This window comes from Rhopalosiphum maidis, chromosome 2 (genome assembly GCF_003676215.2).
Source record: "Rhopalosiphum maidis isolate BTI-1 chromosome 2, ASM367621v3, whole genome shotgun sequence".
Classification (NCBI taxonomy): domain Eukaryota; kingdom Metazoa; phylum Arthropoda; class Insecta; order Hemiptera; family Aphididae; genus Rhopalosiphum; species Rhopalosiphum maidis.
Window position 1 is genome coordinate 30,676,971 of NC_040878.1, and position 265,558 is coordinate 30,942,528.

The 265,558-nt window shown below is 24.9% G+C and overlaps 4 protein-coding genes and 1 long non-coding RNA gene across 7 annotated transcripts; 3 read left to right on the plus strand and 2 right to left on the minus strand.

Annotated features, from left to right (window-relative positions):
- Positions 1-7,347: 7,347 nt before the first annotated feature.
- Positions 7,348-219,942, minus strand: LOC113553033 (alkaline phosphatase-like). 2 transcript variants are annotated; one of them, XM_026956150.1, is made up of 9 exons: positions 219,810-219,942; positions 175,032-175,255; positions 93,602-93,776; positions 82,446-82,624; positions 62,750-62,957; positions 56,556-56,696; positions 54,203-54,397; positions 32,705-33,111; positions 7,348-7,977 (listed from the first exon to the last, which is right to left on the minus strand). In XM_026956150.1, exons 1-9 carry the CDS (start codon positions 219,829-219,831, stop codon positions 7,786-7,788), a joined length of 1,743 nt encoding a protein of 580 aa, XP_026811951.1. In that variant the 5' UTR covers positions 219,832-219,942; the 3' UTR covers positions 7,348-7,785. The 2 variants fall into 2 exon arrangements, with proteins under 2 accessions (XP_026811951.1, XP_026811950.1); XM_026956149.1 differs by lacking the exon at positions 219,810-219,942 and adding an exon at positions 217,734-217,832.
- Positions 105,752-106,519, minus strand: LOC113553034. The gene is made up of 3 exons (XR_003405188.1): positions 106,363-106,519; positions 105,936-106,278; positions 105,752-105,857 (listed from the first exon to the last, which is right to left on the minus strand). It is a non-coding gene; the product is annotated as an uncharacterized LOC113553034 (long non-coding RNA).
- Positions 219,943-239,303: 19,361 nt separating the features above from the next.
- On the plus strand, positions 239,304-244,120 carry LOC113551355 (serine/threonine-protein kinase Nek8). Of its 2 annotated transcripts, XM_026953557.1 has the most exons (17): positions 239,304-239,509; positions 239,669-239,769; positions 240,055-240,222; positions 240,308-240,437; positions 240,543-240,699; positions 240,779-240,964; positions 241,162-241,300; positions 241,368-241,496; positions 241,557-241,759; positions 241,846-241,961; positions 242,071-242,188; positions 242,280-242,407; positions 242,538-242,673; positions 242,730-242,895; positions 243,442-243,660; positions 243,721-243,798; positions 243,878-244,120. In XM_026953557.1, exons 1-17 carry the CDS (start codon positions 239,356-239,358, stop codon positions 244,070-244,072), a joined length of 2,523 nt encoding a protein of 840 aa, XP_026809358.1. In that variant the 5' UTR covers positions 239,304-239,355; the 3' UTR covers positions 244,073-244,120. The 2 variants fall into 2 exon arrangements, with proteins under 2 accessions (XP_026809358.1, XP_026809360.1); XM_026953559.1 differs by lacking the exons at positions 239,304-239,509; positions 240,055-240,222 and having other exon boundaries at positions 239,738-239,769; positions 240,269-240,437.
- Positions 244,121-249,310: 5,190 nt separating this feature from the next.
- Positions 249,311-256,866, plus strand: LOC113551358 (peroxidase-like). Its single transcript, XM_026953562.1, has 13 exons — positions 249,311-249,421; positions 249,503-249,632; positions 249,747-249,949; positions 250,014-250,187; positions 250,976-251,154; positions 251,286-251,484; positions 253,825-254,022; positions 254,662-254,809; positions 254,884-255,040; positions 255,161-255,334; positions 255,415-255,613; positions 255,751-255,853; positions 256,635-256,866. Exons 1-13 carry the CDS (start codon positions 249,331-249,333, stop codon positions 256,696-256,698), a joined length of 2,019 nt encoding a protein of 672 aa, XP_026809363.1. The 5' UTR covers positions 249,311-249,330; the 3' UTR covers positions 256,699-256,866.
- Positions 256,867-258,166: 1,300 nt separating this feature from the next.
- LOC113551357 (peroxidase-like) lies at positions 258,167-264,323 on the plus strand. The gene is given in 14 exon segments (XM_026953561.1): positions 258,167-258,480; positions 258,579-258,723; positions 258,804-259,006; positions 259,177-259,350; positions 260,410-260,588; positions 260,721-260,919; positions 262,273-262,346; positions 262,348-262,471; positions 262,607-262,754; positions 262,841-262,997; positions 263,089-263,262; positions 263,343-263,541; positions 263,640-263,742; positions 264,024-264,323. Coding segments are annotated over 14 exon segments (2,031 nt in total). The 5' UTR covers positions 258,167-258,395; the 3' UTR covers positions 264,091-264,323.
- Positions 264,324-265,558: the final 1,235 nt, after the last annotated feature.

Sequence of the window (265,558 nt, forward strand, 5' to 3'; positions counted from 1 at the left end):
TTATGTATTCTATAAAATTACATTTTATGTTAAGAAAAATGTATTTTACTATTTTTTGTTTGAAAAAGGAGTACTTATATTCACGTAATAAATGTTAATAAATAATATAATAAATAATGGTTTGACAGAATATTAACAAAAATATTTTTCGATTATGATGATCATTATTTATCTATAGTAGGTATTCAAATTTATATCCGAAATTCAATACTGTATTTTTAGATTAAAATTAACTTCAAATATGTATTATAGTTATATAACATATACTATATAGCACTTAAAAGAAAGCTCCTATCACATAGTTCTTAATGACTGCGCGTGATTTTATGAAAATAGATTCTCGAAACTGGTTATAAAAATTATATTTCAATAACATATACAGTTACATAGGCTTTTTATTATAATTATTATTATAGAATAAGACATTCTTAACTCATGGATAATACGGAATAATAAGTTTGTGACTATTCTAACAGGATGATTATAAAATAAAAAAATTACTAACAGGTGTGCACAAAAACCATTTACTTAATATTATATGTACTTTAATATCTGAAATTAGTTGACAGAATTGTTTAAAATTAAAAATACATTACTTACTCAAAGTAGTTGATTGAAAAAGAATATTTCTTATATTAAATATACAAAGACACCGCTTAAAATGGCAAACCGGCATAGTAATTTCGTCTTTCTGTGAGCAAAATGTTATAGTTTTTTAATTAATTTTACAAAAACCATAGTGAATGCTAAAATTAACATATTGTTCCGAACTCACTTATAATAATATAATATCAAAACAACTATGAACAACATTTCGGCTACCTATTAAAATAGTTAAATGTAGTCAGGTAATATTTGTGTAAACATAATGTTATAACTTGTTGTTAACACTAGAACTCGTGTAGTAATATTTGTAATAACTTGTAGGATAATTAGGGTATGATCACTTTATTTATTTTACACTAAAATAACATATTATATCAAATTATAACTATGTAAATAGGCACGGTATATTATTATACATTTATGCACATTGCATATAAATAGTAGATATGAAAAATTTGTGACAATTTGTAAAAGAGGCTTTTAATTTTTTACGGAATATAAGAATATAAAACACCATCACACAGCTAATTATTAGCTTCTAATTGGTATTTGGTTTTATCGAACGCTACACTTAACATTTTCATCTCCTCGGTGTTAATATGCATGTGATATTGCTGCGTGGTAGTCGAGTGAAACATGAGTGATAATAAATTATAATTAAAACTAGTATGAACTGATTTTTGAATAATACTTACAGATTTATTCTTAAACTACCTACCGACTACCACACATACCATATACCCATTACCCACCCACCAATGATGGAGGACGTTGATACTAAGACTTTTTACTGTTATTTCTTAAAAAAATAATGCTGATGCTAATAATAATTGATAATAGCTAGTAATATAAGACGTATGTTGAATACATTTACCGTGCAAGTATTTTTGATTGAAATAATTTAACGACGGTATTTATTGGAATCCATTAGAAAACATTTAGATTATAGGCAGTCTTGCAGTTTAAAATTTAAAATAGCTACAACTTTTACACGTAGATACGTATGAGTAGGTATACAAGCGAAAGAAACTAATAACCTATATTAACAAATTCTAATTTAATGAATTGGGTAGCATCTTAGTAAAAGAAAATTATAAGTCCCTATATATAAACAACTTTATTAAATAAGACATAAAGTGGATTGAGTTGTCTATTGGACACAGTTTACTATCTACTCAGTAGAACGTGTATATAGTTATTTTCAAGAAAATACATATTGAATCGTTACAGATAAAATTAAGGACTAACAACTGTTTTAAGTAGTTTAAGTAGTATAGCTATATAATATAGATTTATTAATAATAAACAGAGACAAATTCAAAATACAGATGGTACTGGATTATCTTTATTGTGTTCTTAAGCACCGTTAGACACATCTCCACCAATTTTTGTTTTGGAAGTTCGTGAGTTTTGAAGAAGTTTTGGAAGAAAGGCGCTGCTGTTTCCCTAGCACCAAACTATAATCCTTTTATCTCCCAGTTGTTAATCTGATAACACGCCTCAAAAGTCAGGATACATTATAGAATTTTAAAAACTAATTCCAATCAGCAGAGCGTGGTTAAAATTGTATACTTCTTATATTTTATTCATATTTCTCACAATTGTGTATTTTTTTTTTTTATGAAAACTATAAAACTTAGACTATTAAAAAATCATACTTTAAAATATTATATTGATAAAATATTTAAACTATAGATTTTTTATAATGAAACTATTAAAACCATTTTATCTCATTACAAAAATGTGTATGAAAGAAAAAAAAGAAGAAAACATTATTAAAACTAATACTCTATAAATTTAAAGTTAGTATTCTGACATTTTATAGGTCTTATTATTTTAAATTCTGAAAAAGTATAACTTTTAGTAACTCGAAAAAGTTTTTACAACATATTTGTTTTTCATATAATACGTTTGAAAGTTATTGAAATATTAATATTTAAATTTTAAAGTTAATATAGGTTATAATTGGGTAGAGAAAAGAAAACTTAGTCTAAGATCTTTTAAATAAAATAAAAGAATACTAAAATATTAGTTCACTCTATATGCTAGCAAATCTAACATTCAAATTGTAGTATTTAGAATATATAATATATTAATATATGAGAGTACTCTAATAGAAGTAATACATTTATCATTAATATTATTTTTAGTAAAATAAACCTAAAATTTGTTATTTTTTTACTTATAAAACATACGTTTAAACTAAAATGTTTTTAATTAATTTAACAAATTATTTGGATACAAAAAAAAAATTCAAGTGGTATTTGTTTCAGATACTATATAAATAAACTTCAATAAAGTAAACACTTAATAGATATTTATATAGAAATATAAAAAGTAGTATAAATTAAAATGGAAAAAAGGGGAAAGTAGGTAATTGCCGTTCTGGTGTGCAGTTATAGGATTTGTGTGTACCTCGTCATTCAGTAGGTCAATGTAATAAATTAATGTGTTTAGTTTGAATTTAATAATAAAGAATTACATACAAAAAATAATTTTAAGCAAAGATAGCTTATTATTAAATAAATATTTTGTTATTAATAATTATTACAGTTATTTTTTCACTATTTATTTTAATACGTGGTATGAATTATACTTAGGCAATAGCATAAAAATTAAATTAATTTTTTTTTAAATTTCATTCTCTATGTAAAATATAATAATATATGTAAAAGTTTCAAATTTACACTAAAAGTATTTTTGAATTACTAAAATATTACTAAGATCGTTATTTTTTGTTTAAATATTAAATTCCGTACACATTAGAATTTAGAATGTATATAAAAAAGTCAATTTACGACAAGGCTGATTTTATATGTAACATTATATTTAACTTTAAATCATAAAACTTGTACTTATATATTTTATGAATTTAATACAAAAATCTTTTAATAATTTATTTAATAAAATTCAATATAGAAAATATAATAAAATTATAAGATTCAGTTTTGAAGTATCCCGTTCATGTTAAGTCGTCAATAAATGAATAAGGAACTATAGAAACTTTTGGATTAGGCAAGTACTTCAATCTGAAAAAAATAACCTATTTAAATAAAATAAAAATGTATTATTTTAATTTTAAAACCAATAAATTATTATTGTTTTTCTTTTGATAAAAGATAAATTTAATATAAACTACCTAACTTAAAACAATAATAACTTGGTAATGGATAACAAAAGAAAATATTTTTTATTTAAAAAAAGAATACGCTGTAATTTAATATTGAAGTTGTTATTATTTTTATAGAAGATGTCTAAAAGATATAATTTGTTTTTAATGATAACATTGTTGGAACAGGTAATTAAATAAAATAAACACGAATGTTTAATTATTGCTACATAGAATTATTGTTATCACTAAAATTTCAATTGTTGATGTCATGACTTTAAAATTATAAAAAAACCATGTGGGGATTATTAAAGTAACAAACAAATAATAAGTAAACAAATTAACAAGTAGTATATTTCCAATATAATATGAAGCTGCAACTTATAAATACATACATTTAATTTATTTACAACATATTTTTGAGAACATTTTCGATTCAAAATTAAATTAATAATATTTGATAAGTTTAAAAAAATATTTAAACATATTAAAACATATTGAAAAAGTAATACATTTCTGGAAATATTTTCTGGTATGTTAAATTTAAAAATAATAAAAATGTAATCGTCAGTAATATTGTAGAGTAGTCGTAGGTTTCAATATCTTTAAATAATTTTGATTAAATCGATATAATTAAAAAAAAAAAAATAAGAACATGATTAAACCTGCATTGATTACCTAGTAAATACAACAATATAATCCATATTATTTTATTATATACTATACAAAAGTATATTTTTTATCTTAGTTCTTTAAACAATAAATACATAGTATAGATATAGATATATTATAACCATGAACATTTTGAAATTAGAACACAAAAATAAGGAGATACAAAAAAGTGATCTAAAAAGTTTTATTTAAACTTTGGTGAATACAGATTTCGTATACGATTCAAAGAAAAAAATCGGTTTCTTTCCTTAACTTTATTAATTATATTATATTTTTAAAACAAAAGTAAATTTCAAATAAATCGAGTTCGAAATTACCTAAAGACAATTGCACTGTAAAATCACGAAGAAATGTTTTATTATATAAATCGTGTTCAAAACTTTATGTACCAACGCTAACATTTTTTCAGACTAGCCAATTAAATTTAACTAACACACTGTGCAACTAGAGAATGTATTTTGAAAGTTGCACGCTGAAATCTTTTTTTAAATACATTTTTTTTTAGACCAGGTATTCTTTTTGTGTTATTGAAAATAGTGATCTCTATTCCTTGAGGCGTTTTGTTACATGCTGAAGGGTATAACAGTTTTCGGTTGGTGAAGGTATACTTGTGGTAAATTATGCAAGTTGAGTCTTTAAACTTTGTAAATCGGCTGTGACATGGCCTTGAAAAATTATAGTTTTGGATACTCATATCATATAAATGTTTATTGAACTATTGTATTAACTTTAAAGAAATCATATGGCTTTAAAATTTAAAATGTTTTTGAATCTCTCAAAGATAAATACCAAATCAATTTTCGATATAATAAAATATAATTTATGAATATTATTCTCTGGTTTTGGCTTGTTTTAAAATTAAATTCAGACCTTAGGTATTTTACCCAACTATATGCATTTATTATAAACTGACCGAACATTTTAAATATAATTTTATTCAAACAGTTCTTTTCATATTTTTATTTTATAGTTATGGTATTTACTGGAGAATTAACAGTTATAGGTATGTATTAAGTTAATACAATTCAATAGTTTCTTTTAAAAATTTAACCATTTGAAAAATTGGTTTATATCTACACGGAAATGACTAGTAATTAATATATTTAAAAAGAGGTATCATTTTAAAATTCTTTGAGGACACTTTTATTTTCATATTTAAGTAGAATTAGAAATTTTTTTACACAAAAAAATGCAGATAGAGTAGGCAGAGTATTTGCTTCCATAACCTGCGAAATATGGGGTAGATACTTTTTTAAATGGCATGTGACCAAAGTACTAAAACAGTATTTTTTAAATGAATGAAAAATATATCGTGGGGGCAATTGATATTTATAGCTTACTTATGTGACAAGAGTCATAAAATTATATTCTCTTCAATAAGTCCGTCTTTATAAAAAATATTTTTTTTATTTTTCAAAATCAAAAATATTGGAAAACTTATTTTTTCTAATAGAAGTAGTTATAATAATAATAATATTAATTATAAATATTTTTAAGACAATGGTATGAGCATTTATATTTTTGGGGGGCACATTTTATCAGCTGCATACCCTCAAATCAATGTCTGTGCACGCTTATTGTTTTACTCATAGGTACCTTTAAGTTGTTTACAGTGTAGGAAATTTCTTTGATTATTAAACTTTTACTAAATATATTTAAGAATATATAAAATGTATGTATTAAATTTAGGCAATTTAGCTAATCATCTAAGGAAACTCATATTTAGTTTTTTTTTAATTTTGTAATGTGTTTTATTTAACCGGATTACGCATGAAAAGCAAAAATACATATATTTTGTAAATGTCATAATCAAAATAAATGTACTGTTGATAACAATAACAATAATTAAACGATACATTTTAAATTATTTTTGTTTAGATTTTAAATAATAAAAACTAGTAGGTATTTCATTATTTTATGATGAGTAATATGATTTATTGTATACACATTTAAGCATCACGTAGATTCAAATAGTTAAAAAAAAAAAATATTTTAGTCGATTAAAATTTGTTAATAATACAATAACAGATTTAGTAGAATTTATTTTATATTATACTCAATGATAAAAAATACTAATAAAAATGTAGAAACTGCATGTAACAACGAATTATACCTAATATCTGTTATTGATAGTGAATAACGTAGTTAATTGTCTACAAATCATAAATAAAATGCATCATCGGTAAACTATATTTTTTTATTAATACGATTTCAAGAATAAGAGAAGTAATAACTTTTTTCACGAACCATACAAAGTCAAAAAACTACAAATCATGATAAAATTACATCAACCTTGATGTTTTTTTAGCAAACGTTGTGATTTGATGAAGATATGTGTGCTTTTTGATTAAGTAACCCGATTGTGTTATCCGCACTACACAATCAACTGAAAAAATAATTAAAATATATACAAGAGTTATTACCTGTACAGCAGGAACTTGTGAAATTAAACATTATATTGCCGTATATTTTTGGATTGCTTTGGCCAAGTTGGTTATTTGTATTTCCCGGGTTCATCACTTCGCAGAACGTTTTACAGTGCATCTCCGCTCATCAATGGAAAAACGTACTATGTGTTCGTGGTTCGTCGCAACGAAAGTCACGTGCCCTATGGTTAAGTCTTCAAAGGAAAACCGAGAATAAAACTTAATACCCCGTTCGGGGTTTTTGTATGGTATTGTTTTCGTATACGTATGCGGTAAGTCGACTATATACATAATATTATCAAAGTGTACAATGTCTACATATGTCGCGGGAGTTGGGCCGGAGCACAACTTTCCGTAAAAATAAACACCTATACTTATGGCATAATTGTGTATAAATAATATACAAACAATATTTATTTATTATAAATGTAGAACCTTGTCTTAAGATAATTGTATTTTAATCGCACCGGCGGTGCCTACGTATGAAAAAAAAAAAAAAAAAAAGTACAAAGAAAATAGTATTACGTGCGCACATTTTACAAAACGTTTATATTATTATGTGCTCTCGTCGTGTACCATATATTTCATATGTATGTAAATGATACCGCAGGCGCGCGCGCGCGTGTGTTTTAGCGCATACCACGTGTGCGGTATTGTTATCTCGAACCGGCGGTGATCTGTACAAGACGTCTATTCTTGTCCTCATTACTCCTTTCGATTTGCAATTACCTCTCCCCGTCCACACATACACACATACACACATACACACATATACACACACACACATACTATAGTGCCCCCCCCCATAAAAAAAAATACTATCGATTTATACAGATCAACAGACGACGACGGACGGCGACATCATCGTTGTCAATAATAATGCCGAAAATAATAAACAATATCGATATAATAACATAATATGTTGCGAGCGCGAAGTCACCGAGGGCTGTGTCCCGCCTCTCTTCTCGGTATTTACGTGACTGCTACTACGAGCATGGCTGCCGCGGCGATCAGCGCGTAGCCCATGTTCAGCAGTGGGTTCGTGTTGTTAGTCTGCTTGGACGACCCGTTTTCGGACAACACGCTGCTGGCCAATACTATGGCCGCTCCGCTTTTGGCACCACCTGTCGTCCTGGTCACGGCGTTCGTGTCCACCGAGCAGCCCTGGAGTCGGAAGAAATATAAAACAAAAACATAAACAACGAATCGTATCAAAACATTTGTGTTAAAAATAATTTTTTTTTTTGATTTCGTATCGGTTTTTTTCGAATAGCGATCATTTTTCCTGTTTTCTCCTAGACATTTTTCTTTCCAATCATTTTAAATGCATTAACCTTCATTAAAATTGTATATAAACATCGAGTTGGTTGGTGAACCAAAACCACTACACATTTTTTACAATGGAAACCTTTATTGAACTTACTTAATTTGTAACTGCGAGTGTATAGTATAGAATATAGATTATAGACTATTAAAGGTTTTATCAACAAGTAAAAATGAATGGTGTGGATGAATATCTCAATAAGGGAAAAATAAAAGGAGTTATAATTCTGTGTACTTTAAAGTTTTCCAAAACAAAATTATGTGTATCAATTCACTATTAACAAAATTAAAATGTATATAATTTTAAGTAGATCAAGTTTACAACATTACAGCATTAAGTATAGTTGAAAAAACTTCTTCACGGTTATTATGGTGGGTATAATTTTTTTTGAATGTCAACAAATAGCTTAAATGTCGTGTTCTATAGTTGAATAGTATTTAGAAAATGTTTATACTTTGTCAGCAAATGCAAAATATCGAATTTTAAATTTGTTTTTATTTTCTAAGTACATATTTATAAATAATATATGATTTTCAGGATTTAATCAGTAATTGACCAGTTGCTATATTATTTGAGCTTTAAATAATATAATATTATTGTTCTAATAATTTGGATATTAATATTTTCAAAACAGGAAATAAAAAAAAAGTTTACTGTTTAAAAAATGGTTTACTTAAAAAACAATTAGATAACTATAGTAACATAATATAAGGTAAGTACTAGGTAGTATAAAATATTATATACTATATGCCTACCTAAAATAAGTAAATACTTAAAGTATTTTAATAAAACACAAAATTCTCAAGGAGAGTAATCTATATTTGCATACTAGTAAATCATAATATAACTAAGCTTACTATTATTATTATTATGTATAATGTATATTAGACAGAAAATAGGTTGGCCTACCACAATTTACCGTTTTCTTGTATTAAAGTTAAGTGAGAGTACGTGATAACACGGCGGGCCGCCCTTTTATAGAACACAAAAATTAGAACAATTTATTGGACTCTCCAAACACCTAGTAAGAAACTACTGTTGGAGAATTACATGTATTTAATATAACAAAGCACTTACAATACAAGCCGTAACACAAATAAGACGTATAATTATTATTATTTTCAAGATGTATAATTTATAATTACTGGAGGTATTTAACTTAAGTTTTTTGTGGTGCATCCAAACGGTCGACCGAGTTAAATAGGTATATATTATTATAATATAGATACACCATTCGAATTGTTACAGTAATGAATAACATCCATCTATTTATGGTGAACTCTGAGCACCTTTTCAATTGAGGTTGAAATTTGAAATACGCACTATTTGTTTATTTGACCGTGTAGGTAGCTTATCCGTTTTAATATTCCACTACAGTGACCATTGGTCGAAATTTGTAAAACTTGAATACGTTTGTGTGATGCAGATTACGGTTCACATCATACTTGTAACGCATAAAATCATACTTAATCATCTAATGCAAGATAATTAGGTTCACGATTTTAATGTCGGATCTTGAATGATACTCGACAAGAGTACTAATTACATTGCTCACTATTATTATTATGCCTTTAAGTAGCAACGTTTTTGATTAGTTATTTCTTAACATAAAAAAAAAAAAAATTTAATAATGAATAATGAGTTTACTTTTAGTTTGTTGATAATAGGTATGTTAAACAACATACCTCCAGTAAATTTCGAAGCGATCATAATTATTATAATCACCTTTCTTGTTTGAAAACAATTGATCGCAGATCGATAGTAGCATAATATATTTTAATTTTTAAGTTATTTATAGATAGAATTTTCATTATTTATATTATTTTACTGATCGTAAATACCGATAATTGTTATTGCTTCTCAATACCACTAAAATAGCAAAATAAATAAATTATGTTTTAAAATTCGACAATATAAAATTTCCATCTAGTAGCGATACAATTATTTTATACTCGTACATAATTTTTTATTTAACTAGTTTATAGGTAGAATTTACTTATATTAATATAATTTGTATTTTGTATTTTCAAATGAATGTTATATTATATTCGATGTTATTCCAAACTTAGTTTTATTATAATATGACTAATAATAGAATAATTATGTTATGATTATTTTATTCCTTATTATGATGTTCCATTAAATAATAATTTATAATCTAAAAAATAAACTATTTATATCACCACGTAGATTTAAGTTCACATTATATTATATTTATATGCAAACTTGTAGCTAAGTCCTAAATCTACGTTTAATAAATTAGATAATATTGGAATATTTTAATTGTCGATAAATTAAACTTCACCGTATATTTCATTATTTCTCGATTGTTTTCTGATTAATGATTTTGAGTGCTACACTATAAAATCTTTAAGAGTTTTAATAGTTTGTACTCTGTAGTTACATATTATTTACTAAGTATGTAATATGTAAGAAATTTTTACAAACTATCTAATAAAAAGCAGACAAGTAGGCATCGCTTTATTATACAGTAGGTGTCGAGTGTACTGCATCATTGGGTATTGAGTAAGTCACTTAAATGGATGTGTTGAATTCAAACTCAACAATGAATCATATTATGAAAAACGGTTCTATGCGTAGATGGTCATCAGTCTTACTAATATTATTACTAAGTATATTTTATTATACATTTAATATTTATATTGTTATTGTAGTAATTTATTCTACTATTTGTAACAATACGTTAAATTAAATTAGTATTTATCGAAAATATCGCGTTTATAATAATAATATATATTTATACAATTTATTATTGTTAAGTAACTTTTTAATTTTTAGTCAATACTGAATATTGTAAAATGGTATTGTTAGTTGCGTAAATAGACAACAAATTAAAACCAATTTGTAAATTTTGAAGAGTTAATAGTGTATCGTAGAACATTATAATATAATATGTAAAAATTTTACTTTCAAGTCTCCACGATTAATGTTTTTAAACGATAACAAAATAACTATTATAGTTAATTTCGTTCAAACATCCAGTTTTGTCAACATTTGAACTTAAAATACTTATAATAATAAATTATGCTTTTAAATTACAATAAAAACAACTAATATGCAAAATGTAATTAATTTTTCAAGTTTTTTAACCAAATAAATGAAATGCTTATTGACTTATGCTAAAAAAAAAAAATAATTAAACATTCTTAATATTTTAAAATGAATCAATATAATATTATGTTATGAAATTTATACTATGGATATAAAATAGTGTACACACATTTGATAAACTGTCAAGTGTGTACGGTTATTCGTTTTTTATTGCAACACTATATCAAAATACATTTTATTAAAAACTAATTTTGTATACAAATTCCCATTTTCCCAACTATTTTGAAAACAACTAAAAAATTATTAATTTTCATCCTCCACATTACCAAATAGATTAATTTTCCTGTCAGAAAAGATATTGAAGTATTTTTTCAACTACAAACAGTATTCCCAGACATTTAATTTTTTTTTTTAAATCACACGTCATTAAAATCAATAGATTTTTTTTGCTCAGAATTAAGACTTAACACTAAAAATGTATAATTCATAAATAGATATTCTTAAATGGAAAGTTATAGAGAAAATAGTATTATAAATTATGATGACGTAGAACAATGCGATAACAATTATCATTAAGATTATATAAAGTACAATAGTTTAAATCATTAAGAGATAAATATTTTTAAAAAAAAATGATGTATACAACTCAATCGTATATTAAAAAAATAGAATATTCTATACTTAAGTCGTGAAAAAATAAAAACAAAACTAAATAAATACTATTATTATCAGCTGATTTTATCGTACAAATTATTCTGGTTCTGTATACAAGATTAAAAAAGATTACTTAACTTAATTGCTATCAATAATAAGATACTTTGATTTTATTTGCTTAAAATATAAATGTTCAAAAAAGTAAATGACTCTACATTTTTTATTACTGACATCGAGATCAGCATAACATTATAAACAACGTAAATAAAAATATTAAATTGATAAACAAAATATATAGATTTTATGTTTTCGTATATTTTGTAAATAGACTTAAAAAAAAAGTTATAAATATAGAAAAAAAAAAGTATCTACATAAAACGTACTCATAGTAAATTATAATATACGTAGACCACAGTTACCTTATTTACATTTTATGAAGCTTATTTTTTTGAAGAAAAATCGTTGTTCCTAACGCTTTTTTTTTTTGCTATTTCCTTGTATAAACTAGGAAAATAATTTTTTCATTCCAAAAGTATTAAAAATTACGATACTTCTGTGTTATATTATCATTATAAAGGGTAGAAATATAAATTAAGTGATAGTTCAACAAACACGATTAATGATGAAAAACTTTAAAACCTACGACAACAGCATAACAGCCAAATTTACAATAAATATCCATAAATACATAGTATATAATTATATTTAATACAATAAAATAATAATTGTTTTTACATTTTTTGATTCAAAAATAATTTTTGCCACCTTTTAGGCTTTAAGATGAGTGGTGATCTATTTTTAATATAATCACTGTAAACATGAATCCTATCAAACACGTATTGTACGACGATAAAATCTTTCGACAATACATTTTGTTACTATACTTTCTATAAATGCATTGCACTATAATTGTTATTATATTATAATAATTAAAAACCATGTGGTTAATACAATATAAGCTTTTGTATACTTATGATTTGTGTGCAGTTATTGAATAAGTATTGTCTCGATTACTTCGAAAAGCTTAAATCTACAGAGTTTAAAGTTTAAATAAATTAAGTAATGTGGAATTGGTGAAATTAATTTGGTTTTGTTAGATCTATAAGTATTATGTTGACTATATATTAAAGAAAGAAGAAATGTAAATTATTTACTTTCACTTGACATTTTTTATGGTAATGTATTGGTATTATATTATATTATGCACCTGAAATTTTTATAGTATGTACCTTATGTATCCGGGATTCAGATATTGATTCAAAAATAACAAAGTTAAATATTACCATTCATTAAGTCAAATTATGACATCTAATTATTATCTTGATATTTACCGTTAAGTTGTAAAAATCTTGTTTTATTAAACTGGAAATCAAAAATGTCAACAATTTTATCTAACGTACAAGGAACGAATGAATTGATTGTTTGAATAACTTGATCGATTTCATAATAATCGATCGATAACGAATTAGATGAGAAGGATTACGTAAATAATAAATATTCGCTGTACACTTTGTAAAATACCCATTAAAATAACAATGATGATTGGAGGAATAATAATAAACAAAAATTGTATATTAATAACGACTTAATCAAATTGGTGACATCTACTCCCTGATGTATAATATCGAATACTCAGGTGGTCCATCAATCACACATTATGTGTTACACGTGCCTTATATAAAAAACTATATAATACATATGTGACTAGTGGAAACTTCTTTATTTGGCTTAATGTGCATTATACGTGCGTGGTGTCTGAGTAACTGAGCGTGTAAACACGTTGGCTTTTTTCCCCCTTATATTTTCTCTTTCGCTTGTCATCAACAGTTGATATATTAAAATAATAAAATGTATTGAATCTTAAATAACTAAAAAACCCACTGGTGTGTAATTTCATTTATCATCGCAACGAATAATAATATAATATTGCCATGTCGCAACACAGTCAATAATAATATGATATACTGATTTTGTTTGATCCACTAACATTATAACAAATATAATTTTTAAAACTTTGATTGTTTTGAAATCAATGGAACCCAATGAATGGAACTTGCAATGTTCGTAATTGCCGGTAAAGTTTAAACACAATATAATAGTTCTTATAAGTTTATTATACAATTATTTTAATTAAATGTTAAAATCTAATAATTTCTATTTTTAATATTATCTTAAATGATATTTTTTAATAAACGGTAGAAAATATGTAATAAAAATACTATATAGTACCTACGTATAAAATTAATTACATTGATGAATGTTGCTCAATCGATATTTTTGTAATTTTTCTTTTTCATTGCTTACTTATAAAAAGGTATTAGTTTTGTAGAATTTGACAGTTTAAATTGTTAATAATAATTCCTATAGAAATTATTCAACGGATCAAAATTGTACAGCGAAATAAGGTGAAAAGATTATAATTTTATTTGCAACTATTAGGCAATAATTTGCTTTACTTCTAATAAGTGTATAATGTGATATACTATATAGTTAATGAACCCGATTTGAAGGGTCGAATACATACTTTTGTAATACCTATGGGTAATTGGTATTAATTCATCAAAGCTAACTTGGTGTGTACATTTTAGATTTAAAGTTTAAATCAATTGAATAGTATTTAACTTTTATCGGTGATAAAAAAAATCGTTCTAATTTACCAATATTTTATATAAGGTAACCAATAATTACCAAACCGATAAAAATTTAAGCAATCATTAAAATATTATTTATCTCTGTAGTTTGGTAGTGGCGTATATTGGTATTTTTTTTAGGAGAGAGATATCCAATTTTTATAGTAAACATTTATTTATTTTACAGACATATTCATGTGCAGTAATATTTAATATATTTAATGTTAAACTTTAAATTATTATATTTATGTGTAAAAATATTTCATAAATTGTTTAGATAACGTTATTGTGTAGCTTTTATTTTAAATAGTCATCTTCGTTCTTAGTTGTATAATAAATCAATAGCTAATCCAAGCATAATAACTAATAAAAGAATACATTTTTCGTTTCATATCCGTTAAACATTTAAATGATTCATATATTTTAAGAATACATAAAATGTTTTATATTATTTTATCACGATATTTGTGTGTACTGTATGTATGTCTGTAGTAATATGCACGGTGATACTACGTTGGCAGTAAAAATAAATATATATTATATCCATACAAATTATTACATTATTTACATAAAAAATAAACCAAAGGTACTGTAAGATAGCAGGCCCACACAAAGTTTTATCGATTTAAATAAATACATGTTTCGAAGGCAATAAAACAAAATCCTAATCTCATTTTGAGTACCTACCTATGTGAATGTTTAAGAATAAAATAATTTAAATTTTGTATATATAAAATATAGTTTTTTGTATAGAAAAAAATATATATTGTTTTACTTAGTGATTTTCAGTTTAAAATATAAATATAGATACTCAATTCATGGCACGTATTTTACTTTATTTAATTTAGAAAATCGAGAATCCAATTATAAGTAATAAGTAATGATAATATTTTTCAATCATTCATAGGCAAAAAAATGGTTAATTTCTTAATTTTTCGGGATTATTGAATAAACTTTTTTTTTTTTGGTTTTTTGGGTTGGTTGTTTATTATCAGCAGATCAAGTAATAAAAATGTATGACAAATATTCATATTGAACTTGTAATTTGTATATCAATAAAAATTATTACTTATTTTAATTCAGACAGCTTATAAAATGTATATTTTTTTATTAAGCTTCAACGCCTCCAATAACATGTAATATATATATATATATTTATAAGTTAACACAACTTTTTATTTCATGGTTGTGTTTATACTACAAGAAAGTATTTTAAAATATTCGTTCAAGACATAAGAAGTTTTCTTAAATAATTCAATGACGTAACTATACCTATGTATTTTAATAATATTTATTTTGTAATGCTTATTACAAATTTTATTTCCCCGATAAATCTTTGTAAAAATAAAAAATAATGTTCGAAATTATTATACTCATATCATGATAAATATGCAGCATTACTAAAGTTGTAATAACACATAAATTATAATTACTCGATTTTATTATGCCAAATCTGTGATAGAGAGGTACTTATAATGAGTCTACTAATGTTTATTGATCTTTCACGTCACAATTTAAAAATATACTTAGTTTTTTTTTGAAAGAAATTACGATGTATATTTAAAAGTTTTACTGTTATTTTAAAAATGTTTATTAATTTTAGATTCTGAACAGAGAGTTGAATGTATTGATTTTACAACGGTATTTTATTTTGTGTCTGTATCTACTATAAGTAGTTGAAAACAATGCTAAAATGCTTAACTTTGAAGTTGGTTTCTGGTAACAAATTTAATGTAGTTAGTGCTTTGAAGTGTCATAAGTAAAAGATGCTCAGTAATTTTTAAACTATCCTAGAAAATAAATAAAAAATTAAAGAAAAATAGGAACTTTTACATTCTCCAGTTTTTGGTAAAATCAATTTTTTTTTTTCAAAAACAAATAAAATAATAACTGCAGATATTAGAAATTGTTTGTAAATATTTATGTTTTACTTCTTACACATGGTTTAATTTAAATATTTTAACCCTTTTAAAGCAATTTATAAGTATGAGAAATTTTTAATTGTTCATTTTGTTGAAAAAAAAAACAAAAAAAAATTGTTCTTAAATCTGTATAAAAATATTAAAAATATTTTTTTTTATACATAATATATGCATTTAAAGTTCAAATTTATACAAAATACAAGTATTTTGTAGTAAAAAATACATAACATTTTCTGCATTTTCAATTCTTATAGTTTAGGTTCGAAAATTTAATATAATGAGCATATTCACACTGTTTTACGGCAAGGTGGTGATATTAACTCAAAAGTTAATAACAATAATTTAATATAGTACAAATATATATACCTATATATATATATTGATTATTATATTAATTAAATACTAATAATAAATTATGGATTTTTTTTTTTGAAAAAAATAAATAAACCCACTGTAGTACTATACAACTATTAATAACATACATTATTAATTTATTATAGTAGCAATATAAATATTAAATATATCATAAAATATACTTAGTAATATAGGGTGACAGACTAAAATAGCTGAGAATAGTTTTTCAAAGATTCATCATTAAATTTAAATTTGGATACAGATTACATAACTTACTCGATGCTAAGGTGTACCTATAATACAGGCACCTACTGCCAACTAAAATAGATACTCAAAAAGCGGAATGTAGGTAACCAATAAACAGTATACTGATACCGGTTACCTACTTTCCTCCTTGTTAAGTATTTATTGCATTCAATGTTGATTGTTTATAATTATTGCTGGTCTAATATATTTCATTTTAAATCTTTGTGTTGAAAACGTTTTAAAAAAAAAAATGAGGAATGTTAGATTTTTACTGTAGAAAAATTCTGAAATAACTTTTTTGTTAAAATTCTTAGAACATCAGCATAATTTCTAGTTTTTCAAGTTTCAATATACAACAGTTTTTATTTTGACGGAAGTTACTTTACTTACAACACGTTTATAAGCAGGTACTATAATAATATTTATGGGTTGAATAATTTATGTAATATCATAAACAGATCGCGTATCTGTTATAATATTATTATAAAGGTATCGTGTAACAGTTTGCGTACTGTAATACCAAGAACAACACTTAGATATCCGACGAATGCGCTTTTCTGTCTGACCGGTTAAAGCGTCTTCGAAATAATATCTCTGGACACAGGGTATTAACACTAAAAATATTTCTAAATACAATTATAATTTATCAACAAAAGGTTAACTCACGCCATGAAGGTATACTTAATGTAATATGCACGATAAAAAGTTTATTCACACCACGCAGTAACAGACACATATATAAAATCTACTGTGGATGCTGTTTGTGATAGTCACGTTTAATGTTGTCAATAGTTTTTTTCGAAAAGTATTGTGTACCAACTAAATATTAAGTCACATTATAATATTGCATGTTAACTACCTATCTCGGTTATTGTGATTAGTACACCTATGATAATATTTATTTAATGTTTAATTTTATCTAAGAGAGATATTTTACAACATTGCTTATAAAATCTACAATAATATACAGGGTGATTCTTTTATCAAACAACACTCATTATTTCAAAAAGTATTAATGTTTTTGATAATATTTTTTTACATAGTTTCAAATTGTTAAAAAAACGTTTTTATTAAAAAACTATATTTTTAAATATATTTTATCCTTATAATTTTTTAAGTTTTTTACTTTTTTGAATGACAACATAGATTTTTAATTTCATATTCCAAAGCAGAATAATTTTTTGAGTATTTTGATACATAAAAATCGAATTTAGGGCGAGTGGTTTATGAGTTATACGTATTTAAAGTTTAGTTGCGCGGAGTGGAATGGTACGAGGTTACCCCGCAAAATGTTTGTCCACTACTCCGCTTGACCAAACTTTAAATAAGTATAACTCATAAAATACTCACCCTAAACTCGAATTTTGTGTATCAAAATACTTAGAAAATTATTCGGCTTTGGAATATGAAATTTAAACACTATGTTGTCATTTAAAAAAGGAAAAAAAATTAAAAAATTATAAGGATAAGAATATTTAAAAATATAAATTTTTAATAAAAACGTTGTTTTTCAACAACTTGAAACCTTGTAAAAAAATATTTTCAAAATCAATAATACTTTTTGAAATAATGAGTGTTGTTTGATAAAAAAATCACCCTGTATTTTAACGCATTATCAAAATAATTATTGCTTAATATTTAGTTTACAAGGAAGATAAACGTTTTAAACAAAAACGAACGTTATACGAAATTACGTTTAAATAAAGATTTGGTAATCATGAATGGATAACTTTTATTCCAGGTATTTTTAAATACAAACAATTAAATTGTTTTAATTAACGTGTAATTTTGTACAAACGACCATAATTTAGAGCATAATAATTATACTTATTAAATACCAAAAATTGAATAATAGATGTAAAATTTATAAATAAATAATACAATTAATAATTATTAAATTTAAATGTATGATATATATTTTTTTTTTGACATAAATGTTGTTATTTCTTAAATTTTTTATGTAATTGTCTTAAATGTTATAATTTATAGTTTAATATTAATACGTTAACGTTAATAAGCGTCTACTAAATATGTAACGTTTATCTTATATGCTGAACAAGAAATCCTGTATGTTATATTATAATATCATAAGGCTAGTAATCAGGCCGATAAATATATAAACGGAAATAGATCGATGTTGTGCTATCTTAAACTGAATGCAATAAAATAAAAAACGAAACTTAAAAAAATAAAAATAATACCATAATAATAATCGTATTTGTGCGCCTTCTTCTCTTTATTATTATTTCTAACAGGTTGCTACAACATTTTGTTTTTATTGATTTAAATATAGAATTAAGGCCATTGAGGAACAGTGAAATAGTAATAACACTGTAGTTACGACGTAGTTATATTTGTACATAACGTTATTTGCTTGAATATTTTTCGTGTTTAAGTATTTTAGAATTATTTTTTTGTATAATCTATTTATGGCGATTTCGTGAATTTAAAAAAAATATTATTACATTAGTACCAGTATTGTTTTTATTAACATTACTGTTTAATGTATTTAAACTTCAAATATAAGTGCATATGACTGTTAAATGAATATTATTCATTCTGATAACAGTGAAAGTATAAACAGATATTTTTGCCACTATACATTATACAGACTACAGAGTACACTAGAATAATAGATCTTATAAATGTATTTAGTATTTTGAAATTTAAATCAAATACCAAGATAATTACAATTAATTTATATTGTAATTTGTACAACTAAAATTGTTTTATAAAAATCCATAGTTGTGATACTAATATTTCTATAACAAATCTGTATTTTTTTTTTATAGGTTATTTTTTTATAATATTATCATAATTTTGGTGAAATGAACTAAATTATTGAGGTATTCTTTTGAAAAATCTACCGTTTCAAAATTATTTGAAAATTAAGCCCAATATAATAAAATTATTATAGTTCCATCACTCAAGTGTACATGTATAAAATATAGAAGATAAAGAAATAAGGTAGCCGTTAAAATATATTATGATTTAACATATACAATACTTTTATTTTTTTTAAATAAACTTTCATTTACTTGTAATGTATAATAACCTGCCAAAATGGATAATATATCAATATTATACTTAGAAAAATAAGAAAACTTTTAAAAAAAAATTCATTTTAAAATTATTGTTTGTTTAACCAACATTAGAAAATAAATGTATAATATCTACTTTGTTATTACTATGGTATTGTATAATAGTATAAACATAACAATTGCAATTTGGTTAACTTTTAAAAATGTTTTAATTGTTTAGTTATATTATAACTTTGCAGTAAATTAATCCATATGGTATTGTACTAACCAACAATGGTTAGTGTGATTGAATATAATTTTAGATCTGTATTTTATACTTGGCCATAACCATTCAAATTACAGTGTTAAAAATCTGTGTAGTTCAAATTTATTTTAACAGGGTAAATCTAAGGGAATTTAATTTGTCATGGTAAACACCGTGCAGGATCAGCTAGTATAGAATAATAATTATAATTGTAATAAAATATGAATAATTTAACAGTAGTAACTACTGTTAGTCTGTATTTTAAAATTGTATAAATTTGTAAAAGGTTTATGGAAACATAAGTTTATGCAACAATAAACCATTCACTTTCGCCAATTAGCGATTTACCCCTAATGTAATAATTCTACATAAACTTATAATTAAAATAATTTAATATACGTCGATACAACGATACTACAGGGCAATAAATTCAAAACTGCAGATTAATTACCACGAAACATTCAAAACGTCTACAATAATCCGTTAGATATTTTAATTAAAACAAGTCGTTCCCCATTTTTATTTTTTTATGAAAAATGTTATTTTTAATTTTATATTTGTACTCAAGCTATAGTATATAATAGAGTTTTAAAGCCGTAAAAGACACTTTTTGAATACCTTCCTCGTTATATACAATAATATTGGTGCATAGGAAATTATAATTTACAATTGGTCATAAAATTTAAATGGAAAACTTATTCTAACGGTGCTTATTGGTTTATTATATTATTATTTTGTAGCTACTATATTGGTAGTTAAAATATTGATAGAAAAATAAGATCGTATAGTAGGAATGTAAATAATATATTAATTTTTAGAAAAGCAAGTAGGTGATCCATTTCTTTGGATCTGAATTATTTGAAATGTCAATATAATAAAAATTATACAGTACTTATTATTAGTATATTATATTGCATACCTAATATATTTTAAAAATCTGTAACGTTTCAATAACATTTTATAAGCATAAAAAAAAAACAAAAAATATTTATAAATAACTATTATAAATGTATTTTATATAAATACGGTAATCAAATATCATTATTAAATATATCTATTTAGTATTTCATTCATGATATTATTGTACTTTACACCTCTTTGTGTAGAAAGTGGTTCAATTTCGAATTTTATGTGTTTAAATAAAAATGTATAAATATTATCGAATTCACAATAAAGTGTTTTAAATTTCATTTTTATATGTACTTATTTGATTGACATGATTGTAATATATTTTATGTAAAATATGTTGTGATTAATATAGGATTATATTATATTATAACTACAGTACTACAGTATATAACTATAGTCTATAGTTTAAATACTATTTTTGTGGTTTTGGGACAATATAAATAAATGTTTGATTCAATTTTTGATCAATAAAATTAAAACATGTAGGATATAGGAATAACATTTTATCTTATATGTTGGAGTAATTCTAATTGAATTCTAACTGAATGTACTACTATTATTTTTAACGTTAAAAACTTATATTGATTATTTTTAACAAGTATTAAAAGATTTGAAACGAAATGGTTCAATAAATTAGGTAGTTTATAAATAAGAAACAACGGTTTTATACATTAAATGAGATTCAATAAATCTTATTTATATAATTTTTATTTTTCAGTGTGGTATTAATTAAATTTAACAATAGGTATCTAGTTATTCAGACTCGAGGTAAAGATTTTAACGTATTAATTTTTTATAATAATATTCTATTTACCAATCTATAACATCAATATCGACGTGTTGAAGATTGTAAAAGGTACCTTTATTTTAGGAAAGACAACGATCGGAATATATATTATATATGTATATTTTTAAATATATTATTGAAATTGTGGACGATATTACAGAGCTTTTACGATATACATGTGTTCGTTGCATCCAAAAAACAATGAATTATAGTCTTGTTTTAAAGAAAAAACTATACTAGGACGATAATCAATCAAAAATTGTTTACACTTTCACGCCTTGGCTTTCAGTGTTATTAAAATGAAAAAAAAGAGAAATCATTATCAAATTTAAATTCACCCAACCGCGTAATTTACTCTGTTGACTTAATAGAAAACCCTTATAAACACATATAGTGTACAAAACATATCTGACGAGAATCATGTGCCGAGGGTGAGCGCCGCTAAATTCTGCAATTTTAATGCTGGTAGTGAAAATCGTCGTCAGTTCATTAGGTCCACTGTAGCGTTTGTATTTTACGCACCAGCGGTTTTCAATGATAAGCCATGGGGAAGTAGCAAGTGATCAACTGATCCGTATGGTTTTGAATCACGACCAGAAATCGTAAAATTTAATGTGTGTTTACCTAGAATAGTATATTTTTATGTTTGTACGGCTTTCTCCGCCGATTCAAATATGTTTAATTATTGGCGTGGAAATTCCAATGAAAGTTCAGTCCCTCACGCACCCTTACGCTGGGGTGAACAGAATTGTAAAATACGCTACGCACATTATAAAATGTCACAAAAGTCTGTAGGTATTTCAATACTCACATTAAACGAATAACTAAGAATCCTCTTAGTCGATCGGTATTTACTCAATACAATTTTAATTTATTTTTTAATCTTAAAAAAAAGTTTTGAGAATAGTTAACGCGTATAGAAAATACATTTGAAACAATTTTTTTTACAAATAGAAAATATTTGAAGAATGGCGGGATAGCAGAAAATCGTTTTAAACAAACACAAACCAAAGGAAATATTTCATTTTTTACCAGAATTTAAACAGTTCATTCAATTAATGATTTTCTACAAATAATTTGTTGCAAAACTATTGAAAAAGTTTAAATATATAACATTTGGGCCCTTATAAAATTCGTATATCAACATTTTGATAATTAAATTATCACGAAATTAATTATATTATATTATTATGTAACAACATTATTATATAACAAATCTGATGGAATACAAATTAATATGATTGAATATAAGCCTATAATAATATATGCCTATAATAAAGAGTAATACCGCGGTGTTTAAGCATTACAGTAAAATAGCTTTCGGTTAAATCATTCGATAATATTTTTATCGTAAAAAAAAAATAACTTCATTTTTAAACTGAGTATCGACTACAATATTCAAACAATTATTACACTTGTAGGTATGTATTTAACAGATTTATGTGTTATTTTTAAATTGTGTTGTGCAAAATTTCTAATTATCATTCAAATGAACTTATATATAACTGTGTATTTCTATCGTTAGTTTTATAAATCTCATTTTGTTTATTTTGAAAAAAATTTGAGAGTGGAAGAATTTAGATATTATGTAAACTATTTATATCTTAATTTTATTTACGGACATAACACGATTGCGCAATATTACTTTTTATACTTGAGAAAACACAAAGCATGTAAAATCAATTTTATATTAATGGTTTTAAAGAAATTCAAAATTCTCATATAATGTCTAAAATGATATATTTATGCCACTAATACTTTAATACTTTTTATATAATAGGTGTATTATGTATACACAATATACATGAAATAAACATATTATATTATTACATGTTTATTTCAATACGTGTATTGAAGTATTAACCGGCTCATAATATCATGTACCTATAATAAAATATAGCATTATCAGTTTTTATATTATAAAATTATAGGTTAGTTATAATATGACAGGAACATTATAATATCCAAATACTATATTTTTCAGGTGCATTATATAAGCTATAATAATTTAAGTCAACAATATGAAATTGTTGTGTTTTTTCAAAAATAATATAGAAAATGAAAAAATATAGAATTGGGTTGTGATTTTCAAAGATAAAATGATAAAAAAATGCACAAATGCACAATCATAAGGCATCACTGTTGACGTAGTGAGCGGTGATATCAATCGAAGTATAGATCATGTAGATTTTATAATAAAATGTTTAATATAATATGACTAAAAACATATTATTTAGATTTTGTACATTGTATAATACCTAAGTGTATAAAATGATGACAACATTTCCATTAAATTATGATTAAATCTATCCAACGCCCATAAATTTAAACTACCTATTAATATAACACATTTTGAGCTGTGTTAATATTGTAATATTTTGAGTTTATATAATGTTTTCGATGTTGATAAAAATAACATTGTATTGTTACTAATAATTTTTAATTGAGGATCGGTCGAGTGTCCGTCATCGTTATTATTATTAAGTATATATTTTGAACCTGGATCAGTTTTATTTTTTATTTCTTATATTCTTATTTAAAATAAAAAATTTATGCATAAGATGCACAATTAGTTTAGTTTTATTTATACAAGTTTAGTAAGTGTGAATATGTCTGAGTCAAAACGTCTATGGTTTTTCGTGAAACGTATTATGTACGAAAAATTAACCACAAAGAAGAGAATAATAAAAATACTGGTTCTCATTTTAAATACACGGGAAAAAAAAGCAATATAAAGTAGCCCAAAAATACAAATTAACAGCAATAGAAGCTATTTATTTTCAAATAGTTCTACTTGTCGCTGGTCTGTTAAAAAAAAGTTTTACTAATTTAACCTTGAGACTATTAAGTACTACAAGATAGGGGAGTAGAATGGATGCAGTTAGACCATTTAGACATCAAATTACTGAAATACACCATCTATTGTATGAAATGAGCAAGGATTTATCTTTTGATCAAATCACTCGCTTAGAAGCCGGAGTTTATTGCCAAACAAATTAAGAACTTAAATTGTGTGTGTTGCATTGCAATGTGGCACTAGTTTTAAATCAATTCAATTTAGCAAGTAATAAAATACAGAAAGTAACATTAGATAAAACTGGTGTAAGAAATATATTAGCTGAGATCATATCTTTTTTTTTTAAAAAAAAACACTGATGAGTACTTTAAAAGAAGGTAAAGTAATCGTCGATGAATTAGGAATTGAAGTATATTTTTACAAGATTCTATTCACTTACGAAAAAAGAAAAGGTATTTTTTTCCTTTGAAAATCAGGATAAACTAATAGTTCATCTATAAATAAAATTTAAAGTCAAAGTTTATTCTTACATTTTTATATAGCAACTCTTGAAGAATAGTTCGAATAATAAATGCATAACCATTGTGATAATTTTAAGTTTTTATAAGACATGAATAATTATTTGATAAATATGACTAGAAACGATGATGTAGTCAAAAATTATTTACGAACTTCAAAAATACTAAAATTATCATACAATGTGGCTATGATGAGAATCGAGAAATAGATGCCTCGATAAGAATTAAATTTAAAAATATACAGACGGAATTCATGCGAGGAAAAAATCAGGTAAAATTAGTTTTATTCAATTGGATGACAAACAATCGATCGAATTTTATCTTTATAAGTGTACATCCTACTTATAAAATAAATCATTTCAAAAATAATGTAGTCTTTTTAATTGATATCATGATTTAGTTACCTACATTTTTATTTGAGATACCATCATTTTTTGAAATAATGTTTTATGTTGAGAGGCTTCATAAACGTCACAACATTTTAAGAAAATTCTCAAGTTGCTTACTTCCAGTAAAGCATGTTTATACCGAGGTCAACGTTAATAAAATAAACGTAAGGCTTACATTTAGGTTTTTATAAATTTCCTGATAGGTACATCTTGAATTAAAAACATTTTTTTTTTTGCTCAGTACAAAATAATTTAGTTTGGTGTTCAGAAATATAATTATATTATTAGCATAGTTTATAATTTTCCTACTATATAATAACTTTATGTTTTCTTGTTGAGTATTTGTAATATCATTAAATGTTTATCATACGTCTATAGTACATATCCTTTGGTGAGGTTTATATCTGCTAAGAAAATAATAATTAAAATAAAAAAAAAATTCCAGTTAGAAATTTAATGGTTTTTAATTGATAAGTAATAATGAGTATCTTACTTCTATGATATATAACAAATTAAATAAAGTAATGCAAAAAATTAAAAACTTTTATTTGATGTTTTGCACTACTTAAGAAAAAATACTTTATAAGTTTTAGTGTTTTACCATATTCATAAAATGTTATAATGATAAACGTATTAAGAAAAAAAAATGACAATAATTATTTAGAATTTTTTATCCTATTTAGAAAAAAAAACCTTATTAAGTCCTCATGTAATAATTACTAGTATATTTTTTAATTCAACGTCTGTTAGACAATGTAAATTTTAAATAAAATAACATAAGTAGGCGTACTTTTGATCAAAAATGTGAACGACATTAAAAACAATTAAGAGTATTCACTATATAGGTATTCGGTTTATAAATAATAAGGATGAGATTACATTTATTATAAATTGCATTTTTAAAACGTGTTTGCTGAAAATAAAACCATCCACAAATGTCACGCTAGTTGCTTCATTCAATACTTATAGTATATTGATGAATTATTATTAACTTAATATGGATAACACGCAGTTTGATATTTAATTACATTTCATACTAATGAAAAAATTTAAACTTAGAATTCACATTAGTGTATAGCGTATTATAGGTATAATAAAAATAAAAATGAGTACCATTATTTTTATTATATTTTATCAGATATTTTGAGATTTAAATGAAAAGTGATATCATATCAAATTACCAAATAATTACACAAATTATTATTTATATTATTATTAGTATTAATTTAATTATTATATTATAGATGAATATTGTTATTGTCAATAATATAGTATTATCAAAAAAAAAAATAAAAAAAAAATAGAAAATTAGAATTTTTATTTTTTGAAAATAAAATAAAAAAATATAGTTAATAATTTATTACTTTAATAATAAATAATGTATCATATGGTATTTAGAACAAAAAAATACATAAACTAAAAATAAAATTTTAATTTCAAAAAATGAAAATTTGGGCATGAAAGGGATTACATTTTTTTAAAGTTATCCCTCTTTTTGCCAATTATGGGTTTGAAATATATTTTTATAGATTAAAATTACTTGAAAAAATTGATTAATTCAAAAATGATATTCAAAATAGGGGTTGCCATTTAAAAATAGTGATGTTGTGTTACACTGCGCAAAATACATGAGTTAAAAAAATTGTAAGCCATAAGACTTTATGGTCCATTAGTCTAGCTTAACGTCCTGCAAACAGAATTGAAAAATATTTACAGAGTAATGAGTGATAAAGTGTACCCTATTTCTGGGGACATATGGTATATACATTATTTTATTTTATTTTAAAGTAGATATTAATTATAATTATTACATTTTTATTATAATTACATTGTCAACAGGATTAAATAATAATAATTATTTTTTTAATTAACTGTTAAGACTTTAAAAACTAGGGTTATTACTTTATTAGCCTACTTTAAGCTTAAATATATAAGTTTGTAGATAAAATGAGAGGAAATGGATTAACATTATTTGCAATTATTTACAAATTTTTACTCAAGTTAATACCATTAAAAAATATATAAATTACTTGAGTATTTTCTTTATTAAATGTATGTTGAAGTAATGTTATGTCGATTAAGATTCTTCGCGCTTTGACGTAATTTGGGCACTCGATTACTATGTGGTTGATTGTCAGGTTTCCTCGGTCGTATTATATATTATTGGGGTTGACTATTTAGTTAAGAGGAAAGTTGTTCATCGTAACTGCGCACGTATCGTGGCCATTTTGTAATATATCACTTTAAATCCACACTTAAGTTTTTTTTAACACCCTAACTCTGCACACAATTTATAGGTAAGACCGTTTCGGCCTTAACAGCCTATCTAACATTTATACCTTATTAATTTCGTGTCTTTACATGTTAAAGTTTAAGCTGCTACTACATTAGTTGCTATTTAAAGTTTTATTAACTTGAAAAGACGATCAGTAATATAATAAAGTCCGATTCCCATTCGTTTTTTAAATTTAAATTTAATCGTTTGTCGAACAATAATATTGTCGTCGATATTTTGGGGCTAGGTTTTGACTATTGTGTCCGCTTTAATTTGTGTACATTTTGAAGGCGGTAAGTTGAGTCCCGGGTATAAAAATGTAGGTAAATTAGGTCCTGGTTATAAACCATTGGCGCAACTAGTTCTAAAATATTAAAAATTTAAAACTTTACTATTTAATATTTATATAACAGTTTAAGGATAGAAAAAACAATTTTTTAAAAATATTTTTTTGGTTTGCCGTTTCTAAGACCTGAAAAAGTTGGTGAATGTTTTACAGAAGATTTAATAGCTATATACAATCAAATTACAAGCAAATACAGATACACACTTAAATTTATGTTATTTTTAAATCAATATAGAACCTAATTTTTTACCATTTTATATTCTTATATTCTAAGTATTTTAAGTTTAAAAATACAGAAACAAGTACTAATATTATAGTTTGAATTTTTATTTGTGTACGACGATGATTAATCTACTCAGTAGTTAAAGCAATTAAAATAACGAAATAGGTTCTTATAAAAAAATAACATGCTTGTATTAACATGGATTCCTCACAAAGATTAAAATAAAATAATTAATTTGAAAATATGGTCTATAGGTAATTCTACATAAAATAAATTCTGAACATTAAAATTTCAATTAATTTATGTATATAAAAATTAAGGTGAGAATGTATATTGAAATTCTCTATTTAGAGATAGATTCATTATGTCAATTTTTTTTATTCAAAATTATTCAGCCAACGTTTTTTTTTTATTGCATCAATTTTTTAAATTTATTAGCTCAAGTTATCGTGTATACTTGTTGGACATAAACCTATAGAGAGTTCTTAAAAAAGATTTTTAAATTTTAAATTTTAGTAGGTCCGGCAAAATAATGTTGATGGCTTAAGTAAGATTTTTGTTACATTTTTCAATACCGTTCTGGAATAGTGTTATATTACTATTATAGAGAACGTAACAAATTACAATTACTAAAATAAAAGTTTTTAAAATATAGTATAAATTGAACTTTTAAAAATAAAAATGAAGGTACGGAGAAGTATGTAATCGATCTGCTGTACAGTAGGTGTGAGTATATTACGTCATTGAATAATTCACTGTAATATGTTACATATTTTGAATTAAATATTACGTAAATAAATATTGATTTTAAGTAAATACAGTCCAGTCAGTATTACTAAATATGTATATTTTATAATAAATCTTCATACCTATTAAAGTAATTTATTTAACGATTAGTAATACTCGTACAATATATTGAATTCATTTTTACCCTAAACATTATATTTTAAAATGGCATTATTTCCCGGTTATTATAAAAAGGACTAGGATTTTTTATCTTTAACTCGTAATATCAACTTTTAGTTCATTTTGCTGCTAGAAACTTTTCTCAAAGTTGAAAATAAATGCATTTTTTGACACATTTTTCATCACCCCGTTCAATATTTAAAATAACATTTTGATTTGCTCAATATAATAATAGACAAATGAGAAAAATATTTTAATCATGATTAATGTGTCGTCATAATATGATTCGATTACCTACCATATGACTGTAAAGTTGCACGAAGATTTTATATTACACGCATACATATTTTTAGTTGACTGTTGACTCAAGCCCGTGCTCAAAGGAGACATTTTGTTACGTATTTTTCAGAATTTGCTACTTACTAGTTTTCGCTTTGGGCCGTAAACAAACATATTAGAGCCATCCCGATGTAGCATAAGCACTTCATTAAAATACATCTTGAAGCGAAAACAAACATTTTTATACTAACTTGGTTCATTCTGTTTATGCAATAAACAATTTTTACTTATATCTGTGTAGAAGCAATGAATATATTGATTTAACAACGATACTGGTTATTTTGTTTTTTTATGTCTGCCATCATTGACTGTCATCCTGACTTAAAAATGAGTAATCGTAGATACTTGGTTTTCACTAAATGTTTGTATATTATAGTTTTGTTTTCTGTATTTTACGTTAGCATACGTAATTTGTATTATGGACATATTAAGTTAAAATTTGGGCAAAATTAAATAACATTTAAACCAAAAAAAATAATGGTTTTAGTTATTTTTATGTATTTAATAAATATAATTTGTAAGAATTTAAAAATGTTAGAATTTGAACGTATATTATTATATTTCATACACACAATGATATTTTTAAATTCTTTTAAAAATCTTTGCTTAGAAGTCAAGATTGTTTTTTTTATTCAACGGTTTATAATTGAATTCAGATTTAACACATGCATTACACTATTACGGTCACTTATTCCTCAATGACAAAGTATACATGTTGTACGGTAGATAGGCAATCTACTTTCCCTCTCTTTATTTTATGATCAATGGATTAAAATATTGAAAAGTTTTTTCGAAATATGTTTCTGTGTCGAATCTCATAATAACGTGATACACTTGTTTATGGTGATCTCACCAAATGCCGTTGAATGTCAACAAAATACCGGTTTATCAAGAATTGTTTTATTGTTGATTACGGTCTATGGGAATAAGTATCATAGACGAAATAAGTTGTTCATGATCGCGATATCGGTCATAACTGTATATTTTTTTGAGAAAACTTGACTTTATAGAATACAAACCTAAATTGTGGTTATATAACTATGATGGATGCTCACGTTTTATGACTCCACTGGGTATAGGAGTACACTATTAAAATGTTTCTTTTACAGATAGTAAATATGTTTTGTTGGATTGACGTCGATAAAATGCATAGTAGGTACTAACGTGTGTGGTAATATAACGGTTTTTTTCTTTCTATATTTTTCGCCTAAATCGACAGTTTCAGAGGCACTAACGTCTAACCGATGAGAACTGAATGCAATTTGCTGATATAATGTATCAGTTACAATACATAAACAAGCACTTAAGTGTACGACTTATGGTTAAAAATAAATTTATAGTAGATATTATAATATACAACTATTAAATTACTATTAAAAAAAAAATAATACATTTTAACTATAAAATACTTATAATGTTTAACAATATTCTTTCGAATATCAATATTGTTAACATTTTTTTTAGGAATTATAAATTTTGCTAAATATTAAAAAATATCGATTTGAATAATCATTAAAAATTTTTTTTACACCTTATAATTTTGTATACTCATTTAAACTTTAAAACAAAATTCATTTTTAAATTTATTTGTTAAATTGTGGGTATTATTATTATTATTATTGGTTTCAGTCGATCATTTCAAGTTATTCAATTTTAAAACTATATAGGTATTGCTGAATAATGCAATTTTATAAAATATAGTTACGCGTAATGTTTAAAATAGATTAATAATGATACACCACTTAATCAAATCTGTGGTATGGCATAAAATAAATTCATTATCGGAAACTCTTCATACTCGATCGCTTCCTGTCCACGACTCGACAGACGATTGTTCTTTTACACCGTACGTAAGATTTACAGGTATTGCTACCTGTTTTCTTCCTAGAACTATTTCACATTTTAGGTGAAATAACAACTCCGCATGTTTGATACAATTATAATGTTAACAAAAATTATTTAATAAAATTAGTTTCGTAGATTATTTACGATATATTACCACCACAATAATTAATTAATTATTTTAATTAGGTATAAATTCATTTGTACGTTTGCCACACTCCTCCCCACAGCTCACTCATTATAGTTACACTATTCGTACAGATACAGTTTAATGCATTTCTCTACTTACAATAATAACGTAAAATATGTTATTTTTAGAGATTTAATATATTAGTTGCGTCTTTCAGTTTTGATTGTTCAAGTCTCATCTACTAACTGCTAAAATCTAATTGAAATCCGGTACGAGAGATCTCGATAATTCTGTACATAAGTTTAATGATATAAATATATACATAGAAAATGTACCCAAGATGGCTAATTAAATACATCTATGTCGGTTAATGAGAATCATGGTTCAAGAGCTCTAGATCTTCAAATACCAACAAAATAATTGGTATACTTTGAAATTTTTAATTGATATTATTTCAGTTGGGGATCAAGAAGATATTTTTTTATAGCGTAAAAAAGCTTTTGATTTCTCGTAGAGTGTGGACTATTGCATGTTCATTTCTAAATTGGATATACCTAGTATTGGTGAGCCATTAACTTTATTATGGTTCTAGACCTACTTATTTGATCTTAAACTCTCTATGACCGTGGTCTCACGAACGGCTGAGCTCATAACCACCGTTACTCGTATAGCGATAATAATACAGACATTGCCAAAGTATTAATAATTACGACCTACAGTAATATCTAGATACCTATTATGATTGATTTGAAATAGTTTATTAGATAGTTTAAAAAATATCGGTTTTCATTCGAGTTCGGTTAAAATAATTGTTGGTTATTTGAAAATAAATGTTATCCGGAGTCTCGAGAGTTTCGGAACTGGCGGTGCCCCGCGGTTCGGTTATCGAAATGAGCTTTTGGAAACGATATAAAAAATAACCATAAAACAAAAATTGCGTTACCTGCGACGAGGGTCCGACCCCGAGGACGCCCGCCTTGCCGGCGGCGAACGCGGCGTCGCTGATGCTTCGGTTGGCGGCTTCGGCGTCCTGCCGCCGACACCGCTCGGCGTGTTCGGCCAAGCACGCCACGTACGCGATGGCGTGCGGCACGAACGACTGGTCGAACGTGCCGGAGAACAGCGCTTGCGTGATGCCGGCCGGCCCGGCCGCGTAAACGGGCACGTCTTCGCCGCCGTGCGTGGCCCACTGACGCGGCACAGCGGCCCCGTGCAACCGGTTGTGCGTCTCCGCGTCCGTGGCGTTCACCATGGGCACCAGTCGGTGTTCGGCGCTGTGCCCGGGCCCGTTGCCGTAGAGCAGCGTGCTGTACGGCAACCCGTCCACGTCCGACGGCTTTGCGTCCACGCCTGTGGACAGGTAAAAAAACAAAAAAAATTAATAAAAACGTTTAAAATTAAAAAAGTCAAGAAAAACCCCAGTGGATCCGCAGTGTGGCGCGGGACGTCGAGGTGTGCGGTCGCCGTTTGGTTTGTTTGGACGCCGCCTTTGTGTCACGAAAATTAAATTTACGGTTCGCCCTTGTTTACGCCGTATCGTACATAATATTAATTTATTATCTTTGCGGGCGAACGTTTTCGGGGTTCGCTACTGCCGAGTCTTATACGCGCACACAAGTCGCGAGCGTGCGGATCTCGAACATCATAATATTATACCTACCGGTCGACTGCGATATAATATGATGTCACGGCAGATAACTGTAATAACGCGCGGGACGAGGATGTGCCAACAAGCAACGCCGTTATAGAACTGTTATGGCACTGTAACTAGTGTACTGGAACGATCACTTACACATAATAATATGGTATAGCTTTGTTGCTGAAATTTAGCGCGAATAAATCAATCGAGATGTATTTTACGTACGCGTCCATTGCATACGCATCATATGCATATAAGTGATGTTATTTCAGTTTTTCATATGTGCTCGGGAGAGGAGAGTTTCGACCGGATCTGAAAATATGTCTACAATGTTGTTCGCTTTCATGATTCGATTTACATTTTTATCTCAATACAATTGCCATGTATGTATATTGTATTGCCGTAAGCACATGATTTTGTACGTATACGCCGTAGACACGATAATAAATTAATAATCTAAAATATTTTTTCTCGAAAAAGCTCTCTCTGAAGACTAAAAATAAACAAGTACCTTTTTATAATCAGGATAAATTCAATTACAATACTAACTGCAATAGGTAATGATAGCAGAAAAAGAGAAGAATATTACATAATATCTATTATTTTTGCTATTTAGGTAAATAATGTAAAAACGATTCTATCGTTTGTTTAATGTTTATACTTAATCAGAGTAGTAAACATAACTTGTATAAAATTATTATTAGGGTGATAACATTTACTATATAGCTTTTTTAACCTTATAAGTATGTACTGATTCACTTAATGCCAAATGCATCGATGTGTTCAATATAATAGGTACATACATATTTTGTTTAGTATTTAAAAAAAAAAATAAATAAATTCTGTTTGAAAATACATTGAAAATTTGAAATACTTTTTACTGAAAGTATTTGAAATATATTTAAAATACAAATAAAAAGGATATTTAAACAGTTAACAATCATGAATATGTCTTTTATCAACAACTATCGGGCTGCTTAAAATCATAAAGGGAAAATACTATATACAGTGTGTTCACGCTAAGAGGTACCACGAAATATTTCAGTTGGATGACCTTGTATTGAAATGGGGTTTTCGGGGAAAGAAAAAGACTACCAAAATACATAATTTCAGATAAATTTCAAATTTTTAACCCTGTCGGTAAGCGCATGCGCAATACAACTTACTTTTTTTTAAATGACAATACTATTTTTTTCCTACAGATTCGATTAAAGTATTTTTTTTTAAACAGTTTTCGTATAAAAAGTTTTTTTATAACTATAAAATTGGCAAAGTTATAGTATATTGAATTTTAAATTTACGAATAATTTGTTTCTGACAAAATTTGAACTAAATTCAACTTTATGTTACTTTAAAATCGAAATAATATTTCCGATATTATTGTTAAATGCCTGTTTATAGACAGATAAGATAAAATGAACAATTTTTTTATCGTAATTTACTCTCATTTTTTCCCTTCATACCTACATCTGAAATAAATAAGTTAGCTAATTGAAGATAATGAAAATTATAAAAGTTTGCACACTTTGAATTTGAAATTAAAATGTATTTATTTGCAATAACAGTTCTATCTAATAAATTGTTCAAAAGTTTCCACCTTGATGTTCCAAACATGATTCCAAACGTTTTAAAAATTCCCTTGATGTGCTAGCGTTTATTTGTTCTTCTCCTAAATTATTACAAGCCACTCTAATTTTGTTTTTTTAAATCTTGTACATTAATAGGTGGGTCCGCATATACAACATTTTTTAAATGCCCCCATAAAAAAAATCCAATGGGGTCAAATCTGGAGATCTTGCCGGCCATGGAATTACTCCATAGGTACCAATCCATCGGTTGGGAAAAATTTCATTTAAATATTGTCGAACAATGATGGCGTTGTGTGCTGGTGCACCATCTTGTTGAAAATACATATTACTCCGCGTGGCTAATGGAACATTTTCTAACAGTAATGGTAACTGATTAGCAAGAAAATCTAGATATCTTCTACCTGTAAGTGTTCCGTCATAAAAATAAGGACCTATAAGTTTTCCACCGATTAATCCACACCACACATTTATACCCCAAACTGTCTGAAAGTTAGTTTCTCGAGACCAGTGTGGATTTGTATCATCCCAAAATCTATTGTTTTGTTTATTCATTATTCCGTTGTTTGTAAATTTAGATTCATCACTCCACAAAATACGATTATAAAATAAATTGTCGATTTCAAATTGAACACTAAACCATGCCAAAAATTGTAATCTACGTTCAGGATCTCCGATTCGTAAATGTTGGATAAACTCAGGTTTATACGCATGCATTTTGTATTTTTTCAAAATATTATGTACTGCCCCCACTGATGTACCAATTTGTCGAGATACATGTCTTATTGATGAACGTGGATAAGCTCGTATGTAAGCCATTACCTGCAATTCGTGTCTTCATTGGTCTAGGCTGCCGTTGTCTATTTTGATTATTAGGAAATTGACCGTTTTCATTTAATCCACGTAGAAGTCTATGGACATAATTGTGATGTGGGTGAAACCTATCTGGATACCGATCTGCGTACACCCGAGCTGCTTGTCGAAAACTACGATTACATTCGCCAAAAATTATAATAAGTTCTACTTTTTCACTGTTATTCATTTTAATAAATGTTTAAAAACACGACTTTGTGTGAATAGCAATTGTCACAAGACTAGTTTTAAAGTATTAATACAATTATTACTAGTCAGTGTCTCAGTGAAAATAATTTATCAACAATTATTTATAAAATAAATGTATAACGAACCGGATTTACTATCTTAATTACCAGCGAATGTCGCCAAGTTCTTTTTATTATCTTATCTGTCTAAAAATAGGCATTTAACAATATCGGAAATATTATTTCGATTTTAAAATAACATAAAGTTCAATTTAGTTCAAATTTTGTCAAAAACAAATTATTCGTAAATTTAAAATTCAACATACTATATCTTTGCCAATTTTGTAGCTATAAAAAAACTTTTTATACAAAAACTGTTTAAAAAAAAAATACTCTAATCGAATCTGTAGGAAAAAAATAGTATTGTCATTTAAAAAAAAGTAAGTTGATTGCGCATGCGCGTACTAACAGGGTTAAAAATTTGAAATTTATCTGAAATTGTGTATTTTGGTAGTCCTTTTCTATCCCCGAAAACCCCATTTCAATACAAGGTCATTCAACTGAAATATTTCGTGGTACCTCTCAGCGTGAACACACTGTATAGCTTAAATACCTTTCTTTCTTTCATCCAAAAAATAAAAAATAAATAAATGACACCACTGATGCATATGCCATATAACACAGGGTTTTAGGTTATAACTTGAATATTTGAGTCGCATGAATGCATTTTTATTCTGTGCGCTCTTCTGTCTTCAGAGTATAAGTACAATGATATATTATTTTGAACTGAATGTTTTTGTATTATAATTGTAATATTTTATACACATTTATTTTGTTACTGTTCGTTTCGTATATATATTTTAATAAGTTATAACATGTATCTATAAGTGTGATATTCGGTAAAAAAAAATGTATATACGTACACCACCAGTCACATTTTTATTTTATTAAAATATATATTAAAACCATAAAATTCTTAAATTTAATTTCATCGAATTTCTCACCAGCTGTGTGCTACACAAATTATACATATATATTTTTTTTTTAGCTTCGTGGTGAATATTAAGTAACACGTTTTTAGACGTGCAAAGATTATAATATAATGCGTATATATTTTTGTTTGAATAAAACGACGAGAATCGTATTCAACGAAAACGCTAGATATCAGAAGTTATAGTTAGGACAGTTTTCAATTTTATTCAATTTAAATGAAGTAAAATCATATTTCATTTTCCAATATCGACGGTTTTGCTCACTGAGAAAGAATGTCCTTCGTCCGGAATATTTTTAAACAGGTTTCACTGCGCCCGGGTATTGTAATAGTTTAATACTGAACGGTGCTTTCTTGGAACGGTAAAAACTAAACTAAAATATTGTTCTATTATATTTCTGAGCTTCTATAATCATTACTTCTATTAATGAGAAAAGTATTGTATGAAACTTTATGTTGTTTAAAGAAACGCCTTGTTTAATATGTACGAATAAATTTAAGTTCTGTCATCAAAACAATAACACAATTAGATAAATTATTTTCATAATTAAAATTAAAATAGTTATACAGGTGCTATATTAAACAATAGTTGTATTTCTTTAATAAAAAATATATAAAAGAAAATAATGTTAATATTTATATTACTATAACTTAAGTCTCGTGAGTACCTATATAGAACATTTACTTAATGAATTAAATTATAAACTGTGATTTTTACAAAGTGAACAATAAATTCATTTTTCAAGAGTTAAAACATTTATAGAATTATTTAAAGATAAATTGGTTAAAAATGTATTAATACAATTTCTATACACGTATGGTAATAATTGGTAAATATGAGAAAAATGTCGCGGATGTAATTAAAATATTAAATATTAACAAAGCTTAAGTGTATAATGTTTTTCCTAAAATAAATAAATATTTTATGTTTAATTTTATATTTTAATATAAATAAATCTGATTATTTTATATAGTATTATACTATTATATATATTTTTTTTTTACATAATACTAACCGATAATATAGTTTTAATGTCTTTATGAGTGTATGTTTAAAAAGTCAAAAAGTATAAATAATTAAAAGTAAAAGTGACCTTAATAAATTCATATATTTTAATTAATATAACGTTTCAATAAAAATACATTGAAATAAAAGCAACTCTGATGTGATACAAATATTTACCTATGTTTTAAACAAATATTCTGTTTACCAATCACATCATATTGAAATGAATTTTTCGTAGAAAGTTGATCCCATAAAAATGTATTCGAGTTTCTTATTATAGGAAGATTATTATAGTTGTTTTTTAAACGCATTAGGTTTAGCTTTAATTTAGCTTATTCTTCAAAACATTACACTACAATTCGTTTTGACCTAAATAAAATGAAAATTTGAATGAATAAAAACATTTCATGAAAACTTCAAGTATCAACGGTTATTCATTTATGAATTTCATGAAAACACGAAACACGGTTATGTTCAAATTTTCCATTATTTCGCATTCGCAATATTTTTTGTCAATTAATAAATAAATACTGGAGATTTTTACTTTTGATCCCTTAAAGTACTAACTTGATTCACTTTCTTACTATGCTAAAGTAAAAATCAAAGCATGTTTTAACTATGAAAAAGTTTATAAATATAAAAAAGAAAAAAACACATGTCATTGTAAAATGATTCTTTGTTCCGATCACAGTCTAAAATATTAATTGAAGAATATTATGACTAAAAGATGAAATTGAGAAATAAACAGCTGGATTATTTTAAATCTCTGGTAAATAGTAATTACAGTTTATCGAACATAAAGGAATAAAATTATTATTTATCGAGTTCATAAAAATATAATATTTTATATCTCAATGTGTGTAATGGAAATATTCTTGATTTGTAAACAAAATTAAGGTTTATGGAGTTCATCGCTAATCTCTTGTGCTTAATTTAAGTTAAACTGATACTTAAAATATAACTTATATAAATTATATCAATCCAGTAATTATAAGTTAATATATTTGATGTAGGACAAGTATTTTTAATTTCAACTCATTATAGGAAATTTACCATAATTAAGACTTAATTAAGGTGGATTACCTAATTACTTAATTATTAAATATGAATACAACTCATTTTTAATTAAAATAAAAGCAGGCAAGTGGGTACTATTTCGCTGTACAGAATGTATTAAGTATACCTTATCATTAAGGAGTAAGTCACTGTAATGTATGTGATAAATTTAAATTGAATGATAAGTCGTTGAATACAAAAAAAATAAAACGAACGGAGTCGACTGATAGAGCCTATAATAATACTACTGAGAATATTTTATTTTATTTATATTGATTTTATAACAAAGTGGGCATTAACAATTTAATAAGTTAAAAGTTAAGTTATTTAAGATTTATTAACTTAACTTACTTATTTGACATTTTAATCAAGATAACTTCTACTTAACTTATTTGCTTCTATTCTAGATTAGAATAAACTTGTATATATTTTTTAAAAATTCCAATTAAGTAAATTTTGAATTTTTTTATTTTCTAGAAAAATCGTTTATTTATAACTATTTATAGTAATAAGTTCATAAAAATTATTACTAGAAAAAAAGTAAGAAATATTCATGAATAATTTCATGATTATATTTATAGATAAAATCTATTTGTCATAATATTAATTACTAATATTATTCACCTTAATTAATAGATACGAGCCCGCAAATTATATTTATGATACCTACTTATTATAGTTATTAATATGATTATCATAAACTGTGGCTTTCGATTTATACATTATAACTAAATATTATAATAATAACGATACCCTATATAAGGATTCAGTTTTTTCATTACCCGTTTTTAAGTTGCCTATATAAATTGATTTTATTTGAAACCTTATATACATTAAATTTAATAACTAGTTAAAAAAATATCGTAACATTAAAAGTTTCCAATTAAATATATTATCTTGGAAATTAAAAAAGTTGAAGAAAAAAATTAATGTTTTATTAAAAATGCCAAATATAATTAATACTAATAGGGAATGAGAAGTTAATTATATTATTTATGTATTTATATTTTAATTTGGAGTTTCTTGTAAGAATTATGCATTTATTTGATCAATAACTATATTGATTTTAAATTTTTACATTACAATTATCAGTTAGAAATAATATTATACAATGATATACAAATATATCACACTGTATATAATGTTTATAATATTCTATATGACGCAGAAATTATTCTTCATTTTTATTTGTGGAATTTATAATTGGTTATTAAATCAAAATTGAATTATATTATTAATATAATAATAATATTATTTTATTATCTGATATTGTTATTTTAAACAGTTTCAATTTTATGATAATTTTTGATATTTGAGTATTATTTAATATTTATAATCGAAATTTGATTTTTTTTATGGAACATATTATTACCATATTTATTTAGAATATTACCGGTATTTTAACAATAAATGCATATTGTTAAATTATTTATTTTAAAATGTACACTTTATACTAAATATGCGTATATTATACTTATAAAATTATTTGGTGTAAGGACAGTTTAATCATAGGATATTATTGAGTTGAAAGACAGATACCATCGCATGAATATTATACGTTAATGACTGGTAGCTATATATATATATACAGGGTGTAACAGGACTATTTAAAAAATATAGTAACATTTGTAATGGAAATTTGTTAAATAGTCTTGTTACACTTTTTATATTATATATATATATATCTTAGGTGTATAATACAAATAAAATATCACGTTTTTATACGAATAAAGTTTTAGAATCGCAAATAAAAAATATATGACTATTCTTACATATATTCTTCATCGATGTAATTTCGACCAAACAAAAATAAACATGCTTTCGACATTAAATAGACTTAGATGTATCACGTAAGGTGTATGAACATAATTCTACGTATCTACGTACACTTGTAGTCATATATCAACAGCTTGTAGGTATGTTATATGTATAAATGAAAATCATTTTTATTATAAACGTAGATTATACGTAGATTACTTACTATGTTAACTGGAATTATTTAAGTTAGGATAAATAGGTACTTCTGATGATAATAAATAATAATATTTAGTAATAGCTGGTTACGTGGAATTTATTTCATGAGATGTTATTTGGTAAGCACGATTTAAATAATAAAAATTAAATAACAAAACATTGAAATATAAATAATATAAAAATGATGTCTCATGGAATAAGAAGCGATTCATTGGAAATATATAAGATATTGCAAATTATAGCTACGTAGGACTTTATGATTCCAATCAAAACATATATATATATATATACATGATTCAATTATTATTTCTAGTTAAGATCGTATCATGTATTAAATATCTAATCTGTATTATATATACACGCATGTCATATTCACAGAATAAACAACAAATTGCACAAGAAACACTCATTGACACGTTTAATAAATATCTGATTAAGTAGTCAGAGTATAACAAACGTTTTTTACATATTAATCGAAATCGTACTAAATTGAGCCAAATACCACATCAGTTAATCAAAAGTATTTTTCAATCATTATCGATTGAGTTATTTTATAAGATTTTTTTTTTTTACTTCTTATAATTTAAAATAATTATTATTATAAAAACAACTACCTACGTTTTAAGTGTTTGACAGAAAATTAAATATAGTTATGTTGGTAAAATTACACTATACGTTATAACGTATAATAAATTAATGTCGAATATTTTCATGTTCAAAACCGGGGAGTTCGGTCTGTTGTATAGTAGGTTTCGAGTGTACCTCGTGATTAAGTAGGTCAATTGAAATGGTTGTATTTAATTTCAATTTAATGATAAATTATTACATACGAAAAATGATTCCGAATGACGACGGCGTGTAAGTGTCTATTTCTAAAAATATTTTATAATTTATATATATTATTCTTAGTAAGATGGTAGGTAGAACTCGTCTTTTCTAATGATTCTTATATAAATATCATGATGTTATATTAGTAAAATCAATATCAAATAATACATTTTCAATTAATAATGATAAAACGAATCTTAGAAAAGTAATAGATTTTTTTTACATCACATAATAAATTATTGAAAAACGGATAAAGAGACCTGATATTTAAAATAACGTGGAACTTGTATTTCAATGACTTTTTTGCTCAAAATATTAGGATAATGCTTATTATATAAAAAATATATACATATTTTTTTTATAAGTATTTGAAGTTAACATTTTCACAAAATTTGTTAAAAATCACAAAAATATGCAAATTATTTAATAGGTAGGTAGTTAAAAATTTATAAATGTACGATTTTTATAGTTAAGAATTGAAAATTTGAATAAAAGATTTTTCGTAATTATTTAATAATGGAACCAATTTATTAAACTAAGAAAATAAATATAAGCTTGATTTTTTTTTTATAAATATTTTAAGTTTAATATTAATATATGGAGGTTAGAGAGCTTGGTTGGCTTGATTAAATACACTATTCAATAATAGTACTTCATGGCGTGAGTAGTAGTAGTAAGTCGACCTCCATATATTGTGCTTATCGTAAATTTTTTTTTTTACATTGTACAAATTAAAATCAATATGACAAAAAAAATATCAATATAAATATAAGCTAACAGATTTCTCAGAATCTTTTTTTATTTGCGATAATTTATCATTGAATACAAATTCAACACATAGGTTATTTTGAAAATGTTATGATATTTATGTTAATCTAAAGAACAAACTTGATTTAATTTGCTACAATAAAATAATCCTTACATTGAAGATTGAATATTTGATAATATAAAAAGTGTTCAGCCACAAAAAAAAGAAATACATCATTGTTAGACCAATATATTCATCACACTGCTCAAAATCAAAAATTAACAATATTTCAATATAATATTCTTCTGTTTATTTTGATATAAAGGGATTTTAAAATGGTTTTTTAGATTCAGAACGGATCAAGGGACCCTTTTTTATTTAGTGGTGTATACTTTTGGCGTACTGTAATGCTATTTCCCGGAAAACCCGTTTGAGACGGAAAATACCACAAACCACCCAAAATCTTTTATAACGTAGAGTAGTTAAGTGGAGTAGTGCATGTGAAAATTTATTTTGTATTATAAATTCTAAAACATATATGTATAAGGAATCAAAATGTTTGAAAACCCAAGCTTCAGAGTATGAAATACAACGTAGGTATGTATACATGTTTATAAAATATTGTTAAACGGATCTGTGAACCGATAAATATTTTATTGTTATTATTAAAAAGCTACATATCATTTAAGTTTGGTAGCAACTAGTGCGGAAATGCATTTATTCCACAATAGAATGTATATGCTGCAGTCATCGGTGTGCAGTAAAACACTACATTGGTGGATTGACGTAAAAAAAAGATTTATATATATATATAAATATAAACCCAATGATACAATAATATTATTGTATACTAGTATTACAATAAAAACACGGATCTTCGCGTATGCGGACTGTCAACTGTCCGTGTATACTTCAAACATAGGTATTCTATAATACTATTATATGTGACTATGCGTGGTGGCGTTTAAAACGATTGTTTATAACTGAAAACCCCGCAATTCCGTTTTACTGTTTCGGAGCGTATATCTTTATCCTTAAGTACCGGATGCCGTTTCACAGCCGTCCGTGCCATCTATCTATCATATTTCCCGTGCATCAATGGCAGTGGCGGTGCGGTCGGGGGAGGGGGGGCTGGCATCAGAGCCCGTAAGTGCCATCATGAATCAGACGGCCGGTTAAAGCCTCAGCCGACACAATTTGTTTTCGTCTAACCTCTGGAGATGTTAACTCTCGGAACCCGCGACCCCATTTCCCCGTCACCGCCCGCTCCGTAGCCCCCACACCGACTGCTGGCTCGTCGACCACTTCTACCCGGGGCAACTAATATTATTATTATTATTATTATTATTATTCTACCACTAGCAAACTTCCATCGGGCGTCGCCGCGGCTGCTAGTGTTTTCCAAGATTATAAATTAACCGAGATTATACGTATCGTTTTATCCCCAAATTACAATAACCGAAACGTTCTGTGTGTTCAATTTACGCCAACGCTCTTTATCGTTTGGACGTAACTAATATAGTTATGGTAATCAATTATTTATAATAAATACCTCGATGTGTGTTTGTATCGTGGAAAAAATAATCGATTTTATGCGATAAAAATATAACAATATACATTACAATTAATTTATGTACAATGGTATAATGCGTAAAGATGAGTTAAAATTAAAAAACGAGACATTTATTTTAAAAGTTTATCTGGTAATAATATAAGTAAGTAGTAATAAATTCTGCTAAAAATCTGAAATATAAACTTTATTTTAAAAACATTATTTTGACTGTTTAGAGATTGAACATAAATTTGTTTACTTGAATGGTAATCTAGAATGGTATTCGCGGGTAGGTATATTCTAAGTGGGCAAAAAAAAAAACCATAAACATTTCTTACAAAGCACGTTCACATGTTATATTGTAAAGGTAGTAACTTTGAAGTACTCACTTAATGTATCTTTGTGATATAAAATTGCATACCATAATTCAGCAGTGGAATTTCGCAAAACGTATTTATTGTGCATTTCGAAAAACCCTTTGGAATAATCTACATTATTTTTATCGAATGATTTTCGTTTATTATTGGGTACGGACAATACAAATGGACAGAATGTGGGTGGGCCATGGCAATCGCTTTTGCCATTATTGGGTCATTGCCTCTCAAATGTCACAGGCGAATGGGAAAAAGGACCGAGTGAGTCTATGGGTGGATATTAAAGTCAAAAAGGTTTGGAATTAGAGGAGAAGATGAAAAAAGAACAGTCATCACCTGCACAACAGTAGGTACGACGAAATTCAATGCTCGGTGTATTGGATTCACTCGAAAGTGAATATACAGGATCTATTATTCGGGTGAAACATTCCATCAAACATTGACACGCGCGAGGTTTTTACAGTTCATTTTAACTTGATAGTAGTTTGTCAACTATTTTAAAAGCAGAGTTTCTAATAATAAAAGTTACACGAAAAAATGTGGATATTAAATTCGAAGTATAACAGATGCAATCAGGTTTGTTTAATCTCTGAAGGTACTTTAAATTGTCTACAAGTATCGAATTAAGTATTCAGTAGTGTTATAACACTAAAATTATAAAAATTATTTATAAATTAAGTCTTTAATCATTTTCAATAATTGTATAAATCATCAGAAGATTTTGAAATATTAGAGTTGTATACTATTGAGTACCTAATGAAATGCATACGTAGTAGTACTGTATGTAATGTTTGATTTTTTAGTATTACTTTTTAAAACACGTTTTTATAACTATATTAAAAATAAAGTTGCAATTTTATTATTTTTTTACTAATGTACAATCATTTTAGAGAAAATATTTGTCAGTACGCAAACAGCACAATATCTTAAAGGTTTAATTTATTAACCTAATTTGGATCATTTTGTGAGGAGCGATATTTATATGTTCGTATATTATTTTTTTTTTAATAAAATCTATATGTTGTCCATTAAATTGTTGTTAATATAATATTAGTGCATTTTTGAGTCAGGGTTAGGGTCAGATTAGGGTTAACATACGAATTGCTAGTAATTACAATAAATATAAATTTCGTGTTTTTTCTTGCATTGGTTTTTGTATAAAGTTTGATCTGTGACAAACTGTGTTGGTATTGGATGTCGGTTATTAATTGTTTTAAATATATATATATATATACATATATATATATATATATTGGTACGATTATATTGAACATATGTTAAAAGGCTTGGCTTGGTTCCATATTTATTTAGACCATATTTCATATTTCACGGTTTTAGAAATGTCAGACCAGAGTATTAATCTTTAAAATTGTTCTTAACTATCGTAGTATTTCTTAAATAGTGTAATGAATACTCCATCACATGTTTCAAAAAAATTGTTATAATTGTATTAATTTTACAAATAAAGCTCTTTGAAGTTACTTATGGTATAAACTAAATGTTCTAAAAAACTACATTTTATAAGATAATAGGTATATTACAAAGTGAGTATTATGTTCTGTTCATAGAAAAATAAATCTTCGATAATAAAATCTCAGTGTCATTAAGTCAACACACGTCACATTCACGCAGATACACATCAACGAAGTAAAACTTTACTACCAATGCAAGTGTATTATAGGAACTATTGAATATTTAAAAATGGTAAATGATTAATATCAGTATGCATCACTAAAGCCTTTAAGTTCAAAGATAAATTTCAATTTTAACATAAAGGTAAGATGCATAGGCAGTGTGTAATCAACCATGTCTAATACGCAGAAATTGTATATTGATTAAATGAAATTAAAATACTAACATTCTGGTGATCGCGGAATGTTAATGGGGAAGGGGGGATGGCTCACGCTGTTGGGATAAAATAAAAAAGAAAGTACGATCACCTACATTCATCGATAAAGTTGACAATGATTAAAACATGGTTTGTATATTGTATACATATACATAATACACATGTACACAATATGTACTTTAAAATGCAAAAAATATAATTTATCAATAACGTCAACATTTTATGGTGATATTATTGAAAATATACTTACTATTTGCTTTGATTTTTTTGTAGGTACCTACATAATATAAATATATATTTAATTCTTTAACTTTTATATTTTAATTTAAACTTAATAAATAAAAATAAACATTATAAACAGTTATTAGCAGTTATTAATATTGGTTATAAACTTAAAAAATTTTGAACATTTTTAATACCATGTGATTGTATAAATAACCATGTTCAAATTTTATATCTTTAAACAAATAATTGCATTGAAGTACACGATTAAATGCGTATTATTACTATATATATATATATATATAAACATTAATATTCAGAAATATCAAAGTAAATAAACTTTGAAAACTTTTATAACATAAAACAATTTTTGGATAATTATGAAAAACAACTACATTTAAAACATAGATACTAAAAATGAATTAATAAAAAAAAACTAAAAATTATACCTAAAACTTTAAATATTAAAGTAAATGAGAGTATTCAATATGATTTTTACGAAAATAAACAGAAGATATAATTGTAGTTTATGGTAAATATATTTAGGGATATGCAAAAAATCGGAAGGATTATATTTAAAATTGTACAATATATATTAATTATACAGTATATAATATAACTCAGCTAAAAAGACCATATCTTTTTAATAATAATATAAATACAATTTTAAGACATATAAAAAATTGTACACATGGCATGAAAAAAATCTAAACCATGATGGTTTTTGGAAAAAAAAAATGAAAAAGGAAAAAAAATGCGATTACTTATGTCACTTCACTAATTTTGGAGAAGAATAATTATGTGTTATTAATTATTAGTATATATCTAATAATATTGTTTCATTAGATAAAATAATAATTTTATATTTACGGCTTTGATGTTTTTTGATAATTTTCAATAGTTTGTTCTGTTTAGGATACCTACACAAAAAAGTTGAAAAATAACTATATCCATGAACCATAAATATTGATTTAAAATCAATAGTTATGGTTATTTTAACTTTTGAATTTTTTTTACTACTTGAAAATGTGTACATAGAAAAATATATAGTTATATCACAGTTATATTCTTTGGAAAAATTTAAAATATGAATAATAATTTAAATTGCTCTCCTTTATAGTAAGTAATGGGATCATAATTTCTTCAAATAATATTTAATCAGTTAATATTTATGTTATATGAAACATTATAATGTATTCAATACACAATTAAGGTATAGAAACAAAGTAATTTTACCAACTGAAAAAGTATACAAAAGTAAGGACATACGTCATTACAAAACTTAAAATATAATTACCTATATAATTTTGTATAATAAACAATTTATAGTAGGATAAGTAGGTAGGTATTTATTTATTCAAACGTATAAAAATAAAATAAAATAAAATATTGAATAATTGTAGGTGAGGCAATAAGTTGTTTGTTGGTAACGATAATTGTTATTTACAAGAAAATGAAGCAACAACTTAAACAAGAAAATAAATCGAGTGAAAAGCTAATGAAATGATCACTATTGAGTCTGCACTGGAAGAAATATAATGATTTGAATAGATGGATTTGAGCACATATCATATTATGTATAGCAGTGGTTCCCTAAACGTAGCAAACCCGGACCTAATACAGCGGACCTCTAGCTAAATCTTAAACTTGACCAGACGTGGTGATTTTTGTAATCTTTTTTTTTTAATGTTTATGGAGCTTACCCAAATTCTGAACATGTATTCGTTTCAATTTTGTTTAAACATTTAAGCAAAAAAACTCTTTACTTCTGTGTATTATCAGTGTCATAAAAGAAGGCTTGCGGCTTTGTTATTCGATAGAGTACATCAACCCCAACCCAAAGTTTACCAGTAAACTCCTTGGGGTCTGTTGAACAAACATTACGAACTATTGGTCTACAGAATGATATACGATGTGACATGTGATTATTGTGATTACTAATTTTTTTGTTGAAAACACTGTAATTGATTAAATCAACACATTTTAGTACGATAATTTAAGGATTATTGACATTGACATTTGATAAAGTTGATGTATTATATTTTTCAATATATCAATTTTTCAGATTATATATGTGCGTCTACAAAATGTTTGTCAAAGCATATATTTTGGTTAGTAACAGGGTACTTGTTGGGCGAGCTGTCAATTAAATCTAAAAATAATTAATTATAAACATTATACTTCTTGTCTGTGCTTATTAATTGTGTATTTGTGATCTATATTCCATAGACTACTATAGAATATTTTGATGAAATAACAAAAATAGGACATTTTACGCCTGAGACTAGTCAAAATACAGTTATCTTAACTGTACATTCTCTTCACAGAGTAAACAAGTTGATTTTAGAAAATAATTTGTAAATGAATAGCAAAAAGGAGAAATTATAAAATCTAATAAAATACTATAACAAATAAAAATAATAATTAATAATATTTTATTTTACTTAATCGATTTGAAATAGAGCTAATGCATTAGACAGTATATTTAAACAATTATTCTTGGATAAAAATGTTATTTTTAATCAAGTCATGATCTAAATATTATTCTATTATTAATTTGTATTTATTTATCGTATTTGGTAATATATTTCAGATTAAAACGAAACATAAAAATTGTTATCAATATTTTTACTTCATCCTCTATACAGTTTAAAAAAAAATAAAGTATTTTAATTCTATACATAAAAATTGCATATAGGTAATATATTATATATGGGTATGGTATATATTCTGTTATAAACTATTTACTTACGTCTTAATCGTTATTGAGTATGATGAAAATGTATAATTGCTTTTTTTGAGTTATTAAATTGCAGTACACGACTATTTAAGGCAAAAAATGTGTTGTTTTGTTTTCATTAAAGTATTTAAAAATCAATATTATTATTATTATTATTATTATTAATAATTGTGGCTTAATACAATTGTTTCATTATTAGAAAAACCAATATGCATAAAATAGTATAAATCGATTAATTCTGTAAATTATTAAAATGTATCATTTAGATTATAATAAATACGAAGTACCTATATTGTATATATCTGTTTTATTTTCTATTTGAATAATATGCATAAGAACATAAACGCTTAATATAATTTTATGTATTAAAATTCATAATTGGATTTTCTACGTCATAAATGATGATTCATAATACATGTTAACTTTGTAAAATGTATAATATTGTTTATCGTTCATTGTACATAGTTATATATTTACATTCTTTACCAGGACAGTATTTTATCTAAAATATAAGATAACGACTATAATTATTTATCTATAAAGATCCTAAACAAAATACTCACAGAATATATTTCCACAGACATTTAATTAAATTGAATACCTATTTTTGTATTTATTTATTATTATTGTTACTATTGATGTAAATTCAATAACTCGAACTTTAAAAAATTTGTCTGTAACTGTATATTTTTTATTACTGAATTATTTATGTATCAAATTTAACCAATCAAAACGGCTTTGACGGCTGGGCTTAGAATCAAAGTATATACATGTATTGAGTATCAATTATAAAACAAATACCTACGAGTATTTTGATAACTGTTTTTATTGGAAACATATTTAAAATTTACCAAGTCAATTACTGATAAAATACTGATTAAGAAAGAAGAAAAAAATAAAGAAAGAAAGTAAATATACAATAGATACAGATATCAACTTATCGTTCATTGAGCATAGTTGTGTATTTACTTTCTTTACCAGGACAGTACTTTTATCAATAGTAAAAATAATAATAAATAAATAAGAAAATAGGTATTCAATTTAATTGAATGTTTGTGGAAATATCGTATATTTTTATAGTATTTAGTTTACAATCTTTATAGCTAAATAATTATAGTCTATTGTTTTATATTTTATTAACCATCAGAATTTTAAATCATCAAATGATTTTTTTTTTTACGTTTCAGTAATTTTTTCGTACTATAATATTATACCAAGCGTATAGAAATTGTGCTTAATATATTTTATCTATTAGTTGAATGATTATAGTACTCAAATTAAGTCAATTGCATTAGAAGCTTGAAACTTAGGGAAATAAATCCGCAAAGTGTCATTTACGAGGTGGTTTTTTTAGATGAACGAGAAAAAGTTGAAAACGGAATTATGTATATAACTGTGAGAATGTGATTTTTGGAGGGTTTCGATTAAGCAAGGGCTACGTTAAAATGGACATAATTTGGTAAAAAGAAGAACGTCCCTGCAATAAATCGTACATTTCATTGCTTTTAGATTATGATTTATTGTACATTTCCTTTAGAATCTTAAGTTGTTTTTGTTAAACAAGTCATCGCTAAATATAAACGTCAACATAAATAAAAAACAAATTGTGTCGTAATAGATGTTAATTATTTTAATGGTATTTATTAAGCAAATACAATATACATATAGGCATACATATTATTTTCATGTCAATAGTCATAATAATTTTAGATTTTTTTCACGGTTTCATAAAAAAGTAAATATTTGTTTTCGAAAATTGTATTTATAATTTTAATCCTTTTATTATTTTTTTATAAAATTATTTCTATGTTTACTTTTTTTATAAGACTTCAACCATGCAATTAAATACAAATAATATAAACTTATTTTTCATATAAATGTATAGTATATAATATTATAACAATATTATTATTTTTTGGATTATAAAAATCGATTACTTAGAAAATCAGTTAAATTCAATACAATGTTAATAGGTGACTTTAATTTTGAAGTATATCCATAATAAGCTATTTTATTGTAAATTTTGATTTTTTGCGATACAAATATTTGAAAAATTTTAAATATTAGATTTATAGAAATTATTGAGTATTAAGACTTATGATTTGACTATTAATTGCATATTTACATTACTAACTATGTCTTTGTTGAGCTATAATATTTGTGTACTTGAAGCTGATAATAGAAAAAAAAAGGAAGCTATCTTAAATTTACTATTTATTTAACAATACACTCCTAATAACAGTGTTCATAACATTCTAGTTAACATTAAGCGCATAGGTAAAAGTTTATACGTCATTCAACATATTGTGAGTGAAGGGTAAAGAACAGTATATGGGAGTAAATTTGTATTATTAACATTACACTACACTACACTACACTATACTACACTACATTACACAATATGATAATGGATATCAATTGAGAACTTATTGTTCATGAATTTCTAAACAATGTATAAATATTATATTTGCTCCTGTGCTAATGATGAGTTTAAACGTTTATACAAGGTATAGCCCTTGTTAATATTACATAAATGTTACTTTAAAGTTAAAATATTGTAAATTTTACGTTCGCTGTGCGGGTTATTTGGTTTCTCGCTTTTGTATAAAATATATCTATAAACATATATACGCAATAAAAATAAAAAAAAAACAGAACGAAGGATATGAAGATTTTATTTATTTTACACTCTACTACGTAGCTATATTTTCTATTGTGTCACGAAGGGATGAAAGACGATGAAACTGTCGTACAATTCTTATGTTGTTTTACCCCGTCAGATCTTCTCAAATGTAAAATGTATGCATTTATAAACTCGTTTATGTCATAACAGAAAGTAGGAAATGAAAAACCAGTAAACATAAAATAAAAACATTCAACTTTCAACTTTTGTATAATTTTATAAAAGTGTAGAGTATGAATTTATATACACAATAAATATCATACATATTTTACTATAATATCACCCGTAAAAACTATATATAATTTAATGTATACATACAAATAATCTTATGTCGATATATTTTTATGATAATCATTATGTTTCGACATCCGTTTGTTTAGACTAACGCAAAAAATTTTAAATGGTATTACGACTATTGTACTGTATTAATTGGAAAACTATAATATTATACGGAGATATTGTAAGTTATAATCATGTTCCAATTTTAAAATTGTTCGCAGTGAAGTGTATCATAAAATATATAATTTAATTGGTCAACAAATATAAACTCCGTAATGTATTATGTTGTTTGATTTTCACTAGGTATGGAGTGTAAACCACTCATAATGTAGTATGTAAATTTGGTAATTGATAATCATCGCTCCGTCACCAGGTAGTCCTTTGGAAGTTTGTAATCCAAAATGTCGAAATTTATTATCAATATTCCCCAGTCTTCTGGGAAATTGTGGTCTCAAGATCTAATCTAATAAGTTCTATACACACAAAAATTCACGCTGAATTTCCATCACTTGTTGGTTCTTTCCTTAAGTATGCATTTAAGTTGTTTTAAATGTAAATAAATAAATGTAATCACTTATAATTATTTTACCACATAAATAAATATATTTTTAGACTGTAACATTTTTGAAATAAATAAAAATATTTTAAAGAGTTAGCATGTGCTTTTACGACTAGTTGTTATTGTATTGAGTGTGTACTCATCGTATAAACGTATCGCTAAAACTTAAAATTATATACCCCAATGTTTTATACTAACATTACAGTTTACTATGTAATATATATATATTAATACATTTAATAACTATGTAAGTCAGCTTTTGATATTATAATAATTATTATATTATGTCAATTAGGTTTGTGACAAATATTTTAGTTACCTTCATAATATATTATGTACAATTTTTCTTTACTTAACCATTTATTGATTTTGCAATACATACTGACATTTTACTAGAATAATAAATTAATAATAATAGTAATATAAACATGAATAAATTATAAAGTTTTGTTAAAAAAAGAGATGGACCTAGTGATTTAACCAAGTATCTTATAAACTAAACTAAAAATATGGGGAATTAATAATTGGGAATATAAATATTGATAAATTGTTCAAGAAAGCAATAATTTAATTTTGATAATTTGTGTAATATACTAACTTTAAAAAAAAAGTCAGAGTACGAGTTTACGACTTCAAAACAACAAAAGTCGTTAGAAAAGTACTATGATTGTATCTTAATATTTATAAATAAATTCAGAAAGATATGTTTTTTTACTGTTCTTTCAAATTCAATTTAGTCGTGTAAAGTTTTTTTTTTGAGTATTACAAATATATAATACTTTTTTTTTTTGATACAGTATAAACAATTTATTTGAACGTGGTATAATGTTGATTCGGTTTTAGTATCGTAGTAAAATGTTTTTAGTGAAAAAACATGAAACTACTTTGTACTTCTGCACGAACACGTAAATACTATTTATTGGTTAGAAAAAAAATACTTTCATTTTTAGCTTGTAACTTTTCACTTACACTCTTATACCAATTTACACGTCCTAACAACACTTATTTAATCAGATTAAATCAGAATTTTGAGTAGAACTTTACGAATCTTCTTTAGAAAAGCTTAAATTGCATTTTTTATATTGTTTTATCATTAACATTTTGAAATGTTTTATTCCGTCAAAAAATATGTTACTATTAAATAGAAGTTATTTAGAATTTGAAATTAGTTTTAAAAATAATTTTAGTTTAATAATGTAATCAATCGAACTGATGTAAGACATTTAGCATACCGGTTGTGACTAGTGACTGAAAAAAAATGTTCTACTAATGCTTAGTGCAGCACAATATTGAGTAGAGATGAAAATGCACGTACCTAATATGTCGTTACCGCGAGGAGTTGCCAATCCTCCCATTGTCATTACATGCGAATGATCTGCTGTAACAACGATAAGTGTCTCTGACAAGTCCACCTTAGACATGATGGCTTCCAGCGTGGACTCCAGGACAAGCGTTTCCTCTAGAGCTCTGTAAGGATTATTGTAATGATGTGCGTGGTCGATACGTCCACCTAAAAGATATAATAAAATATAAAATATAATATAATCGATGGTATTAAAAAAATCAAGTGGTTACAAAATAAATACATTATGGTTATGGTTTTAAAGTTGTTATAACTTTTATTGGTAAAAATGTAATATTTATCATATAACTATCATTGACATAACTAAGTTTTTTAATTTAAATATTAGCTATATCAGTCTCTATAATGTATAGAGTTTTAAATAATATCAGTAGGAAGAATCATACATAGTCTTTAAGTTCTTAGTTAAAATGTTTGCCTAAAATTATAACTGCGCATAATTATTTAGCTATTTAGGTATATTCAAATAATAACATTACAAAATATGATATTTTTTTCATTTAATTATGTGTTTAATAGTAAACAAATAAGTGTCACCATTTCTAACTGAAAAATTTAAAAATATATTTTTTTTAAATTAATTTCTAGTCGAAATACAATTTTTTTTTTAAATATAAATATATTTTAACATATTTTTTTTTGAATGACAACATATATTCTTAATTTAATATTCAAAAGCAGAATGGCTTTTTTTTCTGAACGAACCGTTCGGTTCTTTATTTTATTTATAGTTAGGCATGTATATGGACATAAAAAAAATATTTATTTTTTATCGTAGTTACGTGGTGGGTGAATTTACAATAATTGAATTATTGAAGTATAATTTGGATAAGTTATTGGTGTGATGCTAGCTGAATGTCATGATATTAAGGTAGTAAGAATTTAGTAATTTGACAAAATAAATTATATATTTTTTTATATATTAGACTGATTCTCACACAAGTAATAATACATGTATATTGTATATACAGATTACCTTTTTGTCCCATTATTTTACGCACACTTCAGTGAAGTGAGAGCACTTATTTTGTTTTTATGTTTTAACAAAATTAGGTTATAATGTAATTTGGAGAAAGGGCAATTTATTTTCGTTTAGACATGGTGAAAACTGAATAATTAACATGTATAGACTTTAATTTTAAACGTATGGTGTTAGTTTTGTTAAAAAGGAAAAAAGCTATATATTATTTTAATTAGCTTTATTAATGTTTTAAAAGAAAAATTTATGTTTAGTATGATAATTAAGTGTTTAATTAATTTAAATGTTCAATTTCATATGTTTGTTGGTGTTCATTGAGTTCCATAATTTGAATTTAAATAATTATCAAACTGTATAAAATGATACAAATATTACAAATATATATACATAGAAGATAGAATTTAAAATTATAGATTATTTAATTAATATTTAAACTTTTATGGCTCGTAGTATTGTATTTTTTTGGAATTTAGTTTGATTTAATTTAATAATATTAAAAACTCTCAAAACAGAATTGATTGTTGTTAGAAATAATTGATATTAGTTCAGTAGATTACAAATATTAAAAACAATTGTAAATAATCTTTATGCTTAAAAAAATTAAATAAATATATATTTTTTTAAATGATTACGTAAAAGGCAAAAGGCATCGAACACATTAGTATTAATCTTATGAATATTATCTATACAAACATGCACACAAATAACCACAAATTTACTAACATTATATCAGTGAAGTAAAGAATTGAAACGAAAGAAAACTTTTTTTATATAACCATTTAGTGAAATTGTGCATTTAAATTTGTCATAAAATCGTATAATCTTGTAAATAATCATATTACTAAAGATAATATGATATAATGTAGTAGATATGTATACATATAATTATTATGAATAAATATTTAAGATTCATTTAAAAGTTCACATTACAGATTAAATAACGTTTTAGTAGTGAAACAAGTAAGCACCTAAATTTAGGATAATCTAATATGATAGTATGATACTTTAAATGACAAAGGGTGATGTGATAGGTAGTCACAAAACACTTTCCCGGCATCGTGGTTTACGGCACTGATTTACACACTCACTAAACTCTAGGACTCTGACTATATTAATGTTTTGGTAAGTAATTTGATGAATAATTTACATTCTATCAATAGTATATTTAATAAACTTATCGTAGTGCTTCTTGAGCATGTATTATATATTAAAAATGATAAATCTAAAACGTATTAATAATTTATTCGGCATACATGATTATTATGGCCGATAAAAATATACCTATGGTTATATTCAAATACGCGAATCTTTAAAACATATACTTACTTTCAACAAACAGAAAAAATCCCTTGTTGTTCTTCTGGAGTATAGATAATGCTTTGACGGCCATCTCATGTAGTGGCGGGTCACCATTTTGTCCTTTGTCCCGATCCACCTCAAACTCCATGTGTGAATACGCAAACAAACCTAATACACATATAAACACGATTTCTTTTATTTGACTTTGCTCAGCGGTTTTGTATCAAAGACATTATGTATTTCAACAGACGATATTTTGGGCTCACGGCCAATCGAGGATCGTCACGAGACACCGGTTTTGCCACAATTCCTGTTTGTTCTTGAATCGTTTCCAAAAGTTCCCTTCCAAAAGTACTAATGAAAAAACAACTACCCCATTAAGATTCTCCCATAGTGTTAAATTTCTCATGATTCGTGGGAACAATGCAATATGTATTTTTATCTAAATTATTAAAAAGTGTTCTATTTCAATATTATCTTCAATATTAAGATTTCATCAAAATTACAACATAATACATAGAATTTAATGAAAATCGAAAAAACACAAAATAAAAAAAAATCTGAATTGATAAAATATTAACTATGATATAAATATCTGAAGGAAAATAATAATTGTATAAAATCTATAATTAATGACTAATTCGATAAAAATTATATTATTTATTAAACATTTGAATATTAGTTGTCTTATACATTTATTCACTATAAAATAAAATTATCAATTATTAAAACTTCTTAATTATCTAAAAATGTTTGAAATGTTATATAAACAAATTTCAAAGTCAATCGGTGCAATAAAACTTGTACATGGACCTATGGTCAATTAAAAATATATCAATTTTTTTACATACTATGTAATAATTAATAAGGAACTGTATTATATATTCAAGAAATTATTGAAAAATATTTTTAACGATCTAAACTACCTATTAAATCTTGAACATTTTTTTAGAATTATTGCATATTCTATAAAAAGTATGAGAAAAAATAAAAAATAAAAATATAAAATAAAAATCTTAGATTATAAATTGGCGCAAATAATATGACTAGAAACCACTCTGTGTGTTCGCGTAGTTAAATGCTTATTATTAATATTGTTACGTAGGTACATCAAACGTTTATACACGACCTTATGTATGCATTTGTATATATAACGTTGAACACGCATATTAATACATGAAATACTAACCCACTTAAACATAATTATATAGACCATCCAATAAAATGTATTTACTATTATATTCCTTTATTGTCTGCACTAAAAACATAATTTTCTTGTAAGAATCATAATAACAAGATTACAAAATGTATCACAGTTTCATTTGTTAAAGAAATTAATATATTTTTTTTTAAGTTAAAAGTAACTTTATCATAAAAAATAATTTATAATTTTCAGTAGCAATTACTAATGACTAATAAGTACTTTTAAAATAATTATTATAATTTATAAACTCAATTATATAATATTAAAAAATGATAACTTAAAAACATAATAAATATAAACTATAAGTTTGGCGGAATTATTGTGTTTTCAATCTATATTGGTATTAATTTCAAAAATAATTAATATTTTTTTTTCATTTTTAATAGTATCCTTAGCTTATTTATGATATGTATGATGTGTAGAGTCATAAACAGTTTAACGTATGTATTGAATTTTAAAGATTATTTTTATTTTCATCTGTTTCAACATACATAATATTATTAATATTTTTAAATTACAATACGTAATTAGAGTACCTAATGATACATCAGTATGATGTATTGATGTGAGTTAAGCTAGACTACTTAGAACTTAATACTTTGTACAATAAAATGATTTTATTTATTTATTTCTAAAACTTATTATATGTCCGGGATTGAGAGTTCCCTTTACATTTATCTAAATTTTATAAGAGGAACCCGTTTGAAATTTCTGAGCTAATCGATAATGTATTTGTTGTACAAAAATGTTTATTTTTATCTTTATGGTGTTGGTGCTCAAAAAGTTTCATGTTACGGCATCCGGAAATCGAATCTTTTTCGGTTTTCTCAATAGTTTCTGTAATCATAAACAAAAACTTCCTACAACTGAAATACATAATGGAAAGTGTGGTTCAAAGTACTTTTAACCGATTCAAAATTGTTTTTAAATTAATGTAATGTCGTTCTCGAATTCAATATTAGAGTATAATAATAATAATAATAAACTAGTTGTTTGTCTTGCACCGGTAAGGGAAAACAATGCAAATGTTCCAACATCGACGGTCTGTTTATGTTGTATATTTTTTTTATCAATTTAATTTTTATTTTTTTATGAAAGTAGAACTAATGTTAATAATTAGTAAAGTTGTACTAGTAAAAGGTAAATTTGTTAATGATATGACTCACTGAGTAAGGTACTTCTACCAAATTGGATACTCCTCTTCGCTGTATTCAATTATCTAATTACCGAGATATATATTTATTTATATTATAAATATTTTTAAACATATTTATTGTACATTTAGATTGGGATGGTTGAATTAATAAGTAATTCCGAGTAATAATACTGTGATTCCTTGTTATGATTGTATAAGTATTATAATTTATAGGTATTTATTAATAGAAATAGAAGAAGAATAAAACACAGTATAAAACAAGAGGTTGTGCCAGGGCTTGAATCGAAATAAAAATTTTCGATTTTAATTTCAATTTTGCTTATCGATATCATTTTTTTCCGATTTCTGTTTAAAAATAATATATTGATTTTGTGGTTTTATGATTTTTTTATTGATACAGAGTATTATATTTATAATTATATTATGATTTCGATTTTAGTTTAGTTTTAAAATTTACAATATTGGAAAAAATATTTTTCCAAGCATTTTATTTAATAAGCCAATGTATGTAGGTACCTATCAAAATAAAACTTGTAATAACAACAAGTCAACAATAATCGCCCGTCGAACCCCGATTCCTATTATAGTATTATCCTATAATATGTATACTATATTGTAAATATTTTATTCTCAGAAAACAAAATATTAGCATTAGTTATTAATTATTAGTAGTTATTACTATACACACTATTGTACATAATATGCAATATGTATAGTCAATGTTATTACTCAATTTAACAATGAGTGTGCTTATGAACAATATAAAATATAAATAAACCTGATGTCTATTTGCTTGTATACTTTTGAGTTTAAAATTAAAATTTTTTTTACATTTATTTAAAATCGATTTGATTATGTAATGATTTTGATTTTGATATAAATTATCGATTTTAACTTTTTTCAATTTTAATAGAAATTTTGAAAAATGTTTGAAAGCATTCACGATTTCGGTATTACTTTTGATTTTTTAAAAGATTTTTAACGATTTTTATCGATATTTAAAATCGATTTCAAGCCCTGGGTTGTGCTATTATGTAGGTTTAAAGTATACTTCATTATTGAGAAAAACTTTGCAAGAGATGTGATAAATTCGAATAAAATGACAAATCAACAGTGAAAAAAAAAACGTTTGATTGAAATAAATGGGTCAATTAGTATTTATTTCTAAAAATAGTTTATTTTATGTAATATTTATATCATTGTTTATATATTTTTTGATTTAGCTGATTGAATTTTATTTAGACAAAATATTACACATGAACAAATAAATAATAAAAATAAAAATATTTATATACATTATATATTTAAATAACATACAATTAGTCTGTTTATTTGAAAATATTCTACACATAAACTTCTCAATACCATTCATGTTGATTGTATATATTCTATTATCATAATATTTTCTAATCAAACATAAAAAAAAAAAGGTATGAAAGTGGGTACTGCTCTGCTGTACATTAGTTAGATGACGAGTGGGTCGTTATAATGGATGTGTTAAATTCGAATTCAATGATATATCATTGTAACAAAAAACTACTCAGAGCGGAGATGGTCTGACAGCCTATATCACAAACTATATTTCATATTTTTTTTTTTTTTTTAGATATACACAGCTATTAGTAATTTATTTTACTTTAAATATTACGGTAGATTGATATCATTTTTTTCCGAAAATATTGCATTTATTATTTTATTGATATTTAATTATTAAAATAATGTACCATATTATATCAACTTTCATAACTCAAAATATAATAACATATCTTTTTGTAAATTCTGTATAACAGTAAAAATAGATAATATTTTAAAATACATCAACTTGTCATTGGGTATAGTACGATTCATATTGATATAGTATACGTAAAAGTTTTAAGTTCCCAAGAATAAACCGAATAATGTTTTTGAATTATAACAAAATAATTTACATCGGTTATCTTTTATAAATAAATAATTTTGTCCAAATTTATCTATAAAAAGTAGTTATCTCTATAAATAATCTCGTTTTTCCTAAGGTTTTGTTGTAATCGATTATAAAAAAAACATTGGGATCTATATACCTATATTGATCTCTATAAAGTACAAAACACATTAACTTTGAAAATGATATATGAACTTTAAATTTCTATAAGAAATTATGAGAAATTGTGTACAAAAATACAGTAATAAAAATACTTATTACAATTCATTGAGAATTACGTTTGACATTTTATAATGAATTAAAAATGTCATTGAAGATAAAAAAATAAAAAACTTATCATATAATAAAGTTGTAAATACCTATAAATAGTTTAAAAGGATTCAAAGTTATTAATCGTCGAAACGGGTGCCATGTAAATTGTCCCGTTTTACCGCTGTTTTTATGTTAATTTACCCAATTATTAACGGAGTTTTACTATTTTTATATCCCTCAATAAATTAAAAAAATAAATTTTCTACTATTAACTACCATTAATAATAAAAAATCAGACTGATTTATACTCTATCAATACATGATAGGTAAAGTATATTTTATTTTATTTATTTTAAAACACAAATCATTCTTAAATCAATCTAATTCTGCTCGAAATAAAAGAAACTGGATAAGTTATTCTGCAGTATAACACTATAACAGGTATCGACTATCGAGTATATCTTAATATTAAGCAATTCACAGTAATAAATGATTTAAATTTGAATTCATATTATAATAAATCATTGTATATGAAAAACGATTCTTTCCGAAGACTTTCTATGAACCTATATTTTCGAGGATATTTTATTGTATATTTATATTGCAGTTATTCTCAATAATCGTATTTTTTTTCAATTTAAATAAAATTGTTTTTATACTTTTCATCTTGTTTTACCGTACCTATCTCAATTATCGTTAGTTCACTATCTGCCGTTTAATGTAATGTTTTAAAATAGATAACGCCGTCCAATAATGTGAAATATGTTATATTATATAATTTAATAATAAAATAATATTGTTAATAATGTAATCATACAATTATATTAATAACTGCTACTTTTAAATAAATTAACCATTTAATCATTGAAAAAAAGTATATAAAGTTAATTTGTTTAAAGGAAAAAACAACATTTGATTTATTATATAAAACGGAACAAAATTTAGTATTTCTGTTGCAGTTTTGTTTTATCGCGTGTATATAAAATATTACGAAAACATATGAAATAAATTAAATAATTTGCGAGATAAATGATTGTTTTCATAATAAATAGTTAGTTGATAGATACGACACGAAGCTGGCCCACTACCCTTATTACTAAAATTCTAACTCCACAACTAAAATTGGCTATATTTTTATTTATTTCACTTTTATATTTTTATTATTTAATTATTTACACAAAAGTATATTTACAATACGTATATTATTAGATTGTATACAATAAGTCAATTTAGTTGCTTAACTGAGATAACAACAGCATAAAATAATGCGAGGGGGAAGCCCACCAGTGTGGAAACTTAACAACTTGTGGGGAGAAAAGATTTGTTTAGATAATTAATACAGATATTCAAGAAATTTTGACACTAATTGTGTCGCTTAAGTCGACTTGGTAGGGGGATAATTTGGGATTGATTCCACTGGCTAAATTAATACTAGTGAATTTGTATGGTTGATTGATTTTGTATGGAATTTTTTTTAGTAGTCTTTAGCTATATATTAGAAAGTGTTTCAATTTTTAGGATTTTGTGTGATTAGAGGTATAAGACGCACCATAGCACAAATGTTATTTGGCAAAGAGAGATTGACTGGATGGTGCATGTACTTGGCAAGGCTAGGCCACTTCGATATTACACAATTATTCATTTAATTGAATTGTTGTAATATTTCAATAATTTGGATTTTAACTTACCTAAAAGATAATCAACATTTTTAGCATCAATTTTGTCCAGTTGACTATTATTCCACACATATTCGGCTTTAATGTTTCGTTTCTTTTTATCTCTAATCCAATCGTCTATCAAATTCCGGCCATCTAATCGTCTACCTTCGTCTGTTGGTTGTTCTGGATCCTGTGCTACTTTTGGTAACCAGTGTCTTCTGCCACCACCTAGTAATACCTTAAAGTCAAATTGAATTAACAATATTAGTATTTTAAAGTCTAACAAATCTATTATATTTTTAATACCATAATAAAACAGAAATAATGCACATATATAAATAATATTTTTTTTTAAAGTATGTTTTTTAATATAAATTGTATACGAAGAATAGCATACATATCACATGTACAATATGGTACGAAAATAAATACATAACTTTTATTTTTAATATAGAGGAAATATAAAATCGCGTATTGTTTATCTTTTTCGTGCAATTTTGAAACCGAACCTAATGTGTTATAATTTACATTATACAGCAATTTTTGAATCTTGATTTGCAATAAAATTAATCAACAAAATTGATTTTATGATTCACAGTTTTTTTTATTTATTCCAATATAATAGGGATTGAAAACAGATTTAAAATAGTTTAATTTAAAATAAATAATCTAATTTTATAGTTACAAAAAATAGAATGATTGCATTCCAAATTTAAATAAAACTTTGAATACTCAGAGGAGTTTTGGGATACCAAAATGCATGCTGGAATTTTGGCTTGTAGTATTTTAGAATAAAAAAATAAAAAAAATGAAAATGGGGAAAAGACAGTAAAAGAGAATTGTGGGTAGATGAATGTTTATTATATATGAATATGTATATGATTTAATTTTAATATATATATCGTATATAATTACTATATATGCTTAATGGTAATTTGCATACGTATATAGTAAAATTATTATGAATATAACACAGTATAAAGTGTATGTTATTGTAAAGTGATAAAGTAGAAGTATTCAAATATTTTTTAAGTACTTAAATAAGTTTAAAAAAAAAAATGCTTGGACCAAGAATTTTTTAATTATGCAATTGTATAATCTGCCCTCGTATATTTTTATCAATGAGTATTCGAATTAAATTTAAATAAATTTAAAAAAATATCAAGATATTTATAACTGCAGTAAATGAATACTTTTAAAAATTATCTTTTACGAGATTAACAATGTATTTGTAGGTAATGTATACAACATCACATTTTGTTGATGAAAATTAGACGGTGTGAATATGCAACGTAATATATGGTTTGTAGTAATGACTATGATAAGTTATTAGGTTTCTTTATTTTTATATTGATATTATGAATGTGTGTACAATTTATTTTATTACATTAGGAGGTTCACAAAAAAATATGATGCGCTTTCTTTGACCTTTAAAAAAAAAAATATATTCAAAATTACACATATTATCAGTTTATAAAATATACATACATATTATTAAATATAATAAGTACACTATATTATATTGTACTAGAGATTGGAGATATGGTTTGAAAAGAATGACGCATTGGCTAAAAATAGTATAGAAAAGATGAATTTGCATAAAAACATATAGCTTTAAATACTTACAAATATATTGCACTATTATTTCCGTACAAACAATTTTAACTTTACTATTGTCTTAAATGTATAGTAACTTAGTAATTTAAATACTACGCAACACAATAGAGAGCATAGTAAAAAATAAAATAATACACGTATACAATATATAATAATTTGTCTTAAGAGATTAGTAGATAACATGCATTTTTCGAAATTATAAATACTTAATAAAATATTTATAATCCCTTATTCTATTTGAGTAACAGAAGTACTCATAATATTGCCATCATCATTAGCGTTTTTCATTATTTTGTTTGTTATTTTACTTACAACTTTGAGCTTTGTATAAATTTTCTATTTCATTAGTACAAACAAAAATAAATAAGAATTGTTTTAAAACAATTCTGTTTACATAAAAAGAGATTGTCAATAATTGATTACGAAACTTATTACACTTAATTATTATCATATTGGTGTTATCTAATGTCTAAATTAATGACTGTAAGAATTTCAGTTATAATAATATTTATTATAATTCGCTTTTAACGTGTTAATATCTTTATTTTAGTTTATTGATTAGTTATTATTTTAATTTTTAGAGTTTTAGATACTTAGATATACATGGCAAAAATTAGATTTGTTGAAACGTATGTGGGTGGTCTTTGAAATTATATAATATTTTATGAATTTAATATTGTCAAGTTATTATTGTTGAAATTATTAGAGACAAGAAAACTGTGAAATAAAATATTTCTTCTACTAATATTACACTTTCCACTACCTACCTGAGCGATTGATATGACTACGGGATGGTACGGAGTATCACCGTTGACGTGCGTCAAAACAAGTCTGGTATCAAAATAAATTAAAGTATCATTATTTATATATTATATCAAGGGTGAGTTAAATATAATGGTGAAAATTGGTGATGATTTTCGTTGTTCAGTTTTGTTCAAATATTAATATGGTTAATTTTAATATTTTATTAATACGAGAGAAATAATTTTTGGAGGCAGACAAACTTGTTTTAAGTATAATAAATACGATTATTAACTTAGGTATGGGGGTAAGTCGGAAAGAAGGTTTCCTTATTTTTTCCCCAAATTTTTATCAGTTGTTAATTCATTTTTTTATTAGTTTAATAACAATATGTTAAAAATATTAATTATTTCCATGAAAAAATGTTATTCTAGATTACTAAAGTGAGCATAGAAAAATTAACATACTCCATTCATTAACTAGCTGCAGTAATAAAATAATAATAATATTATTAGGCATATATATATTACAACTCGTTTGCACAAAAAATATAAAAAAAATACAACTTGATTGCGCTCATATATTTTGGTTATCTGTCCTGTGACGTGAATCCTTAGTATTAGAACTCGTTTGCGCACACATTTTTCTTCTCACTTTAACAGACTTAAGACTGTCTTTTACTTTGAATTTGTATGAGTATATCAATAACTTTATGTATGTGTGAATGTTTGATGTATAAAATTGGCTACTATAATGTTTATGGAAACTTTCTGCGCTATTTGTCGTCTTGGGATTACCATTTGGTTCACAAGCCCATAAGATTGGTGGAAAATTGCTGTTAAAGTCAATATAATTTTCTTAAATATAATCTGAGAATATTAAACTAACTGTATCAGGTGCAAAGACGGAAAATACAAAATTATATAATTTATACAATTGGTTATAAGATTATATTGCTATCAAATATTTTATAATTTGTACTGCAATCTGTGATTATTTATAAATGTGTGTGTAGGTCGGTTAGGTTAGAGTGCAAACGAGTTGCAGCGATATTCTTATTATTATAGGTAGTGGAAATGTATTTTTATTTTATTGTTATACTTTAATATTATTAAATAAACACATTAGAATTTTTAAATTATAATATTACGAATTACGACGATGTTAAATGAAATAAAATTACGTATTCTTGTAGATTTGTATTATTATTATTATTATTATTAACTCTATTCTTACTATTATCTCAACTATTGGAGAAATACAAAATTCCATGAATTCGTACAAAACATGAACTAAATATATTATGCATTTTATAGAACATTAAATATGTGAGTACGGTTTAATATTAATACGTATGATAATATTACATGGAATAGATGCACATGATTTGGATGCAAATCATAAAATAAGATCTATATTGTACAGTCAACATAGTATTTCACTGTGCATGCAGTTAATTAACTTTTGTTGTTTAACAGACAATTGTAAAAAAAGTTTTGATGTGCATGTTTTAACACGAGTGCAAACTTTACAGTTAAATACAGTTCTCAGAATAAAAATGCATTCTACGAATTACAATCATACTTCTAGCCTTTTGAAGACACATTCATGAAACGAGAATACGTATTGTAGGCATTACCGTTATAAATTAAGACACGGCCTTTAATAATGAATAAAAAAATGCGTTCATTTGAAATACGAGTTAAAATAAAAATAATTGTATAATTTTTTTATTAACAAAATAACAACATATTTATTATAAAAGTAATCAAATTTTAAACTAGTTCCTTTATAATTAAAACGAATAACATGAAAAAAAAATCACTATAATAACAGAACACTACTTAATATTTTTTTTCAGGATTCCAAGGAGTTAGTGATAAAGTTATAAAGATATAGCTGTATTTAGTTTAAATACTATATTTTTCAAAAAATTTTAAGTATGTATGAGAACGGTATATAGCGGATTGATAAGAGAATTGAAGTAATTGAAAAATGGTGATAGCTGGATTAAAATAATTTTGGAATGGCTTTGGTTGAATATTTTATCTTTTTTTGGAGTTAAAATTTTTATTTGAGTTATTTGTTAGTACGAGAAATATGTAGTAATTTTTAAGTATAGTCTAAGGTGAATATACGGTTTTGTTTCCAAGGGTGGATACAGTGGTTCTAAACGAGGGGGGGGGCAATTTGATAGTTATCAACTAAAAAAAGGTCATCATCAATTAAAAAAAAACCGGTTGGAATATATGATACTTTTTTTGTGAACGGGGAGGGAGGCAGTTGTTCTCAATTCTCCTCCTTGTATCTGCTCTTGTTTGTTTCTAAAACTAAATTTGAAATTGTGGCATGTTGAATTTTGATTTTATTTTGTTAAAAAATTGTTTTTTTCTGGAGTTGAATATTTATGAATAGCTGGTGTTTGATATCTCGTGTAATTTTTAAGTGGTTACCAAGGCAGTGAGCGTTTTTTGCTAATAGGTCACCGTTTTTTTTTAACAAGACAAAATTCATGCACGAGGATCATCTCTGCGTACATGGTTTAATATTATTATTCTGTTAGATAATAGGTAATAATTATTATATACAAAAAACATAATAATCACTAAACAAGAAATGATGATTAATAGCGTCATGTTGAAATCTTTCATTAAAAATTAATAAATAACATTAGTAATATCCTTATAATTATTATATTTGAAGGATATATCATTATGTAGTTATTTAAAATTGTATTTATGCAATAAATTGTTTAGAGTTATTTCTCTGTGTTTGGAAATATTATTATATTTGTCGGAATGCAGTAATTTTTTGAAGGAATGTGAGTGAACTTTGATGGCGAATGCGTTCATTTAGATTCCACAAATAATGATGACCGATAAATAAATTCCTTTTTTTACAAATGTATGATAGTACATTTGTTTTTGAGAGGAATGTCCCAAACGCTGAATTGTAAAATTTCTTAACAATTCATTAGTGCACATAGTTTAAAGTAAATTTATTACGCTTAGAAAAAAAATATGATGATAATTCGTGTATGATACGTATCGAGATCAATTGCCGAGTTGTAGTCGATCTGAAACGAAACGATAAGTATTTAGTAAACAGTACACCGAGTATCTTGTTAACCGATTTCAATTTATGGGGTAACGTCGTTATAATAATGTATAGTGGCGCGCGCACGTTAGTACACAACGTAATGCCACCGATCAAGACGTTTTCAAGCAAATTCTCCAAAACTAATTCGTCCGGTTTACTTGATTAATGGCTACAATTATTGTGCAAACATGGTTCGTTAAGTCTTTTGTAATAATGAACGTTTAGTGTTTTTTCGTCTTCCGAAGTATAGAACCGTATTACTTTACGTTGACCAACAATTCAAAACAAAACTGCATTAAGAACCATAAAAATATTGCATTAGTATATATATTAGTTTATTATTGTAACACGATACTACGGTACCGATCAAATATTTGATTATAATTTATGAGTATAATATATGTTGGTGGATTTTTTCTATCAATTTCATTTTGTTTTTTGTTTTTTTTTTTTAAAGTGCAGCTGCAGGTAGTAATATTTTGATGGAAGTTAAGGATCAAAGTTCTGAAGAGTTTCACGTGCATACATCTAGCGCTCCATATTTAAAGTTCATGGTAACGCCTAACACGTATGATTAAGGTCACATTTCCAGTTCCCGATCAGCCCGATGACTGGATTTTTGATAGTATCCAATTATTAATTTGTGATCTGGAATATTCTAAAACGACTTTTCACAGGTACCTTAGCTAATAAGTATTATCACAGGACCGTCTTTAATATTTTATACATTTGAAAATAGCATTTTCCATTTTAAGTTCCTTCGTTATTATTAATATTTATTACAGGAATGTATATAATTTTTCATTAAAAATATTCAAGCGCTATTGTAAGATATCCAAACTTCACCTAAATGTTGTTAATTTCCTATAGGTGTTCAATTGTTGTCCCAAACGTACGTCCTAAACGTACATATCAAGTTATATGGATTGGAATTGCAGCTTATGAAGATAAATCAGATTTATTCTGTTTTAATATTAGTTACATGAGAATAGTTAGCTCTTATTAAAAACAAAATAATAACCACAATTAAGAATGACATGTTATGATATGGAATTACGCGTGACCTTAATACCTTATAACAAGAATTTTTATACACAGTAAATATTACGATTTTATGAAATATATAAAATAATAAATACATATGAGCTTTTATTTTTATTTTGATTTATGTGCATATAATGTGTACATCATTATACGTAATATCATGTGCGGGTACAAATCATGCATAATAATATAAGTAGGTTTAAATTTTGAACTATTGCAATAATATATTGGTATATGAAATGATATTGAGCGAGTATGACAAATATAAGTACAAATAAATTATTGCATTAAATTAATAATTTTGTATAGTAATCCGTAAACTCAATTTCCAGAATATATATATTGCATAAATAGATCGATCTTCAGAACCATAATTTTTTTTTTAAATAAATTTAAAAATACACCTTTAAAAATAAATGTGTCTTTATTTCAATTTGGTTTTAAATTGTATAAGTATAAACGAGTCCCATTGTTCATGTTCAGAAATACATACCTAGAGTGGCAGAGTACATTATTATTAGCATTATATTATTAAGCATTGTTCCGATGCGTTTAGGTACCATTAAAATGAGAAATCATGCATGTTCTATTGTTGTTCAGTTATAAATTAAATTACCAGTGTATGCTAAAATGAAATTATAGATTTTTTAAAGGCTGTTTTTACACGCTTTTTTCACAAATTCACCGACACCACTTTTACGCACAATACGTATGGCACTGTTTTATTAACAAGGTACGGGTATATCCGTTGCATCACAAAAGCAGTCAAGTCGATTTGTGGTCGAATAGGATTGGTGCGTGAAACCCCTACGCGTGGACGGCTCTGTTATGACGGTGTTGGTGTGTGGAGAGGAAAGTTGCGTGTAAAGAGTTTCTATTGTTTGTACGAATCGGTTAGACAGGTCACGTTTTTAATTCGCATTTTCCTATTTGACAGTTTAATGGCCGATGGAGAAACGGCAATCAGTTGCCGCGATAGTATTGAGCCTCACGATTGGGACTTTTAAACTCATCGAAACCAAACAGGAAAACGCGTAAAGGACAAACGTTATTTGATTTGAAGTATTTTGAACTTAAATTGACACAATAGTCTAAATAGTATATAAGTATATAAGTCATACGCGTGTCGCATATTATAAAACAAATTTAATATCTATTCAACACATAATATGGTTTTTAATTATAAAAAATAAATTTCATGCATTTTAATGAATATAAAACAATAAAAAATTATCTATTTACTATGTAAACAAGTTTTGTATAATATTTTATCTTCTAAATATTTTATTTTTAAGTATTTTAAATTATAGAAATGAAATTTGAAGATACAAAGTAGTGCGATTCTTTGGTTATGGGAAGAGTCCTCTACACTCTGTAGGCGGGATGGTGTTAGTCGACTGTTGATGATGAGCAGAATATGGGAACCTCTTGTTTATTATAAAATTAAAGTTTAACAATCATCTATAATACAATGTAAAGTATTGTTTATTTATTTCTCACTCGATAGTTTAATTGATTATTGAATAAATATAGTTTAATATTCATGAATTTGTTTTTTTAGAATCTGAGTAAAGCGTCGAATCTTCAATATTATATTAATTTAACATTTAAAAATACAATTTTTGATAAACATTTAGAATAAACTAAAATCATTTATTATGGTTTATACATCTTCAGTAATTTATTTGCATATTTTAGGAAGGTATTTTTGATATGCATTTTATTTAATATTTTAAGCATTGATGATAGTATCATATTATATATGAAGTATGTCGGTTGCTGATGAATTTTGATAACTCTTCTCTAATGGCTCTTTTTTATTGGTTGTATTTTCGTATTATACGTTTCAACTTTTCTTAGACAATTATTTTATTTATCCCAATTTGAAATTAAAAACTGTTATTAAAAAATTTAAGTAGCTTAAAGTTATATTTCACGAGATGTATTTTATTTGTATGATTATGCAAAATAAATTTAATTGGAATTAAAATGTTCAACAAAAAATGTTTACAAGCAATACACTATTATCTCTGTATCTCTACCAAGTTAATTTCAGTGAGAGCATTCTCTCTGTACAAAACTGTGGGTAACGTGTTGCCAAAATTGTTTTACTTACAAATTAAATATACAGAACATGTTACAATGTAATGAATGCCTATATATCTTTGAAAAAATCATAAGTAAACCTAAACCTTTCACCTAATCTTTGGTTCTAGTACTATCTGTGATTCAAAAAAACTTATAAAAGTATATTTTTTTACTCTACAATAAATTCTGTGATAATTTTTATATTGATAAAAAAAAATTTATAATAATAATAACTATTTACTTTAATAATTTGTAAACATTAAATAATTAAATATATAATTTTTTTTTTTCAAGTAGGTATGTACAAATTCTTTAATATCTATAATTTACAACTTATTTAAGAAACATGCATCTTATGACTATTAAAAAATATAAATTTAATGTATATTTTATTATACAAGACAATATATAAAGTTCAAAATTTGGAATAATATATAATATTTAAATTAATAAATATACATTAGATATATTTGAACATTTACGAATATATAAATTTTTTTTATGTTGTTAATCTTAATATAATAATTATTGTTTGTACTATAGATAATAGATACCCATGTAATATCAACAGTGGTCTATAAACGAATCATTGATGCTTTGAAATACAAAATTACCCGCACTTATGTACTTAAGTTAAATATTTAGTACTAATGAAATTCGCAACAGCCAATAGATATATAACATTAATACATTTTGTTTTATTTTAGAGTTATATATAATATTATTTTATTTTTCATTTATCATTTTTTATTTTAAGAGGATAAAACTATTTACTTTAAGTATTTAGGCTATTCAATCTATATAAGTAGTGATAGGATTTTAGGTTTTTATATAGTATTTTATTACGTTGTAAAAATGTGTTTAATTTTTGTAATTGACGGAATTGGTATACCTCAAAAATCAATTGAAAACATAAAAGAATTAAAAAGGCGGAGATTATTAGGTTTTTATTTATCATTTTATAATATTATAAATTTATAAAATTATTCATAATATTTAATAAAATTAATTTTAATTAACATGCGTGTACTAAACTCGAAGTCTATTCCATTTTCTCACTAAATTACTATTATCTAACTTTATAGAACATCAATGCATGGATATCAGTAAATTACAATTAAAATAACTAAGTCGTGCCTAAATAACTAAAAATATCAAACTTAAATTTCATTATCGGCAGCTTACGCAGTAGCACTATGCAGTATGCTGTATACTAATGACTACGATCAAAACTTTGTAAATTGATTACGTATGCATTTTAAAATTAAAATCTTAATAATTTACCTACATTGTAAAATAATTTACTGTGTAATAATCATCAAATTATTAGAAATACCTAACTGTCTTTCTAATGTGGTTGGTTTCTAATAAATATTAGGTTTTGTAATGTTATGATAAACATGGTATTATTTTTCAGAAACTTAAGTTATTATTAAGTAATACGCATTTGTTGAAGTACATTTTTATTTAAGTTTTTTATTGATATTTATTACAGCTTGGTAGCAAATGCCACTGTGTCCACTCTCATAGTAACACTGTCTCCTAATTGCTATTTACAATTAGTATTAAAGTATTTTACTTTAATTTTATAATTTGTCAAATTTGTTAATTTTAAGAATTTTAGGATTTTCTTGTTTTCATCCGTGTTTGGCGCAAGAGATGCATTGGGAGTTTTGGTAATGTTGAGGTTTATTCGCTTCTATTCGTATAGTTGACATTCCGTTAATATATGTTGACCATGAGTTGTGAGTCACATTATTCGCAGACAGGGGTTCTTATTTTTACATGAGAAATCCATAAGTTAGCTTTGAGTTTCCGATTCTTAGTCAATTTTAGTGGCTTCGTAATTTCGATTGAAATTAGAATTTTTCTATCCGAAGATTGTTCTCTTAATTTAGTTTAGTTTTGTGTTCTAGTTATTTTAAAATATATGCTATTTTTTCTTTTATGAGTTTTCACGAAATTTTTGTTGTCGTCGTTGGGGATTAGGTATAAAACGGTTGTGTCTGTATTGGATATAGCAAAGTTGGCATATTTATCCACGATTTTGTGACCTATAATGCCAGAGTGTCCTGGAATCCAGATGATTTTATTTTGTATGCGGATTGCAATATCGCTCGGATTGGTTTTGTTTTTTATACTACTTATGACGCTTGGATAGTTACTTAAGATTAAAACTTAGTGTCTTCCATAAATGTAGTTTGTTTACTATGGTTTTTGATAAATCTCGCTTATATTTACTGTATTTACTGAAATTTGATTTTTTTGTTTGTTTGTTTGTGAATACGTGAATATTAAACATTTTTATCACCGTTAATTTTTAATGTGTATTAACTTATAATTAATTAGCTTGCGATTATTTATTGTACTACACTTTACAATTTCATAAGTACTTAATATTTATGTTATATTATCTTAAAGTTAACTAAATATTTTTAAAGTTAAAGATTATTATAAGTATTTGTGGTGGTGAAGCATTTGAGCAACAATGCTGTAAAGAATGGAAATTCGATGTACAAATATCAAATATGTATTTTAGCAATGATTAAAAATGTTACTTTTCGAATGTTTTTGGAGTGTTTGGTCTTTTATGATTAATTATTTTATAGAATTATTATGGAATACAATATCAGTATTATAATTAAACTTAAAAATCTTGGATATGGACGATTTTTAAAAAACAAAGGCATAACGCATAGATCAACTATAAGATGGCCTTAATTACAGCTTTGGATTTTTCCAAATGGCTCAACATTATGAAAACATATAGATACTTTTTTAAAAAAAAGTAGTATTTAAATCGTAATACATTTTTATTTCATGTTGTGATTAGTCCGATTACTGTAGCTTCTATAAATAATTTCGAGAAACGCATATAATATACTAGGTATAGATTCATTCGAAAATTGATTAAAATACAATTTTAGTAATATTATTGAAACGTTTTTTGAGTTGTTGTATTTGTTATATAATATTATTATACCATATGATTTCATACTGTTTATTATAATACATTGCAGTATAATATAATGGTTTGTGTCGTTGTTTTTTTGCTAGTTTAAATTGTTTACAAATATAATAGAATTGTTAAAAAAAACACTAGGTCAATTTTTTTTTTATTACATAAAAGATTATTTAGAAACGGTTTAAGGTTAAAACGATAGGTAATAGATTTGTGAGATTTAATATGCAAATACATGAATATTTGAACGAATGGGATGTTCTTAATACTACTTCAAATATTTTATTTTTTAGGATTTATTTATTCATCTGTAGAGGATGGGTTTAATATTAAATCATTGAAGGTGTGAGGTGTTTACGCTAAATTCGATGAGTTTGGATGTCAAGAAAAGTGATAAAAGAAAGATTGGATATAAGAGGGTTAGGATGATATATTTTTATTGTCAGTTGCTTAATTTATATGACCAGGTGGTCAATACGCAATGTTTAAGCGTGACCGTATAAACGGTCACAACCAAACTACAAGAAATGTTTAATCAAAAAATATAATCGATAATTATAATTGTATGTTAATGTATATATATATATATATATATGTTTGTATTATACACCATTATTTCGACATTAATCATTGAGAATATTTATTTGGAAAAATATTATACTATACATTGGTTTATATAGGTTATAATATTATCTTGGCCATTCAGATATAAAAAGTAATTTTGTTCAGTTTAAATTATTTATGACGGTGGTTTAAGTAATTTATTTGTGTACACAAACAAAAGTAATACTGAATAAAACAAATTTAATTTAAAAAATATTGTATTTTTAAATGTCGATAAAATAAAGTACCTTATAGTGTATATATATATATATACCTTATATTTTTTAAATTAAGCATATTTTAAAAAGTATTATACGCATTATACCCGTTCATAAAAAATCATTTTAATAAAATTACCTTTTAAATCTAGTTTAATCCTTCTCGGTCATATTCTATAATATTAAAAAAATTAGAAAATCAAATTGAATTTAAAATACATTAAAGAATGAACACAATTATTTTAAAGAGGAAATATTATAATTATTAGTTACATTCTTCATAAGTTAAAATATTTTGGTAGCCCTGCTTATATTTGTACAATTTTAGTCTTCTACTGCCAATACTATTTACGACAATAATTAAATATATCAAATTATTTTTATAATTTATTTTAAATAAAGTTTATGTCAAAAATATAAAATCAATTAATCAATAATACACAAAGTGCTGAATAGTACTATTTGAAAATAAAAAAAGTTAACAATAATTAACAGAGTTAAAACATCTATGTTCAGTGCTTATACTTTATGGATTATTTTCGCTAGTTATTTTAACGAGTACTAAAACTTTCCACTAAATAAAGAGACCACTAACTAAAGTTAGCAATAATATTTTACGTAACTGGAAATTGTAATGACTGAGTATTAAAAAGTAACAGGTTAATATGTTCGTTATACATTAGAGTAAACAACAGGAAATTGTAATTACACAAAAAAATAATATAAATTTAGTTATTAATTACTATTAATTAAAATAATGTCTACACTTACTGAAAAAAAAACACTGTTTAAATGAAAAGATAAAAATAAAATCCAATTATTATAAATATAATATACCTTTACGAGTTTCATAAAAATGAAAATATAAAACATGTTGGAAACTTGACATAATTTGTTGCTTATACTACAACACTATGCATATATTTTTAAGTTTGAATAAATGAGATAATTATTGATAAATATAAACTCATATATGATTTAAAATAATAGTTTTTATTATATATTATTGTAAAATAATTTAATGTTTATATTATATACGTCATATAATTATATAATATAGTGGATTCTGCTTAATGTTGACACGTTGGAACCAACCCTATTTGCCCACATTAAGCGGTTGCCTATAAAAATTAGTTAAAAAAAAAAAATGTAATATCAAAAAAGTCAACAAAATTCCTTTCTGCATGAATTTTTTATTTTTTTTTCCGAAAAAATTCTTATTAACAGGTGCCCACACATTAGGCGGAATCCACTGTATTGTATATTGTATATTATATATTATGTTATTAATTATTGGGATATATAATAATTTATACTCAAACAGCGAAAAACATATATAAATATTACTATATTATTATATTATTCAATCAACGTGTTTAAAAAATATTTCAAATTCTATATATTTAGTATATATTACGTAAATTAGTGTTCCCTACCTATGAAATTTTTTTTTGGTGGATAGGGGGACCCGGGGCACCGTATTTGCACGCTGAGCGTGTGCTGATGGTGCCTTATTCGATAACGTACGCCGCGCGCCGGATATCTTGATAGTTGATATGTCCCGTGTCATGTGTATTTTATTGTAAGCTGCAGCTTTTAGAAGTTAAAAATAAATAAATGTATGGTTCAATCATCGAGCGTTAATAATTTCTTTATTTATATTTTTCAGATGGTAGATTTATGTTTATTTTTTATAATTATGAACATCCATTTTTTTTTTTTTTTTACAGAATCTTGATAATTTTGGGATAATTTCGATGAAATATAAATAATCGTTCTTTAACCCTATGTATAGTTTAAGCACCCAAAATTGTATGCTAATCATTATACACTGCAAAATACGATATGCGATAATAAAAACGTTAATGGCCATAAAACGTTCGTCTAAAATCCTGTAATTGGACCGTTTTAATTGCTTGCATATCCTTAACTACCGTTTATATAATAAAGGAGTTGTATCAGATTGTAAACATTTTTAACGAATAATTAACACCTTATCCGATGACATAGATTTCTACGTTAACTATATATAGTACAAAACGAAAACAAACACTTAAATGTGTATATGTTAATGCGTACAATTGTCAAATATGTTGTAACAATTTACGTGTTTTTCAAAATGATTTTAGATTATTTATTTTATTCCAGGTAAGCATTTTTTTTTTAAGCGTAACCTCCTTTGGAAATAAATTAAAGTAAACATTTTATTCGGTAAGTTTTAAATTATCATTTGATTTTATTTTCTCGTTATTCGATTAAATCTAGTTATTTTTTTATACCATGACATAGGTACAAGTATATGCATTTAGCAATTAATTTCGAATAGAAATGAACTATAATAATTATACATCAGTGATAGATAAGTTTATAAAGTGATATTATAAATCATGGATTTTTATAAAAAAATAGTTATTATTTAAATCGTATATAGTTTATCAGAGAATAAAAATTTGCCAAATAATAAATATTATGATTTTTTTATTATTTATTGCAATATGTATATTTCAATAAGGTATTGAAATGGAATTATTTTCAATATAAAACTATAAAAGTAATATTTTTAGTCTAATAGTCTTCTTTGTTAATCATAAGTAAAATGTTTAATCTTCTTATTAAAACGATAGAATTAAAAATAGGTTTATTTATTATTAATGTATTTTAACAACCTTCTGATGGTTAATATTCATTTATTCTACCAAAATAGTGAAAACTGTATAAAATAAGAAAAACTTAGTTAAGATACTCGAATTTTATATCACAGTTATATTACTCAACTGTTATACAACTATGAAGTTTTCAATAAATAATTAAATATATTTTAACCAACCATCTATTATATGAATAATAAATTATCCATTGTTAATATATAAATGAAATTGTTTACTCAACATAACATAAATGAGATTATTTATTAATATAGAATAATAACTGCATTGATGTTTTCTATAATATAACAGTGTAAAAAAGTTTCAATATACTATAAACAGACCAGTGGCGTAGCCAGGATTTTAAAATGGAGGGGCAAACCTAAAATACTAAAAAAAACATAATCAACAACTAACAATAACAGTTCATTTTTATATTAAGTTGATATAGCCGATGGATACGCCACTGAAATAGGTAAATTAGACTAATAGAAACAGTGAAAACTCTAACGTATTACGTATATGAGAACAGTACAACTTTTAGTTAACTGTAAATAATTTTACCTAAATAAATAAATTATACTTAAAAAGATTGTAAGTGGAATTAAAGTAGTATAATAACGTAGATATACAAAAAGTTTTCGGTAATTAACATTACCATTAGCATATTTTCCCATTTAAATATAATAATCTGGCATTTATATATTATTTAAACTTAAATTTTGAATATTTATTTTGATCTGGATAGGAATGAGTAAGTTCATACATTTTTAAATTTAAAATATTATAATATTTTATGGAGTGTTATGATATAATACCATTTTAATAGAATATTTTTAGAGAATAAATTTAATGAAATCTTATATTATGTAATTTATTAATTTCCTAAAATAATGTAAATTATAATTCATTTGTAAAATACAATAATTAAATAAATATTATTTCATTTCAAATATTTCAATAATTTCTAATACAAATATTTAGGTATACATATTATTTCTTATAAAACAATTAATAACCCATTATAATTAAAATATTTTAGTTGGTACAGTAAGAATTTATTTAATACTTATTTGTCATTAGTCATTAATAAATAAAATATTTAAAAAAAATACAATTATGGTACTGTAATTTAATGATTTATTATAAACTGTGTTTTACAATTACATTTTTTTGACACATATAATAGTGTATATTGCCTCATATCTACCTTATCTTTAATTTAATTATGTTTACTTTTCAAAAAATTGTTTTCCAATTAATGATATGTAATATTAAAAAAAAAAAAATATTAGGTTTCTAATAAAACAAGAATTAGAAAAACTATAAACGTACTCATAAAAGGACAAATATAATAAGATATCTACCTTGCTTTATAGTCGTATCAAATTTAAATATGAAATAAATCCGATTAGTTATAACTAATTATTTTCTCTTTTTAAAGTCAACAATGATTTTATAAATTTTAAAAATGTAATTTATGATAATTAACCACTACCTATACATTTAGAATTGTATAAATAATTTCCGTAATAATAATGATTTTAATCATTTAATCTTCTTAGAAATTGAACATTTTTAAGACTTTATTAATCTCTAAATTCAATTTTATTAAACTTGAGTATTATGGAACCACAAACTATTTTGGTTATGCTGTATGATAATATGTATTATGCACGTATCGTTAATATAAAGTTAAACACTAACAAAGATATTATATTAAACGAATTAACTGTAAGAATTTGAAATTGTGTTTAACATTATATGTTTGCTTCCATTATAACAAAAAAGTATATTTTTATGTATACAGAGTGTCTCGTGTGGATTTACCCATTGAGGTATTTCCTGAAATAATGGAGATATCATAATTCTGGTTTTTTTTTAAATAAGATTCACGTAGACAAGAACTACAAATATTTCCTGTTTTAATTTATTTTAATGTTTTTGTAAAGAAGTTAAAAATTTATTTTTTTATTTAATTATTTAAAAAAAAAATTAACGACAGCCATTTTGAAGAGAAAATTTTTCTGATAATATTAACGTTTCAACATTTTAATTTCAATAATTTCCTGATTTTTAATATTTTTTTCTAATTTCGAAAAAAAAATGAATACGATAATGGTATTATTGTAATCAAACATGTGGCCCGTGTGCTCGTACGGCCGACAAACGTTTTCAGTGGTTCGCAACTAAACATATTTTATTTCTTCATCACTGTTAAAACTTTAAATAAAAATAAATAACTATTGTACAAAATGTCAATATGTACATCTTTGTTATAACTAGTATTAAATACGACTATGTTTGATACCACTATTGATTATAAGTACTATTATAAGTATTTATAATCAATGGAACCACTGTGGTGTAATTTCAATATTTTTGGAAAAATAAGCTCTACAAAATATAATATAATATAATAATATAATAATATAATATATATATATAATATCTTCAATTTTTTTTTTTTAATAATTAAATAAAAAAATATATTTTTTTAAACTTTTTTTACCAAAACATTTAAATAAATTAAAACATAAAATATTTTTAGTTCTTAATAAGAAATGACATCTAAATAATCGTCTAAAGAAAATAAAAAAAAGGCGTTAATTCCTAATATCTACTGGCCATTTAGAATAATGAACATCACACTATAGCTGGCTAGTAATAAAAAAAAAAAAAAAACGCTGTACTCGTCGTCTGGAAGGCACGGCATCGGACGAAACCAGAATTTAGTTCATTTGCAATTCAGAGTTCAAACGTCAAACATCGCACGAGAGTAAATATCTGCAGTCTACGAATCAGCCAACGAAATCAAATACACCTACTCCTCACTGTTGTTATTAATGAAATCATCGGTGATCGTATATTATTATCATTATCGCAAAACAATGGTTTCGCGCATTGAAGATACAGTAGTTGACGAACCGACGACGTACGTACAATTGCAGTTCTAAGTCGAAGCCGTCGGATAGGACGACAGAGAGTATAGGTACCCCCGAGAAAGAGGAGGCACGGAGTCTGGCGATAAGTCACCGACGCGCGTTTTCCGGCATCCCGCGGTGTGACGAGTTCGCGGGTGTCGAGTGCTCGATTATGGACGCGTTAGACACCTTGTGCATGGCGGACAGCCGAACGGCACCCGCGTTTTACAATCGCGGGGACCGACGGTGACACGGTGGCTGTATTATAAGCGGTACCGGAGTGGACAACGGTGCTACCTACCTATTAACGGCACCAATAGCAGTCATAACAATCGTTACTAATTTACGAGAGATCGACAATTAATCGTTACGCAACAATACGACCGACTGCTTGATAGACACGAAACGATGTATATAATATACATAATGTACATAATGTACAGTATACATATTAGTCATTTCATAGTTGAGTGTTATAACATACTTTAATAACATTAAGACATTTTCGAAAAGTTATTTTTCAATATGATTTTAGAGTAATAAAATTATATTATTTAGAAAATATGACCATAATATTCTCAACTTTATTAAATACCTTAAACTCTGTATCTAGGTGACATTTTTATTCGGTGGCTTCAATCTACCAACACTAAGAAACAATGTCGCTGCCAAGTTATTCTAAGAATGATGATTGGCCAGCACCAGTCTCTATCTTACACTTAAAACATGCATTAGTATTTTTTGAGGTTCATTTAAAACTACGAAAATATTTGTTTTTGTTAAATTAAAATTGAAAATTAAAAATTCGTCTGAAATAATTTAGAATATTGGAATTATAAAAACAATATTCATTAACCAATATAATTAGAAACACTGCTATTGTTACTTGTTAGCATGTTACTTGTAAAATGCAAATAGATCATCTTTAAATATTTTTTTATTATCATTAAATGATAATTTATAGGTAACATTTTAAAATATTTTATTTCAGTGTAACTGCTAACAAATTATTTTTAGTATTATCCTTAAAAGTATTTTATACTATTATTCTTACAACTTATAAATAGTCTCTTTGAAATAAAGCATCAAAGACTACAGTAGAATAAAAACTTATCAGGTGCTTTGGAGGAACACAGGAATTTTGTGATTGGTAAAAATAAAATTAAGGCTTATCGGAGACGAGTAGTATTAATTTACTATTATGCCTTTACAATAATAATTAATAATAATTATCTGAAAAATATATTATCAACGAGGTTATAATACAAATATCATCATGTAGGATATATTTAAGAGCTTAGTCCACATAGTCTGTTGTTTTTACGTAAATATTCATTATACATGTACTTATTTTTAGTTTCTAACTCACAAGAATTTAATAGACGAATAATAATTTGAATATATTCAAACAAAAGTGTTTTTGTTAAATTTTTATAAAAATCAATGTTTATAAAATAAGAGTTAGCGAACACAGTAATTCAGGTAGGTATTATAGTCGGTAAATGCTAAATAATAAATCAGATTATTAATCAACACGAATTAAAACTTAAATCACGCGCGTCACGGAATGATCACCGATCTAACGTCATACAAAGGTACTCGTATATTGAAGTGATTTTATTACAAAGTTAAAATAAGTTGATCATTTAAGTCATAGACATGAAGTAAAGTTAAAGAAGAAATTATTATATTATTATGACATGAATATGCAATAATATAAAGCTTAGAATGTATTCGTATTACTATAAACATATTAGAAGGCTTTTTAAAATAATAATAACTTACGTTTATAAATCTACCGGGATCGTCCTCTACCAGTTGTCGAGCAATGTCCTTACACGATTTTCTTGCGGGAATAGGCACTTTTCCGTCATCTTCCCAATATCGGCTAGGCGAATGTGCGTATAACGCCGACGGTGTAGCATGAGTAATTCGAGTATTGGTTACTAGTCCAGTTGATTTACCTAAAATGAAAAAAAAATACAATGACTGTTTAAATACATAATTATTTTATTCTTATTTTTACATAATACGGGGAACGTCTGAAAAACAATGACGTTATTTATTAGCAGTTGATTAATATACAAACCGGATAATTATATATATATATATATATTATACTAATTATTAGAGTGAATAGATAGGTTGTTGTTAGCAATTTGCATTGGATGAGAAGGATTGGTGCAGATTTTCGGTGAAATTTTATTTTGGAGATATTATTGTTTTAATGGTAACTGGTAATAACATGATAAATGTACAATTATATATTCCTCCGCGATGTGCCGATATGTCAATGTGTGCAATTACTATATAATATATATTATTATTAATCAAAATATCACTCGAGCCTAGGTTGGGTTATGTATTTTTATTTTTGTTTGTTTTATTTTCGAGTCTTAATAGAATACGAATTTAACAGCAATTTAAATCCTGATACACAATGGTATTTTTGTGTTTCTCCGTATTACAACTTACAATGAAATTTATAGCTTAAAATATTTTATTTTTTCATTACTTAGTAATTATTTTAGTGCACTCTGTTTCGTAGAATAAAGATTGCTGCTGAGACAATTGTTCCTTTTATTATTTTATTATACTTTTTTTTTTAATTTTTATTCAAGTAGAAAGCGAATAATACAATTGAGCGGTGCTGTCTCGGGAAAACGGTCGAGGAAAAAATGAATTTTTTTTGTGATTGATGAAGGGTAGTAAAAGGTGGTCTTTAAAAATCTGTCTACAGACGAAATATTCCATAGTACGGTACTGTGACGGTTTGTCTACAATGTCTATCGATGTCGTAATTTGTGAAGTTGCAAGTATGCAAAAATTGTGACATACAGGTATAATATTATATTTGGATATTATACAGAGTATATTACTATATTACGAAGATTGACATATTTATATGTGATATTATTGTAATGCATATTATTTCAATTTTATGAATAATATTTTTTAGTAAATTTGACAATAGTAGTTTATTTATCCAGGTCTTAGAATTCTTTACACTTGGTCGTAGATCGATTTAAATACTCTATTTCGAATTAAAACGTTTTTTGCAACTTTTTTAAATAGGTAATTGTAATCAAAAATAGTTTTTCTAAAGTTTATAACGAATACAGAAATTACAATTATAAGTATTATAATATGAACGTTAGAAATCTAACAGTTTAGGTTTAGACAATTTTAATTATTTATAACGAACTAGGTAACGAATTAAGACCATACGAATGACTTTCTAGTTTTCAGTTGGAAAAAATATCTTGCTTCTTATTTTTACCACATTTGTTATGATGTTTTGTAATTTTAAATGCCTGTAGCTATTTTAATCTTCAATGATAGGTTTTATTTTAAACCATTTGAGTACAAATGTAACATTAAATATAAACACTCCCTATAAAATCGTACGACCTTTATGGCTATTTAAGTAAATAATATGTTATATAAATATATAATTAATTTTATGACATGGTCATATGTCTCTACTATTTTAATAGATTTTAGTATAAAATAATATTATTTTTATTATTTTTATATTTTGAGTAGTACTGCATTAATATTCCATTTGTGGTTTGATTACGAAAAGGTTAAAAATATATCGACATTTTCGTAAATGTAAGGCGTACAAGCTGGATATTATTTTTCAATGTTCCTTCATAAAAGAAACAATACATTATATCTGTCTAAAGTTCGGTGGTGATCGGTAGGGAGAGTAGAGTGTTATGTTAGGTCAAACTCATTCGTTGTTTTTGTTGAATCGTTTTACTGAAATAATTTAGATTGAAAAATAATACTATGTCAAATGAAGGTTAAAGGATGTTAAATAAAAACCATAGTCAAGAAGAATATATCACACTATTCTATATAACATAGAATGAGAACCTAAAACATTATAAACATTCATTTTTTGCTTTTTATTTTGTCAAATAGTCAATAGATATTATGTGGTAAATACAATTATTTAATAAATGCAATAATATCAGAAAAATGCATTGTTTAGATTTAGTAAGTATGTTAGTAATATTTTATTATAACAAATTGGATTATCAAAAAGTTAATTTATAAAATAATTGTGGGTTCTATTTTATTTCATACTCATCGATTAATAAGTGATAGAACCAAGAATTTAAATAACTCGTAGTTATAGATTGTTATTTTCCTTTAATTTGAACGATCATAAAATGTATAAGGTTTTCTTTAATTTAAATTAACTTAAAATTAGATTACAATAGAAACGTAATTAATTGTGATTTATTTATCAAATATAAACAAAATATAAATACAATTTAAGAAATTAATATAACCTAACCTAGCAACATACTGTTGCTTAATTAAAAACAAACTAAGAAAGACAATTATTCGGCCCATATTTTACTTTTAAATAAAAAAAAAAAGGAAAAATTCGTCTTTAATCACAGTTGTAAATAATTCAAAATTAATTTAATCTTCATACAATTTTTAGCAACTGCTGTTTTGCTAAAAACAAATTAATATCCAATTAGTGCTATAGAAGTTTAGTTTATTGACACCAACGATTACAACAAGTATAAAGTTTGAGAATGTGGAGGAATTTTATTTGTTTAATGATATATTGTTATAAATAAATGCATTTTATTATAGTTTTGATGTAAACAAATTTTAAATAAAATAAATATTTTATATGAGGTATATTATTATTATAAAACTTTCCAATCGTACGATTAAGGTTTTCACTTAAACATTTTATTATTTTAATCAATTGTTTCCTTTAATTGATACCTTATGATGTTATAAAATATTTAATCAGTTAAAATTTAGTAAATTTAATTATAATATAATGTACAATAAATAGTACAATTAATAATATAATATATTTCTATATAAAAAAAAGTATAAGCAGAATAACTAATTATAATCAATTCCATCAATTCCTTATAACGTGATCATACTAATTTCTTTTAACAAACTATAAGTCATCTAATCACACAAAACAGGTACACATTCTACACTCCAATAGTTATTGATCGAAATAATAAGCCATAAAAGGCCTGTAAAGTACCTAAACTTAGTCAATTAGAGATTAGAGTATTATAAAATATTCTATCAATTGGAACTTTAATTTTTCTCAATTTTATCTTAAAATTACATTACACAATATTCAAATTATTCAATGTTTCATATAGAAGCATTTAAAACATACTTATAATAACTTATACTAGTATTCACACACTGTTGCATGTTAGTAACTTGAACAATTTTATAATTATTCCTTGGCAATGTTGTTAAAATATATGAAAAATTTTTATGTAACCCAAGCTATTATGACCTTGAAACCTAAAGTTTGGAATATTAGTATACGCATATATACAAATCACAATCGGCCCTTACTTCTTAGAAGCGTCACACGATAGCTGATAATTATTAAGTTCGTTTATAGAAGAAATGTTAATATTTAATATTACTATCAATAATATAATATATTTCGAAGAAATAAACTACAGTACCCCAGCGATCAAATATCAATAGTATAAAACTAATCAAGACTTTTAACTACATGCAGAATATCAATAGTATATATTTTTTGGTAATTATTAAACACAATATATATTATTTTATTATTGTCAGGGCATTTATTAAGCAGAGAAGGATGATAGAGGTCAGAAAACCAAGAGAACCAGGGCATGTTTCAACAGATATACGAATGGAACTGTAAAATATAAGATAGATCGAGAATAGATCCATGGCTGTTCAATATAATTTTTATTTTTTTGTAAGAATACAAAGTAGACAAAGGCTTCAGAGACATAAGGCGAGCGGAGGATAGAATTAGAAGTGTAAGAAAGGTCACTATTATCATTAGACCAAGCAATATTAGGTAAGTTGAAGCCGTCTGGAAAATATAGGTGTGATTAGGGTATTGATGTAGAACTAACTCAACGGATGACATAATATATCGTTCATAAAAATCGTGTTGGCTGTTGGGAGGGAAGTAGAAACCCTAATAATTTATTTGGAAGAGTTTATTAAAAATGCAATAAAAATATGTTCAACATTTATATTCGGAGTGGAAACTAACGTTGAGATTATACCTTATTTAACACCAATCAAAACACCAATGCCCCTATTAAAATTACTAGTACTTAAACATCTATCAAACCTAAAATACTATAATTAAATTGACTAAACTCGTTGACATATATATTATCAGCCAAGATATAGATATGCGATATATATGTGCGTTTGTGTATACGTGTGTTTATATATATTATAGTGGTGAACACGTGTATTAAGTACACACAAATAGAATACAATATATAAACGCAAGACAATTGAATCGCACAGCAGTTAAGATAACCTTAACAAACACCACGTCAGAACTGAATAACTGATATTGGATCTGTTGATGATACGAGTACCCGTACTTACTACTTAACAACCAATAGGTGAAATACTAAAAAAAAATTAATTATTTAACTTTAATTCGTCATATATTTAAAATATATTATCCAAAAAAATAATATTATCAGCACTAATATAATTTGGTAACTCATCAATTTCAAAGTTCACCGATTTCTTTGAACACCTTTATCAGTCACCTCCGTTCTTATACCAAGTTGATGTACTTACTAAACATTTTCATTTTTAAATTATTCACATATTCTAAGTCTTAATTTTATTCTGATATTGAAAATATATTAATAATGTTAATATTATTTTGAATATCAGAAAATTAAGAATTTTTCATTCTTTTTTTATTGTTTTTTTTTTTTTTTTGGACAATAATAAAATTACTACAATTTTTTTTATTTGTTTCAACAATTTTAAAAATAGACTTATCATTTTTAGATGCAATTCATCAAGGCGCATAATAATTTAATTACTTTGTTCAACAGTTGTTACTCGTTTTTGATTTTATTTCAACGGTAAGGATTTTAGATTAATAAATAATGAAATTAGTATAGAATATATATTAGAAATCTATTAACTTTCAATTGTATTATTATTTATACATTTTTTTAAAGTAATCGAGAAAAGTACACAATGAAATATGTTACGTTATGAATGTATGATTATAAGAATTGTTGGAAACCTAACAGTAAATTTAATTGTAAACATCATTCAAGAAACGAGTAATTATAAAATATATCTAATTTCATTAAAATAGGATTTTAGGTTCTACAAACAACTTCAAACCAACACGTATCTTATTCTCGCATTCAAGTATTTTGTAATCACCATGACAAAATATATTTCAAACTAGTAACCACTATAGCTGAAGTTATAGCATATAATTAGCCTGCTATCATTGTTCTACCTCCATAAATTAAAATTGCTGTTTATAAATCAGTATAGATTAGTAGAGTATAGTAAGGACACTAAGGACACAACCTGAGGGCTACGTAAATTGGGTTCACGATAATTTGTGTTCATTTTGAAAGCGGTAAGTTGAGTCCCGGGTATAAAAAGGTAAGTAGGTAAATTGGGTCTCGGCTAAAAACCATTGGTGGAACAAGGTCTAAAATATTAAAACTTAAATATTTAATATTTATATAATTTACTTTTGAATAATTCTGTTACAATAATACATCATAATTGCATATAATAATGGCACACCACCCGGACACCAATTAAAATTTGTTATATGTTAATCATTTAAGTTTTTACCTGGTTGGTTCTTCCCTCAAGTCAATCAATCCACTGCACTAAAGATCATCCATTATGCTTATTGTAGGTACATTTTTTTTTTGTATAGGTTGTATAAATTCTAGCATAAAAATAAAAAAATAAAAAAAGTTTGTACCTAAAACATTATAATATTTATACGCACTAACATTTTTTGCCAGGACTCAAATTTTTAATTATTTATATATTTATATACCATATATTAATTATTTAGAACATGATATTATAAAAACTAAATTTATTTTAATTTATATATTTTTTTCCCGAGACTCAAGTTATATACTAATTTTTTTTTCTTCAGGATATTTACCGAGATAATTTAATTTGGGACCAAATTTACCAATTCCGGTTAAAAGAACTGCCTAAAAACATTAAATTTCTAAACTTAGAGTCGTTGTACAATAGCTAAAATTCCTATTAAAAACGTTTTAACTAACATTTCCTATTCAAATATTTAAATTCCAAATGTTCTTGTCGTAACAAAAATAACTTAGCTAAAATGTCATAAAAACTGCATGGTCACCAGATCCATTAACTTAAAAGTTAATTCATTTTTACTTTTCTAGATAAACAGGGCGATTCTTTTATTAAACAACACTCATAATTTCAAAAAGTATTAATGTTTTTGAAAATATTTTTTTACATAATTTCAAATTGTTAAAAACACAACGTTTTTATTAAAAAATTATATTTTTAAATATTTTTTATCTTTATAATTGTATAAGATTTTTACTTTTTGAATGACAAAATAAATTTTTAATTTCATATTCCAAAGCAGAATAATTTTTTGAGTATTTTGATACATAAAAATGGAATTTAGGGCGAGTAGTTTATGAGTTATACATATTTAAAGTTTAGTTGCGCGGAGTGGAGTAGTACGGAGTTACCCCGCAAAATGTTTGTCCACTACTCCGCTTGTCTAAACTTTAAATAAGTATAATTCATAAACTACTCACCCTAAATTCGAATTTCATGCATCAAAATTCTCAAAAAATTATTCTGCTTTGGAATATGAAATTAAAAATCTATGTTGTCATTCAAAAAGTAAAAAACTTAAACAATTATAAAGATAAAAAATATTTAAAAATATAATTGTTTAATAAAAACGTTGTGTTTTTAACAATTTGAAATTATGTAAAAAAATATTTTCAAAAACATTAATACTTTTGAAAATAATGAGTGTTGTTTGATAAAAAAATCATCCTGTATATGCATAGAATCTTTTAAACAAAGTTGGAATATATATATATATATATATATATCTTCTTCGTTAAACATAAAAAAGACCACCAACAACATAAAAGTTCTATTACTGTGTGTCAGACGTCAGTCTTTTATCGTATACTCCAAAATAGTTTCAATTATAACATTAATATCTCAATACCTATTAAGGTAAATATTAATTATTCATCCGTGGGTTGGATAGTAAATCGAAAATCGATAATAAATAATAAAATACTCTTTTTATGACTGTTTAGTAAAATTAATAAGTTCGTAATATTATGTAATATCACTAATATTTTGTTCTGATAATATTATCTGACTTGGAAATACTGTGAGTACTTACATAAAACCTAGCCAAGTCCGTTTGATAATATTTCTATATCACATATATAATCTATTAATGTTGTATTTTTCTTTCTATCGTACAACATCTTACAATCATGAGGATCAGATAACCAGCCATATTGTTGTTATTTTTAAATCATAGAAGAGTGAGAAATATTTCTTACTTTATCGAAACGTTTACTGGACTGAATTTTCTATAATACATCGTATTACTCAATGTATAATTATTGTACTTAGATTCAATAATATTTACAGCATAGTGATTGTAATGTGTACAGAATACTTTCAATATATTTTATACACGGATGATAATTTATTTATTATTAAAAACCACCTCAAATCATACAAAAACACAAGAATAGTTGACTTTTGATTGAGATTGTTCGCGCATATTTCTATATCAATAAATAACAATTCATAATGTATTATTATTAACTAAATTTATGGTTGTAGTTAACTATTTGAATAGTTAATGAAACAGAATAAGCCTTTGGAGTAATTATTGTTTTTATCACTCTATATAATGTTTTTGTGTCATTTTGTTAAAATTAAAAAAAAAAAAAACATTTACAACACATGATATTTATTTTTTAAGATCAATAAACACACTTATTACTTATTAGTTTCCAAATTCACATCTACTCAAATATAGTTCATTTAAATTTTGATTTATCGCAGAAATAAATAAAAAGTAGGTAATTAGGTTGTTCAGAACCTATTGCGTCCGCCTATTTTAGTACGATTAGCAATATCATTTCAGACCGGATCCCCTTCCGCCACTTGCTACGACAACTGACCCGGTCGTGCTTACCAGTGTATTATATGAACGACAAGTCGTCGTCGGGCTGCCGTCGTTCGCGTGATTGGTCGGCGAGGAATGATTTTCGTTTACGTGCGTGTAAAACACGTCGCCTATTCTGAAGTGCGTCTTACGGGTGATCCGTATAGTCGTATGGCGGCTGTTTCAACATAATATTATGCCCTATTACACGGGTGCAATGGTTTGCATAAAATACACACGCGCGGGCGTGCCGTACGGACATTTTTATTGTATTTTATTTTGATATTAAACGCACGCGGGTGCAGAACGGTCGTAGTAAGTTATTCGTATCAGCCAAATGTCGTCAGGCCCTAGTGCGCCGATCGTCGTTTTTTGTTATTTGTTATTTTAACACATTGAAGCACACGGGTGCAAATTGTTGTGTACGCAAACCCCGGATTAAGACCTTCAGGGGCCCAGAGGCTAATACATAGTTTTGGGCCCCCATCAATGAAAACAATTCTTTAAAATTATAAAACTATTAATAAAACAAATTTAAATCTTTGTATTTAAGTATGATGACGAGGATATAATACATATCTAAAAATAACACGAAATGAATAAGTTTTCTTCTTGCTTTTTGTGTAACAAATGCTTCTAAAGTTTTATCAAAGCTTAAATTTTGCAGAACATAATTTTCTGTAAATAAAATCATTAATGATAACAAATTATCTTGTATTTTTGAAGATATATTTTTATTTTGAATTCTGGCCAACTTCAAAAATACTCTCTCTGCAGACCTGCAGTACAATTAACAACAGGGCTGGTAAGACAAAATCTTAGAGAAATATTAATGTGATTTATAGTGAGTGCACGACAAGCCTCAGAATAAAAACGGTCGACGTTGGATGTATTGCGGATTTAAACCATACGATAATCGGGAGCGGTCGGCGGTCGCGGTAACGCAATTTAATTTTATAGTACGCGTTTTATGTGCAAATTGTATTATTATTGTTGCCAGTGTAATTGATAATATTAATGTTATTATATTTTGCTGATATGGCGTACATTTTTTTTTTTTTTACATTACATACCTAGTAGTTTTATTTTGTATAGCAGGTGGACGCTAACATTATTCCCCCATAATATAATATAGTATAATATAGTTGTTCCATATATTAATAATATATGGTACACTTATTTTATTATTTTATTCCATATCGATGTGTATTTTTTAATATTGTACTTATTACCATTATTATTTTCGATTGACTTGGTTTGTTATTTCACGATAAAACTTAAGTAGTTGGTAATTTAAGGATATTTATCAATTTTAAGTCATAAGACTTATTACTTCAATTTGGAAATCACAAATATTTATATTATTAAAAGTGAGTTTAGATTTACACAGAATTTGATAATAGTATTAATATAGGTACGGATTAAAAAAGGAAAAAGGATGTTATTCATTTCATAGTAGGTCATAATAATTAATATGCAACAATTAATTTGAATCCAAATAAATAATGTTAATATGATACAATGTTCAAATGTGTAATACATTGTAAGTTGTATATATGTTTTTACACATTGTATTTGTTTAAATCACAATTCATTAGTTTTATTAAACAAATTATTGTTTGATAAAATTCCCTATACGGTTATAATATTTTTACTCTCGTAATAACTACATTTTAATTGAAAAAAATAAAATATGTGTTTAAGATGCATTGAATAATTAATCGTTTTGTATTTTTTTTAAATAATTATTATAATAAATAATTTATACAAAAAAAAAAAAATACGTAATTTATTTGTGAATGTAATATTTTAGTAATGACAGATGAACGTATTTAAATGTAAATGTGCAATTTGATGAATCAACAAAAACAATTTTTCATTTTCGGTTATTACCGAATAAATATGATTTGAAATGGAAATTAAGCGTCATATTCATATTAATATTAAATATTCAATTATTTTTTGAAAACCAACTAATATTATACGTATAAAAATTGAAAAAAATACTAGTGTTACATATTGTTATGACTGTTCTGACAAAATGATATAATATTATAATAAATCTTAATTTTTTATTATCCTATAAGTACACGTTTTTGTGGTTGTTATGTCCTCTATCAAAAATAAAAAAGTTCTATGCTCTAAGAACCAACGAATAAAATATTATTTAATAGCATGGACATAAAGCATATCAACACAAAATGTATTGGTTATTTGTGTAACGAATGTGTCTTATTCTAGGGTTGTGGAAGTTATCAGAATATCATTATAATATGGCATTGTCCTTATCGTATTTGTGTGTTAAACTTGATTTTTTGTTTTCTTATTCTGTAAACCAGTAAATTTATTATTGTTATCATAATATTATTACTAACTATAACTTTAAGATTATTTAAAGACATTAAATATGTAATCGACGAATTTATCAATTTATTTAAATCATGTTTATTGTAACAAATAAACTATTGGAACAATACGAATTATACGTGATGAATTAATAATTTATCTTCAGTGGACTACTGTGAAAATTACTTAGTGGGTTATTGAAGTAATTTTAATTAATTCAATTTTAATATACTAAATAAACTTTGTTGAACAACAAGACGTGGTGATCCATATCACGAAGAAAGTTATGTTATGAGAAGATCTATCTAACATTATAGTTTATGCAATTTGAGAGTTCTTGAACTAGGATTACAAGTAAATACATGTAATAGAGCGTCATTATTATGTTGTTTTTTATGTGTAATATAATATATTATATTTAAGAAGATAAACTACTTTAAACTCACGTAATTATTCCGAAACTCGTAAAAGTCTAACATATAATTGCAATTTCAGTCTATCAATATTTACACTAAAAATATTGTCTTGATAAATTTATAAATTTATGCTTATCAGATAAGCATTTTTTAAAAACATCACGTACCTTCCTGTTGAGCCCAGTAAGCCAACGAGTCAACTCTAGATGCAAAACTGGAATAACAATTTTCGAACTTTCCGTTGCCGTCCAATCCAACTGTTTCGAAATTGGCTTTTACACCACATAACAATGCGGTAGCACATGCTGACGATTCACCGATTTGAGCATTTAAATTGTAGGTCTGAAAAATAAATTAGGTATGATTTATATTATTATAGGTTAATGATTAATGAAATTATTATATAAGTAATTAGGATGGTAAGACGGCTATTATATAAGAGGGTTTTACCAATGATACTTGACGGAAGTGAGTGGTAAAATGTTGTTTTGCCCACTGCTTTGAATTTAATTTTATTGTATTTTATAAGGTATCAAACTTTTTTTTTAAATCACTATACTTGTGCTTGAATATTATTTTTCTTTAAGCATTTTATGCGATTTACTAATTATTACTTATTAGGCATTACAGTTTAAAATATTTATATTTTATAGATCAGAGACAGTCAAACTTTTTTTGGCCGTGATCTACTAAAAATAAACTTCACCTTTGAGGATCGACTTCCATTGATCGATAATGTTGTTAACTACCACCATGATTAATTTTCGTGTACGTAGCCTAAAAATAAATTCTAACATGATCGACTTTGAAATCGTTTGTGATCGACCATTTGGCCGCTCCTGATATAGATAGTAGGTACACTTAAAGTTATGTTCATTATAATTTCAGCCTTCAAATACCGCCCTTCTAGTACTTGAAGCCCACACTTTCTTTATTTAGAATCTTATTTCGTCAATCAACACATCTTGGTTCTTATTATTTGGTGACATTTCAATATATCTTAAAACCTCAAAACATCCATATATATTCCGTGACTTTAAATTCGATGATTTTCCCTTTCAAATATTAATTTATAAGTTTCTCCGAATTGAAAAATATGTTTTCACTGCACAGTATTCATGAAATGTCTGCAGTATTTATTGATGCACTTCTCGGTGCTATTAGTAAATATTCTCTGCTTTCAATTTTCTTGTTAGGTTTTTCATGGTGTTAAAATAACTAATAATTAAAGTATTGTTTAGGTAACGAATAAACAAATTAAAATAGGGTATAATATTTTAAAGGATAGAAGGGTATAGTATTTTTTCTGACTAGACTTATAAAATATACTAAAATATTTATAATATTTTGTTACTCTCTCAGGTCCGCCAGTCTGGCATCCTAAATTAAACATTTTGAACTTAAACTTTTTCAACTAATTAGTACTTAATTTGTAACGCAAAAATCGCAATTTTTAACCCAAATATCACCCCTGAAATCGATATTTTCTATTTTTTGTGATGCTGAGCTGACTCACTTATTATACTAAATTTAATTAGTTGTATTTAGTTATATTTAATTGTATAATTAACTTACACCTGTATTGCGATTTTCTGTATTTTATTAATTTGTTCTTAATTTATTATGGTACAAAAACCACAGGTGCGGCAATAAGATGTACTTGTGTTTTAGTTATTACGTGTGTTTCCTTTTATTTTAAATTATTTATTTTATTTATCATTATATTATATATATTATATATTTTTAAATATATAGAAATATGAAGAAATGTAGAAATTATAGTCATATTTTTACTTATGTTTTAAAATTAAGTGGTAATCGTTATTTTGATTTCAACAGGTAAAACAGCCTAAATAAAATTAACAAATAAAAACTGGATAATAATATGTACTTAATAAAAACATGAAGCAGATAACGGCACACCACTATTGATGTGAGTATAATATTTGTATTTTTAGATTTATTTTTGAATATTTATCCAAAAATACGAAAATTAGGTATACCGACATCAATATAATATATATAATAATATAATAATATTATAATTTATTATTCAATGTTTAATTAATATACATAATTATTATATATTCTGTAAAGTATTTTATCTTATATTAATCGTTTTTATTTCGACTAATACAATTGACAGTTATACAGCATTATTTTTTATAATTTGTATCTTAATTTTAATATTTTCTTGAACTCTGGCCATTTTGGGCTGCCTTTAATTTAGTCGACCCAAAATGGTACTCTAATTTTTCTAATAACTATTCACACATTTTAGTTTTTATTATTAAGACAATAATAATTATAAAAACCAATACACTTACAATGTTGTAATTACATTTAGTATACTCAGCCCAACACCACTAAAAAAATAACATTTTTTTTTTTTTTTTGAGGGGGGAGACTTAGATTACAAATTGTTACAATTTAAGTACTAATTATCTAAAAAGATTTGAGTTCTAAATTTTGAATTCAGGGTGCCAGGTTGGTGGACTTTCCTCCCTTACCGTAAAAAAACATACTGCAAATGAATAAATTAGATAATACATTTTTAAAACAATGTAGATTTTCTGCGATTACGCGGTAAAACCAATACATACTCGTATAGTGTTAATATATCTTTTATTTATAGCATGCATTGAATATATGAATATTTAATATTAAAATTATTTATGAAATATAAATATGTTAGATATTGATATATTTGTGTAACACCTTATATGTATTAATAAACAGTAATATTAATTATTTTTTGTTATACAAAGTTAGATCTTAATGCATCAAAAATTGTATAATTACACTAACATGTAATATTTTAAATTCATATCTTATTTAAACAATAAAGTTGTTATATTTTATTGTAAATCATATTTTTATGCTAAGTATTTTATTTTAAATTTTAATAATTGATTATTTAATTTTTTTACAAAATACTTAGCTAATATAAATTCACTAAACGTTGCTGCAACAGCAATTTGATTGATTGTAGATTTATGCATTATTCGTTGTGTACATAATAAAATAAGTTATACAAGATTTTAATAATATTTCAAAGACTTTCTGTGTTTATTTATTTACAATACTAGAGAAAGACTAAATATTTATCACTTAACTTTATACTCAGACTAAATTAACAAAATATGTAAGTATACAAAATAATTAAAACTTGAACATGAAATTCGATACAGTGAGTTTGTAGAAATACGTTTATTAAATTTACAGTGAGCTTTATATGCAATACATATACACTATACATAAATATTTCATAATTACTAATAGGGTATTCTTAAAGCTAATAGCGTATAAAAACTGTTTTAAGATTGATAACTAGCTATGTGTGTATATATATATGTTATATACTGGCTTAAATTATCTCATCATTTCTTATTTAATCCAAAAAGGTTTAACGATTTCACCTCATAACATCATATTAATTTTATAGCAAATGAGTGTTGACTTCGCTACTGCCAATTACAATACAATTTATAATTAAATCGGTTTTATGGATTAAATTTACCTGTAATTAGTGGTTCCCATATTAAAAGATGATGGACAAATAAGTATGATATGTTTATAATTAATCTTAGATTTTAATAGTTAGTTCTTACTGATAAGTTTAAGTACTTACAATAAAGTAAGTATCATTCATAATCGGATAATAATAATATTAAAAGAAACTAATAAATAATATGATTAAGCCCAAAAAATAAAAATAATATTTTCTATGAAAAAATGCTCGATTAAATTATATAGATTACTCGCATACATTTTTTTGTTATACAATTTAAAAGCTAGTTTTTTGTTTTTAATAAAATTCATTTGAGCTACTTGAGTACTTATTGAATATCTAGAGGTGATAGAATAAAGTTAGTTGTATCTATAATTGTATAATTTAAATACTACCAATGGCCAATATTTTAAATTATAACATTTTATGGTTGAAACTAATTTAATTGACTGTCATATTTTGATATGAGATCGATTTATTTTTATGAAAAAATAAGGTCGTTTAAAATTACTTATATTGTCAAAATAAATACTTATATTTTAACAACTAATACTAATATTTTATAAATGTATTAAGTTGTTGGTTTACTGATCAGTTTTCAATATTAATACTACATAATTAAGAAAAACCTTTTTTTAATTTAAAAAATTTAAAAATATTGTGTAATAATTGGACATTTTTACTAATTGTAATTTATGTATGAATTCAAATTTATTATTAAACGAAGGTTTGTTTTTATAATATTATTGGCTTGTATAATAACAATCATTTAAAAATTTAAAAATAACTATATTAAAACTCCTAATAAGTAATAATATTACAAAATGTTTCTATGGTCAACTTAATTTTTAAACCTAGTGTAATTTGAGCTGCTAGATAATCGTTTAATTTATCAATTGTTTTTAAATTTAATTATAGTTATTATTAAATTAGTTGTATAGTGTCAATAGTTGACTTAAAAAATATTTTAATAAAATAAACAGCTTTATTCAATAAAATATACAAGTTGGCTTCGATATAAATTGAATTTAAATAGAGAACCCAAACTAGCATATGAGCTTATAATGAACAATATATTAATCTAGGCATTTATATGCTTTGTTTTAAAATTATGTTATGGTTATTTACGAAACGGTGCTGTTATTGAAACTCACATAAATATTAAAGCTTAATTATTTATCAGCAAATCATTTTTAAATAAGAAATATAATATTATGTAATTGTTAAGAGTTTAAGACACATTTGCTTGTATTAAACCTTAGTGAATTAATAAATCCCTGAATACAAAGTTAATTTAAACTAAAAATGGATTGTAATTTTATGTAACTTGAATGAGATAATAATAATACGTCATAGGAAGGTTGATTAATTTAAATTTTATATTCAAAACTTAACTCATAGATCCTTATATCACATTATTTATTATGCTTTGTTATATATAAATATATAGTTTTTATTCAAATAACTGAAAAATAATATCCATTACTATTATTGTTCCTAGAATAAAAATTGATCTTATATTTACCCACTATTGTTTTATTTTAATATGAGCAGTTGTTATCTAAAATTTTAAACCAATCAAAAATAAATGGCTTCTTTCAGATTCTGAGTGGAATTTGATTAAAAAGTGCTAGATTACACTCTTTTAAAATTGTTGATGAGTTTCTTACGCGTAGAAAAACTGTTGGGGAAATTGAAAAACTTAAGGTTTAACATGATGTATCATTTAGATACGATTTAAAAAATTTAAATTCCTATAAATTATTTTAATATTGAAACACTTCTCTACCAAAATAATAATACTCACAAAAAAAAAAATAGGTAATTGTAAATAAGGAAGTATTATTTTCATTTTTGCTCTATCAAAATATTAATAAACAGATCAAAAAATACGAGTAATTCGTTTTAAATTTTGAAAAATAAAATTTATATCAATAAATTATGTATTAAATAATTATTAAGTTTTAAAAATATATTTTTTTCATAAAAAAATGAATAAATAAAATAAAGAAATTGAAGCATTAAAAAAATGTCAATATGAAACCATTTTTTTATTTGTTAAATACTAATAATATGTCATACTATAACTAATGATGTGAGTACATGACATATTATTGTAAAATCTGTTCATTATTATTTAATATAATAAAATTATATTAATTATAAATCATAAATTCAATATATTATTTAAACCTATTAAGTATATAGGAAGTAGGTAGTATTATTATTATTTATTAACAATATACCTACTATATTTGTTAAAATTAAATTTTAAATTTTACAGTACAAAAAATATGTACATGACATTAAATAGAATTTAAAAAATTCAAATATTTAAAATTATGGTATTTAATAATAGTTATGGATTCTAGCTGTATTTTTATCAAACGTCTATCATCGATTGATATACATTTTTTTTCACGACCACTAGTCCCCTAAAAAAGATACTAATTTTATACTACATTTACTTTACTTAGAGTGAGAGAGGGAGAGAGAGAGAGAGAGAAAGTGAGATCCTCTTCGTCATCTGATGGAAGAGTTACGACGACACGGTATCCGCCGGGCGCGGTATTCACGTACCGGACGAGACGTAAGTTGATTGTTTCTGTCATTCGATTCACTGAATAATAACTCGAATGCGACTTATTATTCAGAATATGACTCACAATCTTCAAGATCTTTATTAATACAATTGATTTTACTTTTTCTGGTTTAATTTATCAGTATGCCCATGTTTAACTCATATTACACTGTATGCCTAATCATTAAACCGAGAGACTTTGAATACTATTTATTTATTAATCAATATTGCGTTACTTCCATACACTTTTGATACTGCCGCGCAGAGCGAAGTACGTCTGTACATAATACATAAACATTAAAATAAGGAATTCGCATAAATTTAGTTACAAAGAAAAATGGTAGAATTCTCGGAGGATCACTATATATATACAAATTGTTGTTAAAAATTATTTTATTACATTTGAAATAAATTTGAAGAGATTAGGCTTGAGTAATTTATCAAATAATTGTCGTTTTAATTTTAACGAAGACAAGTTAAAAAAAAAAGAATAGTAAAATCATCTAAAAATTAACTAAAAATCTAATCTGATTATTACTTAAAGACCGAAGTAACATTACACATTGAACGGGTTAAATTCTGAAAAATAATCAATATCAATACATCTACGAAACACGAAAGACCAATGCATTTTATATTGAATAAGTAGGTACCTCATCTCTATATAATGTTATAATGACGAGTTTTACGTGTTTTTTAATTATTGCATACATTTATTAATTTAAAACTATATGTTATTATCAACGTAGTATATTAAAGTATTGCACGAATAGTCATGTCAAAAGCACTCATAAATGCAAAAAAAAGGGCGTACACATTGGTTTAACGAAGACTGACCGGTACAACAAGTACAACTATATAAATTTAATTAAATCCGCTGTCAAAATGGTGGAGTTTTATGTGGCTATTAAGCCGGGCACATCAGTGCCCAGGGCGAAACTATGACGTCACAAATTAATTTTCCACTACTTTTTTTGGAAACCACTTAAATTGTTTAATAGATTAGGGAAGCGGATCAAAGAAAAATCGCATGGCCTATGCCATTCGGGAAATTATGTCTCCACCATGGACTTGGCCCGCTCGGCCTTATCATAGTTTTGACATTCACTGAGTGGTAGAAGTCCTTTTTACTGATAAAAATAAAATCATAGATTTTTTTTTACAAGTTAAGCTCTGACAGGTGGTTATAACCCAGTTCGCCTGTCGATTCGTATTATCAGGCACGTGTTCGCGATTTTAGTACTCATAGTATGACGTAAATTACTTAAAAGTATACTCGAGGGAATTCAAAAATATTTGATCAATTTTATATATTATATTATGTTGTATATGTGTGTTTTTGCCACTCGAAGTATGTTTTTTTATGTATAAAACTTTTCATATGCTGCTTTTTGCCATTTTTTAATTTTTCACAGTTATATACTAGCATAATTATCTATTACATGTCAGCTTGGGTCTTCAAACAATATTTGTTGCACAATCCACGAACTTGGCGGACCCAGTTAGTCAGAATCCTACTTGTATGCTGATCATCGCGAATGAACGCTGCACGAGCACGTTAGACGTCAGGAGGTATACTTTCGATCTACAACCTTCCGCTACCTCTATTTCCGGAGTTATTTATTGTGCGGGTCTGACCGGTGACATGCATCAGTTGCATAAGGCACATCGTATGCAGGCATGCCCAATCGATCTATTCTTAGTGACCATATTATAAGTGCATTCGGTAAAAACGATAAATGATTATTATATGGCAATGTTGTTATGCACGTGATAATATCAAATGTGAATAGACGTCAACGTACGCTGTTTGGATTTCTACCGCACTAATGGTCATCTCCACGGGTCTCTATGCCACTCTGGAATTTCCCCAATGCCACCTGATAAAAACGCTGGGTTTTTTCAAGCACTACCAGACGCCATCACATTACTGACGAGACCTATAAATACGAGTATGGATCACAAATCCGATTAGTATACGCTCAGTTCTATAAGAGTCAATAGCTAATACTATCGAACAATTAATAAACGCAACAGAACATAATTATTACAGTTCACTACGATTCGAAGAGCTATAGTTCGATAGGAATACTGTGTATCTCGGACGAGATTAGTGGCACGAGTAGAAACGTCTACTTTTCAATCCGTATAAATAGCTCTGCTTGATCAGGTGTCTTTGTGTAGATCGGATTGGTAAGCCATCACACTAATATCATCGTAAAAGAATCAGATCTCAATAAAAAAAAAAAAAAATGTACTTAATTAAATTATTTTCTACCTACTTTTTATTTTTTTTTCATTTAACTCTGATCCTTTTTTATCGATAAAAGTGCTGGCATCCACTGTTTCGCACAATAATCAGTTCAATTTATTACAGTTTAACCACGTATCACTGCACTTGGGTCGACTCAACGAGTGCCTTTTTATCGGCACCACAGCGCGGCTATCAACCTGTTGTACAATTTGATCACAGGTTACAAACTGTGCACGGACGAATATTATTGTTTGTAGCCGTAGGCTGCCTACGCGAAAACACGGATTTATTGTTTCTTTTATACTTTCCCTTTCGCCACTACCGTCCGGCGCAAAACAATGGATGTACACACATACACACACTCGCGCCCACACACACTCACACACACATACATATATATAGTATAATATTTACAACGGAAGAATAATAATTTAGTAGTTGGTCAGTGAAAAAAATAAAATAAAATAAAAACCTATATACAGTAACCACCCTGCGGATGTGCGTTTTAATATACTGAAAGAGGAAATGAAACCTTGGCAAATGTCCTGTAAGAGATTAATCGGACAATACGCGGTGGTGGCGGAGAAGCGAACACGACGAGAGAGGATAACACGAATTTCTTTTTATTTTTTTTTTATTTTTTTACCGTCCGTTTTAGTATTGTTGCTACGACCACAACCACCGTGTTTCATCGTCCACTCGCGAACGAGATTTTTTTTATTTATTTATTTTGAGCTCGGACCGTAATTAAGAGTAATTTTTCGTCCGCTTCCAACGCTTTTACATCCTATATCGGCGCACGCAGTAAAAATGAGTGGGCGTGTGTAGTGTGCGCAGTAATATAACAGCGTTGTAATAATGTCGGCCGAAGAAAAATAAATAATCAAAACGTACGTCGAAAGCGGCCTACACTAACACTAACAATCGGTTAATGTCGGATGCCGGGCAGTGGGGTAACGGGTAATGGAGTAAGCGAAAGGTCCAAAACGTACACATCGTACCCAATACATTATATATAATTAGGAAATACGTTTAAAAACATCATAACATTCATAACAGTGGTTTTATGGAATTACACATTTGAAACCGTTCATATGCAACGACTAGTAATTCATATGGTTGCCCATATACCTTCTATCTGTAATAATCATATTATTATTATTATCAACGTAACCCGCCAAACTCTACGATAGCATTATAGTGTATTATACTATTATAGTCATATTAATATTGATAGTTTCTCTAATTCGACATCGTTTTTAGAAGACGAGAGTAAGCTACGTCAGCAGCTGGGTATTATGATATTTTGAAAATAACCTCCATGGCATTAATCAAACTGATATCGTTGACCCATTTAGTCCGCACACTTTGCGACCGCGAAAACACAATCCTTAATCCGTAATTTTGCTAGACAGATAGTATGAAATTGAATTAATGCGAAGATTAACCAGCGAAATCAACAGCGGAATAAATGTATAAGCCTTTTATCAAGTGAAGAATATTTAGATGGAATCGATAAATCTCTGATCATATTTACACAATAATTTTAATTTATTATCATTGTAGAGAATCATCTAGTTTTTTTTCTGAATACAAATTACTGTAAACATATTTAAATAATCTCCGTATAAATAGGAAAATTAGTTTTATAATTAATTGCTTTTAATTGTATTATTTGTATATATTTGTAGATATTATATATATACAGGGTGATTCTTTTATCAAGCCAAAAATTGTTGGTTTTATGCTTTTCTAAAACTATGTAAAATTTTATTTTTTTTACTCTTATATTTAATAGTGAAAACACTATCGACTTTTGATTTTCAAATGGCAACCTGTATTTAAAATGACATAAAATAATAGGGATATTTTTTTTTATAAATTCTAACGTTCAAATTATTGTTTTTCGTTAATTCATTAGCGAGATATAGCTTTTGAAAGTTAAGCGATTTTAGGTTTTTATAATACTTCTTATTTCTGAAGACCAGTAGTCACATGGGTAATAAATAATAATAATAGGTACATATTTTCACATGTAATAAACTCGTTATTGACTATCGTTCAACGCAATAATAATAATGAACTTTGTACCTGTACCTGTTGGTTGAGTTGGGGGTAGTCGTCCAAAGGTCTACCACTCTATCATTTTTCGGACAAGTGCTTATCACTCTAAATAAATGGATACATTTTGTTTGTAAAGACTGCGGTATAAGTAAAAAATGTGGACTAAGATATACATTATAATGTAATTATACCTTACACCTTTAGATGGTTCGTAGTAAACGCAGAGAATAATATGGCGTAGAGAGGGATAACAAATATCAAAGACGGTTGTGCATTGTGCACGTTTTTCTGAACAATATAATCCTTACATATTATATCATAATTCGATCAATTAAACAGCAGCATTCTATTTATAGAATAAAATATTTAAATAGTTCAATCTACAACCATCGCCGTAATTAGGGGGGCTTAATCCCCCTGTATTTGTATTTGGCCCCCTTATAAGGTTTTACTTTTTAGCCTAAATAATCCTTCAAATTATTTTAACTTTGATTTTCTAGGACTCTAGCCACTGTAACTATTAAATCCTAGTTACACCCATGGTCTAGGTTAACCTAGTTCTAAGTATTATCGTTCTGTATTTCTTTAGTGATTAATTTGTATAATTTATTAAAGTATAATTCTGTGTGATAAAGTAAAAACAATAAAATACTATTAACAGTTAACATTATAAGTTATAAGTATGAAAGTAATGAAAGATATTAATTGTCTTCAAAAGGATGTAGAACATGTCTTGCAAGAAATTTAATTACAAGATAATTAATACAATGAATTATAATGAATTTTGGTCACTGTTTACTATGCTCGTTCTACGTCTAGTTTGCGTGAAACTTCCAAAATCATGCAGATTTTTATACAAATATTGAAATATGGAAAGAAAGAAAATGCTAGACAAGAGTGATCTGGATACCGATTTTTATATAACCTATACAATATACATATATTTTAATATAACATTTTATGTATAAGACAATTTTTTCAAAGATATCTGTTCTTATGATATATGTTGAAATATTGTTCTACATCATTTATATATGTTTTATACACATATGTAAAGATTAAAAATAATAATTTATATAAACCTTGATGCTACTCTGCAATTTTTTTTGTACTCAAGACCAAAGCATATTGCACTGAGTTTTTTGGAATTAGTTAGGATTCATGTAGATAGATTTCAGTTAATTTTTGGAATAAGGTATATTTATAAATTCAATGATTGGGCAATACAACACATGATTAGTTAAGTATACATATAATTAATATTTGTTAAACACATTTATGCTTTAAGCAATAACACCTTATTTTAAGTCATAAGGGCCCGATTTTTTATATAATGTATATTTTTTACACTTAAATAATTCTAATAAAATATAATATGATTAACATTTTCTAATAGATTCTATTTGTATAGCTAATATAATCTTATTGCATTTTTTAGTAAAATTTAATATAAGTTCAAAATCTTATTGATAGTTACAATACCTATTGGATATGTTTAATATTTTATAAACATTAAATAAAATAATTTTAACTTAGCTTAGTTATACATTTATAAATTTATAATTCCTTTTATTAATGATATTTCAATTTTTTATTAAAAAATAGGAAAAAACATCAACCATTTACAAAAAAAAATGTTAATATTTTGCATATTACTAAGTAATAAATATAATTTTAATATTTAATATTAAAATTGGGTATATATATATATAAACAAGTACTTAGTGATAATCATAATATACCTGTGATAAGTTTTTTTTTTTTTATTTTAATTATTATTATTAAATACATAAGAGTTACCTATCATTTAAGTTTTAATGATTGATGTTGCTGTCTCATATTTAATTTAACTACATATGAAGTATTAAAATTACAGTACATTAGCACTTACAATATTTTTTTATCATTTTTAATTTTCTTTACATATTATTTATTAGTAGGTTACAGTTTTCCTCAGAAACATAGTTGGGCAAGCTTGATTATTTCACACTTCTTTGAAATTAACTAGATTATCTAAAAAAAATCAGTAAAAACCTAATAACTTGCCTGTAAAATTAAGTGATGTTACAGGTAAAAAATATTTATACACACCTATAATTGATGTTATCCCATGTTAAAACATTAAAATCCAATTAGCTGTATTTTTTAGTTTAAAAACTAAACTATTATTCTCAATTTGTCTGAATACAATTGTATATAATTTGTATATTCTTCGAATCATTTGTCCGTTGAATATTCTTAGTACATTTAATTATCTTAGAATATTAGTATGCAACAAATATTCTGGATTAATTGGAGCCAATAGCTGTATAGTTACAATGCAACTTGATTTTAAAACAAACTATGCATTATAAACTTATGAATAATGCATAATAGATCTATAATATTGCCAATTAATAAACATTTGAACAAAAATTGTATAGAACTGATAAAACTGAAATTAAAATTTTTTTTAAATACATTATTATTATTATTCATTATAATTTTAACAGCTTTTTACAAAATTAGTAAAACTTACCAATAAATTATTCCAAGTTCCTGATAGGTCGCCAAGTAATATTCACATGCGTAAGTACCAATTTAAATGAAACTTATGTTTAAATAAGTAGTTAAATAAAATACGTCATAAAAAACTACTTATGATTACCCATCATAATTATTATAATTTTTACTTATTTAACAACATTACATTAGATATAAATGTTTCAATATTTAATTATATCATGATTGTTGGCGTATGACGTCGTGTTTACTCTTTACGTTAGTAAAGAAGGTAATAAAATAATTGAATTTTTAAACACAGTAAAGACGACTTAAATTAAACTAAATGTCAAATGAATTTTATATTTTTTTTGTTTAAAAGTTATAGGAGATTATTTGGTATATTAGCATAGGCCAGAGCACTAATAAATAAACATTTGTATTATCTATTTTTATTGGGAATACCCAATGGTTTGATTCGATGAGAGTTTATCTGTGATTAAAGTTTTGTCATTTGTCACGTGTAGTGGTTTAAGAGGTATTTTCATATAATGATATTGTTATCATAATGAAACCACGATAATAAAAATCTAAAATGATGAGATCTGTTTCATCTGATTTATAATTATTCATAATTTGTGATATTACGAATAATATAGTGGCATAGTCCACAATAGTAGATAGTTCGTATTCCGCATTCGTATAGGTATTAGGTAGTAGGAGGTACAAATTAAACTACAAAGATATTAGTACCTTTGGTCGAACGATAACGATTTATAATTTGAACTACTGGTCTTTGCAAATAATAATCGTGTTCTAAACTATGTCTCACAGCCGTAATAACCTTGGGGATTAACACCTGAAAACCTCAAACCATCCAACTTTAAGCAGTTATAACTCGCGAACGGTTAAATGAATAATGATAATTTAAACGTTAGAATTCATAAAAATAATATCCCTACTATTTTATAACATTTTAAGTATAGGTTGCCATTTGAAAATCAAAAGTTGATTTCACTGTTAAATATAAAGGTGAAACAAATCAAAGTATTATATAGTTTAAGAAAAGTATGAAACTAAATATTTTGAAAATAATCAATACTTTTTGAAATAATGAGTGTTGTTTGATAAAAGAATCGCTCTGTATATATATTATTGTCCACGAATTAAAATAATATTACGATAATCCTGGAGATAAAGTATACCTAATCGGTATTTTATGATGGTTTATATCAAGGGTGACCAACATGAAAATTATCGTGATTCGTGAGCCACACAGATAAACACAACCATATCAAGAGCCAACATTTTTTATAAATAATAGTATATAATCTGATGAGTTTAATTATCATTAATAATTTATTTATATGGATTGCTATTAACACAGAATAGAATAATGGTATTATTTTGATCTTTTAGGTATTAATAGGAATGTCCTAGAATGAAAATAATACACACACACACACACACACATACTATAGGCAATGCGTATGATAAAAATAGTGTTTCTATATTTCGCTATTTATCGATTAGATTTTAGATTATTTATCTACTAAACGAAAGCGATAGTTGTTTCGGGTACAATGAAACAAAAAGTTTCGATTGGTTTTTGTTATATTTTAGGGTCCTGATTATTCTCCCAAAAGTCCCCGGTGATAACGCATGTGCTAAACTTTTAAGGGGTGTAAATTGCTCCAAAATTAGTTTTTTTTATAAATATCTCCTGAAATATCAACTTTACTACTAAAATACCTATCGTATACTAAATTAAAGCTTAGTAAATTATCTATGAAAATTATTCTAGGTCGTTAAGCCTACAATCAATGATTAGTTGAGGAGTTTCAATTTATGTTTGACGGAAACGTAATCTTTATTATATTTTTGTACTCTATTCTATACCGCCTACGGACAGATATACCAAGGTCAATAGGTGCGTTTTTATACGTGATATCCCCAGTAGGCCTATTCCACAACTTCAATACTAATTTATGAATACAAAATAAAAAAATGATCCTAGGCCGTTCAACCTACAATTAAAATATTCAATATATATCATGAAAATAAAAAATTATGTCTACTGAAATTGTTTATATAAATATATTGGCGATTAAATAGATAGGTAATAAAAATATGATGCCTGAACAATGTATTTAACTTGTATGTATTCAAATAAAAATTTTAAATATCCATCATATTATCCAGATAAAAACGTGACATATACCTAATCTTTAAATTACATTTTTATCTATATAGTGCCTTTTTATGTGGACCAGAATGGGCTCAACTCAACACATACGGATACATCTATAATGAAGTTTTTATACCATGCACTTGCTCGTATTGAAAAAGATACGGGCTAGGTGTACCATACTATGTATTATTACCGTATCCATATTGCATACGAAAAGGTTTGCAAAACAAATATTTTATTCTATCGTACAATTTATTCGACATTAACGTCATAAACATTCTCGACATTTATATAAAAACTAAAATTCAAAGTGCTCCATTATATTGTGTTGCGTAGTACAATATGGGAAATGGGTATATTATAGTAATCGCCGTTTTTGTTCGTTGGGTAAAATAGCTTTTACATTTTTTAGGCCACCGATCGAATTTCGTTTTGTTTTGATATGATACTATTTCATAGATATCAATTTTTTATTTTATACGCAAACCGTTGTTATAAAAATAAAATACATTATTGGTCAAACACGAGTTTTTATTGTGACAATATTTAGAATTTCTATATAATAATTTATAAATGTATATCATCAAAACTATAACAAAGAAACATCGAACGATTTGTTTATTCAGGGTGAATAATATCCTGGTAAACCACAAAATAATAATAAAAATAAGAGTATAAACGACCAACTTCATCACAGAGAACACTAACAAAATCATACAAGGTTTTTATAAGTATTTTTTTTTAAGTGACTTTTTATCAATGATTAATTTAACTATATTACGAAAACATTATGCAAAATGCATGACAATAATCAAAATGTATATTGTAAGTAGCAAATAAATAATAATGAAGTACTAGGGCTCTGGTTCATAAAAAAAAAAAAAAACGACGTATGAATATAATATTATAAATTAGTGACGTAAAATATGTTGGTAGGTATTTAAGAAGTATAGACTTTATCGTTATTTGATTTATTGTATTTAACTCTGAAATTAATAAATGTTCTATTTTATGTAGTGATTTACGGAAAATACCTTTATGTCCTACGTACATATATATATACTGTTTATATCATGTATTCCAAGTATATAAATTTGGTATATTATGTACGTGGTAAATTATTGATGTGTTGAAACATTTGTAATTGTGTTGGGAAAAATATGCCAAAGAAAAAATATACTGTTTTAAATAACCAAGTAAAAATATAATGGGCATGATAAAAAATCAAAAAAAAAAAAAAAACTATAAAAATATTTATTTATAAAATATAAATATTAAATAATTATGAAAAATAAACTACATTATTTAAATTAGATCGCGTTTAAAAAAATATTACATTTTTTCATGATTGAAAAGTGTTAATAAAAAATTATAAGTTATAAATAATACCTAATAATTTATAGGGTAAATAATATTATGTTTAAATTTTTTTTTTATTTTTTATAAATTAATAATTCATTATTATTGACATTGACAATAATAATCAGATTATCTAATTATTTTATAGGCTATTTTATGTTTTTTTTATGTTCTATTTGTTTTTGTTTTAACCTTAGATCTATGCGTTGAGTAATTGAAATTGGAAATTTTAGTACTGGTTATTTTTAGTTTTATATTTTATGGAAACACGTAAAGTTGATTTAAATTTAAATTGTTATTGACACAGGATTCAATAAAAACATGATTAAAACCTTGAATATTTAATTGTTGTTATTGAAATGCTGTTAGGACTGTATTCACATTGCACATCAGTAAATAATGTGTTTTCCTTTGAACTTTTTAATTGAAAGTAAAATACTTTTAATATGCCAAGATAACTATACCTTTCTTACTTTTCACGTAAATTATATTAAGGTACTTCATTTTCAAAATTTTCCTTTTTATAGATTTTTTACAGAACTCAAGTTTATTATACCATGTGATTTTATTTAATTTAAAATAAAAAATAATTGTTTTTTTTTTTTATTAAAATGTCAGTAATAATGTGATTATTTATAAAAAACATATAGGTTTTTATCATTATTTTAAGTCAATCATTTCAAAAAACTTATATCGTTTTTATTGTATTATTCAAGTTTAATTTATTGGAAAATTTGGAAAGATCTAATTTCTGTCAAAAAATTTTTTTGACTATTTTAATTTCTGCGACATTTATAGACATTTTTTTTATTATTAATTTATACATAATCTGTACCTGCAGACACAATAAAAGTATGAGCTAAATATAAATCTAAAAATTAATAACTGTAATAGATATTTAGTTATGAATTTTTTCTATAAATAGCAATAAAAAGTTTTTCACTCAGCAAGAAGATAAACATTTTTTTTTATATTTTATTTGCGTTACACAATCTATACAATTTGAGTACAATAAGCGTAAATGATAATATAGAATAACAGACATTGAAAATTTAATTTGGAGAAGCCGCCCATTGACGACACTCCTAAGGGCATATTATTATACAAGTATGTGATTAATTAAAGAGAAGGTCGTGGCACCATTTTTTTTTCAGTCTTTTGGGAGGGTTTCTAGGGATAGGTAAAATCAAATGTTTTGCGAGGTTGTTCGGATGATTTTTTAAAGAGTTGTGGTATCGAGTGTAGTAATTTGTAGCAGTTTGTGCGATTGTTTTCATTTTTAGGTCAGAGTCTAATGTTTAATTTGTTACGTAGAATAGAGCATTAGTAATTAGGCGGAAGATTTTATTTTGGGATATTTGGATTTTATTCAAGTTTGATTTTTTGGCGGATCCCCAAATCTGAATACCATATGTCCATATTGGTTTTAGGAGGAGCTTATAGAGATTAAGTTTTGTGTGAAGAGTAAGTTTCGACTTTCAATGCAGGATTTGTCTAAGTAAGCGTAGACGGGTGTTTACTTTTAGTTTTGTATAGTGGATATGGTGTGATCAGTTCAGTTTTTTTATCAAAATGTACTCCAATGTATTTTGTTGTACTCGAGGTTGGTATTATATAATTATTTAATGTTATCGGTGGGCAGATTCCGTGTTTGAGCGTAAAGGTAGTATGCCATAAATTCGTTTCGTTAATTTTAACTTTCCAGTTTTTATACCAAGATTATAGCTGATGAAAGTAGGATTGGAGGTTTTCAGAAGCCGTGAGAGGATTTTCGTGGACGGAAAGAATGGCTTTGTCGTCAGCGTATTCAGCTACTAAGGTATTTGGTGAAGTTGGTTGGTCAGCGATGAATATGTTAAAAAGAAGAGGGGCAGCTATCGCTCCTTGTGGGTGAAAGAGTTATTTACCAATGTTATTTTCAATAAGACGTGAAATAACAGTAGTAATGAGAGATATAAGTGGGGTTATTATGGACCTAAATTCTGATATGAAGTTGTTAAGAGTTGAGTTAATATCGGTTTGTTGATTTATGTTAGGGGGTGAGGTGTCTTGTTTTATTTCAGAAGTTGCTTGAGAGTAAGATCTTTGTGGGTGAGAGGTTGCGGGTGGGGAGGATCGAAGTGTCGTCTGAGTGTAAGCTTGTGTTCCGGAAGGATAAGAAGATAAAAATGTAATATAAAGTTCCTCATAAGATGTAATTACTGGAATTAAAAAAAAAAGGTTAAGCGCAATTTTACAAATATATATATACATATTTTTGATCGATTGAAATTCATTTGATGAAATCGAATATTCTCGCGTAAAATAACAATTTATCAAGAAATAATTTTCTTATTTTACCGTAATTTATAATCGAATAATAGAAGAAACTTGTAATATTAAGAAAATGTTTGTTTTAGCATTTTCTATAAATAATATCGTTGTTAAGGTTTTAATATGTTCACTCTTATTGAGTAATTATATGATATGAATAATATGGATATCTATAATGTTGTCTATATTAATATACAAAATGATTACTCGTTCAAAAAATTTGAACATTTAATACAAGATTTATCGTAAAGTAGCTACTACTTATGGTAGCAGTTTACTCTGAAATCATAAAACCTAAAAAGTATAATAACTTTTTTTTTTATAGACATTTAAAGTTAACATTTAAAAGAAATAAGATGTTTTTATAAAAAATAATAAGTTTTTAGATTCTGAACGGAAGTTCTAACGAGTAGTTTTCAAAAACGTAAGAAAAAGCCTGAAAAAAACAGGAATTTTTACGCTTACCACTTTTTGACAAAATAGATTTTTTGATTTTGCTTTAACTCAAAAAATGAATAATTGTAAATACTTGAAATTTTCACAAAATGTTTATATTAGCGATATTTATTTACAATTAAATTTCCAAAATATTTAAAATTTTTTTTAATTATTTATAGATCATTGAAATTTTTGATTTTTCTAAATTTTTTTTCTTGAAATGCCAATAAAAAAAAATTTTGCTATCCACAAAATCTTTGAAATTCAATACAAAGTTCATTATAAGATGTTCTTATTGTAGTAAAAAAAAAAATCAAAAACCGTTAGTCATAATTTTTATTTATAAGCAGTAAAAGTTCGAATGTTTACAAAATATTTCAAAATCGCGAAAACTTGCAAGAAATTTTGGCGTTGGAAATTCTTAAAATGTTTGTAATTTATATCTAATGTTAAAAAACCCAACACAAGATTTTCCATAACCTTTTCTTCAAATAACTATAAAAAAAATTCCAGCGTCAATATAGAAAAAATTGTATGAGCGTATGAAATGTATATTTTTATGAAATCGAAAAAATATCGACATATTACAATTTAAATATAGGTTATAATATAATATATTATCCTACTAATTATCCTAAACTAACAAATCATCTCCGTCCATAACCGTTTTTCGTATGCAATGATACCTGTCATTGTATTCTAATTTAACACATCCATTATAGTGACTTACTCTACATCTCTATTTTTTTTATTTTTCAGTTATATTTAGTAGAGAACTGAAACTATTATTATAATTTATATTCATTTTGAAAATATTTCGACTTGTTTTAAGCTATTATCTATCCATATTATAGAACTATTTACACTGTTCTACAGTAATTCAATATTAACTCACTAGTTAATAGAAATAATAACTAATATTCAATAAAAATTTAATATATACTAATAAGATAATAAAATATTAATAATATAGTTTATGCAATGCTTTCGTCATCAATTAACTCAACCTTAATACTATTAATACTTCATGACTACTTTAACACTAATAGTTAAATAAATTATTTTATTAGCAATAAAGGCTCACGGACCATCTTTGTTTAGGATCGTTTTTCTTGTACAATATCTAATTATTTATTGTCAATTTAAATTTAACACTTACATTATACTATTAGAGTTAACAGTTTTAATGTACACTTGACACTTACTGTACTCTTTTCCCTTTTTTTTTGTTTAATCTGATGATATCTATAATATAATATAAGATGCATACTGTGTCATATGCTATGTATCATATTACACCTAAATCAAACAACGATACTTCAAACTATTGAGAATACAATATCAAATCTACAGAACATACTGTAATATAGAACTGAAATATCATTTTTTGTCAAATTGCTATAACTATGGATGATTTGATCTTTTAGATATATTTACCATAGCCGATCATGTTACAGCTCATATAATATTTTACATTATTAGTGTTGCTTGAAAATTGAATTTTATTTACGAAAAGTTCATAAAGCCATTTATATTTATAAATAGCACTTTTATTAAATTATCGATAATTTAATTATTCGATTATTGCATCTGTAAAATGTATCAACAGTACTTCGAGATTTTTCTACTGTTATAATATTTTATAGGTTTACCGTAACCACCTTTTTTATACTTTATTAATACATATTTTTATATTTTGTTTATTTTTTCACACTTTTTTTTTATGTAGGTAAATGTTTGGACATTAAGCAAAATCGTAGGGACTTGATATTTTTTGCTACTAGGTACGTTTATTTTTATTTACCATACACAATGCGATTTTAAAAATATCAACAGTAATTTTTAGCTATTTATACTATTTCCACTGTTGTATGATACTTCTATATTGATTTAAAACTAAATAACAACTAATAATATTACATGAAATCATACAATTATAATTACTATATATTATTATAAGCTATTAATTTAGTTAAAAATTAGTTTTATCTATCTAATTTAAAAAATGTAATTATTCATAGAATGTAAATATTAAATAAAATATCTTTTGAATTAATATAGGCTCGCGGCCTGTCTCCAATTGAAATCATTTTTCATTGTATAAAATGATTTATTTTGTACTTATTTAGTTTACAAAGGTTAAAAGTATATGAATATTATGTTAATTTTGAATTCTGAATGGAGCAAGCTATGTATTGGTATCACTACTTACAACAATGTTTGTTTGAAATAAATATCCATTTACACTATTACGAGTATACGTTAAGTCGGTGCACAATAAGATATATGCAATATTTTCGGTTAATATTTTTTTAACCTATTTGATTTATAAAATATTTATGACTATATCAATATGTAAATCTATTATAATCTTAACTATCCGTTTCCTTTGCTTAGATCTTACCTTAAGGACCTTTGCTTATTATTCAATGTGAATTATTGATAGTAATCAATACACTTCGGTTCTTAATTTTGCAATTATAACTAAACTAACTCAATTCTCAATGTGATTTTGAACCTAATTATTAAGTACTGATAACTTATATTATCTTGAACAATACCACTTTAAGCAAAACAAACTTAACTAATTAGAAATTATATTTATTGCCCAATCATGTAGAAAGAATCAAAGAAATATTACCAACCGTTCTCGTAGCAAAATATATTTATTCTTATAATATGAATGTCTTCATTTATTAATTAATCATATAAAAAGGGGGTCTCCAATTTATTAGTTTTAGTAGTATCAATAAGTTATAATATTATTTATAAACAAGTAAAAATAAAGTATATTGATTCGATGTACTTAATGAAGATAACATAGTTAAATAAATCATTATATATATATATGTGTTACCCGGTGATGTATTTACAGTAAGTGACATACAGATTACGCACATGTAAAAGAAATTTTAGATCATTTTATTATAATTTACCAATTATGGTATAGTTATTTTTAAATCCATATATTTTCAAGCAAATTTAGGGTAGAAATTAAATTAATAATATTATATAAATACTTTTTAAATTGATTAATTATATTTTTTTAAAGTTTTGCGGGCTGTAATTATTATCCAAATGTATTGATAAAGATCTCTTATTTAATATTTATGTTAAAATAACAGTGAAATTCGATAATATTAATAATAATATTATAATTTGTTCTTCTAAAGTATGCTATTTATCAATATTAACATCTTTACTCATCATTTTTTATCCTCTTTTATGCTGTGAAAAAATTAACTTGGACAGTTTTTATAATACTTTTGTAAAATTCATTATTTCTTAAAAATATTTAAAATTTAAATTTTCTATTAGCCAATATAACATTTTACTTTCAGTAAAAATATATACATAATAATGGTAACAAATCTAACATTTTTAAAAAATCGATAAAAATGTTTATAAGTTTGATTGAAATTTTTAGAACAAAAGGAATATATACATATAATAGTTTATTATATCACAGAAAAAGCGTTGACATATATTACATTAAATCTAGACTACTTGAACATTTTTAGGACGTATATTTTGTTAACAGATGTTTTATGTTGACATGATATACTTTAATCAAACTGAGGTAGATAATAATCAATAAAAAAATAAAAGCAATATAATTATAATTGTAGAATAAAACTCAATTTAGATGAATTTATAGATAAAAATATAAAATATGTCCTTTGAGTAACATGAAGTAAACATTTAAGTTAATTGAAACAACTTTATAATTACTACCTTATTTATTATTATTATAAATTATATTGATATAATAATAATTTTAATTGAAATGATGTAATAATTCAATTATATACATATTAAACATATACATATATATATATATATATATATATATATATATATATATATGTATATATATATATTGAAAATCAAGTACAAAAGATTACATAAAAACTAATACTAATATACCACATTTCTCTACTAGTGGATCTGTATTCTGTAATGCAAATTGAAAAATGCTATGAATTATGTTGAAATATTCTCAATTATTTTTTTGAAAATTCGATTTCTTTACGACGAAATCATATTTGATATTTTTGTGTAATCTTGTGTACCTATATAATACTCAAAAACATAACTAAATATATAAGTAAATATAAAAATAACTAATGGTCTAGTAACTGATATTTTCACGTTCAATAAAAAAATATATATAGATACAATAATGGAAATTAATATAAAGTAATAACAATCAAATTAAATTTTGTAGATTATTAGTATCTTTTGTTTACAAAATTGTATAGAATACAAAAACAAATTAATATAGCTAACTATAATTACATAGATATAAATATGTATGTTTATAATAAGTAATATTGAGTGGTATTATTGGTTATTTATTATTATTGTTTTTAAACAAGTTTCTAACTATGGAATAGAATAAAAAAAAAATCAAATTTTTCCAGTTTATTTCCCAACATAAACATTTGGTTAACCGGTGCAAAAAGACAAAAGTTTTTCTTGTGCGTTGGAGCGTAAAATATGGAAGTGAAACGTAGTGTGAAATGAGGAACGATGACAGAATTTCAGTACAGTCTATTTTGGAATTTAACGAATTATGTGAGATATAGAGAAAATAAAATTGGGTGGGCCAACTTATCGTAGACTACCCGTGTCACTCTAAAATATTGAAAAATATACTAAAATAAAGGCTAGATTTCTGAGAAATGATGAGAAAAAATTTTGAAATTTGCGAATCACCATTTTCTCACCGAACCGAACCATTTCTATAATTCATATAATTCATTATAAGAATTGAAAAGGGATTTTTGCCAAATTGTTATTGCCATTTGTTTGCAAATACTTTATTTTGACGCACTAGTCTTTGATATTTCTGATTAATTTTGCAAAAAACAAAAGGTTTTATCCTTGGCGGATTGGGTTAATATGTCATACATGTAACAAAGTTACAATGAGTAGACACCAGAATAAAAAAAATACAGTGGTGAAATGGTGCGAAAATTCAAATCTTTGTCGTAAAAATGCAATAATTATGTTTGATTATGTAAAAAAAATTCAGGAATCCTGTTTGAAATTTAAAAATATTTTTAATATTGTGAAACTAACCTGGTAGTAATTAGGCATGTGGTTGATACTTGGTATTTTAAAAGCGAGTTTTCACTCTACATGTTCGCATGTATGTGCATAAAAATCCTTTGATGTGATTGATTGATACCCATGGTAAAATTTGGTATACTAGAATAGTATACACTATTATTTGACTTGGCTTAGTATTTGTTATGTACACAAAATTAATAATATAACTATAGTTACCTAATTTAACCATTCTGGAACGTTTGAGCAATCAAAGATAAGTGTGCCAAAAATAAATATAATATCCTCAATATAGTGGAAAACATTTAAAAACAATATCAAACTGTAATTACTTTTACGAATTATAGATTGGGGTCGGTTAAAAATAGGTTGATTCTCAAATTTTAAAAGTGAACTCACACATTTTCGCGAATAATTTGTTATCATTTGTTAAATTTCAAAGTTATAGGACACCATTGATGAACCAACTTTGAACTCACGTACATAAGCTTTTATTGTAATAATTACTAAAATTACTCTTTTGATTTTATCTATTTTCTATGATTAATATATCTAAATATTTTTGATTACCGTTCTATAAATATTAAATATTTATTATATTTAAAACAATGATATAATAAATGGTATTTGAATATTCATATTATCATATCGAAATCATAATTGCTGATTTGCTGACTCCGTTGTAAAAATGACAAATTTACCAACTAAAATGAACCGTGTGTCATAAGTTATGATGGGGGGGGGGGCAAAACACTCCCCCCATCATACATTTTGATGGGGGGAACAGCACCCTCCTTGAATCGATCCATGTGTGTGTCCTCGTTAATTGCATTAACTAGGTTTATGTATTCTATGGATTTATATTAGATCATCACTCGCAGTTTATCAGTTTAATGCACATGAACATTGTGCATATAACACAACAAAAACATTAAATACGTTCGAAATAACAAACTGTTTATTGCGAAAGCATTAACAGTATGTAGGTATGTTAAATTCAAATAAATTCGAATCGTAAAAAATGAAAGAAAATTATTTCCAATATTACAAGCGGAACATGGCAATATTCTTAAATGCACGTTTCTTTTTCTATTTGTATTTCTTGCGTTTTTTTTCCCACGACAAGAATTGATTTTATTTTTATTTTTTCATTTTTATTGAAAGCTAACGAATTGTTTGCACTAAACAGAAAAACTCCGGCACAGTGTTCCGTGTCGCCGCATCACACGATCCCGTTTGGCAATGTCTATACCGTTATTCGCCCCCCTTCCCGTATACGTTTAAATGCAGATGTTGTAAATTCATATTTCTGGCGCCAAACCGTTTGCCCCGTACACGCGCTGTGTGTACGCGTTTTTTTTCTCCGCCTCTGTATTATATAGCCGCGACGCCGATTAGGGGACTTAATCGTTTCACTGCGGTACTAATCATAAACCCCGTGTTTGCTGTTCGGAAAACGCTAAAAACAATGAGAGAAAAACGAGACTATCGAGACGTTTTTGTGCACAACGTACGTGTATCATATTAATACGTACAAATTACGTATATAACGGTTTGCGGGGGAAAAAAACTTTCTCGCTTTATTCACACGAGTACATTACAATAATAATAGTATATAATATTACTATGGAAGTTGCACATAAATACGTAATTTGCACGTCCCTGTTAGAACCATGTCCTGTATAATATTTACATCGTATTTATAATTATGCTGTACAAATAATACGGCATAGTTAACGAGATATCCGTATACTTGGTGTACACCTATTGTTAGTAGTGAATCGTGAAACACACTCAAATTCACTTATATTAGATGTATACATATAAATTTTGGGTAAAATAAGATTGAGCGTGGTATTTACCGGAGCAACAATATTGTAATACCGCACGATTGAGCAAGATTTTTTTTATTATTATCCCTACCTACTGCCTAATTCCATCATTTTTATAGTATAAAATATTTGTAATGCCTACTGATGTTTAAGTTGCTACCCGTATATATAATAGTGTTTTACTAAGAATTCGTGTCAACGTAACAATAAATTATACTTGGCTACATATTGTTAATATTTTAACATTTTAATTATAATTCACATTAACACCTAACTTATATGAGATTGCATTTAAATAAATTAATAGCAACTGTAACTATATTTGTAACCAGTTAGAACTAGTAATCTAGCCATCTTTGATTGTGTATTAGAAATATAAATCATTTTTTTTTTTGTGTTTAATGGTATTTGTATTTTAGGTTTTGTGGTGAGTTCTTTACAAGATTATAAGTGTGCTCAATAATTTAATTGAAAAGGTATAATGCGCTTGATTATTCAATAGCAAAATTTTAAAACACGCATTACAACAGAAATTTACAGAATATACTGAATATAGTATACCTTTCGGTATCTCCCATAAAAATGCATCTGGTCACCGAATGTCAACTAATTAGAGGTGTTATCTGGAGCATCTTTCGATCTTTCGATGTTAACATGTAGACTTAGATATAATTCAGTATTTTCATTACTTGGTTAGAACACGGACATTGGGGTATTGTACCTTACTGATACATCCAGAACATGGTTTGACTTTACATTTGAATTCCTGGCTAAAGACTGGATTTTATTTATCTCAAACGTGTTTTTACTGTGGAGCAGCATCGCCTTTTGCGACGTTTAACCTCTGTAGAAAGGATGTGGGGGTGGGGGTAATAGTATTATGGTGCTAGGAGGAGGGTTCAAGTTTTCGCAATGGCAAGTATTTTCAAACTTTTCATGCATTTTTTACCGAGTTTGATACGTTATTACTGATAATATAAACCTGATAAATTTATTCAAATAAAACAATATAAAATCAGTCAAATAGTTATAAATAGATCTGAGCATCATAAGTGTATTGCAAGCATATATAATGATATACAAATACTATAACACAAGAGTCGTCGGTAGATGACGTCGGACGTTCACCACTGGACAAGTATTTTATGTTAAGCTTGAGATCAATCGTCTAGCGCTCATCTAAGTGAACTGTCCAAAAACCGTCAAGGAAATGTTAATAAAATGTTCAAAATGCATTTCTATCAGACAATATTTAAGCCATATAAATTTCTGTAATACACCTAGTAAACTCTAAGCTCTCCAGTAATAAAAAGTTATATACCAATATAATAATATTATTGTACATCGTTGTATAGTGTTTATGCTTGTACCTATGCATCAAGTATGTAACTAAATAATATATTAATTAGAATGGTTAAAATGTCGTTCATACAATATACTCTGTATATAATATTATTATGTTACAGAAACGTATAATTTTGATAATGTTAAACTTGATTATTATAACGTTACCTTCTTCATTGGACCGATACTACAGATTTGTATCTATTTTATTTTTTTAAATTAATTTTTAATATAATTAAACAATTTTTTGAATATGTTTAAAACTATCTGATAATCTTACTTATACGTAATATAAGTATTATAAGTAATATTAAGCGGTGACTACAAAATATATCCACGTACAAAGCACAAAATATGGCTAGGTTATTATTATTTTATAGGTATACATGGCTAGCAGCTAGGTAACATATTGTGTTTATGTTATGATTTTAGATGGCTTTAAATGGATAGTATTAGAAAAAATGATACAAGCTGTGAACGTTATGTGTGATGAGATAAAGTGATTTGTTTTTATTATATTTCAATCAAAATATATATAATACACCTGGAAAATGAAAAAAAAAAATGTTTGGTATTAAATTTGTACGGAATAGAAATAAACTGTCAGCTATGAAAGCATCTTATAAAATATTCGAATGTCCTAGACTTTTAGAATTCTAAAAATAGAGCAAATAAAATCCTCTTATGATATAATATCTGAAAAAAATATCATCGAACATCTCGTTTGTGCTCGTTAAAGTCATGACATTTTTTATTTGCACCGCGAATAATACCATAGGTTGTATATTGTATACTCAATGATAATACTAACAAGTCATATTTCAAGAGTAAAAGAAAATTTGTTAAAACTCGAGAAAATTATTCATCTGTTATCATAATAGGATCGTTACAATTATACGTATAATGAGACTGTATACGACCATTCATTAACGTCACCGTTTTCTCACAGATTTCGTTTAGATAAAAATTAGCGGAATAAACACAGAGTTAACCGAAAGCATTTTTCGACAATAATAAAAACAATTTATTCAAAATTAGATTATATACTGCTTCGAAAAATTCCATTCAATGCGTGAAATAAAAAGGTTCTAAGAAGTGACACGAATAAAAAAAAAACTTTTTGTCCAGTTATAATTGCTATGACATTTTTCTTTGATGCTTAAACAAGAATAACACTGTAATATATTTCTCGAATCTTTTTGATTATAAATAACATAATAATCATAATAATAGTAATAATAATAATAACAGCAGAACAACGTGCTTACGTGCATAAAAAAAAAACAAAACAAAAAAATATATATATATAAATATTTGCTCTCGACGTGTTCCACAACGCGAAATAATAACAATTGCAGATATATTGTATATTATATACCGATATAGAGTAACAATGCTGTGTTGATAAAAAAATAAAATACATTCAAGGGTAGAAAGTCATCGGTAAGAGGTGACTTCCAGGGTCGTTAGCACAGTATTGTAGACTGCCTTATATTCTTCCGAATGATATACAGTTTGTTTAGAAGGCCGAACATCGTTTGAACATCAATATTGTTGATTTTTTTTTTTTTTTTTTTAATAAAGCCAGTAGCTACACATTGTTTGATTTTCGGGTTAAACTGTATAACATCGTTTTTTCATTGCCTTTTTACTTTATATAAAATTATCGTATATAACTTGTGCATTGGTATGTTCGTTGATAGAACTGGAAGGTTATAGGAGTACATTCAAAACTGAAATTGGTTCACTCTAATTTTCAGCTTAACATGTGACATAAGCTGTATTAAATTTTTAAATATTGAATAGGTTTTCATAATAAAAATATAAACATATATTACGCTAAAAAACTGGTGTACAAGTGACTCGTGTCAGTCGTCACCACAAGATCAATTCATAGTCCATACTCCATAGATTTCTATCTTGATATTATGTACCATGTACTCATATCAGTATTATAAATAAGACTATTATTTTAAATTTTAATTAATATTTAAATTTGTGTTAGTGTCAGGGGGAGGAGGTGGATTGGCCGAGTGCGATAGAGTAGCATTGTTAACGCGTATTTTCGCTTGTTCAAACCTAACCTAAGGGTAGATTTCTCTTTATTTAGACAGGTGACTCTCTAGAGAGTGAGGCACTGACATTACTATGTATAGAAAGCAACGAGAGAAACTATAGAAAAGTAAAAACTTCCCTAGTACATCAGTTCAAAACTCAAAAAAACTGCTGTCAAAGCAACCATACGGTTGTTATAAAAGAAAAAAAAATTAATAAATACATTTTTCAATTGATTATTTTAAACGATAAAATGATATGTATGCATTATATTTACTAATATGCTTCTTATATTATACGAATAATACAAATTATTGAATTTTATAAATAAGCTATTATGTAGTTTAATATAATATTGATGCGTAAACGATGACCGGTAAGCAAGACAATTTTGAAATAGCCTATTACAAATAATGAAAAATATCATTTTCATAATATATGAAACAATGGATTATTTTGTATAAACGTTAAACTTCCAGTATGAATCGATAATAAGTTATCATAACCGCTTGTCTATTGGTTAGTCATATTTATTTTCCTATTTTCAAAGCCAATCACAGTAAACATAACGGTTATAAATATATAATGTTATATTCATAATATAAACGTATACAAATATTATCTAGTCTCTTTGAGAGTGCAGCCAGAAGGTAGTTCAAAGTCTTGAAATTCTGATATGAATATACAATTATAATATGTGGCCCGTTGTACATACTTTAGAGAATTAGTTACATCACCGATTTCAATTAACGTAATTTGCACCTTATTCCTCTGAAAGGGATTTTTTTTTAAAACCATGTACTGTATTACTATAGATTGTCTTCCTAAAAATTGTATTCCATATGTAAACAACACTTTTTCACGCTTTATCATAAACTTCAACACGCAAAAAATACAGCGATGGGCGATTTTCACACGGCCGTTCGTTCTAACCAATTGTAGTTTTAGAATTTACGGATATCGTAATATAAGTGTATTTACCGTCACGCGTGTTAACGTTTACACAGAAAATATTAGATAGTGTCAAATTGTAAAGAAAGTCAATCCATTATTATCATTCTTATTGTAATTATATCTTCGTTGCTAACACATTAAAATAGTTCACTAAATCTTTTGTCAAAAAAATTGTATAAGTGTTTTATTGTTGGACAAAACTATGTAAATATTCTATTTTCCCGTAGTTCATAATATGTATGTGAATACTTAATGAATTAAATAATGTTTTGTATAACTAAAAATCCTGATAATCCAGATAATTTGGATTTTGGAATTGCATCAATAAAATTAATTAATTCAACTATTGTAAAATTATTTTTATTAATAATCAAGTTTGAACTAACTATTTTTAAATATCTAATTTTGAATAAATCTAATTCGTAAATAATTATAATCAAATAAAATAATTTTATTTTTTTTTTTTAATATAAAATAAAAATATGAATATCTAATTCAAATTATTACACATTTCATACATTAAACTATTATTACAGATAAAAATGTTTTGATTTGTTTGATAATATGTTAAAGTTATTGTAAGATATTTATTAATATTTAAAAACCACATATATTGCATGTAATCCGAAATAATAAATATATTTTTTTGTTAATGAAGGAAAACATTTAATTATATTTAAAATTTTTAAAGGTTTTGTTATAATACTTATGTAATAAATATTATGTATTTTATGTGTATATAAGTAGTTGATAATGAGTACTGAAATATTTCTACGTGTTAATTTTAATTTCAAAGTAAATAACTAATTAGAGGTAAAGTCAAACTATCCAAAATAAACTTATAATACCGCAAGCCGCATGTCACTAAAATAAACTGCTTGTTAAATAAATTATAAGTGAAACTCCTAAAATTGAAATTGATAAAAATTTGATATTTCATTTAAAATGTTTGACGTTATTTTAGATAACATTTACGTAACACATATAATTTAAAACTTAAACTCCACAACTTTCAGAGTTCAGACGTATTTAGAATTAATGATAAACGCCATCAGCTTATTGCTGTATGGAGAAATATGCAACGTTATATTTTGTGATGCCTTAATACCTGCAAGTGCATTGCGAATCAGACTTGTTGTACGCTATTATGTCTTGACGTACTCACAGTATATACTAATATTACCATTGCAGAGTTACACACGTCACAAACATCGCTGAGTTCTGGCTTTAACAACACTAGTGCATCGCAATACTGGTCGCACTACCAAAATGTAACGATAAAATATTATTTACTCGGCCTACACGCCCTATATACGCCGAGTTTGTGTTAAATGAAAACACAGTAATGCTGTGTGATGCCAGATAGGAGTCGAATGTTTTTATGCAAAATCGATAAAACGGTTACATAAAGTTTCCTTAAACTGTTAATGTGCAGCAATAATATGGTCGAACGAGCGAACAAAAATCAGTGTTATGTACTTATGTATTGTACATTCCAATGTTAATACAACTATGTAGTACAGTATACATAAATTAACGAGCACTGCGGCGCAACTGGGTTATCATAGATGTATATTATTATTATCGTATTTACTGTAATAGTTACGTATTAAATGTCATTCTTATTATTTAAATTGTATTCACAGCGCACGGCGCAAAGTTGATATCTATATTATAATATGTGTATTTTAAATTGTCTACAACGTATAATAATGATACATAGAAACTGTTATGGATAATTAAGATAATTCATGGAGGACTTGTAGCACAATATTCTCTCCCTTTGAATCCGATGAATATAAATCATCTGGTTGTCATATTATTCAATCATTAATAGTAATAATAGTTTTCAAATAATATAATTTGTATATTTAATCCTGCTAAACTTGTAAATATACACGTATATAGTCGCATCTGTCATTTTGAAACAGTAACGCACAACTGCTACATAAATAATAAATATATTATACTCATTTTACAACATTTAATTGTGTAAAAAAAACTTAAATGTCATTCGATTCGATTCGTCAATGCATTGTCAACGCTATCATGGTGAGATTTAATATATTATTATATTTTTCATTGTTAACTCTATCATGTAAATGTGATTTCATATATTATATTCTAGCGCTCAGCGAAGCAGTACCCACAATATAAATGTAACTACATAAAAATACACGCGGTATGCGAATAACGCAGCTAAACAGCTAAACTGGAATACTTTAACGATTTCAAATATAAAATATTATGTTTTCATCAAATACTATTAAAGTCCTTTTATGGATAACAAATTCATAAAATATGAATCAAGTGTGACTGACGAGAAAAGTAGAGTTTATAAAATACGAACTATATAAAATGCATCAAGTCACAATTCGTCGATGAAGGATATTATAATATTATATTATATAAAAAAGTAAGCATGAATGCTAACTTTACGGTAGCTTATATACATTTATTCATTTTTAAAAGTATCTCAGATTATTTTATGAAATATTTAAACATAAACTTTAACTTGTTTAATAATTTGATGATGAGATGCGACAATGATTTAATCATTTATTTATAAATATATACATTTTATATTTAAAGGATTATACAATTATTTTTGCTTGGGAATGTTAGGAATTTTCGTTAAAATATAACTGATAATTTATAAGAATAACAAAATAAACTTCAGATAATAAATTAAAATAAATATACCTATGATTTAAATGAAGGTTAGGTTAGATGATTGAAACAATTGTTTGTTGTAATTTTTAATACATGCATAATTGTGACATAGAATAGAATATGCATTTATAATAATAATTCTCACAGTGAAAAACCCCTATTATTTTAGGTATGTCATTTATAAATGTGAGGAATACTCGATATAAAATGTTTATAAACGGTAAAAAGGAAAAAAGAATGATATTACATCAAATGTAGAAAAAACAGATATTATCATATACGTTTATGTCTAAAAACAAATCTACCAACTTAATGTTTTTTTGAGATTTCACTCACTCAAATGAACCTCTAGTTTTGACCCCAAAAATAATTTCTTATATCCAATATATCACTTGAAACGACGTCAAATCCACTTAAGGGATTTGAAGTGTCCGAGTTGCAATGAATTTCATAAGAATAAACCATAGTCTACAATTTACCTTACTTGACTTGTATATAAAACTGGATAACAACATTTCATCGCTTTACATTCTTAAAGTTTGTAGTGACAAGTCCTAATTTTAATGCATTTTATACGAAGATTTTCTAACTGAATAAAACACCATGCAAACGTACAGTGAATAGTAAAAAAAAACCTAGAAAACGGAATTACATATCAAGTGTCTTGGAAGTTGGAATACTTATTTGTATGCATTAATAATTATAACGAATAGTTGTTATTAAGATTAATTTTTAAAATTAAAATTAAATATGATTTAAATGGTTGTAATTCAAGTTTTAATTATTTTTTATTATTTATATTAAATTATGATTCAAAATCAAATTTTAATTTATAAACGATGATTTGTAATACTATGAATTACAATGTGGTAAAGATAATCGGCAATAAGGTTTTACAGAAGAAAAAATATAGTATTCAAATAAAGAATTATCAAATTAATTTTTGATGATTTTGATACTATTTTGACCGAAACAGCTATACAGGTTGTTAAATTAGTATTTATTTATTAATTCTAAAGATCTGTTAATTGAGTACTATCAAAGTATTTGATCAAAGCACACAATGTGAACAATTTTTTAAAAATATTTACGATTAACCGTAAATCATAATATAATATTAATTTTATTTATTGTGTATATAAGACAGTTATTATGTAAAAAAAATATTAATTATTGGTTGTTGATTAAACTTTGGTTTAAATAAGAATAATAATTTTGTATTATATTTAAATACTACGATTATTAATTTATTGCGTACAATAAAAATCTATTTGAATATAATATTACATTATTTTAAATTTCATTATAATGTATTTTTTCGTTAGCCTGTAATAAACTATATATATATATATACATGGATGATTTGTACTAATCTATATATTTAAATTATTCTATGTTATACAATTTTAAATTTCGAATAGAGCTTGGGATGAATGTGTACTGGTTTTACAATGGCGTTCAACTTTAGTAATTTTATGTATGAAGACGCCTTTTAATTGTATCAATATTTTATAATCAGGTTAGATTCTAGTAGCAAATCAGATCTATTTATAGTTAATATATTTGAGGGGTTGAAAGTAGTTTTTAAAATAGCCAAAAAAAAAATTAAACTAAGAAAAAATAGTAGTATTTATGCAAAACATTTTGTCAAAATTAAATTGGTTTTTTGTTGTTGTTATAATTAAAAAAAATATCTGTAATAAATTATCAATTATATTATTGAAGTAAACAATTGACATTTTCATAAAATGTTCATATATGCATTTTGTAGATATAATACAATTTTCAAAAATTTTTAAATTTTTTTAGCTATTTATTGAAATTTGTAATTACAATTTAGACAATATTGGATTTTTATGAAAAATAACGATTTTTTTTTTTTTGATGATGGCATTTAATATTATTTTTTTAAACACAATGCAATTTAAAATATATTTATCATTCTTTTAATCTATTTATACAAACGTTTTGATACATTTCTATAGTTATATTATGTTGGTTTTCAGTATTAACTTACAAGTTAATAACCATAAAATATTATATGCGATGTTTTCGAAAATATTGATTCAATCTATCATATTATAATAAATTAAAATAACAATATATTCATTTTAAAGTATCATTAGCCGATGCTACGTCATTTTTACTCATAATCGTTTTTTGTGTGCAAAGCTGTATCGTTAAACACGTTCATTAACAACCAATTATTCAATGACGAAGTACTCGTAACACCTAATGTTAAGCAAATGTTTTGTTTTGTTTTCATTGTTATGTTAAATGGTATAATGGATATCATATCCCTATTAATTGTACCTATTTATATCTTGAATAAACAATTATTTGTTTGGTAATTTAAAATAATTTGTTATTAACTACGATATAAATTTTGTGAGATATTTTTAATAACTATTGTATTAAATTTAACTCTTATGAATAAATATTGATATATATTATATGGTTATCGACCATGCATTTGTCATACCCTCATTTCTGTTGAATACGTTAGCAAAAATGTTGATTAAGAAACGTAAGAAAAAAAATCGTGATAACAGATGGTTGACCATTGATGGTTTAAATGGAAAAAAAATGTATTTAAAAAATAGTTTTTGTTGAATAATGCATAATAATTATAATTATTTTATCATTAAACAGGGAAATTGTTTTGAATTTGGTCATCTCTATTTTCAGATTTCAAGAACCAAATTCAACCTAAATATTAAGAAGAAGAAACTTTAATACTAATTAAATACATTTAAAAATTATTTGTAATATTATTAATAACATAGACAGAGTATTAACTTGAAATATAAAACTCACCTAGATAAAAATAAATGCATATCTACTTGGTAGTTAGTGATAATGAAAGCACAATTTGAAAGTTATAACAGTTACCCATGGTAATTTTAAAGGATTTAAATATTAAAAAAAATTAATTTGAGTCATTAGTTGATATTAGGTATTTAAGTTTTTAATATGCCGTATTATCAGTTAATTAGAAGTTCCTGTATATTTTAACAAAAATGTAAGTATATAATATCTTAATCAAAAACAGAATGAAAACTGTGTATAATTTGATTAAAATCTACAAGGCATTTTATAGGATACAATATAATTAATTACTAATGAAAAACTATCTTTAAAATATATTGTATCATTTTTTATTTTTTGAACAACGGAATAGTTTAAAATATAATATGAATATTTTTAAATTAAAATATGTGTAAAAATAGTCTTACATTTTGTGTTTGCTAAGTTTTTATAAAATAAATAAATTAAATTGTTTATATATGAATTCCAACTTCAGAAATGATACTACAGTCATTATGGATTTATTAAATTGCCATAATTTACAATTGAGTATGGTAAATGCAGCATTGGATATTGTTATATTAATTGAAGAATACAATATAATATCCTTGGATTGTACTATTATTTTAAATTTAAACTGTTGTTTTACGGAAAAACGAAGAAAAACTAATTTGTGAAATAATTAATTCAAATGTTTAAAAAAACATTAAATATATTATAAGTACTGAGTATTATTTTTCTTGATAAACTTTGTGCACTACATTGACAAACATTAAAATTTGGCGTAAAAACACTACTGAATGTTAAGCACCATCGTTACAAGTTAAGTCATTTATATAATTATTAACGATTCATCTGAAAGTATTACGTTAATACGACATATCATGCTGTTTAAACTAATGTAATAAATAATAATGGGAGTAATACAACATTGATAGTTAATTTTACAAATATACGCGTATTTAAGTTCGTACTTAAAAATTAATTCACGTTCAAAGAAAGAAAACGTAGTTTGCAAGTTTTTAGTTGATAATACATATAACATACTATTTACCAACCCCTGTAATATATGCTGTATTCCCACATAACAAACTCGTGATATGACAGCAAGTACAGATGTACATATTACATGTGGTCTACGCTGAATTTGATTTTATATATTATAATATATTTATTTGAAATAGTTACAAAAATTATTTTCAAAAAAACAACTAATATTAACAAAAAAAATCATCTACATGACGTTGAATATTATTTACTGTCACGATAAATATGAAATATAGACACATGAGTAATGTTTCGAAAAAGTAAATAAAAGTACCTAATAGTGCTACTTACTGTGTAGGTAGAATCATATTTTTCATTGGAATTTATTAAACTCTAATAAAAATTATTTTTTATTGTAATATGCCAGTTATGTAATTTATATAATTAAATGTGTTCAAATTCTTTCATAATATTTAGAATAGTTTTTAGATTAAGTATTTGAAAAGTATTTTAAATACCTAATATACTGGGAGTATTTTTTTTAAAAAATCAAATATTTTTAAAACATAAAGGAATTATTCATCATATTTCAAATTGCTTTTTAATAATTATTCTATTATTTTAATTATAGCAAAATTAAAATCAAATCATTTAAATATTTATTCGAATAAATTTTACTTATTTTATATTTCATTAGCCGTTTATTTTTTTAATTAATATTAAAATATAACAAATTTTTATTTATTACATTCTTCAGGATAAAATAAAGTAGATAGTAAAAAGTTTTAATTACCTTAGCTCAACATATTCGTAACATCAGTATTATCCAAATTCTTGTATTCGTATTCTTTAATATTTTTACACTAAACTAAATCTCTAAAAAAACTTTTATAATACCTATTTAAATATACAATGTCGACACTTGGCCACTTGGGGATCCGAAAAAATAATAATAAACAAAATATATACAAATCTCTGAAAACAAAATATTTTGTTTAAATATAAACAATAAAGGCACTATTTTACGACTTCATCAAACATTACATATGATTAAAAATGAATACCATATTAGATAATAATATCAAACCCCTTTATATTTTATTAAATCTCATTATTTGATTTTCACGTACACCAATGAAAAAAGTAACCAAATCAATGCTCAGAAACACTTCCAAAGTACTAACAAGAAAATGGAGTCATGACCCGTCTCGTGTAATTAAACTTGTCGTCAGTAGGCGGTTTCTCCCCTAAAGTCATTAAGTCTGATTCAAATGCCATCAATTGAGCTTGTTAAAAAAAAAAATCATAAAATGCTTATTTAAGTTGAAGATTGAAATGACAATGAGCAAAACCAAAGCCTCTTCTAATTATCAATCTACATAATACGTGGATTATTATAAGATAAATTTAAAATGTATAATAGCTTATGCATTTGAATTTATATTAATATATTATAGTCAATGTAATATATATAAATATGCTCGACACAAAAATTCTCATTTTTTGACACAACATTTTTAGACATAAAATTGTGTAAGTATTTTTTTTATCAAAGTGTTTTCATAAGTATTTTTGAAAATCTTAAAAAATTATATTCCTATAATGATAAACATCGTAATATCCTGTAATCATACCAATAATTAAGTACGATTGATAACATTTTTTTTTAAAGATTTACCGATTATTGATATGAAACATAGAAATATAGTTATATAATTTGAATATTATAAATACAATAATACTACTAATTGATAATATATACATTTATTTTATATTTTATTATTATTTTTACAATTTTACTTGACTTATTAGTTATTGAAAATATATTTAATCAATATTATGATTAAAATATATCTAGGCAATCAAAATTATTTGAATATAATTATTTTTAAATATTTTTCACGTTACATTTTATATCATTCACCATTAGATAATCATTAAAATCATTTATTACAATTAATATGATATTTAATTTTTAAGACATATATTATTATTAACTTACATGCATGTAAAAATAATATAATTAATAAGTAAATTATAGTAATTTACTATTAAGTAAAAATTAAGTGAAATTAAGAATAAATTTAAATTCGAAAAATGTGAATATTTATTCAACATAAAAATGTTGTTGAAGAAATTACTTATTAATATTAATATGGCCCACTGACAATTTAATTCAGTTCTGAAAAACAAATATTAATATAATAGTATGTTTTATTTTAACTTCACTTACTATCATATCATTATGCATTATTCATGTCGATGTATTTAAAAATAGGATAACAGATAAAAGAAAAAACATACAATCTTGCCGTAAACGAAGCTTACAGCCCAAATAATGTTGAACCATTACTATTATATTTATTTTATAGCATTATATCTACATTATACTATATAACAACTAATTTCCTTTCACAAAGTCATATAACTCCCGAGACTTTGTTTATCACTTAACGTTTTAACCTATTCGAATCCATTTTGCTAATTTGTTACAGGTATACTTTCGAAAACCTCATCTTAAGTTTTTGCTTCTAAACTGTTCCAACCATGTGCCAATAAATTGGAGGCAATCCAAAGAATCCACTAGTCGTGTCCCATTGCCTTTAAATTAGGGTATAACCACAAAATACTTTGGCAACAGTAAAGAGGAGTTTCATCGGTTCTTAAAATTGGATTCATTGCGTTATACGTCGTTTACTATTGTACTTGTATTTCCTATTAATGGACGATAATAATTATTAGTGTCACATAATTAAAGACTACAATCAACGTATTTATTTTATTTTATTTGACCATCGTATTCCCCTTGATCTGTCTGATATTCATTCAAAAACTGTTTGGATAATTGATCACCTATATTTTTTCCGACATTACAGTATAAACAAGCATTTTCTATTATAACAAACATTATTATTTTGTTCATAATCTATAATAATTCCAATTAAAAATATTACAATTAAAATAATTAATCAACAAAACAATGTTTTATATTTGTTTAAATTATATGTTTTTATATTGTATTCGTTAACTTTTCTACTATCGATATTACTGTATTTTTGACAAAATATTGCCTATAAAATATTATATTATAATACTCGCTAATAAGTAAATAATTGAATACCTAAGCCCAGCGTGAATAATATCTTGAAATAGCTTAAAATTAGACTAAATATTTTGAGTATGTAATTGTGTTTACAAAATATTAATATGTAACGTAATAGCGAACAATTTCAAGTCCTTGCAAAGTGAGTTTTTTAAATTATAAATATGACAGTTATTAATATAGCTGATATTATTATTTATAAAGTATATACCTATTATTGAAATGTCCCAAATATTTTTATAAATATAAATATGTTTAACAGTTGTATGTATTTTTAAAGTTGAGATGTTAATGTTTACGTTTACTTAAATGTTTTTAAGACTTTGATGACAAGTCAAACATTCAGTTAAGTTGCTTCTATCCTTAACCTAAAATATTATATTAATTCAAATAATTTTAGACGCTCCAGACGTCTGACATCCTTGTAGTTATAATTTGATTACCAATGGATTGACATGGCAATAAAACTTGATGTCATGTTTGCAAGTAAATCTGCGGATTTCGTCCGAATTGTATACGCAGAATAATGTCGTAATGAATTGCGTCGTCTCTTACAAACCAGTAGGTTGTAATGATGGTCTAATGGTGATAGTTTGACATCGTTGTATTACATACATTTTAGATTTAATAAGACAACACCAATGCCGAATTTTAAAAGTCAATATTAATTTTATGATTGCTACATTTAGCAGACTTCAGTTTTCAATAGTTAACGCTCAGAGTGATATCCTATTAACTAAAAGATTTTTTATATTTTTACTCTAATTTAGATTTTTTGTAGCGGACGGAAGAAGTATGTCCAATTTAGTCGAGAATTGAAGTGTTTTCCTAGTCAAGATTATTTTGATGAATATTGTTATTAATATTTGATTCAGTATGATTAGGATGTTTTCGGTTTTGCTTTAGTTTAAGTGTACCAATGTATGACCATTGATCTTAATTTTCATATATATGAATATGTCGTTAATTGGCTTCTGTTATTTATCAGTTTTAGTTAGCTTGTTTTCAATTGTTAACAACGTTTCTATATCGTCAGCAAACATAACCATCATTGCGTATTTTATGATATACCAACCGCTTTATTAGTTACAGGAAGGACAGGTCTTATAACGCCACCTTGCGGTACTCCAGGTGATATTAAATAGCACTCCACGTTTTGTATGTTAATAGTGACATAATCTTGAAACAAAATAATAAAAGTACTTAATATTCAAGTTTAAAATTAATAAAAACGAAAATATATTTGCATTTTTTAATATTATAATACGGTTAGTACTGTACTAATAAGTAATTACTTGTATAATATAATATGATATAGCTAATGATATAAATCTTGATACATAAAATAATGAAAAAATAAAGTAAACATTTGTATTATTGAACGTTGGTCATTATTTTCAAACTGATTTAGCATTACACTAGGGCTAATAAGCTGAATTGTGATTCATGGTACGCCAGAAAGATCATTAATATGATTGTTATTTTAAAATCTTTTGATTCAAAATATTTATAATATTGACTTATATTTTATCTTTTTTTTTTTATTGTGATCATAATTATTATAAATATCTATATATTAAAATAATATGCATGCTATATAATATACTATGGTTGAAACTTTGAAATAATAATTGTCTTCATTAAAATAACAAATTAACATTAGTCTCGACATTGAAAGAGACTATAACATAAAAAAAAGTAGTAATCTCATTGCTCTGAAAATAAATGAATGAGTTGAAATACGGACCAAATCAATAAAACATAATAATGCAATTTTCTGAGACAAAAATGTAGGTATTTAATAATAATTCCAAGTAATATGTCTTAGTGACTCCTTGGTATTTGTTCAGAGTTCAATAAACATACATTAATTAACAAACAGACTTAAAATATAGACATTTCTCATAGTAAATATTGGAATACATTAGTTAACGGATAGTTTTAATAATAATGATTTAATAAATGATACCTTTTTGTATTTCTATAAAAATAATAATTTATATTCGTTTAAGAAACATTATAAAAAATAACTTACTTAACTTGATTACGTTTTTCTCGTCTTTCCTCGAAAACATTAAACAAAGCTGTGGTTTAGTTTTGGATTTTTGCAATTAAAATAGAAAATATGAGTGCTAAAGTGTTTTAAAAATATATGTTGTACTTGTTTTAGTTTTCTTGAAATTCAAGGAAATTATTGTTCGAACACATACACAGATGTGTGTATATGTATATATAATATATAAAAGCTTTTTTATATGAAATTTCAGGTTCATACAAATTTATTTATTCTAGCTGCAGTATACATTATTATAACGTCAATATGGAATCTTAAGTTATTTTTTTATTGACTACAAACGTTCAAAATGATACTAAATATAATTTGATCTTTGATAAGTAGAGAGTTCCTTTTTTTAGAAAGGGTAGGATTGAGTTGCTTTAAATATGTATAAAGTATAAAGAAATTATTTTCATAGTATTGATTTGGACTTTAAACATTTGTTCAATTTTCGAATATATAAAAAAATGTCAACAATAGTTAATTTTAAAATAAACAAGCATTATTTTGGGGTAATATCAGTACAGTATTGTCAAATACATATTTAAATACTTCATATATTAAAAACATAATGTGAGGTATGCACTATCAATATTTATTTTAAAAAAGATAATTTTCGTATTGAAACATTAACATTTTGTGGAATTTTTGAATATATTTTATAGGTATACGCCATGTATCACGTATTACATGCTAGTAAATTGTATCTTATTTAATATGATTTATGATATAAGCGACATTCAATTTAAATATATTTATTGATGGTATTTTATAAGTAATAACTGATTAATTTCGTTTCAGTTCTGGTTGGCGATCCCTGAACAATCAGGAATAGTTTTAATTAATTTTATACAATTTTAACAACAATTACCTATTTATTTATTTTTTTTATAACTATTTATAAGTGGTTATAAACAATTGCTTACGTATAAACTATGTTTTGAATTTAAAGTCATTATTTAATTATTATTCAATATTTATATATTAAATTATTAACGATAATATGAATACTTATTATTTTATTAATTTGTATATTATTTATATTTAAGATAGCTTTTATCATATGGAGAAGTTTCCATATAGCTCTATTAGTTTTCCGAAACAAGTTTTTCTTTATTTTTACAATCAGTATGGAAATATTGATAAATTCAATTATGATTGTTTGATTTCAATACATTAGAAACCGTTAGTAATGAATCATTACTAATGATATTCAAGGGACTAGTCCAAATTAGTTATAATAATTGATTGTTATTATAAACAAAATGAGAAAATTAAATTTAAAAAGCTGAATTATTATTTTAAAAATAAATTTACATTGTACCTAGATATTAAAAAAATGTGTTATCTTATTTTTTACTTTGTATACAAATTATAGTTATTCATATATATTTGGTCAATATAACCAAAAATAATCATCATAACATCCATATATTTGTTATATAGACGTGATTGTGTGATAATCGATGAAAATCAGTACGTACAAATACAATGTAAAAGTTTTGCTACAATCTATGGTCATTACACCAGGTTTATTATTACAACCGGCATCACATTATAAAAGGTATTCTTTATAATACATTGAGAAATTGGACCTTATATCTATTGACATAATTTACATGACCATTTAAATTATATATGAAATAAGATTAAATTACAGAAGCCATATACAGTGCAGAAGATACAACGCCAAATATAATAAGAGTTTACGTGTCTTAACCAATTTATTAGATGCTAAGTATATTTTATATGACAGAATATAAGATATTTACGTGTAAAAGGAGGCATTGAAGAAAACGAAATTGCATTTCAAGAACGTTACGTCATGTGTGGTCCGACTGAATAGCTGGTTATTTTGTATACAGAACGCATGTGGCACATTCAAAAATATATTTTAATGGTTTAATGGACTGTGTGAACGTTTATTAACTACTAATTGATGCTTAAAAATAATCGATAAAATCGGCAATTATTAATACAAAACGGGAGTGTTTTATGTATCTTTATTTTTCATCGTCAATAAATATTGTTTTCTACTTTTTTTTTTTATTATTATATATGATTTTGGGCTGTATAATAATATCACTGATAGTTAGGATTTTAAGGAAATATTGTTCTTATTTTTATAATTTAAAGTCATTTTTTTTTTACCTCGACTTAAAATACAATTGTTAGGTACTTTTATAGACTTTTTACTTACATAGATAATTAAAAACTATTCAAACTTATATATCTTTTTCTAAAATGTTTAAACGCAGACTAAATGCTTTTTCAAAATCAAAAATGTGGTCAATATAATGTTACTTATTGTACATGATTGTGTTATAATTTTAATTATAATCACACATTTGACGAATATGACTAATGAGTGGTAGTCTTATAAATAATTAGTGATGTGACATAATATTGGTTTAAAATCGATCATGTGTTGGTGAATATTATCACACGCAGAAGAAAACGAATTTCTATAGTGTATATAATATTGTATTATCGGGCGTGTGATAATAATACGTCGACGAAAAATTACCAGAAAAGTCACTGCGGAATTCACTGTTTTTATATAATATGACAATTTGGGGCATCCCGGGTCGTACGGGCGAGGCTGTGTCTGCGATATAGATTATAAAGTGGTTAGTGGTATATACTCGAACAGTGGTCGATTAGTGACCGTCAATCACGTAACGTCAGTGTGAGCGTGAGCGTGTATGCTTATGATGTATGTTTGCGGTCTCAACACATTGAGCTCGAGATGACAACCGTGCACTAGCGCGAGATCGTATCGGAGGTGAGTGGAGACGGAAACAGGCGCACGCGCGCGACCAACGACCACCGTTAAACTATATTATAATATCCTTTCCCGTCTCGTTTGGGTCATGAAATGGACGGTGGCATGCGTTGGCGGGGAGAAGGATTAAGAAGGAAATTGATTAATGATCACGCGCCACACTCGCCACTATATAGCCTGGATACGACGATATATTATTATACTCATATAATAATATATAAACGCACACATTTGGCGTGTACGTACGAAACACATTATCAACAAACGGAATCGAAAACCATGTTTTTTTTCCATTTAATCCTTGCCGGCAACCACATTCGGGTGAGAAATGATTTTATAAGACGTTTATATATATATATATATACACACACGCGCGCGCGCGCACGCGACGTTTATGTATTGTGAGCGTATGGCAGCGCGTGATAATAATAATATAAGTCTACCCGCCGTGGGATAAATGTCGTGACAGATACGCGTGTATTTATATAGTCTTGCGGCCGTCAACAAATCAATATTCTTTCATCTCGTCAAATTCATTTATCTCGATAAATTCACACACGGCACGTCTTCCGGTCCGGTATCCACCAACGTCGTCAGTGCCGCCCCACTCCCCCAGAAGACGTTCCGGGTGGACCAAAATCGTATTGTACTGTCACGAATAAATATTATTACATTACGGCTCGTAGAATTCGGCGGAAATTAAACGTTCCTCGCTCCAACTTCTACTGCTGCAGTTCCAACCCCCCCCCCCCCCATCAAGCTCCGTCGTCTCCTTCGCGATGCGCTAATTAAATTAGGTACATTTGTATCACTGCTGCAGTTTTCGTTCAAAAGCGTTTTTTCACGTTTAAAACATTAAACGTTTTTAGTGAATTCGTCTTCGACGTTTTTGAGTGTCATTATAAAACTCGTAGGCCATTTCGTTAATTGTCGTCATAATTTATACACGATGGTTACATTCAATTCTAAAGACCATAAACGTACGCCCTTGTAAACATCTATGTGTGTATATATATATATATATATATTATGTTTATAATTCATTTTATACATGGTGCTGAAGCTCTTTGCAAGTTTTACCTACCGTGTTTAAGTTGCCAAGTAATTTTAATTAAAATTATCAAAACATATTATTTCTGTATACATACATATATATATATTACACATATACACACACATATAAACAATAAACATACATACTGTATACTTAAACGTTATCTACGATGATAGTAGTTCCCGTAATGTTATTTTTCATATATAATCATAACCTAAAACTTCCTTTATATAAAATTAAACTTCAAATGTTATAACACGTGAGATGGCTGAAAGAAAACTATAGGTAGAAACGCGAGCATTGTGTAAAAAAAAAAATCTGAGCAAACTAAACTAAAAGAAACCAGAATATTGATTAAAACATGCCGATGATTCGAATGGAGTGCATTCCGACGTGATACTTGTGAGGCGTGCAATGACTTATCGCGTGATAGAAAAAAAATCGAATTTGAAGGAAAGTTATTTTTTTATTGTGCGTGTAAGACCTATTCGACTAAAACATTTGATGATAACCAAACCGAGACTTAAATTTTAATTATTATGTATGAGCTCGAAAATAGCCATCAATCAATAAACTTGTGCAAGAGTAAAATTTCCTATATATTTTTGTAAAAGCATCTAAACATTTGAATTTTAAGAAATTCGTAAAAGTCTTGGACTATTTGCAATTGATTTTGTAGTTGAAAGTTAACGTTTAATATTTTTAGGAAATTAGATATTTAAATTAAACATAATTAATTTTGTTTTTTTAATTATTTATTCAAAATACTATTATCAATATGGATTTGAAACTTTGGTTATTTTATATGTTATTACTAATTACTTATTAATTACTATACACATTACAAAATGGTATTTTAAAATATTATTGATCATCGTCGCTTAATGTTATTTTTCATGAAATGATTATTGATTCACCACTGGATTTAACTCACTCATTACAGAATAATTTTCTCAGTTTTTATTCTTTGTTTTTCGCCATATGGAATTTAATTAGTTTTTCCAGTTCAATTGAGCGATTTAATGAAGTCGTCCGAAATATGGTCCAGTGACTTCTTGTATGTCTGTATGTATTTGATATTATAAATACCATCAGTATAAACTAAGTAACTAATTTATATTCTAAAATAGTTGTTAAGATAATTTTTTTTCGATGTAAAAATATTCATAACCAATTATATTACTAAAGTAAATAATAATATTATATAATACATTATAAAAGAAAAATTAATGTATCATAATTGCCTATACAATGCGCCGTCTCAAATCGCTAGTTATAAACTTGTAACATAATTTTATTATTATTATTGTAAATTAACGATAGCATATTAGATATAGAAATTTCTCTGTATGCTTTTTTTTTCAAGCAACAAAAGTTAAAGATATTTTCAGTTTTGAACCAGATTTATATATTGTGTTTACATTAGTTTTTATTATGATTTATATATTATTTTCATATAAATTTATTATTATTATTATTTTTTTTTTGTTTAAACATTTATATGTTTGAATCGCTAATTCTAATATTAATACTGAGAATACGTATTTTAAATGTAGAGTTTTTTTCTGTAAATATATATTTTTATATTTCTATAGGTACGTTTTGAACTGTTTAATAGTTTCTATAAAGAACTATGGTTTTTGAAAGTCAATTACTATCGTGGCATTACCTTTAAACAACCATCGGTTAATAAAATTAAAATATGAAAAAATTAAGTTACATAATAGTTGCAACATGTAAAATAACCTTATTCAAATAATCTTGTAAAATTTCTTGAATGTAAATGCTAATCTAAAAATAATATAATTTATGAAGTAGGTATACAAAGTTAATGTCAACCGTGAAATTACTCTCATATATTTGAAAATTCCATTTATAACTCCAACTTAAGTACAACTCTTGAAAAAACTTGAATCTTATTATGTTAAAAGTATAATGTTGAAATATCAACTATTGTTAAATTAGACGGTGTAGTAATATTTTATTAGCGTCGAATTAAGTACTTAATATTTAAAACAAAACCAATATTATTAACATAATAATATTGTTATGTGATCATATGTTGATTAAAACTTTGTTAATGTGTTATGTACAGAAACAGATCAGAAATGTTTAGATTCACTACCCTATCAACGTGTTTATTATAAAAAATATATACTACAACTATTGTACAAAATAACCGCAATTTAATAATTTCACAAGTTTCCAATATCCCTACACTGTTTTAAAATAATATTGATAAATATACTATACAACCTAATATAATTTAAAAAAAATGGGCAAGTGTATATCGCTTCGCTGTATAGTAGAGATGTAGAGAAGGCACTATAATGGCTGTGTTAAATTTGAATGCAATGACAGGTATCATTGTATACGAAAAACGATTCTGAACGGAGATGATGTGTCTGTCTAGGATAATTAGTAGGTTATATTATATTATTACTTATATTTAAATTGTAGTATATCGCTATTTTACTTGGTTTTGTAAAAAAAATAAATTTCATACGTTCATAAGATGTTTTCTATATTGACGCTGTTGTTTTTTTTTTACAGTTATTTGAAGAAAAGGTTATGGAAAACCTTGTGTTAGGTTTTTTAACCTTAGATATAAATTACATAAATTTTATGAATTTTTAATTTTAAAATTCCTTGTAATTTGTACGATTTTACATATTTCGTAAATATTTGAACTTTTAATGCTTATAAATAAAAATTGTGACTAATGATTTTTATTTTTTTTACTACAATAAAAATAACTTATAATAAATCTTGTATTAAGTTTTAAAGATTTTTGGAAAGCCTAATTTTTTTAATTGGCATTTCAAGAAAAACAATAACTTAGAAAAGTCAAAAATTTAAATGGACCATAAATAGATTAAAAAAAATCTAAATATTTTGAAAATGTAATTGTAAATATATAATGCTAATATAAACATTTTGTGAACATTTTAAGTAATTACAATGATTTTCTTTTGAGTTACAGCAAAATCAAAAAATCTATTTTGCCGAAAAGTGGTTATGCGTAAAATTTCCCCTTTTCCGTTACTTTTTTAGGGTTTTTTCTGCTGCGTTTGAAAACTACTGGAAATTATTTACTTTTTACTCCCCCCCCCCAAAGTACCAACTAGATGAATTTTAATTTTCAAAGAGATACTGAAGTTAAAAATCAAAGCCTTATTACTACTCCAAAACGTGATGACAGACACAAAAATAAAAAATAAAACACACACCATTGTAAAATCAATACATTCATCACTCCATTCAGAATCTAAAAGTACATATTTTCTTTAATATAAATCCAATTATACTTGCACTTTTTAATTTAATGAGCATATCACTGTGTACTGAATTTAGAACATGATACAATAATTAAATCATTTAATACACGTCAATACGTCATACAGCAATAATTTAATGAAAAAAAGTCTAATAATAGTTGGAGATTCTTATAGTACACAACTACATTATATACCTACAATACGTTTTACGAAATGGTGATAAAAGAATATAAATTATTATTTTTTAAATGTTTAATTTTATACGAAATAATACGTAAAATAATAGTTTAAAATTATTATAATTCATAATTTAATATAATCCAGCGCTGAACTCAGCGAAACTACTGTATGAATGTATCATAATTCATAACTATTTTTACCATAGTTGTATTATGATAAATAATATTGTTAACACTATTTTAATACATGTATACAATATTTGATTCCACTTTATAACGACCTAACTGTGATAGAAAGTAATTTACAAAACGTAAATGGTACATATTACAAGTGTTTTTAACAACAGCGATATAATCATAACTATCAGATGTGCATTTGAAATATTATATTAGATTTATTATCGTGCAGTAATAAACATAACAGGCTACTGACTTTGTACTTAATAAATAATAATTTATGTTTAATTGTCGTGGTGCATGGATTACATTATATTTAGCACGTCGGTGATAAATATCTATGATCTTCCGTCAACAATCTCGTTGTTATTTACATCGTCTAAATACCTCCGGAAATACTATACTCATGGTTTTGAATTCGCTTATCATTCTATTTGGTTTGAGGTTTATATTGAACCTGTAGTCTATTTGTTATAACCGAAGCAAAACTGCAAACAATTAAATGGCGTTGTACATTTATCTCAAATATATATTATATGTACCTACGGCGTTCAACAGATATTACAGTTAGTATTATTCATATTTTTATAATACGTCATTTCGATAAGCATTGGTGTATTAATTATAAGCACTACTATATTCGTGATTAGGTCATTGTATAATAAAAATTCTATAATATAAATAAATATATAAAGAAAAAAGAAAAAAAAGATACATATCATTTGTAAGTATACAATTTCAATGACTGAAACGTTGATTTTTTTTATTGATAAGTATATGGTTGTGAAAACCTATTTTTTTATTACTATCTTACATAAGATCTATGCATTTTATCCCAATAGTTGATTGAAGGCAAAACGATATGGGGGAACTTTGCATAATAGAAATGTATTATTATACATAATACACATATTTTATATGATTTATCACTATGTACTATTCAGGGTCACGCTTTACTTCTTCTTTCATATTATATGTTGTGAATAAAACTAAAAGTATGTAATACGATGCATAGATGGTTTTATTAAAATACATATTTTAAATAATAAAATTTTAATCAATGCTATATTTTTTTAAAGCATTGATTATTAGTTATCTTAATGAATTACATATGTCCTATCAAATTAAATAATAATATATTTACTGCGCATAATAATTGACTAAATAAAATTAAAAACTGTTCTTTTACAATAAAGATCAATGTAAAAATTAACCACCATACAATAATGTAATTAAAAAAATTATTTATTATACATCAAATGTATGCCTTGTACATTTACATCAAGCTTGTACTGCTCTTATATAATTTACTACCTTATTTGTGCCTGTTAAATATTAAATTACAATTATTATTTTATACGATATAGGTAATATATTCATGTACTATAAAGGTAGTGCTTGGGACAAAATCCTAAAATAAAAACTATAAATTGAATATCGCGCGGTAAAGTAATTCATGTACATTATATCTAAGCACCAAACCTATATACCTATATTATATGGTTTTATAAATAAATGGAAAAGTCGTGCTATAATAACTCACTATGATGTATATATATATATGTTCGTAAGTAACAAACTAAACTATAGTAACTATAATATAATATATTTGTACGCTGTACCTGTGTTACCCGTTGAAAAGGCTTGCAGCTATGTTCCAAATATAATTGTGTACGGATGGAACCTTTTATACTCTAGAAAGATTTTATGTACTAAATGGTAAACATATAAAGGTTTACTTTGTCGTGTCATCATACGAATACGTGAAGCAAATGACATTTATGGAACACGATATTTATCGGATCTGAAAATGATAGAAAACCGATAGCGTTTCGAAGATGTCCAAGTCATTCGATTAAGTATATAACGACACCATATTGTCTAATGTGAATTTTATAAACTCAGCATTGTATAAACTGAAATTTATTTGGAATCTTTCAACATTAATCTGAACAACTTGCATTATAACTACGTAAAAGAATATTAGCGTTACTCAATACAATAAATATAATAGGTAAATTAATAGGTACGTTTAATGAATTGTGAATGCGACGTATCAAATATTAACATTGTATATTATCGGTGTAGTAGCGGAGTACGGACGATTGCCTAACGTTACGACTCTGCGTACTGTATGCGTATATATTTGTATACACATAGGGTTAAATTATATTGTATTACTCTATAATTGAAGCATATTGGCCTCGTAACTGGGTTTATCTACAGGTTTATAGATAATCAATTTTGTTAAATCCGTTTCTATGATATTAATATAATAATATATTATAATATTATACTATCTATAATCTATATATACTTCGATTTCTGGCCGTGCAGTAGATAATCATTGTAGCAAATATTATCGCGCACTATTATCGGTGTATTAATTATATAGGTAGGTACAATTTAGTACGCGATGATAATCATATGATGTATTATTGTACACGACATGAACGACCGCTGCGAAACGTGAGAGTACAAATATTATTGATGGCGGAGTGCGCTAAGCCAAGATCGAGCGAACAACCCCGTGTGCTTGGACGCTCGAACATTAAACCAACATTGTCCCGATTTAAACTCACGCGTTTAAGCAGTTTAAATTATCTTACACTTATCAAATATTTGCACGACAAACAAATTTCCCGTCGGCTCCCATCAGTTTAAGACACCATCACACTCAGTCGACACCATTGCGCAACCGCTTACACCGGCTATACGCGGTTTGATTATAGATTGTTTATATTATGAATTTTATATACAATAGATGTTTAACTATTATATTTTGATCACCAGCATCATCGCTATTAGAGTTTTAATATAATACACAATTTTATTTAGTTTAATCGAATAGGATATTGTTAGTAGAATCAATAGAAAACGATGTAAATCACTCGATTATAAATAAATCCGATGTATCACAGAGTATGAAGTATACTTGGCAGTTTAGCTGACCAATCATAAATGTACTTAATAAAAATACTTACACACATTCTGCTTAGCGATAGTCGCATTTTATTTGAACTGTAATGAAACAAGTTGAATAATTTTGAAACTATTCGAGGTATTTCAAAACTATTACTAAACTACTACAAAACAATAAATTAATTTTGTTAATTTTGTTCGAGGCTTAAGAAATAAGACAATTTAAATGTACTCTGAGAATTTTACATTGAACTATTGGAGTAAAATATAAGATTACAAAGGATGATAAACTTTGATTTCCATAACATGGAGTTTTGACAAAAGAGAAAATTAGTACAATAAGTAGTTGTAGTGACCTCGAGGCGTTGCAACTATGTTAGTTCTATTTACTGTGAATACAACTATAATAATATACTATCGAGGTATTAATAATATGTTATGCTAATTTTGAGACTAATGAGAATAGAGTTAAAGTCACGGCTACTTAATATTTATTAAGTTTTGTAAACTAATTTAATAGTTTGATATAAAAAAACAACTTAGACAAGTATGTAAGTTTAATGATACAACGATACCTTTCAATATTTTGTAATGTTACGTTAATTAATACATTATAAGTTATAACTAATCAAGTAAACTTGTTGGTACTCAATCTATAAAATTCAATAAACAGAAAAAAATAGAAATTGTATCTATTCCGTAAAAATAATGCAATAAATACTTGTAGATAGAGTACCTAATCAATAATCACTATTAACTGACGACTTTTAAAAATAAATTAAAAACTGAATAATTGATCGTTATCTGAAGATGACGAGAAGAGGCTTGTAATTTGTATTTTTGAACTTCGTGTTATTTTATATTTTCGTATATCGAAATATCACATTACTAAGATTAATATTAAGGTTCATACGTTATAGTCATGGGTATCGTGTAGTTGTACAAATTTCAATGCAGTTTTAAATATATTAAAATCACTCTCACTCGGTTTTTTATAAAATATTATCGACTTGAGTACATTTACAATGTAAACAACTAGAATGTAGAGTCAATCCAAGAATAAAGTTTCAAATTATATTTACATTAGATGCATTGTATAGTAAGACTCGTTATAATAAAATTAACAATTGTCTGAAATCAATATTACGTAACAGCTGCAATTTTACAAAACATAAACTATAAATCATTTTTTTTGAGAGATGTTTTAATTTAATAGTAGCTAACTTAACAAAGTCGACATGACATATTTTTTATGTTTATACGTTATTACGTTAATGACGACTTCGAGATTTAATCACATTTTCCGTTCTAAGAGATGGAATGATAATATGACTAAGACTTGATATACTTGAGAAGTTTAAAAGTAAAAATTGGGAAGATCTAAAGTAAGTATCAAGTGTTCCTCGTCACTGAATGATGGGAATGTTTTAAATTTAAATACGAAAAAATGGTTCTGATTGAAGGAAACCGATGGATTATTTCTATTAATTTCTATCGATATTTTTATCATATATTTATATTAAAATATATATTACGTAATAACATCAAAGAATAATTATAAATTATGAACCGATACAGTAATAATAGTTATCACTAATAACATATAACATAATCTACCAACGTTATGATAATAGTAATTAAAGGATTAAAATATAAATATATACCAGTACACAATGGCGTATTATTAAGTTTATGAAATACAGTGAAGAGTAAATTAATTAAATTATTTGAAAAATAAATTCAGATAATAATGTATCATTTATAAATTATAGAATTGTTATTGTTAAAATGTTTTATATTATTTCTGTGAAAAACAATGTAGGCATCAGATAGTTGTAGTGGGGAGGGGGATTGTTCAAATAATACGTCCAGGCTGTATTTTTTTTTTTTTATTAATAATATGTTGGACGTTCAATTTTTCGACACTCGAAAATGGATTTGAGTGTTAGACATCTCTTGTAGTTAAATGCAAAGAGCGTATTTGACAGAACAACTTTCGTCTTTTAGACATAGGTCCAAAGATCGGAGAATAATTTAACCGGTGAGGTGTTTTTCTCCACATGTATCGACACGTGTGGACTGTTAACGATAAAATAAACCATACACACAGTATACCATACATTTATCGTATTGAAATAAAAATATAAATTGATTTTTATTACTTATCTAATTTTGATATTATGTAAATTATAAAAGTGAGACCAAGGGGTTATAGAAGATAATGCGTCAATACAGTTCCATTACAATGCCAATACGCCATACGAAAAATTTAAGTTTTTATTGAGTCATTTTTATGACCTAAACAATAGATCAACAATTTTTAGTATCCATTAATGAGAGATTAAAATACATTTATATATAATTATTATCGTGTATTTTTTCCAGGGAATTAAAAATGTCCAATTCTCAAAGGTATCCATTAATAGAGGTTTCACTGTATTAGTCACTAAACTTAGACGGTCGTTCGGTCGACCTACATCGTCTATTGTTTTCCCAAAACAATATTATTACATACACTATTATTACACAGTAAATAAAAAATAGAGTATCAACCGTTTTTTGTTGTTACGGCGGCAGTAACTCAATAACGATGATAAATATGATAAACATAATATTGCACAGACTTATAAATATAACTTTAACTTGAGTTGAAGTTTGTTGGTCTTTATTTTATTACGATATTATTATTTTCTAATCTCTATACGATAAATGAACAAATATCTATGTAACTACTCGCTCGATAGATCATATTAACTTAAATCACCAGACCAAAATGTTATGAACCGGGACAATACACGCATTAATTTCGTACAATTTAAACTACTATTCGCGGTATTTATCCAACGTAATCCTAGATCGGTAGATTGCGCACAAATATTACAAATTATGAAAAATAACAAGATTTGATTTCGGTAAACAAAGTCAGGAAACAGAAATAATAGACACGGCTATTATATATATCTAATTTAACTCACGGTTGGCTTATGAAAGTGGTTTGGATGTTATTCTGTGTATCGTGGGTTGTGACTATCCGAATAAACATATTTAAACCCTCAAAATAGGTTAGGAATTTAATCAGGAAAATAGAAACTTATTTATCAGATGACAACTGACAAGCTGTTTTCACTTCTCGGAGCCAGCGTTACGTTCAGCGTTTCCCCCAGAAACGCGAGACTTAAAAAACGATCGGCGTGACAAAAGGACCTGGACCCGTGACAGGCTTGATGACGTCGTTTTCTCATTCTCGCTATTTTAGTCCAGTCCACCAGATCCAGGCGTAGGGCACAGCGTATATTATGTATACTACACTATAACTATGTGCACCTGTGATACTGTATCGACATGTCAGCTTTAATTTATGTTAAAACACCGTTTCGATTTCATCCCCTAGAGAATACATTATTGCATTAAATTAAGTTTATTTTAAAATCGCATTCAAATGATGCTTTATTGAAAATGTTCAATTTGTTATTTGGTTTCAATATATTTTGTTGCAGTTGTATCTACAATAAATAATATGAATGTATAATGTAAAATACTTGTTTATGCGTAAATAAGTTTTCAAGTTTGGTCATCAATAATTTATTATATTATAAGTCAGGTAATATTTATTTATAAGATTATTCTCATGAAAACCTTTAACATATTTTTATTTCAAACATGAGATAAAATGCTCTAAATATACGTATTATAGTTAGGTTTGTTAACAATACAGATTGATGACTGGTTGTGCTATCTGATCGGTAGATATGATATGGGCTAATCATATTATTATGCTGAAATCCTAATGAATTGAATAAATGCTAATAATATAAGTTATCATATACTGATAACTTGTATATGTTACGGTTAATGTACGAATTAAGCTAATGTGCACATTATCCGGATAATGTGCCTATTATCCAATTTCGGATTTTAGCCGTGAATAAAAACTGTTAGGAAATGGATTATATATACATTACCCGGCTAAGGCAACTTTAGCCATTGTGTTATGGCTAATGTAAAATATTATTAATAAATTCATAATATAATAATATTTTATTTCAATAAAATTAATTAATATAAGTTTACAATTAAACATTAAACTACATTTGATGCAAATTAACTTTATTTCTATTTATTAGATAATATTATTTTTATTATTTATTTAAACATGATAAACTATGATGACATTTAGAATTGCATAAAATCAGTGGCGTCATTTCAATTTTGTATTTAATATTACGCATGTCATATATATAGCAGGCCACTTAAGTGCAAGCCACTATCAATTATACAGGCCAATTAGTTTATAAACATGGGCCAAATTACTACAATATTGAATTTTAAATACGCATATGTATACTCTGCATGTGCGGTCCAAACAACGCCACTGCATAAAATGTCAGATGCTTTGCATTTGAATTTATTTGTATTGCAATTTGATTTATATGCACAATGTTGATAACACTGATCACCTAACAATGACAAATTTTTTGCGATTTCTCTTAACATATTTTTTATATTTGGCACCTCCTCTACTGGAATGAGTGGCTAAGGACAAACATCAAATTGAGACCTAGTATAATGTTTTTCTATCGTCCCCTCGTTATTACCTAGTAATATAATTTTATAATAATATATTTTTTTGTACATTTTTTTCTTTCCAGTTACTTCATTCATCAATCAATGCCTAATGTACAAAATATACGGTTAATATACAAAACTATAATTATAAATGTTAAGTGTTTACTTTATCCGGATAATGGACACTTTAGCCATGTTTCGGACGTTAACCGTAACATATATATATATATATATATATAAATAATATAATAAATATAAGAAAATAATATAATGAGGTATATAATCATCAGTCATTTAAAATTTCAATAAATAGTAATAATATTAAAAAAATTTCCGAGAAGAACAAACTTACAAGCTGCTCATTACTCATGTGACCATAAAAAAAAAAAAACTAAAATGAAAAAAAGAATATATAGGCGGTACTCCGTATGTATAGTGAACATGAACTGGTCTATGACAAATGTACAAAGAAACCAATTTACTCGGTGCCACAGAAAATGCTTTTTCAAACATTTTAATAAAGCATACGTTTATTAAAATATTACTAGGTAAATCGGTTCCGCGTACCAGCGTATATTAGAAACTACATACGTGAAAAATTAACTATAATTTTTACTTGGCTTAAAATGTTGTATTTTCATCCTACACTTAGGGCATATGTAATTTGTAACTTATGTAAAATTTAAGTTGATTTGGACATCTATAACAATACTCACTGAAGTATTTCTAGTAACTATAACTCTTTATTTATACACGCGCACAATAATAAGTCCCTTTAATAAAATTTACAAAATCAGAAAAGGCAGAGTAAGATATTCAACGGATTATATACACATTAATTTTAAACAATAAAATCAAAACATCACGTACTTTATATAAATTTAAGAAACGCGTACAGTTTACAATTATTTATACTGAACACGTCATATTCTAATATGTTATAATTTGTAGAATGTTATTACAACTTTACATAAAAAAATAATAATATAAGGTCATGATTTCTAGTATTTTCTGTAGTATAACTATCTAGCTTTATATAACTAATATACACCATAATAAACTTTATTTAATAAAAATAAAAATAGCACTCTTTGTCACATACGAATTAGTTATATTATGTTTGATAATATTATGTAAACATAAAATAAAGGCAGCTATTACTATAATATGCAACATTTTTAAAGGATCTTTTCATTTTCTTAGAATTATAACATCATAAGTAAAGTTAGGAAACTCGTTTTCATCTTTAAATATTATTTTAAATGTCGACACATATTTTACGTATTGCCTAAGATATTTTTATTACACATTTGAATCTATATATTTTATATTTACTAATGTAGTTGATAGATAAACAGTATATACACACACATATATATATATAATATTTGAATAGGAGATCAATATTATATGCGATTAAGAGTGAAAATTAATATTTCAAAATTAAATAATTATATAATACTACTGATTAAATTTGTAACAAATTATTACAATGTGTTAACCTAAATATATTAAATAAGAATCCTAAAGCTGTTAAAAGCAGTTCACAATTGATTTATCAAAATTAACACACAATGCATTTAAATGCATTTAAATTTTATTAAATATTATGTAATAGACATTTTAAATTATTTCAAGTTATATATATGTTAATATATTTATCAAATCTATACATGGTTTTGCAAATATATTTTTTCATTATAATGTAAATCATTAGAGAACAGAAATTCCGAAAAAAAAATATATATTTACCGTTTTTACTATTACTACTATTACATATAGATTTAAAATTTTTTTTTTTTTTTGAATATTATTATACATTTTTAGTATCGTATTCCAAAATGGAATATTTTTCTATGAATTTTACATTAAACTCGAATTTTAAACGAGTAATTAGTTTACAGCATTTACAATTTAAATGATCATAGAAGTAACTCCACTACAATAATTTAAATATGTATTAAAAATAATGGTTTAAAATTTAAATTTTATAAATTATAAAAATTCTCTTGAAAATATTTTGCTTTAATATATGATATTAAAAATATTTGCTGTTATTCCAAGAAGTGATTATATTAGTTATGGTGATAAAAAATATTAAAATATATATATATATATATTTATTTATAAATGAAAATAAAAATAAATTATTCTCTCTCTACCTCTCTCTCTCTCTCTTACACATTATATAGAATAATAAATAAAGTTCACGCTTAGAGATGTCACAAAATAATATTTCAGTTGGATGACCTTGGACTAAAATTAGTTCAAGTTTGTGAAAACTTAAATTTTGTTACCCTTTCTGTAGGTATGAGGATGCTCAATTTTTATAAAATTTGTATTAAATAGGAATATCAGTATTTTCTGCAAAATATTTAGTTTGATTATATTTTGAGTACAATCTTTGCATAATTTTAATTTATTTTCAAATACAACTTGAAAGTTATACAAAATAACAATATTGAAATTTACCAATTATTTGTTTTTATAATTTACTTTAATTTAATTTATTTACATTTATGATATCCGATAAAAAGCAATTGAAGCTAATTAAAATTAACAATTACATATTTGTTTATACAAAATAAAACATCATTAAAATTTCGTTAAAAACAGATTATTCATACAATTAGATTGATACGTACTTTAAATTTATAATTGTTTATAAATATATAAATAATATGTTTAGTTCAATACTTTTATATAAATGTTTTTTTTTTTTTTTAGTATAGTTTAGTAAAGTTAATAGAGATAATTGGACGTTGCCTTTTTTTTAAAAAAAAAAAAAAAACTATGTATTGCACATGCACGCGCTAATAGGATTAAACAATTAAAACGCGTAATTTTGTACTTCTTTTCACTTTCCGAATACTACATTTAAATCCAATTGTATTCAACTAAAATATTTAGTAATTGTTTGACTTGCCGTGAACCTTCCCATCACTATATCACATTATATAACAATTATGTATGTAAATGTAAACCATGTATTAACATAAAACAATTTACTTTTGTAGAGTAAGCAAATATTTACAATATTTTATATTATACAAACATACAATGGAAAGATGTAAGGGTTTTCTGATGGAAACGTGTAAAATTGTAACAAATAGTAAATTAGTGTATACCTATACCTATGCCGTTAAAATGTGATGATAAAATAATTAAAAATTAAATCTCAATCAAAAATAATTGCTAACACATTTGAGAAAGGATTTTAGGACTTGGTATTATTGTGTTCTGGTTTCATTTTTCTCATTTTTCTACTATATAGAGGCATTTATAATAATATTATAAAGTTAACAAAAAAAGACATTAGACGGATTGTTGGGAAAACTCGTCTCGCTTCACTTGAATAATGATATGTGCTGTGATATACTTATATCATTAAATTTTGAAATAATGATAAATCACCGCATTAAAAAACGTTTTTGATCCAGCTTCAATAATAACCATACTAGCTGACATTTCTTCAAAATCCCACTAGCTCGAATTTTTTCATAATATTATTGATCAGTTTTATATACTTTAATACTTCGATAAATAATTTAAGAATGAAACAATTTGTAAGCTAATTTATACTCACGGTAGATTTTATTTATGTATTACTAAATCGTATATCTAAACACTTTTCGTACGAAACGAGTTATATATTGTAGAACATAAAATTTTAATAATATTCCATACTTCTATTAGCTACCTGTATATTAATAATATAATATGTAATCAAATGCAACCCTTTGTATTTAATTGTTTTAAGCCGAAATGTAATTAATTTATGAGCCATCTTATAGCAGCATATAAGATTTAAAAAAGAAGCTAAAAAACTCTCTCCGAATCTATTGATAATTTTTTTTATTGAAATCGATCAAGCAGTTATTGAGATTAACTGTTAGCAATTATTTGCGTTAGTCTTGGTAACACGTTTCGTTCGTTTGAAATAAATCACTATAGCTGTAATTTTTTTTTTTTGGATGTGATGCGTATAGATGTTTATACATTAAAATAAGAAATTATTTCATTGAAGAACCATTCGCAATAAAATTCCATCAGGTGCTAAATAAGACTTTTTATGAGCATTTATTATCCGAAAAGCTTGTTAACAGAAAAAAAAAATGAAACAAATGCGATAGTAAAACTTATAAATAATTCACTTAACTTATTTCTTATTATGAATGAAAGTAATATATATATATATATATTGTATTAGTAATGTTTATTCTATTAAATTTGTGATATACCTAAATTTTATATTTAATTTCAAAATCTGTTCAACAATATGTGTTCCTATAGCATTAATAGATTATTTAATAGATATGTTAGTGTTTATTAATATTTTGCTTGAAATTTTGGATATAATTCATGCATATTTTTTTAATTAGGTAATCAAGTTTGAAATTTGGATAATTTTAAATTGTATTAAATATTAAGAAATTTCCAGTTATCATTTTAAGAAAAACAATTTTTATAAAATTCAGAATTAATATTCATAGTATTTATACGCCTCGTGTATTTTATTATATAAAATGATATAAAAAAATAATTTTATTAAATCTTGCAACCTTAATTTTTGATGTCGGATAAAGAAAAATAAAACAAAAATTATTTCGTATTATATTTATTTAAAAAATGGCAGTGCCTTACGCATATAGGTTTTAAAATAAAATCAATTTGCATTTTTGATTAACTTATGCTGTTTTTGTAAATAAAACGTTTGCATCGGTAGCTTATATATACTTTTTTTTTAACTGTTATTTTATCATTGAATCTTTAAGTGATTTTTATTGATATAATATTTGATATATTTTTAAGGCCTTCATTAAAATATGTTTACTATAGATCTTAAGTATTAGTTTTAATATTCAAATATAATACATACGTAACAGTTCATCAAAATATTTAACTATCAATTAAAACTTGAATTTACCAAACTCTTTGAAGTTACAGTAAGTAGTGTCTGGTTAAAATGTTGGATAACTTTCAAGTTTAATCAACTTACGGATCAAGGCGTTATCACACATTCTTGATATAATAATTCAACGATGTAGTATTCTAATTACATATTATTACATGATTGAAATATTACTATTCGAATAAAAAAAAATGTATTATGATAAAATTGTTTACCACATTTGTTGATTATTTTTAGTCAAAATTGTATGAAATATATTATATTTTATTATAATAATAAGAAATTAAAACCATTTTATTAAGTCTTGCATAATAGTTATAGATATAATAATATACTTACAATTATTTTAAAGCCTAAAGTATTTATTTTTTAAAAAACTTACAAGCTCACGACATAAGTTAATAATAATAATAACTATTACAAAACAAAATGTAAATAAAACACTTTATAATAATGTAACTATAATGTCCTATACATGTATTTTATCGAATATTCGAATACCTAGGAATGGTACTAAGAGACAGTGGCGTGACGAAGGACTTTATTTTAGACACGTAACTCTGTTTAAAGGGTTGTAGGTGCCCTGGGCACTGGGGTCCTATCATATATAATTTATGGCTTGAGTACACATTAAGAAAAGATTTGCTCAGCTACCATACATAAAAAGTAAATACTCGTAATATTGGTATTAGACGGTAGTGCAGTAAATTATTGTGCCTAATAATCTAATGAAGTTCGCCACGCTACTACTAAGAAATAAAATTCAAAAGTACTTTTTTAAAACTAATTTTATTAACGATAATCCATGATAGTAAAATGTATAGTGCTATTATTGGAAATTAATAATTACTTATAAACTATTTAATATTTATTCGCATTTCATATCGAAATTATGTATGAAGTATGATATATTTTATGGTGTTTATATTATTCATTGGAAATTTAATCATGAAAAAAAAGAATGTCTTTTTCTTATATAACATTATAACACAAGTATAGTAAGTTATTATAATATATATAATGTTTACAAAAGAAAGAAAATTCTCTATCCTTTAATAGGTACCTATCAATAACGTACTTTATCTTGGTATTGTTGGATAAAATTCATTAATATAAAATATAACTACTTTCAAAAACAATAAGCAATAAAAATGTTTTTGATATAAATTTAATATTGTGTACACAATACAGCAGAAATACACGTGAATAATTATTTAGCTTTAATACAATAAAATATAATTTATTATACATTATAAGATATAAGCTACAGCAAATTATGCAGTCAAATATATTTTTTTTTATTTTATTATGAGAATATATTATATAAGCTATGTATAGTGTATTACAGTGGTTTTCAATCTGGGTGCCGTGACACACTGGTGTACCACGAGTATCCACTAAGTGTGCCGCGATTTTCCATAAATTACCGATTGCATTGAGTTGTGATATAAGAAAATGCGAGTATGTGTCAACTATTCGTTCAATTATTTAAAATATTTGTTAACCCATCAATCACATATTTCTTATTAAATGTATATATAATTATAATTAATTCAAAACAATTTTGTTCATCTAAAAAAAGGTCAGTGTGCCGTGAAAATTTTTTGAAGTGTACGGTGTACCGTGTATAATAAAAGTTTGAAAACCACTGGTGTATTATGTTAGTAGTCACCAAGTATACGATTATAGATTTCTTATTTAAGAAATTCAATGGTAAGAATATCAGTATATTTTTTAATGAATTCATTAATTATATATATATATATATGTTCTGACAATTCCAAAAACCAGTTAGTTATATTATTATAAAACATAAAAATATGAACAAAGTAACTTTGAATTTTTTGTAACCGTTTTTTATTTTTTTCTGATTCACAAATATGATTATCTAGTTTTATTATTTTATAAAAATTCATAAAATAAATAGATTATTATTTACATTTGTTTAAGCTTACAAAAATGCATTTGTTTTCTATTGCGTCACTTAAAAGAAACAGAATTTCAAATTATGTAATATTTTATTTATTTACTTTTATACAATGGTTTTTGTGATGTAACTAATATTATTTTCTAATTTAACCGTTCATATTTTACATTTTATCTTAGTCAAATGAAAAAGTCACTAAAGAGTGTTACTTTCTTTAAACTTTTTATGTTATGTATTTAATTTATTGTGAACTATTTATATGTAGACATTCTCGTATCAAATGTACTTATTGCAACCTAGAGGTACAAATTATAAATATCATTTAATAATAATAGTAGTAAAAAACCTTTTATCATAAAACATATTATAGGTATCTATTGAATCTGTATATAAATTAAATTTATGTATAAGTAAAAAATAACAATTTTAGTAAAAATATGTATAATTTTAATTGTATTATGTAAGTACGATTAAACTTAAAAAAAATTGAATAGAATTATAAATATAGGTTAAGGTTACTTATTTATTTGTTATTTGAGATATATTTGTGTCCGGATAAAATAATATACTCAATAATAATATAACTAAAAATATAATATCGTATCAGGGAGTTTAATTTATCACCGATTTTATACCTACAGTGGTTATTTTATTATTCTAACACAAATTAGTATTACCTAATTTATGCGTTTCATAAATAATAAAATTGTATTACCTAGGCATTGTATTAACAGGAATTTTAATTTTGTGGTCATAATGCATAATAATAAATTATTTATTGTTATGGTTTATAATGCAATCGATCGTGTTATCATAAATAATTATTACTTATGACTCAATAACAATAAATGTCTACTATAAGTACAACATTATTAACATTTTAAATATAAATTGTCATTGAACACAATAAAACGTGTTATTAACAGTAGATCCTTTATAATTTATTTATTAAGCTCGAGATGTACCTTAAACACGTTAGGAAAAAAGTCAATATAATATGTTAACAGTTACATTGAATAATAATCTCGGTTTCAAAAACATTAAAATACGAGATACTGATTTATTTCATTACAATGAATTATTAAAACAACTATTGCACCATTTGACAGTCTCATAATAATAGGTGTATTTGTTTATGAATCAAGAAATGATTCTATCGAAACAGTAGTTCGTAAATATTTAAAGTTTTTATAAGTGGAGTAAAATCAACATTTTGAAGGTAACAAAGGTAATTCAATCCACTCCACTCATAAAAACTTTAAATAGGTATATACTTACAAACTAACAAACTAACTACTAAGTACTCAATCAAAATTGGCTATTATAAACCCAAAATCTCAGTAAAATATTTTGTATCAGGATATAAAATTAAAATGAATGTTTTTTTCATTCAAAGACATACAAATATTACATAAACATAACATTTGAATTCCTTAAAAATATTTTCCATAACAGTATAATGAGTTTAATTATTCTGTTAAGATGTACATTGTGTATTTTATACAAAATTTATAATTAACAGCTTATAATTGAATCTATATTATAAATATATGTTTTTTAACCATCTATTTGATATATAATAGTAAATCTTAGTAATTTTTTTTGAAAAATAATTAATTTTATATTATTTTGACAACGGTATTATTAAACGTTATTTTTTGAATCAAAATTTAAAAATTTTTGATAAAGTTAGTTAAGATATAGTTGAGTAATCGAGTAAGTGTATTTACATCAAAGTATTGTTTGTTAAATTTTTCACTATGCTGTACTATATGGATAGAATAAACATTGGATTGAAAGAGGTATTATGATTTATATTTATTGGTTATATAGTTATATAATTACGGGTTAGGATAACGTTACTAAAGTTAAGTGTTATAAATGTCTAACTTATTGTAATAATTTAAAAACTTTTAATACAAAACGTTCGATAGGTAATTGTTATTTTTTTTTTTTTTTTAGTTAGGAGCAACTATTATTGTAGTTGGAATATAAGTTCAAAATTGGTATTTTGATTGTTTATTGTTTATTGATACTACCTAAAATAAAAGGTGTTGCGATGAACTATTCAAAAGTATTGAGATTGTCATTCATTATATTTATCGTACTTTTAGATAACTCAATTTTACCATAGAACTTTAAAACTTAAATACGTATAGGTATAGCGATAGACACTAGAAACGTCTTAAATAGATTTATAACTGCAAATATTAATGCTAAATGAGTATTTTCTGTGTAAAGTTTAATTTTAGAATTTCAAAAGAATTATATATTAACCTAGCTATGGGCTCGTATACTTGTATTAATAAAATTTGTCTTTAGTAACTATATTAACATACATGTTTGATATATGTACTAGTATTTTCAGGTTTTAAATTATTATAAATTTTAAAATGCTAAAAATTACGGTTTACTCAAAATAAATAATATTTTTTTAAATTAATTTGGTATAATTAAAAATACATTTCATTTATTAGACCTAAATTAACTTACATTGGTTATAGAAGAGTAGATACAGAAAATAGTTTTTTTTTTTTTAAAAAATCAGTAGTTTTGCAATAGTACGTTGTAGATTTTCAAATGTATTATGTACGAATTTACTTAAAATAATAACGCTTTTATTTTTATTAATACTTACTAATAATAAATAAAATTATAATATTGTATTGTAATTGGTTTTTTTTTAAATATTAGATATTTACATTTTCAAAACATTTAGGCTAGTTATAAACATTTCTGTATTTAAATCACGTATTAATTCACATCATTCTACAAGAACGTGGTATTAATTAAAAATAAAATTAAAAATAATGTATGATATAAATACATGAATAAATAAATGAGATAAGCAAAAAAAATCAAACCTTGTGTATTACTAATAATTATATAACTACGATACCTATATAAATATATAATACAATTTACTTAGTAATATTGTAGCAGTCCATCTCTGCTCATAATCGTTTTTTGTAAACAATGATTCAAATTTGAAATTCAATGACTCCTAACCTAACCTAACGAGGTACTCGTCACCTACTGTATGGCAATAACCTTACACGGCGAGGTCGGCCTTGTTTAGGGTATTTTTAAGTACATACGAATCGAATTTATACATGAAAAAAATATACCATAATATATTATTAACATTTAAAATTTTAAATATACCAACCATGTTAAACGCCTGTTAAATATAAAGTCTATGTGCTTGAATTAGATAACTTGAAAATATGATACTACTTATTTTTTATTTGTAGACTATCCACATCAAAATGGAAAACAAAGTTATTAGATTATATTATTCATACTTATTACGCTCAGTGTAACTCTACAGTACTATGAAAACATTAAAAACTATAAATTAATTATTTAATGGCATAACAATTTAAACGTCAATATGTGATGCACCTACATATTAAATTTTGTATTTATAGGAAAAATGTAGTTCAATCTCTATTCAGTATGTAATAATAAGTTATTATATTCAAACTAAAGCTTTATTATGAAAAGCGAGTGTTCATACTCCATATAATAGTATGCAAAAAACGAAACAAAATTAAATAATTAATAAATGACGATGATATTCTACTTTAAATAAGAAGAAAAAACTAAAATAACATCCAAAATCAAATGATAATATAAATAATATAGTGTCCACATTTAAAAAAAAATAATGCAACATAATTTTAAACAATTAATTTCGTAAATAAATTATATGTATTAAATATCTATTAAGAAAGTACCAATTGACTATAAGAACGTTAATAATAATAAAGTTTATTATATACTTTGATCTTAATTTTAGTATAATTTATTATTTATTTACAATAGTTATAAATGTAGTATATATTTATTTTACTCTACAAAGGTAGACGATATTATCATTTTATAATTCATACTTTTCAAACTTTTAAGCAACACATAATATATTTTACATTTATGTAATACAAATTGATAGTTATTTATAATACAAAATATCTTTTTTTAAACACAATTTCAATAGTTCATCAATTTATTCGCAAAATTTAAAAAAACTACATCATGAACCCCTATTTTTGAGCATGCACGCAATTTGATGATTTTAAATAAAGACCTAACCTAACGTAAACGTTGACGGCATTTGTAATATTATTCCGCAATAAAAACTATTTTAACATCTTATTCACAGTAAAATACTAGGATTAGCAATTATATTATTTCAAAATATGTTTTGTACTTTTTATTTTAATTAGTTTGTTTTAAAACTGTAACTGATATAGGTATTTAATTATATATTATTATAATTGTTATTATTATTATTATTATTATTATATCTTAGTTATAGTGAACTTCATACATATTTAAAATAAATTATTATTAGTAGTACTATAGTACTTGGACTTAATACATTGATAATGCTTAAAATTAAATTTAAAAAATAAATCATGGTACTGCCTTTAAAATGAATTTCCATGAAATATTTTATGAATAAAAGAAGCTTTTATTGGTATGAAGCTGTTAAAATCGAAAACTTAGAAAACACTTGAAAAAAAAATTGAAAGATGTATCCCATTATACCATAAAATATTTATTATAATTATAAGCTTACAATAAACTTAATAATTATTTATCTGATAAATTTTATTAAATAAATAATTGTGTGGCTAAAATATGCAAGATAAAATTAAAATCATTATTTTTGTTAACTATGTACAAAACTGAAATTTACAGCTACCTACAATTATATTCAATTATATTTATTTAATTCAGAATGATTTTCTAATTCATGAAAAAAGTTATTCATGAAACTAATAATTAACTCCGCTGGTTATTAAATAAAACCTAATAAACATTTAGTATTCATATATTTTATGTGATGATTAATTCGTACATATTTAATCAAAATTCGAAATAGTAAAAAAAAAATACTTATGTATAGAATTTTTGAGCATAAACAGTTTATTATTCAATGTCTAATAGGCACCTCAAAACCACTTATACTAGGTTTCTTATTATTCTTAAATACGACTTTAAAAATATCTGTTGCTATTATTTTTATCAAACACTTGATTAAATCAATACTAAATAAAAAGTATAATTATTTATTTTAGAACACGCTGTATGCTATTATTTATACTCTGGCTGATCAATATTTCACAAAGGGGAAACTAATTAAGTTAATAGTTATTTTATTCTTAAAAATGCCTTATAATAATAAGTAAATATGAAAAAAAAACTAATAGTATAGCATTTATCAATAAATTAAAATTGTTACACAATTGACGATTTATTAATTATAAATTAATATAAAGCCGATCATAATGAATGATTTAATTTATATTATACGTGTATTGTTGAAATACATACGATTGAAAATTGCTTTAGTGTATCAATAAAAGACGTAAATATATATTTATCATGATTGAATTCTAATGCTTTATTCCAGACTGATTTCACATACATTTTAAGAGCATTAACGAATAAAATAACAAACACTACGTTTTATATATTATATTAAAAGTTTGTTATAGTTTATCTATGAACTTCATAAAAAACTAAAATAATGATAATAAATATTATTAAAATAACATAATTTAACATAAAATTAGTAAGTAGCATACTATCAATAATCAAAATCCACATGATGGTTATAAAGAAATACAAATTACGACATAATGATCTATTATCTAAAATACTATATAAAATCGTAGATTATTCAATATGGATAATAATTATATTAAATTTAATTATCAAATTATAATTATATTATATAATGCAAAACCATGACTTCGTTTTAAAGATTATTTACTTAAATAAATTTAAATTGTATTAAGCTAAAAAAGACATAAATACTTTTCTCTATTTTTTCTTAGAAATATATATCATGACTATATAGTTATTTGTGTTTTATTATCAAACTACATTTCTACATTATTTTAATACAATAGTCATTTACATTTATACCCTTCAAATATAATAGTATAATTTTTAAAACAAAATATTTTACCTTCTAAATCTTGATTTAAGAGACAATTTTTAAATTTAATGAATGGTAATAAATCAAGTTCAGTATCTCTTAAAACAAAAAAGTAGTAATTTAGGAATGTCACTAGTAGTAATATACATTTCCTTTTATACTATATTATTTAAATAAATAAGTATACTTAAAAATTTAAACATTAGTGATCATATAGCTTTACATGTTTCTGATTATATTAGTGAACTACAATGGCATTTCTAAAATATTTTAAATAGGTGTAGAAATATTTTTTTCGTATGGTATACTTTAAAATGTATACATAGCATATGTACATTTGATTTGTATGTTGAAAAAATAATTTTTAACATAATTTATCTAAATAAATATATATATTTTTTTAATTATTAAATTACATACATACTAAAAATAATAAAGTAGCTATATAGTGATAATGATTCACTTTTGTTGAGAATAATGATTATAATTATATAACCATATATGATCAGAGATTAATGAAATATGCGCATAGATAATTAAAATTATTTTAGAATATTATTTTTAAAATTTTATTAAACTAATCGTTTTACATTGAAAAAAAAACATTATTTAAAATTAATTAAAAAATAATAGATTATAATAATAATTTGCTATGAAATCATTTAAAAATGTGTTAAGTAAAAAAATGTGAACTATTTTTTGTTTAGGAAATTTGAAGTAAGACAGTGCATAGAGAATAAAATGATTAAACTTCAAATGTGTAATTTAACTGATATATCGATTGCTAATTGAATATGTGATAATTGGTTGATTGCAATTTTGTTCTTCAAATTTTGAGAAAAGCTACGAAACCATAAAAAATATTTAAATCGATTAGTTAGTAATAACTATATTCAAACAAATCGGTTAATTAACTTTTTTTAATGTGCAATTTTATCAAATTAAAGATATACCATTTTTAAATTTTAATTTTCAGTATTACTTTTTGAAATAAACGTTTATTATTTTCTAAAAACAATAGATATTTAAGTGATATACATTTAAGTTAGGGTAATATTATCACATTTTGAAATATTATTAAAACATTTAAATTCTTTTCATTAAGTTTTAATCAGAGTAATGACCTAATGAATACCTATTCTGTAGGTATTGAAAGAAAAATCTCCAAGCTATTTTTTTTTTTTTTAGAGAGAAGTGAATGCAGTTAATTAATTACTGAAGACTATATTAAATTTTGGAAATAAGAAATTTCGACATGAGGATTTACAATTGTCTGACAGAAACAGCGTTGTCTAACTTGACAAAGACGAGGTGTTTAATGGATGTTCAATCGAGCATAGTGTCCACATTTTAAATAACGATTTTAAAGTCTTCAATGGCTTTATATAAAGTCTAGCCATGTAGAAGGTTAGTGCGTTTTATATTAGTTTCATATTTTATTCTATTTTTTAATATACACTTAAAATGCATATATGTAATTATGCTATACGCATAATATATCTACCTGTGCATCAACATATTTATTTAGTTTATAAATATATAGTAATATTTAAAAATGCTAAATGCTAAATTAAAAAAAAAAAATAACACTGAATAACTAAAACTAATACGACTAGTTTTATACACCTAAAATTAAATAATATCTCAGCTATAAAATTAAGAATAACTTCCTTGCACCTCTAAACTTATATTAATGTTGGACTAGCATCCGAAGGTTCTTTGTCTTTTTCCGGCCATTCCCTTTTCTAATGAAATTATTAACGTTCGTGCACCCCATAAAATAATGAGCTATAACTGGAAATACTTTACATTGAATCTTTTGATTTTTTTCAATCTTGCTAATTATTGTTCTTGTAACATAAATAATTTGTTCAATAGTTGAATGTTTGTTTTAAAATACAAACTGATGGATCTAGTATGAGATATATTACTTCTGTACGTGGTTTTAAATTACTAAGAACCACCTTTTTAAAGAGCTTTAATATGATTGACAGAAGCGATATTGGTTTTGACCAGATAGTTGGTTTTGGTGGCTTACTTAGTTTTGATAACATGGTTACTTGTGCATTTTTTAAATAATCTGAGCACATTCAAATTGTAAAAGTACATTCTATATAATATATATGTGTCAAAAGAAAAATGGCCTTCTTTGGCAGTTTTTAAATATGCATGAGATGAACTGATCGAATCCAGATGCCTTTTTTGGGTTAATATTGGTGTCAATTTCATGGGTGACTTCTAAAAGTGTCAAAGTTTATTTTTTTTCCCTTGGTCCATAACATGATTGACATTGTACAATATCAAGTTTAGAAGCTTTATCGTTAGGTCAACGCATGCATTTTATTGTTGTATTTTTGCAAAGCCAAGGTGGTTTAGTAGTATTATTATTTATTAGGCTGCCAGTTTTTAATGTTAGTTCATGTGAAGCTGGGTCTAAAGGTTTGAATGAATTCAGAAACTCAATCAAATAGTGAATGACTTCATTATACTTACTACTGTATTTGGTCAATTCGTATGTTCTATATTCGATGGTCAATTTGTGAAACTGCTTTGTTGATTTTCTATAAAGTTTGATGTTTTGTAAATTATTACAATAACACAGGCACAAAATCAATCAGGGTCTTTTCTAGAAGATGATTAATGTATAGATAAATATAATTATTTATCTATAAGTAAGGTTTAAATACAAAACCTATCGTCTAAATTTATGTGACTAATTTAAGAAATAGAAAAGGCATTCTTAAATTTTCTAAATTTAGATCGCCTTGTTCATACAATATTGATAATATTTTTCTATATGATTTATTTAATTTAATAATAAACAATAATTTAAGCAATGTTGATATAAAAATAAGTTTTTAAAGATAAAAACAAAAAAAAAAACATTAAAACATATTCGAGTGATGTACAGCAAAATGCAGCTACTTTTATTTATTTCATAACATATATGTAACTTTTAAAATCGTAAGAAAAAATAATTAAAATGTATCCAATAGTTTTTAAGTTCAAACAACCAGATTTGTATAACCAATACATAGACAAAAATAATTGTATTTATTATTATTACATAAGTAATAAAATGGTTGAATATACCCGTATAATTATTTAAAAAAAAGCTATTAGGAATAGTTACGTACTTATGTCTTATAAATAAACAAAAAATAAGAAAAATACTTTAACGTGTAACCATCTAAACCTAACATGCTAAATTGTATTATCACAAATTTGTTGCGATTACGTACAAAAAAAAAAAAACATTTTACTACCATCACGGTCATTCTTTCTCTCGATAAAAATAATAATAATTAAAAATCCTTTTTTATATAATTTATATATTTTTTATTATTATCTATTTTACATTTTATTTATTCATTTAATTTGTTTTATTTTTAATATATTACAAGGAAAATTCTAAATATAATTATTATGAACTGGTTTTAACTTTAATTTTTATTTTTTCAAGTAGTAGAAGAATTTATAATACACGTTTAGGAAATATTTAATATGATGAAAAAATGCATGAAAGAGTACAAAAAACGGGTATTTTTTAAGCCATAAAAAAACTTGAGTTAAATTGAAATTATTTTTCCGTAACAAATATTTTGACATATTTATAATCACATAATCTTAATACAGATATTAGATGTACAGATATTGAATAAATTATGTGTTTTTCCATAATCTAAGTAGTATAACTAACCGTAATATTTGCGGAGAGTTGATTAAGAAAATTTAATGGCAACGCGTTTTTATTATACAGATTTAATAAAAATTAAAATAAACAATACATTTTGAGTACAATAATGGACTGTAATGAATGTTGACAGTATTAAAGTTTGGGTACTGTCGATGAATTATATCTCACAATACAATATGCCAATAAAACCCTCAGTCACTTTATCTCTTCTATTTTTTTTAACAGATAATATTCAAATAAAAAAAAGTTTAATATTCAAATATTTCTATTGTGTGTTCCAATTGATATTTTTATATATATAGATAATATACAATTGTTTATTAAAAAAAAAATCAATTGATTATTATGAATTATCGTGATTAACTTCTGCATATTTCCGACAAAATTATGTTTCTTAAAGTTATTAATAAGGTTTATGTAAGTATATTATGATTTATGAGTACATTTTTAGAATTGTAATCAATAATAATAAAAAAAATAAAAAACACGAAACTTATTCATACGAGTATATATTTCTATGTTAGCAAATTCGAGTTTCTCCAAGAGTAGTTTCATTCTTCGAAATATGTTTTTTATTATTCATAATGGGTTTCGCAGATTTAATTTTGTTTTCGTACTCAAATATTATGAATAATTGTCTAATTAATTATTTAAATTTAAACATTTTTTATACATTAAATACCTAAAATTAAACTTAATAATATGCTGTAATATTATATATAAATTACAACTATAGAGATTTCGAGTAACTACCTTGAACGCTATATCTACGCCCAAATAAAATCATTTAGCAATAAAATAAATGGTAAACATTTGCTAACTTAAGATTAAAATGGTTATCAATATCATTAAAATTATACTAAAACCAAAACTGTTGAATTTTTATGAATAAAACATAAAACCATTCTTAATAAATAAATAATAAAAGTTCTCAGGTTAACGGTTTTCAATTATAATATTCAAAACATTATTTTCGTAAAATGAAATAGCGTGATAACATTACAATGAAATATACTATAAAATCGTTTTGAAAAATTATAATATTATAGACAGTTTAACTTATATAATATTCTACCCATTCTATAATTAACGGTTTAACTAAAGTTATGTTTCAAACTATATTAATGGCAGACTCTGGAAAATGAATATTGAAAAAATGCGTATTTTGTTTTTGAAACATACAAAAACAGAGTAGGATAAATATTATGTTCATGTTATATAAGACGGAAACAAACAATATACTTAATTATATTTATTTACCAAATTAATATTTATCGTATCTATCAGTTGTGCATAAATAAAACAATGTTAGTTTATTTTGTGTGTAGAGTTTGCTTACAACTAAATTGCAACTATTAAATAATCGATTTATTCTACAAAAATCCCATGAATCATGTTATATATACCTGAAATATGATATCGTATAATAGTCACAACGTTTTTTTTTTTTCGTGTGATATACTTATTATCCGAAAATGAAAACCCAGTACGCCGAACAGACAACTTAAAAGTTGTGATCTGGGTGACCCCATCGGCTGCTCGGACAAATCATCCAGATCTCGGTAATAATAATGATAATTAAAAAAAAAAAAACCCACAAATTGGTATAATAATGTCAACAAATAGAAGACGTTTGTGAACTATTCTAAATTCGATTTTTGACACAGTAACGTTACCTATTACCCGGTTAACAAATCGTTACCGACGTGGTCGCCCACATGGCAATGACGTGGTTTCTTTACATTATATTAATCGACACGCTCTGTCGCGTTTATCGACCGTATTGTCGCGCTATATTGTTCGCAACAACACAATACCGTATAATGTTATTGCTATATAAGATTGCGGTATTGAAAACGGTATGTCGGTTAAAATTCAGCTAAGTGTATATATATATATATTATAGCACTCGAACACGTCGCGCCGCGCGCACAATATGTACCTACCAGTGGCATCGATACGAGTGAAAATATTATAAACTATTATTAAAATCGCGCGTACAAGTCGTCGTCGTCGTCGTCGTGGTCGGGAAAATCGTTTGGAGCGTGCGTATGGTCGTGTGCGGGTGTGCGCGGACGGTACTCGATGGGGGGGGGGGGTTGAGAGGCTGGCGTCTGGCACTGTTGTATATATACCTAATAATACTTTTGCGCGTTATAAACGGAGGCGGCAAGACGTACGTGACCGCCGGTCGTCGGGCCGATAATAAATTCCGGTCGCCGCTAAAGTCCCGTATGTTAGCTGGGCGGCGGACCCCCGGACCGGCAGAAAAATCCCGGGAGACCCGCACGCCGGCAACTACACTCGTTTATTATACAAAATGTTGTGTGTGCGCTTAAAAATACACGTCGGTGGCACGTGAAAACTTTGGGACGCGTGTGCGTCCGTATCGGAGGCCACCGATGCTGTGGGATAGTAGAGGTGTGTGTGTGTGTGTGTGTGTGTGTGTGTGTGTGTATGTGGTGGGGGAAGGGGGGAAGGGGGTGAGAAATTAATATTCGAATCAAAGACCCGCCGGCGTTCGTCCGCTATACCGACGGAAGACGGCGTGCATCTGCTACTGCTTCCGCTGTCCTATAAGCGCCACCCGAACGCAAATCGTGCAGTTTTATAGGTAACGCGTAGTATTAATAGTAGTAGTGGTAATAGTAGGGTAGTCGTCGGGTACCGCACCTACCGCGAGTCGTAACTACAATGTCGTACAAGCACCACTACCCGCCACTTTACACACGGTTTAATGACGATTATTATTATTGTTGTTATAAAGGCGTAGGTACTATTATTATTATTATTATTATTATTGTTATCAAGCAAAAGTAATAATCTGGGGAGTATACGAGATAACATTGTGTGCGTCGCGTTGTACTCGGACGAGTTCAGTCGAATAAAATGTAATGGAACAATTTAGACGTCGGCGTACTCGAGTGGTGTTTTTTTTTCTCGGCTTACAAATGCAAAACACTTTTGATGCGTTGAGCGAGCCGCCACATAATTTTATTATCGAGTTTCCTATGTGGGAGTGAGGGAGGCGGATTAAAACAAGTTAAACACAACTTTACGATATTGTACGATTTCATGGTTTAACGTTTGATGAAAACTGTGTTTAACATAAATAATAAATGTGATTTTCAAATTTATGCGATTTCTTATTTTGACTATATTTTCAAGGCTTATAAAAGCTTGGGTGGACGTAAATATGCCTGTTCCATGCCTTGATAAATATTTTTGAGCTATAATTATGATTAATAAGCGTTATATATTTTATAGAAAGATATTTTAAGGCTTATAATTTTTGAATCTTTTTGTATATTTTTTATTTCGAATGAAGCAATTGATAAAATAACACTTTGCCATTGAAATGAAAAATACACAATCATTATTGCCTTATATTATTCTGCTTTGACATTTCTGACCCTATATTGCCTATACATTACGCCGTCTGAAAAAAATCTGGATGTAAAGAATATGCTCATATTGGGAGATCAACTTGGATTGCTTTATCAAATTTTATCATAAATATAATAAGTTATAAATCTTATTATAATAATTTTAAAACAATTATTATTATTCAAATTTTACAAGTACAATTGAACTTCACTTTATCGCACAGAACAATCGCTTAATAATTTGTATTTCACACAATGAAATCCCAAAATTGCGCAGGCGGTATCGCAGAAAAATTAAACGATATATCTAAAAAGATTATTTCAATTAAAATAATTAATTTATCTATTAAATGGTTGCAAATAGTAAAATAACGAAAAAAATCGACGTTTAATAAATTCAACCGCAAACATTTTAGAAAAATCAACTACTATAGAGCATTAATAATGGTTTCAAGTATACATAAACTCGTTGAAAGAAATACATTAAAAATTAACAAAAACGTGTTTAAAATAATTATTGTCCTATTCATTTTAAAATTGAAATATTATGAAGGTATCACAACAATATTACTAGCTTACAACTGCATTTAATGACATATGATAATAAATCTATTTTAATTTATACGTTATATTATATAGCTACATTTAAAATAATAAATTTTTTTTTTATTATAATATACTAGGAACTACCCACAACCTAATAAAATAAAATAACTAAAGATTATAAAAGCATAACATTTACGTTAGTACTTTCATCAAAAAAGCAATATGAAGATGTCATATCAAACAGACGATACCATTATTTTGTTATATTTTATAAAAAATATCTTTCAATCTGTTGTGAAACGCCATATTGGACAATAATATGCTTGATGTTATAAGTATATTATGTTTCGGGTACTTATCTAAAATATATTTTAAATTTTACTTATTACCCTAAAGTCAAATAAAATTTTGATACTCACGTAATACAATTATTTCTGGAATTCTTAGATTTAAATAAGCACAATTATGTTCAAACACATAAATTCACAAGAAAATAATTTAAATAATAAATAATAACTGAATATTTTTTAACGTTATAAATTTATAGTATAATCAGAATTCAAAAAGAAATGGGTTTGAAACTGTTAGTATAATTTATTTGTTTAGAATACTTTACGAATTCGAATATGTTTACAACCGATGTAAGACTAAACTGATGATAGGAAAATACGAAAAAAAAAGTTTAAATCATGATTATAAGTTTTAATAAATACAAGAGAAAGGATTTACCAAAGAAAAAACTGAATACCATATGTAAATACTAACAGCTCCAACTGTGGTTGCGTAAACTTTTGTATGATCGGAAGAAATATGTAAATACGTAATATTTTATCATTGATTTTAAAAAACAACTATATTTTTCTTTTTATATCATAATATTATGTAGAATTTTAAAATATCAAAAATATACTTTGTAAGTGTTTTGATTATTTATTTACTGTGAATATTATTTAAATTGAAGTCATTGTATTTATAATTCGGACCAATAATTATGATGTTCTAAAATTAATGTAAGGGAACCTTATTCAAACGTGTTTTTATTTGTTATAAAAAGCTTAAATAATTTATTAAATTAATCGAAAAGATCTAGATTAAATTTACAATGATTTATTTTATATATTATAATACCATTAAATAAATTTTATCGCCTCAAGGAATTATCAATACAATTATCTTGTTTTAATTCTGGTTAATTCATTTATATGTGACCAATAATTACTGAATTTTATCTTTTTAATTTTTTAAATTATCTCTGTGTTTTTGCAACTAAGCTACCGTTTTCATTAATTTTATAATAACTATTGTACAGTTTTATATATATATATTATATAATGTTAAAGTTTTCTTTAAATTGACAAAGATAAAATCAACATCGTAAAAAAAGAAAGTTACACTATAGGGGATAAATTATTTTAAAATAATATAAATATAAATATATAATATATGTATACATATTTATATACATCTGATGAACTTGATAAAAATTGTATTATTTTTATTATAATACAAACGATTTTGTGATTAAATAAAACATGTTTACTAAAATTATACAAAGTTTTTTTTTTATTTTTTAATCAAGTGAAAAATATATACCTATTAATACATGTTATAGTAGTATCAATATTTAAAAACCTAATAAACTATAGAAAGAAGAAATATTTCTTAAAAAAAAAAAAATTATAATTTTACCTATAATACTTAAAATCTATACATTAAATATTATGTTATATTTGTTTGATAAAATGTCTGATTTAACAAAGACTACTTTTTTTTTAAAATATAATCGCTTATCTTCTATTTTAATAATCGTTATATTATAGATACCATTAAACATTATATCGACCTATCATCAAATACCTACCGTGTTTATTAATAATTCTCGTAATAATCGTAATATGCTAATTAAATGTACAACTATATTATTTTCATTAAAAAGTACTAATAACCTAAGAACTCAATTTTAACATGTAATTATCCCACCTCATTTTAAAATGCAGTAAAATTTTACAGAAGCAAGCTTACTTATTGTCTAATTTTATATCTTCCAACATCCCTTTCGACATCCAACATATATTCCCATTTCAACGAATTAATAGTATACTATCTTATTTGATCATACAGGCTATATAATTTAATATAACTAATTTTAATTATGTATAATATTATGATTATTATTTATTTTCTTTTTCTGTATACCTTTAACACTATATATCCAAATCCTATTTGTTAAAACTAATTGTATAAAAAAGTTTAAATAAATAAAAAAAAATCATGAAAATATACTTACACTGAAATAATGTTTATTTTTATTTGAATCATTTTAATTGATTTCGATAATGAAAAATTAAAACTATAAAATATCAAGGCAGTCTTTTTTAAAATTAAACTTAAAACAACAGTTCAAAATTAATTTTATGAAAAAAAAATAGCGATTTATATTTCATAAAAATGGATAGAAGAATTTAATATTTAAATATTTTAAATTCTAAACAACTTAGTATGAAAAAGCCAAGTTGTTATAATAATATTCGATTAATTAAAATAATAATGTGTCCATGAAACGTGTTTTTTTTTTTGTTTTTAAGGTATTTTCAATAAGTAAATTGTAGCAGAATATTTTTGTAATTTAACATGGTTCCTTGACGTATTTATTCAAATCAATAGTCAAGTATATTAAAACAAACAAATAATTTGCATGCAATGAGTTTATATATAATAATAGTTAAAAATCAATTTTTAATTATATACAAATTATTTTAAATATACACTTAAACAAGATATATCATCCACCACTTACAAAAACAGATTAAAAAAAAAAAAAATTTTGTCAAATTAAAAAAATATTAATCATTGTAGTAACTTTTTTTTCATCAAAGATCTATATAAGAATTTTATAGATATACTATTATCAAAATATATTGGCGCTTTTCGTACATTTATAGACTTAATATAATCAAATTTTCAGTTTTACATCGACCCCTTTTCTTATTTAATGTATGTGGTTTTTACAATAGTTACAAATAAGAAAACAAAAAACAAAAACAAATAACTACAATTCGTTTAATATTTTTTTTTAAACTTTAATTTGAAAAAAAAATGGATATTAAACGATAATTAATGATTGTTCTTAAAATAATTTTTTAATTAAAAATATATTTATTAGTAACTTAATACTTCAAACTATAACGTATATTTTTTTTTTTATATAATCACAGATATTTTTAAAATATTTAGACTTATTTAAAATTATTGAAAAAGTGCGTATGAAATTTTGTTTTAAACATGATTCCAAAATTATAGTAAAACATTTGTTTGATAAAAACATAATTTGTAATACTTTATAGATAATAGGTATAATGTAATATCTATAATTATTCGGAAAAATAATTTTATTTATTGATAAAATTAGTGACATATTTTTATTCAATGATTAGTGGCTAGTATTATAACTTATAAGATTTAATTTCTCTATATCGATTTATATTTAAATTGAAATGTGGTTATTTGTTTTTGTTTTTTATTTATATAAAATGTAACACAAAAATGAAATTTAACAGTTATCAAAATTATTATTTAATTAATAAAATGAATCATTTGTTCTAATATATATAATTACACATTAAAGTATGCATACGAGCATATACATAGGTACTATCAAAAATAATAAATAATTAGTAATTTAATTTTTATAAAAATTTGAACAAAAATTCCAAGCAAGAGGATGTTATTTAAATTAGATAGTCTAAATGATAAATGAGATAAATGATAAAAAAGACAAATGAATATGAAGAGAAATGTTTTCGTTTTTGTATACGAAAATTGAATAGTCTATTTAACGTGTCAAATTATAATGATTTTCTCGAGCTTTAAATGTTATGTGTTAAGGTCCAGAAATACAAATAAACAGTAATGCATTCAGTAGATAGTTTAAACTATACTGCATTATGTAAGCTACATGTATATTATTTATTACATGGATCGATATGAGTTATGAATTTTTGAGAGCATAACTTATATAATCGGAGAATATTTTTTTAGTATTTTTTTTTTTTTTTTTTTATAAAACCTCACGCCCAAAAAAGTTCTAGATGTGGAACACTTTGATCATATCATTAAAATAATGTGGCTAACATTCTACCTTTGCCATTGCCACAGCGGGAAACGAATCCCAAATCAATTGCTCCTCTTCTCCTTGGTTGCCCCGTCTCTGTCCCTTGAATATTCTCGAAGCGGTCAATGTAGATGCTCCCATTCCATCACCGACCAAAAACACCACGTTTTTCGCTCTTCCCATTTTACCCTCGTAGCTGGCCAACCGTTTTTTTAGTGCGGATCTGGCCTCTTCATACCAATGGTCGCGACCTGAAAAAAAAATTTATATCTGTAGTACAATATAATAATTCAGCTGTTACATGCACAAATTAATGTAAACCGGATATATATTAAAGGTACCTATAAAATTGTGTCACTACATTCACTGATTATAATATCGTTACATTCAGTAGAAACGTTTTAGCTTTATAATACTTTACATTTTTAGTGTAATAATATATTATTTTTTAAATTTTTCTAAATATTATTGACTTTATTAGTTGGTTCGTGTATTTTTATTTATAACAAAGTATATATTGGTTTATGTATGATGAATAGATTAATTTAATTAATAAAATTTCTTTGTTTTTTTAATTGAAAATCTAAAAGCAATCAAGTTTAGAACGACACATTGTTAAATATTATAATCAGCATATTTTATATAGTTAGTATATTCGCAAGACGTTAAATGTTTACATTTAATGTAAATATTTATAGTTTGAAGACTTTGGGACTTTTAATTACTACTGTTGTGTTCAAAGGAGAAGAATTTTACTTCGTTACCTAGTCAGAAAATATTGACGATGCAATTATAAAGATATCGATTACCTCGACGATAGCATATTTTTAGTGTTAATCCAATAACCTATATATGTTATACTATTCCATTATATTTAATAATTATATTATTCACGAGAATTTTTATTTTTATATTTTGTATTTATTAATATATAGAAGTAAATCGTATTTCTAAAATTTATTCTTGTACATTTTTTTTCGAATACGAAAGTTTAGCGTGTAACAATAGTGTACAAGTAAACAATGGTACATTGCCATAAATAAATGTTTACAAATGTAAACAGTTTATTTAGAGATTAAAATAGCAATTACTATAATCTAGTGTCTAGACCATTGTTTTTAAACTTTTCTTTATAAATTAGTTAAATAAATTTGTTTTTCAATTGTTTGTTGCTAATAAATATAACATTGACTTGCGACATACTAAATAATATGGATACATTTATAAAATATGTCATAAAATACAAAGATCTAAGCAGATCTGTTTATCGAAAACGTTATATAAGTCTTGTATAATGTTTAGGTCATTCGAATGTTATAATATTATGGTAAATTATTATCATTATAAAAATGTACTTACAGTAATTGTAAAGAAAATCAGAATATTTCTCGAATATTTTCAAGGCGTTAAATTTTTTTTTCCCAAGAACGCGATATTGTTTATCACGACTAAACGAAATTATATAGGTCTTTTATCTTAAATGAGTCTAGCCCCCGGCAAAGTTTTGGCAAGTATAAAAACGCAATCGATACATAACCGCTTCTCGTTAATGGTATGTTGACCAAGTGTGAAACGGAAATAAACAAAAAAAAAAACGATTTTAAATTGACGAAAAACAACCGCGTATATATATATAAGTCCATCGTTCGGTTGTTCGGTACCTGTTTTGATCGTATTACATATTGTGCGCGGTGTAGGATTCTGTATTGGCATATATACCTATTGTTTTTTTGTCATCAAACATAATAACGCAGAATGTTTAAAACGTATTATTGAACTCTGCGATTCGGTATTGCGGCATTGCCATAACTATATTTTGATACAACATAGCATTGCGCGGGGCAATATTTTATGCTCGTAGGTATATGCCAGCCGAAAACAAAGAACACGGAGCATATAGAGTTCGTTGTATGGACAAATGTGTTGTAAGAAGTGAAAATGGGGTGTTTGAGAACAAAGTCGTACCATTTGTTCCGGTTTGCTACGTATGATTATTATATTTCTGTACGGTAACATAATATACCACGGCGTGTAATACAAATTAATTTAACCAAACGACGTCGTTTATTGTTTTCATTTTGAATGATTTCATGAAAATGAAATGCATACACGGTATTACAATACCTACGTAGATAAAATGGAATATGTACCTACAAAATTACGATCTGTTATACGTAAAAAAGATGATTTTGTTTTTTATATTTTTTATGCTCACGTAAACTCGGGTTGAAATTAAAAAAAAAAAAAAGTACTAAATGTATTTGATTTGATACCAATTGTTTTGGATCTGTAACGGTGCACACCGGTGATAATAAAATGAATAAAATCGGTCCATTAACAAAGAAAATACATAAAATAAAAATGTGCTTTATACCAATTCGGTTTAATCAGAATTCCAACTAAATTATTTTATTTTTTTGAACATCGAAAAATGTCAGAATAAATTTATTATTCATCGAACAAGATTAATAATTAAAACTTTTTCAGTTTTTGAATAGCAAACTTAAATTAGAAAATGCTTTTATAGAATTAGAGACAAAAAGCTTACAATATTTATGATCATTTTCATAAAACTTATATGTGGTGTTAAGAGATCTGGTTTTTGACACTATTTAGTTATATAATTAAATTTAAATTAATTTATTTTGATCAAAAATAGTTATTATTATTTTTATCGGTCTTATATTTTATAAGTACTTATTATATTCTCATAGAAACAAACAGCCATACAAAACAAAACATAAAACCTTTCATTTAATTTTTCCTATCAATTGAAAAATTACTGTATAATTTTCACGCCAAATTATATATATAAATATAATATAGAACACCATAATAGTTCACAGCGAAAATTAAGTCTATCAGATTCATCAAACGCATCGATAGGGCAATGAGATCAAATTCACTTATAATAACGTCACTAACGACATCAACTACAAAAATCTAAACACATTACATAACAACAAATTTAATAAAACCAGCCAAGTAGTAAGGATACAATTAATAAGTAAAAAAAAATAAGAAAAAACTCACTCTTCAAGACAATATATAACTAATACACTAACATGACAATAAAAAAGTACCTAGCTAATTAAAAAAAAAACACCGTTATCATCATGATGACCATTATAAAACGATACAATTATTCATACTACCATACTTCAAACTTATTAAAAATATAATTCACACTTAAAGTATTTACAATGTACAATAAACAAATGTAACCAAAATACAGTATCATATTTTAAACCTAACTCTAAAATTTATTATTACAATTACATAGGTACATTTTATTATTTTTTATCAGCTATAATATTATAATGGAATATTGACCAATCGATCGTATCATAGATATATAATTGAATATATTCATAACATTTCTTTTCTACATACACTCTTTCCCTTTTTCTTCATTATACAATTTGTACATATTATTTTGTAATATTCATACTTTCAGTATCTTATATTCATATAATTATTTCAAAAATAAAACAAGATATGTATATATTATATCATATTATACTACATTATATTATGAATAAACCAATAAAATTCGATTCAAAAACATTTTAAAAACAATAAAATACAAACACTACATAGAAAATACGTATTACTATAAGATATGCATATATTATAAAAGTTGTACGACTTTTTAAAAAATTATCATTGTAAAACCATATGACATCTTTTCAATTCTGTAAATCGATAACATTTCTGAAATGTTATAATGTTATAACATGTATGAAGTATTATATAAATTAAATGCAATTGAATGCTCTGTTAAAAATGAAAATGAAAAATTAATTTTTATATTATAAATATATTGATCATTCTTTTTATAAATATACGATACAGTTAACTCAATATAGTACATGATGTAAGATCACATATTATAATAGACATTTCACGTGCATTTGTGATTGAATGTTCTGTTATTAATTTAGTTATTCATTTAATTTATTTATTGCATTTAAACGACTATCATACTTTTTATATATTTACAAATTAATTATTCTAACACACAAAATAATATAGATAATTAAATACTACGATTACTTTATGAAAAGAAATATTGGGGCTTACATTACTATTAAACATTACAAAACGCTTTATTGGTTCATTTTATATATAGTTGATAATGCAAATTGGAATAAATAATGGTGTATAGGATTTGTATGTCTTCGTAGAACTCAAAAGTTTATTAACTATGAAAGGTAAGTAGCAGAAATTTTACCGTATAACAACATATAGGAACCATACAGGAATTCAAGTTCTAAAGTTCCTCAATTCAAACAAGGATATTAGAAATGGGTGCATAGTCGTACTACTCGTACCAAAGAATATCGGATATAGACTAAACGTTTTGTACAATCAATACACATATAAAGTGGAGGTGATCCTATTTCTAAAATCATTTATAATAGCTAATCAAAAATAATAGTAATACAACATTGTCTCATAGTTTTCACATCAACGTACGTACGTCTACGTTTGTCACCATTTTTTACAGTGCGAACAAGTGTTATCTGTGTGTCCTTAATCAAATTTACCAGGTTAATCGAAATGTCGGGTATATAATTAAATATTTTGTATTAAATTCTCATATATCTAGAAAGAATAATATACCTCTATAGTAACCCCTCTTACTACATGGTCTCCAGCTTTCCTTCATTTAAATATCTTTCTTGTATTTTATTCTACTACAATATTTACAAAAAAAAAAAAAAAACGAATTATGTAAATGTACCAACACAAATTTTGTCAAAAGAGAATATTATGTAATTTGTGCAGATTTAGATATCGCATAATTTATAAATAATTTATGAATCGAGGTTAGTTGGGAAGCAAAATAATAAGATAATGATTAGATTTTGAAATATTCGCCAAAAAAAAAGGGTTAATTTATGTTTACAATCCTAAGTAACGCGTATTATTGTTTTTAGAATTAAAAAGACAGTTTACCCCTAGATTACCCGAAAGTTCTAGTGAGTTAGGTACCTACATTTTAATTCCAATGGGACTATGTCACGATCAAGGTAATTTAAACCAGACTAGTGTCCAAAACAAAACACAAGTGAGTAATGCATTATTTTTTATGTTACGTTAAATCTTAGAATACAATAAATAAAGATTATTCGATTACAAAACAATGTGTGTTTAACAGCGTTCAATAGTGTAACTTATTATAATTCATAAGCTATATTTGGTTTTAATATGCATTATAAAAAATGTTTCCTTATCTAAAAATTATTCTACTAAAAAACATCATCACATTTTAGGCTAAATATAAAAAAAACACGTAAATAAATCTAAAATACTTCTTGATTTTATGTTTAACAAGTATTAAGTTAAGACTATTAGGTATTAATTCAATTAAATAATGAACTATTATTTTTGAAAAATAACAGAGAATTTTTAAAGTTACATAAATGTTGGCCAATCGACATTCAATTAAAATGTATAATAGGCTGTGAATTAGAATGTTAATTTTACCTATATTCTGTACTAGCTATATAGTGGAATTATTTTAAACACACAATTTCTCAGTATAGTTTATGAGTTGATGATTAAATGTTAAATGCATAATATATATAAGACAATACAAATGTTTACGAGACAGTTTTTGGCAAACAGAAAATTAATATACATCCAATTACATACAAACTGCATCCATAAATGCCATGTGACGACAATGTACACCAATGGTTTGACCCAAAACCTCTAAAGTATTATTGAAAATGTAATAAACTTTAACGGTTATATAGTAAATATACAGTATTTTTCAATTTTAATATTTATAATAAAATCTTTGAATAAATAAAAAAATAATAATAATGTATTAATTTATGATTTTATAGAATATGGTTTAGAAATCACTACAACAATGATTGTATTTTATTTATTAGGTATAACAAAATTACAAAATTAAAAATAAATTTGAGTAATAATCGATTTTTTTTTTATTAAATAATAATTTAAAATATTGTACTTCAATAATATAAAATTAATTTTGACAAAACACTGATTGTTTCTTCTCAGTATTTAACCCAATTTGATCACTACCTAGTGTGGGTGATTTGTTAATCGTGTTCGTTCAGTTTTTTCTTCAATAACGTAGTTATATATAATTTAACCATTGCAATTTTTAAATAAACTTAACATAAAGACCATATTTTAAAATTCTTGTTATTATTTGTACTAACCAAGGAGTGTCCTATAAAAATACAAAACATTTGTAAAAAGAGTACTACCCTTTTTTAATTTAAATTATTAAGCAGATCATTTTTCTAAAATATTTAAGTATAAATTGTTAAAATCAAAATTCAAACGAGTATTTTTTTAGTTATCTATTTATTTTTGTGTACGAAGGATTTTTGGTCCATAATCATGTGCTTAAAATATATGGGAACTAAAGCAGTTTATATAAATCTGTCAATATTTATAATTTTTAAAAATGGTCTAAATGTAATAAATACTAGATCCAATATTACATCTATTAAATTTTTTTATTATAATAATTATTATGGATATTATTATTTTTAAAATAAAAATTAATATAACCGAGAAAATATTCGTTTGACTTCGAATATTGAATTAGTTAAATTAATATTTTCCAAGTGGATATTTCCACTTAGTCTTTATCAATACTCAATGCAATATGGGTTCTCAAGTTTGTACCGCTTTTGTACTATTTAAATATTATAAAAATCGCAAGAATATAAAAATATGACCTTTAAGTGTATTTAAAAATTTAAATAAATTCACTACTTAAGTAAAAATAGGAGTGAACATGTTTGGCGATTCATCCTATGAACAAATATTTATATATAAATATTATGATATCAAATTTAGGTATAAAAAACAAATATATTGTTAATATAAAGTTGTGGTTATACAACATTTTCTGGACACTAATGGAGATGAAAATTGGATTTTTTATCTAAAAAAACTATATAATAGATAGTTTCAGTTTCAATCCTAAGTGTGATCTAATGGTATGTGGTTTTTTTATTTTCGCGTCATAAAATACACTTGTTTAGTAGCAAAAATGCACTGATAATTAATTTCGACCAATGTAATTTATTGAGTTAATTTTTATCTGTGTAGTACTTAAGAGTTATGGATGGTAAAAATTGAAAAAAAATATATGAAGATTTGTTTAAATTTTAATATTATAATTATAATAATTGGTTTGGTAAGTTTAGTTAACTTGGTTACCAAAAATTAAGAACGTTTTCACTTATAATTGTTTTTTGTCTTAACAATGATTTATCATTGAATTTGAATTTGATACGTAATCCATTACTGTTTGCCAACTCGATGAGAAAGTACATTCAGTTTCTCTGATACTATGGAGAGGATACTTTTCTTCTTTTTAGATTCTGAGAGGAGCAATGAATACATTGGTTTTTCAATGTTGTGTGTTTTTATTTCATGTGTCTATCGTTACTTTTTGGGGAAGTTAAAATACTTTGATTTTAAACTTTGAGGGCGGTTTTTTATCTTAATCACGATATAATATATAGGCTCATTTTTTTTTTTATATGGTTTTAAAATTTAAATTTCTACAAAACTTGTTTTGACAAATTGTAAAAATGTTCAAATTACTTATTTTATAGTAAACAGTTTAAAAAATCTTCAATTTTTATTTCTAAGGTATGAAAAGGTAAAGCAATATTTCTCAAAGGTAGTTCACACTAGAATTAAAAAATCTGAAAAATATATTAACATTAAACATTAAGTTCTAATTTGGACGATATTACAAATGATAAACATATGGCCATTTTCTTTAATGAAAAATGCATGAAAAAACATAATAACTCAATAGTTATATTTTTTATTTAAAATGTGGTTGTGTTGAAAAAATATTTATTTATTTTTTAATTTACTCAGATATTTTTTTAAACTTTTAACATTATTAATGAACATTAAGTATTTCTACGATATTCTATCTCATTTTATTTTAATTTGAAGTTTCTAACAATATAATATAAAATGAAATAACTTGTACCTTTTACAGAAAAAACATTTTCTTCTAAAAAAGCTAAATATTACACAAGCTTTATTTTTTTTTTGTTTGGTTTTCAAACATGTCAACTAGTTATAAAGTTTTGAATGTAAAGTGCTTATATGTATTTTTATTTTTTAAATAATACTTTATATTTTTTATAATAATGTATTATAATAACATTTTTAGCTATAAAATCATCAGTTATAATTGCTTATAAATGATTGGTAATAATTTGTAATATATAGTATATATAGTGCATATAGTGTATATAGTGCAGAAAATGATAAGTTTGGCTAGACAGTAGATCTCATATTATATTTCATCATATTTTTTTATTACATAATATTTATTTACTTATTAAATATACAGCAACGGCAATTGGACGTATCAGAAAAATATAAAGTAATAAGCTAGAATGAAAATAGTAGATCAGATTAGAATTTTTATTTCATTAAATATCATCTACCATTGTAAATATTGGCCATTTTCATATATTTTAAATTTGAATCGATTAATTGAAGCAGTATAATAACTTGAAGCTGAATACAGGAAATATGTTGTTATGAAGGATCGTAGTTAATAACGTTTGATTAAGGTTCTAAGCTTTTATATTTAATTTAATAATAAATATTTTATTACATAACAAATACATATAACTCTATCCAAGATATGAGAATTAACACGAGTCCGTATTCTGAGACTAGAAAAGTGATCGTCACATAGCTGACATATATTTTTGGTGCCTTTTTATATATTTGTTTTGGAGTTATTACAACCCACGCAAGTAAATATTTATTACTTATTGATACCATACAATATTATAATACTATTTTTTTTTTATAAAATATAAGATTTCGTTTTTTATATATTAATAATGTAATACTATGACTAATAATTAATTTTGATTATAAATTTTATATTATTTTTCCTCTCTATTATTTCACTTATATCAATACTACTGCATCAACAAACAACGCCAACCAAACATCATAACATTGCGCTCAACATATATACACCGTTGGATATTATATAGTATTTTTACTTCATCATGTGATCATGTGAATTCAATTTTGGAAATAGGATTAAAATCTAAAATGAAATGTATTACACAACTAGATAAATTAAATGACTTTATTTTCTAATTATCTATTAATTTTGAATGATTTAATATTATATTTCATTTTATTATTTTTGGTTTATTATTAAGTATAATAATTTTTTCTTTCACCATTTCCTGAAATAATTATGAATAGAGTTTTTTTATTTATGTTAAACCTGTAAATAATTAAATTACAACATACATACATAGTTTATTTCTTTGCTCTTATTCTATTAGAAATTCCTCGAAAAAAAGAATAATTTTCTTGTATATTTATATAAAACCTAATAATACATAGCTTACGTATTTAAATGTCGTTCACAGTTGTTCATAAGTTATTGTAAAATATATCTGACATTTACTATTATAGTATATGTTGCACATCGTACTTAGTTACAGTTTAATCTGAATTCTGAAAACCTAAAATTAGGTACTTACTTATTTATTTTTATAAAACTACGTACTTATATTATCAATCACCAAAGCTAAATCAAAGAAATTGTTGATCCATACGACGAAGATTAAGTTCCAACGAGTATATCAACACGAATAATTTTAAATAAATAGCTAATAATAATAATAATATAAATTCAACAACCTCGAAATGCATTTATTTGTGTATGCATTTAAAACAAAAAAGGTGGAAAAGTGGAAACCACTCTGCTGTATTATACTATAATAGTGGACGTCAAGTGGGTCACTATAATGGATTTGTTCAAATTCATTGATAAGTTATTATATCTATGCGAAAAATAATTTTAAGAAAAGACGTTCTAACAAAGTATTATAGTTTTTCTTAAGAGTATTAAATACTATATGTAGAAATTTTCTACTTTCACCAACATTTTATAAGAATTAGGATTTAAGAACTTTTTCTATATTGATTACAAAGAAAATGTAAATTATATCAATTAATACATAGGTTTAAATCAGTAACACTAAGTAGCAGTACGACAAATTAAATCTTATAATTATATATTTATGTAATTATGTGTACGATAATAATTTAGATAAAGTATGAAATGAGTTTTTAATAATATCCAAAATATCTTCAAACTTATAATTATTTAATATTTCTTTTTCTACAGACATTAAAAAAAAAAAACATCCAAGCGATCATTATATAATGAAGTACGCAGACGAGTTTTGATAATTTTTAATTTGCTAAATACTCGCTCACAATTAACCTGTGTCACAACATTTCCACAATTCCACTGTGATTTTGTGATAATCCAGCTAACTACCAACTCCTGTAAACTTGTATTGATTGGTATTATTGGCATAAAATCATAAAATATAAGCCCTCGCATAATTAAATTGACTTTAATACTTATACACTTTTTTTTTTTACATAACATTAGCACACGGCCCACTTTGCAATAGAATAGTAGCAAAATTGTCCAGTCTGACCCTGGGTACGTTAACTGTTTAAGTCTTCGTTAATAATGCTTTTAAATTATAAAAATGTAAAGAACATTGTTATCTATCCTCTTGTGTCCTCTGTAATATAAGTGCATATAACCTCCTAATTTCCAAGTTCTAACTCTTACCAATAAATTCATATACTAATATTTACACAAAAATATTAAATTTAACTTATAAAATATTAATTATAAGTACATATTTATTTACAAAAAGCGATTTTTTTTATTAAAATTATGGGTCAACATTTTGCTTAATATGATAAAATGAATTGAAAAGATAGAAAAATGATGCATACTTGATGCATGTCATGAGTAGAATTTTTGATTCATTAATAATAAGTCTATTAAATTCTTATTTATATTATAACTATATTTTTTTTCTCTAAAAATTGTATTGTGTTTAATTTAACGACTATCTACTAAACACCTACTGCACTCCCTTTTTTTTCTATTTTTTTATTATTTTTTTTAAATACCGGTTAAAAAAATATTCTTTAGATTTAAAATGCATTTAAATTAAATATTTTATGAAAATTCATGGTCTATATATAAAAAAAAATAATTAATTAATTAATTAATAAAAAATTTTTAAAAGTATTTTATGAGTTATTTAATCGTAATAAACAACTTTTACCTAATATTTAAACACATTATTCATATAAAATACATATATAATATACGTTATAATGAATATAATATAGGTAACTAATTGAAGTTGTATGAGAAAGATAATCTAATAATAGTAATTAAATCAAAATAAAATTATTTAACTCCCTAAATAAATTCGTTTAATACCCATCAAGTGAAATTCGATTAATTTCCTAACTATCATTAATATTCTAATCCCTTCATACACGGAACAACAAATCCAATAGATTATGACAACATCTATATCCCGTTAAACTGTATTTATATTACAAAATATAATGTATACATAGCTTTTACTAAATCAAAACATGATGTACATATTATAATATTTACTAATTTTACTAGTTTAAAATTTAAATTGTTATAATATATATCAAAAAATAATAATTGATAAATTATATACAAAGTACTTTCATAACAAAAATTAATCTTGATAAATGATGATTTGTATTGTAGAGCTCTAAATATTACCTACTGAAAAGTTAGTATGAATTTAAAAATGTTTAAAGTTTTTATACACTGTCTAAAATTATAATATATTATATTTATTTATAGTTTTAAATGATAGCACTAATCATAGAAATTCATAAAAATAATTTTAAAAACAACAATTATAAATTATCATCCAGTATATTATAATTATCATTATATTTTTAATGAAGATGTAAAATTAAAAAAAACGTATTAATAAGCATCATTTTTTTGGGTGAGACTTCTGCGTTAAAAGATATAATATATACACAGTTTTTTTAATTATAAAATTCTAATTTTAAAATAATTGTATTCAAATTTAGAGCGTGTTCAGTGTCCATACTTCTATAGTTTGTTAAAAATTCATTGAAGAATTTAATTGAATTCACAATGTTTTTACCAGTCGTTTGCAAAAAATGTTAGCAAATAGTGTGATCAACTGATAAATAATTAATTATTACCATTGTTAGCTTTATTTAATACTGTTATACGTTTCTAGTTACTACAATTTATGAAACTAGACTTTTCTAAGTTAAAACAAAATATCAAAGCGTAAGTACCAAAATTAACAAATCTTCGTTACCTTTGATATACAATAAAATAATATTTTCTGATATTATCACGAAAACGCAAAATACTTTTTTAATAATTAAGGTGATTATTTTTAAATAAGTTATTTCTTAAAATATTAAACTTTATTTTAATTGCATTTACTTGTCATCACTAAATTATCATTAATGACTAAATTAATTAAATGAAGCACATATATATCCAACATCTAAGAAAAACAAGAGTCATTCTGATATTATAATAATTTCAATATTATATTGTTTACAAATATTATTTGTAATATGTTTTTGGTTCTAAAAAAAGTGGTGAATTTATTTTTAAATATGATTAGCTAGTAAAATGTGTAGATGAAAAATCAATTTTTCGTTTCTTATACAGTTGTAATTTCTAATATTTTCGTATTTAACGATAATAGCATCGTATAATATATTGTATATTATTTATAATACAAACAATTTTAACACGAAATTATTATGATGTAAATAATTAACATAATATATATATACTTATGCACATAATTCAATGATACATGTAAAATACAATAAATTAGTTAATTAAATTGAAAATATTTTTAAATGATATGCTAAAATGTTAGAAATTAATTTGAATTTGTAATGTTTGTCGTAAAAATGTTAATATTATTTAAAAAAGTATAAAATATTTTTTATTAGTTTTTATTTAAACAATATTTTTTTTTTTTATGATTAAAATATCGAGCAAATAAAAATTACTAAGTGAAGTAAACTTTATATTATGTTTTTAATTATTAAATTGTATATTATAAATAGTTCTTAATCCAAAAAAAAATATGAAAAACGACGGTTTACAGTTTCAATTATTTAAACCTAACTTTGTTTATAATTAAGGGTCCAATGCAACAATTGAATGATTCTATTTTCAACAATTGCATTAAAAAAAAAAACAACTAAAATACAATTCAATAATTATATAATACCGAAGTTATATAGCTGTTTATTACACTTATTAAAATAACAATAACGTTATTTAAAAAGAATAATAATATAATAATTAAAATAACTTAAAAAGCTTAAACAATTATTATCTTTTTGTAAATAAGCCTTATAACAGGTTTAGGGCTAGTTTTACAACTGAATGTCGATCAATGCAAATATAACTGGGTGGTAGTCGTTTTGGTGAAGGTAATAATTTTAACCAAAAAAATAATAGTCCGTTTGGGTGACTATCTTATTTATACCATTTAGGCGAGTGAAATTTTTTTTACCTATGCTAGGTAGGTAAAAACCTGGTAACAGATGCGGATGATATCGTTACCAATCATAATTAATCACTATTATTGAAAACAAGAGTCAAGCATGATTTTACTTAATTAATTGTTAAGTATATTATATTATAAGCATTTTCATACTTATTCACACAAACAGGCTATATTTTGGGTCAATTCACCCAAACGGTCTACACCCTTATAAGTCATATAAAATATCTTTCTAATAAACAGAATTGAAAACAGCTAAGTGGTGATAAACAATAATTCACACATAATATACCAAAACAATTCTATAGTAGTGATTGTTCAAAAACCGTTAATACTTATCATTATTACATAATATATGTATAATAAATTGCCATAAATATTAATCACGTCATAACTTTCTTAATCTATATCTTAACAAGATGAACACAATATATTACAAGTATGTATCGATCGATATATTATGTTATTTTAAATAATGAGTTTATTTGAAAGTATATGAAATAGCGACAAAAAAGTTGATTTCTATATTGCTAATACTGTCTCAAAAATTATATGTTAATGAAAATTTGTTATTTTTGTAAAAACGAAACTTAGAAGTTTCAACAGTTTCTAGTATGTTGTTTGGTACGTTTTCTTTTTTTTATTATTATTAGGAAAACTCTGAGAAAACCAGTAAAGGAGTTTAATAAGTTTTTCGAATACGGAACCCGCTTTCCTTAACCACGATGACCAGAGTAATTTACTAGCAAACAAAAGCTCTTTACCGGAACCAATAAAAACGACGTGCAAACGTAAACGATATTTTGAGAAGTTATTTCCTGTTTTCGAATTCACTGTCCGTTCACTTTTTTTCCAACCCACAACTAAAATTCCACTTCCACAATTTGTCTGGCATACACAATATTGTATATTATATATAATATCATGTGTACTCGAACATTTTGTTCTTAAATAACTTAACAAATTTAACTTTTAATAATAAATTTTGTAATATTTTCTATAAAACTCGAAAAAATGCAATATTTTATTTTTTTTAAGCGATCTGTGCTAAAATGTTCACATGTCATAATTAAATAAATAAATCATTATTTAAAATATAAATGTTATAACAATTAAAATAAAATGTATTTTTATACTTATATTATTAGGTTAAAATATAATAACACTCTCTCGATTTTTTTTGTTAAAATATTGTATTACTTTATAGAAAATGTTAATTAAAATGATCAGGCATGTTTTATTACACTATCCCCCTCAAAAGCCAAAAAAAAGTAATAAAATACGCTTTTAGATTTTTTTAAATATGTAAATAGACTCATATAATTTGTATAGTTCAGTTAAATAAAAAACAAGCAATAATTAATTGTTGATATTTCTGATTAGATATCGTTCTAATAGCTGTATCGCTCCAAATGCTAAAATTTATCTAATAATACGATTTCTTCTAGACAAGTATCCAAAACATACTTAATCATATATAAATCACTTAAAGTGTCAAATATTATTTAAATTTATAACAATACCATCAATTCATAACATGTGTGTGCGTGATACCTAGTAATCATAATATAATAATATGTACTTTAATATAAACTAAACAATTCAATTTAATCAAAACGCACTAACCAATACCCAAAAGAAAAGAAATAAATAATACTCTTTTTTTTTTTAATATCATATTATTTAAACAAAACTTTGATTGCATTTTATTTTGAGTATGTATATTTTTTAAATAAATAAATGTAATACAGTTAAAAACTTAAAATAAAAGATGTATAAGAATATATTAATACATAATATTTAAATAACAAAATATAGTATGTTTAGTGAGTTTGGATCTTAAGTATTTGATGGAAGTGGTGGTTATGGCCATATTGCCATACAAAGTGTTGTGATTTCGGATAGAGGAAAGAAAACGGTTGCGGACAAAGTGACAGGAAACTCTAAAAGAGCATCTTCTAAGAATATCCGGATTATCAACAAACTCATTTAAAATGGAATTAATAAACTGTTGGTCAACTTAAATGCGCCGCGAGGAGATAATTTGCATTTATAGAACTTCACATACACATAAATAGTTGTGATGTATAGCCGGGATAATAAGAACACTAGAATCATATGATAAAAATAAAAGTCGAACATTTTTAATGAAAACTTTACGCTAGAAGATGATGGCATACAACCATAAAATATTCTATTAGAGGCCAAACAAATTTAAAGTACAAAATACAAAAACAGTTGGTTGAATTAGAATTGTTTATGTTAAAATTAACGCAATTTAGGATTATCAATGCATTAATTACGGACATTTTAATGTGGTTTACAAACAACAGAGAATGAGTAGCTTATTAAAAATGTTTAATAAAGAAAACTATTGCAGAGGTTAACAATTATTCATACAATAAGAATAAATCAGAGTTAGGCATCCCTGAAAGAATAGTGACACAAATAAAAATATTAAGAAATCTTTTAATGTTTCTTCATGCCATTATAAATAAGATTTTTAATTGATAAATTGTTTTAAATATCATATTATTCTTGATTTTATTAATAACCTAGCTTTTCATCATTATTTTATCGGGAATGTGAGAAAATTCTGACTTATATCGTTATTTTTACTTGGAAAAATAATATATTTTGAATTATACCTCATTAAATATAATAAAATAAGTAATAACATTATTATTATTTAAAACATTCAAATGTATGACTTGCTATAAGTACTGTTTATAACAGTTAAATAAATTATCTATAAATATTTGTTATTATTGTATATTTTTACTATTCAACAAATTAAAAAAAAAAAGTAATACTTTTTAGATAAAAAATATATTTTAATATAATATAATATAATACACAAATGAAGATAATTATACATTCTCACATTTATTAAAAAAATAAATTAAATAGATACTTAATCTACTTAGGCTACCTAGGTACTTAGGCTTAAGCTTTGAATCAAGCTAATGTGGATGGTTCAATATCTAAGCATTTCTAATTTCTAATCTTGTATATTTTGATAATAATCTAGATTTAACTTTATGAAAAATTGTTATAAATTATCATTTTTGAGTGCACTAATATCTGTTCAAATCATAATATGTTCTTTAAATTCACAAAGGGCAAGTACAATTTCACATTATAATGAGTTATAATAACCTAATCATTTTAAAAAATCTTCTTTAAATAGCTATATTCAAAGTATACAAAATTGATACATAGAAAATCTGATTGTAAAATAAAACTTTTGATTTCAAAAAACCTATTAATCTACTGGGGAACAAAAGAAACGAATCAGTGACCCAAAAATTGATTGATAAGTTTCAAAACAATAAAACAAACAACCTACAATACAATTTTCCAAAAAAATGTTTTAGTTATATTATTTATAAGTAATAAGTTTGAGCCACAACTGAAACATAATATTAAAAATAAACTCGTAATAAAAGTAAAAATTGGAAAATATATGTCACTTTTTTTAAGATTGTTTATTTTCTTATTTTTCAAAATTAAATACATGACTAAAATATAATATGTATTGAATTTCCTATGTGGAAAACTTTCAAAGAAGTGATACATTATTTTAACTATCCAAAAAAGTTGTTTTCTGAAGTCATAATCGTTAAATTTATAAAATTTACACACACGCATAAACTATTTAAGTATAGTTTATTTATACTGATCGACATTACATTTTACTTAACATAAATCTCCTTAAAATTGTTATTGAATACCTAACGGAATGGGATTTAATTTAAAATTAAAAACTTTTTTTTACAGCAATTTGTTTTAAAATTGATGTACAGACACAATTAAAATTGTAATTAAAGATTTAATGCTGCAAATGTATACATAGTTAATTACTAATGCATAGTGATACTAATTATATTCAAGTGACATTTCATTCGTTTATTTATGCAGTTCATTAATTATAATAACATTGTGATTTTTTTACAATTTTATTTATCACTTTTTAATAATTAAATCACACAAGAAAAACTTCATTCCTTCCATATGATTTCGAATTAAAAGTTTATTTTATTTATTCATCAAACACAAGCAGACATAGTATTTATCGTGTAATGAATGACAAACATTGCAATTTAACTCAAATCAATACCATGATGAGATTTTAGGCAGCTTATACTGAAACCAACAATTTCAAAAATATATTTACTTATTTTTAATACGTACATTTGAAGTTCAATTTATGACAAAATTCAATATTTAACCAAAAAATAGGTAACGATTTTATAATTTTAGTTTTATTATTTATTATTTTTTTTTTGTAGTTTAAAAACGTATAAATGTAATTATATTAATAGAATAACTAAAATAAATTCGTTACAAGATATTTTTTTGTTAAACCATTCAAAATGTTATGTCTCTATTACATTAATTTAAACGAACGATAATAATTTTAGGCATCTATATGGAAACACAACTTATTCCATAAATTAATGACATTGATAAATGAGAATGACTTAAAGTCAAATACTTAAATAACTATTTCAAACATTGAAATTAAAATGTATTATGACATTGCTTCTAACTATTTAAAAAAAAAATTTTAGTGCAATTTGAAATACAACTAATTATGATACTTATCATTATTATTATTTTTATGGAATTTATATTTGACATAAAAATAGAAAATTAATAAAATTTAATACATTTTAAATATTTTCTATTATCTAATGATTACAAAAAATTATTATTCAAATCTTGCAAACCTAAATTTAACATTAAAGATCAATTAGAAACAAATTAGAAACCATTTGTAAACGTATGCATTTTTTTACATAGAATAAATAAATAATATCCAACCAATAATGGTGAAACGAAAAACTTTTATATGATTATATTATACAAGATATTCCTAATGATTGGAGATAAGGATAAATTAATTTTCAAACCAAGATAATATATTTAATTTAGAACATGCTGATATGCTGAAAATACAATCGAGTATAGACAGTCTAGTAAACAAACGTGACTTTAGTACTAATAATTCAAACAGAAGTAAAAGGCGGTTCTGCTATTTATAGTGACAAATGAATAAGAGTTTACAACCACACGAATACACCAGAATGTGAACCATAAACAGCATTTTGTTGACCCAAATAGAGTTTCGCACACATAAAAAAACCTAATAATTCTGGTGTATCAATCAAAAAAAAAAAAAAAAATTGTAGGATTTAAACCAATAGTTCGATGGTGATTTTCCTTTATCACCTAGTCAGCTTCAAGATAATATAAAGCTTTAGGAATTTTTTAAAAAGTGGATCAAATTTTGATGGTAATTCATGTACATTTTTAATTAATATTAGATTAAAAGTAAGGTTAAGTACAAGAAACAAACAACATTTATTTTAATTAATGAACCATATCTATGTGCTCTATCAAAATCGTTTTTTTTTTTTTTTTAATTAAACACAAATGGAACTAAGGTTGTGAACTGAATTTGCCTTGATTGTTATTATATTTAATTTTATCTATTGTTAAATTTAACTCTTTGAGTATTTTTTTAAAAAACTGGTCTGGACACCTTATAATAAATTACATACATAAAAAAAAAATAGAACTAACCCTCACTACCGTGAATATTGTAATATTTTAGTTTGTAGTCAGTAGTCGAATTTTTAAAGCAAAATATTTATTTAAAATGTTGAAGGTATGATATTATATATGTGGAATATACAATTATTAGTAGTGGGCTGATGAGAACTAATTCTCCACTAGCAATAATAAATAAAAAAACAATAATGTTATGATCTTTGAAATTTTCTGAGTATATTAAAATTTATTTTTTCACTAGTGTAATAATTTTTATATACGAATTAATTAAGTATCCATGGGCTGTTTTTGATATATATAATAGTTTTCTTTTTTTAAAATAAATAAAATAACGTTTATTGAATATTTACAATCTATTCTATATGTACAAACTATAATAGTTAAATAATATATTCAAACCAATTTTACTGATATTATAAGATATATATTTAAGAGATTTGGATTTCAATATATATCGTAAATATAACCGTTATAATAAAATAATTAAATAAACTTAATTAATTCAAAGTGTATTTTAAAATTGTAATTTTTATTTTAAAATAAATATAATATGAATATAAAAAATAATTGTTTTTAACTTAAACTTCTATACTTCTATACATTTTGTGTAAGCCACATACTTATGAAATTTATAATTTTTGTATAGTTATCTTTATTTTATTAAATATTCTCAAAAATGTTGTTGATTTTTTTATACTAAAATACCATTACTACACTTCTATAACGAAGAAAAAATAAGAATGCTACCATTGAGAAATAGTTTTCCATTGTTATGGAAAACAATTAAAGTGTGTATTGGTTTAATGATTTACATTTTTTTTTTTTTTTTTTACTATAATTTATTGAAAATTCAAATTATTATCAAAAAAAAAATACATTAAATACGTAATATTATAATTGTTAAAAAGGTATATAGAAATTAGGTCGGAAGTGTTAATGGAAAATGCTTGTTAACCCTGTACTAACACTTTATTGTTTGAAGAGAACGGAGTGAATATAATGTTTTCCGGTTGACAACGTGTCATAGAATATCTGCAGTATCGATGATCCTTAATTCTTGCTTTGCACTATATGAAACAATTTTCCTGTACAGCAGTCTAGTTATACATTTAAAAATTATAATAAGCAAATAAACCGTATTTCTAAATGATTGGAATTTTTTGGTTTGTATATAGGATAATACAATAGATTTATCTATTCATATATTTTCTTAGGATTGGTTAATTAGTGGTTGATTTATCATTATTTGATTTTAACAACTAATATTTTAATAAACAATATAATATATCAGCAGTATTCAACAGAAACTTTACAAAAAAGAAGTTACCAATATAATTTAATAACAAAGTAAATATCATTTATTGAATCGTAATTTATAAAAAGTATTACATATACATAAGTATATATTATTTTACTAAAAGCAATCGACATAACATAAATACGGTACCTTGGACTGACGCATTATATGACTTAGCCGCCAACGACAACCGACACAGTAAAGGTAGCTTTACAGTTTTCAGTACTAATCAACACAAATTGCGATCATTGCATTATTTTCCTATAAGGCCACAACATACACATTTTTTTAAATATAACATGGTGTTTCATTGATCGTTGAACATTTATTATTTCAAAATCTATAAACGTTTATGTAAATACATAATTTACATAATTTTCAGTAAAAATACAATATTTATTTTTTAAAAAATATATTTTTTAAATATTTTTTTTTATAACTTAAGTTATTTTTACTTTTTTGAATGATGGAATACATTTTAATATCATATTTTGAAGCAGAATATTTTTTGGAACATTTCAACTCATAAAAATTGAAATTTGGTCGAAAAGTTTTTAAGTTATAAGTATTTAAAGTTTCGGCGAGTGGAGTTGTAGTAGATCAACATTTTGCGGGATATACATGTACCACCACTCCACTCCGCCTAACCATAACTTTGAATATTCGTCCAAATTTAGATTTTAATGTATCGAAATACTTTAAAAAATATTCTGTTTTAGAAAATGAGATAAAAAATGTATTCAAAAAATTAAAAAAAAAACTTAAACAATTTTAATATAATAAAAATATTTATAAAAACATTAATATATATTTATATAATAAGTACTTAATAATAAGAAATCACTCTTTATATATATATATATATTATATACATGCAATATGCTTTTAAGCACAACATTTTACCAGCTTTCGTACTCCATAATTACTATTTTCACAATTCATACGAAATTTTCTGTAATACAACACAATCGTTATGTATATTTTCTAAATTTGTTTCAACCATTTAAATTATACTATAGTAATATAAATTAATTAATAAAGTATGTATTACATAATATTGTATATTTTACCAGGAACATAGTATTAATAGACCATTTGTTATCAGGTTTACCTAATATTACAATTTTCCTTTACAATATTTGTACATATGAAATTCCAACTTTTCTATGGCTTTTAAACTGTTGTATACCCTCTCAAAGGTATTTTAATCGTATGTACCAAATATTTATACAGTTAAAGATTTTAAAATATTCATAAAAAAATCCTAAGATGTAAATAATAAAAAACAAACAGAATTAAGTATTATACATATCAGGGGCGCATCCAGGATATTTTTTTTTTTTGGGGGGGGGGGCTAAATTCAAATCATTTTTAAATATTAATAGTATTTATAATAATATAAACAGAGGGCCCAGAATGATAGGTATAAATATATAATTTTATGTTATACCTAATGTTTCAATTTCGTTAGTTGATAATTTTTTTATATAATAATTTAAAGTCAATATACCTAATCAAATTATCAAAATGTTTAGGGTTAACTAAAGCCCGTTAACCACTAGTGTATTAGATAATATATTTTATATTTTATACATATTAAATTTATCATATACTTTAGTAACCATCCATTATGTATTTTTATGTTATTTTTTGTTTACACATTAATGAAACATATTAATAACATGACTTAATAAGTCTATATAATAAAAATATAAATTTATGTAAAACTATATATATACTTAAAAAAATATATAATTTATAAATAAAACTGATTAATCAATATAACTAATTATTAATAAGCTATTTAATATAAAATAATACTAAACGCTTAAGCACCGGGCATAAACGAAATAATAAGAGAAGTCATGATAATTTTAATTTATTATAACTTAATTTGTTTGTTTGATATTTTCATTATCTTAATTTTATTTATTAGTTTGCGGTTTTAAAACGTAACGTACAAACCATAATATGGTCTTTATATTGTAAAGAACCAAAGTTCACAAAAACATAAATTGTATTAATTTTTTATATAGAGTATACTATACTTACTTATATTATGTATCCAGAAAAAATTATTAAAACTGAAAAATATTATGTTTTCTTTTTATATTACATATTTTGTATTAATGTAATAATCTTGTATTTTATAAATTTTGAACAATATTAAGACATAATGAGTATACTTAGTACTCGAATTAAAATTTAATTGATAAATTTCCCAGTTTTAAAATACGAATGAAGTAAAATAAGTACTTACCTATGTTTTAAAATATACAATATATTTATTATATCATATCTCCATTCATTACATTAAATAGTTATCGGATTTCTTATTACTTATTTTAATAATCAAAGAAAATAAAATATATTTTTATATTTTTTTATTTTAAAGAAAATTAGATTAAGATTTTTATTGACTTTATTTTAAATTCAATTTATTTAAAATTAATTTAAAAAAAAAATTATTATTTAAAATTAACAGAACAAAGTTTTACATTTAAAGAGTAGATTAATTTTAATTTCATTACGAGTATCATTCTATCGATGGAATGAACTTTGTACGTCACGCTAATTGGCAGCCATGTATCCGATCGTACAACAAAAACAGTGAACCGTATGGTATTAATTATTAGCAATGTATTACTTAATTCATACTTGATTAAATAATATACTGCAAAAGTCGTTTATCGTTATGTCTAAGATACAGGGAAGTAGGTCATCATGAATGATAGACATAATACACAAAATATAAAAAAAAAAAAAACTGTGTATAGTACGTATAACATACGTACATTTATGCGAAAAAATTATCACGTTTCATCGCCATTATACATCTAGTCATATGTGTATCCTTCGCGTAATTTTGGCCATATATTTTCAATTTAATTGTATGCTACTTGGATATTGAACGAATTTTATTTTCCCCTGTTTGTCAATAATTAAGAACACACGTGTGGTTTTAATCAAAATCTTCGCATCCAAAGAGTTAAACGATTAAAATGTTTTTCTGCTTATCTGTGTTTCAGATAATTCATTGAATTTTTGCTTAAGAATCTGCCTATTTATCGGGCACTATCATATTTATCTATATTTTATTTATTTTATTTAACGATGCGGCTGACCTACGTTTTTCTTAGTCATTTAAGATAAAAACGTCATTTCTCGTACGGTCATTATGAGAATGTTATAATAGCCTATATAAATTGACATATTATTAAGTAACATAAAAGTCTTGTTGGAACGTTTAATATTTTAGACCATTAAACCTGGTTTGTCACTATAAAACTGGTATCATAAACAATTTTCACTGAATATATGTTCATAAATCATAAACAAATTACAATCATTTTAGTATTATACATCACATATTATACAATAAATTATCAAAATCAAAATCATATTATTTCAATTACTTCCTTTATCAGTAGTATAATTATCACTGTTACTAGGTACTTATTTATGTAAAATAAAAATTTTGATTATTATCCATTTATATAACAATGTATTATTATATAAAATTATATTTCAGTCAAAAAATATTTTTATTAATTAAATATCTATAGGCTTGTTTCACACAATAGCATTTTAAATTATCATTTATCACTAAAATTCTGTACATTATTACAGTAAAATTGATTTTACGATTTAAAGTTTCGAACGATTGTTAAGTTCTTATCAAACTGTTAGCAATTTAATAATAATTATATTTTAAAATATAGATGCTTGTTTACTACGTTGTTTTTATTTTATACAATTATTTGAAAATAACAAGCACTTTATTTGAAGTTTAATATTTTAGTTAAAGTTAAAATTATTCTTATTTTTACTTTTTATCAACTAACGATTACATTCTGTTATTAAAACAAAATTTGTCATTAAAAAACATTCATCACTCGATTCCATTTTCTCACTATTCAGATTTTGATTGTCTCAAATTCTCGTTGTTATTATTATTAACCAATTATGCGAAACCAAATCTGTAAGCTTTATTTTGCCGGAAATTGTTGTTCGATTTAAATACAAAATATGACCATAACATTAATAACACTTCAAAAACACCATTTTATAGTGACATTATTATACAGGGTCTGGCAGTGGGATATGATGTCTATTCAAACATTTTAATCGATCTAAAAATATATTTTATCATTTACAATACGTCAAATCTAAAAAAAAAAATACTTATTTATACGAATGGATTAAGTTTTTTTTTGTTTGCAAAACAGTTCGTCGAAATCTATCATGTTCCAATGACTAACACTTTTTTAAATTTTATTTCAGTATTTAAATACACTTTTTTTTATGTATATTGAAAATTAATAACAACAGAATATATTCGATAACTAGCTCAATGTGCCCAGGTGTGTCACATATTTATTATTCTCCAAACTTTTACTAAAATGATAATAATAAAACATTATTATGTTTAGGTCATACACATTAGATTAACTGCGTATTCCTTGTTTTTTTTTTTTTTTTTGGTTGGGTATGTCTATATTTTATAATATACTATTCTTTACTTACGAACTCCATAATTTACAGTAGAAATATTTAGATTACGCTTAAAACATATTTTTTTAAGTATTCACTAAATTTTATAATTCATTAAATATATTATCTACATGGTATTTTAAAACAATAATATTATTCAATTTTTAGTCCTTGTTTGAGTAAGTAAATAAAGAGCTGTAATAATACAATTATAATTGTTAATTCGGTAAAAGGCTATAAATTAACATACAAATATTTGTAGTAGAACAAAAATATAAAATTCATAAAAGAAAGGAGTTAATGTTGACAAACAGATATTGTTTGAAAAATGATATAAGAGAAAAATACGAAAAATACTGTGTGCGCAGGAATATATTCGATGACCCATCTGAATATGTTTCTTCTAAAAGGAATATACCATGACGACCCCCGAAACTATATGCTACGCGTGTAAAACGATGTAGTAAATGATTATATTTATACGTATTATGAAATAATGAGTTGTTATTTTATTATTTTACCGCGGACTCATCGAGTACCTACCACCGTATCCGCGTCAAGGTATACACGTTTAAGTTTATTCTGTTACTTCATATTATTTTGTATTTAATATACGCTTATATAGATATACCTATGCAGTATACAGGCATATAAATTCACTTATCTCATTCATATAAAATATTAAGTATTTTTCAATGTGTGAAATTGGTTTATTTGAGGAGATGTCTTTATGGTATTAACTCAATACTCAGTACTACTATGATGTTTATATATACTACGTGATTTTATTTACAATAAAATCATTTGATGAACCAATATCACATTGACAGAAGCATTTGACGACTCCTGCGCTCTTTTTATAGAACTGGCGTGATTCTGTGATTCTGATACCGTTTATGTGAGCTTTATCTCAACTATTATTTAATATTTATAGTAAGTTCTATATATATATATATATATTAACGTAAGCTAACTTACTTATAATACTTAAAAACTAAACTGGATTATCTTTGATTCTATACATAAAATTACTACATTCATAATTTCCATAAGTAATTTTTATACATATTATTTGAGATATTATTGTTAATCGTGTATAATTTAAGTTATTTATTTCTTATAATACTATGATTGAATCGTAAATTCATATAAGTCCTAAATTTTAATAATTTTGTTCTAATGATTTTGAGCAATTGTTTCTAATCTAAATAATATGGCATATTTTTATGATCTTAATAATAGTTAAACGCATATAATGAATACTTGAATATGGTACATAGGTTATTACTTTTTTTATGTTTTAAAGCATAATAATAGTAGGGTAGTATGTTAGATAAGAAAATAAAATAAATCAATAAATTAATTTTGTTAAAAGTACGAAGGTACCTATGTACCCTGTGATCATACCAGAATGCTCGAATATAGCGCAATACAATATATACAAGTGTGAATGACACATGAAATTATTCGTTTGAATGTGAAAAATATATTAAAGTACACACTGGTGTGGACGATGTGTCTTGTATATCTTGAGATGTTTCACTAATGAATAGCTGATGTGAATGTTCTTTTTGATCCTTATATAGCATAATTTCAATGTCATCTTTTCGAATATTATCAAGTACCTATCGGTTGAACGTGATGTTAAATGATCACGATGCTTCGTAAGCTTGTGTTTTATGGTATAGCATAAGTATCGACAGTGAAGCAATTATGTTGTTTCGTAGAACGTTGGTGCGTTTATGCACACGTGTGTTAATGAAATACGCTTAATTATATTTATTTGCATTGCGTAATTTCTCACTCGTATAGTCACTTTGTAATTAGCAATACCGTGTTTTTATTATAATTTTAAAATATTTTATATTAAATACCTACTTCATATTGTATTTATGGATTTAAAGACTACGAAAGAAATTTTAAACTTAATGGTCAATAAATTTATCTCAAGTAATCCGGCATGCCATTCTATTTGAATATTGAGTTCCCTTAAAACTCTTAACTTGTTATGCAAATAACTTTTAGTATAATCAAAGCTAAAAGGCAAACGCAACATTTTCATATGATATATGAGTATTTAAAGCGTAACAAAATTATCCATGTAATAGTGCGTTACCATCACATTAATATTATTTTAGAATGAACTAAATGCAGTTAATTCTTTAAATTATTTCAATATAGCTCATGAAATAGTGCATTAAATCTCCGTAAAATCTTAGAATTTTAGATTTATAAATATAATAAACTTTCAATTAACATTCGATTAGTTACATGAATGATATTTAAAGACAATAAATAATCAATAAAAATAATATTATACGCCTATGGAATATACTATAATAATATATACATTTATAATATACGTTATAGTCTTAAGCTTAATATATAATTATCAATTATTAGTATAAACTAAAAATTTTTATCAATAGTTGTGTAATTCTACTTAATTTTGTAAATCATACAAAATATCAAATAGCTACCTTGAATGTACATTTGGCAACAATTGTTAGCCTTCTGAATTACTCATAGGCACGATATGAGAATATTTTACTTTTATTTCTTTTTTTCAGTATATTCAAATGAAAATTGCAAAATTCGTAAGTTTTACAAACACAAGATAATTATTATTCTGGACCGTTTTTAGATATTTATTATCATTTTTATGTATACATATGATTTAAAAAAAAAAAAATGTTTTAAAATATGTCTATAAAGAAATATTATAATTATTATGAGTTCTTCTGTTTTAGCACTCTAAAAATTTCCTCACCTATATTGATCATCTACGTAATCAACCATTTAGCCATGAAACTGCATTGGTCCTTCCCCCGCGAGTTTCTCTAAAAGTTTGAAGTGATTATCACAAGATTTAGAATTGGCTACACAGTATTATCAAATAGCCTCTTAATGGTCAAAAAGGACTCCCCAAAGTGCATCTCCTGTGGTGTTCATATCATTATACCAATAACAAACATACTTCGTTGACTGCCATAAATACGCTGGGAATAGAGAAATGTTTTGAGAAGAAAATTCTAAGTTACCGGAATCATTGGACGAATCGCTGAATCAGAACACAGACTCTATTTCCGCTATCTTCAAACTCATTACCGCTGCTGATATACATAACCTACTATAATATATAATATTTATTAACCAATAATCCGTTTGATTTATATTATATAATGTGTGTGTTTTGTGTTTTTTATTATGTGTTTATGTAATTTGTGTATAAATAAATATATGTGAATCACTATTCCAATGACATCTATTGCAATAACTAAGGGTATGTTTAAATAATAATAATAAAAATAAAATATATTTATTACATTACCATTATATAATAACCCGAATTTGTCAAACAATGATTATTTTTAGATTTATTGAGCAATTATTTGGAAATAAAAAATTATTAATTATAAAATATGTTATAAAGTATGTACATATAATAACCTATTATAATTTTGTTCAAATTATAACCATTTTTTAAAGTTAAAATATGTATTTTCCTAGTTTCTACATTTTATCAATTTTATTTTATCTCAACTCAAGTATACTTCTGTGAAAACTCAATAAAAATATTGATTTTATCAATTTTTTACAGATATATTATTATTATTATTATTGAATTAATTGTTGTTGAAAAATGGTTATTATCTATATGTAAATTAGTTTTTATTTTTAAAATGTATCACAATAGTATTTTATTTTATGAAATGGGTACCCGGGCTTAATAATATTCCTCTTTTTTTTAGAAATGTTGGAACTTTCAAATGATTTACTCTTATATTACTTTGTATTCTAGATTATTATTAGATTGTTATTTATAACAATTCGATTACATCAATAACCGTTTCACACTAAAGTTGGGTTTTTCTATAGCAAAAATATGATTCAAAATTTTAAAAATGATATCTATAGAATACTGTTTCTTCCGCTTTATAATAAAAATAATAAACACAATATTTTCATAATGCGGGTATTGATTTTATACAATATGTTTACCATATTTAGATTGACATTAAATAAATGTCTTGTCATCTTTCAATTTTAATCGAGTTTACGTTAATAATAAAATATTCAAGCAAGATTTTAACTTGATAAGTCACAGACTTTGTTTATTGCAGTATAAGTTGTTTGCATTAGATAATGTGATAACACATTTAAAATTATATATATATCTATTAATGTGCCGATATATTATTATTAATAGTCACATAATTGAATTTAGTGAACATTTTAATAATTTTTCATTCAAACGAATGCAATATGATCGAAATTGAAAAATGCATAAAAGTTGGTGAAATTAATATAATATTATTCAATCCTTGAAATTCGCCTCCATTAAAATTTTATTAACTTGTTTAAAATAAACATAAAGATATCAATTCTATTCCCTCTCAGAAATAATATGACGTAAAATTTAATTTAATTTTGTATAAAAGTCACTAGAGCTACGATACTGTGTTCAATGATTTAGGGTTCCTTCCTTACGACACAGCAAAATGTTTCATATTTTCGTAACATATGGTTAAAATATTTCTAATTTAATAATTTTAGGTGTGTTTTGTATCTACGAAAAGTTTTTACTTAAAATTGTAGTTAAATACGGCTTCAATCATATATAATTATGATGTTCTTACTCCTACGTATATACATTCAGATATTTCATAATATCCCGTGATGGACATCATAATCCTCCGAAATTTTTAATACTTCTTATTATTTTCTATTGGTACTTAAAACTACGATTTTGTTGACATTGAGCTACATTTTGTTGATGTTATGTGAGCTGAAAAAATACGATTTATGATGGTTATACGTTTTTTTTAAATACGAAAAAAATATTGTATGTTACTTTACTTTATTTAAAGACTACAGCTTATCTATTGGAAGTATTATGATTTATGACGTTTATTACAATATATATTATTCAGTTTATTTATTTATTATTAAAGTTAATTAAGAACCTAATATCATAATATCAAAACGTTTGTAATCGAATTTTGACTATTATAATTTAACTAAAATAATTAATTAAAAATAAATTTTATAGTGCATTATTTTATAGTGGATACAAATCCAATGTCAAGTGATATTTAGTAGATTACTTTTTATTTTCATGTACAACAAATGATGATGCGACTAATGATTATAAATTTTCATTCGTATTTTTAGTATTAAGTGCTGTGTAATGAAGAGTATTTTTCATACTGCGGTGATTTACAAGAATATCTAGTTATTATTTTATATTTTTTTTGCATTTTATAGCTTTGAATAAATATTTTTGCATTTTAATGGCATTTATTATTTCCACGTATTTTGTTCTTTATGGCCACTTTTTTAAAACTCTAGATTCCAAATAAAATTGTATGCTTTATTTTCTGATATTGTTATTCATAGTATTTTAATACAATCTTATCTGCCTATTAGATAATACCACAGTGACATATTTGCAATTGAATAATAATTCAATTACTTTCTTTTTAAATATAAATAAAACGAACGTTTATAATAACTTGACGATGAAGGATATCAAAACCTTAAAAATATTTCTTTAAGTTTAATTCTATTTTTCAAACCAACACAATTATAATATTTTATAAATAAAATGTTATACTAATTGGTTACATTATTTGGAACATAACGATTTACGATACTAAATGAAACTGAATAAAGCGTGTACGAACTGATCTATTAACTAAACTTATGTACCTATATTATACAACGTGTTGTTTATAAAATTACTTATTGTTCATAATATTGCAAACATGCATCAATATTGTTTACTTTGGTAACATTGTATTCGTAAAAAATATTGTAACAACGTAATTTTTCGAAAAACAGATTTAAACTAAATTAATTCTTAGAATAAAAATAGTATTTTTTTAAACATTTAAAATATTATATGTTATTATATCTTTCACAAGGAAATAAACTATTGAACACGAAACAAAGTTTTTTTTTTATATAACTTTTTAAGAGTTTTAATGGACTTACCCCATATTGGCTTATACGAATTATAGGACAATAAGCAGTAAGTACACTTTTATTTGAATTTACTGCCAAATTCTTTCTGATATTATTGGTATATCAATGTGTTTAAAAAGTTATTTATATTGTATATGCTTTAGAATTGTATAGGTGTATTTATACATAAATGTATAAACATATATAATAATATAAACAATAATAAAGTACGCAAATTTAGGAAAAAAAAGACAAGACTTCGAAATTTTGAAAATTAAACATTGAATAATACAGCAATAAACATTATTATAATGCTAATAATATGTTTTCGAAATGAAATTAATATTATTTCTTATCAAGTTACCAGTTATAAATAATATAATTATTAGTTCTATTTTGTACAAATTAAAATCAAAATTTTTTTTCACAGGCATTATAAACACTAGGTATAACTATTAAGAAGAAAACCAGTAGCTTAAGGTTGTATACTGACTTTCTTTTAATATTTGGACATATTGCCCAGTTGCATGATATCTTAATGAACAAACCATCTTCTTTGTTATTTTACAATATATTTATATGAATTTCTAACAAGAAAACCAAAACGTATTGTTATTACGGAAATCGATGGAGAATTAAAATATCTATCGATCGACACCAATTACTCAATTTTTAAAGTAAATTAAGTTACAGTATAGTACATAATTTGATGACAGTTCAATAATTCATCATAATATTCAATATTTCATAAATCATAACAAATGAATAATAATATCATACAAAAACTTGATACTATTCCAAAATATGCATGATCGATATTTTGGTTTTCGAATAATTTAAGTATTATTATCATGAATTAATTTTTATTTTTTGGATTTGGGGACATTGTTTGAGACTTTATGTGTTTTAAATTTATGAAGTCTGTTCGCGATTTTATTTTATACCGTTAAATATTTTATTTTTTCATTCTACAGAAAATATAAAGGTGTTCATAAAAAAATTGCCTAACGGGTAGGTAATGCGATGAATGTCTTGTGGCTAATATCATAACAATAACTTAAAATAAATTATGTATGCCACCATACTCTGTGACTTTAACTTCAGCAATAAAACCAACACAGTAAAGCAGTCATTCACTGAACAAGAAATTAAGCATTAAATTTGAATATGACTCATTTTTCTCTAAGAAATTTCTGACTTAAAATTGCTTGATCTACAAGCCCCGTATACACTTTACATTTTTGTAGTTATTTTAGTTTATACCATGTAGTCTTAATATGGCATTATAGATTATTAATTTGTGTCAATAAACTGTCAATTTAATAAATTATGTTGATTGAATAACATAGTACTTAATTACTATTGTACAAGTTAATCGCGTGTGTTACGATAAACTGCTAGTCATGTATTTACGTAAAACGTAAACCATCATTGTACGGTTTTTGGTCAAAGATTAATAAAATCATTTAATAGTTTCAATAAATGTACCCAGTGGAATAATTTACGAATGAAAAATATGTATACCATTTGCTAAAAATATAAAATTCCGTTCGCAGAATCAGCTGTTTCTCGAGTACCTACTTACGATAAAGTAATATTACAACAATAAAATAATAGGTGACATTACATTATAGTGGTATTTTGGAAATAAATTTATCTACTATTATGGGCATATCATTATAATTGAATGTTTGTATTTAAAGTATAAAAAATATATTTTGTAAAACAAGTAAAACTCTTATTAAACATTTGGACATCAGGCAGTTCAAATTGTATTAATATAACAAGTCTTAAATAACACTCGATCGAAAATATTAAGTAGAATAATAAAAACAAATAAATAATTATATATTCACGGGATCACAATATTATTGTTCTGAAGATTATAAAAGAAAAGAAGAAAATGTATTAAAAACCATTTCATTCAAAAGTTTTTTTCCATAAATCATCGAGAACGTTTGGTAAATTATATTGTACATATAAAAATAAATAAATAAATGTTTACTTTTAATTTGAGATATTTACAGAACATCCTATTGTCTGATCGCTTGTGTAAAATCTCGATCAATAACTACTCAATATAAGTATTAAGTATGGAAAATGAAGTAAACGGGTTTTTTCACTATAAAACGTTATTATACCTATAGCTCAAAATACGAATAAAAAATTACGTCCCCGTTGTAATACCTTTATGTAAAATACCAATGGATTCCTGGCCACGGTCACAGTTAAGAATTCGAAGTAGGAATATTATATTCCTATGTTTTTAACGTAAAAAAAACAATCATCATCCTCTATGCTGCGAACGACAAACACATATTTAGTCAAAAAATATCGGTGTCGACCATTGGTAAAAAAAATTGTATACCTACATAATATATCATACACACGTAGTAGTATATATAAACAATAATACGATATAAATTATATACATTAAGCAAGCATATTATATATATATCTGTGTGTATCTACATGCTGTATTATATACAGCCAAACGCGTGCGGTTGACACGCCGTACGGTGTGTAGGAGTGATCATGCATACATCGTTGTTGTCCCGCATAAAAGAAGAAAGGCTGCAGCTGTTGTTTTTGCTTTCGGTTGACAATAGAGCAAAGTTAACGGAAAGCCACGTGACTTTTTATTCGACCAGGTATCTCGGGGGGATGGCCATCGCGGATGATTAATTATTGTCACCCGGCGCGCTTCCCTAGAATGGCTTTCAGACCGTGTAATTATTTCTATCTCGTAAAACTGTCACAACTAAATAATTGAAAAAGTGATTTTCGCGCTGACACGCCAAAGATAAAAGAAACAACCTACGCTTTCCTTCCAAATCCTTTTCTACCTTCTGCGCTTCATCTGTGCGAGGATTTAAAAGAATGAAAAATTGTAGTGGTCAATGTTAATGGAAAAAAAACTTTAATCTACAAATGAAAGACTTTTATTCTGAAATTTAAACATTTTTTTGTGTTTCGATCTTACATTTTAACCCAATGTTGTGAAATATAATAATATATTAGAATTTAGAATATCCATTCACATATAATTTTTTCTCCGAATAATATATCATAATATAACATTAAAATGTCAATTCATACATTACAATCTACAAGTAATACTAAATATTAAATAATCGGATGTAATATAATATATATATATATATTGTGAATCCCGCTTAATGTGATTACTGCTTTATAGGGTCAACTTTTCTTATTGAGATCAAACATATTAAAAACTTTAATCAAATCGAATTTGTAAATTAATAGCATTTTATAAAAATTACCGTGTACAATATTAATTTAATCACTTTCATGGGGTTCAATTATAGTCAAAATCAGTGTTGAGAATTATATTTTATGTAAAAGGTGTCAATGATTTTTTTTTTTATAATTTTTTGTGTATGTAAGGCCAGATTAAAATAGGCACAAAAGAAGCTTTTCCTGCAGAGTAGTACTATATCACTTTTGATATTCAAATATTTAATTTATATTAAATATTTTTTTTTTATGCTTAATCGAATAGTATAAAGTTTGATGATTGAAAAACGGCATTTATCAGTTTAATTTTAAAAGAAAAAATACCTATAAGTAGTCAATTTTAAAAATACAAATATATAACACTAAATAAAACATATTATCAATATAGACTACTGCATATCATGGTATATAATTGTGATAACAGTATTATTACTTTATGAATAATTTTATAAAATAAAACTATAAACTAACAACTTTTGTAGTCTTGTCCACAATTAATCGATGTAATCGATTTTCCACATTACTGACTTAGTAATTATCTTGGTTGGGGTTGTTCTTATAGCTCCTTAATAAAGGGTACCATATATATTTATCCAGGAAAACTCTAATCCTTAATTCTACTTAGAGTGTATGTGTATCATAAATTATACTTATATTTAAATTATATACGTTTTATAATTTAGGCGATAATAATAGAATAAGAAATATAAATTATATGATGTTTAGATCGATTTATACTAATTAACTTTGATAGTTTTTTTTTCAACTTTAAACATACATTTAGTGTTATACTAATAAAATATATTTATTATATGGTATTAATCGAATTAAAAATAACCATATAGGTGCCTGGTTCCTATTTTATTTCAATGATCGGAACATAATATTATTTGCATTGAGTTTTAAAATTAATGAATAAATACTGTTTATGAAATATTACTATTTCCTATTCATTTATTTCTATATTTTTAATTTAATATTAATTCAATACATTTTTATGTGGATAATCATTATGATGTCATACTTAAATGGGTTTTATAAATAGTTTATCATTAGTATCATTTAATATCTAAATTGAAACTGTAAAATATGTGGATTATATAATTTGATTTATTCCAAATATTGTCATAATATATTGGGTTGTACGTGATTATAAATTATAGTACCTAAATACAAAATATATGATAAGTACATACGATTAATGTAAAAAAAAATTTGAGAATTCGTATTTTATATTGTTTTCATTTATTTATAATAAAGGAGACAAAAATAACAACTATATAATAACCAGACAACATATTAAAAGTATATTATAATAATAGGGAATATAAATTACATATTTCAAAATATTTATAAAAAATATTGACAGTAAAGAACGAGAAAATTATTTGATATCAATTTAAATTATCTCCTCTTGCCAAATGACTCATTCACTCAAGTCATCAATCTTTGAAATATAGTTGATTTATTTTATATTATTTCATTAACCATAAAATAAAATTTGTGTTTATTGTAATAAAATAATATATATTATATATTAAATATATTATATTAAATAAATTGTACAAACCATTGTGAAAAAAATAGGTGATTAAATATATTATCTTATAATTGATAGAAAAAACTACATTTATACGATCTATTTTGACAAAGTTGAGTTAGACGGAAAACGGACAATTTATGGGTCCCTGTATAAAAATTCCGTATGCGGACAATCGGTCCCCGTCATACTTTTATACGCGCTCAATATTAAATCCCGACCAATTTTTTCTTAAGACAATGAACATTTTTTAGTAATATTTTACTAAGTATTACTAACAAATACAATGTATCAGTAGCATATAAATGAAATATATTTCAACCACCACTTTTATGGAGTGTATATAATGTATAAAAAAAAGGTTATTCCCGCACTAAATTAATAACATATCTAAAATATTTAACAATAAGTTTCAAAATATTATCAGGATTAAACATAAAAATATTTATATTTGTATTGAATCGATATAAATAATTAATTCTACAGCGATGTTATGTTAACAAGGAACAATGAAGATATTTTTTTAAATAATTTGTTGAAACCTTTAAGTGATAAAAACAAAAAACTATTTGTAATAGTTTTTGTATTAACTTTTCATAAGATGAACTTTTAAATAATTTGTATAGCTTAATATAAACACTCTTGAGATTTTCGTAAATTGTAATTACCTATTATTTTCGTGAGTCATGAATACATTCATACATAGAAATATCCATTTTAATTTTTTTGTTCGACGATATCTTTTATTCTTAAAGTATTATATTATTGAAAATACTTTTTAAAGAACGAACGTTCTATGCTAAAAAAATGTTTTGTATTTAACTTTTAAGCCGGAAACTAATTGTCCGAGTATAAAATGATGACAGGGGCCAATTTTCCACATACGACATTTTTCCGCGGAGACCAATTTCCCTAGATACGAGTTAGACTAATACGAAAATAACATTTTATTTCCTAGTAAAACATTTGAAATTTTCATTCATGTAATATAAAAATAAATTTTATATATGAAAATAATAATATCATACGTAAACGTTCGATGAGTACTAGAAGAGACCGATGGTTAAAATACATAATCATATTTTAAACATTATAATAAAAAAATATTTTTATCGAATACCTTTATCATTATAATTAATCAAAAAAAATTTGAGACTTGAAACTTTTCACAGTTCATATTTTGTAATTTTATTATATGCCATAAAATGTTTTAAATATTTATACTAATTTTTACCTATTTATAATACAAACCTATTCTCGCTATTCCACAAATAGCGTCCCTCCAACGTGAATAATTTATAGAATGAAAATCCAGTATGTAGAAAAGTTAGTTCAACGAATCAAATAATTAAGATAAATTTCTAATAAAAAAAAGTATAGAATATGTAATGTAATATCCTTGGAAACAGATGGTGATTCACTCGTCTATTTTGTTCAGAATTGATTTTTTTTTTCGTATGCAGAGTTTTACTATTGAATTACATTAAAATATTTTTAATGACTATAGTAATTAATAAATGAGGTAAACAATTTTTGCAAAAACCAACTTAAGTTTTTATGAATAGAAATTGTTATGGAATACCGAATAAGTAACCGGTGAAAATAAACATTGAGATTTTATCGTTTAAAATTAACATAAATACAATGTACTTGTATATTATAATATATTACGCTTTAGAATTTAAATTCAAATAAGATATTGTGGTATACTTCAGTTATGAGTATTTTTATTGTTCAATATTTTGAAAAATTCATCAACACTAGGTATACAATAATATATGTTGTTTTATTAAAATGTATTATATTCTATACTATAGTTTGTATAGTTTGTATTGTTTTATAATGTATATCTTCGAATTCGGTAAAATGTGAAACATTTTATTATCTAAACAATTAAATGGACTGCAATATAAGTTTATACCTACCTATTATACGTCTCTTTCAACTACGGATTCTAATGAAATAAAATAATCGCAGACAGGACACAAAGATCAAGGGTAGTCCTGACACAAAGTTAAGCTTGAAAACAATAATTAATCATTGTAATATCAAAATTACTATAGTCATAATTAAAGTTCTGCCACCTTCCATTTTAATTTTAATGGTAAAGTGTCAATTAATATATACTTATAATAATTATAAACACTGAATATATAATAATAACAGATCAAAATACTGTATTTGTGGTTTTCACCCATTTCTTATGTAAATTGGTTTATTCAAAACTAATTGATTAATAAGAATTGATAAAACTGTTTTTCTTAAAAACAAATCAACCCTCAGTTAATAATTTTGTATGTCCATGTTAATTGTATACTTGTATTGACTTAATAATCTTGCGTATTTCAATTAAACGAGATATCAAATATTATTAAAATCATCCTTTAATTTATTATCTAATTATAAATAACTGATCATCTATCTCTAAACTTTTTATTATATACTTGTAACAACTAACAGTACAACATATTATTATACAGATGTGTTACGTAAAATCTCCTCGTTAATTTGTTTTCTATTAGAGTACCTATATTATTTGGAAAATGTTTAAATATTTTTTAAAAACGAGAGATTTAAATTTAAACTTTTTGATGCTGAGCGATTACGCAAGAATAATGGTGATTTATAATATATTTTTTTAAATAAATATTTATAATAAGTTTTATAAAAATACAAAAACAACACAAACAATATACGTTATCCAGCTTTCAAAAATATAAGGATATTATTATTAAAAGCTAAGCTACTATCCACTGATTTTGAATAGTAGATAATTGTATGTAATGGTAGTAAATTAGATTAATTTTATGGACTTCATCAATGCTAAACTTTTCCGTAAATGTACTTTAAAAACTTGCATTAATATAATATATATTTTATAATAATATTTTTAGGTGTATAAATCTATAAAAAAATATCTTGTAAATTACCAATTAATATATTCTAATTAATAAATATGAAAAAAAAGTTATTTCAAAAAATTTTAATTTAAATATTCAAATTTACAAGTAAATAAAGTATTTAGTTCATGTTAAAAATATCACAAGGCTGCCTAATAAAGGTACGAGTTAGTTTCAAAACTGTGTACAAACAAATAATTACTTTTAGATTATTGTTCTTACTTTCATAGGCATTATCTCATAGTCCATACCATTACTCAATAAAATGTATATTACAATGTGTATTTTAGTGTTATTTAGATATTCAAAATTGTATTATTTGTGTACTTATGCCCAGTTTAATAATTTACATTATAATAAATATAGTAATATAAAATAGTATCTGCACTAAAATTAAAAATAACACAACAAATTTTAATAAATTAATAAAAACTTCTAGTTGATATTTTGTTTATATTTCATATATTTACGATGAATTTATTATTAATATGTGTTATGAGGACAGTTCTAATCCAAACAATGATATGGATGATGGGTCAACCATCTGAACACTATTACAACAGTCCAATGTATAACCTCGTTTCTGATAAATATGATTAAATGAACAACAGAAAAAAATTCAGCAAAAAATTTATAGTTATATAACAAATACAGAAGTGTATATTTTAATATATTATTTACTAATATTTTATAAAATAAAATCAATATAATTTTAGTAACGAATTGAAAAAGTGTATAACATCAAGAGCAAAAAATTACTAAAAATTTTGTTTTTTTTTTTTAATAGGAAAGTCAACACTGACAATTGAGAATATAACGTGAACAGATTAATAGCGTTACTTCAGATTTGATACAATTTTTACCTGAATTGTCTAAAATTCTGTGATGGAAGGCATAGAGCAAATATTTTTTTTAACTTTTTTTTCTGGTATACGTATACCATATATAATATAATTTATTTAAACAAAAAAATATATAAATTATTATTTTCGTTATATTGAATATTAATTTAGCCAATACTTTAAAGCTCCGTTATCATACATGCATATTTATAATCATATTTTTTTCCATTATATATTAATTGAGTTTTGAACTTTCAAAATTAATTATATTATAATTATGTTGAATATTAAAACGCAATAGCCTTATACGAATGTAATGTTAATTAAATAAACTAAATAACTTTAAGTTTTTATAGTAAGTATACCATTATATTATATACAAAACAATATTTGGACATATTTCTGATAAATGTTGTAAAATTGAATATGGTCATGATACGTTACTATGATACAATATAAGACCCTGCTATATACCATTTTAAAATTAAACTGTCAACTATATAATATATTTATAAACCTATAAAATTGCGTTAAGTGCTCTTCGTTTAAGATTAAATATTATACACGCTCTACTATGGCAACTGTATGGTTATCGGTTGTATTAAACTGTATATCAATTAATATAACAATATTTTACAAATAATTTAAATACATTTTATATTATCTAATAGGTTTTATTGATTTTTCAAAAATTAAATACAAGTTTAATAATGTTTTAAATTGTCTATTATTAAAAGTTTACCTCAAATCGTTTTTGTTTATTCTACCTCCATAAATAGATTAATATATGCATCACACAATTTAAAGAATAGGAAGTTATATTTTAAAAATGTTTTTGCTTTACTATATTTACATATTTGATTTTTTTCTCTAAAATAAAATATAAAAAATGATTACTACACTATTATTACTAACTATTATTCATACTTTTTTTCGGATACAATTTTGATAGAGAAATAGCACGGAATATAAAACATATTTAATGTGAAAAATATAATTTTAATATAACTTAATCTTTTTTTTAATTATTTAGTTAACAAAAAAAAATATTGAACTTTTATTAAAATATTTATTTTACTTTTTGCACGCATTTAGTTTAACACTTTAACAACAGCTAGTATTGTAATTTGAAATTGAAGCACCTGATAATATTAATGATGCTTACTAATTTTTTGAACTGATAAAACTTGTTTTATAAACATTCATAAAACTTTAATAATTTACATACAGAATAACTAATTCAATGTTGGTAACTTTTTTTATTTTTTAGTAAGATTAAAATTAAATTTATTAAATTAAATTATTAAATATTCATCAATTATTTCCTTACAACCAAACATAATTAAAAAAAAATTTGATCGCCTAAATATTTTTTCGGTACTTAATAAATTAATATACCAATGGTTATAACTATTATACTTCTTAAGTTAAATTATTTATTATTCTTTTTTTTTTAATATTCAATTTACCACAAATTTGCTACTCAAAATGTCTTCACCTGACACTTAGAGCTTTCTTAATTTGTAACTATGAATATGTGAGTTTAGATTCGTTATGAATAAAGATACATTTTCTTAAAAAACTCAATTATATATTAAAATTTGATAAGTTGATTAAATCCACGATAGCCTAATTATTTAGTTTTTTTATTTGGTATTAAAATAAGTATTAAATAATTATATAAAATGTCAATATTTTACATGTATTTTAGCTATGTGTAACTACACTAATTACACTCTAAGGTAGATAAATACTTAAAATACTTATTATATTTTTTTATATTGTATCAATTAATTTCAGTTCCACTTTTATTGAAAATAAAATCGAATATATTTTAATAAATCAATTAAAATCTATATATTATCTTTCAAACCTTCTTTCTTAAAAATATTTTCAGAAAAATAAACAAAATCTAAATTAGTATATTTTTATTATTTTAAAACTAAATTATATATTTATTTATTTATTTATTTATAAGATAAACGCCAATCGGCTTTTATAATGGTAATGGCATAGTAGAAATTATAGTAGAAACGAAAAAAATTGATTACAAACATAATAGTGTAACATAAAATAATAGTAACAAAAGAAAAGTAATAAAGTAAACATAGTAGAGTATAAACTATAATAAAGAACTAAATTTAATTATAAAAAAAAAAACAAAGAAAATTATTTAGGTGTTATAGATTCTGCAGAGCATGCGATGTAAAAGGTGATTATGGCCATATTATGTGGATTGGTTGGGGATAGAAAACAGAGACTGGTTGCGAGTAGGGTAGGAAAGAATTATAAAATTTATTTTTTCAAGAATATTAATAGCATCCAAAGACCCATGCAAGAGAGCAGCAATGAATTACTGGTCGGCTGCAATACGCCGGAAGGAGAGAGTTTGGATCTTAAGGATAAAAGAGGCATACGATAAAAATCGGTTTTGAACACGTTCAATGCGAAGTTGGTCTTTCGTAAGGAAACGGTGCCATGAAATAACACCGTATTCAAGAAGAAGACTAACAAGTGCAAAGTACAAGGATCGAAGACAATGTGCTGATTTAAATTGTTTTATGTTACGTTTAATAAAACCTAGGATTTTTAAAGCTTTGCTTACAATTATATTAATATGGTGTTCAAAATAAAGAGTTGATGAATAGTGTATCCCGAGATCTTTAATAATAAAAACTCTTTTAAGTGGAGAAAAGTGGATAAGTTATTGTGGAAATAAGAATGAACCAGACGCTCAAGTTGAGTGAAAATTAACAAAATTTACAACTGATAATTTACATTGTATTGTTTGAAAAGCAATTTTGGTAGTAAAAATTGGGATATTAATAAATTCCTTTCCAGATTCCAGATTCTAAATTAAAAATAATTAACTCAACGAAACTTAACATATAAAATAATAATAATAAACACTTTTTAGTTATTGTAATGAGTATTCCATAACTCAACCCTTAACCTAAATCAGTAGTACATTCATGTATTACAAATTACTACCATTCTCAAAAAAAAAATGCTTTAATCACAGATCCGTTTAAAAAAAATAATTCAATGTCATCCAACTTTCAATTAATTTGCAGATAAACTTGTTTTTATACAAAGTGAATTTACCTATTTAATTATTTAATACAAATTTTTTTTACGCTGTAATAAATTTTATTTTATCGACATTATTAAGGCATTATAATCACGTTATTTTTGTCAATAACGTTTATTTTGCTAAACATATATAAGGAAACAGAGTTGTAGTCTTTAGTAAAATTTAAAAAGAAACCATTAAACTTTGTATATTGAATATTCATCGTTTTGATCAATCATGCAAAGGCACTTAGACCTAATATAATGACATTGGTTCTTAAATAAGTAAAAAAAAAAATCAAAATAATTCGATATTTATACTAACCTTGAAATTTAGTTGGGTTTTGAATCAACGTCAAGGTACACGGTATAACAGAAAATATGAAAAGTCCAAATTTAAAAAATATCTTCATAATAGTACTTTTTTAGAAAAATGAATATTATTTAATTCACTTTTAATCACTTCAAAACTTAACAATTAACATAGTCAACTACATCAATTAAAAAGAAACATTTTGATTTTGAATTTCGTATTCAAACAATAATATAATTATAATAATAAATTAATAATATAAGTATGATCTTGTGGACTAAAATCTTCTTCTAGTTGCAATGGAAACAATTTATTTTATTTTCAAATCTCCATCGTTTCAAACTAAAACAAATAAAAGTACGAATAATTTTATAAAAATGAAACAATTATTATGGGTATTTAAAAGTTAATCAGATTAATAATATTGTTATATTATATACCTGTAATAACTTAAATGTATTAGATAAGACATATGCATACTTAATAATATTAAGATATTAAATTAAATTTATATATTTCAAAGATATATTAAAACTATTAAATACAAAAAGAATCACAAATAAGACCAATCAACGTTCTTATTTCTTTAGAAGCTATATATCTATATTTTCGATGGAATTTCTGCAATTAATTTCAACAACAATAATTATTGTTGTGAACTTAAAAAAAATAAAGAATACGTTATTAAATTAACGATTTGATTTTCTTAAAAACTGTAATTCAATTCCTCAGAAATAAAAAAAATAATTATCCTTACTCTAAAAAATGTATTTTTATAATTTTTTTATAGTATAAATTATACATAAATATTTGATAAATTTTTTTCTTAATTTTTTTTTTATTTTTCCTATTGAATTAATAACAATCGAATTGAATCGTACTTACATTTGAGTGCTACCTAATATGGTGTAGTTAATAATTCCAAGAATTTGTTACAAATTTATTATTTTATATTTTATAAATAATTCTGTAATAGTATAATTTGGAAAATATATATGCATGACATATAATTATTATAAAAACATATACTAAATGTATTATTGAATAAGAAAAAAATACTATAATGTCATTATCAAGTGTTATACATTTTATAATGTACTCTTTCAAAAAAAAATTTAAAACATATAATTTATTGATGCATACATGTCTTGCTACGCTATGGCATGATATCATTAAGCAATTGATAGAAGGTATACAAACATTTTTTTTCTTTTAATTTAAAATTCATTTTAGCTATTTTCATATTTAATAAATCGTTTTTTTATAAATAAAATTATATTCGTATGCCAACATCTTTCTATGTGTATAAATTTCTTTTTAAGTAAATAATTCGAGGTGATTTTGTGAATTGCTTTTTCCATGAGTCAAGTCAATCACATGAATATTCACTTTTCTACTATGTACAAATTTATAAATATGTATACAATTATAAATTTATATTTAAAAATAATAATAAATAATTTTACAATATACATTTAGTAAATTTAAATATTATATATTTTAAAATCTGATAATGGAAATAAACGGATATCTATAAATGTAGTTATATTTAAAATAATATCAAAATATATTCATTATTATTTTAATGTAAAGCAATTATTTTAATGTCTTGAATGTAAATATAATACACATTTTATTTTCTAACTAAGTAAATAGTTTAAGTCATATCTGAAATTAATTAAAAGTTATGTAAACTATCCTCGAGTTACGATGTTTTAAACGAATCTAACTTTGGACGTATTATAAAAAATGGGCGACAACACCTTTAACTATGCTTTGACACTGAATCGTTATTGGATTAAAACAAAAGCGTACTTTAAAATAAAATGAAAGTAACAAATAAAAGTACTTTTGAACGAACGTAATTGCAGTAATATATACCTAATTGCATCGAGTCCAAATGGAAATAATTCTTGGACAACGAAAATAAGAGGAAGATTTATTCAGTGGGTATTTTAAAACTCTACCTACAAATTAATTTTAATTTTTAATTTTTTTAACGGATTTAAAAAATGTGCGAGAGCGAGCACACACACACACACACACACACACACATAGAAAAATTGTATATTTTATTCGATGTTTTACCATTGAGTGTATTGTGTTGCATCAAAATTTCATACACAGAGGCGTGTGATCCGATCGACAAACTATACGAACAGTTTGGCGACTATAAAATATATTATTATTCGCGATTCGTTCGTGACAGCATAACCGAAAGAGCACATGGTCAACGGGACACTGAACGGGCGACAAGGCGCAAGCCAGCCAAGACAAGAGAGTCGGCGTTCGGCGCAAGCGTTAAATAGTGTACCTATATAGACGGATACATGTAATGGCGACGGTTGTTCATTATCCGTTGGTCGTATATGATATATTATTATACAGGTAGCTAGTAAGGTATACATCACATGTACAATGTCTGATACACTGGACTTAATAATATAATCTACTTTTCTCCGAACGATTTTTATCATCGTTTCCTACCAGTCGTTCTACTTCTACATCATCGTTAATAACAATAACTGTACTGTTTTCTAGAACCGATCACATTTTAATTACCTACCTTTGTAGACGAATACAACGAGAGTAGGTGTAGGCCACTCAAACAAATTTGTGATAAACCGATAAATAATATAATATATATATATATATATATATATTCAATTTCAATGATAAAAAAAAATAACTATTTATAATAACAATATTACTATTATGATTCCTTGCTAATTATTGACTTAAATTACGTATTAAATTGTTATTTATTTTTTTTTTGAAAATAGGTTATATAATATTATTTAATATGTTTATGTGAGGGAAATTATTTATAATTAATAAAATATTTATAATATCATAAGTTAAAGGAAAACATTTGTACTTATGCATTTTTTTCTAATATAAATTATTAGAATATTATATTATACAATTACCATATCAAACGAAATTGTTTGTTCGTTTTTTATACCTATATAATATATAAAACAGATTTCAATTAATAAATTAAAAAAATTGTCACCTTCATTTTATAATTTACGACTGGTTGGTGCTTTAATTAAAATAGTGCATGATGAACACCTAATAACATTATTATTTATAACTATTATAAAGAGGCGACTGATGGTTTAGAGTTTCTTAAATAGAAAATAAAGTTAAACAAGATTTATGTTTTAGTTTTTAATTTCTCACAAATCATCTTCAACTTATTTCAATAAATCAATAATAAATATCACGCATTTAGAATGTCTTAGAATTGTTAACAAGTTTGTCTGTAAAAAATAAACTAAAATAAAATTTACGTTTAAATTTAAGTATAATTACATATTTATTTGATTATTTTCTAGATTTAAATATATTTTATACTAAAATAAAGGAAATATTTGTGTAATTTAAGTCTTATTTAAATATGTATAATGATTTGAAAATCAAATGGAGCGATAAATATATAAGTTTACAGTACAGTGGTTTATTTGTTTTTTTTTTTTTTTTTTGAGAAAGAATTACATTTTTAATAATCTTTAATCCCAGGTTTTTGTAATGTTTTATAATGGTTTTATTTGTTAAAAATATATTTATTCCTGCAGAATGAATCGAAGAATGTATTGAGTTAACAATAAAAAAAAATGTGTATTTTTGTCTATCGTAACTTTTGAAGTAGCGAATAAGCATCAAATTTCACTTTTAGGGTAGATTTTTATATTAAATTAAATGTTTTTTTGGTTCTTTGGTATTGTAAGGTATTTGTTTATTCAACACCAGTTTTCAATAAAATCGATTTTTTTATTGTAATTCAAAAATGAATAATCACATTGATATTTGATACATGAAATGTTCACTAAATATTAATGGTAACATTTTGTAGACGTAATAATAATATGATTATTAATATAATTATATATATAATAATAACACTAATATATAAGTTTCAAAATATTTTCGATCATTTTTGACTTTTGCAATTTTCGGATTTGTATGATATTTTTAAATTTATAACGATACATACTTATATTTTCTTGAAAATGTAATATATTATGCATACTACTTTATAGTTGAGAGTTCACAATATTTTTAATTTTAATAACTAAAACTTTTAAATGTAATACAAGTTTTTCAATAAGTTTTGCTTATACAACAATCTATAAATACTAAAAATGCATAATTTGCTTAAATTTTACTTATAGATATATATTTTTAATTTAAAATATTGACAAATTTTATATTAAAACGTGAAACGTCAATTTCCCTTCATTATTTTGCTTTTAATTATTATTTTACCATTATATAAAATATACTCAACTTACTTATAAAATGATATCTTCTGTTTCCGATTAACTAATGTATTAATCATTGTAATTATTATATTACAATTTAAAACAAATAGTGAAAAAAAAATGTTTTAACAGCTAAGATAATAAAAGCAATATATTTTTTTTTACCACGAAAATGAAAATAATGATAACCTCGATATTAGTTCACTCAATGATACAAAAATGATAATAGTAGCGAACATAATAGAAAATATTAATGTTAAAGAAAATGGATAAGTGGGTACCTATTTCTCTGTTATATTATCAGTAGTATGACTATAATGAGTGTGTTAAATTTGAATTCAACGAGACTGTCAACCTGTATCATTAAGTATATACCATGATGTGTGTTATAATATTATATCTATTAAATTAATTTATTTTACTTTTAGCTTAACGATAATTTGATTTAACCTGTCCCGAAAACATTGCATTTATTATATTATTTGTATTTAATTGCTATGATGATATATTTTTGTGCCGTACTATTATAAAAATATATTATATTATTGTTATTCATATTTGAATTGATAATACCTTATACTGTTAATGCCATAAACCAATGTGAATAGATTCATAGTAGAAATAGATATTATCTTAAAACTAATCTATATAATTTAAAAATTGCTTTGTGTATAGTAAAATGCATAATATACATACATGTTTTAACTATTTTAAGTTCCCATAAATAATTTTTTTATTACGTTTTAAGCTCTATTATTTAAAATAGTTAACATACAAATTTAAATCTTCAAATAAAAATAAAATTAGGGTATTATAATGGTATGAAATACTATTACCAATATTACCATATTTATGTTTTAATATTATAACATAGGTACGTATAAATATCCAAAAGGTTTAGGCACATATAATATTTTACATCTATTCTGTATTATCACAGATTTCCACCATATACGTATAACTATATTTTGATAAATTAACAAAGTTTACAATAGTTGCCCAAAATTACAGGCGGCCGTATGACCTTTGGTTCAATAATTATCTTTTTTGTCAAATAATTGAACGACTTATATTCAAAATAGGTTTTTATTTTTAGGGGATATCAATTATTATGTGTTTTGATTTCCAAAAATAACTACTTTTATGAATTTTACATTTTATCTGGAATTAAACGAAAGTTCCATCAGAATATCAATATTCAGATATAGCAAGTTAATAAAAAATAAATGTTCTGTCATAGAATTAACTAAAATCTGATTTTTCACCGGTTAAGTGTTTTTTTTTTTCGGAAGACCTTTAATATTTTGAGAATAATAACTATCATTTACTGTAATATTATAGCTGATGTTACTATTAAGGTAAATTAATGTGTTGTGTATGACACAAAGTACGTTTGATTTAACATACTGAAGAAAAAGCTCTATGAACTACTTGCAAGCACAATTTAGACGCTTCAAAAATCATTTAATATAGATTGTCTTAATAGAAGGTTAACATTTTCATTTTGTGATACAATTATGATCACTAGATTCTTTGTTTTCGTTATTTTAGTTAAAATTTGATTTAAATTCGTATTTATTACATCTCCTTTAACTATATAAATACTTTAAATATTTCTGATTTTGACAAACCTATATGAATAACCAATATAATATTTTTTTTTTATTTTTATAGATACAAATTTAATTGTTTAAAACGGCATGATATAACGATTTAGATTTTATGACAGAAACAACGCGATTAAATTAAACTCGGACAACGGATGACTACAGATCCAATAATGGCTCAACCGCTTACCTTAATATTATTCCACTATCTTGAGCTTAAAATGTTGTTTTTACATTAATGATATAATGGTTATTCTAACATATTATACTATTATATTTCATTATTTCCTTATTTTTTAATATTATTGTTATTACTGTTATAAGAATTACTATATTATACTATTGTCTACTCCTTTAGAGCACTATAGGGCCATAATATGACCATTGGATTCCTAAACAGTTTTCAATCATACCGTTCTTTAATTATATTTCTCTGTTATAACAATTCATGGTTTTTATTCTCAATGATTATTTTTCACGATTTTAACTGAAACCCTATTAGATTATGTATTGTATTTCTGTTTTTATTTTTATTACTATGCAAATATCAGTAAACAAAAAAAAAACAAACAAACGGCGCAGTGTTTCATTTTTGTCCTACACCGTACTCACACAAATCATACATAATAAATTACAAAAACTTTGATATTATAAAATATTTATGTTAATTCTAATATTATACATGCAAAGGTATTATTTGTTGTTTGACTTACGTTGGTTGTTTGTTGTCTCATACAAATTGCATTAGAGTGATTATGCGTTCGAAATAAGATAATATAAGGAATAATAATCAGTATATTATTTCCAAAACATAATTTTAATATCGCAAACTGTATCCCTAAATATCCACAAGCATTTTGCTTCCCACATGGACATGAAGTTCGTACGCTGACAAAGTTTGAGAGCTGTAAAACGACTTCAATAATGTTTATTACAATATTATTACAGTTACTTTACAATGCCCTTTAGATATCATATTGTCAATGTGGGTAATATAAACGATTCTCTAGTTACGTTGATATGACTAACAATAACTTATACATAAAACATACGCTACAAATAGTTCACAAAAGAAAAAAAAATGAATATCAAACATGTGACACGATGCCGGCAGGGCGACTTTGAAAATGTTCGTGAGGGCGCGTGGATAGTAATGTTCTCGACTACTCGATATTATACTTATGTATATCGGTAGCGCTACAGCACCAGTGTTCCTTTCAAATCAGTACAACTAAGTCTAGTCCCGGTACGCTTTTTCGCTTTTATTTCTTCCTCTGTACTGGAATCTCTGTAAAAGTTTTCAATGCCATCACTACACCTCTATACTTCTGTTGGTCTAGAATTATTTACTTACATTTTTACACACTACACACCTATACGGTTTTAAAATCTCTTACTTCATGTCTAGTTAACACTTCCGGAGCTTCTCCCTTTCACGGTCCCATTCTAAAACTGCTTTGATGCCTCTATGTCTATGGTCTCATATCTGCTTATTTTCGTCCTAACCACTACATTTTTTGCCCCTATTGTGTAATAAGTCACTGGTACTCGACATGATTTTTCTGTAATTCTTTATCAGATTTTCGCTTTTTACTAATTAAATAATTATTTTCCCGTGTTACTACTGTATAATTATTCACGTGTGTTCATTTGCACACGTATATATTTTGTTTGCGTATAACGTTCATTTGTATACACGTCGTCGACGGTTTTTATTGTACAGCCACGATTGTAATATTATATTTTATTCGTGTTGATATAATACGAGTATATTAACCTGAAAATGTGTTATTTAATTAACCTGAAACGTAACAATTGAATTACATATTTTAATTTAAATCCATATTATTATTACTTTAAAGTTACACAATATGTCATATAATATTTGCGCAAAATAGTATTATCTAGGTACTAATATACTAAACACCGCAAATAAGTTTCGTATTTTAATTGCCGCTTGTTGACGTTCACACAGGTAATTACGAGTATAAAGTTATAATATAATATTTTGAAGTATAATGATTTTAATAAACAAAATTAATGGCCGGGTGTACTAATGATTTCCTCAAACGCCAATAAGAATAAAACTATTCACAAGTCCGTTAAATAGCCTTTGTATAGTTATCAAGTTTAATTACAATAATTGATTTTAAGGATATACGTTTATACTATTTGTATATATGTGTTTGTTTATACCAGGTCAATATAAATAAAATATACAGAAGCATTCACAAATGCCATTATATTATACGCTGAAATATACATGCTCGTAAATCGTAATTAATCGAAAAATCGTTAAATGGCCCGGATGCGGAAAACTATGCATTATATTATTATAATATATAATATAATAAATACTGCGCATAATATTTATCGATAGTGCACAGGGAAGTGTGTTGTAGATAGCGGTCGCAAGAGGATCGGTGCCTGGATACAATTTGTGAATAATAAATGGCAAAGTAAAAAAAAATATTTTTGACTAGAACGTTTTCTCAGTTTTGGATGTTCTTGTCGAGTTCATTTGCTTTGAGGCACATGCGTCAAATTATAATGATTTCAGATAATCTAAACAAAATTGTTTTCTAATAACATTAATAATTGAAAAAAAAATTACATTTAAAAATCACCCTGTTTTATATTTGTTACTTCATCATAGAATGTAATTTTTTGAAATAAAACACATTGCACTTTTGAAATAACATTTTTTATTACCGATTTCGTTATTATTATCAGTTTATACTTTAATTTTGTTTATTGCACTTTTTATTACGTTTTGGTAATTATTAAAACCACATAAATACAATGTTTTTTTGTTATTATTTACTGTTAATATTTTGTTACTTATTAATGATTTTAACATTTATTTAAACTCATTACTAAATATCAGTTTTTTTTTAGGTATGAGAAGAGAATTCGTTATATGATTTAATGTGTTATGTTATTATATTTTATTTTTTTTAATTAATTTTCTTTAATTTATCTTTGTAACAGAGAATTCTATTTATTTATTCTCGCATTATAATTATTTCAAAATCGTTTAGGTTTTGTGGAATTTTATCCATTACATTATTATATTTAAATTCAATATTTCAAAAAATGTCATGGGGTAATCCTTTCAAAATATGTTTAATAATTTATTTTTTCTGTCATATTACTATATTAGCATTTACCCAGCTATCCTATTGCATTCTGAGAGTTTATTCAAAACAATTAAAACGTTGTCAACCGACAACCCGTTAACAGTGACAGATTAATAACAAACAGGGTAATATGAGAAGATTTATATATTAAAAATATTAGACAAGATACTTAGTTATTGTACTCGAACAATTTAACGTATATTGAAATAAAATGTTAATTTATTATTATATTTTACTTTATTGATGATCTGATAGCAGTACGCAAAACAAGCGATGAAAGGAAACTGCTTTGGCACATATATATGTATTATTTTGAAGAAATTATACATTTTGTCAAGTAATTAAAATATAGTTACACCTATATAGTAGGAATCCGTCATAAATCATAATATATAATCAATGTACGATGATACACATGTATTATAGCCGTCTAGGATTTATATATGTGTACTATAATAGTGAAATATAAATATTTGAAATTAATTTAGACATTGGAAGCTATTAAAAAAATAAATAAATAAATATTGTAATTGTGTTATCATTACACGTGTATAATTATTATAGTTTTTACATCCGGTACATTGTATAAGCAATTTTGAAACACAATTGGTGGTTCATATTTTGGGACGTTTATTTTGCATTGGTGTTCTAGGTAAACGAATTTTGTATAATAATACTGTATTAATTGATTATGGTGACAATTATAATAAATTATTAGTTTTGACATTGTATTGATTAGGATAATCAAGTATAGAATTATATTCGAAACGGCACAGCTATATTAACCGATGCAGCATACTAAAATATTATTAACGATTTACTGAATAATACACATAATATAATAATAATTATGATTGTATGAAATAATATTATGAACCAGCCATATTTTATAAATTATTATAAAATTAGAACCTATAAACATGATTGTACACATAATCTTTTCAAATTTACCTACATATTCATGTACCTGTTGTATTTAAGTATATAACTCTTACAACTGTTTAATTTAAAAATTTTAAAATTATTTTCATGTTAAGTAATTTATTTATTTTTGAGTTAAATTTAATACTTTTTATATAATTTATATATATATATATAGGATTCAATTTTAACTCTTATATTGTAACCCTTTCTATAAACTTAAATAAGTAGCAGCATAATTTAGACATTATATATATATTTTTTTTATATTTATATACATGTTTTTAATTTAAGAAAAGGTAATCAAGAGGGAGCTGATCTTCTATGCATTAAGTATCGAGTGCGTTATTGGTTTGGATGTATTGAAATCGATCGTTAAATTCAACAATGTAATATAATTTATAACGAAAAACGATTCAGTAATTCAAGTCATTTAATTTACTTTTGATAAAGTAGGTTGATATTTCTTTCAAAAATATTGCATTCATTAAATTATTAATATTTAATTATTATTATTATACATATTTAAAATATATTATATCAACTTATTTAACTCAAAATCGTAACAACAGATTTCGGTAAATATCGTAAGACTGTAAAAATAAATAATACCTTAAAATAAATCAAAAATTTCATTGCGTATTATTACATTCATATTAATATAAAAATTTTAAGTCCTTATGGTAATATTTTTAAAATATAACAAAATATTTAACATTGTTATTAATCGTTTAAATAAATAATTTCATCAAAATTTGAAATATAAAGACGTGTAAGAGTTTTTTGGAATTACATTAATTTTGACACGGCAAATAATTTTTTATCGATATTTATAGACAAAAAACTAAAAATAAATTTTAAAATGTGTCATATCTAGAAATCACATTACTCAAAAAAGTTAAAAAAATTTTTAAAAATGTTATCGTATAATTAAAATTATTATATAAACATTTAATGATAGTTTTAAATATGTACAACTATTTGTTTTTCTTGGAAAAAAAAAATTAGATTTTGTCAAAAATTCGGTTTGAGTAAAAATTCCTATTTTTTCCTACTTTTTAATTTTTTTGGTTATAAAAGTTCTGGGAATTTTTTAAATTTTAACCTCCTTAAGGTACTAACTAGAACAACATTTTTATGAGAAACTACCCATATTTTTGAAAATTAAACCGTTTTTATTTCCCAAAAGGTTAAATGATGACAGACAGAAAAATAACATGTATCACTGTAAAATCAATATATATGTCATAGTTTCACATAGAATCTAAAAAGATGAAAACATATAATTTGGTATTTTTCTTTAAATGGATAAGAATTCAAATTCCAATATTTATTTTATCTCATCCAAATATTTGGTTTTTATAGAGAGTATATTGTATGAGTTTTCATTATCTGGTCTCGACAATAATAATATATTAAAAAAACATTTATTTTGATTAAATTAATAATTTACATTTCATTAAGATAATTTAACTATTAAGTAATAAAGAAATATTTATCAGAACAGTATAAATAATAAATAATAATATAAACAATGCGATATATTTTAGCGACATTTTTTAATATTTAAAATTTCAGAATTGCTTCACGCTGAATAAATATGTATAGTTATATATATTAAAACCATTTCCTCTTCCCGATTTGGTCTCAATGCTCTGTGAATTTTAATTTTAATTTAGCTGTTTGCATACTTCAGTAACTCTTATAATTCTTATTAAAAATCAGATCATTAGAATAGATAATAGAATTTACCGGCTTATCATTAGAAAAAAATGTTTAGTGTAAAAATGGTATTTTTCATTAAACATATTTTAAACCATTGTTCATACGTCAAAATAATAACACTAAAAATATATCTGAAAAATATATCTATGTTTACTAATTTATATTTAAATTTCAGTTGTATAATATTATAATAATATTATATTCAATTTATCCATGGTCCATCATTGAGTTTTTATAATTAACGATTCTACTATTGATTTTATATAGTATCTGACAGTGGCGTGCGCAATGGGTGGCTAACGGTTCGAATCCCCCCTATTGCCTATGTTATCATTTTTTCTTTTAAATCTACCCATGGCTTAATATAGTATTTCAAAGCCTGTATTTAACCATTTATTACAACCACGAACTGAGATATTATATTACCTAAATGTATCATAGTTTGTGGTTACGATCATAATCCATAGATACTAGATAGATAATCTATAATCTATGACTACAACTAAACTGATGTTATTAACAATCCAAACATTTTTAAGCCAGCCAACATTTCGATAGTTTTATATTTAGCTTCATACAAACTTTTTTAAATTTTTTTTTCCTATATTGTTTTGTTTATTTTATGCTTAATTTAAGTAAGAAATAAAAAAGCAACTATTTTATTTTTCAAGCAAAAAAGTATGTGACAACTTAGTAATTATTTATTTTCAAGCCCCCCCCCCCCCAACTTACAATTGTAAAATCCTGCGTACGACTAAAGCATCAATCATATTATAATTGAGTATATTTATACTAACACCCTATTTAGGTACATTGAGCCATGGAAATCTACCAATTGTGTTTTCTTATTTTGTATAACTTCTCTATAACGTAACATCAAACAAGTACCTAATAATAATAACCAACTTTTAAATCAATGCTCCATAAATCTCATAATTTATTTAAACAAAAATAGGAAACCAATTTTTTTATTATACTATAACTATTTATGCATTATTTTCAAAAATATAAAATAATTATTGAAATTATAATTATAATACTATATTTAAAAAAATATATTGTTTAATAGCCATGGAATATATAAAATAATACTGTTTATTTCAGTCCATATATCCGAACTAGTAAAAATAATAGTTATATTATTTTTGATCGTATCGTTTCCACAATTAAGTATAATATATTTATAATAACTTAAATTAATTTAGTAAATAAAATAAATAAAAAATAATCATCCAAAAGGTACTAACGTGACACGTCTGGTGAAAAGAATGCTATTCAATAAATAAAATATTACGATCCGCATTTAAAGCATTTATAATAATTTCTACAACGAGAGTCATTGGATTCAGGAAAGATGAACAATGAACTCTTTTAATTATATATAATATTATGACATAGAGTTGGGTAAGTACTGACTAAGATTAAGTTGTATATAGAACATACCACGACAAAATAAATAGCTGTGTCAGCAACAATACGAGTTTTGGTCCAACTGGCGCATCTCAACCACCCTAGCCATCGTTTTGGTTCACGTCATTTCGTTTTCCATTAAATTACCCGTCAAAATACAATATTACATTACTTATATATATATATATATATAAATTATCATACATTTTGTGAATGAAAAGTGTTAAATTAAGCGGTGGTAAAATGATCAACGAACACGGTGTTTATCAAAAAATTGCTCAAGTACCTACCTAATTTGTCACGGAACATACGAATCGATTTTTGACTCAGTAAAATATGCCAATAATTCAAGATACCGATCGCAACAGCACACATTTAATTACATAATACAATACTTAAAAACAATATTTAATGATATTTTTTGATTAAATTATATTGTTACGTATCTTGACTCCGACACGGGTTAAGTTTGCTCGTAATATTAAATATATTGTATTTAAAATTGGAATTTTACATTATTACAGAAATTCGATAAGAATCAATAAAACGTCGTATTTGGTTTTAAAAAAAATATTAAATAGTTATACCCGTAAATAAATACTATAACTATAATCTGCAATGTGTTAAATTTTGCTTAAATGTAAAATGCATAGAACATCAATAAATTATAAGATTATGCTTGTAAAAATCAATACATGGAAACAAAATAATAATCTACGAAAACATAAATTGCATAGTGATGGAAGATCGTCTATCGTTTCTGAGAAGGTAATAAGGGATTATCGTGCATATAACGGATCCTGAAACAGAAAAGTTTTAGACGTATTCTAAATTCAATTAGGATCGTTATTTTTGTGTTAGTAAGCTTTTCGAATGTTATTACATCATTTATTAATAAATTACTGAGTTAAACATAAGTTTTTGGTAAAAAGTTCTTATGTGTTTTTAATCAACCAAATCTCGACTTCAATATTGACAGAACATTGTTGTTGTTGACACGCAACAATATTATGAATTAGGAATATACATATTATACATTATAAATTACAACAAGTCTAATGAATAGCTCACTCTGTGGGCGTGTCTAGTTCTCAGTTTCTAAACGTATTTGAATACAACGCAATTAACTATAGCTATTCCATAATATGGATATTATTGTAATGTATATTATAAATTATAAAATTAATTTGGTAACTTATACATTTTAGTACCTTTTTTTTTTTTAATATAATCTATTATGTATCTTATTAATATAAAAATTGTAACTATGTAATGATAAACAAGAACAACGGAAGGACAGATACAGAGGATTTGCACAATGCTCTAAACTTTGTTTAAAAATCTAAAACACAACAATAAAGCTTATAAAATAGGAACAGGAAAAAATAATTATATTATAATATTTAGGAAAATATACAATTTTTATATAGCTACAGGACGAAATCGATAATATGCGCAATACGTAATAATATTTTATTGTTAAGACCAAAATGAAATAATATGCAATCATTTATGTATATTCGATTTAAAAATATATTTTATAATACACCCCTGATATTATATTCATAACAGCGTTTAGACCCATCAAATTATATTGACGAATAATAATAATACAGTGGTATGAAAATTATATTATAATGATTTTCCACCCCGATACATTTTTATCACCGGGATATTTTTTATTACTAAAATTCAATTTTTTTTTCTATCGTTGTAGGTACTAAACGAAAAATCTCTCTCGCACACAGTGCCTCGTGAATATTTCCAATGCATAATAATATAGAGAAGTGTTCACACCACCAGCGTACACTGATAACGCAAGCCTCTCACCCTGACAACCCTTTTTCACGTCACTTAGGAAATAAACAGGCGACAATCACGACTGGTCTGAAACGATACGGTGCATTCGTCGCCAGCAATCTTAAAATATTTTATTGTATATCTATTAAATTATGTTACCATATATATGTGGATCGACGAGCCACATATATGTAATGTGACCAAAGTGACCCTCTGAGTAAATTCCGCGACTTGTACTTATCACGTTGTCGACCGTTTTATGATTTTAACCATAACATACGCAAGAATCCTTTTTGTGTAACATAAACGTGTTCCCAACATTTTTAATGTTAAATAAAGCAAAGTTATGTGTTAAAACAGAAATTTCATAGCTTGTGTATTCCTTTAAAGTGATCAAAAAGATAGTTTTCCAACAGTTTACGAGAAAAAAGTTTTAAAAAAAATCACTGCACTAACGGCAAAATCTATTTTAAACAAACATTTTCATTTTATTTTATAATAAAATAGTTCAACCAAGAATCACTTATTAATTTCGATAAAAGAAAAAAAAACTATGTAAAACGATGTGGTTATAATTTAGAAATTCATGTTGAAATTACACATAGATAGTTCTTCTAAAAACAAAGTGATTTGTGTAACATTTTGATTATTTTATTTCATCAATATTCACGTTGTTCACATAGCGAATACGTCATAAATGTTCGGTATAATCGTATCATATTATTATGTCACAACTTTTACGGACAGTGTACATAACTACTGTTTACTAAGTTGTCGTTGGTTCCAGGTCAAAATATCTCCGACAAAATATCTTCAGTACAAAATATCTTTAATGCAAATATCTCCCTTGAAAATATTTTAATATCTAAAAATATGTTATTGTAGTCATAATACAGTGATTTTTACGTGTATACAATAATATTTGCCACAAAAACAGAAAATAAAAACTTATCACAAAATTAATATTACAATTTAATAATATATGTCAAATTATAATTTAATTTTGTGATCAGTTATTATTGCCTATGGCAGGGGTAAGCAACCTTCTTGGTGTCAATGCCCAAAAAATAAAAATACATTTTTTCATGGGCCATAATTTGAATACACCTTATATTATTTAAACAAAATATTATAGTAATATTAAGTAAACATTATTACTAGAAAATGTACTTACTTCGGTTAGGTTAATAATTTTAGATATCAGTATTATTATAAAATATAATATAATAATATATTTTTTACCAATAATATATTCTTTATTTGCATTAAAGATATTTTTAACATGAGATATTTTGTATCGGAGATATTTTTGCGGAAATATATTGACCGGTCACCACTGTCGTTATCAATCAGATATAAACATTAAGCACGATCCGTGATTTTCCTAAAGTTCGGAAGTTTCTATTATGATTTAATTAATTCTGCAGTAGGCACCACCTATTCTTATACATATCATATCATCTGGTACGTTCGTTGATCAAATGATATACAAGTGAATCGTGTGGTCGTGTGGTTAATGACCACATAATATCCTACACGGCGCTGTGCCGAGTAATATCGTTCATCGGTGGCTGTGGTTTTTAATGCGATTCCGAGGAATTACATTGTATTTACCGACAGCCATTTTCGTGTACAAGTTGACATTTGGCCTTTTCTGTTCGATAACCATAATTGAGATTATCGATTACCAACGTGATTTGTTATTGCGTTATATATTTATCCGCGCTATCCACGTGTAATGTGTGTATTATATACTGCATAGCCTTTATATTTATAGACCGTGGCGTTAGCGAAAAAGTCTCAATATTTGTTTGTGTACTACCCGGATCTGTGTTTTGGCAATACATTTATTTACTTGATGTTTGAATCAAATTTATCTATTTGGTTTTCACGAGAATCCTGTGCAAACTGTCATACGGCTATTAGACAAAAAAAATTACATCCACGATATAATATTATTAACCGTAAATATATATAAGATGTATATTTTTACAAACAAATCGGTTAATAAAATATATTATAGTTGACGCGGTTCGTTGCCTATACAGTATATGCATGTAAATATTCAATGTCACGTATAAAAATATAGTTTTTGTGTTGGTTCTACAATGCTGATTTTTGGGCAGGTGTGTGCGTGCTTCCAGTACATAATATTATTTGTATCTATTGTTTATACATATGGTGATTCGAATAAAAAAATTGAGTCAATAATTGGAAATACTTTATTAAATAATTGAAAAACCAACACAAAAATATCAATAAGACGGGAATATATAAAAGACCTATCGATGAAATCGGTGTATGTTACAAAAATAGAAATGTTTAAGAGAGTCAAATAACGGAGAGTCTGAGAATACAATATTTAATTTTATAATATAATGTACCATACTGTGTTGATAGCACTGAGTTTTATTAATTTACGTAATAAAATGGTTTTTGAAAATATTGTAACATACACTGATCTCATTGATAATTTTGCGCAATATCAATTTTTGACAATTTTTTTTTTTGTTTTATAAAAGGTATTTTTTTTTTTTTTGTATTGATCAGTAACTAATATGTACATTGTACATACATTAAACAAACATAACATTTTTCGATTTTCTATGTCCTGTAATTTAGGCTTTTAATATTCGTTGATCTTTTATTGTTATTAATCACATATACCACGTATTATTAAAAGATTCTTTATAAGTTAGCTATGTATGAATATGTAAATCACATGGTCACAATTTCTTTTTTTTAATTGTCTAATGTTGAATTTTGAACAAAATAGAATACATTAAGTAAAAACAACAGTTTATTTTTCTTTTATTTAAAAAGCATATATGCTTATATGTGAATTTTGTCTTCATCAGAAAAATGTATTTATACTACTTCTAGTCTATTAACTATTTGTGACATAAATACATGATCCAATTCACATCGATCTTAGCACGGTCCATCGGATTCACTTATAAATATGAGGTGTTTGAGAAAATTAAATTCACATATCAAATCTATATGTTAATACAAATTATAAATAATATATGCTATAATAATAATTTGCTATAAAATTTATGCTATAAAAATAATTTTTTTGTTACATGTCATTATTATTAATTAACGTGTTTAGATATTTGTACGATCAGTGTTAATGTTTATACCAGGCTGAATTATTTATTAGGTATTTTTAATTTCGTATTCAATATTCTAAATCATATTTAGAATTTTGAACAAAGATTATGATGTGGAAAAACGTGAATTAATAATTTTTAAATTAGCAAAGTAAAAATGTAAAATTATAAGTGCATGCGAAAGAAAATTTATTTAAAATGTAATTAATCAGATTAAAATATAATTATTTTTAAAAGTTTTGCGTTATTTAAGATTTTTATACATGTTGAACTAATTTTGAGTAATGGAATGTAAAAATATGCATTTTATATTATATTATATTTTAATATCGTTACAGTTTAAAGCTATAATTATACAAATTACTATTATTATTTGTGCTTAATACTTATACAAAGCAAATTAGCTACCTCTAACCGTTTATAATTACTCAGTTAACTATAGTATTATAACACAATAGTTGTATTGATATGCTTTGTTTGATGTAAACAAACCATAGCAGTAAAATGCCAATAACCATTAATATAATTCAGTATTTACTGTTTATACATACAATGGTTATTACAGTCTATTGGCGATATATGTATATAACTAGTGTCGAGTTAATGAAATTATTGTAATAAATAATAGCAGTTAGGTATTATTAAAAAATACTCTTTACTTTTTACTTTTTGACGTCTAATGCCTATATGGAAAACACATATGTTTATATAATGATATTAATCACCATTAATAACTTGTTGAGAAATAAAATGAAAAGTACACTCATGAGTTATGCAAATCTCGTACCGTTTAAGTATATCACTGTGTATAAATAATATTATGTTTGTTTTATGTTATAGTACGAGTTTCAAAATTAAGAATAAATCGTGAGACCAAGAGGATTTATAAGTAAAATATTAAATATTTAAATGGCACTATGAAAAATAAATGTAAGAGAGGATCAAACTCGACACACAGCGTGATTTCACGAAGGTAGTCCATTTGAATTTATTTTTGACATTATTGTTTCTATCTAAAACTGTGAATAAAATATTTTAGTGAAAATTTCTATTAACATATTATATAGGCACTTATATTTAGATCGTGAAATTCAAAAAAAAAAAAAATGTTGCTTTTCTAAATAATTCGGATCAAAAATAATTTTTATTATATCTATTTTAATTAGTGCGTAAGTCTCATTTCGACTTGAAGTTTAGTCGGTATTCGAAAATAAGTCAATATGTAGTACATTTATAAGTTTTGAAAGATCTGCTGCCAGCTATTGCTTATTGGACACACATATTATATATTACCTGTAGAAACTCATGTGGTCGAGTGACAATCTATGCCATTAATTATCATAGTACGCTGTCTACTTACAAAATGTATATTGATCTATGTTATGACATAATAAATAATGAGTAGTGACATTTTAGAATGCTCAATTCTTAGGTGTACATGATATGTTAAAATATTAAATAAAAGTATACGCAAATATCGTTCGTTATTAGTATATACTGATATCCATACATGTGACATTTGTTCAAGCTTATCAATATTTTTTTTTAAATTGCACCAATCTAACGTGAGGTAAACACGTGGGATTGTGATAATTAGCTCACTTGAAATTAAATCTTATATATGCTGTTGCTAGCAATGAATAAAAAAACGTTATATATTATATTGTTTGATAAATTCTAAATAAATCAAAGATTTTACCTAAATTGAATTTATAACTGCAGGTATACCATAAATAAATTCTATGTCTGTGTATCCGACATATTTTAGTAGTCAAGTTTTAGTCTCTAAATTAAAGAGGCATTAATAGTTTATAATCAAATTTATAAGACGGTAAATACATTTTGAGATAACTTTGGAGAAGTAATAATATCTGAACAAAATATTCTCACCATATGAAATTGTATACATTTGATAAGTCGACAGTATTTTTCTATATGAATGATATTAAATTATCGTGTAAAATTTTATTGAATAACTTAATATAAAATAATATGTATACAGATTTTCTATCGCAGGTAAAATAGAAATTTTGGTCAAAATAGATTATTTTTGCGCTTAAAGAAACCATCATGCCAAATGATCTGCTTAAGGTTTCGTCGATTCTCAATTTTTTATCCGTACTAGTGTGTCATAAAACTTTTCGATCGTTCATTGTACCGGAAAATATTTCATTAATAGTTTAATAATCACGATAAAACTATCATTTTGAAAACAATGCATTTTTAATATCTTCATTAAAAATCTAAAAATACTATTTTAGATAGGTACCAGTATGGTAGCATTTAGCGCGACCTCTGTGTCCCTTGTAGTATATATTTTAGATTCTCATTCTTAACACTAGAGAGCGTATGCAATTTGATAAATTATTATATTTTTTTCAATTTAAATAATACGTTATTGTTTTACTATTAAAATATAATTCATTAACTTGAATTTTATATTAAGTACAGAGATTTATGATTTTTAAAGGTATAGTATTATTTACTTATATAAGCTATAAATTCATAGTGTGCCATTTTAAAATTACGTCTTTTCAGTTATATTTAACTTTGCTTACTAGGTTTAGGTAACAATAGTTGTAAAAATGATCAGTGAGTTGAAAATACTGTATAATTGTGGCAAATTTAAATGCGGGACAAATCAATTATTTAATTGTCACACGTAAAATTATATAATACAAATTGGTTATCATACAAATTTTTTTTTAATTAACTCTTAAGTTAGATTACATACGCGAATATAGTAATGTGCAAATTCTCGAGAAATTCACTGGAATTTTCATAAGATATTTAAAGGAAAAATACAATTTTTACACATAGGTTATTATTTTTATATTTCAAAATACAATTTTAGTTATAGTTATAAATTATTCAAATAAAAAAAAAATTAAACACAAAAATATTAAAAAAAAAAATAAGCTTTTGGTAATTTCAAAAAAATATTGTACAAGCTAAATATTTAAGTTGAACACTAAACATATTTCAATCTTTAATGTAAATATTAGATTATAAATGTTTATGAAATAATACATAATTTCTACAACAGTAGGTACTGTTTTTTTCGTAACTATAAATTAATTTTTTTTACAAAATATTACTAAGATATAGGAGAATTTTTTCATTTTTTTTTTTTTTTTTTGTAAATAGAAGTTAAAATCTATCACACATATTTAAATCAATTTATTTTATCAGTCGATATAGAAATATAATTATTTCTCGATTTATGTTTCATCTTTATTATAGTAAAGCTATACTCTATCCTGACCATGTTGGCGATGTGTACCTATATAGAATCTAGTTTGGCTACAATCGGTGACCACTAATCTAAACCTAATCGATATTCTAAAATAACCACAATGACCTGTCCGTTTTTTTTTATCATTATCATTATTATTATTTTTTTTTTTTTAATTTAGGACACCATTCAAAAAGGTTTTAAGCCACAGCAAAGGTTGGGTGCGTGTTATTATAATTTTTTTTTTCGATTAGTTGCCTTAGTAACGTTTACGGCAACATACAATGAGATCGTATATATAATATAATATAAACCACACGGGTTCAAAAACACCGTTCAGTTAGTCGGAATAATTTTCTCCGTGTTAACCGTTTTGGCTTAACGTGTACATAATATTAATATTACTACGACTATGGACTATAATCTATATTATGGTGTGAAATCCAATCGCTTATTGATAGTTTCTAACCGAGCACCGGAATTCACGACGGCAGTGAAAAATACCTTACCTGGTGTATTTGTAGTGAGATATAACTATGATACATCATCACTGGACGACATTATTTGTACGTACATGTTATTATACAGAACGATTAAAATAATAAAGTACACTTTTGACTTCTAAGAGCTATTTCTCGATTTTAACTTATTAACAAATAAATAATATACCATTATCGATAAATTATAAACTGTAAAATGTTTTAAATATTTATTTATTTTCACAGCAAAAGTAGATGACAAAATGCAGCATCGAAAAGTGAAAAGTATTGCTATTCTTATGCATTCAGATGAAACACAATTCTATATTTGTTCAACAAATGAAAAAGTATGCAACCGTAATTATTAAGCTAATAAATAAATGCTAAACACGGAAAAAAAATTATCTCAAATATTCTCTTTGTAATAGATTATTCAATAGATTAAAATGTTATAATAAAAAATTCCATCAAAACAATAAAACTATATAATTCACAACGTGTAAAATTAATACGTAATTTAGTATTGCAATTAATAATATATTCGAATGTATTTTAAAAAAATATTTTGTTTTAAACAATTAAAGTGCTTAATAATTAGTAATAATAGTTTGTGTACGATTCAATAATTATAGGTCCTAAATGGAGATAGTTTAATCGACGATCCAGATATAAATTATTTTTTGAAGTCATTGGCGGATTATTGTCACCGAGGATCGTCGAGACTAGACTTTTTCAATAGCCGTTTGGCTTCGAATTGTGTAAAGTACCAACTGTGCTTAGCTCTGCGGCAGTTGACTCAGGTATTTTTATTTTATTATTGTTTTCACTTTTTTATCTCATTGTTAGTATTATTTGTCCTCCGTATTCTGTGTGGAAACATTATAGTGCGACGTAGGCATATGGCCAGATTTAATGGGAGAAGAATTTAATGGCGAATTATATTTTAGTTCATCCGATATACGACCTACCAAAACTGCTTTAGACGGTTATCAACGAATTCGAACTGTTGGGAAAGGTGAGGAAAAAATTATTTGAGCAAGTCATATACGTAAATATTTTAGCTTAATATATAAAAATTATTCGAATTCCGATAACATTTAATATTGATATATGAATATAGGAGCGTTTGGGGTGGCGACTTTATATCGAAACACAAATAAAAATAATTTAGTGGTGATTAAGCAGATCAACATGTTAGATATGACTGCTCAAGAGAGACAGCTTGCTTTGAACGAAGCGAAAGTCTTATCGTTACTCAATCATCCCTATATAATAAGGTTAGACATTTTAAAATCGAGACAATCGTTTTAAATTAAAGCTTTTATTAAATTTTTTTTTTTAATTAAATTTATATAGCTACTATGGGAGTTTTGAAATGGATGGTGTTCTCATGATTGAAATGGAATATGCAGATGGTGGTACTTTAGCAGAGTATTTGATTGGTCGTAATTCTAATTTATTACCCGAAAGACAAATTTTAGAAATGTTTTTACAAATGTCTGAAGCGATTCAATGCATTCATCAACGTAATATTTTACATAGGTAATAATAATTACAGTATACCTATACACATTAAATGTTATAAAAATAAATATTGTCAACTGTCAAATATAATAAAGAAATATAAACATTACATTTATCTGTGTTTGTATTTATAAAGATGGATAAAAAATAATTAAAAATTATAACAATTACTCACAAATTATATTTAAGTGTGAAATAGTGTGTATTTGTTTTAGGGATTTAAAGACAACAAATGTTTTCCTGACAAAAAAACGTAAAGTGAAGTTAGGTGATTTTGGTATTTCAAAAATAATGACTACGAAGTTACAAGCGTTGACAGTAGTTGGAACGCCATATTACATAAGTCCAGAAATGGTAAGTATATAACAATTTCTAAATAAATTTTCATTTTAAATGTATTAAGTTTTATTAATTTATATAGTGCGAGGGTAAACAATATGATCAAAAATCAGATATTTGGGCATTAGGTTGCATATTATACGAGATGACGAGTCTTCAACGTACTTTTGATGCTTCCAATTTACCAGCGTTAATTCATTTTATAACAAAAGTAAATTTACTGTAAAATATTTTTCTCATGGAATAATATTTTTTTATTTAACCTTTTTAGGAAAATTTTGCACCAATACCATTATGTTATTCATTAAATTTAAAAAAACTAGTGAATGATTTACTGCAAAAAGATCCGCTTCGAAGACCCGATGCTAATTATTTAGTCGAAACAGTACCAGATTTCATTGATTTTATAACCGATTCCAACTGGATCCAAGAAAGTAGTGAACTTGAATTGAGTAACGACGATTTACTAAACAGGTTGCTGTATATAGAAACAATATATTGTATTGTATTTTTTTTATATTTAAGGGTTTTTCTTGAATAAATATTGTATTATTAAACAGATCAGTAGTATATCAGTTTTCGTCTCCAACAAATTTGACACCCGTCCAATTACCGTTTAGAGTCCAAATCGTACAGCTTGCAGTGAGTCAAACACATTTCGTTGCTCTTACGAGTGGTAAATCCAAATACATATTTATTAATATTATAATCATTTTTTTTTTTTTTTTGTTATTCAATCATGAATCGTATTCACTCGTATACAACTTGATGATTTTTGTTCGCAGATTACTCAATTTTCACTTGGGGTGAAGACAAACACGGACAGTTGGGTCACGGCGAAGAAACGCCATGGAAAAACGATCCGCAATGCGTCGTCTCTTTATTGGATAAACACATTACCCAGTTAAACAATAAAAACATTTATTTCTATTTTGTTTTTAAACCATCCATTCATTGTTATATAATGTTATTAAATTTAATTTAATATCAACAGAGTCGGAGCAGGGCAACATTTTAGTGTTTTTGTTAGTAGCACAGGTCTCGTGATGACCACCGGTGATGGTAAATATGGCGCTCTCGGCCACGGTGATTGGAACAGCGTTTCCAGACCAAAACTTATAGGCAAGTTATGATTGCATTATAATGTAATTTATGTAATAATTTCGTAATAATAATAATAAAAAAATACTGGTAGTATTGATAAAACCATTGTATTATCATAAATACCAATTAAATTTGTTCTGTCCGACAGACTTTTTATTAAAAGTAGACGTGGTGAAAATGTCTTGTGGCAACTATCACTTAGCGGTATTGACGAATGAAGGTCAACTTTACACTTGGGGTCGTGGAAATCACGGGCAACTAGGGCTGGGAAACTTACAAGACTGGCAAGTACGACGTTTCTTTCGTCTTGATCACTATCCGTTCATTACCTTATGTTTAGTTGTTTTCCGATTTTGGTCAATTGGCCTTTCAACGAGGAAATTGCATCAATCCAATGTGGTCCCGAATGCACGGCTGTAATTACGGACAATCAAAACGTGTATGCGTGTGGACTGAATAAATGCAATAAACTTGGTCTGAACCGACCGTCTTTATTTAAACTCAAAGTAATAATATTTTTTGTATTATATAATAATTTTTTTATTAAATTTATTATATTAACCTGTTTTGAAGGGTCGACAACCTACTGATTATTGTTCCCGTTGACTAGTACACATACTAGCAATAGTACGTTTAAAACGGCAACATGTAATTTAATTTGGTGTTAAAGTGATTAAAAAAAAAACTTAATAAGGATATTTTTATTATGCACATAATAATATATAATATAATATTACCTGGACAATTTTACAATAATCATTTTTGGTATCGTTAGAACTATTTTTAAAAGGAAATCGAAAATAACCTCAGTCTATATCTATTGGGGGGGGGGTAAGTATTGTGCAAACGGTTCACCCCCATGGGGCGATAACACAAGGAAAAAAATCTATATCTATTGCTCTATCTAAACTAACTTAAAACAATAGTTTAATTAAAAAAATTTTAACAATCTTACTTATTATTTTGTGTTTTATTTTTGTTATTTCATATTTACATGAATGATTCGGATACTTTAATTGGTTTTAAATTTTAACGTTTAATGTATTTTTTAGTTTAAAGAAGTGCCGTTTGAAAGTTTATTTACCAAAATAAAATTCTTAGAAGGATTACGAGTTACTTATGTGTGTTTTGGTGAGTGCCACAGTGCCGCTATAACCGCACAAGGTCACGTGGTCATTTGGGGAAGTAACATTTATTCCCAACGAGGAAAATTGCGTGTGTCTCAAAACAAGCCGAATCTACTCCAGTTGCCTGGTTACAGCAAAGCACAAGTAATTACTATTTTACTTAATTTTTAAAAGATATAATGGATCAAATGTAATAATTCTCAGATTATCGACTGTGGACCAACATATACATTAATTGGTACAGACGACAATGCTGTAGTGTTTTGCGGTACACGCTTTTCAGTAAGTTTAATTTTACATAATTCAAATAAATTAATATATATTTTATTTTATTTGTTTGTTCATATTTCATTTATTATAGATGGACACCAAAGCCCTCACTCAAATGACTTCAATGTTTACTTCAGAAGTCATTGCTAGGCCGAAAGTGATACTTGGGTTATATGCCACTGATGAACAAATTGATAAGGGCCAGTTATTGGTACTTAATTCACTTCAAGCAGTTGGTCATAACTTAATGATAACTGTTGATACATTTTTAAGGGTTAATAGTTAAATTTGTTTTTCAAATAAACACTTCATGTTTAAAAATATTTTTTTTCGAGTATACACTTATTAATATTGACACTTAAAAAAACAGGTTAATCATTATATTATATTATGCATAATGTATATTATATTATGTTTCCTATTTAATCAGTTTAAAACGTTTGTAAAATTTAGCTTGAAAGTTGAAATGCTTGAATAGTTAATGAAGCATTCTATTTAATTACTCTCTAGTTTTTTTTAATAAAAATATATTAATGGGTATATCAATAATGTACTTACAATGATTAATTTAAGTGAGCAATAAATAATAATTATGTTTATCTTAATGTTTATAATTTATGTACATAAAAATATTTGATTATCAATCGTGTAATATATAGCATTTATATTGTATAGAAAAAATAACTTGTGTTGAATGTTCGATCGCCATTATCATGGCCTCTAAACGCGTTAAGTTAGTCAGGTTCTCTTGAGATTTTTATTTATTTTAAAATTATACAGAAAACTTAAAACTCAAAGTTCTACATATTATGATTTTATTTCTTACTAAGAAAGTACAAGCTCTAAATAGTTGAAAGTATTTGATACAAATAAAGCAATAATACCCTACACAATTTTTAAATCCTACAAAATCAAATAATATTCATCGCCAATAAAATTAATTCCATGTCTAGCTATTTATAACTTATAAATTATAATCTATTTACGGCTGTGACAGCAAACCTGTTTTCACTTATATGGTATAGTACTGTCAGTTTTGTGGTTGTTAAGAAAAAGAGGTGGGGTACGGTTTATCGAAAACTGCTATTTATTGCAGACACAAAGACGTAAGACATCATTTAACGTATTTTTACAAAAAAAAAAAAAAATGATTTCGTACTACAAGTAATACGGCTTATTGAAGAGTTTTACATTAAAAATGCTTATTATAAAAATTGTAAAAGATAATTTTTGCTAGAATCCTATGAAGCCTAATTTTGTATATCATACTCTAATCGTTCAAAATGTCATGGTAAATTAAAGAGTTTTTTTTACTTTTTATCGTTTGATTATTCAACTAATTAATACAAATTTCAAAATTAGAATTTCTTACGATTCTAGTTAAAACTCTCCTCTTAATAGTAATATTTTTCATAAAGCAATCTAAAATTTTAAATAACACATAAACGTTTAAAACAAAAGCATATATTTAAAATACATTTAAGAAATAATTTATTATTTTTAAATAAAATTAAATTTTTTGAAACAAAAATGTAATGTAAATAATCATATGTATTTATTGAGTTATAAATTGAAAAAAATAATTCTACCTATATAAAAAATACGGCTCTATTTGAACACGGTAATTCAATCTATTGTTTTTTGTTGTATAGTGTTTATTTGAAAAAAAAATCAAAAATAAAGTAGGTGTACTCCAAGGCGCACAAATTGCTGCCATACTCGTCAATATTTAAATCTTAGACCAGTAGACCTCAAACCATACACTAGTTACTAGTTAGTGATTTTGCAAATGACAATCTAATCTAAAAAGTAATAATTTATTAACGTGAAATGAAAATGTAAGTATTTTTCTCAATAAAAAAATTGTTTACCATTTTTCGTTTGCTAAAAACGAGATTTATAAAAATACAAAATGAAGCATTATGTTATGCCTACATATCAACAAAAAATAGCAATATAAAACTGTATATTTGGAGTTTTATCAGTATCCTCTAATATTTAGTTGATGCTATAAAATCCCAATTATAAGTATTCAAAGTTTAGGTGAGCGAAGTGGTAAGCCAACATTATACGACGTACCCCAGTACCTACCACTCCGCATTGCTCGCTAAACTCTAAATACTTAAAATTCAAATATAATTGACCGAATTTCGATTTGTATAAATTGAAATATTTCAAAAAATAGTCTGCTTTACAATATTAAATTAAAAATATATGTTGTCATTCAAAACGGAAAAAAATAAAAATAAATATAATATATAATTTTTTAAACTTTAGATTTTGTGTTTTTTTTTTTTTTATTTTTGTGTCTGTCATCGAGTTTTGGAGTAGTAATAATACTTTGCTTTTCGACTTCAGCCCCTTTCTGATAAGGAAACTTCATTTAGTTGGTACTTTGAGGGGGTCAAAAGTAAAAAATTTCCAGTAGTTTTCAAAAGCGTCGAGAAAAACCCTGAAAAAATAAAGGAAAAACGGGAATTTTTACGCATAACTACTTTTCATCATAATCGGTACTTTGATTTTGTTGTAATTCAAAAACGAATCATTGTAAATACTTGAAATTTTCACAAAATGTTTATATTATGGTCATCTTTTTACGATTGAATTTTTAAAATATTTTGACCTTTTTTAAGTTACTTATAAATAATTGAAATTTTCGACTTTTTTAAGTTTTTTTCTTAAAATGCCAATAAAAAAAAAATTGGCTATCCAAAACATCTTTCAAATTTAATAAAACGTTTATTATAAGTTGTACTTATTGTAGTAAAAAAAAAACCAAAAACCGTTAATAACAATTTTTGTTTATAAGCATTTAAAGTTCAAGAATTTATAAAATTTATTCAAATTCGCGAAAATTCATAATATTTTTGTGATTTATACCTAAGGTTAAAAAACCCAATACAAGGTTATCCATAAAATTTCCTGTAAGTAACTGTAAAAAAAAATTCCAGCGTCAATATTGAAAAATGTTATGTGCGTATGAAATGAAAATTTTTTTCAAAATCATGTAAAATAATGATATGTTACAATTTAAATATAGGTAATAATATGATATATTCTACTAATTATCATTGACTGACAAATCATCTCCGTTCAGAATCGTTTTTCGTGTACAATGATACCTGTCATTGCATTCAAATTTAACACATTTACTTATAGAGACCAGTGACCTACTCTCCGTCTCTACTATACAGCAGAGCGATACCCACTTGCCCACTTTTTGTTTTATTTCAACTGTAAATTATATAAAAGGAATATTTAGAAAAATAGAAATAGTTTTTTTAAATAATGATAGGTTCATGATAAAAGAATCACCTTGTATGATATTTTGAAAAAATACGTCTTATATCAATATAACAGAAACACATATTTAATAATTATTTATTGCACTATTGCCAACGTTAGTTTGTAAAAAATGTGAAATATAAAAAAAATTAAATAAACAATTTAATACGGTAATCTTAAGTTGTACATGAATAATATATAAAACTGGCTATATAGTTATTTTACACATATATTAGGTTAGGTTATTTCTATTTGCACTTACTTTATATTGTCCAAAACCCTGGTCCTACTTAACCAAAATGTAATAGTATATGAGTATAACAATTATTCACCTATAATATAAGCAACAGGTGATACGAATTGGGGGACTTCATATTGTGTTCCATCCAGGATCTTCATTACTAATATGTAAATGTTATAATTATTATCAACGTACTTACGTGAAGGACGATAGGCAAGAACCAAACGTGTTCCTTTAAGTAATTCTCGAATTAATTGGCAATTTCAGTCACATAGAATCCACACATTACTAATTTATTTTTCTAATTATACCCGACACACCTAAAGCATTTTACCAGCATATAAATAAATACAAAAACAAATCTGTAATTTTAAACTAATTATTTATAATGACAAATATATATATATATATAACGTAGTTCGGTGGTATTTACGTGGTTTTTCAAAACGTAAATCGTACTCGTTAGTGGGGGTTTCCGTTTTCCGCTAAAATGGCGATCGATAAACATTGAAAAATTATTAATTTTGAACGTTTTATGATAAAAAATAATAAACAAAACAATGTAAATATAATATTTAATATTTTAAAATATTATTATAGTATGCCAAACCAGTTTTCTACAAAATTGATTTTAATTTTTGTTATAATTGAGTACCTACCCACTTGAATTATTCAAAAAATATGTATATTAACATTTCTCAAACTGGTTTAATTTTAAAATCATCGTGAATTATTGAACTTTTGTTTTTAATTTATTTTTTAAAACCATTTAAGTTCATAATAAGCCTGCCAAAGTTAGCGTAAAACAATGAGTTGTTGAAATGACCATTTTGACCAAATTTGATAAAATATAGTCATAGAATGACATTTCGTCCTTAAACGATTTTTGTTTATTTGTTATTATTAAAAAAATAATAAATGTATAAACATGGGGAATTCTATTATTATTTAAATAAATTATGATTTTCTAAACATAATGCAATTTTCAAAATATTTTGACTGATATTAAATTATTTATATGAATTTTAATTTGTTGTCATGTTAAAGTTTTAATGTTTTCTATAAATGTTAATAAAAGATGCTTCAAGAGTCGGTTTAACACGAATTTAAGAATATCAAAAATACTATTAAGTGCATTATTTTAAAAAAAATTTGAAGTTATAAATGTTATAATTTTAACAATTCAGATATTTAAATGAAAAAATAAATATTTTAGTTATTAAACAATCTTAATCGTAGAGACTTGTAACTATTTGCTATTATATAATTATTTTTTGTACAGAATACTATTTTTAATAATCTAGGCTAGTCATGTAATTAAATGCTTCGTAGTGTAACTAAATTTAATTTCAAATTAAGTTTAGTATTTTAACATAATTGCCTATTAAGTTTCGTTTGAAATACAATTTCGCTTTCATGATTATAATTATTAGTTGACTCGTATTCACAAGAATTGCATTGTGTGGATAAGGTCTGCTCGGAATACCACAATTAATATAAACATGATATGTAAACATCTCATACTCTTGAACAACAAAGGGTATACTAACAATAATAAAATATTAATGTTTAAGAAATTAAAGCGATGAAGAATCGTAAGTCAAAGAAGAATTATAACACTTCTTTTTTTAGTATTTGGCACTTATAATTATTTTCTCCTAGTAATTATTATTAAAATGCAGTATATGCAAATTTATTTATTTGCTTCTTTTGAAATTTTTGTGAATTATTTTGTATGGACTTATAAGTATTTAATTCAGGTATTATAATAACATATAATAATGTAATAATAAAGACAAGAGCGATAATAGTTAGATTTAAATGAAATTGTAATAAAAATTGTATTTTGTATTAACATTTAAATTGAATTGCAACGTGATAATTTTTATATGATAGTGCATTATATAAACATATCATACAATAGTCAAACTGATACATAGCTAAATAGGATTATGGAAATCTAAATGTATAAAGCTAATACCAGTCACAACTGTCACGTTATTTATTAGACTTCAACAATGGAGAGAGTTACAATTTTGTTAGTCTTACTTGTGGGTTTATTGTGTGATTGTGACAATTTTCAAAATGAAAGAAATAAACCCAATGCATGTAAATTAATAGTTAAATAAAAATGTGTTAATATTAATATTAGTTATAATTATTATGTAATAATATTATTTTTTTTCTTAGATACTTATGATCTACCGAAAACACGTGCAAGAAACGAAATAATTAAAACCAACAACATTCAAAGTGAAGAGACACAAAATTTTACAATGAGCGATGAACTATTATTAGATCAATGTCCTTCTAAGATACCGTAAATAAAACTATAAATATAATTATTTATTTATAACAATATATCTATTTATTGCAATATAATATAATATATTTTATCACTCGTTTAATATATAATGTGCTTGAATTTTTCTAGGTCTTTAATGGATCCTTCAATGTCCATTGGATTTTTACAACCACAAGAAGTTAGCCTCGCAGATCAATGTTTTCCTAGGCCACATTGTGATTTTTTTAATCCATTTAGGACCATGGATGGGAGTTGTAATAATTTACAATACCCAACTTGGGGACAAGCTAACACAGCAAGCACAAGAATTATTCAAGCTAATTATTCTGATGGTATTTATTAAATATTATAAATAATTTTAAACTTAAATATTATAGTGAAATAATATAATTTTAGGTTACGCCCAACCAAGAAAATCAATATCGGGTCGCGAATTGCCAAATGCCCGAAAAATACGTAAATCTATATTAGAAGACATTGACAAAACCTCATCGAAAAATAATTTATTTGTCATGCAATATGCTCAAATTGTTACGCATGATATAGAATTCACCTTACTCAAAGAGTCAGGTAAGTTTCAAAATATTAATAATAATAATATTATACCAACTTTAAACAAAAAAATTATTAATTATGTTTGTGTTTATTTGAAATGATTGCTCAAAATGTAAATAATTGTTTCAAAACAGTAATGTAAGAGTTGCAATGGATAATTTTTTACTTTTTATTGCTTAAGTTAAAGTCATAACATAAAATATATGATAATATTATAAATTACATAATGAATAAGTTAGATGTATTTTAAACATTTTAACTATCGGATAAAATAATCTAATAATAGAAAAAAAAATTGAAGATAATTAAAATCAACTCCATATTTTCCAATTATTTCACTGACTTTTTGTTACTGATTATTATTTACAACTTCTCAAACATAAACTCTGTCAGATTTAAATTGCGCATATATATAGGTACAATAAGATAAAACATAAAATATGTATTAACATTTTTCACCAAATATTGGTTAACTTACAATTCTGAAATCAACACATTAAGTGTCATAATGTAAACAGTAATTAATAATACGAGTGTATCTTTTATTAGTGAAATGGTATTTTATAAATTTTAATTCATTAAAAATTGATAATAATCATTATTATGCATGAATTAAAAATATATACTTTATTTATATTAGTTTTTCTTGCAAAAGTTAGATAAATAATGTTTGTATAAGGGCATTAATCAAAAAAAAAACAACTTATAATGTCTAATTACTTTCAATATTACTGTAATAATTCCAAACTTATGACATATTTTGATATTTATAAAATCTAAGTGATATAAATATATTATAAAAGGATCTAATGGCCCGCTAAAGTGTTGCAATGAGGATGGTTCTACACCGGAAATTCTACCAAAAGAATGCCTACAGATTAAAATCGACGATAATGAACCACATTCAAAACACCGGTGCATATCCGTTCCTAGAGCGCTTGACACATCAGATCGGGGTTGTAATATTAAACCAGTCAGACAAGTACGCATCTGTACTATTTTGATGGATAGATTTAAATAAAATTTTAATTTTCATCAGTTAATGAATATTTATAATGACAAAAAATAAATTAACAATCATTTGCTGATTTTTATTTTTTGTATTTATTTTAGATGATTGGGGTGTCCAGTTTTATTGACGCATCGATATTATATGGATCTGACCTTGAAACATCGCGTTCTATAAGAACATTTAAAAATGGTAAGCTCAAACGGCAGTTGGGACCTAATGGGAAATCTTATCTGCCCAATGTAAAAAAAGCGACAGAACATTGCAACGTCACTTTTGATAGCACAGTATGTTATGTTACAGGTAATTAAAGAATTCAAATATAAACAATTACAACACCAATTATTTGATATATTTTCTTAAAATTTTTAAGATAAAAGTTAGTTATATTATGCACTTAAAGTGTATAATTTAACAAATATTTCAAATTGGTGAACATGATAATTCTTAGACACCTCCATTAATAAGGATTATTTTAAGAAGTTAATTTATTAATATATAAGTACAATAGGTAAATATCATAATATATTATATATTATACATATTGAATTATGTATTATTATTGAAAATGCATTTATAATGGTATATTGAAAAATAATTAGTACAATAAATTACATACATGCTCTGATAATAATACATTAATAATTTTGCCTAGATTATACTAAAATGTATTAGATTCTTTGTAATATTGAAATTATCGTTAATTTATTGTTATCACAAATATCAAGAATAGTATTTTTATTTTAAAGACTGTTATAATAACATTGCAAACAAATAAATATTAAATACTAATTATAAATTGGTTCGGTAAGGAATTTACTATACAGGTAAAACTCAATAATTACGCACGTTTTACTTTTATGATATGAAACAAACTCCAATCATGTGACAACAATGCATAACACACTATTGGTATTTTATATATTTTTCAAAAGAGGACATTTTCTACTTAGTATTAAATCATTGAGATATACATTTCAAGTAAATGGTTAAAAATAGATAACAATTTGTTTAATTAAATTCTATTTGCGAAAGTATTTCAAAGTTTATTGTATGTACTTAAATTTAGTTTTTCTTATTTTGATTTAAACCAAAATGTTCTATTTCCAACGAATAATAAATTTTGCTTTGATCAATACAAATAGTAACGTAAATCGTAAATTGAATTATTTTTAACATAGTAGTACAAATATATAAATTGATTAAAATTAGATTTTAAGTAAACTAAAAAAAGTAAGAGCTACAATATTGTTCATTATTATCAATTTATACATTTATAATCTCGTTTCGATTTCATTGTTTCAAGCTTATTACAACATTTTGAAGGTCATAAATAAAGTATCTAAGATATAAACGAATTTTTTTATTAAATTTATGTTGGCGAGTCGATAATATGCAAAACAAAGACCTTATAACATATATTAAAACTTTTTAATTCAATTAAATATACTTAAAAATAAAAAAAAAGAAGTCTAAGATATTGTAATTTTTTTAAATAGTACGTTTTGCATTTATATATTTTCCTTCCTGTACTATTTATATAGAAAATTGTACTCTTTTTATCGGAACGTAAATCATATATTTTGAAAAAATGTATGTATTAAGTACATTTTGATCACATTATTTAACAAATTCTATAACAGTAATAGTATATTTTATAACAAAGAGTAAATAGTTCATTTTGACATAATGTATATTAATATACAAATTGTGCGTTTTATACCAACTGATCATTTTAATGTCGGAATTGAGTAAAAAATAGTAGGTTTTCACTTAATTTTACGATGACAATCAATTTACCATCATTTTAAACATACATTTAAATCAAAAAGCATTTAAATTTTGACAAAACTACCTATAATCTGTATGTGTGCGTTTGGTCACCTCAGGATAACATAGGTCACTGAAAAAAATATTATGTTAAATCTAATTTATTACAAAATAAATTACAAATATCATTTATTAATTTTAAGGAAAACTTCATTTAATATATTCTTACATAAAATATTTATAAGTTAGTAAGACATAACATAAAAAAGTAAAAATAAAAAGATAACCAAATATAATTTGGTGAAATTAGTTACCTAAGTAATAGTAGAATATTATCCCATCTGTGAACAATCATTGAAAATTATTGATTTTTAGTAAATTAGTTGGTAAAATTAAAACTTCTGTTTTTTATATTATTATTATAACATACTTTTATGGTATAAATTTAATATGCAATTTATGAATTTTAAAATTAGCCATAATACTTGGATAATATAAACACTCAAGAACTAATCACAAATTTACAATAATTTCCTTTTCTAATTACAGTATTAGAACTAACTATAATAGGTTATTGTTGACTTGATTATTAAAAATGGTTTGTACAAAATTATTTATTATTCATGTTAAGACTAAATATAATATAAAACTTAAAGAGAAAAACAAAAATGTAGTATTTAAATTTTATATATTTATATCAATTTAAAATATTGTATGCATATGTGCATATTTAACTGTATTTAATAATTTTGCCACCCTATTTAAATCTTGTAAAACCTTTTTATTTTACTTATGTTTCCTAAAAATGAACATTAAGTTATGTTTAATATGTGATAATATTACAATATTTTATTGTGTATTTGTATTTATTAGGTGACCAAAGAGTTAACGTACAACCAGATATGGCAGTTGTTACAATTTTATTTATGAGACTACATAACTATTTATGTGATGAGCTTAAAAGCTTAAATCCCAAGTGGGATGATGAGCGAATATACCAAGAAGCCAGGAGATTACTCATTGCAATGCATCAGCATGTTACATATAATGAACTTGTTCCAGTAATTTTAGGTTAGTCATAACTCATAACCAATGAATTTAATAATTTTGTGCAATAGAGATACTTGTTTGAATCAAATTTATTTTTTATTTTAAATTTTCTATTAAATTAAGATTCTATTCATAAATATTTTATACATACATTTATGCATATTTAGGAACAAAATTTTGGTTTACAAAAAGTCAATACTTACATAATAATTCGAAATATAACGGTTCTATTATACAAATTATTTAAAAATAAAATTTTTTATATCTACCTACTTATTTACTAGTAATTATTTATTTTTCAGAATACACATTTATATGTATACAGTTTTAAAATTATAATCTAATATTAATATTATAATATTTATTGGTACCATTCAAGCTATATAAAATACAACAATAAATTTATAAGTTAATTTCATTACTTCACATATTTTAGAGTGTACCTATTATAAATACTTTAATGTAAATTTTCATATTTTTAATATGTGAGTGAATTGACTTTTATATTTATAGAGCATTAAATCTACAGCCCTAGTCACTAACTATCATTAATAATACATAATTAATTAAAATACAGATTCAAACACAATTAATAGTTAAATAATAATTATTATGAATAGTTTAAAATAAATTTTATATTATTATTTTTAATCATCTCAGGAAGAGATTTTTCTAGAGAAAACTATTTACTACCGTTGACTAAAGGATTTGACGATAGCTACGATCAATATTTAAATCCTACTACAATAACTAGTTTTACAGCAGCTGCGTTCAGATCACTGCATAGCTCTATACGAGGATTTATTGAGTAAATATAAAATAATGTAACCAAAGATTTTCTATTATTTCCTGTGTTATTACAATATTTTTATTTCATTACAGATTAGTGAGTGAAGCCCGAAAAATAACTTCAAAAATACGATTGAGCGATTATTTTTTTAAACCCGACATAGTACAAAAACAAGATAATTATGATAGCTTCACTAGAGGATTACTAACGCAAAAAGCACAAGAAGTAGATCAATATTTCACGGAAGAGGTATACACAATTTAGCTTTCATATAAAACGTAGTGGTAACAATAATTAATATATAAAAAAAAAAAAAAATAGTTAGCATATCACTGGTTCTAATTATTATTATTATTATTATTTGCATAGGTTAGTGAACTTGCTGTCAGAATACCTGACAGACATCAACATATAGACTTGGCCAGCGTAGACTTGGAACGCGGTAGAGATTACGGAGAGCCATCCTACAATAAATTTAGACAACTCTGTGGATTGAGTGAGGCCAAAACATTTGATTATTTGGTCGACCAAATGGATAAAAAAGTAAAACCGTCAGATATTTTGCATAGTACAATATACATTTAAAGAAACCCGACGACTAATCAATTAATTTCTTAACGAAGAGCGTTGATGCGTTATCAAAGATCTATGAACACGTGGACGATGTTGACTATTACGTGGGTGGTCTCTTGGAAAAATCAAAGCCGGGATCTATGTTAGGCCATACGTTCCAATGTGTTGTTGGAGAAATGTTTTTCAGATTAAAGTATGGTGATCGATTTTATTATGAATTTGGCAATCAGATCGGTTCTTTTAAATTAGGTAACCTCTACTAATATAACATGACAATACGTAATTATTATTATTATTATTATGATACAATAGTTATACATTTTATGTTACCGTTATTCACTAACCTTTATTATAATAGGCTTTTGTAATATTGTTTTTTTGAATAGATCAACTCGATGAAATAAGAAAAACGTCATTAGGACTCATCGTGTGTATAACATCAGACATTTATTCTGTACAAAAAAATATGTTTGAAGTACTCAGCAGTCGGTGAGTACCTTCTACTATACAATAATATATTTTTACTATAAATGAACTGTTTCTGTATACTATAATTTATTACAAAATGGATAAATTGACATCTTATACTGGTTATGAATGGTGGAATATTGAGTAGTTTTTCACGTATTATATCGTATTTACGTCACGCGTATACTTAAAATATCGTAGAAATAACACACTTATCATAAAGTAACGAGCCACTAGTTGAACACCACTTTGTCGTTTATGCCAATCTATTCGACGTACGATAATACGCTCACGCAATTAAATACAGCACTTTATTAAAAACGCTGTTCGAGAGTGACCGCGATACACAATCACCGTACAAGAACCCTTTTTCTACTACATCTTATCTTTTATAGTACAATGATTAACCAAATTGTAAACTAATTATTATAAGTTAATTGATACTTATACTTGTAGAGTGAAACTATAATAACTGTTATTTATTACGTAAATATTTTCTTATATGAATAATGTATTAACTTTTGTATAGCTACTTATCTTATTGTAAACAAATGTAGGTTTGATTTGTTTTCAGTTATTCAGTACTTATCACATAAATGTGTTCATCAACTGATTTAAATATTAATATTTATATTTCTACCTTATTTAATTTATCCATAATGTATCAAATGCTTAATAGAACAGTTGAACAATATTTATAGTTAGATCAGTGTCAAGACAATTATTAAATCACAATAACAAAATATGTGTGATAAATAAAAATAAACTATTTTATAATGTAAGTGTATTTATATTTTTTTAGTAATCCATTGGTATCTTGCAATTCCATACCAAAACTCAATTTGTCTGCTTGGAAAGAAGAGTAAAATAAGAATTAAATTGTTGGATTACTTGCATATATTCGTATACTTTTTAAATAGTGTACACCTTTCGAATAAAAACGTCAATTTTGTAACTTTTTTTAAAATATGTATGATTTATTTATCTTTTTATTCAAATAATAAATTATAGAAAAATTACTTTTGATTTTCATATACTTCATTGTTTTTCTTTTACCTGTTTTTAAGTTTTGCCGCTCTGTAAAGTTAACTTCGTGATAAATACGTGTTGATTTTGTTAAAATTGCTGAAATATTAAAATATTCTGTTTTTATTTTCTTCCGTCAAAATAAAAACTATTGTATAATAGACGTGACTATTATAATATTGTAAACGGTACAAAGTGATAATTTTAAATGAACGAACTTATAATATTTACTATTTAAGTTACGTCATGATCTTAAAATAATTAGAATATTATCGTATTTTTTCAATTCATTGTTAAACGATAAAAAAACTAAATTTTAAAAATAATAACAATACGCTTTTAAAACTGATTCTTTTATAGCTTATAAAATAATATTAAAATATATTGTATATTATTATTATTATTACAATACAATCGTAGATATAAATTTTATTATTTTTAACTGCACTACACGCACTAGCCGGTTTCAATAGAATTAGACTCAGAAAAATTTAACGACGAGGTCCACTTTGTCATAGCTCTACTTCGGTGAAAGGTTTGAAATAAATAAATGACACGTAGTTAAGTCAGAAATCAAGTTAATATACTGAGACAAGAAAAAATAGCCCGGTAAGTCGTACAACTCCACCGGTCTATGCATAAATGTGGTCAAAACGTCATACCTATCTAATTCGCAAAAGAATCTACGACCATTTTTATACAAAATATGGCATGTATATGCTATGAGCGTGTCATGAACCGCGGTAAACAAAAAAATATTCAAAAAGTATCTATTTAGTCTTTATCATACTATTACTTCATTACGAAGATTCGATTATGATTTACGGGATAAGTTATGTACAAAAAAATATTAAAAATAGTACGAAAATAATATATTTATAAAAATAAAAATACAGTGTCCTGAACGGTTCAAGGTTAAGTATAAGGAAAAACCGGATTATCCAAGACGACCTTGCTATTGAAATCTAAATAAAATTTAAAATTTCACCTGCCGTCTGATCAATCTGTTCTGAACAGAATCTGTATCGTTGCCGTAAATTTGAGCAAAGAAGTAGTCAAATGTTTATAGACTTATTTATTTGAATGCGTTGAAATAAATCCTGATATTTATATAATTGTCACTGTCGTATTTAATTTATTTTTTAAACTATATCTAAATTCGATTATACATAAAGTATATTAATACTTGTGTAATTATAAATATTTAACTAAATAAATTTTCATAAAATAATAATCGCAAGTACCCGCGCGTGGCCTAACAAGGTTAGTTAACCAAAAGCCATAATTAATGTGTTTAATGTAACAAGCACCAATTTAATGGCCACAACAGTTTAATTATTAATGCTATTGTTATTATTTGTAATGACGTGTATTTAAACGATTTGATACATTTTGCGAGATAGTATTGTTTAAGCATAATATTTAAAATTCAAACCTATAAATAGCTAAGTAGGGTTACGACAATCTAAACATACATAGGTAAGACCTTAATGTATTTCAGTTGTGACCGTCGCATTGTCAACAGTTGCTAAAAAAAATGAAAAGAATTATTATCGTTTTCTTGTTCATTGTTTGCGTAGCATGTCAATTTCACAGAAAAGAAGAAACTGGGCATAAACCAGGTAACTATAACTTAAATTAAGTCAAATAGCTAGGTAATAAATATTCATAGGTATACATTATATTTTAATAACTTATATTGTTACTTTTATTTACTTAGATCGAAAAAATCAACCAGAATCACACCATTTACATGCTAAAAATGTCCCCCAGAAAAACAATTTCTTTCGGGTTGAAAGAAATCACCAACATACTATTATGAGAGACGAACCAGCAGTTATAGATACGAGACCTGCCAAGATACCGTAAATTAAAGTTAAATTATAATTATGTATCAACAGTCTTTGCTTTTCATATTAATGTATTGTATCAATATTTTTATTAGATCTCTAATGACTCCATCAAACGCTTTTGGAATGTTAACACCAATAGAGATTGACCTTGCTGATAAATGCTTTCCTAAGCCCAAGTGTGATCCCATTTCACCATTTAGAACTATAGATGGTCGTTGTAATAATTTGAATTTTCCAGTTTGGGGACAGGCAAATACATCGAGTACCCGAATAATCGAAGCAAATTATTTTGATGGTAATTAGTATATATCAAATATAATAATTTTAGTGCTTCTTATTATTTCTGTTATCAATGACATTTTATTTATTTAATAATAGTAAAATAATCAATATTGTATAATTTTAAAAATAAATAAATATTTATTTAATGATAAAAACATGTAATGATATATAATATAATTTAAGGTAAATCGCAGCAAAGAAAAGCGATTTCGGGTCGCGAATTGCCTAATTCCAGACATATACGAACGACAATATTCTTAGACATGGATAAACCTGCACTAGAACATAATGTATTGGTCACACAATTTGGACAAATGATTGCACACGATACTGAATTGACATTTCCTAAGCTTGCAGGTGAAATGTTTTAATGATAAAATAAATTAAATTTATACATTAACATAATATTGAATATGTTGTATGATTTCCAAAAATAACATTTCATACTAAAAAAATATATATAATTTCATGAAAAAAAGTTCTGTTAGAACAATAAAAATAATAACTGGCTGTTAGTTGTTAGTCGCAATGCTGTAATATACCCTCGTTTTACTTAGATCACCTCGTCAGTAATTATTATTAGCCATCATTGGTATATAGTTTTTATTATTTTAAATGCATATAAATGAAAATACTTATAAATTGTATTAATAATTTTTGTACATTTATTACAACTTTATAATGAATTGTTACAGATGACATTATATCTTAAAAAAACATATTATTTTAACAAAAACATATATATTTGGTTGTGAGTTATAAATTATGTGACTCACTGGTATTTTGTATAGGTATTCAACTTAATACGCAGAACGAACACTGATTCATTAGGTATTCGTGTTTCATATAATCATATCACTTTTATGTGCTATATCACTTTTAAATCATTTTTATGCGACTACTTAATTGTATTTATTAAAATTTGTTTAACAATATACTCAATATAGGATGGGTAAAAAGACATTTAAGTAGAGATTTTTTAATAACTTTAAAATATTGTGTGTAAATGAACTGGTTTTATTATTAATATATTATATATTATACCAGCATAAAAGAAAGATAGATGATAATTTTTATTCTAACCTTAGTTATTTTTGGCTAACTTATAATTTAATTAAGTTGATGAGTTAAAAAAAAAAATGAATATTTATTTATAATATGATTAATTTAGTGTTTCTTAAAATTATTAATACTTTTGCACGTAAAACGCTTATTTTTTCATCTGTGTAATCGAAAATCATAAAATTGTTGTAGAAGTCCATCACAAATAATCGGAAAATATAAGTTGTTTATATGTTTTTGAATTTATAGATTGAAAAATAGATAGATTACAGAAATATAAATATATAAATCAGTCTTATTAACTCTTAAGTTTATCAAAACATGTCATAATAATAAAAATATGTCGCATTTAAGGAAATGGTGGTAAACTTGAATGTTGTAACCCAGATGGTACGACTCCAAAATTTCTACCGAAAGGGTGCCTTCCGATTACAATCCCACAAGACGATCCTGGTTCGAAAAAACGATGTATGTCCACTCCACGAGTAGCTGACACGTCAGACATAGGTTGTCAAATCCAACCGGTTCGACAAGTATGTGTGATCTATAATATAATTTTTAAATCTTTACACACTTATTTAAATGTCAAGTACAAATATTAATTAAATACATTTTACAATAGAAATAAATAATTATATTTTTCTTAATGTAATTTGGTATTTTAGCTCATTGCTGTTACTAGTTTTATTGACGGCTCGGCGTTGTACGGTTCGGATGCTGTTACAGCAAGAAGTTTACGTACATTTAATAATGGCAAACTGAAAGTACAGTTTGGATCTAACGGAAAATCGTATTTACCAAATGTAAAAAAACCATCAAAGTCGTGTAACGTTCCTACAGATAACTCAGTATGCTACGCTTCAGGTATTAAAATTATGTTCGTTAAAATCGTTCGAGGTTCTTCCATTTAAGTTTATTCATTTTTTAAATCAAAAATCATTTTGAGTAAATTATAAAAATAATTTCGTTGATCAATCTTAATTAATTAATTTATTTATTGAAATGGACGCTAATCAGTCGTTAACAATTAAGAGATAATTTTGTACATTTAAACACAAATTTCTTCTAAAGTACTAACAGACAGAAACAAATAAATTGATTTATAAACGTTATAGAATTTTTGTAAATAAAAATGTCTATAGTTGTTTAATGTTATCAATTAAAGCAAGACATTGCATAATTTAAAATAAAATTGGTGTACCTATATAGTATTATTATATATAATACTATTGTGAAATAACACACTTATGATAATAAGAAATAACTTCTATTTTAAATAGACTGTATAAGAGCTTAAAATTATCAATCATCATTCGAATTAGTTATTATAAAATATCCAAGCAAATATATTTTTTCTTCAACTGCGCTAAAAATTGTGATATCGACTATAGCAAATTATTAAGCATTATTAATTTCTATTAAGAGGACTTTATATCCGCATATGGTGTCTCTGTCTTGCTAGCGTATATCATACCAAATTTGCGTTCAATAGAACACTTTTTGTGATGTTAGCTTTAATAATATTAGAATAAATTTACCTATTATCAAATTTAAAGTTAAAGATATTACCTAGGAAATGTCATATCCTTTTATCGATATTATCATTTTAAATTAAGTTATAGCTATGTAAAATATTACAACTTTAAAATGATAATATCATTAAAAGCATGTGAAATTTTCTAAATAATATGTTTTATTTGATAATAGGTAAATTTACTCTAATATTAAAACTAACATCACAAAATTAATTCTGCTGAACGAAAATTTTTCATATTTTATGTATGTAAGATAAAAACAACACATGCTACTCGCAATGTCCTCTTAACAGAAATATTAATTAAAAATTAAACAATTATCAGAAAAATAATAGAATAACACTATACCAAAAAAATAGGTGCAATAGTTCTTATCAGATAAATATGTATTAAATACTCACATATACTTATAAATTATATCTCATGTTGTTTTTTTCAAGTCGAACTTTATAAAGTATTACTTAATGTACATAATTATTAATTGGTAAAATAGATTATATGTTTACCGATAAAACTAATCATATTATTGTCAGACAATTATCTATATGCAATTATTATGTTTAATATATTTATGTATGCGTATTTAATTTAGCTTTCTATATATGTATTATTATTTTATTTTATTAAATTCTGTTTTACAAAATTAACTTCCTTTATTGTATAAAATGTACACTTTATTCAGGAGATCTAAGAGTTAACCAACATCCCAATATGGCAGTCAATACAATTTCCTTATTACGATTACATAACATACTAGTGCGATGAGTTAAATAGATTGAACCCCGCGTGGAACGACGAAAAAATATACCAAGAAGCCAGGAGATTACTCATCGCAATGTACCAGCATGTTACATACAATGAATTTGTTCCGGTAATTTTGGGTAGGTGATCACTATTTTCCATAAACATTGGATTTTCAATAAAACATAAAACTATTACCTACAGATGTATTCGTCAAATACATAAAACTATGCGTATAATGTATTGTAATTATCATACATATTAAATAATTACAGGAAGAGATTTTTCCAGAGAAAATAACTTATTACCGTTAAGTCAAGGCTTTAACAATAATTATGATGCATTTTTAAACCCGACTACATTTACTAGTTTTACCGCTGCTGCGTATAGAGCTCTCCACAGCTATATACAAGGATCCATGGAGTAAATTCAATCATATGCATCATAACATTCATAACATTATTCTACGAAACTCATTTAAATTAAATTAAAAATGATTTATTTTATAGTTTAGTTAATGAATCCAGGCAAACCACGTCAACGCTACGTCTAAGTGATATTTTTTTAAGACCCGACATAGTACAAAATAAAGATAATTATGATAGCCTCGTTAGAGGAATGCTTACTCAGCACGCACAGGGACAAGATCAATTTTTTACCAAAGAAGTATTTCATTTTGGTTTTAAATTATATTATTTACCTATTGGGTGAAAACAATAATATTTGCAACAAAAAATGTGTTGATTGTTTGATATAGATAAGTGAATTTCTATTCAAAACCCCGAACAAAACAGACGGCGTTGACTTGATCACCATAGATTTAGAACGTGGCCGAGATTTCGGGGAACCCCCCTATAATAAATTCAGACAACTATGTGGATTGAAAGCTGCTAGAAAATTTAGTGACTTGACTGATCAAATAAGTAAAAAAGTAAATAAGAATTCACTCGTTGGTATATTATTGTCTAATGCAATAATTATCTATATCTAGTAAATTTAAATGTTTTGTAGAACGTCGACGCCTTAGCTAGCTTGTATGAACATGTGGATGATATTGACTATTATGCAGCTGGTACTTTAGAAAAACCGAAACCGGGATCCATATTTGGGCACACATTCCAGTGCGTTATAGGTGAAATGTTTTTCAGATGGAAATTTGGTGATAGATTTTTTTACGAATTTGGAAACCAACCGGGTTCTTTTAGCTTAGGTAACGTTGATGGTTATACAGTTTAAGTACCACTATTTTTATGTTAATTTAAACTGTTTAATGGATAAATTTATATATATATTTTTATTTTATTAAAGACCAACTTAATGAAATACGAAAAACGACATTAGCTTTCCTGATGTGTGTGACTTCAGACATTCGTTTTATACAACGGAATGCATTTGATGTACCCAGTAGTCGGTGAGTACTTTAAAACAATAATTTTTACAATTTAGATTGGTTTCAACTAATTTTATAGAATACATCGTACACGTGTATTTAAAAAAATGTGCCATAAAAATATAGATATAATTAAATTTCCATTATGTATTTAAATTTTAAATATAATATAGAAAATAATAAAAAGTGTATATAATTAATAAAATTATAATATTATTATTATGATACGCAACGAATGCCATTATCAATGCAAATTTATTATTAAATTAATAAAAAAAATAATTTTTTTTTCTCTCTTTCAGAAACCCTTTGGTATCCTGCAACTCAATAACGAAATTCAATCTGGCTCCTTGGATAGACAGTCAATAAGAATATTGTGTCAATTAGTTTATATATACATATATATTCTATATTTATATACTTTGTATCATGTAGTAAATAAGTATAAAATATTATACATTTGTCATTAGATATTTAAACATGTTTAGTATTAGAAGTTAGAACAAAATTGTTACACATGACTCGTACTACATGAAAGATATTTTAAAAAACTTATCGTTTTATTTAAATTATTTAATATCTATATACTTTTTACTTTTAGATGTCAAGAATATTAAAAATTAGACAGTAGATGATTATTTAAATTAAATATAAAAATTACAACTTTTATTTCTATAAAAAAACATTATTATTATTTAAATGGTTACCGAAGAAAAAGACCCGAAGTTTTGCACTATCGAATAACTACTGTGAATGTTGCAAAATGCTGCCATACACTGGTCAGTTGAAACTTGAAATGGCTTAAATACTAAATTATTCGGAATCCTCAAAGTAAAAATCATTAAAAATAAAAAAAAAGCTTCCACTGTTCCAAAAAATCATCGTAAAGAAACTTTGTCAATTGTTTATACTTACAACAATACTTTAATATTTAATTGCTACAAATTATGATTGGAAATTTAATTTCTTTTGTTCAACCATAATCATTCACAGCGTTATCTAGGTACGTACATTTTTGTTAAAATTATATGTATCTATATCCAAAACCAGAAGGGTTCTTGCACTTTGCATAAGTGTTTTGAAATCAAACATTGAGAGATAATTTCTCTTAAGTATATTCTCCATAAAAATAATTAAATTAATATAGGTTAGGTTAATTTTTAACCACATTCTGCGTACATTCCTGACATGAATATCCGTAGTACAGTGATTATTATTGATATTTATATGATAGTGTAAAACAAAAACTATTTTGGTTGACATTATTACCAACTATTTTTGTTAAAATCAGTTATTTAAAATATTTCGATATTGGATACCTATCGATTTAATAAAATGTGCTATAATCTGTCCCGAACCATTATACGAGTTATATTGTGTTGTTTAATTCTGGCTTCTGAGTGTGGAATGATGTGTCTGTGTATCATTATTAATCACACCATTGACTTAAAAGTTAATGATTACCTATATTATATGATATTTGTTTTGACGAAGACTAGTTCAACATATTATCGTATTACCGATGGAAATATAAATGTCTAATAAAATGTCCTTAAAAATAAAATATTAAATATTAACTGACAGGACATCTCTGCTTATTATAGTTTTTCGTCTTATAGAATTATTTATCGTTTAATTCAAATTCAAATTTAAGTTTTAACAAATCTAATTTAATGATAATTTTTTTTTTTTTAAAATAAGAAATTTGGATTTAAAATTTAGTTGACTATAATAATTTGTGTTTCAATAAACATAATAGCTTAGTATGCCATTATTATTTAGGTAATACAATATTATATCGTAACATAATGTTAAACCAGACCCATTTAATGGAAAA

Coding starts and splice junctions, on each gene's coding strand:
- LOC113553033 (XM_026956149.1), bottom strand. CDS start 217,821: ATGAAGATATTTTTTAAATTTGGACTTTTCATATTTTCTGTTATACCG. Junction 54,398..56,555: donor ATTTTTTCTGTTTGTTGAAA/GTAAGTATATGT, acceptor TATATCTTTTAG/GTGGACGTATCGACCACGCA. Junction 7,978..32,704: donor GGGTCGGACCCTCGTCGCAG/GTAACGCAATTT, acceptor TTCCGACTCCAG/GGCTGCTCGGTGGACACGAA.
- LOC113551355 (XM_026953557.1), top strand. CDS start 239,356: ATGGACTATAATCTATATTATGGTGTGAAATCCAATCGCTTATTGATA. Junction 240,223..240,307: donor CTCTGCGGCAGTTGACTCAG/GTATTTTTATTT, acceptor GAAACATTATAG/TGCGACGTAGGCATATGGCC. Junction 241,497..241,556: donor TAATTCATTTTATAACAAAA/GTAAATTTACTG, acceptor TAACCTTTTTAG/GAAAATTTTGCACCAATACC.
- LOC113551358 (XM_026953562.1), top strand. CDS start 249,331: ATGGAGAGAGTTACAATTTTGTTAGTCTTACTTGTGGGTTTATTGTGT. Junction 250,188..250,975: donor CACCTTACTCAAAGAGTCAG/GTAAGTTTCAAA, acceptor ATATTATAAAAG/GATCTAATGGCCCGCTAAAG. Junction 255,335..255,414: donor TCGACCAAATGGATAAAAAA/GTAAAACCGTCA, acceptor TTCTTAACGAAG/AGCGTTGATGCGTTATCAAA.